The 220,708-nt window shown below is 50.9% G+C and overlaps 11 protein-coding genes, 1 long non-coding RNA gene and 1 other non-coding gene across 27 annotated transcripts; 8 read left to right on the forward strand and 5 right to left on the reverse strand.

Moving 5' to 3' along the window:
- Positions 1 to 993: 993 nt before the first annotated feature.
- On the forward strand, positions 994 to 35,288 carry CPEB1 (cytoplasmic polyadenylation element binding protein 1). Of its 8 annotated transcripts, none has more exons than XM_063412722.1 (12): positions 994 to 1,129; positions 2,536 to 2,713; positions 12,045 to 12,233; positions 26,621 to 26,835; positions 28,300 to 28,549; positions 28,809 to 28,922; positions 29,037 to 29,141; positions 29,941 to 30,077; positions 31,024 to 31,222; positions 32,687 to 32,781; positions 33,008 to 33,088; positions 33,825 to 35,288. In XM_063412722.1, exons 2-12 carry the CDS (start codon positions 2,638 to 2,640, stop codon positions 33,933 to 33,935), a joined length of 1,572 nt encoding a protein of 523 aa, XP_063268792.1. In that variant the 5' UTR covers positions 994 to 1,129; positions 2,536 to 2,637; the 3' UTR covers positions 33,936 to 35,288. The 8 variants fall into 8 exon arrangements, with proteins under 8 accessions (XP_063268792.1, XP_063268793.1, XP_063268794.1 ...); XM_063412723.1 differs by having other exon boundaries at positions 29,037 to 29,126; XM_063412724.1 differs by lacking the exons at positions 994 to 1,129; positions 2,536 to 2,713 and adding an exon at positions 11,519 to 11,780.
- A 489-nt stretch (positions 35,289 to 35,777) lies between these two features.
- Positions 35,778 to 38,588, forward strand: RPS17 (ribosomal protein S17). The gene is made up of 5 exons (XM_063412733.1): positions 35,778 to 36,086; positions 36,299 to 36,450; positions 36,885 to 36,990; positions 38,043 to 38,108; positions 38,464 to 38,588. Exons 1-5 carry the CDS (start codon positions 35,793 to 35,795, stop codon positions 38,542 to 38,544), a joined length of 699 nt encoding a protein of 232 aa, XP_063268803.1. The 5' UTR covers positions 35,778 to 35,792; the 3' UTR covers positions 38,545 to 38,588.
- Positions 36,585 to 36,712, forward strand: LOC134558827 (small nucleolar RNA SNORA71). Its single transcript, XR_010082412.1, has one exon. It is a non-coding gene; the product is annotated as a small nucleolar RNA SNORA71 (small nucleolar RNA).
- A 151-nt stretch (positions 38,589 to 38,739) lies between the features above and the next one.
- On the reverse strand, positions 38,740 to 44,853 carry TERB2 (telomere repeat binding bouquet formation protein 2). The gene is made up of 7 exons (XM_063412734.1): positions 44,699 to 44,853; positions 44,197 to 44,278; positions 42,848 to 42,991; positions 41,925 to 42,003; positions 39,654 to 39,742; positions 39,467 to 39,555; positions 38,740 to 39,394 (listed from the first exon to the last, which is right to left on the reverse strand). The coding sequence occupies exons 1-7, from the start codon at positions 44,760 to 44,762 to the stop codon at positions 39,252 to 39,254; spliced, it is 690 nt and encodes a 229-aa protein (XP_063268804.1). The 5' UTR covers positions 44,763 to 44,853; the 3' UTR covers positions 38,740 to 39,251.
- A 1,898-nt stretch (positions 44,854 to 46,751) lies between these two features.
- On the reverse strand, positions 46,752 to 49,463 carry B2M (beta-2-microglobulin). The gene is made up of 4 exons (XM_063412757.1): positions 49,303 to 49,463; positions 48,867 to 49,145; positions 48,363 to 48,398; positions 46,752 to 47,195 (listed from the first exon to the last, which is right to left on the reverse strand). Exons 1-3 carry the CDS (start codon positions 49,370 to 49,372, stop codon positions 48,385 to 48,387), a joined length of 363 nt encoding a protein of 120 aa, XP_063268827.1. The 5' UTR covers positions 49,373 to 49,463; the 3' UTR covers positions 46,752 to 47,195; positions 48,363 to 48,384.
- A 1,903-nt stretch (positions 49,464 to 51,366) lies between these two features.
- On the forward strand, positions 51,367 to 57,193 carry PATL2 (PAT1 homolog 2). The gene is given in 20 exon segments (XM_063412406.1): positions 51,367 to 51,636; positions 51,638 to 51,706; positions 52,178 to 52,280; positions 52,403 to 52,689; positions 52,797 to 52,865; positions 52,974 to 53,039; positions 53,429 to 53,596; positions 53,713 to 53,781; positions 53,975 to 54,129; positions 54,247 to 54,321; positions 54,393 to 54,531; positions 54,646 to 54,760; positions 54,841 to 54,941; positions 55,236 to 55,280; positions 55,432 to 55,580; positions 55,826 to 55,985; positions 56,265 to 56,405; positions 56,483 to 56,580; positions 56,655 to 56,807; positions 57,014 to 57,193. Coding segments are annotated over 20 exon segments (2,289 nt in total). The 5' UTR covers positions 51,367 to 51,549; the 3' UTR covers positions 57,054 to 57,193.
- A 3,003-nt stretch (positions 57,194 to 60,196) lies between these two features.
- On the forward strand, positions 60,197 to 72,400 carry SNX1 (sorting nexin 1). Its single transcript, XM_063412769.1, has 15 exons — positions 60,197 to 60,381; positions 63,431 to 63,533; positions 64,390 to 64,523; positions 65,059 to 65,125; positions 66,184 to 66,227; positions 67,157 to 67,298; positions 67,773 to 67,851; positions 68,095 to 68,170; positions 68,861 to 68,974; positions 69,104 to 69,197; positions 70,109 to 70,314; positions 70,933 to 71,076; positions 71,438 to 71,518; positions 71,800 to 71,871; positions 71,998 to 72,400. Exons 1-15 carry the CDS (start codon positions 60,250 to 60,252, stop codon positions 72,046 to 72,048), a joined length of 1,539 nt encoding a protein of 512 aa, XP_063268839.1. The 5' UTR covers positions 60,197 to 60,249; the 3' UTR covers positions 72,049 to 72,400.
- A 38-nt stretch (positions 72,401 to 72,438) lies between these two features.
- SNX22 (sorting nexin 22) lies at positions 72,439 to 77,198 on the forward strand. 4 transcript variants are annotated; one of them, XM_063412776.1, is made up of 6 exons: positions 72,439 to 73,068; positions 75,929 to 76,012; positions 76,102 to 76,206; positions 76,313 to 76,407; positions 76,551 to 76,624; positions 76,754 to 77,198. In XM_063412776.1, exons 1-6 carry the CDS (start codon positions 72,925 to 72,927, stop codon positions 76,894 to 76,896), a joined length of 645 nt encoding a protein of 214 aa, XP_063268846.1. In that variant the 5' UTR covers positions 72,439 to 72,924; the 3' UTR covers positions 76,897 to 77,198. The 4 variants fall into 4 exon arrangements, with proteins under 4 accessions (XP_063268846.1, XP_063268845.1, XP_063268844.1 ...); XM_063412775.1 differs by having other exon boundaries at positions 72,444 to 73,068; positions 76,548 to 76,624; XM_063412774.1 differs by lacking the exon at positions 72,439 to 73,068 and having other exon boundaries at positions 74,886 to 76,012.
- A 122-nt stretch (positions 77,199 to 77,320) lies between these two features.
- PPIB (peptidylprolyl isomerase B) lies at positions 77,321 to 79,348 on the reverse strand. Its single transcript, XM_063412777.1, has 5 exons — positions 79,152 to 79,348; positions 78,550 to 78,663; positions 78,323 to 78,416; positions 77,759 to 77,943; positions 77,321 to 77,650 (listed from the first exon to the last, which is right to left on the reverse strand). Exons 1-5 carry the CDS (start codon positions 79,305 to 79,307, stop codon positions 77,528 to 77,530), a joined length of 672 nt encoding a protein of 223 aa, XP_063268847.1. The 5' UTR covers positions 79,308 to 79,348; the 3' UTR covers positions 77,321 to 77,527.
- A 239-nt stretch (positions 79,349 to 79,587) lies between these two features.
- LOC134558678 (uncharacterized) lies at positions 79,588 to 85,173 on the forward strand. Of its 3 annotated transcripts, none has more exons than XR_010082391.1 (4): positions 79,588 to 80,665; positions 81,178 to 81,605; positions 81,833 to 82,062; positions 82,151 to 85,173. It is a non-coding gene; the product is annotated as an uncharacterized LOC134558678 (long non-coding RNA). The 3 variants fall into 3 exon arrangements; XR_010082390.1 differs by having other exon boundaries at positions 79,588 to 80,150; positions 80,301 to 80,665; positions 81,178 to 82,062; XR_010082389.1 differs by having other exon boundaries at positions 81,178 to 82,062.
- Positions 82,048 to 182,137, reverse strand: CSNK1G1 (casein kinase 1 gamma 1). 2 transcript variants are annotated; one of them, XM_063412770.1, is made up of 14 exons: positions 181,985 to 182,137; positions 162,931 to 163,038; positions 141,445 to 141,854; positions 134,505 to 134,545; positions 130,208 to 130,277; positions 112,894 to 113,045; positions 107,062 to 107,296; positions 104,671 to 104,756; positions 102,526 to 102,610; positions 100,748 to 100,896; positions 99,056 to 99,160; positions 95,741 to 95,848; positions 90,505 to 90,611; positions 82,048 to 85,333 (listed from the first exon to the last, which is right to left on the reverse strand). In XM_063412770.1, exons 3-14 carry the CDS (start codon positions 141,620 to 141,622, stop codon positions 85,279 to 85,281), a joined length of 1,371 nt encoding a protein of 456 aa, XP_063268840.1. In that variant the 5' UTR covers positions 141,623 to 141,854; positions 162,931 to 163,038; positions 181,985 to 182,137; the 3' UTR covers positions 82,048 to 85,278. The 2 variants fall into 2 exon arrangements, with proteins under 2 accessions (XP_063268840.1, XP_063268842.1); XM_063412772.1 differs by lacking the exon at positions 162,931 to 163,038.
- A 6,206-nt stretch (positions 182,138 to 188,343) lies between these two features.
- On the reverse strand, positions 188,344 to 190,676 carry PCLAF (PCNA clamp associated factor). Its single transcript, XM_063412466.1, has 4 exons — positions 190,340 to 190,676; positions 190,161 to 190,238; positions 189,832 to 189,973; positions 188,344 to 188,762 (listed from the first exon to the last, which is right to left on the reverse strand). The coding sequence occupies exons 1-4, from the start codon at positions 190,539 to 190,541 to the stop codon at positions 188,699 to 188,701; spliced, it is 486 nt and encodes a 161-aa protein (XP_063268536.1). The 5' UTR covers positions 190,542 to 190,676; the 3' UTR covers positions 188,344 to 188,698.
- Positions 190,677 to 190,743: 67 nt separating this feature from the next.
- On the forward strand, positions 190,744 to 217,683 carry TRIP4 (thyroid hormone receptor interactor 4). Of its 2 annotated transcripts, none has more exons than XM_063412464.1 (13): positions 190,744 to 190,896; positions 191,258 to 191,424; positions 191,613 to 191,749; positions 193,742 to 193,975; positions 194,740 to 194,818; positions 196,743 to 196,872; positions 197,171 to 197,386; positions 197,710 to 197,836; positions 198,494 to 198,681; positions 199,646 to 199,770; positions 200,062 to 200,153; positions 214,117 to 214,219; positions 215,451 to 217,442. In XM_063412464.1, exons 1-13 carry the CDS (start codon positions 190,811 to 190,813, stop codon positions 215,600 to 215,602), a joined length of 1,836 nt encoding a protein of 611 aa, XP_063268534.1. In that variant the 5' UTR covers positions 190,744 to 190,810; the 3' UTR covers positions 215,603 to 217,442. The 2 variants fall into 2 exon arrangements, with proteins under 2 accessions (XP_063268534.1, XP_063268533.1); XM_063412463.1 differs by lacking the exon at positions 215,451 to 217,442 and adding an exon at positions 217,458 to 217,683 and having other exon boundaries at positions 190,796 to 190,896.
- The last annotated feature ends 3,025 nt before the right edge of the window (positions 217,684 to 220,708 follow it).

The following is a 220,708-nucleotide window of genomic DNA, read 5'->3' on the forward strand; positions in this document are numbered from 1 at the left end:
AGTCCAGGGTTAAAAGCTCTTGCAGAAGGGATTTTTGTGGAAAGGCTTGGCCGTGTTCTCGCTGGTTTCTGTTCCTGTTTGGAGCAGGCCTGGTGCTGCCAGTTGTGGAGGCTAAATGAGAAGGAATGGGTGGGGCGTTCAGCTGGGTACTCAGCGTTATTTTGTCTTGCTAGTGCAGACTCCTAGGGAAAAGCTTTGCCTGTCGCTGGAAGTGTTTTTTTTAGATGAACAGGAGTAGAATGCGTTTCATTGGCACAAGTTTCATGCTTCTGCGAAGGCAGCCTGATGCGGCACTCATTTTTATTAAAGATGACTGGCAATATTTTTGTAATTTGAGCTTCTGTACTCCAGCTGCTCTTCATAAAGATGACTTAAAGCCTGTTCTCTCGGCCTGCAGCTCGCTTTTAGCCTTACCTGTTTCACTCTTGTGAATGTTTCAGAGCACCGGCGCCTTGTCTGGCGGTGGGCTCTGATGTGTGCTTGTGTATTCACAATGGGTGAGAGTATGGGTGTTAACGTCTTTGAAATAGTTCTTAATGTCTCTACCAAGCCGCAGGTTTGTTACAGAACCTCAACAGTTTGACTTGTGAAACAAGGTCCATGCAAGCCTGAGTTTCTGAACATTGGAGGAACAATGACATGTTTAAAAGGGGAATTGTGTGGTAGGCGGTTTGGGAAGGATGTTCCTTCCTAGTACCTCAGTTGATGGGGAAAGGAAGAGGACAGAGAATTTAGGCTGAAAGGAGGCTGCGGCCCCCCAAACCGCGAGACGTATGCCCCAGTGGACAATCTCTCCCTTTGTTTGATAAAGTTGCAGGACTCCTCTGTCTCCCTTATGGAGACTGGCTTTTCATAGCGTGATTCCCTGCACAGCTCTGAGCATTTAAATAGCCAAAGATCCCCGCCCTCACCGCTATAGAGACGCTAATAGTCCTAAACGAGCTGCGAGTTCAGCAGGAGTTCTCCAGCAATTGTTCACGTCCCTCCTGAAGGCGCCGTGCGAGTTGACCGCTCAGCACCTCATTCCTGCTGCTTCCAGGACTGTTTCCTTTGCTTTTTAGATGTATGGTGGGGAGTTGGAGGAAACGATCACATCGTGCGCGTCCAGTGACGGTGTGGGGGGTGGAATGTAAGTGCCAGGCATGGGCTGGGCTAATATTCCCGTCTCCACGTGAAGCTCAGTGTAGATCATCCTCCCTGAACGGTCAGCAAGGCGTCGTTTGAAAGTAAAACCAGCTCGGTGCTTCCGACCTGTTTGCGAGTGAGTTAGAACTGGAGGTTAGTGAGGCCTGAAAGTTGCAGAAGCACATCCAAGAGGTGCCTGTAATTAAGTGTCTTCTTGACAAGTACAAATGGTCCCATTTAGAGCTTCGGTGTGTGATGGAGGAGCAGGGGCTCGTTTGCAAGACTTGATGCTCTTCAGTTCTTTGGGTCTGAGTTTAACTTGATTTAATACCCAGTGTTCTGCTCCGGAGGTCAGGACTGGTGGGATTGTGCCTCCCTGCTCCTCTCTTTAAACCGGCGATAGCGATTGCTCTGGATGTTCGGGAGCAGAGTTCTGTAGTGGCTTTTGGGTGGCAGGTAGACCTGTCCTCGGCCTCAGAGCGTTGGTAGCGATGAAGCCCAGCGGCTTCTAAATTGTCAGAGGCTCAACCGGGATGCAGCTGCTCCCGAACGAGCCTGCGTGTCAGGGGCTTGTGAGCAGAGCTGCGAAAGCAGCTGCGCTTCCCGGTTCTCTGGACCGGCACCAGGGTGTGGGAGGGGTTTGATATTTCTCAGGCAGAAGCTTTACGAGAGGTAATCCTTTTTTTAGGATGGTCACAAAACCTTGATGCTTGTAGATCCGTGCCCATGGAGGGTTGTGCTAAAGCAGAGATGGGTTAACTAGGGTAACTACCTTTGTGGTCGGGAGCGGCTGCCTGAAGGGAAGATCAGGATTTTATCTTCTACCTTTCCTCAGGATTTGGGGCTGTTTGATTAGCTGGGAAGCAGAGTTGTTTGGGTTTTTTTTCTGCAAACCTGGAGTAATTGCTGCTGACTTGGCTCATTCCAAGATACTGTTCAGAACTCCAAGATGGGTACTGAGGTGAGCCTTGCACTCTTGTGTGTGCTGTGGTTCCTTGTTGATGTTTGCTTGGAGCATGAACATCCTACTTCTCCTTTGGTGTCAGGAGACAGATTTTGGGGTAGAAGGCGTGTGCCCTCGTTAATCAGTGTTAATCAGATCTCTGCTGGTGTTGTGATGTGCTGGAGAAAAACAGGAGGGAACTGTGTTCACAACCCAGCTGGTTTGGTGTGGCTGTTGGTCTAAAGTCCATCCCCGGTACTGGTGTGTGATGGGCAGTCTGCTCCTGTGTGCTGTGCTGACAAATTGCTGACCCGTTTGCTTAATTGCTTCTTTAATGCCAAGAATTGGGTTTGAGTGTTGCTAAGACCTAAGCTAATGTGAATATTGGAGGCAGTCCAGGCTTTCCACAATGTGTTGAAAGCTGAGTACTTGCCTATTTGACACACATCCTGGTTCTTTTTTACCAGAAAGAAGATCCTGTGAGGAGCATAAAAGACTGCTGGGATAGCCCGAATGCCCCTGCACTTTCCACTTGCAGCAATGCGGATATATTCCGCCGAATAAATGCCATGTTGGACAACTCTCTGGATTTCAGTGGAGTCTGCACCACGCCTGTCACAAAAAGCAAATGTGACACCCTGCCAGGTGACGGAGGGGGTTTGCTGGAGTGGGGAGGCACTTGGTGGGGCCTGGTGAAGAGATGGTGGTGGTGGTGGTAATCCTCAGTGGTGCAGGTGTTGGCATGCTTGGTACCAGGGGGCTTTGCTTATGTGCCTGAAGTGAATAATCCCTGTATTCCCTGGCAGTGTGGAGGTGCCTGGGAAGGCTTGCTTGCCTCCCTGTGGTGCTGTGGGTGACTGTGGGCAGGATGTGAGTGTTCCCTGCCTGACCTGCTAACTTGTGGTGGGAATACCTCTAGCAGACTCCTTCAGTCTGCCTCTCCTGGAGGCAGGATTCATCTGCTCTAAAGGTTAGCGGAGCTGAGCTGCTGCCTACATGGAAATTGCAAAAGAGTTTTGAAAAACTGTATTGGCCACAGGTCAGTTAACCTGTATGTAAGAGCACAGGTGGGTGCGGACTTCCCTGCAAAGCAAGCTTGGTGTGATGAAATCAGTGCTACAAGCTTCTGTTTCCTCCAGGCTGAGGGGAGTGGGCATGTTCTGCTGCCTCAAGACAAAAGTTCTGTGCCAAAGCAGAGAGTGTTTGGTCTGGTCTTATTTTTAGCCAAGTGAAGGACGTGCTTTTGTCCCTTTGCAGCAGCCCAGGTCTGCCAGTAAATGTACTTGTGCCTGATGCTTCTTTTGCCAGCACACATCTGAGCAGCAGTGCTTATGGTGCCAAGGATTTGGGCACTTGAAAGGGATTGCTCTTGCCTTTCCAGCCTCGGAATTATAGGGTCAGTAAAGACTTCAGCCATTATTGGAAGCAAGCTAGCCCCTCAGGATGTGTCCCAAAACAAAGTGGGGAGTGGAGGGCTGAACCTCTCCAGCTGATGACCTTGCAGGTTGCTGTGGGCAGAGCAGGTTTCTCTGCAGTCAGGTGGAGACAGAGTTGCCTTGGCCTCATGGGTAAGCTGAGGTTTAATCAAATGGGAGTGGAAAAAACCTCCAAATGAGTGTCTGGGCATGGTATGGGTCTGTTTGATGCCTGCACAGTGCAACTTTGTTCTGGGCTCGTTAAACCACTGCTACCAGATGACTTCCAGTGCAGCTTAATCTCCTGGATATTTTGAGGACTTAGCAGTGTGGACCAGGGGCTGATCTGGCCATGTGATCCCATGCTGGTGCTGCAGAAATACCTGAGGAAGTGAACTGCTGCTTCGAGGCCTGGATCCATGGCCAGCATTGCTTGAAACCTGCCTGGTAAAGTGGCATTGGAGGCTATGCTGGCTACTGCTGAGCAATGGGGTAGTGAATATTAACCAATTCAGGTTAGTGGTGCATTTTTAAAGATTTGCTGTTGAACTGAGCTTGTTTGTCTGTTTTTTTTTTGTCCCCTGGCACAGCAGTAACCAGTGCTGTATCTGATCTGGATGCCCTGGAAATGTAAAGTAGAAATAAACAGAAATGCTTTCCTTTATCTCCTTGCAGTGGGTTCATGAGAGAGTTGTTTCTGGCTTCCATGTTGAAATCTTAGCTATACCCCTTCCTATTCCACTTGGAATGGAACTATTTCACAGAACCTTAGATCATGTTCATGGTATTTTCTGATTGACTTTCAGCTTGCCAAAGTTAACCTGGTTTATAAAGGAGATGTCTCTGCATGGTAGAGCAGATTGGTCCTGTGAGGATGTGGGTTAGTTCTGGTTTTAGCTCAGGGCTTAAGAGCTGGCACAGCAATTTTAAGTTGCAGTGCTGTATTTGACTTTGAAAACTCTTCTCTGAGGGATGAGGGTGTTTGCCTGGGACTGAAGTAGAACCTTTTACTGACCTGCTGCTTGCAAATTTCTGCTTGTTCTGGTTTTTCCTGGGAATGTCTGGACCAGAGGGTCTTGCTGGTGCTGCCTTGTCTGGAAACTCTTGAGTTTCCCCGTGGTGTTAAACTGCTTGTTTCAGGTGATCAGTAAGTCCTGTGCAAGACCTCTCATAGGGCAAGTACACTAGCACTTGGATGTAAAAAAAAAAAAGAGTGCCTTTCTCTAGCAAATGTTATTTTTGCTGCAGGGAAACCAAAGTTGTGCTTTGGGGACACCCTAAGCAGGTTTTTTTCCTGCTGTGGCAGCTGAAGACCAGTCTCACCAGTGAGGGCTGGGGACCAGGGTGGGGGCCTTGGCCAGCAGTACTTACCCAGACAGGAGGGTTTCAGCTTGTGTCAAATCCCTTGTATAGTGACACAAATGCTTATGATGTTGTGAGGAAAGAATTCCTCACTCCCCAGAGGATACTGCTGCTGAGCCAGGGTGGAGGAGGGCTGCTTTGGGATAATGGAAATGTGAAGGTACTGATAAGAGAACAACCTGGGCCAGCAGTTACCAGCTGTGAATTTGTGGATGAGTCAGCATCTGCCAAAACATTGGCAGCTCAGAGTTACTGGTCTCCTTGCAGTCCCAGCCTTGTTTCCTTAATGCTGGAGCTGGGACCTCTGGGTAGGTAAGGAGGGCCTGAAAGCAACAGAGCTCTGCAAGCTTTGTCCTGTCTTTGGAGGAAAAGTGCAGGAGCTGCTCTTAATGTTTGATAGGTTGCTAATGAAAGTCTTCTCCATGAAAAAGCTGGCAGTGCCAGCAGGAATATGAATCCTGGGGCATCTATGAATCAGTTACTTTGACACCTGGACCCTGGCCTGGGTTGTACAGAAATTCACACCTGATGGCTGTAAGGCTGAGCAGCTGAATGCAAAAAATTCAGAATATAGTGCAGGTATATGGGCAGGTGGTTAAGCTTGGAACAGGTTGTTGGAGCTGTTTGCCTTGCCCTTGCATGAACTTGTGGGTAGGTGACCAATGGAGCAGAGACCCTTCATCTCATGTGGTGTTTTGTCATTGCTGCAAGTCAAGTTGCTTTTGAAGAATTCTTGAGTCTGTGGTGGTTTTACTTTGTGCAGGAACAACTGTAGTTAGACTAGATTACCATGGAACTCCTTGCTTGGGCAGGCTTAATGAATCTGGAGATCCACCATGAGTGTAGTAGCTATAACAGGTGAAAGGTTTGTCTTTATGCAACTTAAACTCTTTTAATGGCAGAGCTTGGGGAAGGGACTTTATTCCAGCAGTGAATGGCTGGACTTTAATCTCTCTGTGGTCCCTCAAGCTTTTCAGTTGTCATCTTCAGGTCAAACTAAATTTATCCTAGCTTGGAGTTGTGTTGAAGAAGCCCCTTGGAGCACTAAGAGGATTACACGTGGTGGAGAAGAGATGGCAGAAGTTCGTGACCTTTCATTAATGCTATTGGGGAAGCACGTGTGGAGACACTTTACTGACAGTGAGGCCGTGCTGGGATCAGTCCAGCAGCAGCCTGGGCAATGTGAGAGGACAGGCTGATTCAGCACTCCTGGAATCCACGCAGTCGGTGTTATCCTCTTCTGGGCAGAGCTGGGACTGCTGCTGCAGGTTCAGCTTGTCACACCTACAGTTGGATCTCTGTAAAGATCAGTTTGCAGCTGATGATAATCCTTGGTGAACTTGGCTGCCTTGTCAAAGCCAGCCGTGTTGGGATGCCCGAGGTTTGCGGGCAGCAGCTCCAGGAGCTCTCGGAGCACCAGGCTCAGGGTGCTCCCCCAGACTGTGGGGGTGCAGAGGTGTGGGGAGAGCTGTCACTGTAGAACCTGTCTGGTGGCTTCTGGGACAGGGTCATGGTGCTTCACAACTTCTGCCTGTCCGGCTGCCTCAGTCCTCTCTGGAGAAAGGCAGAACCTCCTCAGTGCAGGCCTTAGCCTTTAGTGGCTTTTAGTGTGGTGCTGGAGGTGGGAGAGACGGTGTGGCCTTGACAGAGGCAGGAGTTAGCATCTCCTGTTGGAGCAGCTGCCTGTCCTTGAGCAGCTGCTTTGCAAGGAATGTGGCTTTGAAGTTGTTGTATATGTTTATCACTTCTCTGAATAACAACGTGAGCAAGGACAGTTTCTTAACTGGCTGGTGGTTTGTTTGCCAGGCTTTAAAGCTGGGCCTTGCTGGGTAGAAGGTGCTGCTACCTACACCAGCTTTTGAAATCACCCTGTTCTTTCTGCAGGCACAACTTCCAGCTTGAGTAGAACTGGGAGTAAAGCTCCCACGGGAGCTTTTTGCATTCCTGTTCCTGGTTTCAACTGTAGGCAGTGCTTTGTTTAAAAGGAACTTTAGAGACATGTAGGTACCCCAAATGTCCCAGCAATGCTGATCTCTTTCATTAAGCTCTGCTCATTTAACAGCAACAAACCAGCTATTATTCTACTCTAACTTGACAGTCCATTGTGTGAAGAAATGGGAGATGCTTAAATGACTTCCTTTGGATGGGAGAGGCTTCAGGTGCCAAGTTCAATGTGTAAAGGCTGTTAGTTGTGGCCCATCAGGCTTTAATGACTCTGCGGCTGCTTTATTTAAGGAAAACTGAAGGACATATGCAATCCCAGACTAGCTGATGACTAAATCAGCTTCCTGTTTGGTCTTAACTGCAGTCAATTAATGACCTATCACTTGTTTGGCTCTCCAGAAAGTGTTTCTGATACTTTAATGTAAATTCCTCTTCCGTGCTTTGCAGCCCCAAGGAAACATTCCAGACAGCGCTGGATGCAGCTGATCTGATATGTGTAGTTTTGGATCAGGGAACAAAATGCATTAGGATGCAGAGACCCAAAAGGTAGCTCTGCTTACCTGGAGGTACTGAGGCAAGGGAGGAGCTTACCTGAAGCTGGCAGAACCATTCTGCCTGCCCCAAAGAAATGCTGGATGCCAGATACACATCCAGAATAGAGAAATTCCACATCTATACCCCAGAAAAAGTGCACACTTACTTCCCTTGGTCTTGTTGGCCTTTGGGTTTAAAGTGTTGCATTGCCAGGTCTCTGCCTACATAAGTATGGTGCTTCTCTCTACTGGGAAGTGGCTCAGGTAATTGGGTTTTGTATGAGATATGCAGGTGGAAGCAGGTCTGCAGAGCAGGAACTTGGTCTAGAGCTGTTGTACTCTGCAGTGGTCACAGATTGGTGGTGTTCCTGAATATCCAGCAGTTTTCTGATTTGTACTGAGCTCTCTCACTGAAGGTTTGCTGCTGTAATTCTGTGACAGTCTCTGTTACTCTCGGAAGAGGGAGGTGGAGCAGCAAGACTGTTGCAGTCAGTGCCTCTTGGTTTCTGAAGTAGCTGTTTGCCAGCTGCTCAAGTTTTTGTGGTTACGGAATAAGGCAGACTCCATCTGGCTGTGAAACAGGTTACGCAGCAGCGTCTCCACTTCAGGAACTTTTCAGATTACAGGGGAGATGCTTAGTTGTGTTTCCGAAAAACCTCTTGTAACTAGTAGGTTTATGCTGAACAAGTGCTTTTCTAAGTCCCTGATGATCTCCACTGCACTCTGAGAATACAATTGGCTCATCTGAAAGCTTTCACTTGGGTATTTGTTTGTCTCGTGTGCAGAAGGCACTTGGGAAGCTTAATTTTCAGGGATGCAATTCCCAGCCTTTACAATTGGAGATGTTGTGAAGTGTCAACGGCAAAGCAATGCTGCTGCTGGCTGCTGCCTTCCTGTTTGTCATCTGAAGGCTTCTCCCCCTGCCTCTGGCTTCTCCAGGTTTGGTTTGGAAGTTCAGCCTTGGTCAGAGCTCTAGTTTGTGGGATGAATCTGGTTTTGTCAGTGAATAGAGCTTACAGCTGAGCTGGGCTTATCCTTCCGCTGCCTTGAGTGCTTGGGGCCCACATTCAAGGAGGATTTTCATCTGTATTCAGGCTTTGGTGGAAAGCAGCAGGTTGGGAGCAAAGGGAGAGCTGTCCCTTTGCTCCACCTATGGAGGTGGTAGGATTGGGATCTGACTTGGTTCATGTTTGCATAACCATTCTGAGAAAACCCAGAGGAAGGAAAAATCCTGTTTGCTGGATTGTTAGCTGGCCTTCCCAGAGCTGGAAGGCTCAAATATCTGAACAACTTTGTGCTAGGTTGAAGCAGCACCTTTCCACACTGATGGCACAGAGATGCTGCTGCTATGGGCTGGGAACTGAATCATGCTCCCTGCTCCTTCTCCCTTAACCACAACCTGCCTGTGGATCACAGCTTCTGCTGCCAGGCCTTGTGGATCCTTCCCATGCAGGCTTAGCCTGTAATTTCCTAAATATTTTTCTTGTTTGAAGTGCCTGGTTGGTGCGGCCATGCTGCATACCAGATCAGGGGATCAAACCAGGCTTAAACCTAACTCTGTGGCTTGGTTTTAACCAGATGAGCTTCCCCAGCCAGTTTCCTGTATGGAAACACACTTGCCTAGAGTGGTGTGAGTGGGGAGGTGGGGAGCTGTCCTTTCCTGCAGGTGAGAGCTGAGCTCTGGAGAGCCTCACCTTCAAGAGCCTTTGGAATGTCTCAAATCCAGGGCTCACAGTTTAAGTCTGGAAAATGCAGCTTTCCATGTGAGCAGTGGTGTGGCAAGCTGTCCAGCCTGTGCTGCAGGGATCTCCTGGACGGGGAGGAGAGAGTCACCCATTGCTCAGAGGCCAGTGAGGGAGTGTTTTGTTAAGGACTTGGTTCTCATCATACTGTTAAAATCAAACCCAACAGGCTTGGGAGGCAGGAGTTCAGTCTCTCCCAGACGCTCGGGCACGAGCCCAGCGCAGCAGTGCTCCCTCTGCCAGGATGGTTGGCTTCCAGTGGCAACTCCAGGGAAAAATCCAGGTTGGAAGGGCTTGTGCTGGTGGTTGGTGCTTGGAAAAAACTGCAGTAAAGCATTTGGGTTGGGCTGTGTCGGGTTACAGAGCAAAGTTATTTCATATTTGGTAGAGGTTTAGTTATTAATAACTTGGTTATGACTCTTCAGACTGAATTTTTGTCTGAAATTTAATTCTTCCTGCTCTAGTATCTTATTAGTTTTTTCTGCCTACAACAATTGATTGCTTTGTAACAAATCTCCAGACTTTTGACTTTTAAAAATAACTAGTCCAGAAGTCTGTTCTCTTTGGTTTTTTTTAGTTGATGTTTTGACTGGATGACCTGTATCTGTCTTTCATCCTGGCTGGGAGTATTAAGGGGGAAGCAGCTTGGGCTGGCTGTTTGCTTCCGATGGGAAAAGGTCTAATTAAAAACTGCTGGTTATCTGAGTGGATTCTGCTCTGTGCTTCTGCAGTTAGAGCTGTAACTGGATTGCAGGGAGTTTGTTTTTAATGTGGTTTGAAGTCATCAGAGAGAATCATGGATCTTTTACTTGAATCTGATTTGGTTCGATTAAACAAAACAGTTTATTTCCTGAGAAATGTGGATAGTGAGGGAAAATATGGCTGGACACTGTGGAGTGAGTGCTTCCTGTCACAGATAAATTGTTCCCTATTTTCCTTATTTCTCCAGTCATGGTTTCATCCAAGCTGTTCGGATTCAAGTTGTGCTGTCTGTCACTACTCTGTGCCCGTGCTTCCCAGGAGATGAAGCTTGGTGGGAATTATTTTTTTTTGAGACCTAGCAAGATCCCTGGTCCCCTAAGGGAAGGGAGTCTCCTGTTGCCAGAGATCTGTGCACAGCACTTGTGCATTTTCATAAAGGCAGGAATGTTACATATTCATATGGACAAGTTATGGTTGCTGTGGGAACTGAGTTGGCTGAGTACTGTGTCTTGATCCTCTCCTCCCTATGTTAGAGGTGTCCAAAACAAGCAATCAAAAAACTATCTGGGAAGAATTGATGTAGTGAAATACCATGCTGGAGATGCGGTGTGATGCTGTCAGAGGAGTAGATGCTGTTACAGGTGCTTGGTAGTAACGTGACTGAATTGGCTCTACAGTTTCTACTAGTACTACTAGGAGTAGGAAACACCCTGGTGGATGCGATCCTGGGGGAGTGCTGTGGAGGAGGCTGCAGCTGGGAGGGGGGAGGGTGACATGTTGCCAACAGGTTATGATTTTATATGCTCTGATCCTGCCTGTAGTGTCTCAGTCCCCTCACTTGGGTCTGGAAATGCTTCACCCCAAGTTGCCATGGGCTGAGGGCAAGCGCCCTGCCTCTGGCAGCAGTGGCCTGTGTCACATGTAGGTTACCCAGCTGCCACCCGCCTTTGCCTGGGCTTTGCTCGTGGGCATCCGAGTGGCATGGGATGTGGATGCAGAAAAGGAGGCCAGGAATGCTGCTGGGCTGTCGGGGATGGCTGGGCCTTCACGTGAGGGATAATGTGACAGACTGGAGCGACTGCAGTGCCCGCGGAAGAGCTGGGAGCCTGTGTGGAGTGAGGTGTACATCTGATGGCACAGTGGGAGGCTGTGGGGGCAGGGGGAGGAGGAGGAGACAGCTGCTGCTGCTTGGGAGTTGGCTTATAAATGCCCTCTGACTCAGATTTCGGGTAGCACAGCTGAGCATCTTGTGGTTTCACCAGCCCCCAGATCCCTGCGTTAAACTGGAATTCTCAGACTATGAACCTGCTGTGTTTCCTTAGGCTGTTGGCACAGGCTTAAACCAAGGCGAGAATCCACATCTCCAGTACTATAGGCTTGTGAACACCCTGCAGGGGAGGGCTAGGAAAGGGGTGACCAGGCTGGCAAAAGGTAAACAGGCCATGAAAAATTCCTGATGTGAAATGGGTCTGCTCAGTCCTCCTCCTCCAGCATGGGCAGGATGTGCCTGCTCAGGCTGGACTGGGGATAAATGGGCTGCTCTCTGGCTAGTGGGGGTTGAAGGTTATCCTTGTTACTCAGGGGTAAACAATGCCGAGTCAGTGAGGCACAGTGGCCAGGCTCAACCAAACAGATTATGCCAGCAGAATTGCGAAGCTTTGCATCGGCTCTGAATCGGAGCCAGCAGGTGGAAGCCGGCCAGGACTAAAGTGTTTTTGGGTTTTGTGGGTGGAGGGAGGCGGGGACAGGAGATCTGGGTAGCACTAAAACTAACTGTGCTCTGTCGCTGCTGCTCTCGTCGTTGCTGAGGGGATTGCTGCCTCCAGCCTGGTGTCTGCTGTGCCGACGAGCCCTGCTTTGTGCTGCCTGCCTCCCCTGATTTACTGGAACTGCTCCTCTTTCCTCCTGCTACCGTCTTGACTGTCAGGGGAAATCTTATCCTTTTTTCTTACCTTTATTTTGTAAGAGCTGATGCAGTTCTCTTGCATGGCTGAGTGACGTCACTGTCAGCACAGTAAGCATCAGCAGCCTGGTCACATGCTGACCCAGTCAGTAATGCAGACGGGATAGGAAGGTGGAGGGGCCGAGGGGGGTGGGGGGCTGGATTCTGGACATATGGTAGCCCTCCCTTTTGGGGTGCAACTGCTGGTTGCAGGAGCTGTGGCTTCAGAGCGGCACGAGACCTGGCTTGGGGCTTAACGCTTTGGAAAACTCCTGCTTTAAAAAGAAAAAAGCAGCCCTGAACTCTCAAGCTTCTGTTTGTTCTCCATCCGAGCAGACATCCAGGATTCTGAAGAAGCAGTGGCAAGCAGGATGCTCTTCCCTACGTCCACGCAAGAGTCTTCCCGTGGCCTCCCAGACACCAACGATCTGTGCCTTGGCCTGCAGTCCCTCAACCTGACAGGGTGGGACAGACCCTGGAGCACCCAGGACTCTGACACTGCAGCACAAACCAGCACACAGTCCGGTGAGTCTGCTGACACACGCAGCAACAGTTGTTGCATTCTGTGTGTGTTTTTGGCCGGTTTCAAGCTAACGTGGAGCGATGTGCTTGTGTAACAGGGCGCTGCCGGTGGCTAATGGGGGCTTCTTGAGCCGTGGTGCTTGTGTAATGTGACAGCTGAGTTGGGGAGGCTGTGGCTGCCTGTGCCACAGCCCCCTCTGCTCTGCTGTCAGCTCACTGCAGATGAGAAGTGCCCGGGGTTGTTTTGCTCAGAGCTGTAACGCTGCTGGAGGAATAGCCTCACCAGGAGAGGAGAAATCCTCTTGCTGTGTTTGGAGGGAGTGGGTGGGGGGTGTGGTGTCAGGAGGCTGAACACGCTGGGTAGGAGTGAGGCTGAACTTCGCTCCAGCAGCCTGAGGAAATCCCTGGTGGCAGGGAGGTTTGCAGGTGGGGGAGGGTGCTTGCAGAGGGCCCCCCTGTGCCCAATTGCCAAAGTCCCGGCAGCCCTGCTCGCCCAACTCTGCTGTGGGGTGTGGTACAGCCAGCACCCAACAACTTCAGCCGGCAGCTCCCCAGCTGGGTGGGAGACTTGGAGGGATCCTTCTCCACTCCCACGCTCAACTAGAAATAGCGGGCTGTGCCTGGCAGTGGGCTGCAGGAGATGCAGTGGAATGGCTTCTTGTTTTAACTCTTCTGGTCCAGCACAAACCTACGTGATGGGCAGGGTGTGGGCTTGCAGCCACGCGCTGCTGGCTGGTGTGCCCTTCCCCCTTGAATCCTCTCCAGTCTGCTTGCGCAGCTGGGATCGGCTGGGGGATCCCAGGGATGCTGGGTGCCTCCTCTGGAGTGATGTGGGGTCCAGTTAACTGTTTGAGACACCAGCCTTCCCTGTAAAATCCCAGGAGAAAGGAGTGCTGCGTGCACAAACTTAATGCATCCTCTCAGCCTGGTGTTGGAACTGAGGGGTAAAACAAGGAAGAGTTCACTTCCTAGCCTCCGGAGCATGTAAAAACCAGTTTCACAAACGGTGTGTTCGTTAAAGTATCAGTCCGTGGAAAGATCTAGTGCTTTGGCAGAGTTTGTACAAGTACAGCCTGGTTGCTACAGAAACTCATCCCTTTATAGCAGCATGCTGCTGCTTTGTTAAAAGGGGAGTGCATCGCTGCGCAGACTTGGGTGACACAGAGGCCCCGGGCATGGAGTTGGTGCTGACAGGAATATAGATAGCTTTGTGGGGTGGGGGTGAGCTGGGCAGTGGGGTTTGCCTGTGTAGATGTTTGGAGGGACAAGGGGATGCTGTTCTGAGCACAGGAAGAGCTTCTGGGATGCAGCTCTGAGTTGCTGCATGAGTTGTAAAACAGTAAAAAAAAAAGTACTAGTGGGGTAGCAGAGTTTGAACAGCTCAATCTGCACAGCTCATTTGAGTTTCTACATTTAATTTCCCCAAGACTTGGCATGTGGGGCCTGGCATGGGCAGTTGAGGTCTGCCTGCAGCCCAGCTGCGGTAGCTTTATTAAGGCTTGCTCTGCTCCAGTGAGCAAACCTCCACATGGTCCTGTGGGCTTCCCCTAATGAACCAGGGAATACCACACACTCCTGCCTGTACTTTCATTGCCAGCTGAGACCTCGAAGGAGGAAGGAGAAACAAGTTGTTAGTGTGCAGTGGGCCGGCCAGGTGCCTCAGAGCTCTGCTCTGAGCCCCTTCTGGCTGTTGGCAGACTGGAGCCCTGCTGTTCCCTGTGTCACAGGGTCTTTAATGGATGAAGAGCACACTTGGAGCAGGTGATGTCCCCTGGAGCGACCCTGCTGCTCACAGCCCTGGCACTGGGCTTGGCGTGCAGCGCGCTGCGGAACGAGTCTGTCACACACGGAGGCAGGTCGGTGCGGATGTCCCAGCTCCACCTGCTCCTCCGTAGCCATCTTCAGAGCTCTCTTGGCCGGCTTCCTGCCAGCCTGCCTTGGCAGAGGCGTGGATGTCTCCGCAGTGCTCCGGCAGGCAGGCGAGCAGCGCTGGCATGAGCTCGGGGCGCGCTCTGCGCCTCGGAGTTTGGGTGGTGGGCTGGCATGGCCATGCTGGTGTCAGAATTTACTGCTAAGGAGGTGGAAGGGCTGCTGGTTTCAGGAGGGAGGTTGAGTCACAGAGGATTTGAAGGTGCTCTGGTGACCTCTGTGCTTACAGAGGGTGTATCTGGTGTCAGGTGCCCCCACTGACTGCAGTGCTTTGTGCTGGAGCTCCTGCCTGCTGCAGAGACTTGGGCAGAGCTGTGGAAAGGATCTTCCCTCAGGCACAGCCGTGGGCTCTGATCTGTGTCCACTGTGGATGGACAAGTGTGGTTGTGGCAAGTGTGGTAAAGCTGGTGGAAGATGGCACCCAGTGCTGTCTGAAGAGGCCTGCTTGTTCACTTCTGGCTCCTGGTATTTCCATTAGTGCACAAAGAGGGGGTAGCTGGGATGTGAAACCTTCCCAAGTGCAGCTGTATTGCTTATGTAGAGCAGCCTCTGGCCTTCAGTGGCTGTGCAGAGGGTCCAGTGCCCAGTGGCTGGGGGTGTTGTGATCCTGAGACAACATTCTCCTTCTCACTCCCACACTCTCTTTGCAGGAGAGCAGCAGCTGGGCCAGGAGTGCTTCATGGTCTGGGCTGCTGTTACTCTCCTGCGCTGAGAGCTGTGGGGATGGTATGCGCCGGCTGGGGAGGTGAAAGGCTGATCCTGTGCACAGCTTTGTATTGCTTCAGCCACCCACACCTCCCATCTATGTGGGGCCTTAGCCCTTCCCCAGCGTTCCTGGAGGAGTGGGAGTGGGGCTCCTCGGGAGCAGAGAACTTTGTAGTTCAGGAGTGCTTTCTGAGAGATTGTGGAACACTCTGGGTGGCAGTGTCCTGTGTCTGAAAGCTGTGTGGGTCTGAGGAGCTGGCAGATGCTGGTGCTGCCAGGTGGCCTGTCCATGCTAGGATGGAAAGAGGGAGGATACGGAGAGGATGTTGCTGTGTCTGAGTGCTACTGAGGTGCCTGTAGGGTTGGGGTTTCCATCGGGGTGTCGGGCAGGCAGGTGAGGCTGCGGCAGTGCTGGGCTGTGGCTGGCCATGGGGGAGGGCTGGCACTGCCAAGCAGAGCTGTTGTGCCGCTGGCACCCAAGCGTTTGGAAGGTTCCAGCAGTGACTCAGCTGTGCGGACCCACAGAGAGGTGGCTGGGAGGGTGGAAATGCAACAAAATAGCTAACAATCAGGCTAAAAATATTGCTGATGTGGTCCCCTGCAGTGCTGTGCTTGAGTACTGATGAGCTGGGACCTCTCCTCTGCGTAGTCCCTGCCAGCACAGGACTTCATCAGTTTGGGAAGGCCCTTTGGCTGCAGGTCCTTCTGGTGTCACCTTGTGCTCCCAGGGCATTGTCACCACACAGCTCAGTGCAGTAGGGGCAAATGCCTGCTGAATGGGCATTGGAGAACAGTGGGGCTGGTTTTTATGTCCCAATCCTGCCTACATCCCCCGTTCCCAAAGGACCACTGAGCCCCTTGCACCCAGACAGGGTTATTTGTGAGGAGTTTTCTTTCTGCACCCAGGCTGTAATGCACAGAGGGTGTGTGCTGACCTCTGGGGAGTGTGCCAGAGGCACTGCTGCTGCCAGGAGAAGCTCTCTGGAGGCAGTGGCTGCTGCAGGCTCGAGCTGCTGGCACTTCCTGGCTGTAAGATTGAACTGCTGTCTCACAGCAGGGAAAGTGTCTCAAACCCTCTGCTGCCGCTAGATCAGTCAGGCTGGAAATACTTCAGCAAGTCCCAGCAACCTGCTCTGTGACCTGGGGAGGGACTTGTGCAGGAAACTGGCCTTTAACACTTCCAGTCCTGCCGTTCTGTGTTTCTGGAGGCAGTGTTTCCCTGTCTCTAGCCTCCCAGTAGGCGGACACGTGTGCTGCGATCTCGGAGTTCAGAGGCAAGGAGGGGTTAAGAGGAGCGCGGTGGGACTGCCCTTGATGGTATCCTTTACCTTCACTGCCCTGTTTCTCAAGGGGTGCAAGCAAATGGGGTCTTGATCCAGTTTTTGCCTGGAGAGCAGCAGTGTGCAGCAGATCCGTGTGCAGATTTTGGGTCTCCCTGCCTGGCTCTCAGCCTGCGTGCCAGCTGCTTGGTCTGGCTGGTCTGTCCTGCCCTACATTGGGAGCTGTCCCTATGTGGGACAGCAGACTTGCCCACAGGGAAATCATCCTAAAACCAGTCTGTTAACATCAAGTCTGCAGTGCTAACCTGGGAGCTTTTTTAGCAGGATCAGGTCTTCTGGAGAGGATGTTGGGTTCTCTAGGTGAGCTCTTCCTGATGGCATCTGATCGAGCACCTTGCTGTATCTGCCTCTGTGCTTGTTGTGTGACCCTAAAGCTGCTGGTGCAGCAACAGATTTGAGCTTTTCCTTGGATTTGCTCTTGAGACTGCAGCTCCAGCCTCATCTGTGCCCTCTGCGGGGTGGCTGCTGCTGTCTCATTCTCCAGCCTGCAAGGTTGCAGCTCCTGTCGCTCTGGTTCTGGGGAAATGGCCCATGGTAGGAAAATGCTGCTGAATCTTCTCAGCCTTTGGCTTTTCTGCTTCCCAGAGCACAGCAACTCATTTTTGCAATAAGCTTGCTTATCTGTAGTTACTTAAAATCTACCAGGCTGAAGCTGCAGGCAGTCTGTTGTGTGTTGCCTAGCAGATAGTGAGGCCTCAGAGCATGGATCTCTCTGAAGTCTTCAAGGCAAAACTCCGTCTGAAAGATGAAAGAGAACCTGTTGCACAGGAAGAATGGTTGTTGTCATGGACTCCTTGCCTTTCTTCTTGGTAACAGCAGGAGGGATTCATAAGCTGCTCCCTGAGGTCAGGCTGTTTTCAGTGTCCTCAAATGCTGTGTGTGGTGGAGGGCACCTGAGCCTCCCAAGGAAGAGCTGCTGCTTAGCCTGGGCTGGCTGTTTATAAGTACAGCATAGCAGCCACTGGCTTTCCTCAAGTTGCTGGTTTGAGTGCTTGGATGCAGAGACTGGGGCAGAGGATTTGGGTCCCCAGTTTTCCATCTGTTTAATTTGCTGCTTGGCTAACCCATGCCAAGCTCCACAGAGCTCTCCTTTGTGCACGTTCGGGTCTCTCCCTGCTGTTTTCCCTGCTGTCTTTTGGACAAGTGGCTCCAGAAGACCTAGGTGTGTCCTGGGCTCCTGTGTATTCCTGCTTGACTGGTGTAAATCCTCCTTATGCTGGAGGAAGATTCCAGAGGCTCATCCTGATGGAGAGCTCAGTGTCTGGACAACACTAGGTTGGCATCAGAATATCCAAGGATGATTTTTCCTGCTCTGTGATGAGTGTTTTGGCTGTGGGGGGGAGAGCACTTCACCTGAGTGAGAATTACTTTCATCTAAGCCCAAGTATGCCTAGAAAACTCAGTGAGATTCCTTTGTGCTGCTGGTGGTATGGCTGCTGGGATGGGGAGGGAAGGGCAACTCCTGCTGACCTTGGACCTGTGCCTGGTTCAGAAAAACAGGTATCCAGAAGTTTGGTGGTGGTCCTGAATTACATGTTCTTGGTGTCCTTTCTTCCCTTGAAAGGAAGACAAGCTTTCCCAGGAGCCTGGTTCTTTGGGAGCAGCTTGCTGATGTTCATAGTGTAATAATGGAAGCTCAGGTGTGGTGGTGGTGTTGTTTCTGTGTGAAGCTTCTGGATGATAACAGTGTAAGGGCACAAAGCTGAGAGCTGGTTTACTCTCTGGGTCTCCTGCTTGGTGCTGGTATTGCAGGAGTACCTGAGACAGCCTTGCTAAAAACTTGTCCCCTGCCATCCTAGTGTTTGTAGTGCTTTTCTAAGGACTTACTTGATGTGGGTTCTTAATGGGCACTTGTTCCTTGAATGTGTTTCCATAAGAGCTGCTCACACTCAGTGGGCTCATTCCTCAGTGCTTGGCTCCAGCCACCAGTGCTGGGGAGTGGGAAGCATGGAAGCACTTAATAGGTGCACACTGCTCATGTGGCAGTGGTATTTGAGCCTTAACAGAATAAAATATGTATCAAATAAGTAAAAGAAGTATCAAACCTGAGCTTGCAGTTGGTTTCTAATGGAAGTTGCTCTCAATCCAACTCTTAAAGCTTCCATTTGAGCAGCTTCTCCTAAAACAGATTTATTTTTATCTGTGCTGATGCTGTAAAACAGAAGATGCAAATAGAGGAGTAACTGGAACAGGAACCCAACCGGCATCTCTGCTTGTATCCAGCCAGAACTGAAGTGGGTCAGGGCAGCTCCAGTCCTGTGCTGGAGGCAGCTTGTGGGAGCAGCCACCCTTGGCTTCTGTCAGGGACGGGTGTTTGATTGTGGCCTCTGGAGCAGCCCTGTGTCCCTGTCCAGTGGTGATTTGGGGAACATTTCTCTTTGCTCACTCTGGAACTGAGCCATAAAAGGCATGTTCTCTTCCAAGGAGAGCGCTGGGGTTGCTGTTTGGTGGGTCTGAACTCCCCCAGGCAATTCATTGTTTAGTCTTTCCTGTGATTGATATTGGAGGTAGCAGCAGGGAGAGTGGTTCAGTGTGTGCAGGCCCCAGCCTGGAGTAGGATTCATCCCCAGAACTGCACCAGTCCAATGAGAGATGAAATTTTCCTCCAGCCCTTGCATTAGTGCACGTCTAAGCAGTGGCTGTGAGGGTTCCTTGCTGAGCAGAGCTGACCCTCAAGGCTGTGCTGCAGGGGCAGGGGAACTCTCTAGAAGAGGCCTTGAATGTGTCCTTGACTCAGTGCCTTTACTGCAAACTCCGCAGCATGTGTGACATGAGTGCTTCCACATGGAGCTGGGTAGGGAGCAGCTTTTGGCCCTGCTGTCCCAGTATGCCTGTAGCAGAGGCCTGTGGGCCCTCTGCAATGCTCTTGGAAGGCTGGGGTTTTCAGGGTAGCTCCCGCTGGAGGGGATCTCCTGAGGTTGTCCAGTCCAGCTCTTCTCAGAGCAGGTAGGAAAGCTGCTTGAGGGTGGCAGAAATAATGTAGCCTGGGGGACTGCAGAAATTAATTCTGCCTTGGTGTTCCCACAAAAACACCCTCTGAAGTGGGACCACCCCTGAGCTGGCTCGGAAATGATCCCCTTCCAAAGGATGCTGTGGTCCTTGAGCTGTCACTGCAGGGCTGAGGCACTGGGCAAGGCATCTCCAGCCAGGGTTGCACCTTCTCTCCACATCTCCAAGCTCACTCCCCTTGTGCCTGGTCCCTCAGGCGATGGCAAAATAGCTGAATCACAGGTGCTGTCTGTGCTGCTGCCAGCGCAGAGGCTGCTCTCGGGCACGGCAGCTGGTGCCACGCATTTGAGATGGCCATGGGGACGTGCCAGCTCCCTCCCTGCCCTTCTGCCTGGTTTTCTCCCCAGGAGTGTGGAGGGAAGGTGAGGCAAACTCCCAAGCTGTGATGCTGCAGGGTGCAGACCTCTGGAAGGTAACTGGGAACCTGCAGGCATCACTAGTGGGGTTTGGGAGTGCCAGTCTAGCAGTGGCTTTATGCCAGCTGAAGGCCTCAGTGAGGCTTGTGTGCTGTTTCCCAAAGAAAACTGAGTTTGGGACTAAAGTCTGTCTTTTTTTCAGTTGCTTTTCCTTCACTGCAGCCTGCAGAGGAGTCTGGCCAACACCCTGCCCCCTTCCAGAGAGTCCCCCTTCTTAAGGTATCCTGGCCTTGACACCCACAAACTGTGATGCAGCTGAGGATGAGTCATTCACCCTTGTTACCACGTCAGGTAACACACACAGCACAGTTTGCACCCTAGATGTTGCGGCAGATAATTGAGAGGAGTTTGGTACTTAAATATAGAAATGTTTGTTCTTGAGGGTTGCGAAGCTGAAGCTTGTTGTGCAGAATTTGACCTGAATATGTTGGCTTTTAGATCTCTCTGGGACTGATACATGTTAAAACCTGCTGTATTTCAGTGTTCTGATCTTTTTAAAGACAACTGTGGTTGTGGCAGCCTGCTTAGTGAATGCAATTACCTGGGCACTTGTAATCCTGAATTGGATTTTAGCTGTCTTTTCTGATTTTTATATTTACCTTGGGCAGCTGCTTTCCCTTCCTAGAAACACACAGGAGTAAATTCTCTGCCTCAGGAAGCTGTGAGCCTGGTTGTCAGCCGGGTCCTGCTCTGAGTGCCAGTGAAGGACCGGTGCTCTCAGATCTTAATGCAATAATTTTCTGCTTGTTCCCAGTTATGCTGCTGTTTCTATTTTTCAGGGCAAGTGACTTACCATGTTGGTGTCAGAACCAAGAATAGACCTCAGGTGTCCTGACTTTAATTCAGTGGTTCAGCTGTGGGATCATGCTGCCTTTTTTTATTCCCCTGCCCCCTTCCTAGCAAACCAGAAATAGCTGCCTGAATATCTTCAGTTGTTCTTTGCCCCAAATGAAGAATCTGTGAGGGCAGAGGTTCCTCTTTTGTAGTTCAGAAAAAAAAATGGGCTGTGCTGTAGGTCTTAGATGGTGATTGCTGCTTGGTTTGATTACATCTGCAGTTCTGGGAGCTGCTTTTCTCTAGAGCTGGTAGTTAGCTCAAGATTATTGGGGCTTCTGTGGTGATACAGCTCATAGAGGACTGTGTGCCTTGGACTTTGCATGGCTCCTCTAATAACAGCACTGACTGTTTTTTTCAGTGCAGTAATGGGAATATAATGAAATTTGGAGGATTTGAGCTGGGCAGATCCTCTGGATGTATGCAGTGTGCTGCTCAGGTGAGCTCCAGGGCTCTAAGGACTCCGTTCCCTCCACCTCTGGGCCTTGTCCCATGGCTCCACTTAAGAGGAAGAAATTTTTCTGCCACTGCTCTTGCCCCAGCTTTTCCTTGGGTTTTTTGTGGTCCTGTAAGAGCTTGGTAAACAGGGAGAATCCAGTGTCTGCCTTCCCTGTGCCAAGCAAAGCCTGTCCCTGCCCTGTGTGCTCCAGCCCCACGTCTGCCCCTGCAGCTGCTGCTGGCCACGTTTCAGTCAATGTTCCTGTGCTGTGGCTCTGTGGACTCCTTGCAGGCAGCTCCAGGTTTATCAGCTGCAGGTGAGAAGTGTTAAAATTTAGGATTAGACTGGAATGTTGGTCACCCCTTCCCTGTCATGAGCTTTGAGCTGCTTGGTGCTTGTGTGTGAGGAGGGTGAGCTCTCCCTGGCAGCTTGTCTGGCTGTGTCACTGCTGAACTACAGCTGTAGGAGGTGGCTGAGGTGCCCATTTGCTTTTCAGACATGCAAATGTTTCTCTTGCCACGGAGTTTCTCAGTGTCTGTAGGAGGTGCTGCTTTTTGGCTGACTAAAACATTCAGCTTGCTCCCACCCCACCAGGGCAGAGCTTGGCTGGGTGGTAAAAACTGCAGACAAGCTGTTTTTCTGGAATTGCAGCAGCCTATTGTTTAGGACATTAGCTTTTTTTTTGAACTTTACAGGCTTATTTGATGCATGACAAAAGAAAGTGCACTGTATTCAGTCTCCAGGGCCTCAGTCACCCTGCCTCTCTCCTCTGCTGCCCTGTCCCAAATGTGTTTTTGGTGCTGCAGCCTCTGGGCATGGCAGGTGTCACTGTAATCTGGCTCATCTGCCTTATTTCTCCTGGTAAAAGAGCATTCCTGTTGATAGGTGGACTTCCAGCCTATGTAGTAGTGGTGGATGCAGGGGGAGGTCTTAACAGCTTGCTGTGCTTCTTGTGCTGAGTAATTTCTGAGCAGGTAAACTTCTGGAGATGGCAGTGTCCCTCTGCCTAACCTTGCTGGGGGTGCCAGCCTGCAGGGGTGACCCTCTGAAGGCCTTGCTCAGACAAGTCCTGGACTCTTCAAAGTAATCTTTTTCCAGCGCTGCAGTGAGTTCCTAAAGGCTGGAACACATCTCCAGAACATAAATTCCAAAAGTGTGTATGCTCCCCTGGCCCTGGGGCTGCAGCCAGCACGGTGTCAAGCTGCCTGCACAGAGTCTGTGGGTGCCAGACACGGCTGGCAGCTTGAGGACTAGGCCTGGCACACTGCTCCTGCAACAGGAGTTCCTTGGCCCACTCTCCATGTGTCTCTGAGGGGTGTGGCTGGGTGGCAAATGCTGTTCTCAGCCATGGGAGAGCTCCCACTGATGTCGTGAGTGTGGAAAGAACTTGAGTGGAAGGACAGCTGCTCTAGGCAAGACTCAGTTTCTGGATAATTTGACTAAACTGATGTACCAGGAAGTAAAGAGTGTCAGCACTGATTGCACGTGCTGTTGGCTGTGTGGTGTCCCACAGAGCTGAGCTGAAGCATTTTGTTTAAAGGGCAGTGTGGAAATGGCTGAGGTTCTGGTCAGCTCTGTCCCTCAGGTGTAAACTTGGTGAATGCTCCATGTGAAATGTCTGGATGTGGCACTTGGTGCTCTGATCTAGCTGGCAAGGTGGTGGCTGGTCAAAGGTTGGACGCAGTTTCTGAGGTCTTTTCCCACCTAAATGATCCTGTTGCTCTTAAGGTGTTATCTAAGGCTGTCATTTAATGACAATAAACTGTAATTTGTCATCAGCATAGTGGTTATTTTCCCAGAGCCCTTCTTTCACTGAGCTGCCAGCAATCCTTGGGGCTCATGTTTACATTCATCTCTTACAGAATGGGCAAAGCTACCAGAAAGGTCTGCATATCAAATGGCTGTAAATTACAGTGTGCAGGGAAGAACTGTGTGCTCTGAGGTCCTGGACAGGTGCTGGAAATCTTAAATTGCATGTCTTAACTGGTGGATGCAATAGTAAAAGCTGTTCTTAGGACATCTGGCTGTTGGGACACCTTCCCAAAGTGTGCTCTGAATTGCAGCTTGTCTTAGTGGAGTGATCTGCTTGAGATAGGGTAAACTCACATTCAGCGTGGTAGTTCAGTGGTTGGTAATAGGATTTAAAGAATAATTTGGGGTCTGCAGGTAGAGTTGACCTCAAGAGTTGAAACCACTACTGTGGGCTCAGTGTAGTGGCCTATTTCTTTCAAATGTGTGGCTCAGGTATGATGGGTCTCAGAGTCTGGAGCATGCTCCCCTGGGCTTCTTTAGGGGCCCTGGGGTGATGCAGGAATAATCCAAACAGCAGCTACTAGGGAAAGCTCAGCTAAGGAAGAGCTCTAGTTTGAAAACTGCCCCTTCTCCAGGGAGTGGCCTGTGTGGCCAGGATGTGGCAGTGCCATGTGGTGTCACGGCTGTTCCACGGAGCTCAGACCTGCCAGTGCTGGGCTGGCGTGGCCGGAGATGGAGCAGAGCGTGCTGGCTCTGCACCAGGCATTAGAGCTGCAGCAGTGAGGCAACAGTCAGTGCCCAGATTCTATTAAAAGCTCCTTTTCTGCTGTCCCCTGCAGAGGAGCATTGCCATGTGCCTCCCTTGCTATATTGAGCAGAGGCAGGAAGAGTTCCAGAGGCTGAGTGGTGAATGGGAGCCATGTTGACCCCTGAGTTAAAATTTCCCCTCCAGGTGAAAAATACTTCTTTGCATTCATGTTCCTTTCGTATCCTGAGTAGTTCCATGGTATTTGCTTTTTCACTTTGGGACTTTAAGGGATGCTCTTGACTCCAGGAATTGCTGAGGCATCTTGCATGTGGTTTGGGAATGATTTTTCCCTGACATGAGCTGTCTGCTTGGAAGGGGAGACAGGGCCAACTCCTCAGGAAGAAGTGTGGCCCCTTGAAGGCTTTTTTCATGTGGGCAGCCTGCATGGGCTCTTGTGTCCCATCCCTCAGGAGGGGCTTGGTGGTTTGGAGCTGGGAGTTAGAGCAGGATGCCTTTTGGGATGGTGCTGAGGAATAAAATCTGGGTGTCTCATGTGGGTGTTTCTTAGGCTACCTGCACAGCCTGGCATCAGGGCACTATAGCCTGGTCACTGAGCAAGGATAAAAGAGAAAATGCAGAGTTTGGCTTGTGGCTTTTCCTCCCAACATCCCTGCGAGTGGCTCTGGGTACCAGGTGAAGCTGAGTCAGGCTCACTGGGGTGATGTGGGGTCTCCCACGAGCTCAATTTGTCCTGCAGAGTGTGTAACCAAGTGTTGCCAGTGCAGAGCTGTCAAAGCTGCTGGACTGGATGGAATCCATCTGTGTTAACAGCAGGATGTCAGCACTTCCAGGACGTGAGGTTAGGATTGGGACAGTTGGAGCTGGCAGGGTTTTGTGTGGTGGTAAATGCCCAGACAGTAGATCCTTTTAAAGGCCAGTAATCCTTCCACTTCAGTGTGCTTATACTGGCCTTACTGGTTTTGTAGCTATGGTGAGAGCTGGGAAATCGTGGGAGAAATGTGTATGTGGTGGCAGAGATGAGGGTGACATCAATGGGGCAGAGCAGCTGGACCCTGTAATGCCACTGGGAGCTCCCGATGAGCCCCAAACCAAGCAAAAGACCCAAATCCAAGCAGACCTGCTGCATCCTAAATGGATTTCTAGTTCCACATCTCTGCTAACCAGGAGATAACAGAGCAGGGCAGCATTACCTACCAGCAGTCTGCCTGGCATTAGCTGCTCCAGGTCTCTGGAATGCCGTGCAGCTGGGGTCAGCACAGTGCTGCCAGCATTCCAAACCCACGGTCCTCACTGGCTAGGGAAGGAGGAGGGTGTCAGTGCGGGAGCATTTGTTGGCAGCGAGGCTTGGGCTGTGGGATCAGCTGCTTTGCTTTGCCTCTTGTGCTGTTTAGTGACTAATCAGATTTTGGAGCCTGTCGGACAGATTCAGCTGTCTCCCCAGAACAATACGCTGGCTGTATTTTTAAACACATCACGTGGCTTCAGAGAAGTCGGCAGAGCAGCGAGTGCGGCTTGCCGGGGCTGGGAGATGCCATGCCCTGCTCAGAGCTGTGACTAGGAGGGAGCATCTCCTCCCTGCCTGTGTCACATTCCCTCAATCCTGGGGCTGCAGCTGCCCAGGGTCTGCCCAGGTAAGGACTGCTGGGCTGGCCAGGATTTTCCTGTGGCTGCAGGGCTGGGTGTGAACACGGGGTGCTGCCTGTCCAGGAGAGAGAAGGGCAGGAGGTCCCTTTCTCAGCGTGGTCAGAGGTGAGTTTCTAGTCCCATGATGTAGCCAAAATAGTGGAATCTCGCAGGGATAAGGCTCTGCAAATGTGGGAGGATGTTGTGGCTGTTGCTGAGGGCTCTGCCTGGAGTTGGGGGAGATGCTTTGAGTAAAGGACCCGCCTGTACCTGTGTGAAGTCACTGTTGGGGTGGTGAGGTTTTTCCCTAAGTGTGGGGCTGGAGATGCCAGCTTCAGGCAGGTGTGCCATTGGATAATGCAGTTTGGGATTGGTGCATCCCAGCATCTCCCCTCAGTTGTGCTCAGCAGCTCTCCCTGGCGCTGACACCAAGCTGTCCTGCTGTGTGACCAGAGTGCACTCGAGCATGATGGTGCTGTCACTCTCCTGGTTTGGCTGGTGCTTTGGATTATTAATCCTCATCTGCATAGGAACTGCTGAAATATTGGGTTAAAACCTTGTGGTTCAGCTTGCTGAGATCAGGTGGGGCTTGGAGGATCTTGACTGGATCCCAGATTTGCTTTGCTGAAAACTGAAAGCTTCAGGGCAAGCTGCCTTGTTTTGCAGCCTGTGAATAATTAAAACCATTTCTGAATGCTTTGCTGTTTTCACTTGGTTTGGGTACACATTCAGCTTGCTGAGACTTGCTCTTTTTGAATAGACTGGCTGGTGTTGTGCCCCTGTGGGATCCCTGCCCTACATTCCCTCTCCTTGTGGATGGCAACTGCCCCCACATCACTGACCAGGATGTGACTTTATGACCTTTGGATGGTCTGGTCCTCTGCTCAGAAGCTGCTCTCTTCATAGGAGACATTTTCCTGGATTCTCCTCAGTGGGAGGAAAAGCTGCAGTGTGAGGGAAGCAGTCTGACACATCCTTGTCTGCAGGCTCTAGGGCAGAGAGGCCTGACCAGACAGACTTGCTGTGAACACACACCAGGGACAGCAAAGCCTCTCTGTCAGCAGCCCAGGCTGGCACCTTCCTGGCTGCCCACAGCCAGCTGCTGGCAGGGATGATGTGAGCAGAGTCCCACCTCTGAGCCTGAAAATTCCTGCTGGTGGGCCAGGTGTGCCTGCCACTGGTGTGTGCCCCCATCCCTGGGGAGTGCCCTCCTGAGCCCCAGCTTGCTCCTGGACAAGTGGCAGGGAATGGCCTGGACTGGGCAGAGGGCACTGTCCCAGAGCACTTGTGAGGTCTGTAATCTGGGATGCGGGATCTCTGGACTTGTCCCAGATGAAGTGTGTTCTCCTGGCCAATCTCTCATAGCCCAGCTTTGTGTTTGTCAGCCACACCAAGCTGCTCTGGGTTCTGTGCAGCACCATGGCCCAACTGATGGTAAACACCAGAGGTGCCACCTCCCAGATGTGACAGTTGTGGGCTGACAGGAGCCCGGTGGCCTCCTGTGCCACAGGAGCCTGGAGGAAGGAGCTGTGTTGTGCTGCAGCCCTGACAGACTCTGTCCCTCTCTGTTGCAGTTCTCAGCATGCTGAGTAACCCTCTTGGGAACGTCCTGGGGAAGCCCCCGCTGGGTTTTCTGCCTTTAGACCCCATTGGTTCAGACCTGCCAGAGAAGTTTTCCACGCCGTCGCTGAGGAGCTCCCGCTCCCTCCTGGACTCCCGCTCCAGCAGCCCCTCGGACTCGGACACCAGTGGGTTCAGCTCTGGTTCTGACCACCTCTCAGACTTGATTGTAAGTTTGGATCCTGGGGTCTTGCTGTGTTTTTGGGGAGCACAGAAGAGCTGAGTGGGGCTGCCAGCCAGAGCCCTGCCTGCTCAGGAATGGGAGGGAAAGCTGGGAGGAGCTGTTGTGCACACACTGGCACAGCCCAGGGTTTGGGAGAAAGGCTGCTCATGTGGTCCTTAAGCACAAACCAGAAGAATCCTAATTTTTTGCTTCTAAGCTAATATTTTTGCCTTTTGGGTCTGTGCTTGCAGCCCTACTGGGTTACAGTAGCTCCCTGAGGGATCTTGAGGGTGTGTGGCAGGGTGGTGTCTGTCCCCTGATCCCAGGAGGGAGGAGGCTGATCCAGCCTGGACTTCTCAGGAGCTACTGTCCTTGCCCTACATTGCTCTTCCCATTTGCTGACTGCAGTTTCTTCTAGAGCAAACTGGGTCTAGCCTGCTCCTGTTCCCTAAAGCACAGCTAAATTTGAAAGGCAGGGAGCAAATGAGTGTCTGTCTGGCTGCCCCAGTCTGCTCTGGTGGGTCTGTGGTGGGTGCAAGTGGCAGCTCTGGGTGCCAACAGGACAGCTTGGCTCCAGCCAGCTCTGCAGTGTTGCTGCATGGCCTGGCCTTGGCACAGGAGGATAAAGCCAGGAGCTGCTCCAGGCTCTGCTGTGGTGTCACCATGGCCTTTACCCCTGTGCTGGGGTGGGTGTGAAGTACAGAGCTGACGGGATGTGGGGTTGATTCTGCTGTGATGCACCTTGGGGAATCGGGATGTGCTAAGTGACTGCAGCACCCGGGCAGTGGTGGTGGCAGGCAGTGCAGGGCACAGGGCTCTGTGCTGGCCTTATTTGTGAAGGGCAGGACTCCCAGCACGGCCCTGGCGTGGGCGGCTGCCGTGGCAGCACAGGGCTGGATCTGCAGCACAGCTGTCACTGAGCTGTGCAGCATCTTGCCTCCCTGCTGTTCCATTAATCCAAGCCTTCCCTCTTCCTGCCCTGGGAGGGGCTGTGGTCCATGGTGTCCACTCTGTGGTCAGGCAGCCCTCTGCAGCTGGCTGTGAGGATGAGGTCCAGGCAGTGCCTGCAGAGCCCATGGGCACTTCCAACAAGCCCTGCCCACTGTGGGTGCACAGCACGGAGCCTGAGGCTCCTTCTGGGGTGTCTGGTGCTCCCCAGAGGTGACACTGTTCTTGAGGCTGTACAGCTGGGGTAGCTGTGGGCTTGATGGTCTGTGAAGTGCCTCCTGTTTAATGATCCCTGCTGCTGATCATGGCCATGGATGCAGTGGAGAATGGCCCAGGGCTTTCCTAGGGTGCTGGATTGTGTTGGGGCTGCTGCTTTCTTGCCTCTGCCAGGCCTCAGAGGGTCTCAGGGGATTCCTGGGAGTTCCCTCTCCTGCCATGGGCAAGGGCAGGGTGCCGGTGTGATGCCTCACCCCTGGCATTATCCACTCAGAGCTGGATTTCAATGTGGCCTTTCTCTTGCAGTCAAGCCTTCGCATATCCCCTCCCCTGCCCTTCTTGCCTCTCAGTGGGGTGTCAAGAGACCCCTTGAAGATGGGAGTGGGATCCCAGCTGGATCAAGATCAAGCTGCCCTGGCTGCAGTAACCTCCTCCCCAGCCAGTGCATCGAAAAGGTGGCCTGGAGCATCTGCGTGGCCTTCCTGGGATCTTCTGGACTCTCCAGAAGACCCCTTCAGTATTGAAAGAGAAGCCCGGCTTCACCGGCAGGCAGCAGGTGAGTTGGGAGGGGAGTCCAGGGGTGGTCCCACACTTTGTGGGAGGGCAGGTGGCCTCTGCAGACACAGGCTGAATATGGAGTTTGCTCCAAGCCCAGGCCTGACTCTGGCTCTACCTGCTGAGAGAACAGGGGGGTCTGGGCAGCTGCCTGTGGCTGTGCAGCTCTGCTCAGCCTGTAGTTGGGGAATGTAGAGAGACCTGTGGGAGGGTGGGGAGGAAATGATCCTGTACTGAGTACTGCTGATGTCCTCTCCAAGCTGTGAATGAAGCAACCTGCACCTGGAGTGGGCAGCTGCCTCCCCGAAACTACAAGAACCCCGTCTACTCCTGCAAAGTGTTCCTGGGAGGAGTCCCATGGGACATTACAGAAGGTGAGCAGCCCGTGTAGAGTGAAGCCCCACACCAAGGCCTTGGGTGTTGACAATGAGAGGGTGCAGGATGGAGCTTTTTGTGGGGGGCACTGACCTCTCTCCTTCTGTCTGCAGCTGGGCTGATCAACACTTTCCGTGTTTTTGGCTCCCTGAGTGTGGAGTGGCCCGGTAAGGATGGCAAACACCCACGCTGTCCTCCCAAAGGTAATATGCCTAAAGGTAATAGCGAGCACGGTAGGGTTACTTTTTTCCCATGCTATGTTACAGCACGGATGCTGGGATGGTACAGCTGCATGCTGGTGACTGGATGGTACAGAGCACCTGGGGTAACGTCCTGCCCTCACTTGGGTCTGCACCTGGGCTGCAGAGCACTGGCACCCCAAACACAGCATCTTCACCCATCTGTAGCAGGGATGGAACGGAGCAGTGGGACAGAACTGTGGGCTGGGGGATCCCTCTCTGGAGGTGTTTCTGTTCACAGTGTTGGGCTGTGGCTCTGGAACAGCTGCTGATCCCACTGCCAGCATGTGCAGCTGGGCTTGACACTGTGTAAGCAGGATTTACAGGGTGGGAGGTGTCTGGTTTGGAGGCCCCGTTGTGCCTGGTGGCCTCATTCAGTCACCAGAGCAATGTGAGATAGAGCACTGGCATCCATGGAAGGGACTTTAAAACCCTGGCCTGTAACTGAGCCAGGCCATCCTAAATACAAAGCAGGGTCTACTTTTCTGCAGACCTCGTTGTGGCCAGGCTGGTGGTGCTCACCTGGCATGTCCAGGTGTGGTTTGTGGATGATGGACATTAGCCCTGGACCTGGGCATCCTGCCCCTCGTGCTGTGCTTGGCTTTGGGCTCTTCCCAGCTTGGCTTATACACAAGAGTCTGCTGGGAACAGCAAGAGCTGCCACACAGATACTTCAGGTGGCACCCAGGAGTGATTTTGAGGATGTGTGCAAACTGGGATGATCTGTTCCTCCTCCACCACAGCTCTAACAACTGCTGCTTTCCTTCCCCTTCCTAAGGATACGTCTACCTGGTGTTTGAGTCGGAGAAGTCGGTGCGTGCGCTGCTCCAGGCCTGCTCCCAGGACCTGCTGAGCCCCGACGGGCTCAGTGAGTACTACTTCAAGATGTCCAGCCGCAGGATGCGCTGCAAAGAGGTGAGCAGAGCCAGGAGAGCAGCCTGACAGGGCATCAGGGGGAGGAGGGAGGTGTCTGGAGGAAAGGACAGCAGGGCTGGAACAGCAGCCAAAGGCAAGCTGGCTCCTGGTTGGCTTTGGCTGCTCTGTGCCCGTGGTAGGGATGTGTCAGCTCAGTGTTTGTGTCCCTCATAACAGCTTTTGTCAAACCAATCTGGAGCTCCTGGGTTGGTGGCAGACCCTGCCTTCAGGCTTCAGTTACCTCAGACAGAGCATGGAAACAGGGATTTATTTGACTCTGTGCTGCTTCCATCCCACCACTGCTTACGGAGCAAATGACTCTTGTTCAGCAGGCAGATATTTTGGATCCCAGGCTGCTCCCTAGCATGGCCTTGGCTGGCTGACCTGTGCTTTGGGGGTGCTGAGGCTGCCAGAGGCTCCACTTGGGCTTATGGGAAAGGGGGACCTCAGATGATGGACAACTGCCTGAGTTGAGAGAGTTACAGGATGGAGATGCAGCTCTCAATCTAGACAGGCATAAACTAACTGTGCTCTAGACAGCTCTCCTGGTGTCTGCAGCTGGCAGCGCTTCTGTGCTCAGTGATTTAGTTCTGCCAGAATCTTCTCTGCAGAGCCCTCCATCAGCTACAGAGCAGATGGGAGCTCCTGACAGAGCTGGTGGTGGGTGATGATTCCAGTGGTCCCCTCCAACATCAGGCTTCTGTGCTGGGAGGTACCTGACTGGGCCATAAATACAGGTTGAGGGATGTGGATTGTCCTCTGGCTGCCGCCCCCAAGGAATTGCCTGCTTGGGTTCCAGTTTGGCTGAAAGCAGAGTTAGTTTTGGCCCCTTGTGGGTTCTCTGGAGGTGTCTGGAGCTCTAGATGGATGTGTAGCAGCAATAGATAACAAGCGATATTTGCGGCTCGGGATGAAGTCTGAGGTCCAGGGGTGCTCCTGGTTGCAGGTGCAGGTGATCCCGTGGGTGCTGGCCGACAGCAACTTCGTGCGCAGCCCCTCGCAGCGGCTGGACCCCAGCAAGACGGTGTTTGTGGGGGCCCTGCATGGGATGCTGAACGCAGAGGCCCTGGCAGCCGTCATGTGCGACCTCTTTGGAGGGGTGGTCTATGCTGGCATCGACACTGACAAGCACAAGTACCCCATAGGTAAGTGACGGATCTGCCGGGGTTGGTGGTCACCCCCGCCCTGCTCTGAGGAGGCTGCGGTGTGCCCTTGGCTTGTCCTTCTGCTGGAAGGCTGCCCAGGAGCCAGGCTCAGAGAGCAGATGCTGCCCAACCTCTTCTACAGTCTGTGCTCCTCATCTGCTGGCCCTGGGGAGGCAAGACAAGCCTTGGGGGGAGGGCTGATGGAGATGATGTGCCTGGGAATTGGAAGGTCCTGGACCATTCCAGAGCAGCCTGAAGTTTTGAATGTGCCTTTAGGCATTGCTGAAGGTTTGTGTCCTTGTTCAATGCTGTTAGTGGTTGTTGAATGCTGCTGTAGCTGCTTTTCTACTCCCAGGGCAGAGAGAGCTGTGGGTCTTAACCCACTCTTAGCCTTGTGCCACCAGAGCTGAAACACAGTGCATCATGACGTGTGTACCTCCTTGGTGGCCTCATGGGCCAGGAGACAGCACTGAGGTGGCTGGTCTGTTGGAAAAAATCACAGCCTGTGCCTCAGGATCAGCTTTCCAGGCTCAGGCTGCAGCAAGTCACAAATTTGGAGAGACCGTGGATCTCCTGGTGTTGCCAGGCAGTAACAGTGTCAGAGCTTGGTGTAGTGCAGAGTTGCTTGGTCAGTGTCCTTGGATAGCAGTCAGGCTTTTCTGGGCAAGGCTCAGGTTTAGGACATGGATGTGGTGCTGCAAAGCCCCTAAGTGCCTTTAGGGGGACAGTCTCAAGGAGGGTGGGAATGTTGGGAGTATGAGACTTCAGGCAAATTCTCAGTGTGACTGTGGATGAGGTGTCACAAAACCTCCCTGTGAGATCCCAGTGTGTGAGCCCAACCTCCTGTGGTTCATGTGGAGTCCACATTGCTCCAAGGAGGTAAGATCCATCTTTCAATAGCTCGGTGGCACTTGCAACCTTGAAACTGTCCTGAAGTCACAGCAGACAGAGCTCAGTTTTGGCAAACTAAGCTGTGCCCTAGTTGGTTGTGCTGATTGAGGGCATCTTCTGTAACTCCAAACTGGATCCAGGCCCTCCTGCCTGTGCAGTGCTTTGTGAGGAGTATGGATGGGTTTTTGGTGGCACTTTGTCCTGTGGCTGAGCTGTAGGGATCTGCTGGTGTCAGTCCTGGAGCTTAACAGCCCTTGGCTGGAACAGAGTGGTGCTGGAATGCTGCTGACTAGCAATGAGGCTGCAAAACACAAGGCTCTGGTGTGAGGGGGAGGCTGGGAATAAAAGCTGCTGAGCTGTCTCAGCACCAGTGTATTTCAGGTGTAGCGTGAGGCACTCCTGCTGCTCCTGGGAATGTGGTGCCTGGAGAAGGAGGCAGGAAGAGCCCCCAGGCCCTGGGTACCATCTCCCTGTTACCCTGTTGAGTGGCACTGGGGAAGGGGTGGTGCTGGCAGTGATTCCCTCTTGATCTCTGCTGCTCCTCTTTAACAGTTGTGGTCTGGCTCCTTCCAGGGTCGGGCCGTGTCACCTTCAACAACCAGCGCAGTTACCTCAAGGCTGTGACTGCTGCATTTGTGGAGATCAAAACCACCAAGTTTACCAAGAAGGTGAGTGGGGCTGGTGGGGCAGCCCAGGGCAGGGTCTGTGTGATGGGTGGTGCTGCTGGAAGCCCCGGTGTCCATGGAGCCTGCCCCATATTCCTGCTCAAGCAGTGGGAAGTGGGGCTGCTGCTCTGCCAGTCCCAGGGCTGCTGCTGGGGATGGGTTTGAGGCACCCAGGGAGAGGGCAGCCAGCCTGGTGCTGCTCTGTGCCCACTCCCTCATTCTCCTGCAGGTTCAGATCGACCCATACCTGGAGGACTCCATGTGCCAAGTGTGCAATGCCCAGCCTGGCCCATTCTTCTGCAGAGACCAGGTAAGGCCAGTTCTCCTGCAGCCTGTGCTCAGGGGGTTCCTTGAGGAGGAGCAGGCCCTTCTGCTGGGCTTTGGGGATATATACACTGGCTCTTCCCCAGTGGGCAAGCTGGGACCCAGCTAAGGAGGGTGGCCTTGTTTTGCAGTCCTCCTGGGGACGGCAGCTCTGGTGCTTGCCAGGAGGCCCAGGCAGGCAGTGTCCACCTGGCCTTGAGCCAGGGGTGCTGCAGCTCGCTGGTGCTGTGCCAGTACTGGGACCTGGTGTGGGAGTGACTGGTGGCCCTGAGGGGACGGGAGACGGGAGGCTGCTGCTCTATGAGCCATGCTGAGGTGGGGTTGGGGTGCATCCCCCTGGGGCTGGCTGAGTCACAGGGAGCTCTGGCTGACATCTCCTCACTGCAGATAAAGGAGGTTGGCTGGGCTCTGGCAGCTTCCTGCAGAGCTGGGATGGGATATGAGCAGGGGACAGGAATTCCACAGTGATGGGAGCCCTGGCAGAGCCCAGCTGCTGCCCCAGTCCCCAGGCCCTGATTTTCAAACCTGTTCAAAAGCTAGAAGCTGGGCACAGCAGGCCCTCCACAGCATCATCACTGGCATTCCCTCCTTCCAACCCATGGGTCCACTGTGCTGGTGGGGGCTGCAAAACCGGGCGGGGAGGAAGGGGAGAGGAGTGGCTCTGCCAGTGTCCCTTTGCTGCTGGAGGCACCTCAGCGTTTGCTCCTGTGCTCTGCCCACAGATCTGCTTCAAGTACTTCTGCCGCTCGTGCTGGCACTGGCAGCACTCCATGGAGGTCCTGCGCCACCACCGCCCGCTGATGCGCAACCAGAAGAACCGGGACTCCAGCTAAGGGGCACGGGCTGCCGCGGGCAGAGTCCGGGGAGAGCTGCCACGAGGAGAGCGCAGCAGCGCCTGCCGGAGCCAGGCCCGGCTGGGAACGTTCTTCCTGAGGACTGACCGGGGAAAAAAAAAAAACAAAAATCTTACATTCATGTTTGCACTTGCTGGTCTTTTTGTTTCTGCACTAATGCACAGTGAGTTTTGTTGGGGTTTGTTTGGGGGTGTTTTGAGGGGGGGAGCGCCCCTCAAGCCATTCTGCAGTTCCCAGACTTTGGTTCCTGGTTTGCTGACGAGAAGCAAAAATTGAAAATGAATAAACCCAACCAACCAAGGGCCATGTGTCGCGGGGGCACCCCACAGGTGCCTCCGCCCTGGTTTTTTTATTTTTTAAAGGCGCTTTTTTACATTCCTTGCAATACTGGTGGAGAGAGCGCAGGTCTCATTGGTCATTGTTTTGCCGTTGCCATACAGTGCCTTTCCATTCATTTACCCCCACCTGGATGGTGTGACCTGGGTGTTCAGCTGGCGTTTTTTACTGTAACAACAAGGAGACTTTGCTCTTCATTTAAACCAAATCATATTTCATATTTTACGCTCGAGGGTTTTTACGAGTTCCTTTTTACACTCTTAAAAACAGTTTTTAAGTCGTTTGAAATGAGAGATTTTTTTCTTTTCCTGGCAGCTTTTAACATTATTGCAATTTGTGTCTGGGGGCTGCTGGCAGGACGTTGTAAATCCAGGGGTTTGCAACGGGACAGGCCGGGCTTTGTTTTCGTTTTTGGATTTGAAACTGGACGGGATGAGAATCTCTGAGCTGCTGTATATAGTTTTAAATAGTTTGTTGCACTTTTTTAAGTTGCACTTATGGGGGGTTGATAGAGGTTTTTAATCACACAAAGTCACAGGACTTACCTTTTCTTTTGTAACAAGCTAAAAAAGGGCTGCGTTTGGTGGACGATGAAGGTTCCTGGGAGCCCTTTCTCTTAGAGGGGACAAGTAATTTTCCTTTCCTTCCTGAGACGTTTGGAGTATCAGTGCAGTCGACTGAAATGCTGCTGCTGGGATTTGAGACCTTAATTATGCTGATCATTATTATTTTGTTACTTTCCCCTCTATTGGAAGCTGTGTGCCAAAGAACCAGTGTCATAATTTCTCCCTCTTTACTCTGATTATTTTTTTCCTTTACTGCTGAGCTGATGTTGCATTGTTGCATATCCCAGCTGCTCTTTGTGGGGTTTTGTGAAGCTGTGTGTGAAGTCTCTACCTCATTGTAGTATATGCAGGCAAGACTGCACTCTCCTACAGACGTGTGGAGTAAGCTGTGGTGTAGTTTTTGGCACATAATAAACACGTTGCAGCAAAAAAACCCAACTTTCTTGTGCCTTGTGTACTTCATGGGAGATCTCTGCAGTCTGGAGGTGTGGAGGGGAAGGTATGGATGTGGCTTTGGGGGAGGGATGGATGGAGCTATGAGTTGTGGATGCTGTTAGGTGGGTTGACTCAGCGGGGAGGGAGCTGGGTCTGCTGGGCAATCATTTTTAGATCCCCCTTACCCGAGGTCCCTGTGGGCCCTCAGGCTCCAGCTGAGCTCCCCTAATTGCAGCAAGAAGTTAATGAGGCTGATGGGAGGGCCTGTGTTCTCCCATTGTGGCAGTGGAGGGTGCTGCCCCCGCGGGGCTATGAGGGGAGAGGGGCTCCTCTCTGTGGGGCTGGGGAGGGCTGAGTTTGGCTTATGCTGCCACTGTGGACACCTGGTGTGCCCCATGTCCCTGGAGCAGGCTTGGCCTCCTTCCATGTCCCACAGTGGTAACTCTGCAGCAGCCCTGCTGTGGTCACCCCTCTTTCTTTGGGGCTGGGTGCTGTTTCCATGGGTGGTGTTGGTTTATGGGCGCTCAGTGTCCTCTCTGAGGGCCAGGCGGGGGAGGGCTGCTGCCGCTGGCCCCACAGGTCTCTCGGATTCCCTTCCCGGGCTGCTCCGTGCTGTTCCGGGGCGCTGCGGAGCGCCCCAGGCTGCGGGAGGGGCCGAGCCCCGCCCGCCATTGCCGCGCCCGCCTTCCCCTGCGCCGCAGCCCTCCGAGCCGCCAGGGGGCGCGCTGCGCCGCGCTGCCTTCCGGCGCCCCCCGCCATCTTCCGCTCTCTTTCCGCGGCTGCCGCCGACATGGTGGGTCCGGGTCTCGCCATCCGCCGCCATCCGCGGGCGGGCCCGCGCCCCCGCGGCGGGGAGCGGCGGGGGGGACCGGAGGAGACCGGGGCGAGAGGCAGTGGGGGGCGGCGGGGGCCGGGATGGCTGGGGAAAGGGAGGACTGGGGCGGGGGACGCTGGGCCTGGGCTCGGCGGAGCCTGACCGGCGGCCCTCCCGCCTGCTCCGAGTAGGGGCGCGTTCGGACGAAGACGGTGAAGAAAGCGGCGCGGGTGATCATCGAGAAGTACTACACGCGCCTGGGGAACGACTTCCACACCAACAAGCGCGTGTGCGAGGAGATCGCCATCATCCCCAGCAAGAAGCTGCGCAACAAGATTGCTGGGTGAGAGACTGCGGGCCCGAGCGGGCTTTGGGCGCTGGAGGGTCGCAGGGGTTCGGCACCGCGGGGGCCTGGGTGGGCTTTGGGCATCGGAAGGTCCTGGGGGATTCGCGCACGGCCTGGGGGTTCCTGCCGGGCCCTGCATTCGAAAGTGATTACGGTCCCGCCTGTGGCCGGGTCATTGATAGTGCAGGGAGAGCAGTGCGAGAGTTTTCCCGTGTTTGGGGGGGTCTGTGTCTCCCCCAAACCCTGTTGCTGTCGGACACGTTGTTTCTGGTGTCTCCTGGCGGTGGTGGGGTGATGCCGGGTCAGTGGTGGGACATCGCCGGGGTAGATGGTGGCAGCTGTCTTCATCCTGTTGTGGTTCCAGGATTTGGGGTGTGGGGAAGGGTGACGTGAGCCCTGGGAAAGCCCAGGACACCGCCGTGTCCCCGCAGGTATGTCACCCACCTGATGAAGCGAATCCAGAGGGGTCCTGTCCGCGGCATCTCCATCAAACTGCAGGAGGAGGAGAGGGAGAGGAGGGACAACTACGTCCCAGAGGTGAGGCTCCAGCTTCCCCACCGCTCCATCCTGCCTAGTCATACCTCCATAAACGGTCCCAAGTTTCTTTAAAACAAATCCTCAGCCAGGAGGAGCTGAGGAGAGTTTGGATCAAGGGGGCCCAGGTGGATCCCTCCAAAGCTGCTGCCTGGGACAGGAGCAGCAGGTGGCTTCTCATGGTTTGTTTTTCCTAACTTAAAATCTGGGAAAAAATAATTTGATGGGAAGCAGGAGGATATTTCAAAGTGGCTGAAAACCTGTCCTGCAGCCAGTGTCCCTAGAGGGAGGTTTTGGTAAAACCCCCTTGTCTTAACCCTCTCTTTGGACAGGGTCGAGATCTCACCTGTCACCTGGGTGAGGTGGTCCAGGAGGGCTTCCCTTGTTCCAGGAATATGATCCTGTTGCTCCTAAATGCTGTAGCCTTCAGGCACAGCACATCTTGCCCCTTTCCCAGATCCTCCCAGTCGGCTCCTGGCAGAGCTGTTGGTTTCTGTGCTGGCCCCAGAGAGACATAGCAGAGCAGGAGTGTCCATGCTGCAGCTGTTGGTGCAGTGTCAGCACACAAACCTGTACTGTTTGTGCTTTCTTAGGAAAAATCCTGGTGTTACATAGCTCTTGGGGAAGGAAACCTGTGGAGGTAGAGTTTTGGGGTCTGGAGAGGGCTGGAGGAAGTTTCTCTGGGACTAAAGAGCAGGAGAGCACAGGTCCTGGAGGTGGAACAGTGTTGGCATTATGGTGGCCTTGTGTCACAAGGCAGCTATGAGTGTCCCTGATGCCTGCCAGGACTGGTGCACTTGAGGGTCCAATGCCAGCTCTTCAGCAGCCTTGGCCTGGAGCAGGTTGGGCCTCAGTTTCCAAAGATTTGCCATAAAACAGGCTTTTCCCTCTACTGCCAGTGGCCTTTCAGTCAGGAAAGCTGTGTTCATCAGGATGCTCCTGGCTCTGCTGCTGGAACTGTTCCCCACAGCAGTGGAATGAGACCAGAGTGGCTGCGGGGACACCCTGGTAGTTGTGGGGCTTTATCAATCACACCTTTTCCTCTCTGTCCACAGGTCTCTGCCCTTGACCAGGAGATCATTGAAGTGGACCCAGACACCAAGGAAATGCTGAAACTCCTGGTTAGTGGCCACAGCTGTTCCCTGCACAGCTACTGGCATATCCCTGGCACAGCTCCTGCTGCCCTGAGTGGCTGGGTGGTGTCAGGGGCATCTCTCTGCCCCGGGTCCTGTGGGAGGATTAATTCATGTGTGGCTTTTGGAAGGGCAGAGGCATGGGGGCTTTACCACCAGCACAGTGGGGGTGTTTCTGGCCCTCCATTCTGATGATTCCCTCACCAAGGAGTCAATCTCTGGAGCAGGGTGGGCTCTTCTTAAGAGACCCGTGTCCACCCTTTGTGCTGCCCACAGCACCTTCCCAGAGGAACTTGTCTCCACTGTGTGTGACTGATCCCATTGTTTTTGTGTTATTTTCCAGGATTTTGGCAGCCTGTCCAACCTGCAGGTGACACAGCCCACAGTGGGAATGAACTTCAAGACGCCCCGAGGAGCGCTCTGAGCCTGTCCCTGTGTGTCGCTTTTCCAATAAACGTGAAGAAACCATCTCAGCCTGCCTGGTCTTTAGACACCCAAGGGATGAGGAGGGTGGGTTCTTGGGGTGCCACATTGGAGCATGTGGAGGACTCAACACCTTCATGTGTAAGCATCTTTTTGGGTTCTTTGCTGGCAGTTTGGGGTGTGAGGTGCAAAGCTGTCATTTTAGAGGCTCTCCTGACTTTATGGCAGTGGCAGAGAACAACCATGGTGACTGGAGCTTGTGGGAGCCTGTCCTAGGTTTGCCTGTGCTTCCTCCAAGTGGACAGCCTGGGGATCAAGCTGTGCCACAATAAGAGTTGCTTTTTGTAACCCCATTGGTCACTTTCAAGTGCTTAAATGAAAGGGATAAGTGTTAAAAATTCCTTGATTAAATGAAAGTAAGAAGAACTTGATGTGTCCCTCCAAGGACAACTTGCTTAAACTAGTTAATCACATCGTAAATCACCACCACTCCCCAGCCACAGAGTAAAAAGAAAATATTTGTTTTGGAGAGAAGTGCCTGTATTTGTTTGTTGTGAAATTTATTTTAAGTAGTTACCTAAAGAAGCAATACTGCAATAACTGTAGCCAGTACTTAACACATTGAACACTCTGAGCTGCAGTCAGATAATTTATACATCATCTGGCAGTTCTTACACTGAAGTTTTTGCTGCTCCAGCCACCTGTTCCTTACAATTTCCTTTTCATTTTGGTCTTCTCGCAGTGAATGCTAAATTTGCTTTGAACCCAGTACGCTGCATAGCCCGAGGTGCCAGGGATGAAGTCGTGGAGTTCCCCCTCATATTTCTTCATGTCCCGTGCAGAGGGATAGCCTGGGAGGGAAAAGGGGCTCACTGAGTCCCTGCTCCATCTGCCCCACCCGCAGCCCTCTCAGGTGTATTTACCTGTCACCATGTTATTGATCGGGTATTCCTGGAGGGCGCGGTACGGAAATTCTCCCTGGGCAGGTGCTTCAGAGTCTGTTTCTTCACTGCTGTATCAGCAGGGAACAAATTCTGTTAGTTCCTATGTGTTAGGATTGCTTGGAATCGAGGGTGCATCCAAATCCCACCACCCACGGTAGGAAAATACCTGTCAGCCAGGTCTAGCTCCTCCTCCTCTGGTTCTTCCTCAGAGCTACTTCTTGCTGCTCCTGGTTCCTCTGCCGGATTTTCTTTGGGCTGTGAGTATCAGTGCAAGGATGAGTTACAATTGTGCCGTGGGTCACCTGCAGAGCACCTGGGACACACTCCAAGTGCACAAGATTTTAGGGCTCATGGTTTCAAGCATAATTCAGAGTTTAATTTTAAATCTAAGGGTATTCCTGCTTCAAAAGTGCTGGGAAGTTGCTTTGAGAGGGGAGTGGGCGGTGACAGGGGGAAGGAGAACACCACACCAAAGGGCTGAGCTCAGCTTGTGGCAATTGGAAGCCCTGGAATAGTGCTGGGAGACTCGGTATGTCTGCTCCCTTCCAGTGCTGTGCCCCTGGGGTTGTCCTGCTGGGAGGGACACACAGCACAGCAAGCACAAAGAATCAGAGTCAGTTAGGTTGGAAAAGACCATTGAGTCCAGCCAGTGACCAGTCACCACCTTTCCAGCCAGACCACAGCACTGAGTGCCACGTCCAGGCATTCTGGGCAGCCCATTGTAATTCCTAATCACCGCTTCTGGGAAGGAATACTTTCTGATGTGCAACCTGAACCTCTCCTGGTGCAGCTTAAGGCAGTGTCCTCTCATCCTGTCCCTTGGCCCCTGGGCGCAGTACCTGACCCCCAACCAGCTCCACCCTCCTGTCAGGGCATTGTGCAGAGCCAGAAGATCTCCAGTGAGTGAGCTCCTTTTCTCCAGACTGAGTCCCCCTCAGCCACTCCTGGTGCTCCAGCCCCTTCCCCAGCTCTGTTCCCTGCTCTGGACCTGCTCCAGCACCAAAATGTCCTCCCTGAATTGAATTGAGAGGTCCAGAACTGGACACAGCACTCAAGTTTGGGCCTCAGCAGTGCCCACTAGAGAGGAAAAATCACTTCCTGGTCCTGCTGGCCACAGCTGCAGGCCCAGTGCCATTGGCATTCTTGGCCACCTGGGCTCATGTTCAGCTACTGCTGATCAGCACTCCCAGGACCTTTCTTGCTGGGCTGCTTTCCAGCCATTCAGCTCAGTCTGTAGCTCTGCAGGGGTTACTGTGGCCAAAGTGCAGGACCCAGAGCTTGGCCTTGTTGGCCCTCATACGAATGACCTGGGCCCGGTGATCCAGCCTGTGTGGGTCTCTCAGCAGAGCCTTCCTAGCCTCCAGTGGAACCACACTCCCACTCAACCTCGTGTCATCTGTGCATCTGCTAACGGTGGACTCAAATCTGCTCATTCAGATCATCAATGAAGACATTGAATAGGACTGGGCCCTGCACTGGTCCCTGGGGGACACCACTGGTGACTGGACACCAACTGTCCAAGCTGTGGGCTGCAGTTTTCCAGGAAATGCTGTGCAAAACTGTGTCAAAGGCTTTGCTGATGTCCAGGTAGGTGCATCCACAGCCTTTCTGTCATTGACTAGGTGGGAGGTGGGTCCCCTTTGTCATGAAGGGAAATCAGGCTGGTCAGGTAGGACCTGTCCCTCCTAAATCCATGCTGGCTGGGTCTGATCCCTTGGTTTTCCTGTATGTGCTGTGTGATGGCACTCCAAGTGATCTGCTCCATAACCTTCCCTGCCACAGGTCACACTGAAAGGCCTGTAATTCCCCAGATCCTCCTTCCAACCCTTCTTATGGATGGGTGTCACATTGATATCTCATTATCTGGGACCTCCCCAGTGAGCCAGGACTAGTGATTACTGATGAAGACTGGCTTGGCAAGCTCTTCCTGCAGTCCCTCATCACCCAGAGATGGATCCCATCCAGGCCCATGGACTTGTGAGTCTCCGAGTGGCACAGCAGGTCACTGACTGCCTCCTCCTGGATTTCTGGGGGTCCATTCTGCTCCCCATCCCTGTCTACCAGCTCAGGGGGCCATTTGTCCTGATACAACCAGTCTTAGCGTTGAAGACTGAGGAAAAGATGTTAAGTACCTCAGCCTTTTCCTAGTCTTTGGTGATGGACACTCCAATAAAGAATGGAGGTTTTTCTTGGCCCTCCTTTTGTTAATGCAATATTTATAAAAGTATTAACCTTTACAGATGTTGCCAGATTAAGTTCTAACTGAGCTTTCACCTAATTTTCTTCTTTCTGCATGACCTAAGAACATCCTTAAATGCTTCCTGAGTTGCCTGCCACTTTTCCCAAAGGCAATATATGCTCTTTTCCCCCTGAACTCCTTTGAAAGCTCCTTCTCAGCACACAGATTTGTGTGTACCACATAAATTTTCCATCTTACCTGTTCTTCAAGGTCATCTGCCTTCTCCCAAATAAACCGGCCAATTTTCCTTCTGATTTCTGCCAAGAACAACAAAACCAGTGACTGGGACAAAGAACAGCACTGTGGCAGTTGCTGTCAGTGTGATGCCCTGCAGGTGCCTCTGGGGACAACTCCAAATGCAACGTCCTGACCCCTGGGACAGGGCAATCCTAAGCACAAATTCAGGGTGGGCAAGAATGGATTGAAAGCAGCCCTGAGGAGAAGGACTTGAGGGTGTTGGTGGATGAGAAGCTCATGGATATGACCCAGTCATGTGTCCTGGGCTTGTCCCACACTGTGGGCAGCAGGGGAGGGGACGATTCTGCCCCTCTGGCCCCCTCAGGAGCAGCAGTGCTCCTCCAGCTCTGGGGTCCCAACAGCAGAAGGACATGGAGCTGCTGGACAGAGGCCAGAGAAGGCCACGGAGGTGCTCCAAGGACTGGAGCCCCTCTGCTCTGGAGCCAGACTGGGAGAGCTGGGGCTGTTTCCCTGGAGAAGAGAAGGCTCCAGGGACACCTCAGAGCCCCTTCCAGGGCCTAAAGGGGCTCCAGGAGAGCTGGAGAGGGGCTGGGGACAAGGGATGGAGTGACAGGACAGGGGGGAATGGCTTCAAACTGACAGGGCAGGGTTAAACAGGATACCGGGAAGAAACTCTTCCCTGTGAGGGTGGGGAGGCCTGGCACAGGTTTCCCAGAGGAGATGTGGCTGCCCCATCCCTGGGAACGTTCAAGGTCAAGCCACTCTGTGATAATAGGTGGATTATACTCTGCCCTTTAGGAGGAAGAGCCACTCCCCAGCAGAAGGAAAAGTCCCTCTCTGCAAACAAGTAACTACTTGGCATTAAGGCTCATGGGGGATTTCCCTGGGAACATATCCCCAGATGATTTTTTTTTCCTTGACCTTCTTGCAGGCAGGCAGGGGGCAAGACAAAGTGGCCCAGAACCACCGAGGGCTTCTCTCCAGCGCCAATGCCTGCACACGCTGAGAGGTAACAGGAGTGAAAGACTGTGGCTCTGCCCTCCAAGTAATTGAGGCTCTCGTGTATGCTGGAAGAGAGAAAGAGAGCTGGTTTACAAAGGAGAATCTGGAAGCAAACCAAAAACTGAAACGTTTAGAGGGTGTTGTCATTAAACCTGCTCTGATATTTTTGACAAAAGCACCTATTTTTCTGTGATTTTCCAGCTGTGAGACTCTACAAGTCACCTCCCGTTACAGTCCCAGCTCCCAGCACCTCCCAGGAGGAGGGACAAGGGTAAATGTATTTTTAGGGATTACACCGTCTCACTCTTCTCTTGAGAAGAAACTACCTCGGGAAGGGCAAAGCCAAGATTTTTCTACAATTATCCTTCATCACACTGGTTCTTACTCACGCAACTGAGCAAGGAAGTGGAGGTGGAGGGTGCTCCAGCCCCCACTGCCCTCCTTAGAGGGGAATTAAATTTTGTTTGCTGGGTTTAAGGATGTGTATAATGGTTACATTGTTTCACAAGAAACTATTTAACTATATACATCGGAAAAAAAAAAATATATAAAATTATCTGGAATTCCCCTGGGGGAAAAGGCTGGTCTGGCAGCACGTTGTCTGAACAAAAGTTGTTATTCTGTGTTTATTGGAATTTCCCTTGCTTAGCTGGAGCAAGTGGCTGAAAGATTCCAAAATTCAAAGCTAGTTTTAAGCACTGGTGTGTTAAAAAGAAACTGCTTAGTCCAACCTAGCAAAACCTAAAAGAAACATTAGGGCTTTCTTTCCCACAAATATGTTTACATGACTAAATAATGAATACAAATATTCACAGATATTGAGGAAGCGAGGAAGATCCTGAAGACTTTCCTTATATTTGTACAAATGTTCCATAGCTCTCTATTTTTTCATATTAAGCATTTTAGCCCTTTTCCATCCATTTTTACCCCAGTGCTTCCTTCTAGCATTAATCCACCCTGGCTTTTTAGCACCAGGTTCCTTCCTTGGGAGTTGGATCACCTCTATTTTAGATGCTGATTTTCCAGCAGATAATTCACAACCAGCACTACTAATTTAATTTATATTACAGTTAATCCCCTCTCAACACACAGATGATTTTTCTCTATTCTATCTACAGCTTAGTGTGGGTGTCAGTTTTTCTGACCCCACTGGGCAATAAAATCCTGGCGGATCCACACCATGACTTTAAAAACACCCCCTTGATTTTTACAGAATGTCAGTATCCATGAAATACTTTCCACTAAACACACTAAGGCCTGCTTTGCCCACCTGCGGGTGTCGGGGTGGGCCGCATCGCTGCTGAAGAGGTAGTCGGCATCCAGCCAGTGGGCGATCGTCCCGCCACCGTCTGCTGCAGGGGACAGGAGGGACACGAGGGTGGGCATCCAGGGGGTTCCCACCTCGGGGTGACCTGGGATGGGGACAGCCGGTTGTGGGGCCGCAGAGACGGGCCCTGAAGTGGAAGCTGTGATAGCTCCCTACGGCTGTGGGACTCCCATTGCTCCCCTGAAGGGCTTTTCCTCAGTGTGGGGCCACCATGGACTGGCCAAACTCATGATCTGCTCTGTTGTGTGGGCCTCAGACCCATGAAGGGGTGACAGGGCTGTGCCCCCACTGCGGTGCCCTGCTGAGGAATGATGGGGCTGTGTCTCCCCTCCTAATTCCCCCTGAGTGGCGACAGGGCTGTGCCCCCCTCAATCCCCCCCGCAGATTCCTGCCAGCTCGGTGCCCCGGGGCACCCTTTGACTTCGGCATCGCCTGGCCCCCTCACCCCACAGCCCCCGCGGGCCCGGGCTGACGCTCTGCGAGAACCAAGCACGGTGGCCACGGAACATCGCGGCGGGAACAGCCCTGAGGGGAAACGATGGCGGGAACAGCCCTGAGGGGCTGGGGAGAGGCGGGAACGGCCCTGAGGGGCTGGGGGGAAGCGGGAAGGACCCTGAGGGGAAACGACGGCGGGAACAGCCCTTAGGGGCTGGGGGGAAGCGGGAACGGCCCTGAGGGGCTGGGGAGAGGCGGGAACAGCCCTGAGGGAGAGACGACAGCGGGGACTGCTCTGAGGGGAGACGATGGCGGGAACTGCCCTGAGGGGAGGCGGTGGTGGAAAACCCGACGACAGGGAGAAAGGCTGGAGCTTTGTCGGGGAGCTTTAAGCTGGATATGACGGAAAGGTTCTTCCCCCAGTGTGGCCGGGCACTGGAACAGCTCCCCACGGCAGCCCCAAGCCTGACAGAGCTCAAAGGGCACTTGGACAACGCTCTGAGGAACAGGGTGGGGACTGGGGTGTCCTGTGCAGTTAGAAGTTGGACTTGATCCTTGTTCTCCCAGTTTTTCTCAAAAAAACCCTTGCATTTTGCTGACTCCAGAAACTGCTTGCAGAAAAATTGCATTGTATTTCATAAAGCACAAATGAGGCTTGTTTCATGCTTCAAGCTTCCCAAGATACCCCTCAGGATACCCCATCCTTTGGGAACTATCTCCAGCAGCAGCACAGCAACATCCCAAGTACCTCAGAACTCCAAATATGCTGGATAAAACAGAGAAGGTATTTCTGGACATGGTCCTGAAATCCAATTGTTAAAGAAAAACAACCTCTGGTATGGGCATGTGTTGCTCTCCCACAGACTGGGGATTTTTGAGTAAACCATCAAAATATTTCTTAAGTAAGAACAAAAAAATCCCAGATGCAATCAGGGCAGACATCCTCATTGTGGGAAGACGACGATGTGTCTTTTGGAGACATTGTTTCCACAGAATCTTCACTTTCGGCAGCTGACTCCACTCCTGTCCTAACTAGGATGAAGTGGTTACCTAGCCATTATTCTGGTGCTCTTGAGGATAGGAAAGGTGGAGCTGAGGTGGTGGACAGCACTTCAGTGGCCCTCCATGATCCATAGGAGGAGGTCAAGACATGTTCCACAGCTCTTTGGGCTCACACAGCAGTTTGTGCTGCTCCACTGGGGTCTCTGGGAGAGAAGCCAAAACCTTTTCCCCTCTCCCAGGCCACCTTCTCTCACTCCAGGACAACTGCTGAGGCTGCCTGGTCCCCAGAGAGCATTCAGTGCTGAAGGCAGAGCTGTGTGCTGTCCTGCTGTCCCGTGCTGAATGATGAGCACTGTGCACATGACAGCCCCACTTGTGCTGCCTTGAACACCCCTCTGATGAACCCAAAGGGATCCCCATAATGGGGCCCTGCCCCTCAGCAACCTCCCATGGGGGTGCTGAAACTGCAACAGACTGATTTTCCTAATCCCTAACAAAAAAAATTGGTTGTAATGAAAATAGCTACAGAACAAGACAATATCCATCAAAATCTCAAGTGGATGTTCTGTAACACCATCACAGCAAATCTTAATACACCCAAGAGACATGGGATGCCCTGAGTCACCAGGTACCCTCGATCCCATACACATGATCCTGGTTAAATCCATTTGGATCCAGTATTTCTCAACCAATCTTTCTGATTTCTTCATATAATAAAAATGAGCTGTAGCATCAGTTTTGGGTAGTGTCATCAGTCCCTGACAGTTCAACAGAGGACCAGCCCCAACCACACTTTTCCATGAGGTCAAGCACAGATAGAAAACCAGAACTGCAATCCACCAACTCACACATCTGCTTCCCCAGGCTTAGCTTTACACCACACCCTCCAAGATGCATCAGCCAGAGCTCTCCCCCACGGAGTAAACACCATTCCCTGCCATCGCTCCTTCTGTGTCCCACCATGTGTCCCCAAGGTTCTTTATCCTTTTTCAAACCTTGTGCCTTCCCTTCAGAGTCACACAGGAGCCCCCAGCCAGGCAGAGACCACATCAGAAAAAAAAAATCTTTAGTTCTCTTTTTATTGATGGAAAAGGGCTCTTGCATCTTCTCAGTGAGATAAAAAAAAAGCACAACTGACCATCATGACACCCAGGCTACATATCCACCCACAACCCAGTGGCCATCAGAGCCTGTGAAATCAGCTTGGGCTGTTGAATGATGCCAAAGAAACATTTTAAGGACTAGCAGTTTATTAAGGTATAAACATCCTGCAAAATTTGCAGCAGTGAAGAGCTACTTTGTTTTTTAAGCAGTAATGTGGGCATTTTTAGCTACATTTTTAGCTCTAAAAGCCTGCAGACCATCCTTGATGCTATTGCCTAAGTGATCTTTTTAACAAGGCTTATTAGTGAATTTCTGAAAGGAAGTTGATTACTCTTGTAGAGTTGATGAAGAATGGACAGAAGCTTGAGAAGTCTTTGACTTGCAAGAGGAATTTCTCCGACCTGCATGGAGAGAGTAGATTGACTTAAGTCACTCTAGTGACACCTTCCACTTCACAGTTATTTTAGGACTAAAAACCAGTCTCCTCAGAGTGGTCTGACTGCAGCATCCCTGCAGAACCACCTTCCAGTGAGATTCACGTAAAAATCCTGCAGAACCTGCTTTTCTGTCTCTTCCTTGCTGGAGTTCCAAGTTCAAAAAGTAAAGAGGATCCTTGTTCTCCACCCCAGGGAGTTTGTCCTGCTTTCAACTCTTTCCATGCCAGCTCAGGAAATCCTTGTGCCCAGAGCACAGTGAAGTCACTCACATTCCACCTGCAGCTAGACTGGGAATCCCTCACCAATGTCCCACCAACTGAAGCCATGGAGCTGTGTGGGCACAGCACATTTCAAACCCTGCCCTGGGGCCAGGTTCTCACCCCCACTGCCCACAGCTGAATGACAAACCAGAGGAGTGACTGTATACAACTTCTTAGAGCTCTGCAGGAACTGCGTCTTTTCATGTAAGGGTCCTGTCAAGGCTTGTCTCAGGCACAGTTCATCATTATCCAGCCTCTAACAGGGCACAATTACGGTGTTTCAACCAGGATTACGTCAGCTGGGCCACATACTCAGTTTCTTTTCCCTATCAAGTGTTAAACTAGAATTTCCCTTTTGCTAAATTCAGATCAGTTACACACAGATATTTTGAAGAACTTGGAGCCCTCAGGCTGAGACACCCGTGAATAAACCCAAAAGTGTTTCTCCTCATGAATCCCACATGGCACTGCCCTGCCACAGGGTTAACCACCCTGCCACCCACCCTGAGGTACAGGGTACAGCGACTTCCTCCCCTGACAGGAGACAGCACTTCAGGACATGAGGGAACTTCAGGGGACCTGCGACAACTCTCTGCGGTATCTGACACAACATCATGCAAGGAAGATTTTTTTCCAAAGTTCTCCTTTTTTTTGGAGCAAAGGACTCTTGTTGGCACAGGATAGCCAAAACCAGACCAAAACAGTGGGCAGAAAGGATGTGGGAAGAGTTTTGTGTCCCAAATCAGCACTAATATGATCGACTTTTTTGGGTGTGGTTGTTTTGGTTCCTCAGCTTTTCAAACCCTCCCCCCTACAGAAATGGTTCCGTGTTTCCCTTATCAGCACAGCACACAGCATCAGAATAACTCACCGTGGATCATCCCAGCCACAGCTCAGAAGTCTGGTTCTGCAGGAAAGAAGTGCAGAGTGTTAGGCTTGGGGGCAAATGGCACCCCTCTCCCCTGTCCCCACAAGGTTCTCCCTGCCACAGTGTAGTAACCAGAGAGTTGCCCTCAGCTGTAGCTGAGGCTAGGTCACCACCATCAGCCCCGACTGCTGCGTCCTTCCTTATATTCACACAACATAAAGCAAAATTTCACTGCGTGACCCATCGCCTTCTAGTTAAGCTCACCAAAGCAGAGATCAGAAGAGACAGCATCACCAAATCCCTGTGGATTAACACCAATGCATCCCTGAATCCTTCACAGGTATGTGTAACAGCCTTCTCAGCTAAAGCCAAGTTAATTTTCTATCTCTAACACAAGACCTTCAAACCCCACTCTGTTCCAACACCCTGCTTCCCAGGAAAAGGAACAGACACAGCATGGCTATAAAGCAAGGAGTTCCAGCACACAGAAGGGAAGGCACAGCATACCCCATCGGTAAATGCCTGGCTCCGCCATGCTGGAATGCACCACCCTGCAGGTGAAGATGTCCTCCCTTGTGGGGATGAAGGGCGCATAGACCAGGCGCTGGAACTGCCACTTCTCGTTGAAGGACAAGTCCCCGTAGGTGACGTCGGGCATGGGCTCCCCGTTCTTCAGGAGTTGGACTTCAATCTCGGGTGGGTGAAAGCCATTGACGAAGCACTGGAAAACGTTCCCCTTTCCCTCCTCGGCGCGGGAACGGGCGTAGACTTCGACCTTCGGCGCCTCTGGAGAGAGGGGCGAAGGCGTGTGAGAAGCGGGGCTGCGGTGGGCATCGCCTCGACGCCAACCCTCGCCCACCCACCCGGGCACAGTGACCCGGACTCACCGGGACCCCCAGCCCCTCACCCCCGTGAGGACCCTTCGCGCCGCCCAGGCACTCACCAGTGGCTGCCTCCAGGCTGGGCAGCGCCAGCAGCACCAGCACGCCGAGCGCCAGGACCCTCCGCACCATTCCGGCCGCTCGCTACCTCGCCGTTTCCCGGAATGTCGCAGCCCAGCTTCGACTCCGCCTTTTATACCTCCGGCGAAAGCACGGCCAATGGTGGCGCGGAGCGGCCTCTGACTCATCAGTCTCCGGGTGGAACGGGAGCTCCGGGGTTGTGCGAGCCAGAGCCGTGCTTTCGCTTTCAGTTCCTCGCCGAGTAGGGGGAGAGACCCGGGCAGAGACCCCGGGGCTTCGGGCAACAGCGGCTGGACGTGAGCCCAGGTGGACAATGGCACCTGGTCTGCACCAGCCCCGCTGTGGTCACAGGCCCAGGGCAGCGCTCGTCCCCTGTGCTGGGCACTGCTGAGCCACACCCCAAATCCTGGGGTCGGTTCTGCGCCCTTCACGACAAGAAGGACATTGAGGGGGTGGAGCGTGTCCAGGGAAGGGAACGGAGCTGGGGAAGAGGCTGGAGCACCAGGAGCAGCTGAGGGAGCTCGAGGGTACCTTCTTTCTCTACAGCTCCCTGACAAGAGGGGGCAGCCTGGTGGAGTTGTGCTCTGCTCCAGGAAACAAAGGAGTGGACAAGAGGAAACAGCTTCAAGTAGCACCAGGAAAGGTTTAGACTGGATCTTAGAGAAAAGTTCTTCTCTGAAAGGGCTCTCCAGCTTTGCCATAGGCTGCCAGGGCGGTGGTGACATCCCTCATCGCTAAAGGGATTTAAAAGCCCTGTGGATGTGGCACTTGGGGACATGGGTTAGTGGTGGCCTTGGGAATGCTGGAGGAATGATTTGATTTGATGATCACACAGCTTTTCCAACCTAAATGGGGGTAAAAGCCATCTCTTGCAGAAGATTTTGTATCCAGGGCCGGTATTACACCAACAGTCTATGGCAGAGCAAGCCATCCACCTTTTATGATCTTCTTTCAAAACTTGTGTGCTGTGCCTCATTCCAGCAGCTGCACGGTGAGAAACTGACTGTTGTTCAAGCACAGCATAGGAACCCTGACATAAAACATGAGAATTCTAACACCAAAGAACCAGCTTTTATGGTGCTTCCTCCAGAACTGTGAGTACCAAAGCCCAGCAAGGCTAGGAATGATGCTGAGTATCCCAGTAATGCTGCTTGGAAGGAAAATAAAGAGAAAAGAAAGGAAAGTCACTGCTAGTGGGGAGAAAGCAGCAGCATGGTGTAAGTAGTAAAACACTAAGCCCCCTTAGAACCTGCTTTCTTAATGCACACGTTAAATTAACAAAGCATGTACGGAGAACATCCAAAGGCAGCAGGTAAATCAGGAGAGGCCAAGCAAAGGAAAATCTTGAAAACACTTGTTATCAGTTCCCTCTGGTCCAGCTGCTGCTGGATTTGCTGGGTGCCCAGTGAGCAGTGCTAGCCACACAGCTGAAAACACACAATGTTTTTCTCATTGTGGGATAAACAGATGCAGCTGTGGCCAGAGCCTTATCAGGGATCTCAGGGCTCCGGCAGAAATAATCCCTGAGTGCTCCATCGGTGGCAGAGCTGTTATGAGGGTCACCACATCAGGAGTTACCACCCCGGTCCAGCTGTCCCATGGGTGAATCTGGCTCTGCCCAAGTGGACACTCCCCTCGGCTCAGGAGGACGATGGTAGGACGTGGATCCTCTCCAGGCCCTTTGGGATGTGAATCCCTAGCAATCACTCTATTGTAACCCACACCACGTGTCAGAATTTCCCAGTAAAGAGAAGCACAACCCTTCCCCAAGATGTTTATAAAAAGCCACAGTGATTTGGTTAGAGTAGCTAAATCTTCCACTCTTGGGACATTTTTGCTTTTATTGCCAAATATTGGGAGAATTATTTGGGAGTGGGTGACATGACCAAGGTGCTCCTGGTATTCAGAAGGATAAAGGCAACCAGCTGTGCTTTGTGGGATACAGAAATTTGTAGTGTTAGTATTGACACCTGTGCCCGGTGTTATCTACCAGGATATTCAATCCCGACAGACAACATCCCACCAGCTTTCCATAACTCCTCAGAAGGATGTCAGCTCTGAGAACACCATGGCAGTGGGGAAAGCTGGGCTGGGGTGTTCTGTGCTCCGAGAGCCGCAGGTGGGGTCACTAAACCTCCTCATCCTCACTCCTCCCTGGGCTCCAGCGGCTCCTCGTGCGGGGCACGGCGAGGCGAGTGCGCAGGCGCAGGGCTCCGCTGGGAGCCGCCATGCTGTACGGCAGGCGCATGCCGGGGCGGCGGGGGCGGCCCATAAAAGGGGCGGCGGGGGCTGCCTGGCCCTGCAGAGGGACCCGGGACGGACGGAGGGTGGGTGAGCGGGAGGAGGAGGCGGCGCCGCGGGATGGCGGAGGGCGGCGAGACCATTGTGAGTGCCTGCCCTGCTCCGCTACCCCCTGCCCGCTGCTGCCTCCCGGCGTCCCGCTCCCTCTGCGGTGCTGGTTCTCCGGGGCTGGCGCTCCCCGGAACGGTCGGTCTCGGAGGAGACGCTGCCCTGGAGGTGCTGGTGGGATGCTCTTCCCTGCCTTGTACTCGCGTGCCGCTCGTACCCACGGAGCCGCTGTTCACTCCGAAGCCTAGTGGTGTCTCAGCCCAGCCGCACTGGTGCCGTTCCGTGCCGGTATTCGCTGGTGCTGGCAGCTTCCGTGGGCTGAGCCTGCGGGTCCTGTCCTCGCTGGCAGTGCCGCTGGCTCCTGCTTTTTCCCTTTTACAGCTGTGAGCCCTGTGGGTTGCCTGGCACCACCAGTAGAGTGAGGGGGAGGTTGGGTGGCCCCCTACTTTTGGGAGCATGTTAGGGTTACCTCTCCCTTAGCAAGGAATCTAATGCTTCCAAATCCAGATTCTCGAGGATTTTCTGCTGGTGGAAGATGTGCTTCTGCTGGAAGAGATGGCTGAGGAGGATGAGGAGCTCGACCTGTACAACGAGATGACTTTTGGGTTAGGTAAGACCTCAGGGGAGTCCTGGTGTTGGAGAGACCTGCCAGCACTCGGGGGGAACAGACACCCTGGTGGGCACTGCCCAGGCATTCACCCACCCTGCTGTGCACTGCTTCTCCCCTCCAAGACCGAGACTCCACAGAGGAGGATGTCCCAAAACTCGTGGTGGTACCGGAAATAAGCCCTGAAGTGGCCAAAGCACTGGTAGAGGTGACTGGAAAAGGAGCTGAGCAGCTGGCCGAGGAGGAAAGTGGGATGGAGGTGGAGGTGGAGCAGGTTAACTCTCAGATGGAGGAAGAGGTAGAGGAGCTGGGGACTGAGGAGCAGGAGGAAGACCAGGAGTGCTTTGAGGAGCCCAGTGAACTGGGAGACCCAGCAGTGATGAGAGCTGTGCGGAGCAAACCCACGCTGGAGGTGATGTGTGAGAGCTCCTCCCCCCCTCCATCCCCACACCTTTGGGTCCTGCCCTACAGAGGGCACTGGGGCAGGGAGGCAGACCCTTAACTCCTCTTTCCTTGCAGAGCCAGGACTCGGCGGTGCTGGACAGCAGGATTGATACTTGCTGGGGAGAGTTTGGCAAGGAGGACATGGTAAAAATGTCCCCACCCATCTGGGGATGAGGCAGGGTGCCTCCTGTGGTGTCCCTTGCTCTCTCTTCCTCTTCACTTGCCTCATGCCAACATTTCCCTGTTTTCCAGGTGTCAATGGATCCCATGGCGTTGGGCTCCTGCCCTGGCAGTGTCCCGCGCCACCTCATGCTGGACGTGGGTACCTCCAGCCAGGGCTTCAGGGGGTGGCTAAGGGTTCCCCACTACTCTAGGGCAAGGGTCACACAGGGAGTTTGGGACACCTGGGCCATCTCCAAATGGCTCTGGAGGTGTACGGATGTGTCTTGGGTGCCAAGGCTGCGAGTCCCCACCCAAAGCAGAGCCTAGGTTTGAAGGCAAAGTTGTTGAGTTTGGAGGACTGGGACCCCCATGCTGGGTGTTCCCACGGGTCCCCAGCTGCTCCACACTACGAGGGTGGGAGCCCAGCTGGTGCGTGGTATTAGTTGAGCAATGACCAAAGGTTTTAGTGAGCTGACTGTTGCTGAGGGAACTAAACTGTTCCCAGCTGTGTCCTGTTCCCACCTGCTGCTGTTTCCTCCCTGCAGGATAAAGCCATCCTCCAGGTGCTGGAGAGACCTCCACCATCTACCAACGTGGCCCTGGACTTCACTGGTTCTCCTGTGCAGAGGGGCAGTGGGGGCTCTCCCAGGCTCAAGTACCCTGACTTAAGACTGATGTCCCCCAAGCCTCTCCCCCAGTGCTTTCTCCAGCAGGTAACAGGTTTGGGGGTGCTCTTGCACCCCTTCTTTCTCTGCTTCCCCTCCATGGAGGTCCAGCCTTGAGGACAGGCTTGTCTGAGTGGCACCTCCTGTCTCCTGCTCCCCATCAGGCACCCTTGATATCTCCTCGACCCTTCCCACCGGCTTGCAGACCCCCTCCACTCTTCACTCCCAACCAGGTAAAGTGGTGGGCTTTGAGCCACTGCCATGGCCCCACTGAGGTGACCCTGGAGGGGATAGGGAGAGTGGCAGTGTCTGGGGGTAGCACTTTGCCAGAGGAATGGGAGCCAGAAGCCAGCCCAGAGCTGGCTGACCCCTCTGGGATGCTCAGAGGGGAAGGCTCAGACCCTTGATCTCCTCTCTCCCTCTCAGATGGCAGGGTATGCACCTCCAACCCCTTTCCAGCCCGGGTCCCCCACCGTGGGCAGCCCACCGCGAGCCCTAGGCATGCACTTCAGGTCCATGTCCTCTTCTTTGGACCCTGCTCTCCTCTTCAGCCCCTCAGCCATGGGCCAGCTCAACTTCAGGTAGCAGGAGTGGGATGTTGGGGTGGGACTGGAGGGGCCCTACAAAGCAGTTGGGGGTCACCTCACTCTGGGGATGTCCCCAAAACCCCCTTGAACTCTGGGTGGTGTTCCCTGCAGCACACCCAGCCACATGACCCAGCTGCACCCCCAGCACCAGCGCATCCTGATGCAGCAGGGCAGGCAGGCACAGAGGTATGGAGGTCTTTGGGGTGCAGGGGGGGCTCTGGGTGGTCACAGTGGGCTGAGGTCTTCTCCTGTGCCAGTGTCTCCCCGAAGAAGCTGTGGTCTCGTAAGGTGGACCCTTATGCTGGGCTGATGACTTCCAAGGAGAAGGACTGGGTTGTCAAGGTGCAGATGATACAACTGCAGAGTGAGAATATGGATGATGACTACTACTACCAGGTGAGCTCCTGCTGGCAGTACCTGCAGCTTGTTCTCCTCAGGGTGGGGCTTGTGGAGCTGCAGAAACCCCCTAGGACTGGTGGAGGGGACTCCTGGCTTTTCCTGTTGTTACAGACCTACTACCACCGGCTGGAGCGCAAACAGGCGGAGGAGGAGCTGCTGGGCAGGCGCAACAAGCCCCCCAAGCTGATCACACCGTTCATCCAGAAAGTGGAGACCTATGACTCTGGTGAGGGGCTGGGGCAGGTGTTAGGGGGCTGGGAGAGCAGTTCTGGGATGTGGTGTCACCGTGTTCCTGCTCTTCCGCAGTGGTGCGCATCGCTGGCTCACTGGGCCAGGTCACCGTGTCCACCTGCTACAGCCCTCGCCGGGCCATTGATGCTGTGCACCATGCCTTCGTGGAGGAGGAGGTAGGTGAAGGGAAGCTGGGCTGGTTGGACCCCTGAATTGCTTAGGAATGCTGCTTTAGGAGCTGCCCTGAATAGTGGGATGGGGCACACAGTTGGAGGAGGTGCCACCTCAGCAGTGGCAGCTTGTACCTGGCCAAGGGGTGGGATTGGGCTCTGGCCAGTTGTAGCTGGCCATGGTTTCCCCATGGAACTGCTCCCATGGGACTCCTGAAGCCACCTCTGATCCCCAGGGAGCTGGTGGCAGTGTCTGGGGCTGGCTGTAACCTTTGTGCTTTCCTTTCTACCCTCCCAAAGGCCGCAGGGACCCACCTGCTGCGGGCACTGCACAGGATCGAGAAGGTGAGTGGTGATTTGGGGAAGGACAGGATGGTCCAGGTATTGTTTTCATCCAGTGATTTCTCTAACAGGACATCTACCTAGGCAGGGTCCTGGATAGCCAGTTGGTAAAAGATGCTCCAAGCTTCTTCCTTACTCTGTGTCACTTCTCCAGCTCTTCCTGCAGCTGCTGGAAGTGGAGGAGGTGCAACAGAAAATGTCCCCGCCCCTGGGAGAACAACAACCTCACAGGCAGGAGCAAAAGAGCCAAAAAGTGGAGAGTATCTACCAAGCCTTGAAAATCAGGGCCTGCAGCAACGAAGAGTGAGTCTGTGCTGTGGGGAGAGGGGAGCAGGCAGCATATCCTGGTCCTTGTGGCTCTGAGATGGTCATTGATGAGTAGGTCTGGGTCACAGGGGGATTGGGTCCTTCCTTCCATGTGTCACTGCAGCCTGTGCTGACCCTGCTTGACCTGATCCTGAGCCAGTGGAGCTGATGCTGGTCCTTTTGGATGGACAGACATGCTCCAGGTCCCTTGGGATTTGTGCCAATGGAGCCTTTGTTCCCAGGGAGGCAGAAGATGAATTCCTGCAACTACTGTGTGTGCGGAAAGGCAAGAAGCTCGTGGCCCGGCTGCTGCCCCACCTCATCAGAGAGCAAAGGGAGAAGATCCTGCTGACCATCACCCACCACCTGCCCTTCCTCATGAAGAAGGACATGCTGGATGAGGCAAGCACCTCCAGCCAGGGCAGGGATGGCCTGGGCTGTCTCCTTGCTCCTCTGTTCTTGCTGGAGGTGGCACCCTGGGCAATGAAGGGGGGCTTGCCTTGTGGGGTTAGCATGAAACAGGAGCCTCTTCCCATCCTTGGGAGAGGCTCCCTCCTCTCCAGGAGTCAGCCACCAGCAGTCCTGGTGGCAGTGACCCTCCCCTCCAAGCGCTGGGATGGGGATGTGACTGTGACAGGTCAAAGGATCTCAGATTCATGCTCTCCCCTCTGCCCTGCCCAGTCTCTCCCCCTGCTCTACAGCCCGTTGAATGAGGTGGTGGGTGAGATGACCTTCAGCAAACTCATCGAGGTCCTGCAGGAGCTTACCCATCCTCTACCTGAGTCTTTGGAGCTCCCCCTCACCATGGCCTTGAAGAACCAGGTATGTAACCTTGAGCCTCATTGTGTCCCTGGGGTGCCACTGCTGCTGGCTGTGACGCTCCTGGTGCTTCCCTGCAGTTTGGCATCTCCTTGCTCTATTCCCTGCTGAGCCATGGAGAGAGGCTGCTGTCCTCACGTGTGCCACTGAAGCCGTGCAGAGGGGACTTTGAGACATGGTGAGGAACTGTGTGAGCTGAGGGGGGGTGTCACTGCTCTGTGGGGTGCTCACCCCCTGTGCTGGTGCCCCCAGGACAGACATGGTGTACCTGATGTCCCAGGAGCTGTCACGCCTGCCCACAGCCTCGCTGGCAGAGCCTCTCTTCTTGCCCAGCAACCTTGTCTTGCTCTTCTGCCGCTACCTGGACAAGCAGACTGTCTACCACCTGGCAGCCAAGATGGCTGAGTGAGTACTGCCTGTGATGGCTCCCTGCTCTCCTGGGCCTCCTCCAGGGGGAGAGGAGCAGAGAGCCACGGGGGCCTCCTGCTTCCATCCCCCCTTGGAATTATCTCCAGATTTCTTCTGGGTTGAGCTGATCCTGTTTGTCCTAGCTCCCACTGCTTTGGGACAGATCAGCAAGCTGGTACTCCAGCCTCATCCTTTCCCTGCAGGTACTCCCCGCTGCGTGCCGAGGCTGACATGCTCTGCTGAGCCCTGGCAGCTGGGGATGGATGGGGTCTGGAGCCGGCGGTGCCGGGAGCAGGCACGGCCCGATGCTGTGGAAGTGAACACTTACCCTGGTGCGGGGCACTCTGGGTGACGCGGGCAGCGGCAGGGCTGGCGCCGAGGGGCTGATGCCACCCTGTCCCGGTGCCCAGGAGCATGGCAGTGGGTGGGTGTAACTTATTTTGGCCTCCCCCGGTGGGGGTGGAGGCTGAGGTGGGGCACAGGGGCGCTGGGAGCACCTGGTGGTGGGGGGGGATTTTGTCTACAGCACGCTCTGTACAGTGCTTGAAATAAAATAAAAAGGTGATTAACAAGCTCCTCTGGCTCCTAGGGACAGCTTATGTTGGATGCACAGTGTGTCCTGTGGACATTGTGGGAAGGGAGACCCCTGGCCTGGGACAGGGATCAGGCAAAGGGCAAGGAGAAAAAGGGAGGGATGCTCTGGGGATTGAGGAGGAGAGAGGATTAGCACTCAGCACTCAGGGAGGGGAACGGGCTGAGAAAGAAGGGAGGTGGTGGGGAAGATTTTTGCTGGCATCTGGCAACATGTGGGAAGGACATGGTGGGAGGGGTCTTAAAACATATATGGGTGGGTAATAAAGCACCTTTTGTCTCTGAGCTCCCAAAGGCTATTTAGTCTGAAGTCTTCTAGTAGTGGTCACAGTGAAGTACCTTGAGGCATCTTTCTAAGCAAGTCTGACTACCCCAAGCTTATCCTCACTTTTGTATCTGAGGCTGAGTGGGTGCAATGTCTGCTCCCACTCTGGGAATCTTGGTATCTCCTGCTTGGTTTTATTGTGGGATTTCCCCTAATCCTATGGACAGCTGGGGCTGGGCCACCTCCACCCAGACAGAGGTCTAAATCTGACGCTCAAAGCCTTGTGTGAATTCAAAAGAGGTTTGCAGCAGAAAGTTCTCATCCTCAGAGTGCCCAAGCTCCAACCCTGAGTGGATGAAACTATTCCTTTAAAAGGGCAGCCTTCAGGGTCCAAAGGGAGAATTTCCAGAGAATAAGGCTGTGAGGGCTTGGGTGGATTTATCTCCACTGCTCATCAAGGTAGCTCAGTTTCTTCTGCTTCAGCGTGCAAAATCCAGCTGGCAGGACCTGCCAATCCTGGCAGCTGTTATCCTGTTGTCTCTCCTGCTCATCTTACAGGATTTTTATGCCACTCATTCTTTATCCTTGGGGAGCTTTCTGGGACAGCTGTGTTCATTCTTGGCCATCTTATTCAAAAGAGTGAACCTACAAGGAATGCTTGTAGGTTCTCCATGGGTGAACCCCTCATTCCAAACCCACTGAGGGGGGGGGAAATTCCAGAGTGGGATCTCATCTCCAGTGAAAGGACAGACCTTGCTGTTTCAAGTCCCAGAGAGAATTTCAGGCAGCAGGAGGGACCTGGCAGCTGCTCATTGATAGCAAGAACTGGGGAGGACACTGGCAAGTCCTTCAGATAAGGATAAGCTGTGTTCTGTTTTCTGTTTGCTCCTTGCCTGGGAGCTAGGGTGGATGAAGGATGGAAGTGTGACCTGGCTGCAAACATGTACTAGAACAAATTCTAGCAGGGAAAGTTGGAGATCTCTGCTGGATTTTGCTGCTTCATTACAGGAGACAGCTGAGGGAAAAGAAGGAAAAACCCATCTCTTTGCTGCTCTCCCATAGCCAAGTGGCTCACAGCACCCAGTGCCTCCCAGCTGGAGAAACAGCCCCTCTCCCTGGGGCAGCACCCAGGAATGAACCCAGCTGAGGGCTGTCTTGCAGGTCAAGGGCCCCCTGACCATTCACCTGCACATGAATGTTCTCCCTTAATCCAGAGCTGAGGGAAGTCCAGGGTGTCTCATCTGCCCTGCCCAGCTCCTCCTGGTGCTTTTCTGAGAGGAATGCTGGCCCCAGGGGACTGTGACCTATGACTGGGGGTTGTCCCTGTCTTGGGTGGGAAGGGGGTATGGGGCTCATCCTGGAGTATTTTGGGGTGTATGGACTTCATCCAGGGCTGTCTTGGGTGTTGTATGGAGTTAATCCTGAAACATCTTCAAGGTGTGTGTCTCATCCTGGGATACCTTGGAGGGTACAGAGTGGGAGGGATCCTTGGAGGGATAAACTCTCATGCCAGGAGAGTTTATCTTGGGATGTCTTTGGGAGTGTGTACAGGGTGTAACTGGGGATGTCCTGTGGGAGTATGGAGCTCATCCTGGGAAGTTTTGGTAGGTGTATAGGGTTCAGCCTGGGACATCTTCAAGGTATGGGGCTTATCCTGGGATGTTCTGGGCCAGGGGCTTACATGGCTCATCCTGGTCTACCTCCAGGCTATGAGGCTTAGCCTGGGATGTTTTTGGTGGTATATGACTTATCTTGAGATGTTTGAGGGGTATGGGTCTCATCCCGGGACTCTTGGTGGGGTATAGAGTGCATTCTGGGGATTTTTAAGGTCTGAGGTTCATCTTGCAAAATCTTGGGGGGTATATGACTCATCTTGGAATGACTTAAATGGTTTAGGGCTCATCCTGGGATGTCTTGGTGAGTGTATGGGGTTCATCCTGGGACATCTTCAAGGGTCTGTGGCTCATCCTGCCATGAGTATAGGTATAGTGGTATAGGGCTCATTCTGGGGTGTCTTGGAGGTTGTATGGGGTTCATGCTGGGACATCTCTAGGTGATGCAGCTCAACCTGTGATGTTTTCAGGGCGTACAGGGCTCATCCTGGGATGGTTGGTGGGGCGGTGGGGGGGAAGGGGCTCAAGCTGGAGTGTTCTGGGTGACACGGGAGCCCTCCCCGGGCCGCCGAGAGCACACGGGAGGTCCTCCCCGGGCCGCCGAGAGCACACGGGAGTCCTCCCCGGGCCGCCGAGAGCACACGGGAGGTCCTCCCCGGGCCGCCGAGGGCCCGCGGCCGCCCGAGCCGGGGCGCGGAGCGGACACGGCCCCGGAGCTCACCCACTTCTTCCGGGCGGAGGGGCCGCGCTCCTCTTCCCGCAGGCACAATGGTACGGCCGGCACCCCCGTTTCCATGGTGACGACGCGCCGCCTGCCAGCGGCGACGTTCATTGGCTGTCGCTGCCGGCGGGGGCGGGGCGGGCAGGGACACTGTCCAATCCGAAGCCACCCCGCCGCTGAGGCCCCGCCCCCCAGACTGGGGCGTGGCGGGCGCTTCCGGCGGGGCGGGCGCGGGAGGAAGCGGCGGCGATGGCGTCGGGCGGTGGCCACGGATCCCGCTCGCCCTCCCCGGCCGAACGCCGCCCGCCGCCCTTCCCTGAGCACCGCGGGCTGGGGGCCCCCGACAGCGACTCGGAGGGCGAGGACATCTTCACCGGCAGCGTGAGTGCGGCCGCGGGCGGCGCGCCGCCCCGGGGGCGCTGCGGGGCCGGGCCCGTGTGCGAGAGGCTGCCCGGGACATCCTCCGGGCTTGGTGAAAATAGTGCGAAACACCCCCCAATCCCCCAGAATAAAGGGAGGGTCGATGCCTCTGGTGTCGTGTCCCTTCAGGGGGAACCTCGCAGGGGGGCTGCGGAGAGGGGGCCCGGGGCCGGGTGCGGGCCACAGAGCGGCTCCCGTGGCTGTGGGATGGAGAAAAGGCTTTTTTGCCTTTTTTGCCCGTTTCCCCGGGATTGCAGCCTCTCCATTCCTCCAGAACCACTGCCATAAGCCGGCCGGGATGGAGCTTGGAGCAGCCTGCTGTGGTGGGAGGTGTTCTTACCCATGACAGGTGGTGGAGCGAGGTGGGCTTCAAAGTGCCTCACGATCACAGCTCAGCCTCTTTGCTGTGCAGCTTGTGAGGCTTCACAGAGGGGAGAAGCTCCATCTGCTTTCCCCCAGCATCATCAGCTGTGGTCCCCTCAGCATCCAGAGGGTGCTGGCGTGGCTGCCATGGTACCTTCAGTTTGAGCTTGAGGGGAGTGTGGGGAGTGAGGGGACAGGAGGCATTCGGTGTCCCCTGCTCGACAAGCTAGGGCTTTGTGCTGGGCTGCAGGAGGGCCTTGGAGGGTTTGGTGGCACTTGTTCAGCAAAGCAGGTGCTGCTGCACAAATCCATGCTGAAGGTGGAGGTGTGAAGGGTGTCAGTCTTTCCGTGTTTCTAGCAGCCTCCTGTGCAGGAAGTCCAGGTTGCTGAAGGCTGTTGGCATTAACTCATGCCAGCATTGTCCCAGGTTTGCTCCAGGCAGGAGGGGAGTTAAAACACTGACTGGTGCTTTCCCAAGCTGAATCCCAGTCAGCTGGATTTCCCCAGTCAGCCACTGGCCTCTGGTCCTTGGGATCAGCATCTTCATGGAGTGAGGATCTCAGCTAGAGGGGCCACAGAAGCTCTTCCAGCAGCCTGGAGACTGGAATGCTGTGGGGTTGATTCTCTGAGCTCCGAGAGCCTCTGCCCTCCTCACACAGACTTTTTCCAGCCTGTCTGGTCCAGCTGGCAGCACAGGAGGAGCTGGTGTCTGTGGCAGGAAATTCTCCAGGAACATTCTGCAATTTTGTAGCCTAGGGAGGCCTTGAGCAGGAGATTGTGGCCATGACCAAATGAACCTGCTGGGAGTGGCCTGGCCAAGCTTCTCCTGCCACTGACACAAAGCTGGAGCTGCCTCTGCCCTGCTTCTGGTGCAGCTCCTGCCTGGTGTCTGTGAGCTGTGCTTGTGTTTCCCCTTTGCAGCAGGGAAAAAGGTAGATTTAGGGGAGTGTGAATAGATTGTGACCTCGTGAGGGTGAAACTCACACTACTCTGGGCAAAACAGCAGTTTTGTATGTTTGGAAACCTGGGGAACTTCAACCCTGGGCCTTGCAAGAGGAAGGTGCTGATACCTATGGGGGGCATCAGGTCATGGAGATGGTCTGGAATTTCTCAGGACTTTCCTTGGTGAAGAACTGGAGGATGCAGGAGGTGGCTTGAGGGTTTGTGGCCCACCAAGAGGGGCGAGCATGAGTGCCGTGGGATTTCATGGAATTCACACATCCTTGTGCTGGAAGGGGAGGCTGGTGAGGCACAGCAGCTTATCAGGTGTTTGGTTTTGTTGTGGAAGCCACTGCCATAACTAATACGTGACTGTTCGTGTGACCTGGTGGCTTTGCTTGTCTGTGCCCTTGAGCGTTAGGAAAACACTTCCTGGGAAGCAGGGGAGGCAGATCCAGCATTCAGGTGGCTCAACAGCACCTGGGCACCACCAGAAAAAAGGCATTTGGGCCAGACCTGAGTAGAACTAGAGCTGGGTCTCATCTGTCTCTTGACAGAGGTTGGATCCCTGTGTGACCACGGCCCTTTCTAGGGATGCCCCCAAGGATCAGCTCTTCCCAAATGAGTTCTGTTTCCCTGTGGTGAGCGTCAGGTGGGTGTGAGGGGACCTCTGCCCACCAGTGTGATGTTGGAGGGTGCTGAATCCAGCCCCAGAAATGGCTGGTGTCTTGTCATGGGCTAATCTAACAAGGCCACGGCTCCTCTGTAGCAGCAGATGGAGAAGTAAGAACAGGGTGGTGCTTTCATGTCTGAGGAACTAAATTTAAGGCAAACTGGGAAGCAGTTCTGGTAGAAAACCACTTTGTCCATGCGCAGTGGGGTTCTTTACGAGCCTGAAGATTCCCTGGGGGAGCAGAGGAGCTGTGTGAGCCCTTTCCTCATAGATCACCACTGCTACCAGTCTTCTTGTTGGCTTGGACACTAGTCTGAAGCACCTTGGGGACCTGGGGGGATCTTTGGCATGGAGGGTCTCTGCTCCCCACTCTCCGTCACTAACAAACATAGCTCGTGCCTTTAACTGCTGTGATCCAAGCTGGGAGCAGTCCCTCCTCTAGGAAAACATCCTAAAATACAGGAGCTCTTGCCATCAAGTGAGTGTTTCGATGGCTGTTTTGTTTTTACCACCCAAAGACATGAGCCCACCTCGAAGAAAAGCTGCCTCAGCACGGCCTCACTCCTTCAGGAGCAACGTGATCCAGTGGTGCTTCCTTGCTGGAGAGAGTGCCAAGGAGCTGCTGGTTTGGAGCCTCCAATAGAGCTCCATTTGCTGCCCATCAAAGACCTCTTCTGTTCCCTGCTGGGACCTACAGAATTGCACTTGCTGTCCCCTTCTTCCTTGGGGTATCTGTCTGCCTGCAAAATCAGGGATGGTTTGGGATGCAGGCATCTGTAGCAGGAATGCTGGGGCAGCTCTGTCTTCTGGTTGGCATAAAAGCTCTCCCAAGCCTGCTCCCAGCAGCCAGGATGGTCCTTTCTGGGTGCAAACTGGCAGCAGAGTTTGGTGTGACATTTGTTGTCCTTAAAAGTGGCAGAAAGGATAATACTGAAGGGTGAGTGGAAGGGTACAGGGTGGTGGACAAAGTGACACATTTGCTCCTCCATCCCTCATTGTAAATGACCTGTCTTTGACCTTTTAATCCTCTCACAGAGCAACTCCCCGGCCCTGACAGCAGAATCTCCTCTCCCTGTGAGCAGCTCCTCCAAAGAGAACGGAGTTCATGTGGAGCAGGATGATCAGGACCTGTTTGCAGGTGAGTCTGGGCCTCTCTCAGCTCCAGGCCTGGAGTGATAGTCCTAAAATATCCATAACCAAAAGCAGATCATAAGTCCTTATCTCAAACACGTATTTGAGTCTGTTTGGTCTGGTGTTGTGTCGGGAAGGTCAGAGCAGCCTCCACCAGGTCTCTAGGATAATCCTGCCACAGGACTAACTGTTTGGGAGCTGAAGAGGATTAAAATGAGGGTTGCTTTTGTTGCCTTAAGCTCTGAGGTGGTGAGTGTCTCCTCAGAAATAAAGGATTTTCCTTCTCCACCTTCTCCTGACTCCGAGCCAGTGAAGAAGTGTCTCTAGTAGAGACCTAGCTGTTCCCAAGGAACAGGAAACACAACCCCCCTCAGCAGGGGAAAATGAGGAGGGTCAGACATTCTCCAGCCCTGGCATGATGGGCTGAGAGTCAATTCTGAATACTTCTGCTAGGAGGTAGAAGTTTTTACATCCTCCAAGTGGAGAAGTGACCTGTGAAGGAGCCTTCCTCCCAGGCTGGCCCATGTGACAGGTAAAATCTGCCTTGGCTTTATCTGCTCCAGGGTGCAGCTCCTCTAGCACGCAGCAGGGAGGTGATCAGTGAGAGGTGATGCCTGGCTCCTTCTGCAATAAGAAGTTCATTGGATTAATATAATGTTCTCCAGCAGGATTGATCAAATGCTCTTACTGCAGTGACGATGCTTTGTCGTGCTCTTCCCAGTGCTTACAGGTGTCCTCCCAGTGGATTTCTTTGCTAATTAAGACTGTTGTTACTTCCTAGATCCCATGAATCAGAGAATATTGCAATTGCCTTTCCAGAAACCCCAAGAGAGAGGCTGACCCTTGCAAAATTCTTTTGACAGATGCCACTGTGGAGCTGTCCCTTGACAACACTCAGAACAACCAGAAGAAGGAGGTGGCCAAAGCATCCAATCCTTTGCCCTCATTAGATGTAGCAGCAAGTTCTTACAGAAACCTTTCAAAGAGCTATGAGGAGGTGAGAATTGCTCTTCCAAACTGTCCTGCAGCTTTCAAACTGCCTTTGGCAGGAACCTCTCTGTGTACTCAGTTGTAAACATGAATCTTAAATGATGTAATTAATACGTAATTGCCTTATTGAATGCCCTGATTTGTATCTTGGGCCATCAGTCTTGAGACTGATGCCACTGGAGTGGGGCTCAGTCAGCCTGGTGGCATTCCTGCTTGTGTGGAGGTCCAGATTGCTTCCAGAGCTGTAACAGTGGTAGATCTGGTCCTGAGGGTCCAAGCTGTGAATTGGAGCTCTGTGGTTTCTTCTTGGGGCTGAGCAGTTTGTGCATCCATCTGGGCAGGTAGTGGGGAATGACAAACCCAGTTTGGGGTCCTTGCCTGGACACGATGAGGAGCTGGAAGGGTTTATAGAATGGTCCTGGCCAGACTGAGCTGCTAGAGGTGCCCTGGCAGGGGGACAAGCTCACCATAATGGTTTGGGGTGGGTTGAATCCTGGTTTCCTGGTTTTGACTTGCTGTCCCTGTGTGCTTTCTCCAAACAGCTGGAAGAAGAGGAGCAGGAGGACAAATTTGACCTGACTGTGGGAGTGAGCGACCCGGAGAAAGTTGGTGAGTTACTGTCCTGCACAGTGCAAGGGTCAGGGGAGCCAGGCCTGGCCCTGCAGCTCTGGCCTCTGGGCTGTCTCTAAGCACAAACCTGATCCTTGAATAACATCTCTTCTTCTGGCATCTTAAAGAAATGATGCTGCACAAAGCTCAGGGTGAGGACAAGCAAGGCAGAATCAGGTTCTAGAAAGCCCAAAGCCAGGTTTTTGGGATTCTTGGTGCCTGGCACTGTGGTGACCAACTTGGCATGACCTCCAGGCAGCACTGCCCTGTGTGGAGCTGCCACGGGGTAAGCAAAATTCCCTTAACCTGATACCCAGTGCATTATTCCATGCTCTGGCACATTCCCTGGAACCTGGGCTTGCCAGAGAAGCAACTCTGGCTTCAAAATGACGAGCAAGAGAGTTTCTCTATTGAAATATGGTTCAGAGTGTCATGATCAGCCATGTGGAAGTTCCTGCGGTGCAGAAAACCCCAGGTGACATCTGATCCCAGCCAGCAGAGTGGGAGCCTCACGAGTGGCAGCTTGTTCCCACTCCTGGCTTGTGGTCTCTGGAGCTGGGAGGTGTAAATCAGATGTATCTGAAGGGTAGCACTGGAGCTCGGAGGATGCCCTTCAAATGAACTGCCAGGTGAACAAGGGGATTTCTGTGTGAGCTGGAGCAAACTGCCTGTGGTGTTCCAGGATCCAGCCCCATCCAGCCTGACTTGCATGCCGTGAATAGACTGTTTCATGTGCCCCACAGCCTCGGAATTGTTGGGGTCTGAGCAGATGTGTGGAGCCAGCCCAGACGCAGCCGGGGCAACAAGCGCGCAATTGTCAGCGCTGGCTCCCGTAGGAAGTGTGGGGAGGGAAAAGCAGGTTGGGAAGTGGCTGCTGGGCACCAGTCCAGGGCCAGCGAGATGCTGCCTCTGGTTTTGCAGGAAGATCCAGGGCTCCATCACACCCCAAATTAGGATCACTGAGGCAGGAAAAGGTCGGGAGCCTTGTGCTTTGTGTTCAGGGAATACTGGAAAATGCTGATGTTGTGGTCCTAACACCTCGTTTCTTTTTTCCATAGGGGATGGTATGAATGCCTACGTAGCCTACAAAGTGTCAACACAGGTACGTCTAACCCCTCTGTGTCTAATTTTCCATTATTTTTCCATGCTTAAAGGCAGCTGGACTGTATGTCCTTAGCCAAGCCACCAGTGACCTAAATAAACAGGAGGCCTGAATGCCTTGTTCTGTGTTCAGGAGTTATAATCCACAAAGGATGAGCCTAGCTGAGGAATAGGGCTGGAATCTATTGGAAAGGATTCTGACTTTATTTTCACAGCTGGTTACCTCAGCATTGGCTGATAGAGATGCTCAGCATTGGAGGGAGCAGCAGAAATTACATCCATTGGGAGAGTCCATGAACCCGGGGCTGCTGCTGAGGGTTCTGTGCCAGCAGCAGCATCAGATTGAGCTGACCTAAGCTCAACACTCTCTGCAGAGCTGCTGCTGTAGTTGCATTCACACCAGGACCTGTTCCCCTAAGTTTCCATGAGAAATGCAGCTGCTGGAGTGCTTTGGAGTCCTGCTCTGGCCTCTGGAAAGTTGCTGCAGCTGCCTGTACCATGGCTGCTGGGCTACAGGCAACCTGTGGTCTGAAGAAGAGACTAGAGGACTTGTTATCCTTAATTCCTGCTCTGCAAACTCAGTCCAAAGCACTGGTGGCCCCTGTAGTCGTTAGGTGACCTGAGGGGTGTGTCCCTATTCCTGTGTGGAGCAGGGATGATGGGATTAGGCAGTGGGCAGGGCTTACTAAGCAGCCCACGGCTGTAGGAACAGCTGCTTGTTATTTAATGTCACTAATGCTGCTGCTGGCTCCAGGGAGAACCCAGCTGGGAGGGAAACTGTGGGAAACCTTGGCCAAAGCTTGCCCTGTTCACTGCTCACGTGTTTCAGAGCTGGTGCTGTCCCACTTCATGGCAGAGGTGGCAGCAGGCAGAGCTGGCAGGGCCAGTTTTTCCTGGGGGAGTGTGACCAGAGTGTCATCTGTTCCCCAGACCAGCATGCCGATGTTCAGGAGCAAGCAGTTCTCAGTCAAAAGGAGGTTCAGTGACTTCCTGGGGCTCTATGAGAAGCTGTCGGAGAAACACGCCCAGAACGGGTTCATTGTCCCTCCGCCACCTGAGAAGAGCCTCATAGGTGAGTGAGGAGCTGCACAGCACCAGTGCTGGCCCTTCAGCTCTTGTGAGTCCTTCTGAGGGTGAGCTCTGTGCCCCAGGACAGGCCTGCAGCAGTCTCTGAGCTGACAGGGAAGCTGCAGAGTAGACAAGGAAAATTATCTGTGTTCTGTGGCACAGACAAAGCTCTGGCTCCATACTTGGAGCTCTGGACTGAAATCCTTGATGGAGTTCACAGATGCCTTCCCACCTGCTTGATGAGGAGTAAAACCTCTCTGATGTCACTGAATTCCTGTTCCCTTGGGTCCAGCCCATTGCTTTGCCTCTTTCCTGCATGTCAATTCCTTGGGTATGAGCAGATTTCAAATTTCCAGAGTCTAATTCCTGCTGTAAGATTCCTCTCCTCCACTGTCACCCTGATAGCCTGTAATAAACCACTTTACCTTGTGTGTAGTGTTTAGAGCAGCTCATTAATCACATCTTCCTTCTGTGCTAGGCATGACCAAAGTGAAAGTTGGGAAAGAAGATTCCTCCTCTGCTGAGTTCCTAGAAAAACGTCGGGCTGCTCTAGAGAGGTATGACCCCATCAGCTGTCCCTGAGCTGAGTGAGGGACCTCATAGAGCTCTGGTCTTGATGGTGGCATCTCCAAATTCCCCAGGGAGATAGGAAAACTGGTGGGTGAATTAAAACAGTTGCTGGCTCTGATTTCCAGCTCCCCAACTGCTGTTCTGGAGTAAACACCAAGCTGTGTAACTGTGATGGCTCAGAGGCAGATTTGCTGCAGCCAGAGTGACCTGTGGAATTGTTCCTCCCACAGGTACCTACGGAGAGTGGTCAGCCATCCAACCATGCTGCAGGACCCGGACGTCAGGGAGTTCTTGGAGAAGGAGGAGGTCAGTAGTGTGCAGTAAGGTATCCTTGGAAATGCTGAAGGAAGTGGTACTTGAGCAGTTAATGAGGCAGGATTCCACCAAGCTCAGCGGGCAGTGGCAGAACCCTGCAGGAGTGGGAATGGGAGTGGGAACTGGTGTTGACACCAGGTGCCCACCAAAGCTGCTGAACCATCCCCTCAGCTGGACGTGAGGGAGAAAATAAACAAAAGGCTTGTGAGGTGAAGTAAGGGCAGGGAGAGATCACTCAGCAGTTACTTCATGGGCAGAACAGAATCATGGAATGGCTTGGGCTGGAAGCCAGTCTCATTCCACCCCCTGCCATGGGCAAGATCACCTTCTGCTGTCCCAGGTTGTTCCAAGATTCATCCACTGGCCTTGGACACTTCCAGGGATGGGGGAGCCACAGCTTCTCTGGGAAACCTGTGCCAGAGCCTCATCACTCTCATAGCTAAGAATTTCTTCCCAATATCCCGTCTGTCCCTGCCCTCTGGGAGTGGAAACCCATTTCCCCTTGTCCTGTCACTCTAGGCCTTGTTCAGAGTCCCTCCCCAGCTCTCCTGGAGCCCCTTTAAGCACTCAGTGGGGCTCTGTAGTCTCCCCAGAGCCCTTTCTTCTCCAGGTGAACACCCCCAGCTCTCACAGCCTGGCTCCATCTCCTATGGCAAAGCAAACTTTTCCATTCCTTTCCAGCTCCCAAGAGCAGTAGGAACCCAGACCTTGAGTGGAGCAGGAATAATGAAGATGTTCAACAAAGCCACGGACGCTGTCAGTAAGATGACCATCAAGATGAACGAATCAGACATGGTAAGTGTGGGGACACCTCTGGGCCGTCCCTGTCCTCTCCCCAGAGCTGTATGCTCTTCCCAGCTCCAGCTGTGGGTGCAGGGAAAGCCTCCCCCCGTGGGAAGTCAGCTCTGGCTTTCCCCATTGCAGTGGTTTGAGGAGAAGCTGCAGGAGGTGGAGTGCGAGGACCAGCGGCTGCGGAAGCTGCACGCCGTGGTGGAGGCCCTGGTGACCCACCGGAAAGGTGACAGGATCAGCACCACGCGCTGGCCTTTGGGCTGGGACAGGCACAGCCTGGGGGTCACCGGGGCCAGCTGTCCCAGGGACGCTTCCTGGGAGGTGGGACAGGGCTATAAAGGACTCTCTGTCTCTTCCTCCTGGGAGATAGATGTAAAATGGTCACTGCGGTTCTTCTGTCTGGCTCCACAAGCTTGGGATGGCAGTGTGGAAGGGAACCTGTGTCCTGTGGGATCATAGAATCCTGGGGGCTAAAGGGACCTTAAAGTCCATCTTGTTCCACCCCCCTGCCTTGGGCTGGGACATCTTCCACTATCCCAGGTTGCTCCAAGCCCCATCCAGCCTGGCCTTGGACACTTCCAGGGATGGGGCAGCCACAGCTTGTCTGAGCAACCTGTGCCAGGGCCTCAGTTCCCTCACAGGGAGGAATTCCTTCCCATCTAACCCTGCCCTCTTGCAGTAAGAAGCCATTCCCTGTGTCCTGTCCCTCCATCCCTTGTCCCCAGTCCCTCTCCAGCTCTTCTGGAGCTCTGCTAGACACTGGCAGGGGCTCTCAGGTCTCCCTGGAGCCTTCTCTTCTCCAGGCTGATCAACCCTAATTCCCTCAGCCTGTCCTCATGGGGCCGAAACCTGAGCAGAGCTGACCTTATTCCTTCCAAGATGTGCTCTGGGAGTGGGAATGTTTTCCTTTCTCTGCATGTTTTGACTGACTTCTGCAAAGCTGTGCCTGTCCTCCCACTCGGTGGCTGCTTCCCTTCTCCTCCTGGCTGGGAGCTGTGAGCTCTGTCTGAACCAGTGCTGGCTCTTCCAGCTGGTATCTCCTGGACCTATGGAAAGGCAGCTCCAAGGGCTGAACCTTCTGCTGGGGAGCTCTTGGTGCAGCCAGGCCCATGTCCTGACCCTCATCTCGTTCCCCAGAGCTGGCATTGAACACGGCCCAGTTTGCCAAGAGTCTGGCCATGCTGGGAAGCTCAGAGGACAACACGGCCCTGTCCCGGGCCTTGTCCCAGCTGGCTGAGGTGGAGGAGAAGATTGAGCAGCTGCACCATGAACAGGCTAACAATGACTTCTTCCTCCTGGCCGAGCTCCTGGGGGACTACATCCGCCTGCTCTCGGTTGTAAGGGTAAGGATTCCTTTGCTCCTGCTCCTCGTACCCATCTTAGGCTCAGGGATGCCAGGAGCTCTTCCAAACTCAAGCACGGGATGTAGCAGAGGGCATGCAGGGCACGGCCTCTGCAGGCAGAGGGAAAACCTGCTGGGTGTCCAGGTGTGCACTGGTTAGGTTGGAAAATGGTTGTAGGTGAGGCCTGGCCATGCTGCTGTTCTCCAGAGGGGATGTGGAACAAGTTCATGGTTTGTGGGTGACCCCAACCCTTCCAGGGGTGAAGGCTGAAGCTGTGAGCTGGTAACCTGTGACACAGGCAGTGAAAATTACCTGCCAAGTGCTGCTGCAGCAGAGCCTGAGTCCTGATGCTCCTGAACTTGGGCATCAAGTCCACACAGCCCATCTGGTGTGCTGGGAAGAAGGAATCCCGTGGGAGTAGCAAGTCCAGCAGGCTGACTCCTTCCTGCCCCAAACACATCGTACCACAGAGGCCAGAACACCATATCCTTGCTCCACTGGTCCATAGGGGAGCTGTGGGTGCTCCAGAGCAGGACCCAGTCTGTGTTCTGGCTCAGCTTTAGTCCAGGACCTCCAGTATCCCCTTGTCAGGAGACCTGTGCCCCTCCTTCCCTGCAGGGAGCCTTTGACCAGCGCATGAAGACCTGGCAGCGGTGGCAGGATGCCCAGACCATGCTCCAGAAGAAGAGGGAGATGGAGGCCAGGCTGCTGTGGGCAAACAAACCTGACAAGCTGCAGCAGGCCAAGGATGAGATTTCGGAGGTAGGGAACAGAGCATGGGCTCTCTGCTCTGTTCCTGCCCTCCATGCTCCAGTGGGGGACCTTCTGGGCTGGGGAAGGAACCTTCTGGGCCGGGGGTCACCTCCTGAGTGGGAGGGACAGGTGTCTGTGGCCAAGCTGCACCAAGGGCTAAGCCAGCCTTGAGTGAGGCTGCAGAGGGGCTGCTCGTGGTCCTGCCTCCCGAGATGGCACCTCCATGCCAAGGTGGTGACAAGGGCTGGAAAGACCAAGCTCTGCTCCAGCAGCACTTCTGACATGTGCAGTGGTGGCTCCAAACCCCCCTGGAGAGGGGGGCAGGAGTTGCTTCTCCTGCCCCCAGACTGTGCACTTCCTGTCTCCACAGTGGGAGTCCCGGGTGACACAGTACGAAAGGGACTTTGAGCGCATTTCTGCCGTCATCCGCAAGGAAGTGATACGGTTTGAGGTACGTCTAGGGCAGCCCTGGGGCTGGTCTGGCCTCCTGCCCCTCCTCTGGCACAGCAGCATCCCCAAATCCTGTGCTGTGTGAGCTGGGGCATCTCTGAGGGGTGGCTTCCCCTCAGAGAATCCATTGAAATGGAGCTGGGTGGGCAGAGATCCTCTGTGTGCTGCACTGGTCTCATGGGACTCCAAGAGGAACAGGAAAATCCTGGTGGTTTCTCCTTCCTCCTCCCAAAATCTGGAGGCTTTGGGTGGTTGGTCCAGCCTCATGCTCATCTCTTGCAGAAAGAGAAATCTAAGGACTTCAGAAACCACGTCACGAAATACCTTGAGACGTTATTGAACTCTCAGCAACAGGTGAGTGGTTCCTGGTGTGGTTTTCTGTCCAAGTTCAGGCCAAGCTTGTGAATCTCTCAAGCATGACCCCCCTGCACTGCAGCTCCATCCTGAAGCCTCCTGACTCTCTCCCTCTCCTCCCTGCAGCTGGTGAAGTACTGGGAAGCATTCCTGCCCGAAGCCAAGGCCATTTCTTAATTGGACTGAACAAAGAAACCTGAATTTTGCCTTTTTTTTTTTATATATACACTATACCTCCTCTTCTCTACGTGAGCAACCCCTCGTTCCACATGCTGGAGCTGGTAGAGGTGTCACCCCCAGACGAGCAGCTTGCGAGCCAGTAACTCTTCTAACTGTATATTTTTCATTTAGCAACATATATTTTCTTACTGAAGAGAAACTAGTTTCCTGCTTCCAGACCAGACCTGCAGCCAAGGGGTTAATGAGATCTGGCAAATCTATTTTTCAGGCTGGGTTTTAAGGCTCTAATGAATTATCTTACTCCTGCAGTGCCATTAAAGTTCTGTAATAAAACTTCTATCAGGGCAAACAGGCTCTGGGTGTTCAGGGTGGAGCGGGAGGGGTAACGGTGCATCCTGTGGAGGGCGAGGGAAGCGGCAGAGCCTCCCCCGTGTTGTGACAGGACAGAGGTGACCTTGGACACTGCTCTGGCCACCTGTCCCCGCTCTTGATTAGGCTTTGGCTCTTTGCCTTTCTTCCAGCGGGAGCCGTTTTTAGGATCTGAGCTCAGCGGGGCTCTGTAGCAATCCCACTTCGTGGCATTCCCCAAAAATCCGTGGTGGAGCTCTCAGGGGGGTGTGGTGCTCCCACCCCCCCTTACCCGGGGCTGGGTTTGCCCCTTTCCCACCCCTCTCCAGCCTCTCGTTTGCGTTTCATCAAAACCGATACCCCTTCTGCGTTAAAAAAGAGAAAAGGCAACGTGGGCTGACTTCCCTCTTTCCTTTCCCCTAAATCCCTGTAACCCGCGTCCCTGCGGCGTCTCCACTGCTCCCTCCCCCTGTGCCGGAGCGGGGCCGCACGATCGTCCCCGGCCGTCCGGGGACCGTCCCCGCCATGGGCGCCCGGCGCGGTCCCGCCCCGTCGCGGTCCCGGTGCGGTCCCGCCCGCGGCCCCGCCGTGCCCCGGGCCATGATCGCCGTCTCCATCCCCGCGGCGGAGCCCCCGGCGGCGGCGCGCAGCCCCGAGCGGGCGCACACGGTGAGCGCGGGGCTCTGCGGGGCCCGGGGGGTTCGGGCGCCTGCGGGGAAGGGGGGATGAGGGTGTCTCCTTCTGCCCCGGGGACTGGAGGGCGCCGCTTGTCCCCGCGCGTCCCCCAGCCCGCCCGTGAGTGCAGGTCCCTGCCTTTCCCCTACCCGTGGGTGGGGAGGTGTCCCCGGTCTGGGAGTCCCAGCTGCCCTAGGACTGGAGACCCCAGATTCCCACGGGGCAGTCTCCCTGTGCTCCCGGGGGGATTTGTCTCCCTCTGCCCCAGGGTCTCCCACGTGCCCTGGGAGTCGCGGCCTTTCCCTAGGGAGTCCCTGCCGGTGACAGACACAGACCTTTGAAAGGGGTTGTCTCTGGCCCCGGCTGTGCGGGGTCCTGCCTGCCCCTGTCCCCCTGTCCCCGCTGGCTGCGGGCTTTGGAGGTTTCTGCCTCTCCCCTGGGATCTCTCCCTGTCCGGTGGTGTTTCCACCCTACCCCGGGGCTGGAGGGCTCTGCGTGTCCCCGCGTGCTGCCCTCTGCCCCGGGGTGGGGGTGCTCCTGGCCCCGGCGGTGGAGGACCCCAAATACCCTTGGCAGAGTCCCTGGCGGACACAGGGGGGTCCTGACCCTGGGGTTCCAGGCCGGGGTCCCCACAGGGGTCGCTGCCGATGGGGACCCCATTGCCCCTGAAGGAAGGGATGGGGCACATGGGCAAGGTGAGATTATTTTGGCCTGGAGGAGGGTCACGGGGGCGGAGGCCACTGCTTGTCCCTGGGGAGTCCCCGCTGGTGGGAACACAGATCTTTCACCTTTGAAAGGGGGAGAGGTCCCTGTGGCCACCATGTTGGGGGTTCCCTTCCTTTCCCAGGCCATGCCCCACCTGTTCTGGAGGTCTCCTTGTTTCCCCAGGCGACCCTGAAGTGTCCCAGCCTCACAGGTTGGAGGTCCCCAAGTATCCCTGGGTGATCCCCACCTACCCCAGGTGTCTCTGCCTGCCTTGGGTCCCTGCCGGGGGCACCTTCTGCCTTTGAAATCTGCCTTGAGTGTGTCTGTCCTGGAGGTTCCCTCTCGCCCTGGGTCCTGCCTTGTCCCCAAGGGTCCCAGCATCCCAGGGGTGCCTCCACTTGTCCCAGGGGTTGGAGGCGCTTCCTGCCTGCCCTGGGGTCCTGTTCTGGGGATCTTGTCACTCCCATGGAGTCACCACCTGCCTGGGATTTATCTCTATGTGCTTTAGGGATTGAGGGTCCCCAAGTGTAACTGGGGAAGCCCACTTGTCCCAGGGGTAGCCTAGAAGTCACCCTCTGTCTTTGGTGTTAGGGATTGTTCCTCTACTCTGGGAATCCCCTATAACCCCGGTGGCTTATGGGGTCCCTGTCTATCCCTGGGTACCCCCATCTCCCCCAGGGATGTGTGTCCCACAGCTGCCCTGGGGGTGGGATGTCCCCAAGTTCCCCTCACCCTGATGTCCCCAAATGCCCAGGAGTGGCTGTCCCTGCCTGCATCCAGAGGATCCCTGCTGGGGTGACAAGGAGGGACAGACGGTGACCCTCTGTCCCTGGAAGGGGTAGGTAAGGGGCACCATTGGCAAAGGTGTCTCCTCTGTTCCCAGGGGATCCTTGTCACATCCCTGTGCACTCAGGATGGGGATGTGTCCTTCCTCCAGGAGTGCAGGATCCAAGTGCCCCTGGGAGGTCCTGTCAGAGCACTCTTTACACCTGGAATGGCAAGGGTGTCCCCTGGCCCCATTGGTGGGGTCCCTACCTGTCTCTGGGTGCCCCTCTGCCCTGAGTGTGAGGGTGCCTGCTTGCCCGGGGGTGTGGGGGTCTTAATGTGCCCATTAGGGTGTCCATGCATCCTCCAAGTGCCTGAGGGGTTCCAGCAGCCCTCACCTCCTCCCAGGGGTCCCAACTCTCCAGGCAAGTGAAGATGGAGGGGCAGATGGGAGCATCTGCCCTGAGGAGGAGAGGTCCCAGCTGTCCTCAGGGATCCCTTTCTGGGAAGGGGGACACAAAGCCCTAGAAGGGGAGGGCATGGCAGAACCTGGCCCAGGGGGTGCTGGGCAGAGGTCCCCACAGGGCTCCTTTCTGATGTGTGTGCTCTGCTCTTCTGCCTTGGCCTGAGGGGTCCCCTGTGGCACTGTGGGATGGAGGTGCCTGTCTGTCCTCAAGGGACCACCCTTGAACACAGGGGCTGTCCCTGGCCTGGGGAATCCCCACTGGCCTTGGGGAATGGAGGGGGTGGACCCCTGGGGTTCTCCTGCCTTCCCCAGGAGGTGGAGATCCATGACTATGCCTAGGTAGGGGCTCTCACCTGCCTTGGGGAAAGGTGGGTTGTCTCCCTCTGTCCCACTGGTTTGAGGTGCCCATGTGCCCCTTCCTGGTGTCCCTGCACAGCCCAAGGTGTTGGGGGTCCCTGCCAGCCCCAGGGTCCCAACTGGTTGGTGGAGTTTGGTGGGGTTGGGATGTCACACCTTGCTGTGTTCCCTCAGGAGGCGAGGGGAATTGTGTCCCTTCTGCTTTTGGGGGTCCTGCCTGGTCCCATGGTGCCCCCGTTGGCTGTGGGGCTGTTGTGGGGTCTGCCCTGGAGGTTGAGGGTCTCTGCCTGTCCTAGAGAAGTGGGGGTGAAGTGTCCCAAATGCCCTCCCCAGGTGTGTGAATTAGCAGCTCCTACCTCCTCTGTGAGGCTGCTGAGTGTGGTGAGGATGGTGAGAGCGATAAGGATGGTGAGGGTGATAAGAAGGGTGAGAGTGCTGAGGCTGTGGCTGGTGAGGATGATGAGAATGGGAAAGATGATGAGGGCGATGAAGATGGTGAGAACAACGAGGATGGTGATGCTGGGGCTGATGAGGAGGAGCCGGTGTCTGTCCCCTCTGCAGGTGTTCCGCGTGGAGGTGCTGTGCAATGGCCGGCGGCACACGGTGACCAAGCGCTACAGTGAGTTCCAGGCATTGCACAAGCGGGTAAGACCCCCCAGCTCTGCAGAGAGGGGCACAGGAGGCCTGGCCTTGTCCTCTGTGGCCTGTCCTGACAGCCCCACACTCTTCCTCAGATCAAGAAGACCTGCAAGGTCCCCGACTTCCCCCCACGCCATGTCCCCAACTGGATGCCCAAAGCTCTGGAGCAGCGCCGGCAGGGCCTGGAGGTTTACCTGCGGGTGAGGAGTGCACAGCAGGTTCAGGGAGGGTTTTTAGGGGTGAGGAACACATGGTGGTGGCTTTGGGATGGGGTTTTTGGGTGCTGACCCCCCTGGAGCATTGCAGGGTGTGCTGTACCACAACGAGGAGCTGCCCCAGGACGTCCTGGACTTCCTGAAGGTGCGGCGGTGCCAGCAGAACCCCAAGGCCAGCAGCCCCCCGTGAGTAGATGAGTTCTGCGGGCACCAGGGTTATCCTGCATGGCACTGGGATTGTCCCCGTGCCCCGTGCTAGGCACCCCGAGTACACGGGGTTGGGGATGGTGGGGACAGGCTGAGGGCTGATGTTCCCTCTCCCACAGCAGCACCAGACTCCTGCCCTCCCAGCGCCCCGTTGTTGGCTTCCGCTCGGATCCCTATGTGCGGCCACACGGCTCTGGTAAGGAGCAGGGCCATGGAGCAGGTCTCCAAAACCTCCAAAAGGCTCTTCTGGGCCCTACAAAGGTGATTCTCCTTTACTGGGGCCCAGGAGGGAACAGGCTCTTACAGCACCCCCATTTCCTTGCAGACCTGCTCCCCAACGCTGTCCTCAGCGGGGTCCTGCAGGGCCTCTACCTGCCCCTGAGCTCTGCCCCTGGCCAGGCAGCACCCCCAGCCTCTGGAATGAGGAGTTCCCAGACACCCACCCAGCACCCAGGGATGCAGTGGTGAGAAAAGGATCCTTGTGGGTGAAACTCACTCCTCCCTGCTGGGCTGGGACAAGGAACTGGTGGGAGACAGGGGGAGAAGCCAAAGGAATGTTGGGAACTGCTCTCCCACCACCATGCAAAGTGCCTTTGTTGGCAGAGCAGGAGCTCTGCCTTCTCCCTGCTGTTTTGGGCTTGCAGTATGAGCCTTTGGATGCTGAGTGGTGCTGGAAAACCTCTCTGCATCCAGGCTTTGGTGCAATAAATCTGGACTTGACTGACTGGCAAAGTGCTGTGGAATTCTGCAAAGCAAACCCAGGGCCAACTGTGGCACTGCTCCCAGCTGGAAGAAGGAAGGTTGGAAGGGGGGGCTGGAAGGTTGAGGGGTGCATCTGGGTGAGGGATGCAGAGTGCTCTGCACCCCTCTGAAGGCAGGAGAGAGGCAGCTCTTTAAAAAACACGTTGGTCACATTTATTGGTACATGTGCTCCTTACAAAAGTGATGGAAGAGCAGCCTGTGCCCCGTCCCACTGGCTGGGAGGCAGCAGGGCGAGGGGCCGAGCACTGGGGCACAGCAGGACCCGGTGGCCCCAGGGCAGGGGAAGCACGGCAGCCCCTGTCCCACAGCCCTCCCAGCCTGGCAGGGCCTGGTCCCGTCACTCCTTGGCAATGGCAAACGGCTTCTCCACCTCGATGGTGCCACAGTCGGTGATGGTGACGTCCTTGAGGGGCTTGTCCCGGCTGTCTGTCTTTGTGTTCTCCACCTTCCGCACCACATCCTGTGGGGAGCAGAGTGTGGCAGTGGGACACAGGGGCAGAGCCAGCCCTGCCCGGTCCCGCTCTCCCCGGAGCACCGACCCCTCTCCCTGTCCCTGTCCCGTCCCTACCATGCCCTCCAGCACTTTGCCGAACACCACGTGCTTCCCGTCCAGCCACGGCGTCTTCACGGTGGTGATGAAGAACTGGGAGCCGTTGGTGTCCTTGCCAGCGTTGGCCATGCTCACCCAGCCCGGCCCGTAGTGCTTCAGCTTGAAGTTCTCGTCAGGAAAACGGTCCCCGTAGATGCTTTTTCCTAAAGGTGGGGACAAAAACGGCGCAGTGGTCTCATGGAAAATGTCAGGGTAGGGGTGGTAGCTCCTACACAAGCTGGGTGGGGGAATGAGCAATTCCAGAGCAGGGCATAGCACTGATGCCACAGGGATACACGAGGCATGGGCTGCTGCAGGGAGCTGGAAGCACTCCCGGAGCTGGGCAGGGGTGTCACGCCAAGGGACCGGAGCAGGAGGCTCCCAGCACCCCAGCACTCCTCCGAGGCCATGTCTTTGTGAGCTCCATGCCCATTTGTTTCCACCAAGCTCCAGCTCTGCACTGCTCCCAGGGACAGCCCTGCAGTGTTTGGAATTGTGGCTGCTGTCTCACTCCAAGCCAGTGGCTTGGATCCACCAAGTTACCTCCAGTGCCATCGCCGCGGGTGAAGTCTCCTCCCTGGATCATGAAGTCCTTGATCACACGGTGGAACTTGCTGCCCTTGAAGCCAAATCCTTTCTGGGGGTGTGGAGGGAGAACAGGGAGTGAGGTAAAGGGACAGACCAGAGCTCCGTGGCCCCAGCGCTGCCCCGGGGCACTAAGCAGGACCAGAGCAGGGGCAGGTGAGGCCAGAGCACCACGGGTCCCTCACCTCTCCGGTGGCCAAGGCCATGAAGTTCTCCACCGTCTTGGGCACTGTCTTGCCAAAGAGTCCAATGACGACACGGCCCACATCCTCCTCACCGATCCGCAGGTCGAAGAACACCTTGGGGGGAGTGGAGGAAGGTTAGGGGGCATCAGGGGACCCACACTCACCTTGCCTGGCCAACCCACCCCCCAAAGTCCAACTCACCAACTCCAACGAGGCCCAAAACCTCACCAGGTGAGGTTGGTTGGGGCCCACTCCCCTGGCTGCATGTCCCCATGCAGCCTCACCACTCACGCAGCTGGATCCCCACCCAAGCCAGGCCTTCAGCCCCGGCCCCCGCTTCCCCTGGGCTGGGCCAAGCTGTCCCCAGGCCTTCTCTCCGCTTGCAGGTGCCCCTGACCCCCGCGCTGGACCCTTCCTCCCTCCCCCTCGGCCTTGCCCCACCCCCCCCATCCGGGCCCCGCAATCCCAGACCCCTCCAGCCCATCCAGGGCCCCTCACCCCGGCTTCCCCCTCCCCAGGTCTCCCCCGCCCAATGCGGGCTCCCCCCGCCCACGGAGCCTCTCCCAATCCCCCCCGCCGGCCCCGCCTCGGCCCCCCCCGACCTTGGCGGTGACCTTGGGTCCCTTCTTGCGCTCGTCGGCGCGGGAGGCCGCGGGCAGCAGGAGCAGGAGGGCCGCGCCCAGCGCCGCCGCCGCCACCAGCACCTTCATCCTGCGCCGCTCGCAGCCCGGCCACAGCGCCCGCCGCGCCGCCGGCATCCGGCCACGCCCGCCGCGCACCCCCGCCCGCGCCGCGCCTTGGTACCGCCCGCGCCGCGCGCCCGCCCGATCCGCCCGCCTGGGCGCGACCAACCGCGGGCACGGGGGGGGGAAGGTTGCACCTTCCGGCCGGGCGGGACGCGGGCGTATGCCACGTTGCCCCTCGTTGGGCGGCCGCGGGGCTGTCAATCAGAAGCGGAACGCCGCGATGATTGGCCACTGAGGGGGAAGAGGCGGGACAGGGGCTCGACTGGGGGTGACTGTGGCCAATGGGCAGGGCCGGAGGGCGGGAGCGAGGCTAGGCGGGGTGGCTGTTCCGGCGTGTCCCAGCTGTGTCCCCGCTTTGTCCCCGGTGTGTCCCCGGTGTGCCCTGCTGCAGCAGCCGCGGCCCCGGGGCAGGTGACCGCTCGGTGCCCGCGGCCGCGGCGGGAGGACGAGCCGAGTCCCCGGCGAGCTAAATGGCTGCGGGTCAATGTCCGAGCAGTCACCGTGAAGAGACGCGACCCGAGAGCCAAACCCCCTTGGGGAGCAGCTGGCACTGTACCCACTCAGACACCTGCACCTGAACCGGAGTGTTCCCGCGCTTGGAACCTGCTCCACACTGTGATATCTCGTGTGACATCTTATCTCGTGTGACATCTTCCCCCCTAATTCTCAGCCTTAAATGTACCATTTTTAGCACGAGCTTTCATTTCCCGTTCCCGAAAATTTGTCTGTGGACACGTGAACTCTGACAAGAGGAACCTCAAAGATTCCCTCCCTGAGCCTTGGAATCTCCACCTTATCGTTTTGGGGATTGTCACTGACACAGACCTGATGAAAACCTAATTCCCACATGTTCAGGTAACTCCAGAATTTGCAATCACAGACTGGGTTGGGTTTCAAGGCACCTTTAGTGATGGTGCTAAACTGAACACAGGCAGCAGCAGCACCACAGCCTGGCCTCTCCTGGTATTTAGGAGGAATCAGGGCTTCTCTCACTCCTTCCTTCAGTTTTTATCCCACAGCCTTGCCAGGGGGGCAGGTCCCAGTACTCCTCTCCCATTGCGTCCACTGATTCGTGGGGAGAGCGGTCTCAAGAACCGCGGTGGGTGTCAAGAACCGGAGATGTGGGAGACCACGGCCCGGAGCCGTGGGGAACGGCCAGGAAACGGGAAAGGAATTGCGTCCAAAGAGATGCTGGGCATGGTGTGAAGAACCGTGGGAATACGACGAGGAAATACGACGAGGCGAGCCGCGGAGCCGCGACCGAGAATCGCGGGAGAGCTGCGGCCGTGAGCCGGGGAGACAGCGGCCAAAGAGTGGTGAAAAATCCGCTGTGGAAGATCCACGCACAAATTACACACACAGGCCGCGGGGTGAGTCCAGACCGAGCTTAAAAAAGGGGTAAAATATGGGAAATCTTAGATGATGAATTTCAGCTGACGAAAAAGCGGTAATACGTGTGTGAGCACTTTTATTGCACAAACGGGATAAAACAGGGTAAAAGGAAAACTCGAAATTTATTGCTGCGGCGTAGAAAACAACGTGAGAGTAGATGTACAAAATGCCTTTTTTATCGAAAGGTGGGACGAGTTGGAGCAGTTTTTGTGGGCAGCGGCCACAGGGGAAGATAGAGTAGCCACAAAACCGTTACCTACTTGGTATTTTATTAGAAATTCGTTTAAAAAAATACAATCTGCTAAAGGGACCGCAGCTGCTGCGGCAACCGCCCCCCGTCCCTCCCCGGCGGTCTCCAGAGACCTCTGGGTCAGTACCTCCTGTGTCTGCAGATCGGCTTCTGTTCCCTCTACCCACCAACGACGGAAAAGCTACCTTTTAACTCCGTTTTTCATGTTGAAAGGACTATGAAATAATGTCATATCCACAGTCTACACCGTGTGAAGACGCCGTGAGGGGACCCGAACAAAAGCCAGGGGACGGAATCCGTGTGTGTGCGCCGCTGTGAAAGGGCTCCGGCGGGACGCAGTGCCCCGGGCGGCGCGGGGTGGCCGCTCCCGCTCCACGGGAAGCCGCGGTGGCCTCGGTGGCCGGCGGTGGCCGCGGTGGCTCCTCGCGGGTGAGTTTTATCCTCCAGAAACCCCCGAGCCCCGGTCGGTTCGCGGCTCCCCGCGGAACGCGGGAGCTCTGCAGGCGGCAGCAGCCGGAGCACATTTCCTGCTGGCGGCTCCTCCCCACAGCTCCGGTGCCGCTCCCTCGTCCCCTCACGGGCTCTGCGCGGGATTTTCAACAGCCCGGCGGCTCTGCCGGGCCGGGCCCCGCATGGCCGGCGTCTCTCCGCGGGCTCCGGGGCGGCAGGTGGGAGCCACAAGCGCTTTGTGTCTTTTTAACCTTTTCTGTATTTGTTTTCGGTGTTTTTCCCCCTTTTTGCTACATGCGCTCTTTAGAGGGGTTTTTTGTGTTGCCTTTCCCCCTCCGCTTTTCTACCGCGGCTGTTTTGGGGGGGTAGAGCCGGGAGGGCTGTGGCGGTCCGGCCCGGGCCCCTTCTCAAGGGCTGCCTCAGGACAAGGCATCCTGCATTCCAGGACAGCTAAAGTGGGAATGTGTGGGCCCAGGGAGAAGGGAATTCGGTGCCACCATGCCTTGGCCGAGCGCCATAGGGTTGAACCGCCCATGGGTGTAAAGCACTAAAGTGTTGAGAAGGTCCCACAAGGTCCCACCCATGCTTTGTCCTCCTCCAAGGGGAGCAGAGAGCGACACAAGTGACCAGTAGAGCCAAAGGAAGACAAAACACACGTGCCATGGTCAGGCTGAGGTAATAAATACTTCTATTCATGGAGAACAATGCAGCAGTGCAATGTTTTATTGAAAAAAAAAAAAAAATCATCTCACTTATACCTCAGAAGACTGCATCGCAACGTTGGTGGTCCGAGAGCCGCCTCAGAGGCACCTGCGCCGGGAGCCCCCAGGAGCCCTCCCCTTGCCTGGGGTCTCCTGGCTGCCACCGCTCCCGGCAAGGAGAGGAGAGATCGCCCAGGTTAATGCCCTACATCCTACCACAGCACGGCTGGCTCAGTCTGCCTGCATCTCCTTGTCACCTCCTGGCTCCCTGGGGACAGTGGTTCCCTCAAGCACAGGACTTGCTGGTAACCTGCTTTATTTTCTTTTTTTAAAAATTTCTTGGTTAAAAAGCCACCCCGCATCTTTGCCCTTTTTTTTTTTTTTTTTGAAGAGTCCAACGTACGATTATAGTGCAAGAGGGCTTGGTACAAGTGAGCATTACCAGCATGCCGTGGGGGGACGGTCCTCCCCTCCAAACACATCACTGTAGGATTAAAAGAACACCGTATCTCCAGAGAGAAGCTGTAGTGGGTCACCATGAAACAGCTTTCAAACCAACCCACTTAAAAACAAGGTCAGGAAAGTTTCTAAACGATCAAATACATTCACTTAAAAAAAACCAAAACAACAAAACCCCCCAAAAAACAATGAAACAAAAGAAACCAAAAACATTTAGGAACAAAACCTGTTGAGATGGCCCCTTTCCCCCCCGCCCTCCCTCACCCTGCAAACACTTACATATGCTGCAACTACAAGCTGCTCCTTGAGTGGAGGCAGCGAGGAATGACCAAACACGGCAGGAGATGCAGAAGGAATCGAGTTCTGGTGACAGGCACTTAGTGGGGCTTGGGAGGGCAGCAATGGAAGTGTCTCAGGGCCCAGCTCCATCGGCAGCGGGCAGGGCGGCTCCCCGGGGAGCGCCTGTGCCCCTGGACCCCCCTCCCAAGACGCCAAACCATGGTTTCCTACAGCAGAGAGAGGAATGCCTGTGCCAGAGACGCAGCTTCTGGGAGCCACTGGCAGCGGAGGAGTTCGGAAAGAGAAAGGTGGAATGTGCCCATGGCCGTGTCCTCCCTGTGGCAGGAGGGGACAGGGCTGCACGCCTGGCATGTGCCTGGGGGAGAGGAGTGGTGCCCTTCCTGCCCTGTTCCCACCCTGGGCCTGGCCGGAGGAAAGCGCTTTGCCAAGGGGGAAGGAGGTGCCTGTGTGAGCCGAGGGCTCTGCGCCTCCACTGTGCTCACTGGGATAAGGCATGGAGAGAACACAGCAGGCAATGAGGAGAGATGCCCTGCAGGGATCATGGCCAGGAGGGAGGCTTTTCCACCCTGGCACTCCACCAGTGTCTGCCTGACTCAGGAATGCATGAGGAGCAAGCCCAGAGCTCGCTGCCCAGGCTGATCTCCTGCCCTCTAAGCCTGCTCCTACCCAGCCAGGGAAACGGAACCTCCTGGCAATGTTGCTCTGTGAACTCCAAGCAATGCAGATTAGCATTAAATCGAATAAACAATGAGCTCTAGTCTCTCTCTTTCCTCCCTTCATTATTCTCCAGGATTCTGGGGTAAGCCAGGCCCAAATTTATGACAAGCGAACCATTCCAGCCTGATCTGGTGTCACACATGGAAAGACAAAGTCAAACGAACCCACTTATAACGTTCCCAAAGCTGCTTGAGTTCTCCCACAGCCCTGCCACCTCTCCAGTAACTTCTGTCAGCCTCATCTCTCCAATCTGGGAAATGCTGCAGTTGGATGCAAGATTTCACTGTTTTTCTGGGTGTGCAAAGCACCCCAAGCCCTTTCCTGGCTATTGGTTTGGCTCAAAGTGGTGCAGGAGAACCATGGCTCCTCCTGGGGTGGGATGGTGCGGGTGAACCTGCCCCGTGTTCACAGAGAGGACGTGAAGGCGATTCCAGTCAAACCTATCTGACCTTCGGGAGATGGGGTCAGTGTTAAGGCATGAAGTATCCTCTCCCCTGCTTTGCTCCCATTAATATATTCTTGCAGAAGGTTCCCAACCACCCCAAGGAGGGATTTGGGAAGGCTGCCTGGCTACCCACACTGAGAAACGCCCACACTTCAGGAAATGGCTGTTTCTCAGGAACCTCAATCCTGATCTACCTCTTAAACCAGCACAAATTTCTCCAGCTTGGCAAAGCCCATGCGGCTCCCTCCGGCCCACGCCGGGCACCAGCCTCGCGTCTCCCAGCCAGCTGGGTCAGGCACGGTGTAGGAAACCATGGAAAGGACATTCACTGGCAGCTAGGAAGGGTGATTGGAAATTCAAGTATGCTTTCCTCAGCGCGTGGCCCAAGGTGGGCGTCAGGAGCCCCAGACTGGCACGAGGGTTGTGGACATCCCCACTCAAGGGCATTTCCGTGCACCCCACCATCCTCCCCGCTGGATGTCTGCCTGCGCTGGCGTGGCCACGCAGAGATCCACAGATACAATGTGCATCTGTAAATGCTAAAAATAATAAAAAGTGCAACGACGTCAGCTTCTTTAAAACAATCCACACTGCTCTGTTACTGTCAGAGGAGGGAGGTGTCAAGGGAGCCGGAAAAAAAACCCTAACTGGAACAGTAGATTGCAAATTTCTCACAGCTTGCACATTACAGTGTAACTGTTCCCAAGGAGCCACAGAGAGAACCTGTCTCTTCCTGCCGCAGCAGTCAGGCCCTTCTCCTAGCAACTCTCCTGCCTGCCCCGCATCCTCCTGCCCTCTCCACAGCCGATCGAGCCTATGGAATTTCTTCACTTAATTAAGGAGGGAGGAGGACAGAGGAGCAGAGTGCAGGGGAGGGAGGGGAGGAAAGTGAGCAGGAACTAAGCACAGTCCTCAGGTTTGCGTCAACGATGCCTTCGCCGTAAACAACGGGAAGGAGGGTCAGCCAGCCAGCCCCCCTCCCAGGGCGACCAAGACCTGAGCCAGCCACAGTCCTGGTCCCAAAAGGAGCTTCAGGCTTGGAGTGAATGAGGGAGACCATTCAGCAGATCCACCCCAGAGTGGTTTGTTTTGGAACGTTTTCTTCTCTTTTTGGTTTAAAATGTCACTTGGGTTTTTTTTTTTGTTTTCGTTTTTCTCTCTTCCTCCTATGCCTCCTCCTCCTCCTCCCTCCTAAAGAGAAGCCCCTTCCAGTGAGACAGGGCAGGAGCTGCAGGCGTGGTGGTTCCTGCAAGGCCCAGGAGGCACCGGTCACTTGTGACGCTGAGCCGTCTTCTTCCGTTTCCTCTTAAAGAAGCAGCAGCACCTGGGGCACAAAGGACAAGGAGGGAGAGTCAGCCCCGCACCCGGCAGCCTGCGCTGTCCCCGCAACGTGTCAGCAATGTCCCCACCATGTCCCCAACATCCCCCACTCATCCTCATGCAACAGCACCTCTGCCTGCCTGGCCCGGGCCCCACCACCCTGCCGGGACACGGGGCAGGTGCTGGTGGGTGGGTGACACCACCAGCCCGGACTGGGAGACCAGGCATGGACAGCTGGGGTGTCCCAGTGCCAGGCCCCAGAGTGCCGGCCGGGCTTCTCCCTCCCAGCCAGGCTTCTCCCTCCCAGGCTCCACTGGAACACAAGGAGCCATCTGGGAAAGCAGTAAAACAGGGACCCAGGTGCTCCACTCCCTCTGTCCCACCCCAGAGGAAGTGCACTGGGATGGTGAGCTCTGGCTGCTTTTCCAGCCACGAGACACATGGTTTTCACCACTGTTCACTGAAAAAACAAGTTCCAAAGAGACCTTGGCTCAGGGACCAGGTTTCTTTACTGAACCTTTCACAATAACCAGAGCTTCCACCTTGGATTAATCACTCAGTGCCGGGATGCAGAACCCCTGCTTCTTCCCCCATCCAATTTGAGGGTGGTGCACAGGAGTAGGGGAAGCAAGAAGGATGGAGAGTGGAGGCTGAGGTGGGGAGAGGAACGCCCAACGCAGCTGAACCGTGAGGAGCGGTAGGTTCCCTGTGGGATACACTGGGAGCAGTGTCCTATACTCCTGACTTCCTACAGAATTCTTTGGTGTTGAACACGTATCTACCTTTCTACCCTCAGTCCCCTGTCAGGACTGCTCTGCACATCTGTACGAGTTCTCCCAAGCTGTATCTTTCTCCATCTGCTGGGACAGCCGTCCCCGGAGAAGCCTGGGTGATGCTGGAAGACTGCTCCTTCAGGCTGCTGGGAGGGATGCCTGGATAAGCAACCAGAGTAGACCACCGAGTCTAGAAGATCCCGAGTTGGAAGAGACCCACAAGGATCATCGAGTCCAACTCCTGGCTCTGCACAGGACAGCTCCAAGAATCCAATCCTGTGCCTGAGAGTGTTGTTCAAATGCTCCCTGAGCTCTGGCAGGCCAACTTGATGCAAAGACCGTTTTTTCCTACAACCAACTGTTGTAGGCTAAAAACACTGCAAACCACTCTAACATCTTCTCCAAACTATTTTTCACTGGGTCCTTCATGGAATGTCAGCTTTACACCTCTGTCCTCTCAGAGCTGGAGGAACTCTCACCCAGGTACTTGCCCCTGGGTGCATAAGCCTCACTCGGGTGCAAAAGCAAAGGGTGAGCACAACCTGCTGTGAGCTGAGCCTGCCAGCACATATTGACTGCTTGGGAGAACAAAGAACTCCCCCTGTTCCCCTCCCCTGACATGGAGGGCTCCCACAGCCCCCCAAGAGGAGGGACCTGTCCCACTGCACAGACTGATGTCCATGATTTGTCTCTAGGCTCCTGAACAGACCCAGTTTGGTGGTGGGATGAGGAGAAATGCAAAGCCCTTGTCCTTGCAGGTCAAGTGATGCCTCCATTGCTGCCCACCCACCCTGAGGTGTTTGTCTACCACCTCAGCACTCCTGTCTCAGGCTGGAACTCCCACCCCAGGACTGCTCTGGCATTCTGTTGTCCCGGGCCATCTGCCTCCATCTCCTGCTTTAGCCTGTTGCAATATTTCTCTCCCACATTAGCCACCTTTCTTCATGGCTTGTGCGATGGTGAGTAAGGGGGACGTCACAGGGAGAGGATGGAGGATGCATGAGTGATGGTTTTGCATGCAGCGGGTAAGGGAAGAAGGGGCTGAGCAGCACTTGACTCCTTGGGCACCGAACTGGGAAAGGGAGCTGACTGACTTCTGGCTGGTTTTTCCTGTGACTGTCTTTTTAGGCTCTTACTCAAGAGATCCAGGGAAGGGTTCAGGAAAGGAAGTCCTGGGAAGGGTTCAGACAGGCAAAGGCAAAACACCAAAATAAAAGGATAAGGCAGGCTGACAATTACAGAACGTGATCTCTCTGCATGCAGATGATGCCCAAGAGAACAGCCCCAGACTACGACATACAGAGAAGCCAGAGATGCCAGAGGTATTGGAGGCGATGCCTATGGAGAGCAGGGCAGAGTCAGTCTCCCATCCAACAAGGACATTCCTCACCACACACGGGCTTGGACCCCTCGTTCTATGGCAACTTCCACCCATCAGCCCTCCCTGGAACCTACAAACTCATCTGAGTGTCTGCTTGGTCCTCCACTTACTGGGTACATGGTTTCCCCAAGGGGCACCTTCTGGGACAGCCTGAGACTGGGACACTACAGCTACAGCTTCAAACCCCTGATAAAGCCTCAAGCTGGGCTTGGACCAGTGCTAATCCCAACCTTTCCACCCCTTCTTTCCTGGAGAAGCCCATTCACCTGCACCTCAGCTGGCTGGAAAGGAGCCACCTCCTACCTACCCACTCTGAGTAGGGGCTCTGTCACTATTGAGGACTCCCTGGCCTTGTCCTTCCATCCTCTCTGGCCTGTGCTTCTCCAAGAGGAGACTTTCCAGGGAAGCAACTGGGCCCTTTCCTCAATACTCAGTGCAGAGTTTTCCTTTTGTAACCGTCTGTGTGAGGAATTCCTGCAAGAGGCTCAGCCAGCTAGGCCTGACTCTGCCCAACTCCATCAGGCATCATCTGCTCAGGGACGTAAACGTTTGGGGGAGATGGAGAGCCAAACAGGAAAGGATTAAAATCTGATTTTGCATCCATCCATTCAGAGATCGGCCGAATCCCTCAGCCTAGTGTGGCCGGTCAGACACAGCCCATGCCCTCCCCAATATTGCAAATGGTCCTAAAATCAAAACAGCTCTGGGTTGGCTTTGACTTTGTGCCTTTTTAGCATTTGGTGGGTTTGGTTTTGCCAACCCCAGTCTAGTCTGGTCCGCTCCCCCTTGCATGTGGACTGGAGAGAGGGACTCACCACAAGTTGAGCATTTTCAGGCAGCTACAGAGAGTATAGAGAAAAAACACAGAAAGGAAGAAAGAGCGATTAGTTCACAGAGGTGGGATGGAAGCGAGTCACTGCAGCCATGCAAACATGCAGTGCAGAGCGGCAGACGCACACCAGGCCTGCCCGCCGCCCGCCCCAGCACTCACACCGCTCTGCCCTCGCCGCCTCCTCCACGGGTGACAAACACCCGTTCTCCACGGAGGCACCAGACCCCTCGGGTTCTTATCTGGGGCTGGGATCAGAAAGGGACTCTGGGCCACCAGCAGCTCTTGTCCCCTGCAGCTCCAGCAGCAGAAGGGCCTGATGATGGATCTACACCTGGGACCTGCAACACCCACTGCCAGAATCTGGAGCTTTTCTCCAGCACACTTCAACAGAAGCACTGGCACAGCTCTGCCTGTGGAGTGCCAGGGAAAGCCCATCCTACTACTGCACATCATCTCAAAACACATCCCAGCTCCTGCCAGCTCTCTCTGGCACCCTCTTCTGCAGAGCAGAATCCCGAAGTCCTTTGCCCTTCTTGTGTGCCTGAGGGGATTTGTGATCAGAGATGTAAGGAAAGACAAAGCCCTCGCTGTGGCAAGCAGAATGAAGTGATCTATGCTTGGGAATTACAAGAGACCCCAAACCTGTCAGTGCAAAGCAGCTTATGCTCTGCTTCCCAGCACCTCCAAAACCAATCTGGGAGCACACAAACAAGGGGTGGAGAGAGACAGGACAGCTCCATTGCTGTGGGATAGTGCCCGGGCGGCACAGCTCCTTCCCACCTGGCTTGATGTCTCCAGTGTACACAGAGTGGGGGCTGGACCTGGCCTGCTGCACAAACATGGGCTGGAGATGTTCCTGGTTCTTCCTTGCACTGGGCTGTTGGATCAGAACTGTTGAGGATGACAATCTGCCCCATCCTAGGAGCCACATGCCTGGGGAGACCCCTTCAGAGCCCATGATGGCAAACTGGTGGCCTCTGCAGGCCACACAACCCGTATCTAAGAGGAATGTTGTCCACTCTGGAAGTTGCTCCTCAAGATCTCCCCCACCCTCCCAGCTTGATGAGGAGCCTGCACAAAATCCAAGGCTTCTTGGGCTGGGACGAGGAGGTGTGTCCTGTGGCTGCTGGGATAAAGGCCAGGCCAGTTACCAGTGATCAAGATCCCACACACATGCTTCCCAAGGAATTGGGGAATCCTCAGAGGACTTGGGAATAGAAAGCAGAAGACCTTTAGGACAACCAGCACAGATGACACATACCCAGGGACCTTTTCCATCCATACACCCTTCTTTGCACCTGCCTCTTTTTCTCTTCATATAAAAGTGCCTGCAAAGGTTGAGGCAAACAATGGGGGATGAGTGGCACCAGTATCAGCCAGTCAAATAACAACCAGGCAGCTGGGCCATGTCTCAGCACCAACCAGTTCAAAGGCAGCCCCAGGCCCATTAGCCCCTTGCTCAAGGACTGCTAGAACTCTGCAGTGACAGGTCCTGGTTTAGTTCAGAGCGGCGAGAAGGTGCAAAAGGTGACACGATGGTGCTGGATGTAAGACAGGAGCCAAAATGGTCAAGGCAGCAGCTCTGACAGCAGTTCTCACGTCTGACTACATGCTACAGGAGAGGTCAGCTTTGAGGGAGCACTTTCTCCTGCACAAGCTGCTTCTGGTTCCTCTCACTCAGCTTCTCAGGGCTGGACCAAGAGAAACCCAAGGGAAAACTATCCATCCCTGCAAGAGTTACTTCCAGACTGCTCAGGATACCTGGCACCCACCTCTCACAGCCAGAAATGAAGTGACAACTCTCAGACCAATGATCTCCTTGCTGTGCTGTGCTCAAGCTACTCCTACACTCTCAGCACGAGAGCACAGCGTGTTCTCCCTCTGCAATGGGGGATGCTCATCGGGATTCCTGAGATCAGCTCCTGGTATTTTGGTATCTGTGCTACTGAAATGTCTATCTGGCAATACATGCTCTGAGTAAGAGTTATGTTCTCCAGGCATGACAAGTGTCAAAGAGAAGCAGCAGCAGCAGCAGCACTGAAGGCACCATGCACAAAAGCAGCGATATGCAAGGAAAAGGGCATGGGACACGAGCATTGAGGACTTTGCCACAGAAAAATGTCCCCACTCGCTTCCCAGGAGAAGGATAATGACCAACCAGTGGAAAGCCTGTTGTAAAACAAACGTACTTAGCTTCCTCCACCACCTCCACCTCCGCCTGCGCTGTGATGGGTGCGTTGGAGTGTGCTCCTGTTGGGTCATCCACGTTCAGCTCCCCGTTGGTTGAGCTCACCACCTGCAACACAAAGGAACACCCTGTCAGTGAGGCTCTGGCAAGAGCTGCTGAGGGAGTGGGAAATCTGATGAATAACTGTTTGCTCCTGTCTCTTTGCACCCTCTTGGGAGGCTGCAGAGTTTTGTGGGTGCCTTGGAGTCTCCAGGCTGGAGCAGCCAAAGCAGAGCAGCAGGCAGGGGCCTGTGTGTGTGCTCCCTAACTCACACTCCTGTGCCCAGCACATGACTTGGCATCGAGAGGCCCCTCTGGGAGCACAGGCACCGGTGTGAGCACTGACTGCCAGCCCTATCTACACACACGAGCTGTATGATGCTGACTGTTTCCTCCTGACATTTTTACAGGTGAGCAGCTCAGTCCTGTTGCCTGACAGTACTCTGGGGAGAAGCCTCAATCCTTACGTCTCATTCCTTACACAGCCAATTTGGGGAATTATGTCCTCACCCCAAAGCTACTGACACAGTTGCTCATCTCTTTTTGCCTCACACCTGCAATGATGGCTCACTCCAGCTTTTCCATTACAGGGATAACCATCCAGCTCCCCAGATCCCAGCAGCTCCACTGTTGGAGAATAGGATATTTCTTTTTTTTTTTCATTCTCTCAGGGAATTTTGTCCCATCTGTTGCCTAAGAGATGATATTGACCAGTACTTAAGAGACAAAAGAAGTGGCCAAGGAGGGGAAAGCGTGCAGCTGGCTACTCTCTTAGCTGGGGGCTTATCTCTTTGGAAAGGCAGAGATACTGCAAGATTTTGGCTGGGGAGGGGTGAGGGGCTGGGTCCAACTCCTGCTTGCTATGTTGGATGGGAGAGGAAAGGTTGAATTGCTGCTACCATGGAGGGAATTCGCTGCCACTATGGACTCCAGCCCCTGTACTGCTTCTTCCTTACCATGGGTGAGCCTTTGCTTGTAAGAGCAGCTGTTGACCTGGAGCCTCATTAACATTTGATTGCACTGCAAAGGACCCTCACCATCTGTTTGGGTGCCTCAGGAGAAAAACCAGGACCCTGAGCCCCTTCCCCTTCCCACAGGGCACATCTCGCATCTCTTGGCTGTGTGAGGCAGCTGCTTGCAGGAACCTGACTACCACTGCCCAGCCCGGTTGTTTTCTGCTGCTGCCTCAGGCTTTTTTTCTACACTTTAACCCAGCACCCAGTGCCCACCTGGACACCCCACAGCTGCTGCTATGGCTGCAGAGTTTCTGCTACATCTTGTTTGCCACCCCAAGGTGGGGTCTGCCTCTGCCATTCCAGCTGCCACTCCGAGGTTCCTGCTGCAGCACATTTCACCATCTGGACAGGCAGAGGGGCTGGATGCCTCTGTGGGTTTGTAAAGGAAGCCCCTATTTTATCCCTCCTGCCAGCCCGCCCGCCATTACCGTGTGAGGGGAGGCGGCACAGCGCCATTACCGTGTGAGGGGAGGCGGCACGGCGCCATGACCGTGTGAGGGAGAGGTGGCACAGCGCCATTACCGTGTGAGGGGAGGCGGCACGGCGCCATGACCGTGTGAGGGAGAGGCGGCACGGCGCCATTACCGTGTGAGGGGAGGCGGCACGGCGCCATTACCGTGTGAGGGGAGGCGGCACAGCGCCATTACCGTGTGGGGGGAGGCGGCACGGCGCCATTACCGTGTGGGGGGAGGCGGCACGGCGCCATGACCGTGTGAGGGGAGGCGGCATGGCGCCATTACCGTGTGAGGGGAGGCGGCACAGCGCCGTTACCGTGTGAGGGAGGGGCGGCACGGCGCCATTACCGTGTGAGGGAGAGGCGGCACAGCGCCGTTACCGTGTGAGGGGAGGCGGCACAGCGCCATTACCGTGTGAGGGAGAGGCGGCACAGCGCCATTACCGTGTGAGGGGAGGCGGCACGGCGCCATTACCGTGTGAGGGAGAGGCGGCACGGCGCCATTACCGTGTGAGGGCCAGGCGGCACAGCGCCATTACCGTGTGAGGGAGAGGAGGCACGGCGCCATTACCGTGTGAGGGGAGGCGGCACGGCGCCATTACCGTGTGAGGAGAGGCGGCACGGCGCCATTACCGTGTGAGGAGAGGCGGCACGGCGCCATTACCGTGTGAGGGAGAGGCGGCACGGCGCCATTACCGTGTGAGGGGAGGCGGCACAGCGCCATTACCGTGTGAGGGGAGGCGGCACGGTGCCATTACTGTGTGAGGGGAGGCGGCACAGCGCCGTTACCGTGTGAGGGGAGAGGCGGCACGGCGCCATTACCGTGTGAGGGGAGGCGGCACAGCGCCATTACCGTGTGAGGGGAGGTGGCACGGCGCCATTACCGTGTGAGGGGAGGCGGCACAGCGCCATTACCGTGTGAGGGGAGGTGGCACGGCGCCATTACCGTGTGAGGGGAGGCGGCACGGCGCCATTACCGTGTGAGGGGAGGTGGCACGGGGCCCCTGCAGCGCGGGGGAATCAGCGCACCCGCCCTGCCCGGCCGGGAGCCACCGGCGCCCCTGCCGGCCGTGCCCGGAACTGCACCCAGGGGAAAGCGCCACAGGCGGGAGAGGCCGGGACTGGGCCCTGCCTCCGTTTGGTGCTGCTGCCGGGGCTGGGTGTTTGTGTTGTTATACACACACACACTAGTAAAGAACTGATAATCCTTTCCCATATCTCTGCATGAAAGCCCCTTAATTTCAAAGGTATAATAATTCAGAAGGAAGAGAGTAATATCTTCCATTCTAACGGAGGTTCTTGCCTTCCTTGGCAGATACCTGTCTTTCAAATCAAGATATCCACATAATTTTCTAGATAACTAATCACTGCTCCATTACTATGACAACCCCCAAAGCATCCTGCATGGGATGAAAAGTTTGGCTGACCCTTCCATTCTTCACCTGGGTATCAGCACAGGCTCCTGCACCTTGTTGTGAAAACTGGGAGCTGCTCTTGGCCCCAGAGCTGTCAGGACACGTCGTTTCTCCACCCTGTTTCTCCTCTTAGCCTTTCTACAAGGTAAAAGGAGACTTCTCCTATGGGGTGGGGGTAGGGGTGGTACCCAGAACTCCTGGTGGTTCTGGATGTTCTGACCACCAGGGATGAAGGGAAGGAAGCCCTTGGAGCAGATATCCCATAGTCAGCACATTCTGTTTATTTTGAACACTTCAGTCCTACCAGAAGCTGCTGTTTCTGCCAATCAGGCCCCTTGGGCTCTGCCAGGACAGGTCAGAACTCAGCTCACACAGTGCTCAGAGCTCTCTTTGAGTGACAACTCCTTGGTCTTCACCCCTTCCCTTACTCATCATGCCTGGGCTGCCCCAGATTCTCCAGTCCCCCATGCTTCCCATGCAGATCTGCAGAGCACTTAATTGCATTGTTCCCAGGGTTCTTCCCACACTTCGTTCTGCTACTTGTTAAATTCAGTTTTACAAAAGGCTTTGATTTTCCTCCTCGCATTTCATGTGCCTACACTTCATTTTCATGTGGGAAATTCTGCCTTAAAGGGATTGTTGACTTGAAGCTGCTGACCCGCCAAGGTCCAGCATGAGCTGGGGTCTCTGCTGAGGAACAATTCCAGCCTCTGCAGCTTAGCAGCCACACACAGCACATTTCGTGTTCTCAACTATAGATAAGCAGAATTTTAGTGCTTAGAGTGGCATAAGGAGCTCGTAAACTGCTCAGGTTGGCAACTCTTCCTGTCTGATTCCTAGGGCTGCTTCAGTGCTGCTGTCACAAGGAGACAATCCCCTCACTGACAGGGACCAATCTGATTTTTAGTTAGGCCTCAACATATGTTATACATGAGATGAAAGGTTCCTATAAGAGCTGTGCACTTTGTGCTAGCAGCCCTGTCTCCAGGAAGGCTTCTCCTAGCAGCCAGTCAGGGCAGAGAAAGCCTCTCCATGACTGGACTGTGCGTGACCTTTCCCTACTTCCTGGTGGGGCAAATGCCCGGATCCTACGCAGAATACCTGGGGAATTCTGGCTGTGGGAGGAACCTTAACACATAAAAGCAGCTAACTATGACAAGACGAGAACCATTTTGCTTTGGGTTGCTAGGAGGGAGTGGGGGCTCACTTACAGGGTCTGCTTGGCACCCCTCTTCCCCATGCCTTTTCCTCCCTGTGGTCCTGCTTCTCTGCTTCACTGTTCCCACAAATCAGATTGTCATCACAACCACCTTGTGCTCCACTGTGGGCCTGAAGGATTTTAGCCTACTGGTAGCTGCTAAATCCTTTCCCAAGGGAAAAGTTTCTTAAGAAAGCTTCTTCCCAAAACAATCTTGGCAAAACAACTATCCTTTCCCAAAACAATCTTTCTCCAGGTGGTGTTTTGCATTTCTGGTTCTCAGAGAAAAACATTTTGGCTGTTTCTTTAGTTTAACCAATGGGATTGGAGAGGTGTCATTCCTGTTCACCAGTCATGTTAAGTCTGTACTGGAACACCTTATAAAATTAGACAATTAAAGCCTTTTTTATGCCTTTTGCCTTCTGAAATATTTGGAGTCTTCTGTCTTTTGTTTGTGTCCTATAGTGACACTCTGCAGCCTCCCTGCTTGGATGACTCCTGCCCCTTCTCTCCACCTTGTCCAGCCAGCTCGCTGTGGCTTTAGTGCCAGAAGGTCCCTCAGTGAGCCTGAGTGACAACCAGGACAGGTAGGGCTTCACAAACAGGAATTTTTCAGGAATTTAAAACCACTGCTAGTGTCACCTCCAACCTTTTCTGTTGTACATCCTCTGCTCATCTTCCAGGGCAACCCTCTGGGGATCCAGCTTGTGCCCACTGTGCCCTCAAACTGGTGGTGATGTGCCTTGGAACAGCTCAACTCTTTTCCCAACATTATTGGGGACTATGTACAACAAATCCTACTTCAGCTGCCTGTACTGCCCTAGAGCACCTCCAAGATAGGGTAGAGGGTACTTTATAGACCAGACCTACTAATGCCACTCCTTTCTGTCTTCAGTTTAACAAATTTGGGTTCAAAACAGCTTAAAAAATTTTGTTGGAACAGTAAAAGCCATGGTGTTGGCCATCACAGCTTGGGTCCTTCCCAAACCATGGCTTGAACATGACATTTGGGACAGGGCCAGTGAAACCGCTCCCCTGACCACAACATTGCAGGAATTTGAGAAGAATTCAGGGAGTTTAACACAAAGGCTGCACACAACAGAAGGAAGAGGTACCTGCACTGATCCTCCGTGTCGATCTGCAGCCAAATGAGATGTCAAGTACGAGGTATTTGTCTGCCGGCTCGGCTGGATCTCCCACTCCCCTCGGCGATCCGATGATGCCTGCTCAGGAGTTCAGGAGCACGAAAGAAACAGAAGAGAGGGCAAAAGGTGAATAAGGAGAAGAAATAAAGGTGTGTTGGATAGTGAGTTTGTTTCTTTACAGAAAGCAAGGCATTTACACTTTCAGCTGAGCTAAAATTCCCCTTTAAAAGTGCACCTCATTATTTACTTCCATGGTGGCTGCAGTGATCCATTGTGGGAGTGGATTTAATCTCCTCTAGCTGCTGTATGAAGGGAAAGATGGAAAGATCTATTCTAGAAATAATTTCTTTAGAACAGCTTCACTTCCATGGATTTCAGCATAGCCACAATTACACTGACAGTATTTAACTATGTCTGTCAGGCCACATACACTAAAGCACTTGGCATGGCAGCAAGATGGGATTCACAAGCTCAACCTCCCTCAAATACATCTTTTTAAACTAAAATTTGCAGCATAAACCAAAGCCAAACATTTCATTTCACCCAAAGGCAGTTCCACACACTGATTCACCTGTGCAGTGCAGAAGGAAACATCCACACCTGCTTGACTGGAGAGAGGGTTGGGGGCTTTTTGGGTTTCTGCAGAAAAGTAGATAAGAAGTTTTGGCTAACAAGTTTCCTCTTTGCCCCCAACAGATGAACATGTCAGGTGATTTGAAGTATTAGAACTTCAGTTGTTTTCTTAGAAGAATCACTTTGCACTTGCACGTGAAGCTCCAGTGGGTCACTGCTGGGGGTTAGGGTTTTTTTATTTGTTTCTTCCTCTCATGGAATTTTGTCCCATCTGTTGCTAAGAAACAATAACTATCGATATTTAAGAGAATAAAAGATGTGGCTGGCAGGAGGAGGAGAGGGAAGGGTGCAGGTGGCTACTCTCTTACCTGAGAAGGGGGGAAACAAAGTGGGGCACAGCTCCTAGCTCCCTTTCACTGTCCACATCAGGGGAGAAGAGTTGAGCTGTTGCTTACTGTGGGGAGAATTCACTGCCACTGCTGGGAGCCCAGCCCTGTACTGCTTCTTCCTTACTGTGGGTGAGCCTTTGCTCGTAAGAGCAGCCGTAGGACTGGGACCTTATTGGCACCTACCTCACTAGAAAGGACTCTCACCATCTACTCCGGTGCCTCAGGAGAATCCCGGCACCCTGAGCCCCTTTCCCCTCCAGGGGAGCCTCTCGTGGCTGTGTTCAGGAGCGCTGCTGCCCCTGCCCAGCCCCGCCGATTTGGGCTTTTCACTACACAGGACACCCCGGGGCTCCTGCTACAGCTGTGGACCAGACCAGACTAGAGACTAGACTAGACTAGTCTAGACTAGACTAGAATACAATATTCTGAGCTGGAAGGGACCCACAAGGACCATCAGTCCGACTCCTGGCCCTGCACAGACACCCCAACAATCCAACCCTGTGCCTGAGCATTGTCCGAACGCTCCTGGAGCTCTGGCAGTCTCGGGCCAAGACCATTCCCTGTGGAGCCTGCTCAGTGCCCGACCACCCTCTGGGGGAAGAGCCTTTTCCTACCAAAGGAAATATCCAACCAAAATGTTCCCTGATACAGCTTGGGAGCATCAAGTTCCCATTAACCCTCCTACCAGCTTCCAAATCACACGGCAAGGCTAAAGACAGAGGGGGAAGAGCTCACTTATCTTTGATTAAAACCCTTCATTTTACAGAGGAAAAGGCTACAAAGAGGAGATTCCACATTAGCTCTTTACTAGGAGTCAAATATTGTAAGAGAGAACCTGCAGTTATTATACCCAAGAACAAAAATTAGGCCATTAAATCTGGAGACCTAAACCCACATCTCCAATTCACTTCTCGAGACGTTTATTTTTTATCTTTTTCCTTTAGAGAAATGCATTGCTTAAGACTTTAAAGGAACATCCCTCACAAGAGAGTTGTTTGTGTTTTGCTGAGAAGAACCTGATTTCCCCCATGTTATATTAAATAATTAATCACCCTAAGTAATGTTTAAATGAAAATATGTCAAAAGTTGCTGTGCAGTCCAGAACTGGACTATCTGTGCAGCTCAGAAGAACAAGGCCTGCAGGCTGCCTGCATACATTAGGATTTCTTTGGGCCTTTGAGAACTAAAATGCCTGAAAACGAAGCCAGGTGTCACTGTGCTGTCAAGGAAACACAATGCCTCACACATGCACAGCGTGAAGGTCTGCGGTCAAGGTGGACAATAGGAGACTGGCAGAACAATCCCCCAAAATCAGGGGGTTACTGCATCCATCAGGGAATTTTTTAAAGCAGATGACTGTACCAGGGCTCACACACCAGCCCACACTAATCACCATGCACACATGCTGCAAACAACCCGGCTTCCTACAGCAACACTACCCCAGGAGGGGTCATCTCGACTGCAGCTGATGGATGGGATGTGTCCTACCCTGTGTGACCCTTCAGAGCCCAGGAAGGCTGAGCCCAGACAGGCTGTTGCACCCCGTGCTTGGTTCTGTACCCACAAACCCCAGCTTGAGGAACTGAGCAGCACATGGAGGCTGGGGGAGCAGAACAAGCCTGGAACCACTCCCTGGGAATAAGAACAGCAACAGCTCCAGTTGGGAGCTGCAGCTGAAGATCTACTGAAAAGCTAGGAATTCTGTGAACGCAGAAAACCCCAACTCTCAACACCTACAAAACAGTACAACGAGAAAGGAAAAAATAAGAAATTCCATTTCCCCATGACAGTTCATCCAGACTGTGATGCCTTCCTGGGGGTTCTGCCCTGCCTGTCCTTCGTGCTCTGCAACACTCACACTGTGAACTGGACACTCTGAGAAGGACACATGGATGTCCTTGGGACACACATCCCTGTCACAGCCGCACGCTCTGTGGGCAGAGGGCACCTGGGAACAGGCTGCCATCAACATAACTCAGTCTGCTCCACAGTCCATGTGATATGACTAAAAGCACCTCAGAAAATCTAGTAGTCAGGCAGTCTAACCAGGCTGGATGATTGACTTTAGCCTGTTCACCCACAAACTACAGAAAAACAACCGCATTCCAAACTAAACTCTGGTTGGCTCACAATACTGAGGAATTCCACTGGTTGATACCTTATTTTAACAACCTTTGACAAAATTCTCCTCAAATCACCATCTCTAAATTAAGCAGGAATTGTCCTTGCTACGACCAAGAATCAGCCCCAGCCATCTATAAAAGCCATGTGGCTTCTGCTTCTCCAGTGCCAGAGGAGCTGGGAGAGGAGCCAAGCAATGCACCTGATTGCGGAGGGCCTGTTGTGATGGTCGATCCCGGTGGATGTGGCTGTCTCTTGTCACTGCAGACGTCCCAGAATCTACATGGACAGATCCCACGGGAGTAGGCTGGAAAATAAGGCGCTGGTTAGGGCAAACAACTCTCACATGCACAAAGCCACCTTGTCAAGCTAGTAGGAAGCAGAAAAACATCAAAACACTGCCCAAAGGAGCCAAGGAGAACTACAGCCTGGGCTATAAAATCCCTGTGATTTACAGACATGAAATTTGATGGTGGACACCAGCACCAAATGTCTTGTATAAAAATTAATTAAGAAGATACAGTTAGGTGCCTGTCTCGATGTCAGATCACACCTAATGTGTCTCACACAGAGTTATTACAACAGAAAATACACAGACTTGTTTTCCTCATGCCATTGTCTCACCACTTGTAAAAATCATGCTTGCATAGAAACAAGACGTGTTAAAATTAAAGCTTCATCTGCTCTCTTCTCACCAAAGTCATAATCCCTGCTCCTAACATCGAGATCTCCATGGCAACCACCGTGGTTGTCAGCAATAGCACGCTTGTCTTACAAGGTGCTCTTTATCAACTGCCTTTGTAATTAAAGAAAAATGAAGAGAAAAATCTTGATTCACAAAGGGAATGATTTCTTAGGAACTCTGTTGAGCACAGAGTTAGCATTGGGAATGCTAAATATACTTGGGACAGTAAAGCACTGGCAGTGGTTCCAAGTTTAGCATTCGATCTGGCACCAGTGACAATTCATTTCCAGATGTCACTACTGGTCTTTGGGGTGGGTCATGAGCAGAATAACCCAAAACAAAGAGCTTTAGATTCTTCTATTTCCCCATGACAGATCCTTTGGCCAAGGTCTTCCTGAGTTTAACTGGGTTTTGATGATAAAAGTGATGCAATGAGATCAGGGTCATGGTCCACATGGAGTCATGGAACTGCTGAATGGAGGTTGGTTTCTGCCACGTTTCCTTGCCATGTACTGTACAGAGCTGGTTCAGCCTGTGAGTGTTCTCCAAGATATTCTGAGTTCAGGAGGGCAAGTTTAGATCAGATATTTGGGAGAAATTTCTCCTTGTGAGGGTGGTGAGGCTCTGGCAAGGTTGCCCAGAGAAGCTGTGGCCCATGCCTGGAACTGTCCAAGGCCAGGCTGGATGGGGCTTGGAGCAATCTGGGATAATGAAACATGTCCCTGCCCATGCCAGGAGGGTGGAGCAAAGTGGGCGTTACAATCCCTTCCAACACAAACCATTCTGGGATTCTACTATTCACTGAAGATCCTTCAGAACCCTGCCTTGATCTCCTCTACCTTTTGGATGGGAACATGACCATTATAGGGCATTTCTATGATTCTCCTGCTTTAAGATGGGTTTTAGATACTGGTCTCCAATCCTGTGCTAGACTAGAGGGAATTCAGTGTCATCATGCTCACTGTCACAAATGGGAAAATGAGGCTTGAATGTCCAGAGAGGTGGAATGGGGCCTCTGTCCATCAGGAAAACTTCGAGGCACTGCAAGAACCCCCTGAACACCACATCAAGACATCTCACTGTGTTGAGAAAGGAAAGATTTGATCCTAAACTCACTGGCATTAACTGGGATTATTTGGAACAAAAAAGGCAGTGGTGGGGAAGCAGCACCCGGAAGGCAAGGCATGGGATTTTGAAGGAACAACTCACGATTGGCCTGCCGACCCAGTCGTAGGCATAGTCAAAGGTGTAGCCTTTCTTTTCAAACAGCTCCGTGAAGATGGTCCGCAGGTAATCGTAGTCTGGTCTCTCAAAGAAGTCTAATCGCCGGACATAGCGGAGGTACGTGGCCATCTCCTCTGTCAGAAAAGGGGAAAAAGCAGCAGCTTTTATCCTGAACCTTCCAAATGACTCGTTAGAAACCAATGTCTGGGCTGCCAGCGCTACCTCTGGCTTTTCTCCTACAAGTTGTGGTTTTTAGTAACAGCCCTCAACAGAAAACAATTCAAAACTTCTCAAGCAAAGATGGAAGTCCCACCTCTGCTCAAATCTGACTTCCACACCTTGATTTATTCTATACATTTGTATAAAAACAAACAGAGCGAGAAATAAATGCACTGAACCTGACAACAGGCTGTTCACAGGCATTTAGAATGCTGTTGCCCAGAAAAGCTGTGGCTGCCCATCCCTGAAAGTGTCCAAGGCCAGGCTGGATGGAGCTTGGAGCATCCTGGAATAGTGGAAGGTGTCCCATCATGACACTGGCAGTGCCTGAATATTCAAAACTAGACTAGAGGGGAAGGCTCCAAGGTTAATTTACCTGAAGAGGGTTAATTTACAGACCAGGGTTTGGTGTTAAGCTAATTAACTCCTTTCCTGCATCTGGGTCACACTTTGCATGCACAGACTATTGAGCCCTAGGAACTCATGTCCTGCCTCTTCCTGGCTCTCCCTTGGTTCATGGCCTTGCCTTCAGCTGACAAAAATAAGAATAGAACAGCTTATTGATACTTAACTCTGTCTGTGGCTTGTGGCTTCCATGGAGGTAAAAGAGGGGAAAAAAAGGAGAAGGAATAATCTTCTCTTTTAAGTCCCTCCAGAAGGTGGAGAACAATCAGTTTCAGGCAAGGAAGGGACAGAACTCAGTTCTCTCACCTCTCATCAGCCCAGTCCTGAAGAGGCTGTGAGGAGGAGTACTGGCAAAAAGATGAGAACAGCCAGCCTGAAGCTGTTCTGCTTGGAACCAGGTGGATTTGGGAATGAGACATCTGGGGAATTACAGTGACTTGAGTGAACAATGATCCCTTTCCAGGCTTGCTGCTCCTCGTGCTGGGAAAGAGCCGTGTGGCACCACAGCTCCTACAGGAATGGGATCAATTGTGGGTGCTCTCCCTGGTGTCAGGACTTCAGAAACCCCCCACAAAACCTCCCAAGCCCACTCTGTGGCCAGGAGACCCTGGGGAAGGCACTAACTCTGTACCCTGCTCTCCTGGCTCTAAAGGTCTGTTTAACTGCAGATCAGGTGTTGGGCTTGGCTAGAAGCATACTCTAGTAACACTCTCCTTAAAACTGCTCCCAGAAGGTGGAACTCATGGACAGACACACCATTCCATCTTCCAAGCTGGCCACCTACACCTGCAACACCTGTAAAACCTTCCATTTGGAAGAGAATTAACTTGGTAGTTCCAACACCGTCATTTGGGAGAGGGAAAATAATGAGGAGCTCTTTTGGAAGGATGCCAAGAAGTAAAGCAGCCATACAAGGCCCTTGAGCACTGTTCAGCCTCCTTGATGAGAAGAGTTTTGTCCATTTTGAGACCTCAGGCCCTGCTAATTTATAGCAGCAGCTCCAGTTGTTTGCCAGCTTGAGGAACAACACGATGGACACACGTCATCCAACACTTTCTAACAGGGGAGCACAGGCCCATCCTATTTAACAAGGCATGGTCTCCTCCAGCTGCACTCACAAGATCCCATCAGGGCTTTACCTGGAAAGTTCTCACAGAGAACTTCAACCGGAGTGTTTCTCTTTGTGTCCCCAATCTTCTGATATCTCTCTTTCAAGGTGTCAGCCTGCAGCGCACAAAGACAAAACAGTTGTGGAGAAAGAGTTCAACCATGTGAGAAAGGACATGCTGTATGGGAAGAAAAACAAGGGATTTAATGACCATTCTGGGTGACATCAGGAGATGTTACTTGTAACTGAACTGCATCCTGGACTACACCAGTAGGAATATTTCACAGGCTGTTGGCAGAGAACATCCAAGGATGTTCAAAACATCTTCGTTCATGAAAGGCAGGACCCTTATTAGTGTCTTACAAGGCTCATTTCAGCCCAGTCGTGAGGACTGTGCAGGGAAGGTTTCATGGGAGAAGAAAATAAAGGTGCATGAACTGTGATGGCACATCAGGACCTCCCCAGACTTAGAGGCATTGAGCTGCCTTCACAAACAACATCAAAACAGACCCATTACAATTTGGGTTTCCCTCTGTGCAACAGGATGTTACAACATTGACAGTGACTCTACATCAGTCACACTTCTCCCAAATCCCAGGTTGCTCCCACACAGCCTTTCCTTTCACCCCCAAACCATCCATCACTCAGCACTGGTTTAATATCTGGTCAACAAGGAAATGAAACCATCTGCAGTTGGATTTCCCACCTAAATCAACCTGAGGCAGAGAACTCTGCTCCAGTTGGCACCCTAAAAGTGGAGTTTCTTGCCTCCATTTCAAAATGTATCAATTAGACCTGGCAGCAGCATAATTAGCACTGTGGACATTCTCTGCAGATACAGCCTGACAGTACCAAAAGTGTAAGCTGAGGAAACCTAGAAGGACAAAGATGCCACATTCTAAATCCAGCTGGAGAGTCTGTGCTCACCCTGGACTTCAACCCTTCCCTGCATGAGCCATGGTGAGAGCTGAAATCCTGTGGGAAATGGGTCCCAAGGAAGGCACACAGTGCACTTCAAACAAGGATTCAACTAATTCTTATCAAGTTCAGCACTGAACTGAGGAACTTTTGTAGAACCTTGTATAAACTTGGAATTGTTTTAGAGTAATTTACAGGATTAATTTAAAGCAGATGAGTTCAACTAAGCCAGAAAGAAAATACATACTAGAACAATACACTTACGGAGAGGTGTGGACATAAAATCAGAGAGAGTCTGATTTCTTTCATAATCCCTTTCATCTGTGAAAAAACCTTCTTTGCTTTTATGAGCTGTTGCCAACATTTCTGGCATGTGCCTGATGAGGCTGAGCTGAGACTAACTCTGGATAGGTGGTAAAAAAACCAGCTGAACAAGGTCTATCAACCCACTGGGTCTATACCCACTGATCATTGCAGAACTCTGCCAAGCAGCTCCTGAACCCAAAACCTTGGCTCCTTTTTCCAAAAAGAGCTCTTGTCTTCCCTAATAAACCTAACCTGATCTGTCCCTTCACTCCCTTCAATTCCAAAGCTGAACACAGTAGCTTAATCATCAGGGAGGTGATGGAGAAGTGAAGATGCAGCTTCCAACAGCTCTGGAGCCAGCAAATGACTTACTCCTTGTTAGCTCAGCTGATGGATGTTGGCGGCAGTCGGCAACTCAATTACTTGCAGCTCTCCACATTGTACACAGCATCTCATAAACTCCCCAGCACTGAGTGTCCAGTGTCTCTGGAGGGAAGCCAAGTCCAATACTTGTGCCAGAAAACCAGTTTTTCAAGATGAAGTCCATCTGTGCATCTAAACCCATCAAACTGCTCCCATTATAAACACGGATCGCAGATGCAGCTGGGGGATTGTGTTGCCGTAACTGGAATTTCATAAACAATCACTGTGTCCCAGCCATGCTCCAGTTTGGGGCAGCTTCCAATCACAGCTCTCTCATTGCTGTCTCTCCCTCTCTGTTCAACCTTCCCTCTAAAATTCCACCAATTTGGCAACTTGAAGTGCCAGGTACTGTATTTCTACCTTAAAATCTTCCCTGCAGCTAAACTTAGTGCCTCAGTATTCGGCTTCAAGGACACAAAGGAAAGGACCACGTTTCTGACTGGATTTTGCCAATGTTTCCCAAGTGGATCCTCCTTTGGGTAGAGACTAGCCAAAGTTTTAAAGGACAAAAACTAAAGCTCAAACCTACCTTCAATCCTTGCCAGGGCAGGCTGCCTCGAAGGAAATACATGAACATATGGCCAAGGGCTTCCAAGTCATCTCGACGACTTTGCTCTAAAAGAGAAGCGGTGACAAATTATTGCTGCAGAAGCAGAAATGGCTCTGAGATCTCAGCAGCAGCCACACCTGTATCTGAGACAAAGGTACCACAGGGACGTTCACTCACTGTCTGCAGCTCAGATCTTGTGCAAAACCAGAAGCTGTTTCAGAAAGCCAGAAAATGTGTAAAATGAGCCAGAAGCCGTGAGATAACATGGGAACTGCACAACACACAACCCAAGCTGAGGCAGGACAGACAACTCTTAATTGCAGAAGAATAAAGCAGTGCCCCAATTCTTCTCTGACCTGCCAGTGTCAGTGGTGCCATGTGGTGCTGGATCATTTCCTCTGGACTAAATGGGAACGGGATACTCACAACCAGCTGCAGGGATCTCCCCTTGCACAGTGCCAACCCTTTCTCAATTGCCTCTGCTGCTCATCAGAGCAGATCAAAAATAGCTCCTTGCAGCGCCGTGAAACACTTGCTGCTGCTGCCATGCAGATGTTATAATTATACATGAAGGGGGGGGGAAAAAGGGGCAGGGAGCCAAAGGAAAAAGTATCCTAAAACAAGCTGCCAAAATGTATCCAAAATCCCAGGGGAGGACAGAAGAGAACAGCAGATGAGGAGGCAACACAGGGCTGGGCTGGGCTGCATTCTTGGGTTCACTGAGCTCGCAGACTCATTTGGGGCAACCTCCTCTCCTCTGAACCCCACCTGCTCGAAACAACGTGCTCCATGATCCAGAGCAGATCCAGCCCACTCAGCCCACAGGAGATGCTGGGAGTGGGAACACTCAGGAGAAGGGAACTGAAACGACAGTTCCTGCAGTTATTCTGATAAAAAGGGAAAAAAAAGAGGATGCCCTGGGTAATTTAGTGCAGCGATGCAGACGGACTTCCAGGAAGATGGTTGAGTGCACTTGTCTCTCAGAAAAACTGCAGCCAGACTCCCAAGTGTGAAATGTGAAAGGACGGATTCCACCTGGGCTGGTCTCACCAGCAAAGCATCAGCTCCTCACAACCCCTCTGGGCAGGGACAGCCCCACAAATACACCCCCAGAACTGATTTGGACCCTTCCCCTGCATGAGCCACGGTGAGAGCTGGAATCCTGTGGGAAATGGGTCCTAAGGAAGGCACAGGGTGCACTTCAAACACAAACACATCTTCCCTCCACATCTCCTGCACCAGCAGCTTCCCAGCCTGCTCCCACTGCATCTTCCCATTCCTCCATCCCTGCCTGACTCTTCACTTTCCAAAATTAGAAGCTAGGCTCATCCCTCCTTACTCCCCAAAGACAGGGAGCGCTCCAAGTGGGAGCCAACATGCTAGGAGGCCTCTTAGAGAATATTCCATTATCTCACTGCTTGTATGAATTTAAGAGAATATAAACATTTAATAAGGTTTTTTTTTTTTGCCTTTCAGCCACAGAAATGTAATCTCCTGGTAGGAAAGAAAGCAGCAAGGAGAGGAGATGAAAGCTGGGTTTAAAGTTATTTAAATCATTCATTTTCTCCAACCAATTACTAGGTCAGGAAACATCCAACTCTAACACCTGGAACTGGAAGGCATTGGGACAGTGCAGTGCTATAAAAATCTACTTGTCTATCATCCAGTGCAGCAATCACCGCCTGCCTGCTTGTCTTTTGTAAGTGCAGGGCTGCTCCCAGTTATTTAGTTCCTAATAAAAACTGTAATTATGAGGCTTCCAACATTTCAGCTGGCTTAATTCCTCAAAAGAGGGGAGAAAAAAACAAGCCACACAACTGTAAATGGCATTGGGAGGTTCACAAATGGCTTCAAGAGTGCAAGAGAGCTGAGCCAAGATGCTACGGGAGGTCTACAGGATTCAAATGACAAGCTGTAATTGGGAAGGGACTGAAGCTGGAGAAGGGGCTGGAGCACCAGGAGCTGCTGAAGGTGCTGGGGAGGCTCAGCCTGGAGAAAAGGAGGCTCAGGGGGGACCTTCTGGCTCTGCACAACTCCTGACAGGAGAGGACAGCTGGGGGAGGGTTGGGCTCTGCTCCCAGGGAACAGGGACAAGACAAGAGGAAACAGCCTCAAGCAACACCAGGGAAGGTTTAGGTTGGATATTAGAGAAAATAATCCACTGAAAGGGTTGTCAAGGATTGAACAAGCTGCCCAGGGCAGTGGTGGAGTCACCACGCCTGGAAATGTTCAAAAGATGAGTGAGTGTGGCACTTGGGGACACGGTTTAACGGTGAACACGGCAGTGCTGCTCAACTGTTGGACTCAATGACCTCGGAGAGCTTTGCCAGCCTACAGGACCCTCTGTAAGCTCCCCCCAGGCAGACAAACCTTTGCCGAGGTGTGTGTTGATGGACATGTATCTCGCTGTTCCAGTGAGGCTCTTGTGCTCCCTGTAGGGAATGTGTTTTTTGGTTTCCGGGTCGATGTACTCCTTGGCCAGCCCAAAGTCTATGATGTGAATGACGTGCTCCTTCTTGTTGCCCTGCCGGCCAATGAGGAAGTTCTCCGGCTTGACGTCGCGGTAGATGAGGTTCTTGGAATGCACGTACTCCATCCGGGAGATCTGCAAAACCACCAGGGAAACGTTACTCAGAGCAGAGCCCCGGCTCCCAGCAGGGCTGGGAGAGGAATCTGTCATCCCCTCCTTCCCAAGGCCATCATGCTGTGCTCCTTGCCTCATTCCCACGGAAATGGCAAAGGTTGTTTCTGAGGCGTTACCACTGGGATGCAGCTCTTGGCAGGATGCCATGGGGAGCTGCAGCAGCCTTTTTGTATTGATTTTAAACATACTAAACCGGTTACCAAGAGCTCTTCCCTTGCCCACCGCCTTCCCCTGTTGCTCTGTCTTACCACCTTCCTCCCTCGGCCCATATGGTGTCTTAGACATGCCAGATTCCTCATGGAGGGGGATTTTTGGGCAGGCAGAAGCTTTACGCTCTTCAAAGCTGACTAAAATAATTATTAATCTCGTTGCTGTCAACTAGGAATAGTTGGAAGATTTTTCAGCTTTTGACTAATGTTCTTCTGGAAGTTTGACTGGACAGGAAGGTAAAAGAGCAGGAACTCCACTTCTGAGGCGATGGAGTGCCTCTAACAACACACCTTATTCAGAAGTTCATCATTAAAATTGCTTTGGAAAGCAAACATTGCAGGTGATGTTTGAACAGGCTGTCAAGCAGTTCTCCTTCGGGTCCCGAATTTAGGAGATGATTTCAACTGGAAACAATTCTCAATTTCATTTAATTTATTACCTTTAATTGCCTTTTTACGTTTCAAATGAACACACATGAACCCCCATTTATGCAGGGCGCAGCTGCCCTGCATGCCAGAGGGCACAGTGGCTTAAACAAGATGGTTCTTTGGAGAGGCTACTGGGACTGACCCAGATGTTTGTGAGCTGGCAGTGCTACAAAGCCTCTGCCAAGCTCCACCAGCTCCCACTTTTGCACTAACAAGCCTCAGTCCCCAGAGGTCACTGCCACACCGCTGCGAGGGACAATGCAGAACGCCAGGGGACATCCAGGGTGAGGGCCACCAGCTGGTCACCCCCACTGGGTGGATTCTGGCAGGCTGGAGTCACTGAGCCAGCTCACTCTCCCCCAACCAAGCAGCAGGGACCCCCCATCAGCCCTTCCAAGCCCCTGCTCCCTCCACTGGGCTGGCAGACCCTGTCTGCTCATTTCTCACTGAATCCAGACACATTCCCAGCTGGCAAATTGAGACTACTCTTTCTCTTTACAGACCTTGGACCCACACATGGTTTTAAAAGTCCACATGCATGTGATCCTCCATCACACTCCCAGGCCCTTACCATGCACCTTATTTTAAAGGAATCTGCTGCATTTCCACCTCTTGGAAGTAAGTGTCAGGCAGGAGGGGGCAGCCCTCCTTATTAAATAAACAGCTGTACAAGGAGGGCAGCAGACAGGAAAAAATTGGCTACAGGTAAACCAGGCTTAAAAACCAGAATTTGCTCAAAGACTCTTCAAAGAAGGGAGCAGCACGTGCTGCCTGCTGCTCCCTCCCCTTGATGCAGTGATTGATTCCAATGTGCCGAGGAAATGGGTTTCACGGCTAACAGCCATTATTTCCAATCAATTACAGGCTGGTGCAGAGCAGAGCAGATGCTCTTCAGTCATTCTTCACACTTTGAATCACCTACAGGACACAGCAGCAGGTTGTGAGACAAAAAGCCACGTTGGGAGGCAATTCAAATGAAGATGCAACCCTTGAAAGTGGAACAAAGAGCTTCCTTGCCTCTCCGCACATAACAAGCTTCCAAGCAGAGCCTGACTGGCTCATTTGATTTGTTCCTGCTACCAGAGCAGCTCAGTTGTTGAAATCTCAAAAGCAATTAGAGAATATGAAAAGGGCTCATTTTTTTCTTTTTTAAAAACTCTCGGCAAGTTGCAGCAGGCAGGACAACAACCTGGACAGCTGAGGTGTCAGATGAGCCAATATGCTCCAGCAGCACTCAAGGGTACTTGTTTTCCTGCCTTTTTTCCTCCCATCTGCCTTTTTTTGCTTCCACCACACACACACAGCTACTGTGGGGTCTTTCATATTCCTTCTTTACTTCCACCTGCCAGGATGCTTCATGCTGGAGAGCTTTGCTCAGCCATGGCAGCTGAAAGACGCTCCCCGAGTCAAAAAGATGTTTCCTGGAGTAGCTTCCATGCTTTATTCACACTGACAAGACACTGTCCCTGCTCGTGGCTGCTGTGATGTGGAGTGTCTGGGCTGCATTTCCCTTCCAGACTCTGCCTGAGCACACACAGGCTGCGGCACAACCTCGGCATCAAACCCATCGTGTGGCTGCAGGAGAGGGGAGTGGAGTTCCCACCCCAGAAATGTGCTGGATGCAGAGGTGCAGTGCCTACTCTTTGGGTTTGAACTACAGGCTCAAACACTCTGCATTCATTCTTTTAGGGGCAGAGAAACTTGAGGAATTTGGAATAATTTGTAATTGCTCTAACGCTGGAAAAACAGCAAGCATGGGAGCACTAGATGGAAGACTGTGAATTACAGAGGGATTTCCATGGCCACGGCCGGCTGAGTCCATCCTTGGAGCCATAAATCTCCATTTCAGATGTCAGAGAAACCCTTAGGAGGGGGAAGAATCCCTTGGCACACAGCAGGACCCCTGTGCTGCAGCAGAGAAATAAGGATATTGTGACATTTAGCAGGTGCCAAAGAAACCCGTGCTTTCATTTGCCTTCCTCCTGCCAAGGCAGAAAGTGTAACAAACCCTCCTCTCCCAGAAAGGTAACTCTTAACAGGCTGATCTTGACAGCAGTTCCATTTCCAGACCTCCCTGATAAATTTGAGCCCTTCTTCCACACATCACCTGCTTAAATATAGACCAGATCAGCAGAGAATGAAATTAATCTTGTTCAAAGACAATTTTGATGGTCACTGGTAGAAAAACATCTTGCCACAACCTTGTCCAGATCACATCCAGAGTATTTTTCCAGTGCCTGGTGGCACAACAGAGCTTGTTGTAAACTGTCAGTGATCATCATAAAGGCTGGACCCAGCAAAGAGTGAAAAACAGTAGCCTGAATTAAACAATTCTCCCCCAATTTATGGGCTGTAGGGGCTGACACAGTGACCACATTTTAATTTCCAAGCTTGGCTGTGTTCAGGAGCTTCACCCACTGGATCTGATCTACTGGATGTCTTCAGCTGCACGTGGAGAATGGAGGAAGCAGTTGGAGTCTGAACAATTCCCAAACAGGCTGTCTTTCTTGAAGACCCACTGTCATTCAGTCTCTCTTGCCCTCAGCCAGGAGAGCTTTCCTGGTGTAAAACTGTGTTTGAATTTTCCTGTAATCCCACGTGGCACTTCTTAAGAGACACTGCCCTTGTTTTTCCTAGAGGAACTCCTCTTTCTTCTAACATCTGTAAAGGATCCATCCCCAGTCCTGAGATGATGCAACCTGTCAAGCTCATTCATGTCAGCCAAGCAGGAATATGTATTAAAAATATCTTTCCAGGATGTCTCTGGTTAAAAATTGACCACGGGACTGGATGGTCCTACAGACATGGGGATCATCCTAAGTATGAGGAGAAAGATCAGCTTGCCCATGGTTAGAACTACTGCAGCTTAAGCAGACATGGCTGGTCAGAAGAACAAAACATAATCCATGGATGTGAACCCAAGGAATTTGAGAGTCCAACTTTCCTTTCTGATGTGCCTCACACTGCAGCGTGACCCAGTGACTGCAATCATTTAGTGTGGGAGAAAGACAATTTCCCCTAAAGCCTTGTGGCTGGAGCAGAGGGTTTTCATTTCATTTCAGTGAGTGCCAGCCCCTTTGGAAAACAGTTCTCCCAGGGCCAGGTGATGGGACACACCTGAGGATGCTGAATCTGTCTCCTTAAACGTGGACACTCCAAGCTGGGAACTCATGTAACCTCCCTGAGGAGCCGAGAAGGCCCTACAACATCTCCCCATGGCCAAAGGAGCATCTAATCCTTTGAAAGAACATCAGCTCCTCCATTTCTGACTGCTTTTGCTGCCCCCCTGCATCAGCCTCAGCATGTTTTCCAACTGGCCCCAGTGCCCCGGTGAGCTGCAGCCTGGCCACAGGATCAGCAGCTGATGGCAGTGAAGAACATCCAAGCCCAGAGCTGAGCTGCAGCCCCGGGACACGGCAGAAGGCAACAGCCATGGCTGTGACAGTCCTCATTTCCCCAGCAGTCCCCTGGGAATGAATTTACATCTTTATATTTTCCCTCCAAAGGTCATACAAGCTGTATCTGAGGCTTTGCCAGCTGTTGCCACTTGATTTAATCAAAGTCAATACTATAAATTGGTTTTCCATTGATAAAGAAACACTCAAAATCAAGAGAACTTGACTGCTCTGCTGTGGGAGGCCTCAGTACCAGGCAGGTGCTGTTCAAACTCCTGCAGCTCTGACCTCAGTTTTCCATTTGAGGTTCTGCTGTGTCAAGCTTCAGTTTATCTGGAAAGGATTGTGTTCCTCATCTCTTACATCTCCTCTTCTCTACCATGCTTCTACCCACAGAGCTTTTAATGTGAATATACAATCCAAACTCTCCTGTGGAGTATCTGGGTGATCCCAAGGTGCAGCTGTCCAAGATCTGGATATCTGCAGATATTTAGATACTTGGGAACCTGCAAACCAGTCTGAAAACCAAAAAAGCCAAACTGACTGGTTGGCTTCACTGACTTGTGGAAGTTTACACACCTCATTTACTATGTTCAGCTTCCATGTTGTTCACTTTTAACACAGATCCAAATCCAAACCTGGATCCCTTCCAGCTTGATTTCCTTTCCTTTTCAGGAACATTAAAGGCTCAGTGATGTTACCCACAGAACTATTATATCCCAAGTGTCAGTAATTTAAACCCATTTGATTGACCAAATTTTTGACCAAATCTGACCAAGACAAAGCTCTCAAATGCTGGTATTTTGGCTAAGGAGGGCCCAGCTCCCATTGCTCAAGAGGTTTCAGTCTATGGGCAGCCCAGCAGCACCAAACCAGTAGAACTGGTAGGAGTGTGGGAGGGTGCTGTGCTCGGTGTGTCCTGGGTGAGAAATGAGATGTTCCTGGGATGTCCAAACAGAGGGAGGGAGCTGGGACAGGGACGGGGGCATGTAGGGAACGTGGGATTAAGTCCATAGGAATCCAGCTTCACTGGTTCTCCTGTGCAGGGAGCCAGTTTCTTATAAGCATATTTTGACTTTCCCTTCATAGGTAGGAGCTCTTCTCACCCCTGAGAAGTTTTCTTTTATAAGAAAGATGGAGAGGGACCTTGGACAAGGGACTGGAGGGACAGGACAAGGGGAAATTGCTTCCTGCTGCCAGAACACAGGGTTAGATGGGATATTGGGAAGAATGTGAGGGTGGTGAGGCCCTGGCACAGGTTTCCAGAGAAGTTGTGGCTGCCTCGTGCCTGGAAATGTTCGAGGCCAGGATGAAAAGGGCTTGGAACACCCTGGTCTAGTGGAAAGTGTCCCTGCCCATGGCAGGGAGGGTGGGATTAGATCACTGAAGGTTCCTTCCAACTCAAACCACCCGGTGATCCTGTGATAGAAGAAGATTCTCTCAGCCCTGAACCCTGCACTGTGCCGACCCTAGGATGGATGGAACACCCAAGGAGAGCCCAGGGCAGGGCCCTGCCCACCCTCACCAGCTGAATGGCGATCATTAACACCGTCTTCAGAGTGAACGTCCTGTCACACAGGTCAAACAGATCTTCCAAGCTCGGACCAAGCAGCTCCAGTACCATGGCGTTGTATTTCCCACACGGTCCAAAGTAATACACCTGGGGGAGCCCTTCAGCTGGAAGAAGAGGAAAAGAACTGGAATCAGTCAACGGGACAAAGTTAATTCCCCTCCCTCTGTGTGTGCACCTTTCATTAGGCAGAGTTTTATTGTCACTTCTTGAGTATTCTCTCTGATGCTGCCCAGCAAGGAAAGGAGTTCCAGCACAAACTGACTGAACCAAAGGCCAAACCAGGGCAGGCTCTGCTCAGCTACACCCTTGGACAGACAAATGGATTTCAGAGCAATCCAGACCACCTGAAAGCATCGAGCTTTGGCAGCTTGAAGGCTTGGATTTAGGGAACAAGGCACGGAGTTCCCTGTGTTCCACTAAACTCCAGGCAGAGAACAGCCCCAGATGAGGGCTGGCACTTGTTGGAGCAATTAGGAAGATGACAGTCCTTGGAGAAAATGAAGCATGGCTAAAGAAGGGCTGCTTTGTCACCAAAGATAACACCCAGCCCTTGTTTTTCAGCACAACCTTACCAACCTTACCCAAGGTTTACATTCAGTAAAAGGGAAAAAATCCTTTTCCTTTAAAATAGGGAAAAATTTTAAATTTTGACCCATCACCACACAAAAATAGGTGATTGTGGTCAGCAGCATATGTGCACACACAGAGCTATCAACACTGAAGTGGTAGGAGCCAGAGCTCATCTTCCCACCCAACAGACTGCTCTGTGGGAGTATAGTGTTGATACTCAGCTGGCAGGGGATTTTTGGGTGGATCAGCTTTCTGAAAGGGAAAAAAACCAGCCTTAATGTTGAAAGACTCACAGAGCTGCACTGCACTCCTGGAATTACCTTTGAGTCAAAAAGGAAACCACAGCAGCCCATACAGGAGGAATTTAGTGCAGGCCCAAGTGCTCATTTTGCTAATCAGCCCCTGCACTTGGCGTCCCAGTGTCAGCGCCAAGCTGGGTAACATGTTTAAATATCTACGTATTTCCAGTCTACAACTCATAAGCAGCTCTAAAACACCACAGAAAGGTTTTGTTTTGAAATATAGGGCTTTGTCTTCTGTCAAAACAAAATATTTGCTTGAATGCCCAAAGACACGGTGTCCTGCTATTCAGCGTAAAGGCTGAGCACGGGGAGCACTGCTATGTGTGCAGCCTTTTTATCCCACAGAGATCCATAAATTATAGTGCCTGGGACCTGAAAGCACTGTGATTATTAATTTTATGGCATGTTTTAAACCAGTGCAGGCACACACCTGGACTTGCATAAGTGATCAATGGTAGATATAGCAAAACACTTGATTAATTAGGTGCAGTTTGGTGTGGGCTCTGTGAGGTGCTCAGGCAGTGAAACATTTCAGGCTGGAGCGTGCCAGCAACACAACAAGGCCATGTCCTACTCCAGATTTAGGAAAGCTCCCCTAATCCACCCCAGGGCACTCTGCAACCTGCCAACGATGTAACAAAGGCAGCACAGAGATCATTAAAGCTTAAATATCACAGAATTTGTGTTCCCAGGTACTGCTCCGAAAGAACAAATCGCAGTTTCACAAAGATTACCCGAGGAGGGTTTTAATCTCATTAATTCACATGCTCAGGGAATCTGTCATCAGGATGCATTAACGAGATATTACAGAGTATTGCAGGAATTCCCTGTCTAACCAGTGTTTTCTGTCCCATGTAAAACATTGACCCAGCCTGGGTTTGGGAGGCTGCTGCTCCTAACAGAGCTCCATGCTTCAGGAAGCAGTAACAGTCATTAAATCCTCTAGGAAGACAGGATGGTCTGATGCAGAAGCAATTCAGAAAGGCAAACAATGATGGGATATGATCCAGGCAGCTCCAAGATGCTTTCAAATACCCCCAAATCAACACAAATGGGAATTCAATGTCATCAGCTTATTGCTGAAGGGTGGGATAATTGCAACAGCTCTTGGAGTGACTCATGGTGAGCCACTGGGTTTTCAGTAAAGTCTGATGAGGATTTACCTACAAAGTCACCTCAAACACCAAGATCAGCATCTTTAATATTTAGAGAATAGTATGATAATAATAGAGAATAAGAGAGTAACAGAATATTTTATGCAAAGTTTAAACCTGAGCCCATTATAGATTCTAGATACAGACAGACAGTGAGTACCTCTACCACAATTTCTACAAGTCTCAAATACCAGAACTGAGGAAGGAATTAAGATTAGGGCTCTGCTAACTAAGGTATGCAGGGGAATAAAACTGCAGAAAGGCTCTTTAGGAAGGTAAAGGATCCTGTTCCCAGACCAGTGGAAGATGAGAACATTTACAGCCTCACTCAGTAAGGAGCAAGCATTGCAATTAAAATGAATTTCCTACTGGGCATAAGAGCCAGGAAGACAGATTACAGCAAGAGCCAAAAGGTGGAGATTTCATGTAGGGAAGGAAGCAATGCTACTTAGGGCTCTCTAGGATCCCAATTCCTTCAGCTTTACCCACTCAGAGCTTACAGCCAAGAGCTTGGAGGACCCTCTTGGTCTTAAACCCCCAGGAAGGCTCTGCTTTCTGTGAGAGCTCTGACAAGGTGAGGCCTTAGTGAAGAACATAAAAAAAGCATCCTAAATGTCAGAATGCAGGAGACATCATTGGCTTCAGGCGTACTTTTAGGAAATTACTCTTCCCTGAGGGTTTTCCCTGACTGCCAACTCTGCAGTCAAGGACTTCCCTCTTGGCTTTGCCAGAATAAAGCTGCTGTAACATCTCTCTGAATTCCAGAGCCAGGCTGTACCTCCATGTCCTGAGCCCTGTGGAGCTCCCACCCCAAGCCAAGGATCCTCAGAGCCACAATAGTTACGAAATAAAGTTGGGAGGGACTCGGTGCAACACATCCTCAGTTCACTCAAACTCAACATTCACCAGTTTTTTGGGAAGAGGAAAAGCTCGAAAGATGAAGTTGAGATACACATTAAAGGGTTTTTGGCAGGTAAGACTGGATGGAACTTGAGATACTGGCAGCTCCAGAGCCATTCTGAACAGTAAAAAGGGTCAGCCTAAGAAAATCTGCATAAAATTTGATTTTGTCATAGCCCATCTGTGTAATTTATGACGTAGCTTGGCTCTATTTCAGAGAAAAGCATCGTGTCCTGGTGCCGAGTCCTTTGTCACAGTGAACCACAGGAACTGCATAAATACCACCAGCAGATCTGCAAATACTTCAGAAAGATGTTGCCAACTAAAGAGATTGATGGAGGAAAAAGGACTTTTTTGCCTGGGCAGTTGGAGTTGAGGTTTTTAATGGAGAGTAATCACACTGGGAGAGGACTGGAAAGGTCACAAACAGCCACGGTGTCACACTGTAGGAGAGCAGCTCTGAATTCAGAGACTGGGGGATGAAAAGCCACCAGCAGAGCAGAGTCTCATACTGAGGATTCAAAGGTACAACTCAACGCTTGAAGTACAAACCATGATCTGTATAATGCAATTAATGCATGAAATCACATCAGAACTAGGAATTTCTCTATGGTATCAAACAGGAGCAATACACTAAGGGAAGAAAATACAGGCATGGTATGTGCAGGTTCTCCTTTGGAGGAAAACCAGTTTATTACAGCAGAGATTGCTGCAAGCAGAAATCATCTCAATTTGCTTAACGGCTTTGGTCTCGCTACTGACTGATTTGGCTCAGCTACATGGAAAAGGCCTCACTCCACCCTCACTCTCACAGGAAGTTTATCACCCCAATAAACACAGACTGATTGCTGCACTGGAATCCACAGGCAAATTCTGCTATTTCAGCAGAGTGATGTCTTGGAAGAAATTCAAGCTGAGCACAGCGAAAACCTAGCAAAGCATTTTGTAGATTAAAGCATCACTGCTGGAATGAGAGCAAATGCAGACATCAAAGCCAAAAACTCAAGACTTTGATTCCCCCACACTGCCGAGACCAGCCTTGGCTTTCCGGGGATGCTGAACTCTCACTGCTCCTGGGCTGCCACCAAAAGGGACTCTCCCATCCTTCCTCATGCTCTGTGGCTGTTGGATCAACCCAAAAAACACTTGGCTTGAGCTTGAATACGAGAATGGGAACAGTAACGAAGAGCAGGATCACTGCTCTTCCAGAGAGCTTCATCTGAGTAGGATTAACACCCAGAACAACACCTTCCAGAAAATTCCACCACATTATCAAGTGTCCTGGATGATTCCAGTAATGTTATCTTACTGCCATATGTTTTTACAGCATGACTAATGGCCACAAAACTCCTCAGACATCCAACATACTCCAAAAAACCACATTAGTTCAGGCACACAGAGATTCCAAAGCCATTTCCAGGACTGGTTATGAAATGGTGATGGGTAGAGATGCCAAGCTCAGGTTAAGCCCGAGGGAAATCAGAGTTTGCAGCACCTGCCCTGCATGGAAGGCACAGGATGTAGAACCCACCTGCTCTGGAAGAGCACCTGGCCTGAGGCTCTGTGTGAGCATCATGAGAGGCTATGAATAAACCTCATCAACAGTGAGTGAAATACACCCAAGGAGGAACGAGGGAGCAAGTGCAGGAAGCTGCACGTGGCATCTACATCAATGGAAGGACAAGTGCCACATCCCCATAGAGCAAATCACCAGGAAACATCCAGAGCTTGTGATCAATATGGGCACTTTCTGACCCAACCATGGTTTTTGTTCCCATGGGGAGTTGTTTTCCACTGCCCTTCAGTAAGGTGTAGACAAACAGAGAAGCTGAAATCCTCAATTTCAAGAATTAAAGAAGAACTCAGATCCTCTCTTCATGCAGGTTTTGACACTGAGCTCTATTGCAGAGGGGAGACACTCCTGAGGAACCCCAAATTCCACATCCAAAGACAGAGGGAGGGGGGAGCAATCCCAGGCCCAGCAAAGGGCTGATGCTTGATGCAAACCCATGCTCTGTGTGGGCAGCAAGAACTCTTTCTCACTGAAAAAAGATGCAGACACACACCAGAAGCATCAGTGCACACAAAGTTCTGTGTGGTTTTAAAGAGGCTCTGATGAATGGGCTGTAGATTGTCACAAAAATTCTCATTCAGAGCAGAAAGTTTATTTTTACAAAAAAATTTTCACAGAACACAAAATTACACGATGAACACCACAAATAGCAACTGTGAGAGGGCTGCATATCTGTAGCTAAAATTAAACATGTTCCAAACAAATTAAACAAATTGCTTTAGAGTAGTCAACCCATTTAAGCTGATTACACTAATGAGGATCTACCCTTCTCTTAATTTTCAAATCGGAATAAAATCCTGGCTGAAAGAGAAGATTTGTGATCAACATCGACTCGGCCAAGATCTGAGCTTTTAACCTCTTCAAACATGTCCCACGTAAATTTACCTGAGCATGTTAGTTAACAGGTTATTTCTGTGAGCTGGAAGCAAAAAGACTCATCCTGCCCTTCAGATTTTGGAATAGTCTGCTTCAAAAATAGAAAGATGGGAGAAAATAGAGAGACTGGGCTTGTTACTGGGAATAATCTTGTCCTAAGGGTCTTTTATATATTTGATTGGATGTCTTTCAGAGATATCTTCCTTCAAAGTACAGCTGCATAAGCTTTATAATACAGTCCTTCACCTTCAATCTTACCTGGAGGAGCTTAGGGAAGGACAGAGATTTTGGGTGATTGAGAGTGTTTTCTTTTGTTTGAGAAATAGCAGTTGAGATGTGAAGGAAAACAAGCAGAAAATGCAATTTGTGACTCCAGCACCAGCTCACCTGCAGGTGGAAAAAGAGGTGGTGGAAAAGGTCTGCCACAATCTCACCAACCACTCCTAGGCTTCACAAACCTTCAACTGGCAGAACATTAGGGAAAGAACCTAAAAATAGTGATCTGATGCAACAACCACACAGAGAAAGATCCCTATGGAGAAGTGGGGCTGGAGGAACCAGAAGAGGGCTGGCACTGTGGCAGCTGCCGTGATGATCCACGGGGATGACCACCATGCTGTGAGTGCTTCCAGCCTGTAAAGCTCCTGAATTATTTCCTTGCTCTCTTGCACTCTGGTACTGTGGTTTGAGAGCCCATGATTTACCTTCAGTTCTTTCTGACTCACCTGAACAGGGTGAGGAGCAGCCAGAGCCCCTCACGTATCTCCTGTCCCTGAACATCCTCCTGCTCTGTTTGCTCCCACTGCTGCCAGACATTTGGTTCTTTGCTGCCAGCTTTTCACAGCAGCTTTTCCCTGCTTTCTCTGGGCAATAAATCACTGCTCCCAGCAAATGCTGGATGCTCTTGCACCACTGCCTAGCAGGAATTTCTGCAGCATGACTTTCCACTTCAGCCCATTGCTGAGTGAGGAGGAGGAGGAGAGGCAAAGCAAGGCCCTACTCCTGGCCTTGGGTATGGAAAAGGTGCAGCTCAAACACTCTCTGAACTCAAGAGGATATAAAGGAGAACATCAGAAGCTGAAAGGGACCTCAAAGCTGCCACGGGCAGGGACACCTTCCAGCAGGCCAGGTTGCTCCAAGACTCATCCAGCCTGGCCTTGAACACTTCCAGGGATGGGAAAGCCACAGGAAGGTATTGGATCAACCCCTTCTCCCCGATGATGGCAGAGAAAGCCGAGTTTTTCATGGGAAGAGACAACACCAGGCATGTAGTGGTGCAACAGTTGTGTACGAGCTACTGTCATCTCCAAGGAGTTCCATGCAGACTCCAAGGCTCCAGCCTCACTCCAACTTATCTCAGGATATGCAGGATGTATTTAATCCCTGCTGTGTTTTGTTTCATTTTGGTAGTATTTGAATCTACAAAAAGAAAAGGTATGGGAAAAGGAACAGCAGAAAAACAGAGCGGGGAAGGACAGAAGGAAGAACATATTTGTTCTTGCTGCTGGTAAAAATCCAAACAATTTGATTTTTACTTCGACTGCAGAAAAACAAATCTCAGGATCACTGTGTTATTAGAACAGGGTGACATTTCATCTTCTTTGAGTGGTACAAGGTGTTTTCCTGACATGATGGCTTCACTTTATTAAACTCTTCACATCTACAAAGCAAGGAGCACTTGAAGAGGGGGTACCAAGGAGACATTCATATTTGTATTCATAAAGATAAAAAAATATTGGGAAGAAAATCAGCCCTGTCTGAAAAGGTCAAATGCCAGAAAACTTTCAAAATTTGGGAAATTTACCCAGAAACACCAATTCTGAGGCAGTTTTTTAGCTCTAACAACTAAATTAGTCAAGTGAAATTGTTTCAATTCTTGACAAACATGAAAGAATAAAGCACAGCACAATAAATTGCTTTTTTTGGCGAGTTTCAAAAGACTAAATTCACATTTCTAGGGCTTGGGGGAAACGACTGCATTCAAATCTCCATGTTACTGTTGGATTTTATATCCAACACAACATCTTGCTCCAGTGATGATGGCAGCTGGATCACAGAACAACACCTTAAGAGATGGATAAAACTAGTAAATAATTTTAGAAGAGTTATTTTAAACCACCCAAGAAAGTTCTAGCTCAAGTTCTATCCTTATTACCTTTTCCCACACACCTGCAATACAAGGACAGGGATGAAAGAAAACCACTGGAACAGCTGCCCAGGGCAGTGGTGGAGCCACTCAGTCACATTCCTGAAAGGATTTAAAAGCCACATGGATGTGGCACCTGGGGACAGGGGTTCATGGTGGCCTTGTCAGCACTGAGGTATGGTTGGACTGGATGGTTTGAGAGGGCTTCTTTTCCAAACTAAACTATTCCTTGATTCTGCTCACTGCAGGCTGTGTGAGCTCTGCCAGAGCACATCTGTGTGGCCAACTGGGTTCTGCTGCTTAAGAACACCTACAAAAATCCAACCCAAAAGAAAGAAAGAAGCCAACAAAGAAACAAATTTCCCTCCCTCCCACCCCCCTCCAAAAAGAAAAAAAAAATCCAAGGAGAAACTGGAAAATGTTCCTGATCAGTTTTCCTTTGCTGTGCAATTCCTCAGCCCTGCCTGTGAGAGGGGTTAAGTGGCAGGTTTGGGCCATTTCATTTGACCCAGGCAACAGAGAAGTGGAGAAGAAATCATGGGGCCCTTGGTAATTTTCTTTCTTTTGAGAACAAGTTCATGGAATCATGGAATATCCTGTGCTGGAAGGGACCCACAAGGACCAATGAGTCCAACTTCCGTCCCTGCACAGGACACCCCAATAATCCCACCCTGTGCCTGGGAGCGTTGTCCAAACACCCCTGAGCTGTGGCAGCCTTGGGGCTGTGACCATTCCCTGGGGAGCCTCTTCAGTGCCCCACCACCCTCTGAGGAAAGAATCTTTTCCCAATATCCAACCTAAACCTCCCTAACACAGCTCCCAATATTCCCTCATGGTGTTCCTGGTCACAGGGAGCAGAGATCAGAGCTGCCCATCAGGAACACATTATGCACATAAAGTGATGCGTGTTAATGACATTACAGGTATGATCTTAAGAAAAATAAACAACAAGAGTTCTTGTTCTTCTCAGCAGCACCCAAATTTAACTCCAGAAGCAATGCTAGGGAAAATGCTACTTCTGGGCAGATGAAAAATGCCACAAAAGCAGCAAAAACAAATTGCTGGTGCTGAATTGCTCCTCTGCTGCCTGGAGAACCATTTTGGTTTGACCACACCAAGTCCCGGGTGGCCCCTGCTCTTCCTCAGCTCATCTCCACAGGATGCTGGCTGGAGGCAGAGATTTTCCCTGCTTCCTCCCCAGCTGCACACGGGGGTGACACCACCACGATGACAATGCAGGGAGGGTGTGACAGGCTGAGCTGCAGCCACAGCACTGAGCAGTGGCCGCAGTCAGGCTCACCAGGACAGCACAGCAACAAAGGCCAAACTGGCACATAACAGGCAGATTTGTCATGGATCCAGCAGCATTTTTAACTGGAGTGGCAGATCTGTGGGTCAGTGCAGCTGGATAAAGCAGACAGTGGTATCAGACACCTTTGGGTGCTTAGGAGGAAGATGATGCTTGGCCTTGCTCGGGCAGCTGAAGGCCAGATTCCCACCAGACTGTGGTGGGACAATCCAGTGCCATTTCTGGCAGCACAGCCCCATGTGTCATCCCAGAGCTGTGCTGGGATCTGCCCACAAAGCTTGGGTGCAATTCAGGCCCCCAGTACTCGTACTGGTCCCACTGGGAGGGTGGATTTTTGTAGGTTTGCCCCTGCAGCAGCGTCAAACTAGAAAGTGATGGATAAGAATCAAATGCATGTAAACTCTCCACGATGAGACAATAGATTGGCATCCTTCTGTCCCATCACTACTGTAGGATTGGAGGGAAAAAGGGATTTTTCACACGAGCAGGAAAGTGTTACCCACACAGCCCTTCCAGCCTGAGGGGAAACCTCCCACTCCCTCTTATCTCAGGAGAACCTGCTGCCAAACAGAAGTTCAGAGGTGCTAAAGCAGATCCTACCTCCAGATATCATCTCTGTTTCACCTTAGGAGAGCCAAGTAGGAGCAGGTAGGAATGGAATCTTAAAACTGCCACTTTGAGACAGAAAAATTATTACAAAGCTTCAGAACTCCTGCCTGACCCATCACAGACTCAGGCAGAACTCGTGGCTTATCCTTTCGCAATGAGAGGAGGTTTTTCAATAGCTGGCAGGGCACAGCTCCAAAACACAAATTCCAAACCCATTGGAGAGCCTGTCTGGGAGGTGGACAGCCCTCCATACCAGGACTTCCCTGGCACAGCTCAGTGTTTCACCTTAGAAATCTCCAGTGTGGGTAGGATGCCTCTACTGCATTGGAAGGGATCCCACTAAATCTGGCACCTTCCAAAGGGGAAAAAGCTTTGTTTGTAACAAGAGCTTTGGCTTTTTTTGATTAAAACTAATTTTATAGCTTTACATCTCAATTAGTTTCTAAGTGCAGCATCCTCATGGCTAGAAGAATGTTCATAGGTGGGATAGGAAAGGGGGACAAGCAGAACAGCCAACCAACTCCTAATCCTTATTATTTATCCTGACCCTCATTGCCAAACTGGGTTTTTCAATCAGTATAAATATAAATTCCAAAGTTTATCTGCAAACATCACGTATCATGGGGACTCCCCATTCCTGGAAGTTTTCAAGCCCAGCTTGGACAGGGCTTGGAGCAGCCCAGGATAGTGGAAGGTGTCCCTGCCCATGGCAGGGAATGGAGTAAGATGAGCATTAAAGTCCCTCCAAAGCCAGAACAGTCTGTGGTTCTGTGGTCTTCACCTCCCCACTCGTGGCTGAGGCACTCCAGTTTCCAAGCACAGCCTGGGCTGATAGCCAGCAAGATGTATTTCAGCTCAGAGTTTGCTAGAAGGTACCAGAAGCAGCACAGAGACTTTAATGATTAAATGTCTGTCCCTCTCCTCGAGCCCTGCTGGGTCCTCTGAGCAGCAGCACATCCCACAAACTGCTCTTAGTGGACATGGCTGACTGGAGGAGAACCCAAGGAGGCATCTGGGATGACTACAGGTTTATGGCCATGTCAGGCTTCAAGGAAAAGTGTCTCCAGGAAAGGCATTTTGCAGCTTCCCAGCATCCTGCTGTTCCCTTCACGTGCTGCCTGGAGTTGCTGGCATTTGATTTGTTATTACTGCCACAAATACCGGAAGGGTATGAGATGCATGAGGACTTTTCTGAATATAAAAAGGAAACTGCCTTAATCTCATATTCAAATATTAATGGCCTTGCTTTAAAAGCATCTGATAACTTCCAATTGACAAAACCTAAATTTAGCCCAAGGAAGTCAAAACTTCTGATGCTGAGATGCTGAAATGTGCACATTCAGGAAGCCCTTCCTAACAAGGGAATGGCCAAGTGAAAAACAGCCAAGTATGTTTAAATAGTGAAACATAATTCTCTGGAGATCAACAGAGCAAGCCAGCTCTGAAAGCAGCAGGGTCTAACTGAGCACTTTACAGTAATCCACTACATTTTACTCTTCAATTCAAAAGCTTGGAAGTCCAGGATCCCTCAAGTTCAAGCTCCCTGGACTACACTGACTTTACAATGAAGCTGCTGATTCATATATATTATATATATAAAATATATATATATATCATATATATTATTCATATATATTCCTTAATATGCAGCTCAGCGTGAAGGTCTCCACTTTTTGCCTAAAAAAACCCCATCCTCAGTAGAATAAAACTGTATCTCCACTGCTGAACATCTCCCACCTATGGCCAAGGGCACACTTCTGTGCACGATTTGAGAATGCAGATGTTCTTCCTCGCTGGCACAAAATTAACCCAACATCTTAAAACCTTCAGGTCTATTGCAGGCATCTGAGGTAGGGAATGACAGACATGAGATGTGTCCAAAGCTGCTCTCCTTGTAAAGAGATGTCAGTTTTGTATCACCTTGCATAGATGAGTCACTTATTAAATACTCATAGTCACTGAACACCGGCAATCTAAAATATTTCCAGTATTTCAAAGGAGGAGGCTGCAGTGCTATTCCAGAGTGTTGTAGTGTGACAGGTATGAACAAACCCTTCTATACAATAAGAAGGACATAAAATACCTCAGGTGACAGCCAGGTGTTTGGACACAAGTCCAAACTCACTTTGGGGTGCAGAGGGGAAATCCTTGGAAGTGTTCAAGGCAAGGTTGGACAGAGTTCTGAGCAAGCTGGTCTAGTGGAAAGTGTCCCTGCCCATATGGCCACAAGATGAACTTTAAGGTCCCTTCCAATCCAAACCACTCTATGAATTTATGACCATCCCCACCCAGCAGCTCCAATCCCCCCAAACCAGCCCCTGCTGAGGGGTGACCTGGCTCAGCTCCTGGCCACAGCAATGTTTCCATCCAGGTGGCAAATATCAGTGGGAATTCTGACGATTAAAGTGACTGTGGCCAGTTAATCGGTATGTTCACACTTCTTAATTAACCGAGGGTGGGGACCTCTTGCACTAACCCTCCCTCACACAGCCTCGAGTTACTCCTGCTCCCTTGGGGAGGGGTGTTGAGCACAACGACCTCCCTGTAAAATCCTGCTGTTGGCAGCTCCACCAAGGCGACCTGTTTACATCCATCCTTTACCAAAATGACCTGTAATTGCCATGTGAATGACAGCATTGTGCAACTGGCATGGAAAGAATTTCTTCGTAAAGCACACCGATACATACAAAGTGTGTGTGGGTAAAGCACGAGCAGCACAGGAAAAGGTGCTCAATGCAGGCAATCCCGACAGGAGAACTCCAAAGGCAGCAAGGATAGCAGACAGCTCAGCCACGCCGAGGAATATATATGCAAATATTGACTAGACTATGCAAAGGCTTGGTTATTTATACCACCTTCATTTCCCTCAGTCCTACCTCCTGACAAGTAAACAGACTGCTTCGCTCTGGCGAGTTGTGCAACACAGAGAGGTCCCGAAGTAAACACACAGACTCCATACTTCATTAGAGGTGAACTTGTTTACAGAGCAGGAATTAAAACAAAACCACGGAATCCGTCAATATTCTATATGTACTGACACAGCCCTCCCTGACTCAGAACATTCTGCTCCTCCACTGTGACTCATCCGCTGCGTGGGCTGGGGACAGCAGAGATCTCGGTTTCCTGGGATTCTCCGGCGTTTCAGACTCCTCTTCTGCTGCCCACCACGCTGCTCATGACGCCCGGCATCCGCTTGCCAGCGCTGCCTGCCCGTGCTGGGGATGACCACGGGCCCCGGAGCCGTGGCACAGAACTCAACGCGCAGCGTTGCCACGTGTCTGGATGAATCACACGTGCCAAGGTGGGACTGCGAAGGGTGGGGGAAGGCGTGACTCATCTGCCAGCTGATATAAAAATAAACTACTACTGAATCAAAAATGCATGACTTCTGCACACGATGTGCACAGGCAGAAGCTGTCACTACGTGGAAACCTGAACAGCGGCTCCATGCAGACAAAAGAAACCAGGAAGCACGCAGTGCTCCATTTTACCTTCCAAGTGATGCTTACAGGGAAGGCATTACATATGGCCTCAACAGGGGGAGATGCCAGAGGTGCTTTGAAATGTGGTATCAAGTCCCAGAATGGTTTGGGTTGGAAGGGACCTTAAAGCCCACTTCATTTTACCCCCTGCCATTTCACCCCCTTCCACTATCCCAGGTTGCTCCAAGCCACATCCAGCCTGGCCTTGCGCACATCCAGGGATGGCACAACCTGTGCAGAGCCTCCCCACCCTCACAGGGAACAATTTCTTCCCAATATCCCATCTAACCCTGCCCTCTGGCAGTGGGAAGCCATTCCCTGTGTCCTGTCCCTCCATCCCTGTCCCCATTCCCTCTCCAGCTCTCCTGGAGCCCCTTCAGGCCCTGCCAGGGGCTCTGAGCTCTCCCTGGAGCCTTCTCTCCTCCAGGTGAGCACCCCCAGCTCTCCCAGCCTGGCTCAGAGCAGAGGGGCTCCAGCCCCTGAGACATTTCTGTACCCTCCTCTGGACTTGTTCCAGCAGCTCCTGAGAAGATTATTAGATTCTTCTAATCTAAAATCAGCTTCAAAACAAAAAGACCATTCCTATTATCCACAAGCAAACAGAGCCCACAGGACAGAGCCAATGGAATCACTGAGACCATCTGGTGAAGCTGGAGGTCCTCTTGCCCCCGTGGTATGGAAGCAGCAGATTCAAGCAGTTGTACAAAGCACCAGAGCATGGAGAAGCCCAGGAGCTGAGGAATCAGCTTTGGGGAGGAAGGAACAACTGGTACAGCCAGTCCTCAAGGAGGGTGACAGAGTAAGAGCCTAATTTTGGGGAATAACCATCACACTTGGACTGTGCTACTCACATTCACGCTCAGGTAGGTGCTGCCAGCAGGACTGACTGTGCCACCACCAGTAAAGTGAGATCCTGGGGAGGCTGGTGCAAGCTCACGTGGCTTTTAGGATAAAAACCAATCATTAAATGGTTCAGTACAACACTGATGAGAGCAACACAAGTAGTTTGCACACTATTAAAACTACTTCAGTTATCTTGCTGAGCAAATGGACTACCTAAAACCTAAATGAATTACATTTCCTTAAGGAAAGATGCCCTTTCCTGACACACCCTATGGACTGACCATCAGGTGTCTGACTCCATGCCCACGCTTTGCTGTTTTGTTTTGCTGCTCACATGAAGGTAAAGTGCTCATACACTATTTTAGGTTATTAAATATTTAATTCCACAGCGAGAAAGAAGCAGCTAGCAGATGGTCACTGGGCAGCAGGGCCTTGCTCGACTTCTGCAGGGAGAAAGGTTCAAGGAAGAATCATGCAAATCCTTCTATGTGCAAACATTCCTCCAGTTAGAGGAAGGGAATTACAGGGGAACTGCTAGTTTCCCTAAAACAAGGAGGCACTAAAACATCAGAGACAGCATCAAATATCCAAAGCAGCACATCAGAGACATCTGTTAGTTGGTTACTCCTGACTCAGGACTTTCTCTGAATCTACTGGATCCATCCACCAGTATTGAGCTGTTCTGAGAAGCACCAAGAAGAGCCACATTCCTACAGTTTAGATCCCTCTGACAAACTTCTCCCTGCTCCATCACTTAATCTAGTGTGAAGCACCTTAAGATGTCTGAGACACATGAAATCCAGTCTGCTCCTTTGCTAATCCAAGCTGACTAGGGATCCTCATCTGAGCCATGTGGCAGGCAGAGAAACTGGTGCTGCTGGGAGGGAACAGATGCAACTTTGGTGCCCTGTCAGAAAGTCCTGGAACTTCAAAACTGATGAAGCACGTGGCACAGGGAGCCACAGAGTCACTGCTAAAGGAAGAGGCAGTTATCACATCCTCTGTTCATGTGGAAACATCTCACATGGAAGCTCATCTCAGGATTTAGCTTCTGAATTACTGGGCTGTTTGCTACTCTGTCCAACTGCACCAAGGGAAATGCAAAAATCGACTGAATAGCTTAGAAAAAGGAAAAAATGGCTATTTTCACTATTTTTTATGATGTCAAGTGAAGCAGGCAACTGATACCCACATGCATCCTTCAGGCATTTGCCAAGTAGGTTGGTCCCTTCCAGCCTAACCTTTCCTCTGACTACTACCCAAGAGCAACACTTTAAAAAATGTTTATTCTTAACACCCAAGAAGGAAATCACCATTAAAACTCTTCTTATTAGGAAAAAACCCCCCATTTTTCTCCCAAAGCTGCAGGTGATGACAGTTCTGACATCTCAGAGCTCACTGGGACCATCTGGCTGCGCAGGCAGTTGAACGTGGCCGCTGAGCCGCCGAGGGGACGAGGTGGCTCCTGTGGTGTCACAGCCAGGCTCCCTCTGCTCTCCCTCCTTCAGCTAAAGGTGGGAGCTGCAGCCAGCCACGTCATTTGGCAGGATTAATTGGCAAATTTATCGAGCAGAATGTCACATGCCACGCTACTGTTGTTCTCTCTGAGTCACGCACACCATGTGTTCGGACACTTCCAGTCTCCGTTTGGCAAGTGTAGCACAATTCCAAGTAACCAGACATCCCTACTGGAAGTTCAAGCCTGGCTGTTTGAGCAGCTCCAGAGCAAGGATCATTACAGAGAGCCTGCCACTAGCAACATCACTAAGAACAAACTCTATTTCCCCAGTGTCAGCACTTATTTATCTGTTTTTCCACTCTTCCTCTAGTCCCTGGTGCAGGCACCAAATCAAGCCTCCTTGCTCCTGGCAGCCTGGCTCCACCAAAATTTGTTTTGTTTGGATTCCAGGTTTCATGGCGAGACCAGAATTGTTCACATCCTCCACTCCAGTCTTGGCCGATTTCCAATTGTTTTAGCAAAACTGCAGCACAAGAGCTTCTAAAGGCATCCAAGAGCTCATCAGAGCTGGGTGTGTGACACCCGTGGGACCACACAGAAAGAGAAACAGAGTCAGGATGTTCAGGAGGCTTCTCAACAGTCCCTTGACAAATGCTCCAAGACAGCAGATTAAAGACTAGGAAGGAATTCCTCCCCATGGGAGTGGTGAGACCCTGGCACAGGCTGCCCAGAGCAGCTGTGGCTGCCTCATCCCTGGAAGGATCCAAGGCCAGGCTGGACAGGGCTTGGAGCACCCTGGGCTAGTGGGAGATGTCCCTGCCCAGGGCAGGGGATGAAATGAGGTGGGTTTAAGGTCCAGTCTAACCCAAGCCATTTTATGATGCCATGAATGCTCTGAGTGGGTAAGTGTGACAGGATGGAAAGCTTAAATTCTTTAGGAACAGGGGAAAACCTAAAAATACTAAATGTGAGCAAAATAAAGCCATTCCTTCAAATTTTCAACAGTTTTATAATCTCTTAATAACATCTTTGAAGAGTGGAAGGAAGCCAAGTGGTACAGAAAAAGCAGACTGGGATTCATTCATGTGTCACAAGACTTGGGGGCTGGGCTACCCCAGAAATCACAAGCACCAACAGAACTCCAGCAGGAAGTTCAACTTAGTATTTTGGTAATACATTATTACCAAAGTATTTCTGGATGTCCATCAAACACCCTCTGCAAGTGAAAGCCGGGTCCATTCAGAGAAAACAGGAAAAATAAAATCAGAAGTATAAAAAAACCTACAGTAATGTAAGAAACTTGTCAAAACCCGAAGTCAATACATGATCAAGGCACAGAAGGAGCAGAGAAGGCTGTTCCTTCACAGAGATCTCCTTGAGCAGTGGAACACCCTGCACGAGGCTGTGGAAATCCTTGGCATGGGAAACAGCACATGCTGAAAGGCTCTTCAGGCTTGAAAAACAACCATAAATTCAGGGAAGAAAAATCCAAACACCGTGAGACACAACTTAAGCTCTGTAAAAGGGAAATCAGAGACTGCCAGAAAAAAAGGTATAAAAACTTCCACCTTTGGCTGATCCTGCTCTATTTTTCTCCTACTTGCTGTAGACCATGGTTGCACAGAGGAACCATAACGCTTGTGGATACTCTTATGATTTAACAAGTAAAAATGAAAACGATTTCCTAAGTTTAAAGACTTTAGATCACCTACTTAAGGGGTGTTGTTCTATACACAAATAACTTTCCATTCATTGACAAGTCCTGTGTTTTACAAACACGCTTACAGTGGTATCTCCATATCAGGGAATCCTCACAAACTTGAGGTTTTAGGTTCCCACAATTACCCAATATCATCATTATAATCCCATTCTCACCAAATAGCTTCCAAAACTTGTGTGAAGCTAAAAGGAACTGGCCCAGATTCTTAAGTTCAAGTCAGAGTTACACAACAAATACTGTGGTGGTGTTTGATTTAATAAAGAAATCCCTTTATGAAAGAAATTTAATAAAACTTTTGATAAGCTTATGGTAGGTTTACTCACCCGCACTTCCGAGTTGTTTATAAAATCTGTATTCTAAATGAAGCTGTGGTGCCCGGGATTTAATTGGTTCCTAGAATAGAAATAAATAAATTGGTTAAAATCAGTTTGACTAAAAGAAGTTCTGTCCTATACTTGAAGATTTGTGTATAATTAAAACACCCTGGATTGAAATTCTAACAACAGACTTCACCATTACATGTCATTTAAATAAGAAGAGAACAAAAAGCAGTATGATTTGCTCTCTGGAGGAGAAATAACCTTCTCATTTAAATACAAAGCTCACTCATTGCAGTGAAATTCAAGAATCATTCCACAAAGCTCCTGGTCCTTGCAGAACAACCCTGGACATTGGCAGAGGGAAGTCAAGGTTGCAAAAGCTCAAGCCCCACTTCACTTTCTGGGCACTGTGATTGCCCACAGTGCATTTGCTGGTCTCCAGCCTGTATTTTTGAAAAATGTTGAGTCATACAAGTGTGTTTTAGATCAGACCACAGTTGCTCACAGCAAGCACCACAGTGCAGCCAGACAGTTGGGAAAAAGGAAGAAGTCTCCCCCTCCTTGTGGCAGGTGCCAGTCAAACATCTCGAAACACTCAATAATATTCCATTTTTATCCACAAAATACAAAAAATTAGAATGGGTAGGTCTGCAATGCACCCAAACCATCCCATTTATCAACTGTTACTCATCTGTGCTTTACATACAAGACTTAATGCCTACGATCCATCAAGGCATTAATGTGCAAGATTACAGAGGTTCTAAAAATATAAAGTTAATATGGAGAGGATTAAGAGGCTGGAGTAATTACATTTGCAATAAAACTGTGCAGTTGGGATAGGCATGGATGTGGGTTCACCAACTGCCCAGGCAGCCTGGAGACAGGAGTTAATACTGGTTCAATTTTGGTTGACCTCTAGTCTACACTGTAAGACTGATGTCTACACTGGGTGTGAACTCCACAGTCAAGGCTCCTTCCTAAGTGTGGAGAAGGAATTCTGTACAGGAATTCAGACAATTTGACCAAACAAGCTGTTCCTCATCAGCTCAAGTCATCCCATCCATTTTCCAGCAAGGGAACAAATGCTCCTGGTCACTTCTCAATCAGAATCATTGAAAAGGCCTCCAAGGTCACAAAATTCCTGATGTTTTAAAGCTCCAGAAGACAGACATGACCAAATACTCAGCAAACAATGTGAAAAAATATTCTGGAGGAAAAACTGAACCTGCACCGAAGGCAAAATACACAGCAACACACAAACAAGTTTGTTACATAAGTCACATTTAAATTAAGATAATTGTTGCTGGTGGCTTGAGGGAGAGTCTACGGACACCTGCAGAGCACAGGGATTCAAGGCAACAGGAACTCGGCATGTTCAGGCAGCAGTTTATTCATCCAAACATCCAAAGGGGAAGGATTGATGTAGCAGGACATGATGCTGCTTGTGACAAAATCAGGGCAGGCAACCCTCAGCCACTTCTGCATCAGGAGCTGCTGGAGCCAGAGCTCTGGACACCTGCCAGAGTCATGGCAGCTTCCAAGAAGATCATACCAGCACAGATGGTTGTCCTGTAGGCCAAGGGCTTAGGGATGATAGCAGATTTTGTGTTTGTAGCAAAAATAACTGAATTGCTACTGCCTAACGGAGAAAATCCGCAGCTCGAAGCGACGGCGTCAGCGCTGCAGCGAGGGGATGGCCTGGTACTTGTGCTCTGACTGCAGCTGGGAGGCACCAGGCTGGCTTCTCCCAGGGAAGGAATTCCTGCTGTGCACAATGCAGCTTTGAAAACCCTCAGAAGAATAAACCAGATGCCCCTGACCAAGTAATTCAGCTGAAGAGCAGTACCAGGAGCTACATGGTGACGCCACACAAATCAACACAAGGACCGATCTCCACTGGCAGCAGTTTTCCAAGGTGTAGCCTCAGTCCCAACAAGAAACCATGAGGTATTAGCATGGAATTTCACAGCACTTTCTGATGGGCTCTTGGTATCCATCACACAATTCCCTCATTTCCCAGCTCTAACGTTGTGATGGGAGGCAGGAATAGCTGAGACAGCAGGGCTGCAGTGGGGGAAGATGATCTCAGCTTGAAGGACCTGGAGCAGTGCTTTGACTCAGTCCAACAATGAAGATAAAAGAAAATGTTGCCTCTAAGTACATCTTACAGCTACTCCACCACTAATCCACAAATTATTTGAAGGATAAAGAAAATAGCAGTTAAGTCTGCATGTAAGAGAAGTGTATTTGCTGCTGAGGAGGCTGACTCATTCTTATTCCTGTAGAATTTTGTTGAAGATTAGGAGACCAAGAAATCCCCATTTCTCCTACTGTTCCCTCCTTAAACTCCTCCAAAACAGAGCACATAGATGGACACCTGGATGGCCATCAGATGGCAATTCCAGCCCCTCACACAAGAAGGACCTGAGATTTTTAAGCCTGGATCACAACAGGGCAAATGAAACTGGAGAGTGTTGCAGAGTAACTGCTTTAACACTGAGTTACTTGGGGGAAAAATAGTAAGCAAAATGAAGAAAATGTGACCAGAAAAACAGGTCAGATTGAGGCAGCCATAAGACAATTCCATTGAGTGCTGCCATATGGAAAAGCTTCAGGTTACTGAGAGGTGGCACTGCAGCCACTTTTCTGTGAGAAAAAAGCATCTTTGGACTAGTACAGCTGTGTTTTGCCTTATGGTTTCCAATGCGACAACTTTGTGGGATTATCTTTGGAAGCAAATTAGAAGCATTACTGCCTCCATAAAACACCTTGTCTGTGTGCACAGCACATTTTCTGTGGCCTAAAAGCAACAATTCTTCTGATGTGCATCCATATCAAGGGCATCTCCCATGGAGTCAGGCTGGGAGAGCTGGGGGTGCTCACCTGGAGAAGGGAAGGATCCAGGCAGACTTCAGAGCCCCTGCCAGGGCCTGAAAGAGCTCCAGGAGAGCTGGAGAGGAACTGGGGACAAGGGGGAGTGGTTTCCTACTTCCAGATGGCAGAGTTATATGGGATATTCAGAAGAAATCCTTCTCTATGAGGGTGTGAGACCCTGGCACAGGGTGCCCAGAATAGCTGTGGCTGCCCCATCCCTGGAAGAGCCCAAAGCCAGGTTGGATGGGGCTTGGAGCAACCTGGGATAGTGGGAGGTGTCCTTGGTGTTTCACCATGGCAGAGGTGCAATGAGAGGAACTTTAAGATCCCTTCCAGGAAACCCAAACCCCTCTGGGACACCATGTTCCTGAATTCCGCCGCAGGCATTTATTTAGTTTAGGGAACATCTTCTGACATTTGCCAACAGGTGTGAAAACAAGTCCCTCCTGCAAAGCTGTAATTATTTTTCATCTACTATACATCATAAGGGGAATGTCAGAGATATGAATCTGAGGCACTTGAGCGTGATCACAATTAATGCATCAAGTCCATCCTGATTTTCTGTCACCACAGTGATTCCTGTCATTTTGCCAGAGACCATCAACTTGGCAAACTGGGGGGTTTGCTGCAGTATCAAATGAGCACCACAATTCTAACTTCAGATTTTATGGTTTGGATTATGTTTAAAGAGGGACATGCGCATGAGAACTCAGCACATCAGGTGAAGACATGGAATCTGAAACCCCAAGGGACTAAGAAAAGTCTGAGTTTACAGACAGGAAAAGGCCTAAACACAAACTGCTAGGCTGTGAGTTTATAAATGCAAGTTAGGGAGTTCCCCATCCCCCAGATTCCACAGATGATGAGACTGTATCTTCTCTGCAGCCCAAGGCAGCCAGAGGACAGACTGACCTTCACCAAAGTGGATCCTGTTTTGCCTGTTGCATCTGCAGTCTCCCAGTATCACTCCAAACTCATCTGTGCTCTGCTCCCCCAGGGAATTTTAACCAAAGGAACACTCTCTTTCCTGCCTCTTGACTCCAGAACCACCAGGCTGCACAGGGCCATGCTCCTAACCAAACATTCTCACAACCTGAGAATTCATGGAGTCCTGAACGGAAAGGTTTGAGCCATGGAGGGGCAGGAGGTGGCAAACCCACCACCAGTGCCCTTCACTGGGCAGAGGAACAAGGCTCTCACTGCTCTAAGACAGCTACAGATCCTTTAGGTACCAAAAACCTTCAGCAGGTGGAAGGATGTTTATTTTCCCCTGCCTTTAGTGCTTTTAAGAACTTACCTTAATTTTAACAAGTCATTCCCAGCCAAGGGTGAGAGCAGCACTGAGGCCAGATTGAAAACTTGCTTTTGGTCTGAATTTTTAACACGAAATACAAGTAATTTAAAGACACCTGAAGCTACTACTTACCAGTTTGATCGCTACATATTCATTGGTGTAGAGATTTTTACCTGCAAAGGAAGGAGAAAAAAATCTTTTAGTTCCACATTCAACACTTGCAGCTGGAGGCACAATGAGAAATAGTGACACTGATACCAAAGGGCTGTTTTCCCAATTCCCCCTGAAGTTCCTGCCTTTAACAAAGCATAAGCCTGAAAATAATCAGAATAATGAACAGTTTGCAGCAGTTTAGCAGGGCAGGCAAATAACACCTTCCACTCAGCACAAGGTAATTGTATTCCATGGCAGCACTTTTGCTCCATGCACGTGTTAAATGAGGTATCCCAGACACACTGGGCATCATTATCCACAAAGTCAAAAAAGTCTGGGGAACAAAAACTGAAGAGTCAGAGTGTCACTGCTTTTGGAAATGTCTTGGATCTGCTGGACACTGAACAATTTCATCCTGGGATGTACAGGGAGTTTCACTAGATTGATCATGCTCTGGGAAGCACAAAGGGCAGGAGTGTGAGATGAACACAACTAGTCGAGCTCAAATGCAGCTCCCAGTGTACCAAAGCAGAGCTGGGATCCATGCGTGCTACAGCTGGAGGGGGATTTTCCTGCAGGAGCCTGTCTGGTGTTTGAAGCAAGCCCTGGGCCTCCTCGGTGATCTGTGGCAGTGATGCACAGCTCTGTGTCACAGAGCATCTCTCCCTGTGTTCTGACACTGCCAGTTATTGTCTCACTCAATGTCCTCTGCCTCCTCTGCCAGGGAATCTGAGCAATCGCTCCCCTCCACCTGGCTCACATCTGACAGAAAGCTCTCCTGGAAGAGATACCATGGGGAAGGATGCTTGGGCAGTGCCTGGTCCCCCTCTGTCCCACCATCCTGACCTCCTCTAGTCCCTCTGTCCCCTCAGAAGGATGGAAGCCCCCACCACAAAAGCTCCCTGTGGATTTATTCAGGGAAATGTTGACCTTTGTCATCTGTGTCACAGCACAAGCCATGCTTTTACTGACTAACTCCAAAATTCAGGAGCAATCCAGGATGGAAGTTATCAGGGCTTATTTGTAGCATCAGCTTTGCTCAGCTCTCTTACTCATTTATTTTCCAGTTCCTGTAATGGATATTGCTGCTTAGACAGCCCAGCTCTTGAGAAAGCCCAGGACAGGGAGTGATATCACTCAGTGCAGGCAGGAGCTGGAGCAGCTCTTCTGTATCCATGTGGCAGCATAAAAAAAAATGCCATGTCCTCCTCAGCACAGGGCGACTCAATAAAATTAAAGACATTATGAACATGGGAGAAGACACACAATCATCTTTAAATCCTGAAATATCAGGGGAAATTTAGTTTACTTTATAACAGCTTCATGTTTTCTGCATTTAACTTCTTCTGATGCCTTCCCTGCTGTATCACTCAGGGTACTTCTGGCCTCTAAATCTGTGATTGGGTGTTCCCAGGCCCACCAGAGCAGATTGTTTTAACATCCCTCAGGAATAGAAGACATTATCGCTCCAACCTGTTTAGGTACCTCTTTAACACAGGACAGGGATTTAAACCTGAGGTTAAATATCCTCTGCCAGCAGAGCTGAAAGCTGAGCCCCAGCATTAACCCCTGACACACAGGAGGGGTTTCCATGTATTTCTTTTTATCTTTTAGAAAAAGACAAAATGTTATGCCTGGACTGGAAATTAAGGGTAGAAAGGAGATTTTGCAGTTTCATCAGGAACCCATGGACACCAGAAGCACTGAAAGAGCTCACAGGCCAAATCCATGGAAAAGCAGGGGGCAGATAAACTCCTCCACCCTCTGAGACAGACCAGGGCTCCAGCCAACAGCTGGGGGAGAAGAGGTGAGGACATTAAGGGAAGGAAATCTAAATACACTTGGATTATCTGCTCTGCATTAGCTACCAGCAAATAAGCCCCATTGGCAGCTCCAGGTTTATCTTGCTCCCTGAAACTGCCTCTTCCCCTCCTTGGATCAGAATCACAGAATGGTTTGGGCTGGAAGGGCCCTTAAAGCCCATCTCATTCCACCCCTGCCATGGGCAGGGACACCTCCCACCAGACCAGGTTCATTTCATCATCAAATTTGATTGATGGCAAAAATGATGAACTTCTCATATCCCAAAGGAAAAGAGCCTGGAGTCTGTATTCCCAGGGCCAGTGCAGTTCCATACTTAAAATTTCACTGTGAAAAGCAGTTCTGAGAACATGTCCTGAGTGTGCAGCTGCTTCCTGGGCATGGTGTCCTCCAGCCTTGGGGTTTTCACCAGCCAAAATCGATGGTAATAAAGTAAAATATTAGTACCTGGTAAATTCTGGGCAGTTTGGAATGAGGAAGGTGCCTCCCCCAGCTCCAAGGGACCAGGCTTGCCCTTACAGAGGGAAAAGCTTTATGGAAAGACAAGAATGTGCCACTGTAAGTGTGATCTCAGGGAGGTTTTGTAAACTCTGAAAGAATATGAGAGATCTCGGTCTAAAAACAGAACAAGACTTCCCCAAGAACACTGAGCTGATGAGGGAAATCCAGGGATTCTGTGTGTGCAGAGGGGAATAAAGGGGAGTATTTTTCCTTATGTATCACAGGCCAGACTGAACAGCAGGAAAATTCCCAGGTAACAGAACCATCCTTGGAAATAAACACTCCGGGATAACAAGTGGTCAAGATCTTAGAAAACTTAATTTTGCTATTGGAATATGGAGATTTGGCCTTACAAATCTGGGTCACCGTAGTGACTGGAGTGTTTTAAACTTCCCAGCCTAGTGGAGCTCAGCCAAGGGAGTTCATTTAATTTTGGCTTAAAGGAAAGAGCAAGGAAAGCCCTGTCCAGCCTGGACACTTCAGGGATGGGGCAGTCACAGCTGCTCTGAGCAATCTGTGCCAGGGCCTCCCCACCCTCAGAGGGAACAATTCCTTCCCAATATTCCATTCTGGCAGTGGAAAGCCATTCCCCCTTGGCACTCCAGGCCCTTGTCCCCAGTCCCTCTCCAGCTCTCCTGGAGCCCCTTTAGGCACTGGAAGGGGCTTTGAAATCTCCCTGGAGCCTTCTTTTCTCCAGGTGAGCACCCCCAGCTCTCCCAGCCTGGCTCAGAGCAGAGGGGCTCCAGCCCTTGAAGCAGCTCCGTGGCCTCCTCTGGACTCACTCCAGCAGCTTCACATCCTTCTGATATTGGGGACCCCAGAGCTGGAGGCAGCTCTGCAGGTGGGGTCTGCTGGAGAGTCCAGAGGAGGACTTGGAGATGCTCCCAGGGCTGGAGCCCCTCTGCTCTGAGCCAGGCTGGAGAGCTGGGGGTGCTCACCTGGAGGAGAGAACACTCCAGGGAGAGCTCAGAGCCCCTGCCAGGGCCTGAAGGGGCTCCAGGAGAGCTGGTTCTGAGGCTTCTTTTAACCTCTCAGTAGGATGGTGAGGCCCTGGCACAGGTTGCCCAGAGCAGCTGTGGCTGCTCCATCCCTAGAAGTGTCCAAGGCCAGGCTGGACACAGCTTGGAGCAACCTGGGCTAGTGGGAGGTGTCCCTGCCCATGGCAGGGGGGTGGACAAAGATGAGTTTGAAGCCAGACTCCTCTGTGATTCTCTGATTAAAAGAAATGTCTGCTGTAACAAGAACTTAATGTTCATCACTCCAACCCACCAAAACTGCAATAATAATTTTACATTAGTACCTATTTAATTGCTTTACCTAAACAAGGGTGCCAAAACCTGGGAAAAAAGAGACTTTCGAAGAACCTTATTAATCCCTGCCATGGTCATGGTTAAGGACTTGGGGAGAATACAAGGAATACCTCCTGGGTAAGCTCTGGAGTCAGTTTAAGGGGGAGGCTTGGCTGGAGATGTCTGTGTTGGAGTTTTCAGCCGTGGCTGACCACAGCATTCCATACAACAGACAAATCCCCAAGAACCCCCAAATGCATGCAGGCTCTGATGTGGGGACTGGCACTAAAATCCTGCTAGCACATTGAGCCAGCTTGGAAACCAAAGCTCTTGTAGATCCCCTGCTCTGCAGCCTGGCTGAAGAAACAGCCACTGCTTTACACCATTTCAGTGTCTTACTCTGGGCCAGATCACAGAATCCTGAAGTTTGTAGAAGACATCCAAGATCATCAAGACAAACATTCGAACTAATCCCACCATTCCCACTAAACCACATGCAGTGGTACATCTCCTCCTTTTCTGAACACTTCCAGGGATGGTGACTTCAGTGCTTCCCTGAGGACCCTGCTCCAATGTTCAGCCACCCTTTCAGTGAGGAAATTGTTTCCTAATATCCAGCCTGACCCCTCACCCTACAACTTGTGGCCATTTCCCCAGTCCTACCAAATGCTAAGTTTTGTGTTCATCTCCCCATCTCAGCTCCTTGAGGGCTGGAATCCAACTGTGCTGCTCCCACATGCTCCAAAAAAGTCATATCCTTGGGTGATCTGTGATTTCAGGAAGAAAGATCAACCCTGAGTAGGAGATATACAGCACACAGCTTCATTAGCTAAGTGCCATCTCCTCCCCGAAGAATCAAACAAGAGCAGCTTAAACTGAAAACACAACACCTGGAAAAAGAGAAATTCTTCAGGGAATTGGGAAAGCCTATTTTCCCTTTGACTTTGTTCTGCCTGTGACTGGTGCTGAACTGCTCTGAAACCACATTAAAAAATAGGCAAAAAGCAGAGGGCACATCATTCATCTTCACAGGACAAAACTGTTATCAGAGACTTGTGTGCTCGGATTTCAGCTGCTGCTTCTCCTTCCCCCCAGCGATAATTACCATGGGCTGTGCAAGAGAAAAAGCTGCTATTTGAGCAAACAGGAGCTCTTAAAGTGATAGTGACTGGCAAAAAGCAGGAGAAATGGAAAAAGGAAAGAGTAATACGGCTTCTGTAAGAACCTTACAACAGATTGTTGTTATCAGTATGTGTAGCTCATTGCCTAAAATTTTATAATATTGTAAACTAACAATACATGCATTATTTAAAAAAAAGAAACACTCAATTAGCAGGTGTTGCAATTTAAAACTGAATTTCTCTGTAAATTGACTTTTTCAGAAATGAAATCTCTTCTGTAAAGTCCATGCCATGAAACTGTACATAAATCACAAACCCAATACCACTAAAATTTTGAGAAATGTGAAAAAGAATCATGGAAATAGGAGCTGCCTCCCCACAGTGTGGGCAGCAGGGGAGAGGGGATTCTGCCTCTCTGCCCGCTCAGGTGAGACCCCACCTGCAGAGCTGCCTCCAGCCCAGGCTCCAACAGCAGCAGGACCTGGAGCTGCTGAACAAGTCCAGGGGAGACCACAGAGCTGCTCCAGGGTGGAGCCCCTCTGCTCTGAGCCAGGCTGGAGAGCTGGGGGTGCTCACCTGGAGAGGAGAAGGCTCCAGGGAGAGCTCAGAGCCCCTGGCAGGGCCTGAAGGGGCTCCAGGAGAGCTGGAGAGGGCCTGGGGACAAGGCATGGAGGGACAGGACAAGGGGGAGTGGTTTCCCACTTCCAGAGGGCAGGGTTAGATGGGACAGTGGGAAGAAATTGTTCCCTGTGAGGGTGGTGAGGCCCTGGCACAGGTGCCCAGAGGAGCTGTGGCTGCCTCATCCCTGGAAGTGTCCAAGGCCAGGCTGGATGGGGCTTGGAGCAACCTGGGATAGTGGACAGTGACCCTGCCCATGGCAGGGGTAGCATGGGATGAACTTTAAGGTGACCTTCAACCCAAACCAGATTGCGATTATGTGATTTGGGCACCAGCTAAATAAACTCGAGCCATATAACCAGAGGGATCCACTACAGCTGCTAAACCTCAGAGCAGAGCCTGGATTGCAAAGCAATTCAACATCGCCCTGGAGATCCTGAGATCGTGACGTTTGCTGTTGAGGGGCTTTGAGAATCCAATAGAGCAATTCATGTTATGTCACTGTAAGAATCCAAATTTATCTTTAGCTGCCAATTATACTCATGTGCAGGAAGGTGGGAGTTTCCACCCTTGCCTTTAGTTTCTCTCCACCTTAGGAGTGTTATCTCTGCTCAGGTGAATCAATAAAACTTCTCTGATGCAATGCTGAAACCAAAATACCCATTTACTGAGACACACCAGAAGTGAGCTGGTTGATCTTCCCCCCATGGAACAGCAGCACATGTACTGATGCAATAACACAACCTCAGAAATCACAAAGACTCATTTAAGATGACAGACTCTGAGCAGGAATCTACCAAGACACTATCAGTAGTGTCATGACCCTTGAGTTACGTGAGGCAACACCAGCTGCTTCCCCCACCTCATTTAAAACACAACCACTGTTTTTTTGAATGACTTAAGAGCCCACTGCACTGCTCTGCATTGGTCTCTTAAGCAGTCCTAAACAAACAATGCATCAGTGGAACCATCTGTTTTGGGCAACCAGCTGCAAGACGTGGTTAGGAAACCAACAGACCATGAACAAACGCCAGGCTGCCGGGCCAGCTGAGGGAGCCAGATGGGCCACTCGGCACAGCCTGCTCCTGGCCAGCAAGTCCAACACACACACAGAGCAGGGAGAGAGCAATGGGGCTGAAATTAGGGCAGTGAGGTTAGAGAAGGACATGGAATTGAGACTGAGTGCTGGGAAGGAGTCTCACCCATCCCTTTAAATGGGCGTTCTAGCTTGTAAACAAAAATCGGAGAGCAAGATTTAGCAATGCACAGTTAAGATTTTTTTTCACCTTAGGCAAGACATTCAGCGCTGTGAACAGTCGTCATTTGTTGGGATTGTTCAAAATTTGCATCTTTGGCCTCTCCACTGTATTCCCTTTGACTTTATGCAAATCAAAATCATGCTAAGAGTTACATCTTCTGAGTCAGAAGCTTCGGATAAGGCAGCCCAACACTTGGGAAACAAGACAGCGCACGCGTTTCTGGAGCCAGGGTAAGTTTTTATGTATTTATATTCCAGTGGTGACATGCTAATTTGCATAAAGCAGGCCACTAAAAATGCTTGCTTCTTACCTAGTCTGAGTTCTCCAAAGTTCCCACACCCAATCTTCTTGCCCACTCTGAAGTTGGGTCCCACCATAAGAACGCCGGAAGACGTCGACGAGCTTGGCCGAGAACCGTGCCCGCTCCTCCCCGGCATTCCCTTCGTTGTCCGCTGCCTTTCATCCTTATCCCTATTAGGATGGTCCATGATCTTAGTGAAATACCTCTGCCAGCAAGCTGGCAGAAAGGAGCACACACTCTTCTCCTTAGAATAGAAATTTATATCCAAAAGTATCTGCGTTGGAGTTCAAGAGAGTCATGGAAACTCATGGAGTTCTTTTGGCACCAGATCCAGTTTCTTAATGCATCTTGATAATGTACCAAAGGGCCGACTGTGTTCTTGAGAATTCAGAAAAGGCAGGTTGCTTTTGGTTTCTTACCTGGGGAAGAGATACATGAAATAAAAATCATTATTTTAAAAATACCAGGTGAGAAAGGTACAACAGGGCCAATGTCTAGAACCTTCCTGGCCTCGAGGAATCTAATAGCTATATGAAAACTTTATCATTTTCTTAACAACTTTCTGATAAAAAGCCCTGATGTCATGAAGAAATGGAAGTGCTGCCCATCCACTGTTGCTACTTGTCCCATTCTTGGCAGTGTCTCAGGCCAGGCTCGATGGGGCTTGGAGCAACCTGTCTAGTTGAAAGTGTCCCTGCCCATGGCTGGGGGTAGATCCAGCTGAGCTTTAAGGTCCCTTCCAACCCGAACCAGTCTGTAATTCCATGATTTCACTGGAGTTATCAGGACTGACACCAATGTGCTCCCAAGCAATGTGTGAAACACCATTTGTGATTCAGCACTCTGGCCTACACAAAAGAACTGGAGATGTTAATGTACAAGAAATTATTTAGCATAGCCAAGCTTTACTCGCCCCTCAAGTTAATCCCAGATTTAATACTCAGAACTGAATATGGATAAGCAGGAAGCATCCGTTACTGGTGAACTGGCTGAACTGGTTTTTCATCACAGACATCCCCACATACTCTCAGCTGCCATGCTTGGCACAGACACAGCAGAGTTGTTTTTGCCCTGTGAAACCAGTCAGCAGGAGCAGGGATGAGGCTCTATCAGATATCAGAAAATCACTTTGACTGGACCCCACCCCAGGCTGTCCTGGGAAGAGAGACTGGCTTCAAAACAAATAACATGAAAAAGAACCCTCAGTGAAACTACAGAGTTTTACTGCTGAACTCAACCCTGACATGAGAATGACTTCTAGCAGTAAGTGGATTTACTCACACAGGTCTTTCTGATAAAATTTTGGAAAAATGAAACTGAAGCATGGGAAGTTTTGGTCTATCTGTCTATTTGGTCTAACTCTGCTATGGCAAGAGAAGTATGATTCCATCACCTAAATGATTTCATGATTCTGGGGTGTTCCTAGGGTTGGATCATTACAAAAGATGAGCAGGGCATAGGAATTCTACGAGTAAAAAAACCAGTAATACTTTGGAAAATACACTCAAACCCACCAAAGCCAGAGAAGAATTTTTTTCCCCTGGAGACCAAAGTGATTATTTTAATCAAGACTGAATAATTTATGACAAAGAACTACCTACAACCTCAGAAATGGAAACAGAAAGAAACCTCTAGCAAGAGCACAAACCCTGCCCAGTTTATACCTTGCTCAGCACATCTCAGATGGGACAAGCAACCCCATTACCCTCAGGCAAATTAAGCACAAGTCCCACCACACATTTCCTGCTCACAAAATAAATTGTTAACGGTTATGAGCTCCTGCGCCTCCGTCCTTCCCCCGCTCCCCATCTGGATCAGGTCTCCCTGGGGAGAAGGATGGAAAGGTCACGCCTGACAGTCTGTAAACACGAACCATCCTCCCTCAGCTGAAAGCCTCCCGCAAACAGGAATTCACAGCAGCAATAGAGAGGTGAACCACGCCTCTGGGAAGCTCTTTATCACAGCCAAGCCGAGCAGCAGAGCCCAGCTGCCGGCACACCAGATCACACAGACATCTTACACCATCATTACCATCTATTAAAAGTGTAAGTGGCAAATATGGCATCAAATATGGCCTTTGAGGACCAGCAGAGCACTCGGCTTGGAGGGGAAGCGGCACAAGAATGAAGAGCAGACTGTCAGTCACATTAATATTTAAAGGCTGCTCAGAACACCAGGATGACTTCCTGCCATGATTCAAACATTTTTATAATGATTCCTTCCTACCTTTCCACCCACTCAGCAAGATTGCTCCTCAAAGTTACTTCCATTTGAACGGAGCTGCATGAAGATATTTCCCTAATGGTGAATCAGCCCAAATCCAGGATTCATTTCACTACAATACAGTTGGAGACACAGGAACAGTTATAATAAAAGACACAGACTTGAAAGGAAATTGCAGCACAGTTAGCTAAATAAAAAACAACAACATTGTATCCTACATGCCTCTAAACACTTAGACCCAAATCTATGTCACGACCTCTCCTCCATGGATAAACCCATAGCACTACAGCTAGAAACCAGCTTCCAGGTGGTGTTAAACCATGGAATGGTTTAGGTTGGAAGGGACCCTAAATCTCATCTTGTTTCCAAGGGACACCTTCCACTAGCCCTGGTTGCTCCAAGCCTGGTCCAACCTGGACTGGAACAGCTCCAGGCAACCCCAGAGGGCAGCTGCTGTTTATATTGATATCCACAGTCCAGTGTAAAGGAGTGTTTAATAGATGGCACAGAGACACTGCTCACAGCCACACAATTTTTCAGGGGGGCCCTTCAGATGTAGGAAAGACATCGCAAATAAGAGGTTGGTGTAAAGAAGCCAAAGCCATCCTTGTTTCCCCTTTTCAAAGGAAAAGCTCACTTCCCTTGAACTCAAATCTTTGACCTCCTTGAGTTATTCTGGAGACCCTTCCATGATAGGAATAAGTTTTGTCAAAGTCTTGGTTTACGGCACAATTTCAGAAATCTGCCCAAACTGAAGTAGTCAATGAACGCCCCCTTCTTCAAAGCAGGCCTGGTCCAGGTCTGTGTGTGATTTTTGATCCCTGAAGGAGTCACTAGATGCCAGAAATAAAACTGTAAATGCCTGGTGGATGAAACAAGACTCTAAAAAGCAAGAATTCAGTCCCATAATTCCTTTTTATATCTTTTAAGAAGAGACATCCAAGAAAACCCCATTTTGTATGGGAATGGGTAAACTCACCCTGCTCTCTTGCAGACACAGGACCACAATTCCTCAAAGCAGCTCCAGGATCATTGCTTTAGGACCAAGCACATGCCTTCCCACTGGGTTTTCCAACATCCACCCCACGTGCCTGTGCCTGTAAATATGTCTGGTAAGTCTCCTGATGTGGAGAGCACTTTCCAGACAAGATCTGCTACTTCCCACATGACTTCAAAGACTACAAAATCCTCCAGGGCTCTCAACTGACTTGTTATAAACACATAGATACAAGCTCACCAGCTTCCACCCTCACACTGTGTAAAAAGTAGAGCCTTCAGCAGCAGGAAACTTCACTGGCTTTGCCACAGATTAGGACAAAGCGCTCACCCTCTGGAAGAGGGAGAGCAGCCAAGCTGCAGGTAAGGAGAAACATTTTGAAACCAGGAGACACACGATGTGTTCACTCATGTTTTTGGCATCTACCAACTCATTTTAGGAGCTTACACTCCTGAGTTTAGAGGATCAAGCTGGCTTTGTATGCTCTGCCTCACTGTGTACATTAACAACATCCAAAGTGTCAACGCTCTGCCTTTATTAAAGTGCAATTAGTAAAGCCTTTGTTCCCAGCTCAGCTCTCTTCTGCATGGACACACATCTCCACAGGCTTCACATCTCTTAGAGCCTTCTCATCCCACTGCCTTTATCTCCCCACTTTCATGATGTTGCATTTCTTATCCTGCTTCTGTCCTTCCAACTGGTCAAAACAAAATTTTCTTCTTCTGCAGCCATCCCATTACTTATTCCTGGCAAAGTCACTGTTCTAATAAAGAGAAAATTTGAGATTTGCCCTGCTCCTGAGGAGACAAATGAACAGACTACCAAATATCCTATCTTAGAAGCACAGAATCCATAAGGTTGGAAAGGCTTTCTAAGATCATCAAGTCCAACCATTATCCGAGCACTGCCAAAGCCACCACTTAACCATGTCCCCAAGTGCCACACCCACAATATCTGGAACACTTCCAGAGACAATGACTCCATCACAGCCCTCAGCAGCCTGTTCCAATCTTTGACAACCCTCTCCATGAAGAACTTTTCCCCAATATCCAAACAAACCCTCCCTGGCACAGCTTGAGGCTGTTTCCTCTTGTCCTGTTGTTTGTTCCCTTGGAGCAGAGCCTGAGCCCCACCTCCCCGGCTGCCCCCTCCTGTCAGGAGTTGTGCAGAGACAGAAGCTCCTCCCTGAGCATCCTCATCTTCAGGCTGAGCCTCCCTGGCTCCTTCAGCTGCTCCTGGTGCTCCAGTCCCTTCTCTGGACACCTTCCAGCCCCTCCTTGTCTTTCTTGCTGTGAGAGGTCCAAAACTGACCCCAGGATTCCAGGTGTGGCCGGAGCAGTGCCCAGTACGGGTGGTCAGTGCTTACCCTGGTCCTGCTGGTCACTCTGTTGCTGACACAAGCCAGAACACTGCTGGTTTTTGGCCACCTGGGCACACACTGACCATTACTGGTCTTTTCCCAGGCAGCCTCCCAGATACCAACTCCGAGCCTGGAGTGTTCCATGGGGTTGTTGTGACTTAAGGCCTGGACGTGGCATTCGGCCCTATTGACCCTCACACCGCTGGCCTTGCCCCACAGATCCAGCCTGTCCAGATCCCTCTGCAGAGCCTTCCTGCCCTCCAGCAGATCCACACTCCTGGTGTTGCCTGGAAGAGGGCTCTGCTCTGGTGCTTGGCTGTTCCCCAAGCCAAGGCAGGGAAGATGGAAGGTCAAATACTTTCCCCACTCACACATGAGAAATATCCTTTTTTGGTTGTGTTTTTTTTTGTTTGTTTGTTTGGGGTTTTTTGCCTTTTCATCTCCCACTCAAGAACTTTCTGGTTACTTCGAGGATCTTCCACTGGATGTATTCCAACTCCCCTGCTGTAACCCAGCAGCACCTCTATACAGAAATCAGCATTTATCTCTGCCTCCCCAGTCACCACTACACTGACCTGGTTTCAGTGTCCTCAATGTTGTGCAAAACAACAGAAAAACTGAAAAAGTAGGTCAAAATCCTCTGTTGCAATTTACAGCTGGGAACAGCAGTGACAAAGCTGGCTGCCAACTGCAGCAAGCAGGTGCACGTCACGTCGGATGCCCCTCACTTGGGAGATTCTTCCCAACCTTGGAGGCTGCACGTGCCTTTTAAACATTACAGATTGCTTCTGTTGAATCATTTGACCCAACAATTTAATCTTCAGCTTGTGCAGTTAGTTTTGTTCAGTGCTTCACAGGCGGAAAATAAGGAGGTACACAAACACCATTTAAGTTTGTATTGCTGGGAAGGGAGAAGGATGGACAACTGCAGATCACTACACTCATTCATTACTCATGAATGCCCAGGACTGTCAAGTTTGCATCCTCCAATTACAGTTTTTACAGACGGGGATGAATCCAAACAAAATTGTGCTTTTTTCCATCTGAGTGAAGTGAACTTCCAAGAGCTCTTTTCCTTGAAGACCTTGTGAACATGCTAAAACATATTAATTGAATAATCCCCAACTAAATACACTGGCAAGTTAGTTTTTCCAAGTGATCTCAGCTGATCATTTCACAGAGAGTGATCCAAGCACCCATTCTCTAAGTTCATTCCTGAACTTTGCTCCCAATCCCCTCTACAGAAGCTCAGCACGAAAGCCAGGAATGTTTGGAAGGGAAAAACTAATTTAGTTGGAAATTTAGTTCTTCCACATGAGCAGAGTGAAAAAAAAGCAGAGTCAAAACAAAGCATAGAGCATTTTCCAGGGAAGTGGTTTGCGTGATGTGAGATCAATTAATCGACTTCTCTCTCCCAACTGCATCCCAGCCAAACGTGTGCCAGCAGCCAGATATGCATATTCCTATAGATGTAAAAAGGACTAGAGACCATAATCTATCAGAAAAGGAGGACTAGTGCTGTTTATGAAGAGGCAGATTATACTGGAACAGCTAAAGGAACAGCTGAATGCGGGAATAAAATGAAAAATCCCCTCATGAAATCTGAACTCTAAGTATTTTTGGGTTTTTTTTCAGGCTGGGCAGAGAAAAAGCTGAAGTGCAACGTCCAGATCAGCATCCCTGTATTTTCTGAGGCTTGAGAGCAGACATCAGATCCCTCTGTAAAAATCCCATCCAAGTGCCAACGCCTGGCTGTGAGCAGCACGTCCCTGCGATCCCTCAGGTGCTCAGTCCATACACCCCAGCAGCCCCAGGGCTGCATTCCCTGCATCCCAGGAGTCCTGCATCCTGCTGTCCCTGCCTGCAGGGGACCCTCACACTGACAACACTTTTGGGATCTATCTCCTGACAGTGCAGCAATGATCCCAGTTTCACAATCCAGCGTTTAGAACCACTAAGGTCAGAAAAGACCCCCAAGATCATCAAATCAAATCTTTGAAGAGCTTCTCAAAGAGCCTGGCGGTCACAATACCATCTCTGCTCACAAAACAGACTGTGTAAAGCCACATAAGAACAGGATTCAGCAGAAATATGTATTTATGGGGATGCTACACAGGTAATGAGGAAAAACCTGCCAGCAGCAAAAGCTCTGCAGAAGTTCTCTTCTCTGATGTCAAGGCATCATAAACCTGTAGGTTATTTTTCCTCTTAAAATACCAGGTTGTTTAACAGCAAAACAAGAGGTGCAGATGTGCCTATACCATCCCCTTCTTTCCAGGCAATGGATGTGAAGAAGAAAAGGGCAAAGATGACTTCTAGACAACCATGTGCATCCATCATCAAGGAATAACCCACAGCACATGGATTCAGGTGTATCCATGGTGTTGATGGATGTAGTTTGCAGTTAACCGTGTCAAAGTCCTCGACAAGACCACCACAGGAGCTCAGGCTCTGGAGCAGCCTTGGATCACTGGCAGCAACATCACTTTTACAGATTTACAGCCTAATTTAACACAGATGCACCTCAATCATCAATGACTGTTTTATCTGTGCTCTGTCGGCCAAGGAAAAGCAGTGCAGAGGATAAATTGTGGACAGGCTCAGACAGCTTGAAAGGACTGGTGAACTTGGCAGCCAAACACAACTTCCCCTGCCCCTAAAAACCCTGGTAGTCTCCAAAGGATGAAGGGCTTTCTTCTGCTTCAGAAAGGAATGCAAGTACCAAGTTTAGAGCCAAGGCAGCTTTCACAGCATGTGTGGGGCAGGGAAAAGCCTCTCACCAGAAGAAATGTCCTTGTGAAGTTGAGGAGATGGGTCAAAGAAAACCGAAGATGGCAAGGGTGGGTAGAAGATGCACTAGTGGAACCCAGCTTGGGATAACAAGGAGTCCTGAGGTGCTGAGAACCTTTTGGCCCTGTCCCAAGGCGAATCCAGCACTCAATAGGTATGTGTTTCCCCTATGGAAGGACACATTCCTGTCAGTGCCATCCAGTGTCCATAAAAAGGATAAAAAATGTCATAACAGAACAGCAGTAAGGTGGGGTTCAGATGCAGGGTCTTTGTATTCCAACTTAAGAAAGCTCCAGGTCCCCAGGCTTGGCTTGTGGTTGGTTACCTGATGGGATCAGGTTGTCTCCTCTCTGTCCCACCAACACCTAAAGCACTTCCAAAAACTGAGGACAAACAAGCAGAATGGTTTCTTTGTTGCCTCAGCTCAAAATTACACCAATTTTTTACTTAGTCTCATATCAGCTCCTAAAATGATCTTGAGATACCACTGGTCAGACTCAGGATCAGCCTCCTGGTGCTCAGTGTTTGTACCTGATGGCTCAAGAGACAGGAAAACATCTGGACTCTCACAGCACAGGTGTAAGGGCTCCCTCAGTGTCCAAGCATCCACAGAGCAGCAAATCCTGGGAGAAAATTCCGCTTCCATACAACAGGAATGAAGTACCCAATTCAGTGAGATGATTTGGTCACTGAGTGCCAAATGCACCACGAATTGGGCACGATTCAGCCTGGCTCAGGTGTGTCCTGCAGGATGAACAGCAGTCACCAGCCAGAGCACGTGTGGCTGGAAGAGAATGTGCATCCACGTCCTCTGTGATTCCAAGGGTGACCCCACAGCCACTCCAGCAGCTGTTCCTCACCAGCACACAGCCTCATATGGAGAGAGGATGAAAAGATAAGAAGGGAACATGCCCAAGAACAGTGGAGTGGGTAGAAGTCTCAAGTACACTCTGTTCAGCTGAACTTTAAGACCTGGCCTGGCAGGCAAAGGCCAAATGTGCCACAGCAAATGGGGAAGAGAACTCTGCCAAGCCTGCCTCACTCCATCCCACAGACTCTTGACTGTGTACAACAGACTTCATTTGCTCATCACTAAAAACTCCCTGTAAGAGCTGGGTAATAAACTGGAAACATGGTGATGTAAGAACTGGAACAGCAGCGCTTCTTAAAAAAATAGTAATGGTGATGTCAACAGGAGAGAGATAGAGTGTATTAAGGGAAAACACAAGAAAACCTGATAGTCCATGATTTAATGTAGATTTTTTTTCTTTTAATGCCCGAGTTTTTACCTTCTCCTTTTGTGAAGATACTGCCTTTTCCAGCAGTCATGGAGAGAGGAGCAGACCACGCTGTCTCTTCATATAGTGAAACATTTGGCAGGAATTTGGCTGACATCACCTACTTATTTTGCTTGCAACTAAACCATATCTTGAAGAGGAAACTATGTACCTGAGACCTACATAGAGAGAGAAATCTGACCCAGTCTTTAATGGGCTGCTTCTTTGGAGGTGAATTGCTGTCAGACAGGGGTGACTAACCATTCACCTGCTTAGAGCACAAGGGAGATAGAAAGGTAAGAACCAAACGCCCTAATTAATAAATCCTGCTAATTTGGGTTTAATAAAAACAGTGCTTCAGCCTAAGCAACCCAATGCTGTTGCCAGCCCCCCGATTCCTTGCCACCTCTGTTTTGGGAGAGGAAGGTTTTTATTAGGATAGATAATGTCCATTAAAAACTACCAGAGTTTGATATTTAAGGCACTGTTACACTCAAAGCCTGAAACCTTCTGCAGCAATTTGTCTCCCCTTCCCAGTATGGGATTACAGAAACTCCATTATGTCAACACTGCAGCCCCAACAAGCTGTCCCACCTCAAAACCCACCTATCCCACAGGGCAGCATCCTCATGGCACATAAAGAGCCATAATTTCCTTCCTCTCTGAGATATGACTCCCTAAATCTCCCAGATCTCCCAACTCTGTCCTGATGAAGCAGTTCAGCTGTCAGAAGGATTTGGATTACCTATGCAACTGAAAGGTGCCTTTAATTACATCCAGACCAAGCAAAACTGCTGGAGAAGTACAACCCCTTTGCAGGCAGGCCAGAAGATGTTTAGATCCTGTCTCTCGCCTTTTAAATTTTCAGTTCTTATAGTTTATTCTTCTTTATTTATTTCTAAACGAAGCAAAGGTCACTCCATTTGCTGGCAGTTGAGCTGCCTCCTCCCCAGTGCAAGGTCCACTCTCGGTTACTGGTCTAATTCTGTGCTGGTGGCTACACCTACACAAACATCATCAGCTCCATAAAACTCTGCACTTCCTCAGCAGGGCAATTAGGCACCATAATCCCAAAATACACAGGCAGACAGTTGCGTTTGTTCACAGAAAGCAAATGTTTGTGCCGAGTTCCTTCCTCAATCTGGCAAGGAAGTGGCCTGTGGCACCTGCCCACAGGGGGAAGCCAAGCAGGAGCCACTAACCCTCCAAGAGCAGCCACATGGCTTAAAAAATCGTAATACCTGAAGGTTTGTGCTGTTGGTTGGTTTTCTGGGTTTTTTCTTCCTCAAATTTGAAGTTGTCAGCTCCTTAAAAGTCTTCACACACTGGGTGGGTATTTTAGCTCCTTCCAGGTGTATTAGGAAGCACCATCCCACACTTCTCATTTTTCTACCTGTGCTTTCATAGGTGCAGCTTAAAATGACACCAAGATGAGGTCCATGTGCTCCAGGTGGAGCAGCATCAGCAGAGATGGAGTCTCTGCACTGGCATTCCTGTAAAGCCATCCTACACACCAAAACACGTCTGGGTGGCACATGCAGCACCAGAGATGGCAACAAACATGCTCTGGTTTCTCACAGTGACAGTCTGGAGAAGTTTCAGAGATGTCTTCTGCCAGTACCCATCCAGCTCTCACATGGACATCACCGAGGTCATCAAGTTTCCCCCCTCAAGCTCACAGTAAAGGGACAAATTTAAATTTGTGAAGAATCAGTCTGGTTGAGACACCACCATCCCTTCCTGGCTCTTCTGAGCACAGACTGGCACACAGGGGTGGTCAGACATCACCTGCCTTTGCACCGGGTGATGGACAATGTGCCCAGGAAAGTGTTAACACCTACAAGGACCTCTGCAATCCCCCAAATCCCTGTACACCTAGAAGAATATCATGGAGCTGTGGTAGGGGTGGGTTAGGTTGGATATTAGGAAAAAACTCTTTGCTCAGAGGGTGGTGGGGCATTGAACAGGCTCCCTAGGGAACAATCTTGGCCCCAAGGCTGCTACAGCTCAAGGAGTGTTTGGACAATGCTCTCAGGGACATGGGATTATTGGGGTGTCCTGTGCAGGGCCAGGTGTTGGACTTGATGATCCCCATGGATCCCTTTCAACTCAGGATATTCCATACACTGTGATTTTTCAAGTCACAAGCAATAAGTCCAAAGCCATATCCAGCTTCCATGGCACATTTATTTTCATTATTAAGCCAGATATTTGAAAACGCTGCTGTGTTAAGGTCATGGCAGTGGATTTAATTCATGTCAGCTTCTGCCACTGTCACTGATAACCCTTGATGTGCATCTCAGCACTGTGTCACTACCTGATGCTTATCTGACAGGTCAATCAAAGGCACTTCAACAGGGAGTGAACACCTGAGCTCCCTTTCTGAGGTCACCTTGCTGTTTTGGTTACATCCACTACAATTTGTGCATTACCACTGGAGCTACTCAGTGCCCTGAAGGAGGGATACTGGATAAACAACCCACAGCACACCCAGAGAGGGCAAGTGGTAGGAGCAGGGAGCTGACACAAACACTCAAGCTCACGATGCATCCGATGGAGCAATGTCAGCTCAAGGAAGCAGCCTGTAAACCAGCAGGGAAATAAGCTGAAGGTTCAGTTTCAGAGAGGTAATTTTACATGACAACTTTTCCTGCTTCTCTCCTTTCCTCTTGTTAAGGACTTTGCACAGTTCACGGCCTGGCTCCCTTTGCTCTGAACTCCAGACATGCCTATGTAAATGGAATATTGTGCCAAAACAAACAAATCTTCCACCCACTTGTGGTCCAGCAATCCACTAGGAAGGAAAGACAAGGCACACATCACAAAAACTATAAATACCCCCTAGTATGGACAAAAGGGAAGGCTTGTGGTTAACAAAAAGAAAGATTTTGCTGCATTCCTCAAGGCATTAGACTTATGTGTTGACACTCCTGTTTCAGACGTTTCTAACCCTTTTTTTGTGTTTATAGGTTGGTTTGGGTTGGAAGCTCAGCTTGTTCCATCCCCTGCCATGGGCAGGGACATTTCCCACTACCCCAGATTGCTCCAAGCCCTGTCCCACCTGGCCTTGGACACCTCCAGGGATGGGGCAGCCACAGCTGCTCTGGGCACCCTGTGCCATGGTCTCCCCATCCTCAGAGAGAATTTCTTCCCAATATCAAATCTAATCCTGCCCTCTGGCAGTGGGAAGCCATTCCCCCTTGACGTGTTCCTCCAGGCTCTTGTCCCAAGTGTCTCTACAGCTCTCCTGGAGCTCCTTCAGGCACTGGAAGGGCCTCTAAAGTCTCCCTGGAGCCTTCTCCAGATGAACATTCCCAGCTCTCCCAGCCTGGTTCCAGAGCAGAGGGGATCCAGCCCTTGGAGCATCTCCATGACCTCCTCTGGACTGGCTCCAGCAGCTCCATGTCCTTTCCTTGCTGGAACCCCATGGCTGGGGTCACCTCTGCAGGTGGGGTCTCACCTGAGTTTGGCAGAGGGGCAGAATCCCCCTCTGCCCTGCTGCCCAAGTGTGGATAGCTCTACCTTATGATATAAGCTATCCTCCTACAGGGAATCACCCCGGGGACTGGGGTTTTGGGGCTGCCAGGGCTGTGCTCAATCCCTTTTCCACCCAGCCTGTTTGTGCTTGGGATGGCCCCGGCCCAGGGACAGGACACTGCACTTGGCCCTGTTGAGCTCCATGAGTTTCTCACAGTCCCACTCTCCAGGTGCCCCTGCACGCCCTCCCTTCCCACCAGCCTGCTGACCACAACATAAAGTTGGCATCAATCCCTCTTAACAAAGAATTGCAAGACCCTGAATTTCTCCATCGTTATGATAAAGTCATAGGAGAGCTATCCACACATACTCCCTCAGTGAGGAAAATAATGAAGCAGCAGATCAGCTGTGCAGCATAACACAAAGGAATCCACATGGGAGTGGAGTTGCTCATCTCTGTCCACAGAAAGAGCTTCAGAACTTGGGCATTATTAGATACTGGATTATCCAAAAACTGAAACTGCATTTCCTAAGACATCCTTGAATTCACTTACTCCAGCAGCAGAAGCTACATGTGCAGCTCCATGAAACTGTATTGCCCATCCTAGAATGACTTAAAAATTAGTGACACTGCAGAGAGAAGCCTAAAGGTTCCTCAAGAACCAAAACTGATACAGCAACAGTTTGGTGCAAAGAGATTAGAAAACATCTTATGGACTCCTTGGATTAGCAGTGCGAGAAACTGAAGCCAATGCCCTGCAAGAAAACACTGAACAAGGAGAGATGATCAGAGGAAGTCTCTAGAGATGGAGGAGGAAAGTGTTTATTCTACCTCTCACACTCATCTGGACTTCAGAGTTTCTCTTTTAAAACAAAGCTGAGGTGCCACACAGGTACTCACAGATCTGTAGCTAAGGGAAGCACACCCTGATGATAACATTCCTTTATCCTGCCCTGCATGGCCCTGGACTAATCACAGCTGGCATATTTCTTCTCACTGAACTTCAGCACTTATTTCAGAAGTTACCCCACTGAGCAGAGACACAACACCTTTTTCCACCCTATTAGTTGTAACACCATCACCTAAAACAAGACATGGGGGGGTTGTCCTGTGCAGGACTTGCCTCTAAACCACGGGAGAAGTTCCTACCGAGCCTCTATGCCCTCTGAGAGGCACCAACCTCCCATTTACATCCTCCCCCACCACCAAATCTTCACTTAAATACAGGCTGAGCTCTAAGAATCCTTTGCTGGAACCCTGCCTCCCTCAACCACAGATCCCCTTTAGGTGCTATCTTAAACTGTATTTCCAAGATTAATTACTCCATTACAGCACTTGTTCCCTGTCCCATGCCAAAAACATGACCTTGAGAAAGCTGGAAAAACAAGCCCAATTCTTCTGCCTACAAGGCAGTTCTTCCACAAGGAAAGACAGCACCTCTTGATCGCATCTCTAGACAACAGCCCAGTACTTCAGGCACTTTTTCAAACATTATCTTTTGTGGTTTGAAACCCAAAAATGGCTCTGTGCTCAGCCACAAAATACCCTTCTGAATCACCACACACGGAAGAAAATTCAGGCTATTTCTAGAGTCTTCTCAGTCATACCATGAACACAGGCAGGTGGCACAAGGGCATTTCAGATTATTCCTGAGAAACTGATGCCATGACAGTGCAGGTGTGATGGAGAAGCATGAGCCAGCCAAGCCCCTGGGAGGAGCACAGCCATGCTCTGTGTTGGAGTGAAGGACGTAAAGACTGTCTCAGAACCTGTAACATCATTAATGCAACGGTGCTGGACTGGTTTTCCCCACCTGACTGAGCTCACCCTGCTCTGGGTCAATCTGTGCAGCCTGCTGGTCCCACAGCTCATGGAGCAGTGCCCTACAGCTTGGGCCATGCGAGGTGGCTCATCCCTTCTTGAACCTGTGACTTTCAGAGCTCATCTGAGGTCAAGCACCATCCTTGTTTACAGGAGCAACTCCATGTCCCCAAAGAGGGCACTCCAGAAAAAGCAAAACATACAATTTCACCACAGCCAACGAAGACATCTGCACCAGAAGGCTTAAAAAGACCTATTTTCCATTTTCATTGATAGGTGAGACAACAAGAATTGGAAGAATACTGTTTTGTCACAGAAACTGCCCAGATTTGATTCTCATTCACCTGGAGAAGAACATTTAGGTGAGAAGGAAACTGAGGGCCATCTGCCTCCTGCTACAAGAAATGTTAAAAATCAGACCTCCCAGCATCTGAGGGCAACATTACAATGGAAAACAAACTCTCAGCCATGCTGGTCTGGTCATCATCCCTCACAGGCTGCATCTCAGGACAAGGTGAAGCTGCACATGGAAAAGGGAACAACCTACCTAAATATAATCAACCCCTTGTTTGCAATGGATCATTGCTCGACCACATCTATAAAAGTACCAGTCTGATGTCCCCAAGAGATGTGTCTCCCTTACCTGCCCTCTCTGAAGTGATTTACAGCCCTGCAAACCTCTGCTGCTGCTTGAGGAAGACAAGATTACAACCACCATGTATTTGCCTGTAGAAATCACATCACCTGCCAGCTGGCCAGGAAGGAGGTTGGATTCCCCTGTCTGCAGCTGATCTCTCCTCTTCCACAGGCCACATGTGCAAATGCTGCACAGCACAACCACTCACACCAAAGGACATCTGACAGCAAACAGGAGATGACACTTCCAGGAGCCAAGCTCTTCTGGTGTCCCCTGAAACACTACCAGATTCAGCTGAAGATGCCCAAGTATCCTCTGACATCTCTTACACAACTGCATGCTAAGGAAATGAAAGGATTAATATGATTTTATAGTCTTTCCCAGGGATTATTCCCTGGATTACTGTGATAGGTGCATGTTAGCAGTGGGGTTTGTTTGTTCTAACGAAAGGTCAGTGGTACTGCATGACAATTTTCCCAATTCATGTACATATACAAAAAGCAGCTTATCCCTGATCTAGGAGGTGATCAGGTACAAAACTTAGCAATCAAGCTTTAGTTTTCCTGATAGTGGTTTTTTTTTCCCCAGGAAAGCAATCAGTGAGACCAAGCCTCCACCACAGCTCAAAACCAGCCTTCTTGGCTCTGTTTACAACAGCACAGCCACAGAGTCTGAGTGTGAGTCAAAGCTCCATATGTACAGCAATCCACATCCTCGTGGAATCATGGAATGGTTTGGGTGAGAAGAGACCTTAAAGCTCATCTTGTTCCAACCCTCTGCCATGGGCAAGGATGACAGGTCCCTTCACTATGACAGGTCCTTTCTAGATTTGATCTTAGTCTTTCAGACACACAGGGAAGTGTTTCATACTCAACCATCCGCAAGTGGTGAAGCTCAGAAAAGGGGGTTGAGGTGATGAGAAAAAGCTACAAATCCTTAGAATTGAAGCAATTAAGTGTTTTAAGCAATTAAGCAATTAACACCTCCAGACCCATGACCCAAAGGAAGTGAGCAGCAAAGAAACCTTCCTGATAAACTGATAAAAATCAGTTTATCCCAGCAACATCTGCTATCCAAATCTACACCTGCCTTCAGGTGAACCCCCAAATGGCCCCACAGCATCCCACAGGCCTGAAACATTGCTTCTACAGCACAGAGCAGCTCAGGCTCCTCCAGCCCATTCCAGGGATGTAATAGACCATGAGCAGAGCATTAATAGTTCAGCAGCCAGGCTGAGACGGGCTAAAAGCTGAAATTAGGCAAAAATAAGGCAACTCCAGCCCAGTGGAGCCTCCCAGCATTGGCAGCCATGGGTCAGGGTGACATCTCTCACACTGCTGGGGAGGCACGGTTACAATGAGGAAGGCAAAGCCAGGCTTTAGGTGTCTCATGGGGGCTGAGGGAACTGTAAGATGAGAGGACACGGCCTCAATCTGTGCTGGGGAGGTTCAGTGAGATATCAGGAGGAATTTTTCCTCAGGAGTTATGAAGCATTGGAACGGGCTGCTCAGGGAGGTGGTGTTCAAGAAATGACTGATGGTAGGACTTAGTGTTCTGTTCTAGTTCAAAAGGTGATGATTGGTCAAAAGCTGGACTTGATCTTAAAGGACTTTTCCAACCTAAATAATTCTGTAATTCTGGGATGAGCTGATTCTGACTGAGGGCTGAACAGCCCCCGGGTTAGCAAACAGGCATGCCTGGTACACACACATCAGACGTGTGTTAACTCCAGCTAACATCCAGCGACCCCAAAAGGCACATTCCTGGTCGTCAATCCATCAAACACCCTCAGGTCTCTCCTTTTCACCAGCTCTGGCACTTGTTTGATCTCTCAGTGAGTCAACTCCAGAACTGCAGCTGGCTGCCAGCTGAATCCCAGTCTGGACTGGGTTGGAAGGAGCCTCAAAGCTCACCCAGTTCCATCCCCTGCCATGGGCAGGGACACCTGCCACCAGCCCAGGGTGCTCCAAGCCCTGTCCAACCTGGCTTTGAGCACTCAGAGAGATGGGGCAGCCACAGCTGCTCTGGGCAACCTCTGCCAGGGCCTCACCATCCTGCTGAGAGGTTAAAAGAAGCCTCAGAACCAGCACAAGGATGACACCCATCCTTCCCAGGAGGATCAGGCTGTCACACACTGTTGCTGCATTAACTGAACAGAGAAGGAACTTGGGGACAATTTATGACTCCTCTAAACACCCCACAATAAACACATGAAGAGTTCTGCTTCCCCTGTCCTTTGGTAATTTTCAGTAGCTCTGTATAACGATGCCAGAACATAAAGGCTCTCATTTGTGTTATGCTTAGCACACTGGTTGTGTTAAGCAGCAACAGCTTTTCTTCAAACTGCAGCCACATCTTCCACCCTCACAGGTTTCTGAAACACTGGGATGTAGCCCACCCTCTCTCCACCATCCCATCAGGAGATAACAGGACAGAAAATGCTGAATTTCAGAACTGGAAGAAGCAGCACAAGAGAATGCTAGTTCAGGATGCTGCTTCGAGTAGCAGTTGCACATCTTACTACAAGAAAAGGATATTCAAGTTACCTCTGGCTTAAGTGGTACCAAAATTTTGTGGCAGACACCTAGAACTTCTCAAAAATGACCAAAACGAAGTCCAACAAGTACTAAAACCTCTAATTTTGAAGAATGGAGCATCTACACTGTGTCCTGAAGCATTTCCAGCACTGGAGAAATCTTATTTCCAGCAGAAGCACCTTTAGCCTAAACCAGCAGATACTTTGATCTCCAAAACCTTGAAAATATCTGCAAAGGTGAACTTCTCAACCCAATCCTTACTTCTCAGGTACAGAGCTATCACCAGTACCCTCAGTTACGGACCAGTAAATTTCCTTTTGAAGATCATCTGTCCAATGCACAGCTCCATGTCCAAACTGCACAAGAATCAGAACAATGGGAGCAAGACATCCGTGTGGGGAAGGGAAATGGCACAGCTCTGCTTTGATTTATGGAATCTCTGCAGACATGGACAAGCAAACAACAGACCCCAAAACCCAGGTTGCAGATAATTCACCCAAGCAAAGAATCCCTGTGCAATCTTCTCCCACACCAAGTTGTCCTGGATGTACAGGACAAACCCCAGAATGGGGGTTTCAGAGATAAGAGCTGCTGGGAACTTCTTGCAGTGACCACCAGGACCACTCACCCTATTGGGTCACTCTCTTCCCCTGGCTGGAAAACTGAGGTAGGAGTTGATTTCTCATGGAAACGTGAAATAGAGAGACAGGAAATAGTCTAGCAAAGCACAAGGTTGATCACAGAAGACCTATGGACAGCAGGATTCCCACGGTGGCATATGCACCAAACAGAATTAATCCACACAGTGCTAATTGCCCAAGTAACACAAACTGTTGTAAAACAGCTTAATCCCACCCCCCTGCTCCCAACACCACATTTATGGAAACACTAAAAACCACAGACAAGGCCTCATGGTGTACCACAAAAATCAGGATCCAACACTGCTGGAATCAAACTGCAAGGCCTGCAGTGGGATTTCAGTAAGGAAATGGAAATTACACTGGCATACAATTGTTCCGCCTCCCCGTTCGCCTTCACACATTTCTCACAGGTCAGTGTTAAAGAATTAAGTCTTGTTCAGTGAAACATCTGGTGGCTGTTGCTAGAGGAAACCGACTATCTGCAACATTTGAGCAAAAATAATGAGTTACATAAAAGCCAGACTGCATAAGCAAGGACAAGTGTTTTGCCAGTCTGTGAATCTCAAAGCCTTACATGAAACCTCACGTTTAATTTCTGGGTTAGAACACAATGAAGTCAATTCACACACATTACAAAATCCACAAAGATTTAAGTTTTCTTTAAGTTTATGAGGATATAGTCGTGTTGTATTGGAATTAAATTTCTAGCTAGCAATTGTCTTCAAGATTTTCTGCAAACAGCACAGACAGATGAACTACAGCTTAAAAATGGATCATTTCAGCTTTAGGCACTTTCAGACTTGGTTCAAGACAGAACAAGTTCAAGAGTTACAGAAGAGAGTTTTCATCTTTCACTATTTGAGCTCTCCCACGCCTAATGGAAGAATATTTTCCCTTAATGCTACAGATCACCTTTTCCTCAGGGTTTCTCAGTGTCTGGAGACCAACACTGACCAGCTGAGGCTGCACTGGGCTGAACAGGAGGATGATTTTGTGGGGGAAATTGAGAGGATCTCCAATGTATCACCACACACGTCCACAAGACCAACCAGAAGCCTTTAGGATTTCAGATCTTTGGTGGGGGCTCTGCAGCTCCTTAAGTCTCACAGCTGGAGGGGTAAAATTCCCAAGAACATCTCCAGCAGGCAGCTCTAATATATTGGAATTGCACTTCACATGATGTACCTTTCTACAAATAGATATTGCTGGTTTTTTTGAGGAGTGCTTAAGCACTTAAATAATCCAGAAGCCTGATGGATGACTAATACAACTAGAAAGCTCCATGTACAAAAAGAAATTGAGGCTTCCCCACATTACCAGGGCTGCTCTCAGGATGCAAGCAGGGTACAGAGGAGGCACCCACAGCCCTCCCAGGCTGTCTCCCTGATTTTGGGCAGCAGCTCGAGCCTGCAGCTGCTGTTGCTCTTGTTCATTTATGCCATCCAGGGAAAAAAATTGCACCTGAGGCCAAATTCCTCAAGCTGGACGTGGCTGACTGAGCACACCGAGGTCACTAAGGCAGTGGCAAGAGCCAGCTCCTCGCTGCCATGGATAATGTCTGGATCTGCAGCACACAGGTGGGAGGGAAGCATCTGGCACTGGTTTCACTGGAACTGGGGAGAAACCAGGCCAGGGCACCTTGGGCATCCTGAGGCAGGGGACACGCAGGGGACAGACAAGTGATGGCATGAGGCAGAGTGCTGGCTCACAGCAGCACTGTGGGAGCCATACAATGGGAAAACCAGCATGTCTTTAAATGTTAAATTAAAATATACAGAAAGAGAAAAGACAGCAGGAACAACAAACAAGCTCCACTCAAATAAAAAAGCATGCTACAAATGCAAATCTTGGGAAATAGGTATATCTGAGTCAGAAAAACTTCCCAAGATCCCAGACATCTTATAGGCAGGATCTAGAAAAACAAGCCAGTGACTTCAACTCCAAAAGAAACCCTCCACAACATCAAAACAGCTAAGCTTTAGACCTTTAGCAGGGGTTTCTCTTTGAGAAAATAATGTGAAAGAAAGCCCAGGCAGATGACATAGCTTCTGCTGGGCTCATAGAAGATATTAAAGCACTGTACTGCACCAGCCTGAACTGCTCAAACTAAACACTTTTCAACAATTAATGACACTCCTACTACTGTCACCAAAAATAGACAAATTGGTTTTAGGGAATGAAGCTGCAAAAATAATTTCAGATACATTATCCAGCAAAATTAGAACCAGATTTCTCCTCCAGGCTGGAAGCTGCTGAGAGGATGAAACTGTGGCCCATCCACTGTGCCCCCTCTGTCCCCAGCTGAAATTACCAAAAAGCAAGAGCTCATGGAGCTTTCTACAGAGAAAATTCTAAATGGAAATTACAATTTTAAAGGAATTCGTTTGTTCACATCACTTTGGCCAAAAGGATGGCCAATTTCCCAAAGGATGCTGTAGAATTACGGCCCTAAACAAAACATTCCAATGACTTAATCAGGATCACTTAGTCTGCACAGAAAAAAAATGTTTATCACTGCATAAATGCATTTTCAGAAATCCAAAAAGAGAACTCTAGTGCCAGTTTCAGCCTTTATGTACACCCCAACAACCCCTTGTGCCAAGCAGGGACTTGCACTCCCCAAAGGTCACCACCCTCACCAAACCAGAACACTCACTGGTTTATTTTCAGGAAATAAAGGGATCTACCCTCACTGGAATCAGTCCAACACTCTCACCTACAAATACTATTTCATTTGATTTCTGGAGAGGAAAATTTTCTCAACAACTTCAGTTTTGACTTTTCTGCTCATTCTGTGGGTGAGCTGTTACAGAATGGGTGACCTGGCCCTTATTTTGTTTGTCACACAAACTGTTATACACAGAACACAACAACTCTGCTCTCAGTTCACCACAAACGACTCTGGACTCTCCCTGCCTTTAATCCTGCCCAATTTCCTTGTTTGTCACTGACAAGCAACACTGCAGCTACCTACTTCTCAGCTCTACACCTGTCTTTCTAAAAATAATGCCAGGGAAAGGAAATCAGGGATGTAATTTCCCAGATAAGTTACTTCAGATGAAAAATGCTGACAAAACTGAGAGAGGGGGGAAAAAACCAAAATGGAAATAGAGAATAAGAATGGAACCACTTACATGTGGGTCTCTAAGCATCCTTCCATAGGCTCAGCAGATATTTCATTGATAATCCAGATGAGATACTGGATTTTTAGTGCCTTGTCTTATATAGAGAATCAAAGAAATCACAGAATGGTTTGGGTTGGATGGGACTTTAAAGATCAGCTTGTTCCACTCCCTGCCATGAGCAGGGACACCTTCCACTAGCCCAGGTTCCTCCAAGTCATATCCTGGCCTTGGACACTTCCAGGGATGGGGCAGCCACAGCTGCTCTGGTAACCTGTGCCAGCATCTCACCACCCTCACAGGGAACAATTTCTTACTAGTATTTAACCTAAATTTCCCCTAGATCAGTTTGAAGTCATTCTCCCTTGTCCTGTCACTATAATTTTGGATGAACAGTCCTTCTCTGGCTTCTCTGTAGCCTCTTCAGATCCCAGAAGCTGCTCTGAGGTGTCCATGCAACCTTCCCTTCTCCAGGCTGAACAGCCTCAGTTCTCCATTTCCATAAGGGAGGTGCCTTTTATCAAATACAGGTGAGTTTGGGTTTTTTTTTGGAAGGAATATTTGAGTTCCAAGCTAAGACACTCCAGAATATCAAAGGCATGTGACACTCACCACACAATGGCTAACTCACTTCTCGGGCTTGTTATCCAAAATCACAGGGCAGCGAGTGCTGGGGCACAGGAGCAGCACAGCAGCCAGGCACCCATATCTGTACTGAACCTGGTAAGGAAGAAAACACATTTTAGGAAGTCTCTGAGCAACAATTCACACCAGTGACTTCCAGTCCTACTGTATTCTGCTTAAAAACAAAAAAAAGGCATTGTTTGGTTTCGGCTGGATATGGCAGCTTCCAAGTACTGGGGATGAAAGAGAGCCAAACCCCACTGCTCATAGGAAAATCATTCTTCTTACCCTATGTCACAGGAAACTCATAGCTTTCCATGCAATAAATATGTGAACTTTAGTTCAGAAGACAGTGTTTTCTTAAAAAAAATAGATATTTCTCTCTCCTGAGTAACTGGAGGTTTGGTTTTTGGTAACTGTGTTTTCCCACCTTGGGAAACAGGTTCCCAAACCTGAACTCCCTCGATGCAGGATGCCTGGGCTGGCTCCATCTCCTGCTGTGCTCCAGGCACTTTGGTCAGAAGGAAGCACAAGGGAGTTTTTTTGTTTGTTTGTGACTTTCTTCCTTAAAAAACACCCTTCAGAGAACAGGGTCCTAACAGCAATTTCTGAGGGGGAGTGCACTGTTAGACAGGTGTGGAAGTCAAACCAAAATGAAACTATTTCTGGGTAACTCTGCCCAGAGACAGCCTGTTCTGTTCTGCACTCACAACTTGGGCATGTACCTTCCTTTGGAAGAAAACACAAGGGTAGTTCTAACAAAAAAGAAAAATTTAAAAAGCAACTTTATGTTCTGAGAAGCTCTGACTGTCATCTAAAGATTCTTCTGAAGCATCACGGGGGACTCCCTTACACAGGCTACAAGCAACCAGCTCCCCAATGGGTATTCCAAACTAAATTAGCACTTTATCCTTATTTTTCCAACTGTTACAGCAAGGTAACAGTAAAGGTCCACATTAATATCTTAAACCAAAGGGTGTTTTTGCTTTCTCCATGAAGTACAAGACAGCCCAAAGCCACTACAGCTGTGCTGCTGAGTGACACCACTTTGAAGCACGTGGGAATTTGGTGTCCACCTCTGCCCTGTCCTTACAGGAGCTTATGGTCAGTCCAGCCCGAGTCACATCGACGCTATTCTGATGTTGTTCGTGGTTTCTGGCCTCGAGAAGCCTGGAGGATTGCTCAGTGGCGTTGTAGCAGACTTTGAAAGTCCTCACGAGCTCTCAACAGCTACCATTAATTAATCCTCCTCTACAATTATCCAGCACCAGCTTCGGAATGAAGCCAACCACCAGAGTGAGGAACACACACCACTACTCCAGTGCACAAGCAGTGACACTCATTCCTCTCCAATGAAAAGGCATTAGGGAGCTGAATGTAGCCCTCAATAGAAAATTTACAGTGAAGCATTTAAGGCCAACTTTTGTTCTACATGCTACTACAGTAATTTCAAGTTATTTGACCAGGTCAGAAGCTGCAGCAAGGAAGAACCAGCCAAACTTGTACCAAACCAAGACCTAAAAGAAAGGGAAAACACAAGCACCTATTCACAGAAAAACAGGGATTGCAGGTTTATTTAGTCACTTGTCATCCACTCCCAGGCAAAAAACTGGAGTATCCCATTAACATGACAGTCCACATATTTAAATGATGAACACCCTTTCAGCTCTGCTCTCTTCCCACTTGGAACATGCTCTACTTAAACCTAGAAAGAAAACCAAAAGCTGTGCATAAAAATTCCAGATGGGTTAATTGGCCAGAAACTTACTCAGTTTCCTTATGCCAATCCCAATGTTCGGTTGACTCCAAACAAGGAAGTGAAACAGAAGACTCTATTTATAATACACTCCATGGTACAATGATTCACTTTAGGAATAAAGGTATATAAATCATCTGATGCCATCCTAAGGTTCAGGTTTGAACCAGGGGTTAAGCATTATTCATGTCCTGCTCAAAGAACAAGACGACCAGCACAGAGGATCAAAGTGTAATGTGGGAAAATCCGTGCACTGGTCAGACTCTGCCACTTCCTACTGGCAAGGCCAAGTGACAAAACTCATCCCCACCTCATTCAAGACCTTTTTTAACACAGCTTTTGACCTGAAGCCCAGCAAACATGACTCCCACATTCATACAGATGTGACTCCAGCATCTTGAGAGAGCCTGAGGTTCAAAATGCAGAGCTTGGTCTCCATCCTTTCCCTGGCCATACACCCAGAAATCTTGCTCGTGTTAAGCCAGGATAAGCTCGTGTTAAACGTGGCCAGGAAGCCAGGAACCTCATTTAGCTGCAAGCACGGCATGGAGCAGAAAGGCACCTCTGGCAGCAGCAGAAAGCAATGGTTAGCAAGTGAGACTATGTGGACAGCCCGGTTAGAGCAGCAGTTTATCACAGTAACGAGCTCCAGCCTCTCCCTCTCCATCCAGCCCTGATGCCCAAAGCCTGACATTACAGAGAATCCAGGGACCACATCCCTGAGTGAAGGGAAGAATAAGGCAGAATGGAGAACAACAACGACAGAGGAAGTCTGAAACTATGACTATCAAGTGAGACCCTTTCTAGCTCTTGACAAATAATTAACTCTTTTTGCACTTAATTAGCATCTTCAGACACTGAGCCCATTTCCTGTGACACGTCCTAGCATGGGACAGTGGAATGCTTTGATTGAGAGTCTGCTCATGTGGACCCCCACTGGTCCAAGACTGATGGGTTGCTTTTCAGATAAGTCACTTGTTTCTGGAGAATTACACACTCTATTTCCAGAGAATTACACATCTTTGGCACTGCTAAGCTGGGTTCTCATTGTCTGAGCTGAGTGCAAGTGCTGGAGCATTGTTTGGCTCCTGAGGTTGTGTTCCATCATCTAATGCTGGTGGGAGCCATTGCACCTTTTCTGCTGTGCTCCATGGTGTGAACACTTTGGAGTAGGGCAGTGTCCATTAGGCTGGAATTTGAATATTGTTCTTGTGCTTTAATTTGGGAAGAGTACAAACACCTCAGACCTAAAGATGAGAAGCTTTTTCAAAGTGCTGCCCAGATTTTTTGTGCTGCTAACTGGTAATAAAATAATGAGCTGAAATACGAAAGATCCAAAAACTCTGTGTACCAGCTTCCTGGGAGAACTATGGAGAAGTGGATTTGTAGAGTCACCTTCCCTGCTGTGGCAGAAGCCCTGTCCTCCTTGGGGAGCCAAAAAGTGGCTGGGCTGTACCCCCACCTTGGAGGCACTATGCCACAGAAGTTGTGCCCCCCTGGTTCAGGCTGGCCAGTATTTCCCTGGCCCCTGGAGGAGATGAAAGACCTGGTTGTGTATTCGAGGTAGCAAATACTAGCTTTTCACACCATGCCTTCAAGGACATTGGTTTTTACTCTGAAACAAACTTCTCATCTGCTTCTTGCTTTGAAAAGTAATGTGGAAAACAACCAGCAAGACTTAAAGCTTCTGCTGGTGGCCTGTCCTCTCACACTGACTGTCACATCCTTCAAGAGCCAAAGAGGTGAACCAAAGAACAGGACACAGCCAACTTGACCTCCAGTTTGGAACAGCACCCATGCACACGTTTGGGAAGGAAGAGAGTAAGAATATTATGCATTTTTCCACCTCTACTGGTTTGTATTTTTGGGCCTCCCCAAGTCAGTTTGGGCATGAGTGTTCTGAGTGTGATTGCTATGGTTGTCCTGTGCAAGGTGAGGAGCTGGGCTTTGCTGATCCTTGTGGGTCCCTTCCAGTTCAGGCCATTCTACAGCTCTGTCAGGAACACTCAGGGCAGCCTCTCCAGAGTGTGTCCAGTTCCTCTCCAGACCCACACAAAGGTTTTGTAGCCACAAATAGGTCTGGCTACCTGAACAACATCTGGACCCACCTCCTGCCAGCTCTGGAGTGGACTGTCCTCCCACATGCACCCCTGATGGTTTTGTGACCTGACTTACCCCCCATACACACATTAAATAACCACTAAAGAACCACTAAAGAACCACTTCTTGGCAGAAGAGACACAAACTTTGACTGCAGACTCAATAAACAGCATTTTGCTGTGAATAAATCAGCAACATTATCTGCTGATTATCAGTAGATATCAAAACCAGCAGAGCAGCAGTGAAGTAGAAAGGACCTCAATGACACGTTAAGGCTGTCTGCCCTCAAAAGATGGAATGTAGCAGGGTTAAAAGGGGAAGAGTCACACATTGTTGAGTAGATTTTGCTGCCTTTTTTGCCAAAACCAAACACATTCAATGCCTGAGGAAGAGCTGGACAGAGAGATGAATGCCTTCATGACTGCACTTGAAGCAAAGCTCCTGCTTGGACTCAGTAATTTGAAAATTCCTCCCTGAATACACCCCAAAGCTGATATCTACATTCATTCTGCTCAGCTGAAGAAAAAGAGAGTCAGCCTTTATCCCACACTGTACTTGAGCACTGCTCAGAACAGCCTTCACCATCTCACACCAAGGTAAAAAAACAAAATTATACCTGCAGCTTACAAAACCCATTTGGCATCTCTGTCCTAAATCCCTTAACTCATGAGTAGCCCGCATACCTCCAACACAGCAAGGGAATGCTGCAAACAGGTCTAGATTTCAATTCTGTATTTACAAAATGAAAATAGCAAATATTTTTTGGAGTTACCTGATGCCATGACCAATGCAATCCCAGCACACAAAGGTTTGACATTCCCAGTAAGCTGCCTGTCCCTAACACATAATGGGGGCCTACACTTCCATAACAGCAAAATATTGAAGGCTTCAAAACTGATGCCAATCATCTTTGTGATGAAAGGGAACAGAACAGTGCCTCAAATAATACAAAGATTAAAAAAATCAGAGAAAACATGAAGGCAGCTTCAGCTAGAGTCTACTTGCAACACAGGAACACTATGGAATGCGATTCTTTAAATCTTTTGACTCATCAGGAAGAGAGGCCTGCTTATTCTAAATTAAATTTCATGATATGCTTTCCTGGACTATACCTGAGGTATTCCCAGCACTGAGCTGCCCTGCGTGCTTCCAGCAGCAATCATTCCATATGATGTGGTTTGCTGACACCTCTGCCTGGGAGCACAGGGATGTGACAGCTCGGCTGAGGACGCTCATGAAGAGAACTCTAATTTACCCTTTCAACGTGAGCCTCTGCTCCCAAACCCTGACCTGTCTGGCACAGCTATCAGAGCCTGAAACTCTAACAGGGAAAGCCCACCCAAGGAGTATTTTACTTTTCACTTTGAGATGATTTAACCTTTTCCCCTGCAGCAGCTGCAGATACTGTGCAAGGAACAGTAGTCTGGAAGAAAGCGAGCGTGTGGCTCAGGGAAAAACAAGCACATATCTTAATATGAAACATCTGCTTTTTACTCTTTTTATATTGCAAAGAAATAGAGTTTTTTCCCCTTTGCCTTCCCCTACAGCAAGAGCAGAGGGTATCCCATGATAGCCCCCAGGAAGGGTCTGGGTGCCCTGAGTTCACAGAGAAGGGTCAAAACAGAGCATCCACCTTGACTACACATTGAGTTATGAAAAATATTTATAAGTGGGATTTTGAACTCTCATTATCTTATGGAAAAAGGCTTTGAGGAAGACTCTGATCCCGATCTGCCCAGAATGCCTGTACACAGCACTCACTCATCTTATACCCCCCTGTGAAGTGCACAGTACATAGCTCACACACTCTCTATTACCATTATCACATTGAACTTTGCTCATATTTTATATTATTATTATTGTTTTCTTCTTTTCCAAGGATCCCTTTATGGGTTACATGAATCACACAGTCAATACCCTTCTAGCATCTGTACAGGAAATGTTGCCACTCCCAGTGCCTCTGGAAGAGGGATAAAGCCCTCCTAAGTTTAAATCACACCAAATGGCATTTGCTGTCAGACACGGCCCAGTTCACACTCCAGGTGTCAATCTCAACCCAGACCATCATGCAGTAATACTTACAAAAAATAATAATAAATTTTTTTTTAAATCCCATCTAGCCTAAGGAGTTTTCTTGCAAGATCCCTTTGATTCACATCTGAAGATGAGCTGCTTCAGTTCTTCACATTCTTTTGAAGGAAGGATAACAGAGCTGTTGGAGCACTCACTGCTCCCAACCTGCACAGCAATGATGATTTGCTCCACATTCCTCCCTTACCACATGGGTTTACTCAATCATTAACAGACTCTTGATTTAATGCTCTTTCAAACAGCCAGCTCAGCTCATACACCTCTTCAGACCTAAGCACAAGCCAGTAACCCAAATACAGATATTTAAGATCCTTTTCCTTACTTGAGAGATTCAGAAAGTTCATCACACGCTCAGGTGACACCATGGGTCTCTAAAGAGAGGGAGTGACACTAAATTAAACTGAGTAGCCTCCATTCCTCAGGGCCTCTGCTGCTGCTCCTCAAGTTTTTAGGAGACCTCAGGTTTTTTTCTGCTTGTAGTTCTCCCTCTCCATGTGTGAACCCCACAACAATCCACGTGTGCCCCAAAAGCTGGGAGATGTCTGCAGCCTAGAACTGACACCAGCACAAAACAGCATCTCTGAAGGAAAACCCACACCCTGCTCTCTGTAACACTGAGTAACCAAAGAGCTGCAGGAACCTGGTGCTTCCTCCCCTTATCAGACCCACTGCTGAGCAAGTCTAACTCACTACAGCAACAGGAGAAAATCAACCCAACAATACCTGGAGAGCTCTGTGCCAGGTCAGAAACTCAGGGCAGCTCAGGAACAGGTTTGACGAGCAGTATATGGGAAAGGCAGGAGAAAATCTCCCCTTTTGGACACAGCAGGTACCTCTGCAGAGGTAACAAAAAAGACTTCAAGCTGTAAACGTTCCACAATAGGATGTTTCAATCCCAGGGAAAATATTAAAATACCAAGTTTCATGTTTAGGTATGGAACTACATTAGCAGCTCCTCATTCATTTAATAGGTCAATGTCTGATTAAAACTAGATTTTTAGCAGGCACAGATTATGAAGCTAAAAAAGTAACCCACACTTGATCAGCCATGACATGAACACAAGGTACATATTGGGATCATATATATATATATATATGTACGTTGCATGTAATTAGTATGACAGAGGAGGACATGAACTTGTGCTGCTTCACTCTTGGCTGTCCCTGCCCTGTTCTGGGCTATCAGCTGATTGCCAGCCCAGCTGCCTGCTGGATCCCACGCTGAGAAAGCTGAAGAGAGGCATTATGATCACCTCCTCCCACTTTCTGCATAGAAAGGTGGAATTTCAATAATTTTCCCCTTTTAAAGGGACCAAGAACTTTATGTTCAATTCCTTTCTTCAACCCTAATTTCTAATTTTATTTCCCTCCTTTCCGTTTCTACCTATCCCTCCCGGAATGCTTTTACTCATAAGCCTCAGTACACTGTACAGCAAATGTCCTTTGAACAGCCCAGCATGGGAGACCTGTAGATATGGACAGTATCCTGGAAACAGCAGGAGATTTCCCCTCCTGTAAGAATCTCTAAGGCATCCTCCAGAGCTCTTCAGAAATACCACCTCCTCATGCTGCCCCAGGATTCTGGAAAGGCAGGAGGTTCAGAAAGGTGGAATTAATAGTAGGAGAGCACTTGTGTCAATTCTGTCCATGACAATTGAGGATGAGCCAGGGAGCAGCAAACTCCTGCAGTCTGCTCCAGGATCTGCCACTGCTGGATTACAGATGTTGGCATGGACAGAACTGCCCAGTCCTACCACCATCCATTTTATGGACATGCTGATCCTGAGTTTGTCCAATCACTTTTTTTGTTTGTCCAACTTCCTAAACCAACAGCTTCTACACAGCTCTGGAACAACATTCAGAAGTTTGCTGCCTGCTTTAGAAAGAAATCCTCCCAATCCCAAGAGTCTCAGGCATTTCAGGCTGCCCAGGATAGAGAGCTTCTCATCCACCTTCCACTCTACTTTCTCTCTCCATGTTTTCCAACCCTGGTGAAGACACAATGACCAGAAATGCACAACACAATAGGAGTAGTCACACACTCGCCCACTGCAATTCACTCAGTGTATTACTCAACTACTCTAATCCTTAATCAGATTAATATTTCAGCCTTCCAAAAAATAAAACAATGTGTACTACCTGTGGCAAGCAAGAGATCAGTGCACCAACAACCACAGAGTCAATGCCAGAGGGATGAATCCTAACGGCCCCAAGCCATGTCCATGCCAACCAAAGGGTTTTACCCACTCACCTGTGAAAGTTTCTTTCACAAGGCAAAAACCCCACAGCACTCACTGTGCTCTGAACAGCATGGCAGACACCCAGAAATCCTGTTCAACTTCCCAGCAACTTTTCCCATTCAGCTGGCAGCATGCTGCCAACTTCAGAGTCTGGCATTTTTGGAGGACGGCAGAAGAGCTCCACAGAAGTACTCTGAGTACTCCTGAGTACACACTGAAGGCATCGTCTTCATGATGCTCGTAGGTTGAATTACATATTTAATTAGAAACAGCTTCAATGAGAAGTTGCTAAAGTTGAACATGGAGGATAAGTCTCACTTCACACAAGGAGGCAAACCCACGCAAGGAAGCACATGCCAGAACTGGCCACCTCTGTGCAACAAATCACACATACTACAAACTTCTCCCAGAAGCTGAAGTGCTATTTTGCACAGATAACATGCACAGCTTCATGTTACCTCGAAGGCCAACATTACATTTCCCACAGTTCAGAAATCGCATCTGTATGAAGCTGCTTTGATTCAACTTTCACTTTCAAGCCCTAATCTTCAGCGTAGCTGTCAATTAAAAATGTTTGTTACCAAGTAATCTGCTCTACACACCACATCGTGTCTGTCTCCTTTGAAGCCTTAATACCCTCTGGTGAGGATGGCTTTGTACCAGAGGATCACTCATGAACCTTTTGCACTGCACTCAGATCTGGAGTTAATTCCTGCCAACAGCCACACTGGAAGCGTTGGGCCAATGACAAACACAAAAAGCTGTTTGGCATCATCGAGCCTCAACGCTCTGTCCACCACACAAAAACAGTGTTTACGTGCTGAGAGAGATGCAAGTAGAAAGTCCTTGCAGCACAAGGTCACACCAAGCTCGCTGGAAGACTAAATTTAGCCACCTGTGCCTCAGGCAAGTCTGTTAGTTAAGGGAAGCTCGGATACTGGTGTGGAGCACTGGTCCTAGGGTAAACCCCATGCAAGGCTCCCATTTAATTGCAAATGATCTTGAAGTTTTAATGGGGAGCCTGATCCCAATCCATCAGAGAGGAGCTGTCTCTGAGTACCCCACAAACTCGGCACCAGGGCTAGTTCACTTGAATGTGCAAAACCACTACGTTCAGAGTCGGCAGGAGGAGCTCAAGAAGATTTAACAGATGGGGTTTCAGTGCAAATATATTTTAGAACACCTCCTTAGCAAGCACATTTCCTCCTCTATCTCACCTCACACTACAGCTCTAACAGCCACACAAGAGCAGACAGACAAGAACTCAGGGATTATTCCAAGCTTCTGTAAATGTTAGCAGAGGCTGATCGAACAGTTTGTGGACACAAGCTACCGTTTACCAAAAAGTGTCTCAGCCAACAGTTTTGTCAAACATTTAATAATTTGCCAAGCCAAAGAGGTGAGGGTTCTTCAACTGTGTTAGGTCTTAGGATCACTGTCAGCCATGAGCCACAGAAGGACCACAGCAGTCAACTGAGGTTTGATGTCCAAGATCACTGCAAGAATCTACCGATAGGAAAAAAACAATTTAAAGAATATGGTTTAAGACACTACTGTGAAATTTCTGAACTATCTGCCTCAGCCCTACAGGGCTTCAGAGATGTTCAAGAACCTATTTTGATGCCAAAAGCTCACACAGGAGCATTAGCTCAAGCATGCAAAGCCAGGATTACTAAGATGACTGCACCAAGTCCAACCAGGCACAAGGTTTCTCACATTGCATGTTGAGTATGTTCCAAAAGACACCTGGAAGTCACCCTTAACGCCTCTGCGAACAGATGGTGACACAGAGGGCTACCTGAACATCCTGCAGTCACCTGCACATCACTGCTCTTACCAAACCTGTCCCTGCAGAGGCCCCAGCCAGGAGGATGCCACAACCCCTAGGTCCCCCAGACAAAACCTGTAGCTATCACCACAGCAGCCGAGTTCCCCCCAAACTCCTGTCTTCAATCACACTGTCTCCTTAAAGTCGAAGCACCAGGAAGACCAGAACAAGTGGTTCTAAAACATCCTGCTCTCAGACATGGATCTGACAGGTAAAGGCATTCTGGCATGCCCAGTAACTTTTAACACAGAAGGGATAAAAACCACCAAGGACCAGCACTGTACCCAGCAAATCCACACAAAACCAAAGAGCTGTGACTTATGTTGGAGCCTAACACCAGTCTTGGATTTTAATCACAGAATACCAGGGATCTGAGCAGAGATATTCCCTCCAGAGATGCAAAGCACAGCCCAGCAATGATTTACCACACTGGCATTGCATCTATCACAAGTCAAACTGCAGCCTCAGGGCTGCCAACACTGCACAGAGCTGCTTCAGAACAGGAAACTGGACAAAACCTTTCCAAAGAGAGGACAGCTGGGAAGCAGTATCAGATGCCAAAGTGGCTACAGGCCTGGTGTCAGCTGCAGGATGATAATTTGGAGAACCTGAGGGCCTCCAAAGCATCCAACCCAGCACTGAAGGCAAGCCAGCTGAGGTAGGCCGTGGCTAGAATAATGAGAGAGCAACCAGGGAGTGAAAATTATTCAGTGTGGGGAAAAATTGTAAAATCACAGACTGATTTGGGTTGAAAGGGCATTAAAGACCACCTTGTTCCACCTCCTGCCATGGGCAGGGACACCTTCCACTAGACTAGGTTCCTCCAAGCCCCATCCAACATGGCCTTGAACACTTTCAAGAATGTCACCACCTGGAGGAATGACACACAGCAGGTATTTTGGAAGTATTTATTTCCATCCAAGAAGTTACTTAAAACACGTGCTGCTCCAGTCCCTTCCCCCACATAAACCAGAGTGCTGTGACCTGCCAGAAAGCGACAGCAAGAATGAGTCGGCATGAAACTCCTAAAGGCAAGACCTTTGAAGTCTAACCCGGACTTGAAAAGAGACAACTACAAAGCCTGTGGCCTCTGCTTCATTAGAATAAGACGTTAAACGTTCTTAAGTTTCATTTGCTCATTGAAACTTTTCTTTTAAGATCTAGGAAATAAAAATAAGCTGCAGAAACTCAACTGGTCTTGCACACTACAAAGGAAGACAGTTACAAGGTAACTAAGGACGGCCAAGACCTGGCGGGATGGGATTGCTGCACACGGAAGCCGCTTGTTCCAACCTTAAGAGTCAAACTCTTCCCTTACACTTGCCAGAATCGCCACTGTCGATGAACAACATTAAAGCTGTATTTTAGAGAACTTCCTCTCATTTGTTGTAATAGACACAACAAACAGCAGTCAGATCTGGAATAAGTTTTGAGTGAGGAATGAAATCTTGAAGATCCAGCAAGTGAGAGACTTCAAACTGCTACTCTTCCAAAACCCACCTGAGGAGTTTTATATAAGAGAAGTAACCTTAATGGCTGGGCTCAATGATCTTAAAGCCAATGCCAACACAAACAAGTCAATGACTCTATGGTCAATTTATATACCTGATTTATATACCTGCTGAGCCAGACAGATGCATTCAGATTTCTTGTCTTATTTTTCCCTGTTGTGAGCCCTCCATTCATGTGAAGGATGACAACTGAAATGATCTGAATCTATCCTCTAACTTGTAACTCAGAAATGAATGTGCAAAACAAAGGAAGACTGAGTTTGGTTTATTTCTACAAACAAGGTATTACCTTGTGTCAGGGCCTCACCACCCTCCCAGAGAAGAATTTCTTCCCAATATCAACTCTAACCCTGACCTCTGGCAGCAGGAAACCATTCTGCCTCGTTCTGGCACTCCAGGCTCTTCTCCCAACTCCCTCTTTGATTTTCTTGGAGCCTCTTTAGGCACTGGAAGGGGCTCTAAAGTCTCCCTGGAGCCTTCTCCAGATGAACACCCCCAGCTCTCCCAGCCTGGCTCCAGAGCAGAGGGGCTCCAGCCCTTGGAGCCCCATGGCCTCCTCTGGACTGGCTCCAGCAGCTCCACATCCTTCTGATGTTGGATCCCTGGGCTGGAAGGAGCTCTGCAGGTGGGGTCTCACTAGAGCAGTGCAGAGGGACAGAATCCTCCATCCCCCACCATCCCCCCCATCCTGGATCAGCCCAGGGCAGGGCAGGGGTTAAATCATGAACTGATCTCTGCAGTGAATCAGTGAGATGGAAGAGACCATCTTTTCTAACATAAAATAGCTCCAGGAAACACGTCAGACAGGTTGGTTTCACAGAGCTCGAATAGATTTCTGCCACAACTTGATTTAACTACCTTTGGCACTGACGCACAGCAATTCCTCCTTGTGGGCTGGGAAAAAGGAGTAGCTGTATAGGAAGCAGGTATTTCAGAGTTTTCTTAACCTGAGCACAAACTGCATGAACTCCCCAGGCTTTATCACTAGGCATTAAAACATGTATATAGGACAGCAGCTACTCCGGATATTTAATAAATGATGTGGCCTCCTCTAATGCACCCCACACAACATGGCAAACTCATCTATAAGAGCTACAGAGACACAATGAGCTCTGGAAAAAGATTGGGGACTGCAGAGAAACCTTCACATCTTTGTAAACAGCCACAATATTCCCAGCCTAAAGGAATGTCATCATATAACCATCAGGGAAAAAAAAATTGAAAAAGCATCAGGAGAGCAGAGGCAGACAGGAAAACAATTTTCCCATCTCCCCAATGAATATCCCCAATTCCTGCATTAAATGCTCAGAGTAGAAAATCCAAGCTATTCAATTGTCTTCCACAACACAGAAACTGTCAGGCTGATCTTGAGGGTGGAATCACTGTCAACTTTTCAGGCTATTAAGCTGTTCTCTGGAAGAGATTTGCTCAAAAAAGGACGAGCAAAGGAAACCAGAAGATTCAGACAGGTAAGAGACACCTATCCATTGCAGGAGATGGGCTGCTCCTAATGGATCTGACAGGAAGGAAGAACATATGAAAAACAAGGAGAAAATGGTAATTTCACTCCTATTGAGTTTCACTGCTGCTTTTACCAATTTCTAGGAAAGAAAAGGGATTGTTTAAAAGGTAAGGAGAGTCTGATGAACCAGAAATTAAATGGGCCATTTAACAAGGAGTTCAAATATCTCCTTCCTCAAGTCAAAAACAAAGGGGAGGGGGGTGTTAATGTGGAATATAGACATGAAGTAGGTACAACAATTCTGAGATTTTACCACTTTGTAGAATCCCAGAATGGGTTGGGTTGGAAGGATCTTAAAGCCTATCCCATTCCATCCCCTTGTCATGGGCAGGGACACCTTCCACTATCTCAGGTTGCTCCAAGCCCCATCCAGCCTGGCCTTGGACACTTCCATGGGTGGGGCAGCCACAACTGCTCTGGGAAACCTGTGCCAGGGCCTCTCCACCCTCACAGGGAACAATTCCATCCCAGTAACCCATATAACCTCACCCTCTGGCAGTGGGAAGCCATTCCCCCTCGTCCTGGCACTCCAGGCTCTTGTCTTCAAGGGTACAGCCAGCAAAAGAGGAGGGAAGTGTCCACAGGCAAAATTCAGACTGAGAATAGGAAGGTGAAGAGCGAGAGTTGTGTGACAGCATCTCTAAGAATGGCTCCCACACTCAGGCTTGCATTCTTTAGGATCTGAGAAGGTTTTGGGACAATTGGAAGCTTGTACAAGGAGAAGGACTGAAAGGATCCAAACAGCACCACGACAGTGGCCCCTGCAATCAAAATCAAAGGCTCTTCTCACATTGCAGAAGAAGGGTAGAGAAAGCCAGGAGATCCAGAGAAGAGTGTATCTGAGGAGGATGCATCTTTGGGGGGAAAGAAGGTGATTCATAAGAGCCTCATCTCCTCAAGAACTCCTACAGATGGGACAAGAATTAGCCATGTGAAAATCCACAGCTAGAAAAAAAAAATCAATACAGTGCAAGTCAGATGGAAAGACAAAAACAAGGGTCAGGAGTGCTTCTTCACAAATGCTGGAAGTCTAAAAGTATGACGGAAAAACTCAAGTGTCTGGTTTGCAAGTGGACACAGCAAGTTCATTCAAAACACAGTGGAGAGTAGAAGAGCCACTAGACATTAAAAAAACTCCATAAGGACTAAGCAAACATTTAGAGGACCAAAGCTGACAAAACCATTTGAGCAACTCAATTTTTTGTTTCAAGAAATCCCCTGTAAATCAGAATTACAAGTTTAAACTACAAAAACAGAGCCTCAGACACTGGCAGCAGCAGAAGCAGCTGCCACGGTGTCACCAGTGTGCTGCACAAGCAGACACCCAGCATTAGCCAGGCCCTGCATCCCTCCGTGTCACCAGAGCAAATGCCAGGTCAGTGTGTGACACCAGGACCGAGTTCTTAAACAGCAAAAAGTGATTCCTCCCCAGGAGTGGCTGAGAGAAGCAGCAGCTCATAGAACCATAGAATGTTTGGATGGGAAGGAACCTTAAAGCTCAACCTGTTCCACCCCCTGCCATGGGCAGGGACATTTTCCACAATCCCAGGGTGCCCCAAATCCTGTTCAGCCTGGCCTTGGACACTTCCAGAGACGGGGCAGCCACAGCTTCTCTGGGCAACCTGTGCCAGGCCTTCACCACCCTCACAGAGAAGAATTTCATCTTAACATCTAAAGTAATTCCTGCCTTCTCTTTGGATGGTAGTTGGAATATTGGTGTGGGCCCTACAGTGCAATCTGACCAAGTAATCAAAGCCAATCCATCAGTACAGCAGGGCTAAATATCCAAGAACAAAACAAAAGCTAAATTTACAAGCTTTTAATAAGAAAAAAAAAAAAGGGTTAGAAGCCACATCTATTATTGTTAATGAATCATCAGACAACATCTCCCAAAAATTAAAATTGTGTTTTATATGCACTCTGCTGAGCTTGGCCATCTCCTTTCTCCCTACTTGACCCCAGAAATCAGGCTTTTGGTGCCAAAAGACAATAAGGTGACAGCAACAGCCTCAGTTTACTCCAGAGTCACACAGGAGCAGATGGGGAAGTGCCCTTGTTTAAAGCTGGTACCTGAAAGTCTCTTGGCCCAGCTTTGACAGAACAATTCAGCAGCGTCTAGGCAACCATAGCCCAGGCAGCCATGCTGGGCAAACCAGAGCTGGCCTCAAGACCAGCCTAAATTGCTGCAGGGCTAATTATACTGTACAAAATGAAGCCACGTCTCAGGAGTCAGAGGCTGCTGCCTTTTTTAACCTTTTCCTTCTTCCTTTTGCAGTGGACAGAGCACATCAGCAAGGGAAAAGCAGCTGATACATTCCATTGAAAAAAGCAATACTGCATGGCAGAATCTATCAAAGCTCTCTGGAGAGGAAAAACTACAGGAAAAAAGGAAAAATCCTTCATGTACATAAATAACTAAGGGGGTAAAAAAGGCAGGAAGAACATATCACTGGTCCATTTTGCAGCAGAAGGGACTCACCAAAGGATGCTGCTTGATGCTGAGCTGTGTTACTCAGATGACAACATTTGCTACTCTGAATAATTCAAGATGAGAAGTAAATAAGAGCCATGACTCCAAGGAATTGCAGTAAAATCTCGTGATATGAGTGGGTGATACAATTCACAGAGCAGCACATCAGGAACAGCCACCCTAACGTCAGCTTCAAGAAACACGACAGACTGAACTCAAGCCAACCCTAGGAAGCAGGACTACAGCAGAGTATTCCACAAAAACCATGGCTCCATGGTTTTCAGATCACTAACGAGCACACTAATGAGCACAACATTTGTAATTACAAACACGATAATACAGGATAAATTACCTCTAAAATACCTCTAAAGAGGTACCTGCACCATAAATATAACCCAGCACCTCTGTCAACATCCCCCGTTGTCCTGTGCCCCACCCCTCCTATGTTACCTGTCTCGAGGAGCCTGGAGCAGACCTGGCAATGACATGAAAAACAAGAGCCACAAAAAGTCTAAATATATGAGCACAATTCAGCCAAGAGACTACCAGGAACGGAAAAAGTATTTTCCTGAAATCATGAATATCATGAAGAGAAGTGTGAAGGTTCTTAAATTCAACACCTGGCTCAGGGAGGTCATGAACTGCTGGAGAGAGAAAAATAAAGCACTATTTCCCTGGATTAGATCTGCTGTGATTGTGTTCTCCCCTCCCCAAGCATCTGCTCCTGGTTACCAGTGAGCAGGATACCAGGCCAGATGGATTCCTGGTCTCATCTGGTAGCACTTTTTAAGGCATTACACAGGATTTCATCTGTTAACCTGAAAATACACAGCGGCTGATTGCTTCCTAAGAGCTGGAAAAGGGAGCAGTGTTAGGGCAGGGAAAACAGCAAGTGGCTGTGGACTAGGATGGACCTAGGATCTTGCCCAGCTCACAACTCCCTCACAGTGGAGTTCTGAACCTGCCTGAATATTTTCCATTGGTGACTCCGGCACAGCAAACCAATTTCTTGCCAATACACAGAACTGGAACAGCATGAAAACTCCTGTGGAAGAGCAAGTTAGATGGGCTGGAATGAAACAAGGTCACACACTTCCCACCTCACAAGAAACACTACTATGAACAGGAAAGCTCTTCAATCCAAGGAAAAAGAAAGAGAGACAGGATATTAGATTGTTGCCATGACCCGTGAGCCACCAACCTGTCTCACACACGAAGGATACCAGCACAAGGAATTCTCCATGGCAAAGCATCCCAGAGCCAATCTGTGCCCTGCTCCCCTCAGGGATCAGCTCTGAGCAAACACATGCAGGGAAGAAAATGATGGAGAACATGGAAAAGAGTGACTGTGGGGTTTGCAAATAAGGAGCCAACAGCTGGGCCGAGCTTTCCAAAAGCACCAATGGAGAGAAGAGCTGATTTATAGGAAGCAACTCTGGCATGAACACAGGCAGGTATTTACCGGCCACAGAGAAATTTATTGTGAGAATCTGGTGCAAGTCTCCAGCCCTTATGTCCAGAAAATAGAACTTAGACAAAACACTGCAAGGAGCCCATACTTGTGAGGACTTTTGACCAGCAGTTGAAAACACACAGTTATAGACTTGCAGAGGAAAGCAGAGAGATGAGACTCCTCTTCCTCACCATCCAACAGTTCTTAAAGAATAAAAAAGGCTCCAGCCAAGTCCAGAAAAAGTGATTTCAGGGCAGGAACTGTTTAAAGAAACACTTGTATCTGAAAAAAGCTTAGGTGCTTATGCAGGGTGTGAGCATAGAGCCCTGATTTTATCAAGCCAATGGTCTAAAATTTCACTGGAGTCGGCAAGATCTCTGCCAAAAGGCTGGAATATCAGCGGTGCCGGGGTGCCGCTACACCAGGACTTCAGCATGGAAACTGAGATTTCCCTGGCAGCTCTCACCTCCATCCCCCACTCTTCCTAAGTACATCTGCATGGGGATTTTTACTAATAATGATTTTTTTTATTACACACCATGATATTTAAATTCTTATCTGGTCACGCCTTGCCAGCGGTCACCTTCCCTGAACAAGAACTCCTGCTGATATTTATCATTGGCAGCACCTCCAGCTCATCCCTGACTGCAAAAGCTCCAGTATGGGCCCAGCTTCACGAGGAAATAACCAGTGTGTGCATCCCTCTACAACAGCAATGCCATGAAACCCAAATTCTCTCATCAGTAACACTTCACCACCCAGGTGGCACTTCCAAAACTTGAGCCACTGGCAAGCATTGAGGAATTTTGCAGCCTGAATCTCTGTAAACTCATAACTCAAAGGCACTCTTTGTTTTTTTTGGAATGTGTCTGCTGGAAAATGCTGCTAATACTTGATAAGAGCTTCTCAACAGGAACAAAGCTCCCGATTCCCAGTTCACCCATCATCCTCTCCCAACAGAGACCGAGTTACCAACACAGCACTGAACCAGGGATGTAGAGATGGTTTATCTGGGTAAATCACAGCTGGCAGCTGGGAAGCTGAGAGAAGGAAGAGGCAGGTCCTGGAGAACTTGGGGAGTGGCTGCACAAGCTGACAGGCATTAGGTCACTAGTAATAAAAAAAAGTCAAGTGTGATGTCACACCCGTGACAGTGGGACTGCAGGCAGGTCACGGTGAGCCCAGAAACCACAAATGAGGTAGGTAGAAAATGTCACACAAAGTCAGGCACGGGAGGTAGCTCAACAGAGCTTGGACTCTGCTCAGAAAGACTTCCCACGAACAGAGAAGTCACTGTCGAGAAAGGCTAAAGGGGACTGTTGGTAGCAGCGAAACATTTGGAAGGGGAGATGTCACCCTCCTGAGGCAGTCGAGGCTGCCCCATCCCTGGCAGTGTCCAAGGCCAGCTCGGACGTGGTTTGGAGCAGCATGGTCTAGTGAAAGGTGTCCCTGCCCATGGCAGGGGGTGGAATGAGATGACCTTTAAGATCCTTCCAACCCAAACCATCCTGATTCCACGATTTGGATAAGACAACAAACCCCAACCCTTAGAGTTCCACACTCTGCCAAACAGTATATGGAAACACTTCCCAGACGCAGGGGGGATATACAACTTCTTCACACAAATAAGTTGCTGATACACCTCCAGTTCCACAGAGCATTTCGCCTCCTCAGACCGGGAACACCGCCGGGTTCAGCAGTTCCCAAGGCGCCTCCAGGTCCCTCCCCGGCAGGTCCCTGCCCCGCTCTCCCGGGACAGCCCCTCAGCTCGGGCTGCCCCGTTCCCCCGACCCAAATCCCGCCGTTCCGCCCCGCCGGGCAGCACCAGCCCAGCACCGCCACCCCGCCCCGGCTCCCCTCGCCCACACCCCGGGGGGAGCCGCGACCCCTGGCCACCGCCGCCGCCGCCCCGCGGGGTCCCTGAGGCCGCCCCACGGCGGCTCCTCCGCCCGCTCGGCCGGAGCCGTTCCCGCCGCACCGGGAGCGCCGGAGCGCCCAGCCCGGCGGAGCCTCCGCCGCGGGCGGGCGCCAGAACCGCCCCCCGCCCGGGCCCCGCGCCCCGCCGCCCTACCTGCTCCGCCCGCGCTGCGCTCCCCGGGCGGGCCGGGCCGCGCTGGGCCGGGCCGGAGCCGCCGCTGCTCTCCCCGCGCCCGCCGCAGCTCCTCCCTCACGGCACTCGACGGGCACGGCCCGACCCGGCAGCGCTCGGCGCCGGCACCGCCCCGCGCGGCTCCGCCCTATGGCCGCGCCGCGCCCGCGCCGCTTCCGGGGCACCGCGGGCCCTGGAAACCGCGTGGCGTTGCCAGGAGGAAGCGGCGGGCGGGAAGGGCGGCGGGACAGCGCCCGAGGGGGCTCCGCTCCCGGCCCGGATCAGCAGCAGCCGGGCTCGGCACCGTCCGGGGCTCAGCTTGGCGCTCTGCTGGGACTCAGCATCCTCCGGGGCTCAGCACCCACCGGAGGTCGGCATCAGCCGGGCTCAGCACCCAGTGGGGCTCTGCATCCTCTGGGGCTCAGCATCAGCCGGGCTCAGCATCAGCCAGGCTCAGCATCCAATGGGGCTCAGCATCCTCTGGGGTTCAGCCCGGCTCCGCATCCTCTGGGGCTCAGCATCAGCTGGGCTCAGCATCCAGTGGGGCTCTGCATCCTCTGGGGCTCAGCATCCTCTGGGGCTCAACACCCACCAGAGCTCAGCATCAGCCGGGCTCAGCATCCAATGGGGCTCTGCATCCTCTGGGACTCAGGATCACTCGGGCTCAGCATCCTGTGAGGCTCTGCATCCTCTGGGGCTCAGCATCAGCCGGGCTCACCACAAACATGGGCTCAGCACCCCAATGGGGCTCAGCATCCTCCGGAGTTCAGCACCCACTGGGGTGGTCCCTTCCAACCCGAACCATTCCTTGATTCTGCGGAAGAGGGTCAGAAACCCGCTGGGGTTGTCACCTGGATACTCCCAGGCTGATTCTGGTGAAGGATTTGGCGTTTTCCAGATGGATATTTTAAACTGATGTATTTGTAGAATCACAGACTGCTGTGGGTTGGAAGGGACCTTAAAGACCATGTCGTTCCCTCCCTGCCATGGGCAGCGACACCCTTCACCCAACCAGGTTGCTCATTCCTTGGAAGTGGTTAAAAACACCGTGAGGAAAACCTTCCTCCCTGGCGTGCAGGCCTCCAGCCTGGGGACAATCCCATTATCCAGGCACACACATAACAGCTTGCCAGCATATGGGCCCCACCAAGGATGAACCACAGGTTTATTTGGGAAATGTGTTGAGATCCAGAATTTAGGCATTAAAATTATTTATTTCCTCTACTACCTCGTAATCCTGAGGCAGAGCTTGGAAATTTTTCCCAAGTTGACTTGAAAACAAAGCCTAGTTCTAATAAAAATGGACATTTCACTTAAGGTTTTTCCTTTTTCTTTTATGAGCTATATGTACTTGGCTGACTCAGTATAGGTTTAACAAAGGCTTAATATTTCTTATTAAACCTTTTAAGTTGTCAATATCCAAAGTAGAATGTCTCAATCCAGCCACTTGAAAAACCTGTCCTGGCAGCATCCTGTCAAACCCTACCGTGAGCCTCTGCTCTGCAATGACTTCATTTTGCTTATTCTTTGTGTGATTGTCTATGGAAAATAATAATAATAATAATGTGGGTATCATAATATGGACAGTATCTTTGATCAAAAAGGAGAGGCATTTCTGTGATTTGGCTCCCGTTTTTTCTGCTCTGAACCATCTGGGCACCCCCAAGGAGCATCTAAATTCTGAAAAATTATTTATCATCAATTTTAGTCTGAGTAATTCTCCTGCTAAGTCTTATTAAACGCGTGGATTCTCATTAGCCCTGTGATAATCCCTTGGGAGTTTGTCTGAACACCAGCCTGTGTGTTGAATGAAGGGGGGTGGGTCAAAGCTGACCCAAAAACGTTTGGGTGGCTCAGCCCAGACAGGTGAGAGTCCAGCCTGATTCCCAAACGCCTTTTTATGAAGAGAAAGGAAACATCCTGCTTTTTTCCTTGCATCTCCGGGCGGGATGCAGCGGCTCGTGGCCGCAGGGCGGCTGGAACTGCTGGGCAGGACAATTCCCCTTTGTCCAGAGAGGCGGGAGGGACAATGAAGCTCCTGTTGAGGATCAGGCACAGGGAGGCACCACCCCGACGCGCCAGCCTGGGCAGGGGCACCCTGCAGACCTCAGAGCCTTCTGAGTAATGTCCAAAGAAGGAAAAAAAAAAGCTTAAAAGTGCATGTTTTGGCAGAGAGGTGAGAGCGGAGGAGCAGCTACTCAGAGCAAGGAGGCACCAAGGTCTCACCCCACTCTCTTCCAATAAAAACAGCCCTGTAACCACTCAATCTAGAGCAGGAATATACATGAACAGGTTTGGAATTTATCAAATTAATAGTGCTCTAGGAGTCGAGAGTATCTCCCTTCACATAAACAGGCAACACCTGAACTCCAAACTACACTCCACAGCAGGGATGCTGCACTCCAAAGTCTGGGAAGCCAACAGTCATGGCTATAAATTGGGCATGGTCTGATAACAGATTTTTTTTTTTTTAGAATAAGCCTTGAAAATTGGAAAAAAACCTATGAAACCCCCTGATCCGGGGATGAGGTCCCTGGGATTTGGCGCTGGATTTCCCATGGCGGGGTGAGAGGTCGGCAGCCTGACAGCTGATGGCCCTGCTCCCCTCCCCTCCGTCTGTGTCCCCAAGGCCCAGACATCTGCTGTCCCCGCCGAGCAGCTGCCCCCTGGACAGCAGCAGGACATCCCTCCTGCCAGCTAAATCCAACAGAAATGTGCCTTCTGTCCTGCTTCAGACATGAGGGGAGAGGGGGTCTGCCAGGAAAAGCTCCAAAGTGCTCTGGAGCAGCAGCAATTTGTAATTATCCCTGTGAGAAGAAGGAAAAGCCTTGGGCTGTGGGGATGAGATAGGATTGTGTCTGTTCCACCGCTCTCTCTTGCCCAAACAAGGATCATTTTGCCCCATAAAATTTAAAATTCAATATATTACGCCCTCAGGAAATTCTCATTTCCTAAACATTTCCATCTCCACTCCTAAACACTTTCTTTGCTCAATTTCCAGGTGCTTTTTGAGCATCCAAGAGCTCCTGCCAAAACACATGCCCATTGTGCCAGCAGTGAACCCCTGAGCTCTCATTTGTGATGTAGGTACATCCAATATCCCCTGGGGAAAAGTGTGGGTGCCCCAGCCTGGGTGAAAAGGAGCTCTTGGACCTTCAGGCATGGACAGCAGGCTCGGCTGAGAACAGTTTATTGCTCATTAGTGCTCTCAGGGCTGTGATGTTCTCAAGGTCAGGGGTCAGATAAATCATTCAGACTATTGGAAGAAAATTCCACGTGTTGGGATGGAAATAAAAGCTGCTGGGGGGAGTGGGTTGCCCTCAGTGCCCATCCCTGACCCTCCAGCACCGCTGGGTTTGAGGAAGCCACGGGGATTCAGCCGGTGACACGGTGGGTGATTTTGTCGAAGCCATTTCCTTACCTGGCAAGATAACACAGACTCAGGAAATGAGCAATTCCAGCCTCTTATTTATATATTCCCTTCACGTTTCCTAAATAAACTGGTCCAAGGCAGAAGGCTCCTTGTCTGTCCCCGGCACAGCCCAGCATTTGTAGCTGAAGGTGCTGCTGACATCTATGGTCAGCCCGGGGTACTGGTGTTTAAAAGTGCTGGAATCACAGGCTGGATTGGGTTGGAAAACATCTTTAAACTCCTCTCCATCCACCCCCTGCCATGGGCAGGAACACTTTCCACTATCCCAGGGTGCTCTAAATCCCATCAAAATTGGCCTTGGATGCTTGCGAGGATGGGGCAGCCACAGCTTCTCTGGGCAATCTGTGCCAGGGCCTCAGCACCCTCCCAGGGAAGAATTTCTTTGCAATACCCCATCTAACCCTGCCCTCTGGCAGTGGGAAGCCATTTCCCCCGATCCTGTCCCTCCAGGTCCTTGTCCCCAGTCCCTCTCCAGCTCTCTTGGAGCCCCTTTAGGCCCTGGAAGGGGCTGGGAATGAGTTGTGGTGTTCGTATGAATTTAACCAAAATATCATCATTATAGAATAATCTCTTAAAATTACAAGAAATTACCTCAGAAGTGAAAACTACTCTGAAGATATAAAAGTAATACTGACTGGATTTTCAGCTGATTGTTCCCCTCAGGAGGTTCTCTGGACCACACCTCTTGCCCTAAGACTGTGGGAATCCCCTTTCACAGGGAAAACCTGTTAGGTGCTGTAACATTACACCCAGTACAGTGATACGGCCAAATTATCCATAAATTAATTTTCAACGCTGAATGAATTATATTGTTGGACTGAAGCACTTCTTGAGATTCATGGAAATCCTTCAGCACAGATGTCAGCATAGGTGCAGCTCTCTCAGCGTTCTAAGACCCACACAGTGCCATTTTAAGGAGATTTTTATTGGAACAATAGCTGGGGAAACAAAACAAACCCAACCAGACAAGCTTTTGGACATGGAAATCTACAAGTCTAGTCTTACCTACAAATTTTATTTTGGGTTGTCTGCAGCTCCTGAGCTTTAGCACTCTCTCCCTTTCTGATTTTCCCCCTCATTTTCAGAAGAGCTGGGTGCTATTCCTGTTTCCCTGTAGACTCAAAGATTAGCAGGGGCACAGCTGGAGCTAAATCAGCTCCAGCCCCAGGGAGTGTGGGTTGAAGGTCACCCTCCTGTATTCCCATTGGGGCAGGAAAGCAGCCGAGTAAACACCTTCTCCTGCTTTTTGTTCCTATTAAAAACTCAGCTTTAAGACTGCAGGTCCTGATGTAAACATTTGGATTTTATCTGTGAAGCAGGAGCATATTTATTTGTTTATTAGAGGCAAAAGCAGTTTAGCTGCTCCTCAGTACCACGCTGCTCTTTCCTGAGGTTCCCAGCAGGGTGGGTGTGTGCCACAGACACAGATTTGATCCCAAGCTCCTTCTGTGCACCTCACATCCCTCCACAGCCTCGTGTGTTCCAGCTCCACCAGATTTTATCTGTTTAACGATGTGTGAGAGCAATCCAGCACAGGAAGGACACGGAGCTGCTGGACTGAGTCCAGAGGAGGCACCAAAATGTTCAAAGTATGGAGCAGCTCTGCTGGGAGAATTGGGATTGTTCAGCCTGCAGAAGAGAAGCTTCAGGGTGACCTAACTGTGGCCTTCCAGTGCCTGAAGGAGCCAACAAGAAACGAGTAAAGAGGCTATTTACAAGGGTCTGGAGTGCCAGGACAAGGGGGAATGGCTTCCCACTGCCAGAGGGCAGGGTTAGATGGGGGATATTGGGAAGGAATTCTTCTCTCTGAGGGTGGTGAGGCCCTGACACAGGTTACCCAGAGAAGCTGTGGCTGCCCCTGGATCCCTGGAAGTGTTCCAGGCCGGGTTGGAGGTGGCTTGGAGCAACCTGGGATAGTGAAAGGTGTCCCTGCCCATGGCAGGGGATGGAATGGGATGAGCTTTGAGGTCCCCTCCAACCCAAACCCTTCTGGGATCTGTGATTTAGGTCTCCATGAGCTCCTTGATGAGCAGCTCCTCATCCTTCCCCCTTCCCACCTGGCAGCTGCACAGCCTTCATGGAGCAGCTGATCACGGATAACAGCTGAGGGGATGCAGGTGATGAGCAGATCTGATCAGAGCCCAGAGGTGTTTGCTGTCTCCCAGGCATTTTTAGGGGATAAATGAACTGAGGCTACGCTGGTTTGGCAGGTCATAGGGACAGGAAAGAGCTGCCAGTAGTGCCACCGTGGGACCTGTCACTGTGATGATGTTTCGTGTGGTGTCAGGGCACAGAAGTCTGTGGCTCATTCAGATTTTCCCCCTTAATTTACATTATCTTTTAAAAATTTCTGTTAAGGAGAAATCAAATGCTACTTCTCATTCAAACTGGAACTGCTTTTCTGTAACAACTCTCCTTTTTAGGAAGAGGTTTTTCCACCATTCACCACTTTCCCCACCAGGCTGACCTACAAGAGCTGCCACTGAGCTCTCCTGATGTGCTAAATTTTAAAAGTTAATCTCCTCCTAAATTCCCCTTTTCATCTGCTCAACAATATTCTGATATTTCAGGGAGCTTCTGTGGGAGAGCAGAAGCAGAACTCCTGACATTAAGGCCTATGACAAGGCCCCACTTGCTTTTTTCCTATGAATTACCCCAAAAGTTAAGTGGCAACATTATAACAGCCACAATAACAAGTTTTATTTCATTCTAGCCATTTATTACTCCCCCTCTTTCAAAGTTCTGATTCTTTAGAACAACCAGTTTGTTTTAATTAAACATCACCTCTAATCAGAGCAAGTTTCAGCTGCCCACCCACCTCTCCAGTGTCTTTCCAAATCCAGTTTCCCATCTTTGGATAAAGAAATCTTCATTAACAGTTTTTGCTATAATAAAGACACAACACAGGTGTGTGCTTCAGTTTATTAAAAAATGGAAGATCTGCTTTTTAGAAGCAGAACAACCACAATCATGCAAGTCTTGGACAAGCACGAGGCAGTCAGAAGATGAAAGACAAAAGCTTCCCAACATGCAGGAGGAACTCAAGCAAACCAAGATAAGAATTAAACCAGTGGTTTGCAATGAACATTAAATGCCAAACAGTAAACATTAATTAATTTCTCCAGTGTTCATGCCATCTCTCAGACTTTTAAGTCTTGTAGAAAAGCTAAAAAGGAAGCCATAAAAATTGTAAAAAAACTATACAAATGTACAAAACCCAGCTCGAGTAGGAGGAGCATTTTAACATGAAAATCGAGGTCAGATCACATCTCCTCTTCCTCCAAGCACTCTCCATCTTCGGCAGGATCCAGTGGCAGGGTCTGAGCTCTGTAAGGAGCATTATTTCAGAGGCATTAGCAGAAACCAGCTCTGGTTTGAAAGGCTAACAAAGACCTTTTCCCAAAGCTCATGACTCAGACAGCACCTTGAGGCATCAGGACTGACAGGGACTACTTTATCCTGAGTGCTCCGAGCCCAGATGCAGCTGCAGAGACATTCCTTCCAAACTGGAAAGATAAAATTCCACACCCAGACATCCCTGGATGGTCCCTGCATGTCCTGGACCCTGAGGATCACACACAGGTTCCACCCTTTTCTTTGGAAGCTGCGTAACTCCCACCTCACACCTGAGTTTCCACCTGACTAACTTCTGGAACAAAAAGCTTGTGCAGTTGAGTGAGTACAGTTCTTGCTTCTTCCAGAGCACACTGGGAAGCTGCAAATTGTTTTGGATGGGGAGATTCTGTGTTCTCTTCTCACCACCTTGCTCTTATTCCACATTAAAGGGATAAAGGTTTTCCTGTGCTACAGCAAATGTTTTCTGTTTCACCAACACACTTAAAAGCCTTTGTCTGCTTGTCCTGCAGGAGTTTGGGGCTGATTCTTGCAGATTCCCCCTCGTAGTTTGGGAATACCTACATTTGGTGGAAAAATGGAGGTTCAACCCAGAATTCTCTATGGAAAAGAGAGAGTAAGACAATATTTTCTACTGCTGCCTTTTCAGTCAGTAGCACAGCCTACTCAGATTAATCTCTGAGGTTTCAGCTTGGAAAAGCCATTCAATTCCTGGCACATGGAAGTTGTTAGTGCTCTCCCTAAGCTTTTTCCAAAACTTTGCTCTGATAGCAAAATTATGTCTGAGCAGTGAGAACTTGCCTCAACTACCAGTTACTCCACCCATTTTCAGGAACCTAGACGAGGTCCCTGAAAACTTTGTTAGATTTTGCTGAGAAACACCATTTCCATGAGGATACAGAGGTCAGGAGACACCCTGTCAACTTGTCACCAGTCACTTGCCCCTTCAAAGATGGAGTGGAGCTTCACAGAGTCACGGAGAAAAAAAAAATATCACAACTTGCTTCCCCTAACTTCTGCCTCGCCTTGCCCCAGCACTCACTCCAGGCTGCTGGTGCCGGGCATCTCCCCGTCGGGCACCCGGTTCTCCTTGGCTGGGCGCTTTAGGAAGTCGCTGATGCCCCTTTGCCAGGCGGGCACCGGCCGCACACAGACCCGGTTCAGCCCCACAGGGCGCCTGTCACCTGCGGGGACACAGATGGCAGTCTGGGGAGAGGGGAGGGAGGAAAAGAGAGGGATGAAATGAAGGAGGGAGGGAGGAAGGAGAAAGAGAGGGAGGGAAGAAGAAAGAAAGCACGTAGTGAGGGAGAGAAGGAAAAAGCGAGGGAAGGAAGGGAGGGAGGAGAAGGGGCCGAGCCAAGCCCTGCTCACCTCTCGGGCTGGGCAGCGGCGGCCTCGCGTTGATGCTGCCGGAGCCCAGCGCCTTCCGCGGAGCGCGGGCCACCAGCACTGCGGAAACACGGGGACAGCGGGGTCAGCGGCGGCGCTCGGAACCCGGCCCTGCCCGTCCCGTCCCGCTCCGCGCCACCCTCCCGTTCCCCTCTCCGCACCCTTGCGAAAGGCGCGCCCGCGCTGGTCCACCTTGGTCCGCGCCATGCCGGCCGTGCCCGCCCCGCCCCGCAGCGCCGCAGCCCGCCAAGGCAGCGGGGCCGCCCTCCTTCCGCTGCCCTTCCCGCCCAACGCGGCACCGGCGGGGAGCGAGGGGAAGCTCCCTGTGAGGGGAGAGGGGCGCTGGCACAATGGCCGGAGCATGTGCGGCCGCCCCGTCTCTGGAAGTGTTCAAGGCCACGCTGAACGGGGCTTGGCATGATCTGGTCTAGTGGAAGGGGTCCCTGCCCATGGCACTGGGTTGGGATGGAATGGAATGGAGTGGAATGGGATTTGCGGTCCCTTCCAACCCAAACTATTCCCGGACTCTATGAACCGGCCCCGGAACGGTCTCTCCCGCGGCCGCGTTCCCGGGGGGAAGGGAAGGGGAGCGTGTCGGGCGGTGCGGCGCCGTTTCCCGTCCCCCGCGGAAGATGGCGGCGCCCAGCGCGCTGCTGGCCTGGTGTGTCCAACACCTGCGCGGGGACTTCGGGCTGGACGTGGGCGAGGAGGTGGTGAGGTGAGCGGGGTCGGGGCCGCGCGGGGCCCTCCTGCCCTCTGGCACGGGCTCCTGGATCCAGCACGGAGGATAGGGTGTGTCAGAGCAGCTGTCAGGAATCTGCCCGGGGTTGGCGCTCGGGTGGAGATCTGGGGAGGGGAAGTGGCGGGGGGGAATGTGGGGTCACAGAATCGCGGATTGCTCTTAGTTCGGAGGGATCTTAAAGGCCATATCGTTCCACCTCCTGCCGTGGTTTTACCAGCTCTCCACAGACAGCTGATCTGAAAAGGGAAGATAAATGACAGACCTGTGCGATGAGACCGCGCTCAGAGCTCGGTACATCCGCCCCTCACGCATTTCTATCCTCCCCGGCCCCTCGCAGGTACATCTTGTCAATCACGGACGAGGATGAGATCCGGGAGTACGTTGTTGACCTAGTGCAGGGCACGGACGGGAAGAAGGGCTGGTTTGTGGAGGAGCTGCTGAGCAGATGGAGGAAATCTGCCCAGCTGCCCTCCGAGCCTTTCTCGGCGTTCCGGAAAAAGGACGGTGAGTGGCACAGGGCGGAAAAACCCTCAGATAACCTTACTGTGCTTACAAACAATTCCGTGCCCTGAATCCCTGTGTGGATACTGATCCCTTTCCTGATTCTTTCCTGAAGTAGAATCCATCCAGGTAGAATCCATCTTTCTCCTGCTGGAGCTCACCCAGCCTCTCTGTGTTGCTCACCCTTCCAGAGGCTGTGGAGGTGCTGCGGGCTGGGGACCCAGGGAAGAAGGGGAAGCGCAAAGGGCGGAACAGGCAGGAGACGCCGGCGTACACCGAGCCCAGTGCCCACGGGGACGAGGTGAAAACCCCCCTGGACCTGGCCAAGGTGAGCGTGGGGAGGCTGGGGGTCACTGGAGAGGCTCAGGACCTGGAGACTGGGTGTCAGACTGGCAAAGGTGTGATGGAAAGTGGAAATGAGTGTCTGGGATATGTCAGACTGGGGTGCCCTGGTGGGCACTGCTGAGGCCACACCCCAAACCCTGGGGTCAGCTTTGGGCCCCTCACAAGAAAGGCAGTGAGGGGCTGGAGCAGGTCCAGAGAAGGAACAGAGCTGGGGAAGGGGCTGGAGCATCAGGAGTGGCTGAGGGGGCTCAGCCTGGAGAAAAGGAGGCTCAGGAGGGACCTTCTGGCCCTGCACAACTCCTGACAGGAGGGGACAGCTGGGTGGGGGTTGGCATCTCCTTCCTGGAAACAAGGGACAGGATGAGGGGAATTGGCCTCAAGCTGTGCCAGGGGAGGTTTAGGTTGGATATAAGAGGAAAAATTTCATGGGAACAGTGGTCAGATACTGGCAGGAACTGTCTAGGACAGTGGTGGAGTCATCATCCCTGGAGGGATTAAAAAAACGTGTGGATGTGGCACTTGGGGAGGAAGGAAGGGAGAGAGAGAGGAAGGAGGAAGAGGGAAAAGGAGTGAGGGGGAGAGAGAGGAAAGGAGGGAAAGTTAATGACGGGTCTCTGTGATCCTGGAGGGCTTTTCCAACCCCACCATTTCCATGTTTCTATGATATCTAGGCGGGGGAGAAAGGTTGTGTCTGTCTGTGTCTATAACTGGGAGTAAAATGATCATCAGGTAGCAAATATGCCAGCATGGATTTTTCTTCTCCAGAAAGCCTGAGAGGAGAAAGCAGGTGAAGGAAGTTGAGGCTGTAATTAGGAATAAAAGGGATTTCTTAAAATTAGTTATGATTTTAAGATATGAGGGTGAGGAATTTAAGCCACCAAGTGGTCAGAACATCCTTTCCTGCTGTATTTAAACTGTCTCAGTCACACTGATTAAAGCTTTAGTTAGCAACTGAAATGCTTTAGAAAGGAACTAGAATAAGAGCATAGAAACACTAAAACCCAAGAAATGCTGCTATTCCTGAGTAAGGATTGGAAATTGAATTCATGTTTTTGAGTGGAACTTTTTGGAGCAGGGAGGCTGCAAAGGCTGAAAGTGTTTGTGAAAGTGTTTATAGGATAAAGCACAACATTTTTGAACTGGTGGGCTAAAAGTGAACAGTGATGTTCCATTTCCTTGTAGTTATCTTCTAACTTAATTAAAATTTAAAAAAACAAGTGAGGAAGATCTGCCAAAGTCACTTTATCTTGTTTTGGGTTTTTTGCATGGTGCCAGTGTTTGAACCCTGCAGTACCACTAAAACCAGTTGGACTTTACTGGGGGGACTGGAAATGCTGCATGTGCTTGTCACTAAACCAGATTGAAACTCAGAGGTGAATCATGAAATCACAGAGGCCAGATCATAGAAGGAGGAGCAGAATTTATTTTACAGCTCAGTACTTGAGCCCTCCTGTGTGGAAAACCTCCTCTGAGGTTTCTGTGCCGGGTGTGACTTGGGGAAGCTGCTGGGAGGTGACGTGGCTGTGGATGCAGTGGCCCTGCTGCCACCACCAGCACTGTCTGGGACAGGCACACACAGGGTGCACAGCTACAAACACAGAGTCTAAATAATCCTTGGAAATGAACTTGGGAGTAGCTGAGCTGCAGTTTGGAGCTGTTAAACAGGCATGGGAGTGTGTGGGGCACAGAAAGCAGCGCTCACCACCCAAATCCCAGCAGCTCCAGCTGGCATGGGTGGCAAACTTCGAGTGCATCCTGGTGTCCTTGCTTTGTTTGGATTCCTTGGAGCTTTTCTGGCAGGCCTGAGCTTGTCTTTCTGCTCAGTCTGGGGTCTGGTCCAAGCTTCATTCCAGTGAGGCAGAATAACACTTGTCCGAGCCTCCCTGCCTGCCCAGGGGTCAGTGCTCGTTCAGTGCTGCACTGAGAGCACGGTTTATTTATTTATTTGTTTGTTTGTTTGTTTTTTCCTTCCCAGGCCCAGGAGAGCAGCAGCGGGGTCAGCAGCAGCAGCATTTCCTCCAAGAAGAAGCCCAAGTATGTCAGCCTGTACACCAGGGAGGGGCAGGACAGGCTGGCCGTGCTCATCCCAGGCCGCCACGCCTGCGAGTGCCTGGGCCAGAAGCACAAACTCATCAACAACTGCCTGGAGTGCGGGCGCATCGTCTGTGAGCAGGAGGGCTCCGGGCCCTGCCTCTTCTGTGGGGCCCTGGTGGGTGACCAGGGGCTCACTGCCCCTCTTGGACCTGGAGAAGTTGGCTGAGTTGGCCTTTCAGATAGGAGTTCCCCTTGCAGAGTTCTAAAGCAGAGAAGGGAAGAGCCTGTTAGGGCGTTTCCCCCATAATTTACGTGGCTTTGGAGCTTGTGTGGTTTCTGACAGTCTCCTGCAAGGGTTCAGCCCCGTCCCAGGCACAGCCCTGGTCACCTTGTCAGGAGCAGTGTCCTGCTCTTTCTTCAGCTCTTGCACAATATGGATCCTTTGAGATACCTGTTAACACCTGGATTCAGTTCAGAGGGCACCTTTTGGAGAAAGGGGACAAGTTATTGATGGCAGAGGAAATTCTTCATGTGAGAGGAAAGTATTATTTGGGTAGAGCAAAATGTTTTAAAGCAGATTGGTTGCTATTCTGAAACATCAGTTTAACTCCCAGGGGCCAAGAAGGAGAGAAAAACTCTGAGTTAAGGGTTGTGGCTCTGCCTGGGATGGTTCTGAGCTCATCTCTTGTCCTTTGAGCTCAATCACAAACATGTCCACCCATGGAACAAGGAGATACCAAACTCTGTATTTCTCTTTTAGTAAAGAAAAAGCTTCCAGGGTTCTTTCTCCCCATGCCAGTGGGGAAGAGAGGGAGGTGTGGATTGTCACTGCCACTTCAAACAGCCTGAACTGTTGTGCAGGGCTCTGAAAGTGGTCAAGCTGTGACATCCTTCCCACATGATGTCCTTCCCAAACTTTCATTTCCTGCTTTTCCTCAGGTGTGCACTAAAGAGGAGCAGGACATTCTTCAGAGGGACTCCAACAAGAGCCAGAAGCTGCTGAAGAAGCTCATGGCAGGTCAGTAGCTATTCCATACTTGGAGTGGAATAATCCAAATGGTTTGTGTGCATTATTTCCTTCAGACTTCACTGAGCCTCATGCCCTTGGTCTGTGGTAGGCGTTAAAGGGATGGATTGGAAGTTGGTCCCTTGGATCCTCCTGCAAGCCCTAGGCAGCGTTCCTGGGCTTCAGCAGAGGTGACAGTGGTGGGTGTCAGATGGCAGCCTGGTGTGTCCTTTCCCTGAGGGCCCAAGGCTGCTCATTTGGCATTCCAGAATCAATCACGTGAACTGGATCATTGTAGCTGTCCTTGAAAATTAGGATCAGTCTCCTGTGGAATGTGTGCTGTGGAAGATGGAGTGCTGCTGTCTGATTTGCTGGGCTCAGAGAGGTGGTGGTTAATATTTTCTAATGGCTCTTCTTGTCTCACATTTACCTTGGGAGCTAAAAATAGGAACAGAGCCAAGGAAAGCAAGAGGAAATAGTACCCAATGTCCCAGCGAAGACCTGTGCATTGTGGGGTTGTTTCTCTGAGTTTGGCAGAACTACAGCCAAGGTCATGGTGTTCTTGGTTGGAAAATACACTCTGCTGAAGAACTGGGGAAATATTTACTCCAGATCTGGGCTTCTCCTTAGAGCTGTGGAGATAGCAGGAGGATGGAAGTCCTTGAGAGCACCAGCCTATCTGTTCTATCCTTCCAGTACAGATGCTGGAGTACTTCAGGATCCCTTTTCTTTCCTGTTTTGTCTCTTTTCCCTCCTGCCCCTGCCAGCTGTTGTTTTATTATCTGTGTAGGTAAAAGCTGGAATGTGACTTGCTGTTTGTCTTGATAGTAAAAGTTGTAGATTAGTGACCAAAGGGAAATACAGGCAATTGTTTCCTTGAAGTGAAGGCATTTCCCAGTGTGGTGAAATATACTGGTTTGTTCCATCATGGCTTGGGTTCAAACCTTTTGTGATTTTTTTGGTTGTTCCCTGTTGGTTGGTTGGGTTTGGGCCACTTGCCAGGAAGGATAAGAAGGAAGAGCATTTGCTGGGAATAGATTTCTCCATCTCTGGAAACAGCTTGGGGAATCTGGTATGCTGTGTCAGGATATTGTTTGTGGGAGGCACAAACAGCAGCAGAAGGTTCTGAGTCTCCCTGGAATCTGTCCTGGGCAAGAGGCTCTTTGTAAGAGTAACAACATGGGGAAGGGTTTGGCTTTTAGGAGGGGGCTCCTAAAAAAGCTGGCGTTGTTACTGAAGAGGAAAAGCATCCAGACCTTAGAGCCCCTCCTGTTGCCTAGAGGCGCTTATGGAAAGGAGGGAGAGGGTCTACTTAACTGGACAGATAGTGATAGGACAAGAAGGAATGGTTTTAAGCTGAAAGACAAGAAATTTAGATTGGCTATTGGGAAGAGATCCTTCTCTGTGAGGGTGGTGAGGCTCTGGCACAGGCTTCCTAAAGAAGCTATGGCTGACCTATCCCTGGAAATGTTCCAGGCCGGGGTGGATGGGGCTTGGAGCACCCTGGGATAGTGACCTTGGTGTTCCACCATGGCAGGGAGTGGAATGAGATGAGCTTTAAGGTCCTTTTCAACCCAAACTATTCCATGATTCTATGGCCTGAGGCCCATGGTTGGTGATGGGAGGAATTTTGACTGCCCGAATTGTTAGGGAAGGATGAAGGAGAGCCAAAGACCAGGAGCTTCTACCTAAATTCCACCCAGATTTTATCACTGTGATATTTAAGGGGTTTCTCCTCTTTGGAGGAAGGAGTCTGTGAAATGGGCTTGAGGCAAAATTGTGGTTTCAACCTCCCCAGAAAGATGCTGATCTTACTGCAAAGCTGTACTTTTAGCTCCTGGCGTGGCTTTTAGTTTAGGGGGCATTTCTGCAGCCTGGCCCACCCAAATGCCTTTAACACTCTGACTGCTGAGCTGTGGTTTGTTCCACATTTCAGGTGCTGAAAATTCAGGGAATTTGGATGCCATAAGCAGAGACTTGCTGCCTCACCAGGAAGCGAGACTCAGATCAGGCCTGGAGAAGGCTGTGAAGCACAAAGACAAGCTGTTGGAGTTTGATAGGACAAGGTAAGATGCTAAGTGGGAGACTGTCATGAATAGCATAAATGACCTGGCAGGTGAGGTGCCTTCAGCAGAAACATCGGGAATTCCTTCTAAAACCCAGACTGCAGCCACAGACACCTTAACTATGGCACTTGGTGGGACAGGAGTGAGTCTCTGGAGTGGATCCCGTTTGGGTGTCCTTGCTTTTTGTCCCTGGCATTCCATCTCACCAGAGAGGTGGGAAGGGAGCAGGTTGGAGGGTGGGTTTGAGGCTCTGCCCTGGTCCCATGGTGCTGATCTCCTGCGGGCGCTGCTTTCGCAGCGTGCGCCGGACCCAGGTCATCGATGACGAGTCCGATTACTTCTCCACCGACTCCAACCAGTGGCTGTCCAAGCAGGAGAGGGAAGCGCTCCAGAAGAGGGAGCAGGAGCTGCGGGAGCTGCGCCACGCCTCCCGGCTCGCCAAGAAAATCACCATCGACTTCGCTGGCAGGCGGGTCTTGGAGGAGGACAACAGCATGGCTGAGTACCACAGCAAGTGAGTGAGGGCTGGCAGCGTGCCTGACAGCAAGGAGGTGCAAATCCTTGTGGAGAGTGGTCTGACACGGCTGCTAAAGCTGCCTGGGAAAGAGGTGTTGCAGGAGGCCTGTCTCAACAGAACCAATTCAGCTCAAATTCACACCAAGCTGAGCTTCTGCACTGGAGAGCAGTGACTGCTCAAATTGGAAATCAGACCAAGCAGAGAAGTCATTTACTTGGGGGGAATGGGGCAAAAAATGCTTTGAGTCAGAGTGTGTGGGGAGAAGGGAGATGTTCCCAGGGGAAGCAGGGAATGTTCATCCCTCTCATTTGTGCTTGCAGACTGGATGAGACCATTGAGGCCATGAGCTGTGGTGCACTGAGCGAGCCAGCCAGGAGTCCTGGGGCAGAGGTGACACCAAACTCTGGGGTTTTGGTGAATCCCCGTCTCCTCCAGCCTGCTCCTTTGGTCAGTGAAGCTTCAGTGGTTTATTCCAGAGTAGTGACTAATTTTGGGAGAGTTGAGCTTGAGCATTGTCAATTCCAGCATGTCTGTAGAACCCCAAAAGATCACAGGATGGTTTGAGTTGAAAGGGACTTAAAAGACCTTCTCATTCTTTCCCCTGCCATGGGCAGGGATGCCTTTCACTAGACCAGGTTGCCCTGTCCAACAACACTTTCAGAGGTGGGATGACTTCTCTAGACAACCTGTTTCAGCATCTCACAACTCTCACAGTAAAAAATTTCTCTGTAATATCCAATCTAACCCTGCCCTCTGCCAGTGGGAAGCCGTTCCCTCTATTTCCTCTTGTTTCTCAGCCCGTGTCCCTCACTGGCCATCTCAGTTTGGGATAGAGAAGGTTTGACAATGCCCTGCTCCTGGTGGGTTGGTTTACTGGAGTTGTAGCATCCCACCTCCTTTTCAGGAATGCAGAGGAGTTTCTGGAGTCACCCTAAGGCCATGTCACCCTTTCAGCTCTATTTTACGAAGCCTTTTCTGCCAGATTCCCATTTTCCAATGGGCATAAGGGTAACAAAGGAAAACTTCAAATAGGATTTGCGCTTGATACACGTTACTTCTGGAGAGGTGCTAACCTTTCCCCTGTTTCTTTTGAACACTCTCAAGTGGGTGGACCAGACTGGTTTGCTGCCACAAAGGAAAACTGTTCATTCCACGGAGGCTGGCAGCGAGTGTGGCTGGGAGCGGAGCAGGCTGCGGATCCAGGACAGGGAGCTGCAGGAGATCTCGGATGATGGGTGGTGCCTCAGCCTGCACCAGCCCTGGGCTTCCTTGCTCGTGAGAGGACTCAAAAGGTGAAGGTGTCCCAGGCAGCTCCTGCTCCATGGGGGAGGTGGGAGGTTGTGTTTCCCAGAGGATCTCTGTGAACCCACTGGCTCTGTGCAATGACTGATGCCTGTGATAGCTCCAGGTGTGGAAGCTGGGCTGCTTCTTCCAGTGGGTTGATGGGTTGAGCAGCTGGAGAATATTTTTTTTTATGTAAGGGGCAAGTTTCTTCACAGTGGGTGAATGTAGAAAGAGGCTGAGATTTCACTGCTGTAGTTGGGGCGTTCCTGTGTGGAATTTGAAAAGCAAATAAGGAAATCACTTGAAATATGTTCTTCTGGGCTTTTGTTCAGCATAGAGAAGGCAACAGTGGCACCAGGCTTTGTTTAAAAGAAACCCAACCCTTGCCACTACCTTCCCCCCCTGGGCTGGGAGTTGGGTTACAAAAAGAAGCTGCTACTGTTAATAGTGAACACAGTATCTTCTTTAGCCTTTTTTCCCTTCACTGCATTTCTCAGTTTGGAGGCTGAAGCTTTTTCACTTCCCAAGCTAAAGATGGTGTAAATCTTATTGTGCCTGGATTCTTCATCTGGGTGTTCTGGGGATGCTCCAGCCACTCTGGTACAGCTGCAGAATTCCAGGATCTCCAGACAACTGTTCCATGCAGAGACCCAGTCCCTTATTGCTCCCTTGATTATTCCATGTGACTTTGGGAGCTTGTAAGGGACTTCTGTGAGCAGATTGTCCTGCATATGGGTTCTGCTGGTCCTTCTGGGAACTGATGTCCTCTAAAGACCTGAGGACACGCTCTGCTTTATTTGTGATTTATTTTTTGCCTGTCTCAGCTTTTCTTTGTGGTCCTGACACATTGCCCGGGTTGGGATAATCAGGGCAAAGCTTAGCAGCAGGAATTGACTATGTTGGAATGAAAAATCTGTCCATGTGGGTGATTTCTGCTGAAGTTTTAGTCCCACATTTTCCTCTGTTCTTTAGGGTGGAGGGCAGGACCTGGTACACGTCTCATCGAGGGAGGTTATGGATTGCAGCTACTGCTAAAAGACCTTCCCCTCAGGAAATCTCTGAACTGGAGGCCACCTACAGAATGCTGCTTCAGAAAGGTGAACTCCTCTCCTTGCTTCTTGGAGTGATTTGGTACATTGAACCACGTAATGAGCAATATCAGAAATCTCTCTCTGCTGAGCAGGGAAAGCTATATATAAAATTAAATTTCAGCAGCCCTCGTCCTTCGTGGGGAAGATCCTGACCTGGAAAAGGCACCAGAAAAGTGTTAAAATTGCTGTATGTGTTCTTGTGCCTCAAAAAGTAGAGGGAAGGGGACTTGGGGATTGGAAGACCCCAGCTGTGTGTGGGAATATGGGCTCCCTGAAGAGATGTTTCTTTTGCTGCAGATGTGGAATTTCCAAGTGAATATCCCTCAGGATGCCTCCTGGGCTGTGTGGACGTGACTGATTGTTTATCACAAGAGCAATTTCAGGAGCAGGTGAGTACAAAAATGAACCTTTCCATGCTTGCATTAACAGGTTTTTAAAGTGGTGGAACTTACCTCTGGAGAAGATATTGAGTGAAAATTTTAGATTGTGTTGAGAAGACACAAGTTATTGCAGGGATTTATGTGGCAGAGGACATGAGGGGTCCTGGCACCTCAGGACAGCATGGAAACATGGACAGTTCTGCTGCAGTGGTGGTGCTGTGACCTTGTCCCTGCCCTGTGGTGCTGGTGGCTCTGCCTGCCCTGCTATAGGAGAGGGTGGCTTGGCCTACACAGAGGGATCTCCCTGGTGCTTCTTACAGGAGCTGGAGGTCACAGTGGCCTCTCTGGTGGTGTCACACTGGCCCAGCTGGTGAGTGTTGTGCCCTGTTTGGGGCACTGAGTGACCTGGACACAGAGCCATGGAAGGAGGTGAGCTCCTTCCCACCTGGGAGGATGGGCAGGAGAGCCACAGCACTACCTGTGGTGAGGCAAGGCTGGAATCAGGAGTCTTTTGAGAAATCTCAACCCATAAAAGTCTGTGGGTGATGATGATGTGTGTCCAGATGTGCTGAGAGCACTGGCAGGTGGCCTTGTGAGGCTGCTCTCAGCTTGGGATGGTTGTGAAAACCAGGAGAGAGAAACCAGTTACTCTCTGTAACTGTTGCACCATGGTTAGAAAGAAAAGGAGGGATAATCTGGACACTTCAGGCCAGTCAGCTTCACTTTGCTCTCTGGGAACCTCATGGAGAGATTGCTCTTGCAAGCCAGTTTTGGGTGAATGGAGGAGGAATAGTCAGTGTGGATTTACCTAAGAATAAACTCATGCTTGACTAACCTGATGACCTTCTTGGATCCAATAGATAGGGTGGAGATTACCTGTAACCTGCTGTCCTGGAGCAGGCAGGAATCCCAGAGGAGGCATAACCAGAAGAAGTATTATTCCTCTTTGCATTGGTTAAACCACATCAGGGATACTTGGGTCACCATAAAATTGTTGATAAACTGGAACAAACCCTATGGAGGCCACAAAGGTGGTTAGGGGCTGGAGCCCTGTGAGGAGAGGCAGGAGACAGAGAGATCTTTCACTTCCTGCAAGGAGATTATTGGGAGATAGAGCCAGGCTCTCCTGACATACACGGCAGGAGGGTCATAAAATGAAAGGGAAAGGTTCAATGTGGCTTAAGAAAACAAATTACTGTAAGGATGGCAGGCATTGCCCAAGGGGTTGAACAATCTTCATCTGGGAAGATTTTCAAGGCCCAAGAGGACAAAGCTGTGGGCAGCCTCACCTGAATTCAGTGTTGGCCCTGCTTTGGTTGGGAGGTTGGACTAGAGACCTTCTGAGACCTGAGTCTGATGCTGTCACTGATTCCATGCCCAAAATCTGGAGCAGGAGCTTTCCTTGGGGTGTGTTTTATGGACTTACAAAACCTGCACTTAGCACCAACCACAACGTGGCTGTTCCTGATCCCATTTCATCCCTGTTCACTCCACTGCTCCTTGTGCACATCAGGTTTGGTCTGGTGGGAATCACCAAACCATGTAGGGCTTGATAGGGGACCATGACCATCTTGTGAGGTGGAACAGATGGGTTCCTTGGGGAGGAATCCACCAGGGTGATCTTGCTGTGAAGAGCTGCAGAGGCAGCAGGAGCTGGGGCTGTTGTTCAGGAAGTGCTCCTCTGGCTTTCCCAAACCCTGTGAGGTTTTTACCTGGGAGAGATGCCTGGAAAGACAGGGAGCTTGTTATTTCTGGTGAGGCTGTGTCTCTTAATCACGAGAGGAAGGCAGAGAAATTAGTGTATGAGCAGCAGAGGGAGCTTTGGGACTGAAATACCATGAAACCTACAGGAGTATTTGGCTTTGTATGGGAACAAGCGTTTGGCGAGAGAGAGGAAGGGGCACCAAGGCCTTTTGGTAGGGATTTTCTTTTGTAGCATCCACTAATTTGCAGTTTGGGCTTCAGTGGAGATGCCTGTCCATCTCCTGCTGTCTGTAGCAGTGGTGGAAAAGTAGATTTTGGTCTCTTACAAGTACTTGTCTGTTTGTCACGATCCCTCCTCTTCCTTTGTAGATGTGTTCTTCAGGCATTGGTAGAATGGCTGTGACAGCATCTCCAATCTGGGAATTGTGCTGTAGGTAACTGGCTTTAATCTTCCCATGGAGGACCTTCACAATTAGCCACATTCTCTGGAAATCCCTCCCAGTTTATGGGCACTGCTTGGAGGCAGAGCAGTGTATTCCAGGAGCACCATTGTCATCCAACCTGTTAATGATAAATTCCCTTTCTCCTCAGTGCTGTGGCATTTCCTGAGTTGCATTTCTCTGGCTTTTTGTTGCTCCCGTATTGCAAACTACTTACATTTCCTAATTTCCTGTCTTTTTATGGTGATTTTGTCTGTTTTTCCCAGGATTCCTTTAAGCAGTGGTAATTTCCCTCACTTGTGACCTAAAATCCAGAGATGTGAGCCTTTCTGCTGTTGTTTTCTGAGGAAATGTCTGGTTTTCTGGGCTCTGAGGAGCAGCAAGTGCATCTGAAGGAAGCTGAGCTGAATTTAGTTGCAGATGTCAGCAAGATGACAAAGTGTGCAGCACCAGCTTAGAAATCCGAGTTGGGTCTCGCTGGCAGTAAGAAATTCCTGTTCCTCACGTGGGTGTTTCAGCCCAGGTTCAGCAGCAGCGTCAGCACTGTGATCCAGCCATTTCCTGGTGTGCAAAGATGCCTTGTAGCTCAGGGAGAAAGGCAGGGAACATGATGCTTTTTCACCCTCTTAGGGCGTGCAGAAACATTGGGTATTTTCAGGGAATGTGTGAGCAGGCGAGGGGAGGTGATGCCGAGCAGAGACCTCTGGGGGATTGAGCTCTCGTGGAGCTTTTCCAGGCGCTGTGCTTTGACTCACACCTCTCCTCCTCACCACCTCTTGTTTGAGGCTCCTGCATGTTCCAGAAGAAATCATTTCACAAGTGCAGGGCGAGCCTTGCTTGCAGGTTATACCAACCTCCCGAGGATGAAATAGTTCCTGGCTTGCTCATGCTGTTTTGACGGTGATCCAGTGTTTTTTGGCAGCCACAGAAGCTTGGTTTGACTCTTGTGACTATTTGTTCCCATAGGCGAGGGAGACTCTTCCTGGTTTTAGCTCTGTTTTTCTTTATCCTGGGGGTGTTCAGCCTGGAGATGAGAAGGCTCCAAGGAGGTCTTGGAGTCCCCTCCAGTGCCTAAAGGGACTCCAGGAGAGCTGGAGAGGGACTTGGGACAAGGAGTGCCAGGACACAGGGAATGGCTCCCACTGCCAAAGGGCAGGGATGGATGGGATATTGGGAAGGAATTCTTCCCTGTGAGGGTGGGGAGACCCTGGCACAGGTGCCCAGAGCAGCTGTGGCTGCCCCTGGATCTCTGGAAGTGTTCCAGGCCAGGTTGGACAGGACTTGAAGCAACCTGGGCTAGTGGAGGGTGTCCCTACCCATAGCAGGGGGTGGAATGAGATGAGCTTTAAGGTCCTTTCCAACTTAATCCAGTCTGTGATTCCATGGTTTTGTGGTCTGTCCCCACTGTGACTCTCCTATTACCTCTCAGCCCTTTCACTGCTGTCACCCACTCCCTGTTTAGCACTGTCTGCAGATTTAATTTCCCTGCTGTTTGCATCCTCTCTCGGGTTGCTAATGAAGATGTTGTGGCACCCCGCTGGTATTTTTCTATCATTATCCTCATTTAAATTTTGGTTTTTTTTACACTTGTGCTCAAAAAACCAAAATTAAGCAACGCTGCCCCAGCAGAGTCAGCCCCATTCCCTGCCAGAGCTCTTGCATTATGATGAGGGAGGGGTTATTTATCTGCATTTTTACTGCACATGTAAGCCTGGCCTTTCATCACCACTGAGAGCGGGCGGTCCTGCCTTCCTCTGCCCTACCTGCAGCATTTGAGGCCGGTTTGCAGAGCCTGAGGAGGTGTGGGAAGTGATCATGGAACAGGATTTGGAGTGCTGGAGCTGGCAGGGAGCAGAGGAAGAGTGGAGATGTCCTTGGGATTAGGATCAGTGGCACATCAGGTACCCTAATCCCGGTTGTGCTGCCTATTGTGTGAACTAGTTAAATCTGCTCCTCTGGGTCTCTATCCCACGTGGAAAATAAAACAATTCTTCCAGTCAGAGGTGATTTACACCACCTCTTACTGCTCAGAGCTGTGATCTTTGACTTGAAGCTGCTCTGGCAGCAGAAGTTGTGTTCAGGTAGGAGGGTCCAGCCCAGGTCACTTGCTCTGTTTGTAGGGAACTGCAGCAGGAGCTGCTTCCTGAACTCAGCCCTGGTTGCCTGGTGCCTGGAGATCCCTCTGAAATCTCAGGATTTCCAGTTGAGCTTTACACATTTTGCCCCTCCTCAGAGCACATTCTGGGCTCATTTCCTTCTCCTCCTGGCAGCAGCCCAAAAATCCCTGCTCAAGACCAGAATGATTCCTTTGTTACACTTTTCAGCTGGAGGTGACCTGGAAACTTTTTTCCCCCTTGGAGATCCAAGCCTTCACTACAGCTTTTCCCTGCTCTGGGGCTGACGTCACTGACACCTCGAGCAGAGCAAGGAGCTGCCCTTGTTTTCCTGCAGGAGGTGTCAGTGACTTCAGCAGCTCCCACTTGGGATCTGTGGGATGGGGCAGGCAGGGCTTGGCACAGGACTAAAGCCAGCAGGGAAGTGTTTACATTGATGCCATTTCCATGTGCTCTGAGGTCCATGTTCATTTTGCTAATGGCTTTGATCTGAGAGGCTATTGAACTGGAAAAGGAGTGTTTCCTGCTGCTGTTTTGGTGGTTGATAGGTGTGTTTGGCTTATTTTGAGTGCAGACACACGCCGATACCTGGATGGAGCTATTATACTAGGCTGAAATATTGGCTAATTATGTTTGATGGGAGTTAAGTGCTTATTTTTCATTTCTAGGTGATCACTTAGTGTCCTAAATCTGCACAAGGGAACACATAGAAACTATTTTTGTGCCACGAGATTGCAACTATCATTTAAATAGGCTCCAGCTTTCCCACTCAGGAAATTTGGGTTTAAACTCTTGGCCTTCTCCTCCTTCCCTGGTGAAAAGAGCAACAACAAAAAAATGAGACTCAGATGCCCAGTGCACGGAACTTGGTTTAGATTCTCAAATAGGAGTGAAGAAGGGTAGAGACTTTCTATATTTAGACTCCAGAAGGTGCCTGTTTAGATTATCTCCAAATAAAGGAACAATAGCCCTCTGGGAATATTTTCCTGGGGAGTTAATGGGAGGGAGAAACACAAACACAGACATTGATGTATACTTCTAAGAACAGTATAAATGCATAGAGACTTTTTATGAGGACTGGTCCCTGAGGGAAAGGTTTCCTAGTGCAGGCTCCAAGTGAGACAAATGCCTGTTTGTGTGGTGCTGTGGCTGTCCTGGCGCCTTCCTTGCCTCCACCACCGGGATATTTGCCTTCTCATTCCTGAGGCACCTCTCCCAGTGAAGGATTTTTAGCTAGGTCAGATATCCTTCCTTCTCGAGCAGTCTAGGTGGCTGTTAATGATTGCAACCCATGAAAGGCCTTTGAACTTTACAGGGCCTTGCATTCTCCTGAGCTGAATTTGTCTTTTCTGTGTGGCCAGATGCCAGATCCAGTGGTGTCAGGCATTAGGCTGGCTCACAGGGTGATGCATCTCTTTAATTCAGGTTCTCACCCCACAAAACCCCCTGATTTGTGGTTCTGGGAGCAGAGCAGGAATGCAGCTGGTTTGGATTAGAGACGGTAAGAGCTGGGGGAGTTTTTCCATATGGGAAGTGCTTTGGTTTTCATCAGAGGCTGTTCTGAGGCTCCAGCTGCCTTGCATAAGCCAGCAGGTTTGCTCAGGCCACTGCTCAGGCTGTTAAGATGAAGGAGAGATTGTCACTTGATGATGATTAATTTAGGAATGCATTAGCATGCCAAAGAAATCGAATGATAGAGGCCTGCTTGCCCTCTCCTCTGGTTTCCTAGACCCAAGGGAGAAAGTGAAGCCAAGGCTGAAGCATATGACTTAATTAATGATGACTGTGGACTTTGCCTCTGCTACCATTTCAGCAAACTACTCATGAGCTGGCAGGGCCTCTTCCCTCTCTCAGATGGGGTCACTGATACTTGCTGCCTTCTCAGTGTTTGGGTTTTATTTAATCCTGAAACTGAGGGTTAGGTAAAACTGACCTGGAGCCCCAGGTCAGGTGCCCCATACAGGCTGAGCCGTGGCCACCCTTTCCACGGTGACCCCAAATGATGTGTCAGCTGCAAAATACAACCCCCACAGTACATGTAGAGTGCCCAAGGACTCTGCTTGCCTAAGCTTTTGTTGATGTGTCATTGATTTCCTAACCCTGAACAGACTGGTTGCTCCAATGTGTTTCCTGGTGCTGTGAGAGATCCCATCCCATCTGAGGGGTTGAATCAATCCTGGGAGCAGGTGCCAGCATCACCCCTCCCTGGGGAGCAGCAGCACGGGGCAGCAGGGAAGAGGCAGCTGCCCAAGTGAGCCAGGGCAGGACACAGCTGCACAGGGCTGCGTTCCCAGCGTTTGGGTTTCCTGGCTTGGTTCTGTGTCCTACCCTTGTGAAAGCTCTGATTGTGAAAGGAGTTTGTGAAGCTTCTTGAAATCTGCCTGTATCTGGCCTGGTGCAGCTCCATGAGGTTCCCTGGTTCACCTCATCTCCCCCTCCCCATCGCTTTTCCCTCCTCCTTGCCCAGTCTGTCCGATGGGGCCATGTTGGAGCTGAGCTTAGCCCTGCCCCTGCTGTCCCTTGGCACAGGGGGATGAAAACAGCCCTTTCAGCCTGCTACCTTCCCAAATATTATTCCAAGTCCACCCAGTTTCTCCTGAACTGGTTGTCAGGCGCTGTGTAAACATCTCCAGCCGTTCCAGGGTTTACCGTGGGCGGGTGTTGTCCTGGGCTGGGATGTGAGCCGCAGGAGGGTGTTGATGGCTGTAGGTCCTGTGACACCAGTTCAGGGGGAGCTGGGGGATGCACTGGCTGTTGCTGGCACTGCTGGGTCCTCTGGGTCTCCCCCAGACTGAAGCCCTGGCAGACTGCTCGGAGTGCACCAGCACAAGTTGGAATTTTAAATCTACATTTCAAAGTTCTGTTATTACTTACTGTGTTTTAATTGCTTCCCCTGCCATTCAAATCCAAGTGCAGCCTGTAGAGTAGGAACACCTCGATGAGAGCCGAGCTCTGGGCTGGGGGTGGAGAACACCCAGTGGATGGATCCACCCGGCCGGGGAAGGAACCCTCCGTGATCCCAGCCTGCTGTGCCTGGATCTGGTCGCTTACCAGCCAGGCAGGCAAGGGGCAGAGCAGCCGAGGGCTGCCAGGCATTGTGGTGGGAAGGAGGGGAAAGGAAGGCAGGCTCACAAAATTCCTTGTGCATCCTGGCGCAGGGAGCATGTGCCAGCACATGAGCTGCCAGCAGCAGCTGTAAGCGCTCAGGAACAGCAGGGAGGATGTTGACTGCAACAATGCATCAAGGCTGCGGTTTGTAGCCTCAATAGTCAGGCAGTTAACTTTTTTTCTCCTTTTTTTTAACAAAGACATTTTGATTGCCAAATCCATAACCATTAGCAGCTGTGGTTTCGAGCTGTTCCTTCCTCACACGTTGCAGTCTAGACCTGACAGGCTTTCAAACAAAAGTTTGGCTGATGTCTTTTGTTTGGATTTCTTTGTGATCCTACTTTTTTCCCTTCTTTTCGTGTTCTGTTGATTTGAATTGAACATCGACTCGTATCCCTTTGCTAACGCAGCCTCTGTGGAGCAGCTCTGCTGCATCTTTGAGCTCCTCCATGGCCAAGGACAGCTTGTAGTGTTCTTTGAGTGGATGTTCTGGATGTTTCTGCCTCAAGCTAGAAAATCTGGCATTTCTAGAAACTTGGATCTGCTTTAGGGTTTCTGTTTAGGAAAATGTTATATTTCTCATGGGCCAAAGGCTGGTTGGCCTGTGACCTTAAAAGATGGTGTTTGAGAATGTGCCTAGAGTTGGAAGTGTGATGCCAGGCTGTGTCACGAGGGTGATCAGAACTCGGAGTGAAGCTCTTGGTGCTCTGCAAGCGCTTTTCAGGACCGGAGGGCTGAATCAGGAGGTGACACAGCAGTGGTAAACCTGGATCTGCTGGTTGCAATTGGGTGTCACCTTTGAGTGAATGTGGCCTGGAGCTCTCAGGATTAAGGCTGTGTTGGGAAAAGTGGCTGGATAATTCCCCAAAGGGAATGTCCTTGTAAAGAGATGATGGAGACCGCTGCTGTCAGAACAACAGACAGGGAGCTGATGCTCCTAAACCACTCTCCTTGGAAAAGTGACAGGCCAAATGTGGCACAGTGGCACCCACATCCAATTAAGCATTATATCTCATATTTGATGGCTTCATTTCTCTTGGATTCATGTGTTTGTGGTGGAGGCATTGCTGCAAGTGCCCTTATTTGGCCGCAGCACCCCCATCACTCCCAAAATGCTGCCCATTTTCTTTTCCCTCTTGCAAACCACTGAAGAAACATTTTCTAGCTGGATGGTGAGCAATTTCCCTCCGGAGAGGAGGAGAAAATGGCTGGTTAGTAGTTAATTACCTGTTACGTGTCTCTGACAGCGATGAAGCTTATGAGGCATGAAAGAAGAGCGGATCCGCCTCTCCCACAAATCACCAAGAAAACAGGGTGAAGGAAGTTGGGCTCCCAGGGGATCCCTTGCATCTCACTCCTCTTTTTGCCTGTGGCCAAGGGGGGTCTCCAACACCCAGGAAGAGCCCAGTGTGTGTTTCTGCCTGCTAGGGGGAGCTGATTTATTGCCACTGCCAGATCCAGCAGCCCCGCTCTTTCAGAGGAGATGCTGCCTCCACCAGGATGATTTTTTTCCCCTTTGAATGCATTTTATGGTGAACTCTCTTGCCAACACATGGGGTCTGCTTGCTTTTATTCTTTCCAGACAGTGTTGCTTTCCAGTGCTGCCTCTTTTATTCCAAAGCTCTTGGAGAGCAGCAGGGAAATGAAGGCTGGAGCGGGCGTCCTGGCCCAGCGCTGCCTGGCAGAGTGAGCCGTGTTTTCCCTGTTGTTCACCGAGGAGCCATGCCAGGAAAATGATTCACCCCTTTCCATCATGAACCTTGCAGAGCATCTCAAGCACCTCCTTGCTGCTGGTGCCCCCAGCAGCTGTAAGATGGAGAGGGTGGCAGTGACCCGGGGAAGGACCACAGGTTCCAGCGTGCAATTCTCCGCCGCGCCCCGGCTGGCCGGGATGTGCGCCCACGGCAGGAAAGGCAGAGGAGAGCTCAGGCTGCATTGCAGGGCTCCATAGGCTGGCTGTGTGTGAAACGGGGACTGTTCCCACCCCTTTGTGTCCCGGGGCCTTAATGAGAGCAGGAATGCTCCTGGAGGGTTGCTAAAGAAGCTGCCGGGAGCACTCGGGCTTTGTGCTGTGCAGAGCTGCTGCTCGGTGCACGCGGTGCCTTTGTTCCTGCCTCGGATGCACCGGAGCAGAGCTCATCTTGTTAGTGATGGTTTGGCTTCCCCCCAGGACATTTTCCTTCTGCTCTTTCCATTCCCCTGCCTTCGGGTCACGGCAGTTGGGTTCAAGCCAGCGCAGCTTATTGGGGAGGGGTGCAGCAATCGAGGGGTTTGTGATGGCCCTTCTCCATGTGTTTTTTCTCCTGTGGAGGCAGAGTCAGAATGAGCAAAGGGTCCCAAATACTGCATTGGTACCAGAGATGCTGGGTGAGCCCGCATGGCTCCAGCATCCTGCTGCAGGCTTTACCTAAATCAGGAAAAAAAATGGAACAGATTGGTGTAGGGGGAAAAATATAGCAAGATTTTTTTTTTTTCAGATGTCAGAGAAGGTGGGTTTGTGTCTCTGCTGGCTCTGAGCTGGCTCGTCCCCTCCTTTGCTCTTTTGCTGTGGGCTGTGGAGCGGGAGGCTGGCAGCCCTGCTGCTATTCCTGGTGGTGACAAGCTGGTGATGGGAGACGAGGGATGGTGAAAACAAAGTGTAGGGAACATTCATTAGCAATTATCCCTGCTTGCAGCTTGAGCTGGGTGGCTGTTGGGGACATCTGATAGCCACTTAATACATGTTCAAAGTGCTGGCTCTGGCGTGAGGGTGAGTCTGGTGGCTGGTTTTTGGAGGAGCCTAGCTCTCAGCTCCCTTTTCCAGCTCCATTTAACCTCGAGTTCTTCCTGCGGGTGTTAAGCTGCCTCGAGATCTGCTTTTTTCTTCCCTCCCACCTAATCTCCTCACAGCTGGGATCTCCCAGACCTGTTAGCAGCAAACTGAAGCCCAGCTGGAGAGGTGGGACGAGCAGGGGGGGCAGTGGTGGCGTGGAGGCCGCGTGTGGAGCGCGTCTGGGGGGTGTTGGTGCGAGCAGTGGGAGGAGCAGCTCCTGGTGAGCCACATCGGCTGTGTGCAGCCCACAGAGCCCACTGGCCTCCCACCTGCCTTGTTGCCAGCCGACTACAAGGTGGCAGAAGGTCTGAAAGGAGGCTGAATCATTTTTTTCCCACTGTAGTTGCATTGCATAACCCCTCTCTTTTGAGCTTCCCCGGTCATCTGCAGGATTGGAGAAGGGTAGGTTTGCTCCTTCTCAAGGGGCAGTCTGACTTCTGGACTGTGTTTGTTGTAGCCACCTTCTGAATGCCAAGTTGCTTCCAGGTAGAGGCAGTGTAAAGCCTGGAGTACCAGCACCTATCTTATTAACACCCCCAATGTAAGAAAGGTGAGTGCTGTTGAATTTAAGAAGGGACATCCCCCATCAGACTCCTGGCTGGGTTTGATTTTTGGTCTCTGGAAGAGAGGGAGTATGGTTTTCCTCTGAATTGACCTTTTATTTGAAAAACTGCTATTGGAGATTGTCATTATTTGGGCTTACAGAATCCCAGACTGGTTGGAGTTGGGAGCAGCGTTAAAGTTCACCCCATTTCATCCCCTGCCATGGGGTGAAACACGCCTTTCACTAGACCAGGTTGCTCCAATCCCTGTCTAACCTGAACAATATGACAGGTTATGCTCTGTCCTCTCCCTCTGCCATACCACCTCTGGGTTTTGGGCTTTTATTCCAAGGTTTACTGAAGTGATGATGGGCTGCCTGTGGGGTGGAGTAGTTGGGAATAAATTTTTTCTCTGTCTCCTGAACTTCCTGCGTTGCAGACAATGGAGTGGCCCGACTGACCTTTCACAGCAGAAACAGTGAGAAATCAGGATTTGGTACTTAAATTTGGGCAGCTTTGGCCAATGTAACAGAGGCAGACCTTTTTAGTGTCTTGGTGGCAGTGTCTCCACTGAGAGTGGAGCTTCCTAAATTTCTGGGGGATGAATGAATGGAATGCGCTCATGGAAGAGGCTGGGGGAAGAAGGGAGCTGGGCTCTTGGCTTGGCTCAGCATCTTGTGGGAGCTCAGCCTCATCTTCCTCACCTGGGAGCATTCTGACTCTCGGCAGAGGAAAGGGCTCTTTCTCAGCTCCAGCCCACAGGAATATTCTGGATTTTTGTTCACCAGGATGAAGTAAGAGGTTTCTGGGGTAGGTACAATAGGAAGCCTTAAATGTAGCAGATGAGAGGCTCCTTCTCTGCCTCCTGGGAATGAGATGCCAGAGGAAGGACCAAAGCCTTTTAAAATGAAGGACACAAAGGGATTTGGCTCACAGACAGAAATGCACCCTGGGAGCAAAGATGAAAGGCTGTGGTGTGGAAGCAGGAATTCAAGTCACAGTTGTGGCATCCGCCTTGGCCTTGAGATCGGATTGAGTGGGAACTGTTGGAGCTCAAGGCTTGATCCTGGTTTTGAGTGAATGCTGTCAGTGGAGAAACCAACTGGCTATTGCTTTCACTGCTGATGCCTGTCTGGGAGATGTTCCCAGGATGGGGCTGTGAAAGGTGTGAGGGGGACATGGTGGTGTCCAGTCCACCTGGGAGATGGTGGCTGAGGGGATTTGGAAAGCAGCTGTATTCCAGCAGCAGGAACTCTGCAATACACCCATCCTGGCTGCCCCACCTGGCTGAACCAGGTGTAGTGGAGCAGGAAAGGATCACCTCTGCAGCCAGGTTTGGGTAGCCTTTGGTCCTGCAGCCACGGAGGTGCCACCAGTCACCCGTGTGATGCCAAGAGCGACAGAGCAGTGCCAGCGTTTCACACTCCCCAGGCGTTGGCCAGGGATATTCACATCGGCTCGTCCTAACCTTCCAAGATCCTCCTTCCCTGCAGATGGGAAATGAAAATCCTTGGCATGGGCATGGAGCAGTGGAAGCAAGTCAAGTGAGGTGACTCAGCCAAAAAAGAACAGAGAGGAAGAAACCTGTCCAAGCCCGGGTCGGTGCAGCGGGGCATCGGCGCACGGTGCGGATCAGTGCGGCTCCTCCTCCGCGGCACGGAGCTGCACGGAGCTGCTGACTGCTTGCACCTCTCTCTTACTCAGTGCACAGCTCTTACATGCTGTTGTAAAATGAGAGGGCTTGGAAACGCTTCCCCTGCTTGATCCAATCCCAGCGTTGGGCTTCTGTAAATCTCCCTGAATTGCTGGCAGTGCTGCCAAACCCTGCTGCAGTGTGGGGAGAGCGGGTCGCTCCCTGCTTCCCTCGCCGTGCCCAGCTGTTCCAGGGCAAATCCAAACTCATTTTGGCAGGTCGGTGAGAGCTTTTCAAACACTCAGCCTAGGAGTCATTTGTTAGTAACAAATGGGGGATTTGCCAGGACACGCAGCTCCATCTGGTCTGGCATCCTGTCCCCTCCAGCAGCCTTGATGGATCTGCTCGAGGAAGGCAGGGGAGCAGGAAGAAAAAGAAGGCAGTTTTCCCATGGAAGGAAAACCACTTCCGCAGTCTGTTTGAGCAGGGTTTCCTGGGCTGGAGCATCCTCGTGGCATGCGCTGGCCTCAGCGCCTGTCAGTACCAGCTCTGCAGCTCATGGACAATCTGAGGTGAGAGCTGAGATATACATTTTTTATGACTGTTTTGCATTTCACCTCTGAGTGCCGGGGAGGCTGAACTGCAGTCAGCCAGGATCTTGATGTGCTTCCTGCATGGAGTGGGTTTTTTCTCCTTTTCCCCCACATGGTTAATAAGGGAAACAATTTTAGAGGTCTTTTTCCAACCTAAATGCTTCTATGATTCTATAATCTGTTTATTCTCTTCCTCTAAAATTCCCCCATGTCTTCAGTGTGGTAAAATCCCCACATTGACTCTGTGAATGGAGCCAGCCCTGAGCTGGCCTCTCTGAGCCATGACCTTGGTATGTAGCAGGTGTGTTTCTCACCATTTATATGCAAGCGAATATCAAGGAATGCATGACCCACAGCAGGGCAGTGCACACTCTCCAAATCTCAAACCCTGGTGTTTGGGATTGAGCTTTGTGGGGAACATTTGGGGATGTATCTGTAGCTGGGACAGCATTGGTGCCCGCCCCTCTGGTTGTTGTTTCAGGCTGGGTTTGGCAGGTTGTTTTGGTTGAGGTGCTGGTGTGCTGTCCATGACCAGTTAGGGATTTTTTTTTAGTGGGAATACTCTCATTCCCAGTCATCTGAATCTGGGGATGCATCAGGCTGAAAATCTTCCAGTGAACAGGTGGGCTGGTGATGGTAGGGCCTTGACCACCTCCCTCTCAACATCCCTGGGTTCTGATCAGCCTAAATCAGGTGTGAAACCACAGGGGTAGCACAGGTCGGTGCTAAAGAGGGCTGAAAGTGGTTTGGGAACACCCAGGGTGTACGGATCCAAAGAGGCAGCGAGCTCCAGCAGAGGTGCAGTGGGAAGAGCCTGAGCAAGGGGCTTGAAGAATAAGACCCAAACCTGGAATTGTTTGGGTTTTTTTTCTATTAGAAGTTCTTGAAGTGGTTTGGTCTGAGCTGCTACAGTCTCCATATATAACCCATATCTTGGCTAAGATTCCTCTGTTCTTGTCCACTGAGCTTTTTCTCCCCTCTGCAGCTGTCCTGACTCTGCTCTCTGTGTCTCTCCCTGTTTCACAGTATCCACACCTGAGCCAGGAGTCCGGGTCTCCGTTTGTCTTTATCTGCACTAATCCCCAGGAGATGGTTCTGAAGTTTCCCATCAAAGGAAAACACAAAATCTGTAAGTAGTAAAGTTTCCCCAGATGCTCCCCCAGCCCTCAGAGCCGGCTCCCCTCGCCATCCCAGCTTGCCGTTGCCAGATGAGTTCCCAACCTTTGCCGTCTGCTCTTTGATCTGGAGGTGTTTGTTTAATGCCTCGAATACATCTGTAATATTTTTTTTGTCTTCAGTTCCCGTTTCCCCAGATGTTGCTTCCTTCCAAATACACGCTTCTTCCTGCCTCTGCAAACACTCGAGGAGTCAAAGAGCAGCCGTGTCTGTGGCTGATCTGCTGCTGGCATCAGCCAGGGTCAGGATAGGAGTCGGTGCAGCAATGCCCAGGCAGCTCCAGGCACCCTCCATGTCCTGTAGCTCCAAATCACGCTCTTGCCCCTGAGGACAGTGAGGGCTTGGACAGCAAGAGCTGCGGGGCCAGATGGATGTTCCCCATCTGCAGGGTGGTGGGATGGGATGTCCTGGCAGAGCGCGGGGAAGCGCCGCAGCATCTGCCCGCGCCGCGCTTGCCAGCACCGTTAGTCCCTTTTACGAGGCACCAGCCCCTCCGCAGGCTGCCCGTTGTTCCTGCCCGCTGCTGTGAAAAGGATGGAGGAGGGATGCAGCAGCTGGGGAGCCCGCAGTCAACTCCGTCCTTATTAGCAGCCTCCCCTCCACACAGCCTGCGGAAGGCGCCGCACGTGCTTGCAAGGGATGTGAAAAATTAATTTGACGGGCTAAAAGCAGCAGAAGCAGGAAGAGTCTTGGCTGTTTATTCAGCAGAGCTGACAACTGGGTGATCTCCCTCCTTTCCACATGCATCCTTGGGCTAGTACCTGGGGCTCAGGAGTGTTGGGATTTCTCAGGACTGGTTAATAAGGGCTTTTTGAAGCACAGCAGAGAGTTATTTTTGTTGGCTTTGAGGGTTTTTTTCCCCTCTCTGCTCGGGGAAGCATCTTTCTCCCACAGCTGGGTGTTGGGATGTCCTGCAAAACCATTTGGTTTCTTCCTTGCCTTTTTGAGCAGCAGCTGGGAGGTGCATTCAGCCAATGGAGACCATTGCTTGGAGATCTGCAAGCGCTTGAATCTTGCTTGTCATCCTCCCCCTAGATGGGTTATTCCAAGTGCCAGTGAGCAGCCAGGAGTTATTTAGGATGCAAATCTTGGCTGTGGGGGAACAGCCTTGTGGCCCTTGCATGCTGGTGCAGCCACTGCATCCTTTTTTCCCCTTGTTTTAACCTCTCCTTTGCTCTCGCCAGGTTCTCGTGCTCCTTCACTCCCACCTCTGCCTCTGTCTGGCCATGGGTGGCTGAGGGTGAAGCTGCTCTGCGGCTCCTGCGCGTCTGCCTCGCCGGGTGCAGGTGCTGCCAGTCCCCTCCCCATCTGTCACATCATCTCCTTTGTGTTGTGACACTTTCCTGCTTGGAGAAGGATCAGTCTAACAGCCTGGAAGGAAGCCGGCTGTGCTGGCGGCTGCCTGTGCTCCCACTCCCACTGCTGGCCCTGCCTTCCCTGCCCTCCATCCCGACAGGAGCTGTCACAGGAGCAGTGCAGGGGGGCTGTGGAGCTGTGTGTTCACCTCCCGGGAGGGACACGCTCCGTCTGGGTGATATTTATGACAGCCTAGGGAAGGAGCAAGGAAGCCTTTGACCTTTCATCAGCGCAAGGCGCTGTTTTAATAGAAGCTGGCATTGCATCCCAGGCAGTCAGAAGCTTAATTCTCCCAGCTGGAAGCAAAGCAGAGGGAAGGTGCCAGCTCACATCCCCACCTGGGCTTGCTGGCTGCCCTGGTCTCCTTGAAACCTGGCTCAAACCATGACAAAATGCCAGTTTGTCCTGTTGGGAAGCCAAGCCAGAGCAGTTTTCCTTGCCAGATAACAGCATGGACCTCGCCACAGTGACATCCGGATGCTTCTCTGTTGCAAATTACTTCTTTCTAGCAGCCTGGGGATGGGAAAAAACCCTAACATGGCTCAATTTTTGCTGCCAGGGTCATTGTTTTTGTGGAAGGGATGGGCACAGTGTTGCATCTGGAAGCACAGCTCCTCACAAATACATCGCTGTGTAGTTTTAGTGCATGAAGGCAAAGCTCATTGGCCTTTCTCATTGGAGATTTCCTTGAATCCAGGCAAAGCTACCCTGAAGCATCACTTAGAAACCTCCCTCCAGCAGCCAGCAGCTGGAAGAGTGCAGAGCAAAGGACATGGTGTGAGACGAGAGGCCTTGAATCATTGAGTAGAAAGAGCAAGGGACCCTGGGGCTCTTTGCCTTATTTTTAGCCTTTTCTTAAAGATTACCTGTGTGGTGTGTGGTGTTTGCCAGCTGGGAGAGCAGAGGAGCCTCCCAATTTTAGGGTCCAGGAGAAGCAGGCAGGCACATGAAATATAACAGCCCTGGTGACAGGAGGTGGTGTTGAGGGACCAGAGTGTGAAGAGGATGTGAACTTGCTGCCTTTCTCCTGCCAAAACCACCGTGGTGTGGGGACAGGGTGGTCTGACACACTTCTTCTGGATGGGCTGGCTCAGCCTGCGTGGGTGCCAGTGGATGCCACTGGAAACAGCAGTTGCAAGGAGGGGACTTCTTCCTCATCCATAGGTTGTGGGGGAAAGTCTTCTCTGGGGTGGCCAAGGGGATGGAAGATCTCCCAGAACATCTTCCAAGATGTGAAGGACAAGAAGAGGCAGTGTTTTCCCCAGGTCCCACTGGAGCTGCTGCCTGAGCTTTTCTCTGGTGGCAAAGGCAGCAGATGGCCTTGGAGACCACCACCCTGGCCAGTGGCAACATGGAGCAGGTGTCCCCATCACACTGGGTGCCTGTTGCACCATCGTCCCAAGCTGGGGGTTTGTTGTCCCCAGTCCTCCTTTCGCCGCACCGCGGTCAAACCGGTCCCTGGCGCGTTGCTAGACCGTCCCCATCTCCTCCGAGCGTATCAATGCGCGTCCTGCGGGCAGGCGCAGGGATCAGTTTCCCCCCTGGTAGTGGCAGGCGAGTGCTGGATGTTAATTTACTCTTCTCCTCGCTGAATTTCCCCCCCTTGGCCGCGTCGGACACGCTTGCCCCTGGCTCCCCGGTGTCGCGCCTGCGGAGGGAGGCCGCGGCGGCTGGAAACGCCTGGCTCCTCAAGCAGGATAATTGGATGTGACAGGAACACACTAACTAGGAGACCTCGCTGCCTCCAGCTCATTTGCATTGCAAATAGCATTTAAAAATAAAGAGTGATGAGGGTTTGTTGTGTTTTTCTTTTTTCTTTAATCCCCTCTTTACAGGGAAGCTGGATGCAAAGATCCACCAGGGAGCAAAGAAGGGGTTAATGAAGCAGAAAGCTGTGCTGGGGAGCAGCACTGGTTCCCATGAAGCACCCAACTGCTTTTGAAGGATGCCAGCATGGTCTTCAGCTCTGGAAAGCAAGTTCAAGATGGATCCTGATCCTAGATTGTTTCTAGGTATTGCTTTATCTCTTGTATTCCAAAAGCATTAAAAGACTTGTTTATACCAAGACCTGGCCCAACAGCCCTGTGCTTCCAGGGTGGTCTCACCCTGCAGACAGGGGTGGGTGGGAGATGGAGCTTGACAAGACCTGGTTCAACAATCCTGGCACCTCCAGGAACAACGGGTCCCAGAATAGGCATGAGGAGCTCTCTGGCAGCAGGAAGCCCAGCTCCATCCTGGCCTTGGAAGGATCTCCCTCTCCAAAAAGTGCCTTGTGGTGCTTTTGGCTCTGTGGGGTCAGACATATGGAGGAGAAGGGCAAGAAGATGAGGGGATGAGGGGGATGGCTCCCAACAGCCAGAGAGCCTGAGCCCTGCCAAGTGGGGATGGGAGGTTTGGGGTTAGAGGTGGGCTCTGTGCCTGCTCACAGGTGCTCTTCCAGCCCTTTGGAATCTCTGCTCAGTGCACAACCTTACATCCTTCCACTGATTTTTACCAAAGCAGCAGCCACCCCCCAAGACCTGGCCCCCAGCAGCTGTGTGTAGAACACTTTGGAATAAGCTGAAATTTGCCTTTTTCTCTACTCCTTCACACTGAGACACTCCCCACATTACTGTGTCCATGCTCATCATGCACTGGTGCATGCTGGGCTGTGATCCCTTCGTGCTGCGGTGCTCCAGGCTCTGCCTTGCCATGGTCTAAGAGCTCCTCCTCATTACCCTGAGCCCACCCTGCTCTGGGGGGCACAGAGTGACCCCCCCAGCACTCCCAGCATCCCCTCTCCTCCTCTCCCGGGAATGCAGTGGGAACTGCCAGCTTGACTGCTTGGCACAGTCCCTGGGTGTAGATTGTCCAAGCCCTCTGCCCCATGGAAGAGGAGGAGGGTGCAAAGCCTTCGTGCTGCAGCACTGGAATCATCCCATTCCATTTGCCCTGGGAGTTGTCTTCTGGCTCTGTTTGCTGCCTGTGGGATCTCTGAGGTGCTGGAAATGATGGGGCTGGATCCAACACCCATTCATGTTATTCCTCAGTGGGAAAATCCTCGCAGGTGTTTCAGCTCTGAGCTGCCCGCAATTGGCACAGAGTTTATGGTGTGGGGAGCTGCTGTTCAATGTGGCCAAGGGTGACAGGATTCTCCTGCTTCCTTCCTCCTCTGGCTGCGTCCCCCCATCCACTCTGTCCCTTGTGTCCCATCACTACGGTCCAGTCGGCTGTGCTGGGATTCCTAGAGACTTCCCTGCATTCTTCTTACATGGAGATCTTACTGTCTTGGTGGATGTCCCTTGAGAGTGGTGAAGAATATCTCTAGTGCCAATAGGAGCAGAGCTGGAGTGAGGTGGGGTGCCTGGGGAGTCATGCTGAGGTCCTGGTGCCTTGGGAAGAAGGAGGAAGGAGAGGCCTTCCCTGTGGGCTGTATGGGAGAGGTGGGACACACAGAATTGGAGTCAGCACCCAGGGAGGAGGTGCCAGGCTGACTCCAGGTGGTGCAGCTCCAGCTCCTGCCTCTGTCCCAGGAGTGCAGCACCATCAGACAAGACCATGACAGAGTGGCATCTTGTACCAGCTCTGTGATTCCACAAAACCACACCTTTCCATCATACCTAGTGCCTGTTACAATCCCTGTCTCAAGGTACTGCTTCCCTAGGTGGGTCACCCATCCCATGCCTGAGCCAGGCTTTAATATGAGCCCATGATTTGGCTCCATATTAAACCAGAACCATCTCCTGCATCCACCTCTGAGAGTGGCTGCTGCCACCTCCCTGTCCTTTGTCACTCACAGCTCACATCTACCTGGTGCCTGCAGGTTGCATCACTAAGGATTTGACGTCCACCCTTGTCTGTAGGATTCTGTGGGATCTCTGACAGCCTCAGGCAGGCTGGATCACAGGCCCTGCTTGTGGTCGTGGCAAAACATGTCACTGGAGCCATGCTGAAATCATTCCCAATGGAATTGCCTTGCCTGGCAGGGGTTTTATTTTCCTCCTGTATTAGTGGCATCACAGTTTTGCCAGGTTAGATGCACTGACCCATCCCTGGTTCATCCTGTGTTCCTGTGTGATGCTGGCTTTTCTACCCTTGGAAGCACCCACCATTCCTGGTCTGAGATTTACTGAATGTCAACATCAAATGCCCATAAAACCTTTTACCCAATCCTTGAAAGTACTTCAGCAAAAACTGACCTGGTTTTATTAATACAGGTTGTCTTGGAGCCTGCCAGCATTGGCTCTGTGCTGTGTGAGAACAGTTTCTCCTCATCAGGATAAGGAAAGGTTTCTCCTCTTTCTGTCTTTTGGGCTGTAAGAGAATTCTCTTCTCATCCCTCTTTTCCTATTGCTTTAAACGTCTTCTGGCTCCCTCCCACCTGCCCCAGCCCCAAAAGCTGGTGAGACACCCAAACCTTTGGTCTTCACAGCATCACCTCCTTTGCCAGGGATTTGGGTCTTGTGTTGTCCTTGTTTGGGGCAAAAAGCATCACAAGAAATTGGCATCTCCTTTGGTGCTCTCCTGAAACCACGCTGGATGGTGGTACCTCTTCAGGCTGGAATACTTATAGCAGACCCTGGCTGGGTGGATGAAATTGGTGCTCCCTCCCCATCTGCAGGACCTGCAGATTCGTGCTGTTCCTGCTCCATGCTCGGCACTGGCAGATGCCGGCTGGGATTCTGCATCCCATCTCCCGTTGGCACAGGTTGCTGCATTGGTTCACCTCATTGATTTTGGGGTGTCATGGAGACAGGACTGGGACATCCCCACTGAGGTGAACTGAAATTTCCTCACCGAACGTGATGCTGAGGTTTTGGGAAAAGGAGCGGAGGTTTTGGATAGTCCAGGGGCCAGGGTTGGAGCTGGAATTTCCTCCCTGGTCAGCAGGGCCGGTGCTGAGGCTTTGGGTGGGAAGTAGAGCTTTTAGGGGACATGTCACCTCCAGGACATGAGAACGGCTGGGGACCCAGGTGCTCTTTCCATCCAGAAGAATGTTTGGAAAGGAAAAGTGGCATCGTGGGGCACGATGTGGTGGATTTTGAGGTAGGTGTGGATGCCCCGGCATGGTGATGACTCCCACCCCCTGCCTTTCCGTGCTGGCTCA

Source organism: Prinia subflava, chromosome 15 (genome assembly GCF_021018805.1).
Source record: "Prinia subflava isolate CZ2003 ecotype Zambia chromosome 15, Cam_Psub_1.2, whole genome shotgun sequence".
Taxonomy (NCBI): Eukaryota; Metazoa; Chordata; class Aves; order Passeriformes; family Cisticolidae; genus Prinia; species Prinia subflava.

Excerpts from the sequence above, each read along its gene's own strand:
- CPEB1 (XM_063412722.1), top strand. The coding sequence starts at position 2,638 with ATGTTGGACAACTCTCTGGATTTCAGTGGAGTCTGCACCACGCCTGTC. Across the intron at positions 2,714-12,044 it reads CAAATGTGACACCCTGCCAG|ACATCCAGGATTCTGAAGAA; the intron begins GTGACGGAGGGG and ends CCATCCGAGCAG. Across the intron at positions 30,078-31,023 it reads GCAGGATGCGCTGCAAAGAG|GTGCAGGTGATCCCGTGGGT; the intron begins GTGAGCAGAGCC and ends TCCTGGTTGCAG.
- RPS17 (XM_063412733.1), top strand. The coding sequence starts at position 35,793 with ATGGGTGGTGTTGGTTTATGGGCGCTCAGTGTCCTCTCTGAGGGCCAG. Across the intron at positions 36,451-36,884 it reads CTGCGCAACAAGATTGCTGG|GTATGTCACCCACCTGATGA; the intron begins GTGAGAGACTGC and ends GTGTCCCCGCAG. Across the intron at positions 38,109-38,463 it reads AGGAAATGCTGAAACTCCTG|GATTTTGGCAGCCTGTCCAA; the intron begins GTTAGTGGCCAC and ends GTTATTTTCCAG.
- TERB2 (XM_063412734.1), bottom strand. The coding sequence starts at position 44,762 with ATGTTCCGTGGCCACCGTGCTTGGTTCTCGCAGAGCGTCAGCCCGGGC. Across the intron at positions 39,743-41,924 it reads CAGATGACCTTGAAGAACAG|CCCAAAGAAAATCCGGCAGA; the intron begins GTAAGATGGAAA and ends TGATACTCACAG. Across the intron at positions 39,556-39,653 it reads GAGCTAGACCTGGCTGACAG|CAGTGAAGAAACAGACTCTG; the intron begins GTATTTTCCTAC and ends CTGCTGATACAG.
- B2M (XM_063412757.1), bottom strand. The coding sequence starts at position 49,372 with ATGGTGCGGAGGGTCCTGGCGCTCGGCGTGCTGGTGCTGCTGGCGCTG. Across the intron at positions 49,146-49,302 it reads CAGCCTGGAGGCAGCCACTG|AGGCGCCGAAGGTCGAAGTC; the intron begins GTGAGTGCCTGG and ends CCCTCTCTCCAG.
- SNX1 (XM_063412769.1), top strand. The coding sequence starts at position 60,250 with ATGGCGTCGGGCGGTGGCCACGGATCCCGCTCGCCCTCCCCGGCCGAA. Across the intron at positions 67,852-68,094 it reads CGTCGGGCTGCTCTAGAGAG|GTACCTACGGAGAGTGGTCA; the intron begins GTATGACCCCAT and ends TTCCTCCCACAG. Across the intron at positions 68,975-69,103 it reads AGATGAACGAATCAGACATG|TGGTTTGAGGAGAAGCTGCA; the intron begins GTAAGTGTGGGG and ends TCCCCATTGCAG.
- SNX22 (XM_063412773.1), top strand. The coding sequence starts at position 75,515 with ATGTCACACCTTGCTGTGTTCCCTCAGGAGGCGAGGGGAATTGTGTCC. Across the intron at positions 76,408-76,547 it reads CCCAAGGCCAGCAGCCCCCC|CAGCACCAGACTCCTGCCCT; the intron begins GTGAGTAGATGA and ends CCTCTCCCACAG. Across the intron at positions 76,625-76,753 it reads TGTGCGGCCACACGGCTCTG|ACCTGCTCCCCAACGCTGTC; the intron begins GTAAGGAGCAGG and ends ATTTCCTTGCAG.
- PPIB (XM_063412777.1), bottom strand. The coding sequence starts at position 79,307 with ATGCCGGCGGCGCGGCGGGCGCTGTGGCCGGGCTGCGAGCGGCGCAGG. Across the intron at positions 78,664-79,151 it reads GACCCAAGGTCACCGCCAAG|GTGTTCTTCGACCTGCGGAT; the intron begins GTCGGGGGGGGC and ends ACTCCCCCCAAG. Across the intron at positions 77,944-78,322 it reads CCGCGGCGATGGCACTGGAG|GAAAAAGCATCTACGGGGAC; the intron begins GTAACTTGGTGG and ends CCCCACCTTTAG.
- CSNK1G1 (XM_063412772.1), bottom strand. The coding sequence starts at position 141,622 with ATGGACCATCCTAATAGGGATAAGGATGAAAGGCAGCGGACAACGAAG. Across the intron at positions 134,546-141,444 it reads CTTTGGAGAACTCAGACTAG|GTAAAAATCTCTACACCAAT; the intron begins GTAAGAAGCAAG and ends CTTCCTTTGCAG. Across the intron at positions 113,046-130,207 it reads TAAACAACTCGGAAGTGCGG|CTGAAGGGCTCCCCCAGGTG; the intron begins GTGAGTAAACCT and ends CTCTTCTTCCAG.
- PCLAF (XM_063412466.1), bottom strand. The coding sequence starts at position 190,541 with ATGCTCCGGCCATTGTGCCAGCGCCCCTCTCCCCTCACAGGGAGCTTC. Across the intron at positions 189,974-190,160 it reads GCCGCTGCCCAGCCCGAGAG|GTGACAGGCGCCCTGTGGGG; the intron begins GTGAGCAGGGCT and ends GTGTCCCCGCAG. Across the intron at positions 188,763-189,831 it reads CCCGGCACCAGCAGCCTGGA|AGCTCAGACCCTGCCACTGG; the intron begins GTGAGTGCTGGG and ends TGCTCCTTACAG.
- TRIP4 (XM_063412464.1), top strand. The coding sequence starts at position 190,811 with ATGGCGGCGCCCAGCGCGCTGCTGGCCTGGTGTGTCCAACACCTGCGC. Across the intron at positions 191,750-193,741 it reads CCCCCCTGGACCTGGCCAAG|GCCCAGGAGAGCAGCAGCGG; the intron begins GTGAGCGTGGGG and ends TTTCCTTCCCAG. Across the intron at positions 198,682-199,645 it reads CTCGTGAGAGGACTCAAAAG|GGTGGAGGGCAGGACCTGGT; the intron begins GTGAAGGTGTCC and ends TCTGTTCTTTAG.